General features: G+C 37.3%; 2 protein-coding genes across 3 annotated transcripts; one reads left to right on the forward strand and one right to left on the reverse strand.

The window, feature by feature from the left end:
* Positions 1-10,431: 10,431 nt before the first annotated feature.
* Positions 10,432-176,343, reverse strand: LOC149084237 (uncharacterized). Of its 2 annotated transcripts, none has more exons than XM_089234586.1 (25): positions 174,827-176,343; positions 91,737-91,998; positions 60,980-62,566; positions 56,855-56,891; positions 49,699-51,971; positions 42,928-43,208; positions 40,161-40,386; positions 39,081-39,416; positions 36,609-37,818; positions 34,435-34,699; positions 33,981-34,327; positions 32,411-32,753; positions 31,923-32,293; positions 25,704-25,822; positions 25,471-25,558; positions 25,190-25,315; positions 23,377-23,485; positions 22,435-22,799; positions 21,852-22,087; positions 19,339-19,377; positions 18,558-18,691; positions 17,463-17,647; positions 16,369-16,586; positions 14,681-14,939; positions 10,432-13,797 (listed from the first exon to the last, which is right to left on the reverse strand). In XM_089234586.1, the coding sequence occupies exons 1-24, from the start codon at positions 175,336-175,338 to the stop codon at positions 14,754-14,756; spliced, it is 9,855 nt and encodes a 3,284-aa protein (XP_089090712.1). In that variant the 5' UTR covers positions 175,339-176,343; the 3' UTR covers positions 10,432-13,797; positions 14,681-14,753. The 2 variants fall into 2 exon arrangements, with proteins under 2 accessions (XP_089090712.1, XP_089090711.1); XM_089234585.1 differs by having other exon boundaries at positions 39,081-39,419.
* A 43,418-nt stretch (positions 176,344-219,761) lies between these two features.
* On the forward strand, positions 219,762-246,458 carry Gasz (ankyrin repeat, SAM and basic leucine zipper domain-containing protein 1). Its single transcript, XM_089234587.1, has 13 exons — positions 219,762-219,891; positions 219,976-220,210; positions 227,799-228,000; positions 230,772-230,894; positions 233,259-233,370; positions 233,735-233,846; positions 238,405-238,539; positions 239,422-239,552; positions 241,211-241,355; positions 242,940-243,055; positions 245,676-245,796; positions 245,942-246,046; positions 246,158-246,458. Exons 2-13 carry the CDS (start codon positions 220,055-220,057, stop codon positions 246,359-246,361), a joined length of 1,662 nt encoding a protein of 553 aa, XP_089090713.1. The 5' UTR covers positions 219,762-219,891; positions 219,976-220,054; the 3' UTR covers positions 246,362-246,458.
* The last annotated feature ends 1,679 nt before the right edge of the window (positions 246,459-248,137 follow it).

A 248,137-nucleotide genomic window follows, 5' to 3' on the forward strand; every position in this document is an offset into this window, starting at 1 on the left:
CTGAACATCTTATAACGGTCCTCCAGGAAACAACACCACAGAGAATAACAATTCTATAACCTTCTAGGAGACTGAATACGATCAAATACATCCTCACATTTGTAACGGCTGCCCAGGAAAGATTGATACGTTATAACATAGCCAAACCTCTTCATAATAGCCCCACCAGGGAAGATAACCGGATATATCATCACTCCACGGAACTCGATCAAAACTCATCCAACTAAGAAATCGAGAAGACCTTTAACATTAGCGCAGTGTCGTTGCAGAATATTGACTGTGAGGGGGAGAATATTATTAGAGAAACTTGTGTGTTATGACGAGATTCACGGCTTGACTTCAATGAAATCAGTGTCATAAATATATACGTAGCACAATAGGTGCCTTTGTTTTTTCCCCCGCAACCAGAAACTAAAAGCTCAACCCGGAAAGTGTTCCGTTTGTTTGTGCCAAACAAAAACGTAGCCCTAATTTCGGGCTCGTGTAATGTATCACCATTAATGTCCATTTTGCGAGCAAAAATGGAGTCAAGAGTTCAAGTTCATACTCGATATGCATCTGATTTTCTTCCAGAGTGAGGATAGCGAAAGATATTCCCATTGTGTATATCAGGTACTTTATCACCAAACTGGTGGCCAGGGAAAGCACCAAAACTAGTAACTGCACAAGAGGGTTATTATTCGTTCACTTTCGCAGTCGTGCGCGCGATGGCTTCTCAAATCGAAACCATTTCATTTCCAACATCACGAGCTCGTAAAAAGAGGACACTGACACTTACTTACTTATGTCCCTATTGTTCTTCAAGAAATTTCAAGAAAGTAAAACCCCACACTGGGTTGGTTCCATATCCGGCTAATCTATGAAAGTGTCAACAAAGGCTTCTCACGTGAAGACTGAAGAGCTTTCTTAATTTTTTTTTCTTGTGTCATTGGCTCTAAATCTCTAATGTTCATTTGGCGTGTGATTAAAAGTTCTAATTGGCCAAATAAACGAGTATGTATCCATTCACCAATGTTAACAAACATCATCGTTGCGTCTTATCTTTTCTCCTGTTCTGCTAAGATTTTTTGTCTCTGATTAGCGAAACTAATTGACTAAAACGCAGTGAAAACTCCAAGGTAGAGGGATAATTTTGACATCAGAGCGTCTCGCATTTTATCGCAGTGTGGGCCCTCGAGAAGATTTCTTTTTCAATTTTTATTTGAAGTCAGTTGGTTGTTTCCTCTCCAATGCCCTAGTGGCAATTGAAGCAATTGACCGTAGAGAGGCCGCACACAAGCTAAGGTAGAAATATGTGAAGAAAGTACTCCCACCAAAATTTACTGCCATTGAGAAACCTAACAATGTGTCCCAATGTGTTAAGAATGTTATCTGTCAAGATGGTGCAGTCATCTGATTCCAAATTGTAAGGGACAAATTTATAAATGATGGGGAAACCAAATGCGCGAATGTCTTTGTAATATAAAAATTGAAAAATTCAGATTGACTTCTTGAGTCCCGTCAGATTCTTCCTTGGAAGGGGGACATGACTGTGACCAAAGTAAGATGGCTACTACAGGCCCCAACTTTGACTGGAGAAGGGGAGAATGACAAGAGGTGGCCTAAGGGCCGCAAATAAGATACTGTAGTAGATATAGTAGCACAGGCACCGGAGTTAGGGTGAAGTTTTAATTCACAAATTGATAATTGCCAATTTCATATTCGTTTTATTTTGAGTGAATAGGTTGAAGGCGGGTCTACATAGGCCTGATCCCCCTGACCCCTGTTCGCCGTGATTTTGCTTTGCAAATTCGCGGGGATCTTTCTTTTCCTTCTCTTGTCCCTCCCTCTCTCCCCACGCGCGCACAAATCGGTTCCGATCTCAATCTCTATACAATATAAAACAGACGCAACGCAAAAGTTTGACATTCGTGTAGTGGCTCGCGATGGGAAATCTCAGCAAATCACTCAAGGATAACGCATAGTGTGTACATGTAAACGCGCCTTAATATTACGAATGGTGAGAGAGAGCGCGCGCATTACAGTGCAAGTTTACTTCGGCTGACCACGTTCTACGCTTTTAGTCTGCGGATCCGACATGACATGGAGTAGAATATGTTTACTTACACAGTGGATATAACTTATTGAGATTTAGCGCTGGAACGTAAATTATGGGAGTGTAGGAAAGCTGCCTTTCTTGCCCGTACGGGAATTAGGCCCACGGTAAACATACAAAGATGTGGAATTCTTGAATTTTAGGATTCACTGATATCGATCACAAGAAAAGATCAAGTGGGAGCCACGGGCACTGCTCAGTTTAGTTTTAACTTATTATCTATATGAATCGAGTGCCGCATGAAGTTGGAATCATTAATGACCGAAAAATCACTATTGCTCATATATATATAGTTTCCCAAAAATATTCGAAAAGTTTGTATTGAATCTTAACTATCGAAATAATAAAAAAATATAATTTCCATGAGAATCTGAGCCACTTCAAAGACGGTTAATGTTCTCTCGAAAAATGAAAAAAAAAAAAACAACAAAAAAATCGCCAAATACATCACAAACATCAGGTGAGAACCGTACTTTCGAATATATTTTCCCTAAAAGTGTGTAAATTGCGCAAACTAAACACTATTCTGTCACAAGCGGAGTAAAAAAGTACAAATATACAAAGTATAACTGAATCGCTGCTAAATACAACTAATACACACTGACAGCCATGTTTTTTTTTTTTGTTTTCTTTTACACAATTTGCGACGAGATATACAAACAACCATTATCATCATCATTTTCTTTACAAAAGGATCAGCATAATTTTTCTCATTGGAAAAAAAAAAAGTAATTATCAGACACAATCTCATTATAATCATCATCATTACCGTCCATTGTTAACTCTCGAACTATTACGTGCTCTCGGTGCGAAATTATTAATTATGCGGTGTAAGTGTGTTAACGAAGGTTCTTGTATAAGTGTGTTGAGTTAGTTGAAAAATGATACGAAATATGCTTATAATATTTACTGTGGCACTTGCGATTCGGTTTCTTGCGCTTAATTTCTTTCCCGAGCCCGAAATTACCGTAATTACATTATAATTATTACTATTCAATTATAATCAAGGAGTATGACAGCCCATTTCGATGACATTCACCAGCTGTAGCCGAGTACGGAACGCATTCGAGAAGTTTGAGTTCGCAGCCTACTCGGGTCTTTTAAGGAAATTATGAAACGAGTAGTTCGATTTGCAGAAGGTAGATGACGCGCCAAGAAACCCGTATAAGCATATGGTTACCACCCGTCCTGTTCTTTGATGTCATTTCAAGCATCCTCCTACGTTTCGAAAAAATTTTTCTCACTTTTTTGTCCTCCTTTTTAAGTTTCCATAATTACTTTTATTTTTTTTCAGGGAAATTTTTTCCCCACTTTTTGAAGCATATATGTATTTCTTCATTGATATGAGTATCTATGTGTTTTTCCCCCACACGCATTCACCAATAGCCACCGGAATTCCCAGAATTTTTCTGTTTCTGCTTTTTTTAGCAGTTCCGTTTTTAGAGTTGGGCAAAATTATTGCTGTCGCCAGTTTTATTGGTCGGAATAGTAACGCCATCTATTGTGAAATTGAAATCAGTGATGTCGCTAAGGGGGTGATGAGTTTTTTTTTTCAGTTTTCAAACCTGGTAACAGGGCCGTCTTAAGACCATCATAGGCCCCCCCCGGGGCCAAGTGGTTTTTCTGAGGCCCCACCTTGCAAATTTTCGACAATTTCAACCGGATCTCATTTTTGTGAGGCCCCTCTTTTCCTGAGGCCTCCCGGGCCGTGCCCGGGTGTGCCAATGCGTTAAGACGGCACTCTCTGGTAACCCTATTACCACCACGTTACAGTTAAAAAGGAAACTTAGAACTAATCTAGTTGGCCCACCCCAAATAAAAAATCATGTGATTAAGTTTTTCATTATGTAAATTCGGTAGTTATTCAACATTAAAATCCGTATGGATAATTATTGACTCGTTATATAAAAACATGGTGTGAGATAGTGATTAGTAGATCGAGAAATGTGCTCATCGGGGCCGCCCTTACCAAAGGGGGGTGGGGGGGGGTGCGAAAATAATTTCGTTGTTCCTTGGCCCCCATTTTGTGGGGGAAGGGAAACTGCATCTAACGAAATTCAAGTATTATCACAAAAAATGCTAATTAACAAAAAAATTAAAGAAAAAAATATTCAAGAACTGATGGAAATTCAGAATTAACGAAAAAAATCTCAGATCTCAGAAAGAAAGAAAGAAAGAAAAATCTTAAAATTGAGAGAGAGATGAAAATCCGGAATTAATGAAAGAAAAAGTTACAGAATTAATGGAAATTCAGGATTAATGAAAGCAAAAGAAATCTCAGAATTGATGAAAGAAATAATTCCAGCATTCACGAAAATTTCAAAATCAAACAAAATCAAATCAGTTAAAGTTCATACACCTTGTTATTCTACAAAAAAATTTCACCATTATTACCGTAAGTGCGGGATCCCCAGAACCAAGGGCACGGTGCGACCGCACACGTGGCACACCCCTAAGGGCAGCTCTAATAGTAATAGAAATAAAAAATACATGTGATGCCACACGTCTGATAAGGGCGGCCCCGTTGGTTAACTGCCGTCATTTTGAAGACCCAGAGGGAAAAACACAATTCAGCTTGTCACACTTCTTAATTAGATCATTTGATTTATCAGTTTAATTAACTTCAAAAACGAGGAGGATAGAACCCAGTTTAAAAAAATTATCTAGTAATGAAAGGTACTTGAAATTCAAGCACGAGAACAATCTACCCTCTTATGCGGACACCGGCGGGACAAAAAAAAACTCATCCGTAAAAGAGGAGTTACCATTAAGAGAAGAGGATTTTATTGTATTTTTAATTCAGATAATAATTAAACATTTCTTCCAGTACTTTCTTCGAGTAATTATTTAAAAGAAATAAATATGTGACAATTATTTTTTCAAAACCAATATGCAGTGGAAACTCTTACTAACTGACACTTTGTAGTACCAACAATTTTGACCAGAAGTATCCGGTATCGGTTGAAAGGCCTTGAAATGCGTTCAAGCGTATTCCACTAGATCAGTTTCCCAAAGTGGGTAATATCGCCCCTCTAGTGGGTGATTGAATTGTCCAGGGGCAATAGTCGCCCCCTTTGGGAAACACTGCATTAGAACTTATAAATTTAGTACACAGATCCCGAATTGAAATTCTATAATAATTGAAGTGAATTTGATAATGTAATAATGTAATTTGCTGGGGATTTTAAAATAATTATTATAATTTTTCAATTATAATGGAAGAAATCCTGCGAAAAGTTTTCCATAAAAATAGTCAATAGAATTCCATCATTTGTTCACTAATTTTTTAAATGTTTTCTTTTTTTCCATATAAACTTGAATATGCAGCAACTAGATGGCAGCACTATATTATATATGTATCATTAATGAAATTCATGCTCGAGTTTTGAGAGAGAGCCACTCTTTTTCTTCTTTTGAAGTTTCAGGTCAAATGTTAACTAGTTATATTTAAATTTTAGATTTTAATAAATTTTTGTGAATTACATTTTTAAAATTTTTAATATAGTTTAGGGTTTAATTTATGGCTTAAGAATTGAAAAATATCATCAGGCGGTACTTTTCCTAAGATTTTTAACTCTTCATAACCATTTTCTAGGGAAATCTTTTTAAAAGAACGTAAATAAAAATTATCTTATCTTTATAAAAAACAAAATGAAATTGAAGTCGATCTCGCAGGCCAGAGATCACTACCAGTTTCCTCCTTGATATAAAGACATGTCTTCCGGCAGGGGCGTCTTATCATGGGGTCCCGGCCAGGTTTCCCTAGGAATAGAATTTCTGCGCCGTGTGAAGCGTGAAAATGCTGATTGGTTAAAAACCTGAAATTCAAGGGTTTTTTTTTTTTTTTACCAATCAGCGTTTTCACGCTGCAAATGCTGTAGAAACCGGCTCCTAGAAAAACCAGGCTTTACCTGAAAAATTCTTGAAAATTTCAACCAGATTGCATATTTGCGGGGCCCCCTCTCTTCTACGAGACTCTCCCCCCCCCCACTCTCTCGGGTCGTGCCCGGGTAGGTCCATGCATTAAGACGGCACTGTCTTCCGGGACCTCTCGCCTGTACAAAAGATTATCTGCGCTATACCGGGAAGGAATCATTCTCCCAATGGCTATTCTCGGTAGAATTTTTAACAACAAAAATTTCTGTGCCACCCTGCTCCATTTAAGAAATTACCGCTTCAATAATTTCTCATGCATTATTCAATCACAAAAATCTCGAACATAAAAATTATCATTAATAACAACGGCATAAACTACATCGTAATTTAGATTATTTAGTATGCAAACAATCAGTTGGTTATCAGAGAAATCGTATTCGTTTATCACAAACATCGGGGCAAAACTCCATTCTCAAATATTGTATTTACACCAATAAATATTCTTAGTGACCTAATAAAAATATCCCATATTTCAACTTCAAAAACCTCCCATAGACATAAGGTTTCCTTGTTCTTAAAGCGTATGTTTCAGTCGCACGTCTGAGTCCATATCGTACACACTGTATATACAAGTATATACTCATATAACCATCATCACCAACAAACATTTCTCTTCGTGTTTATAGCGGGGAAAAAAAACCACGCAAACACTGCATCTCGTCTGTGAAAGCTCTTAATCGAAGACAACTTACTAAAATAATCATAATAATTTGTCATCGCCATCATGACCCATCGTACGCAAAATGTCAATTATTGGTTGTTATACAGCGAGGAAAAAGTAAAAAACAGCGCACGTGATTCCATCAGTGATCATGATTAATTATTACCGATAATTCTACTCTCATTTCGATGGACACAGATAGGTTTACGATCAAAGAAGGGTTTACTGTTTTAATAATCGTTATTAATTATTATATCCATACGCATAAATGTAATTATCATACATATACATACATACAATACACACAGATATTACGATACACACAACCAGGTACGAAAAGTACAGTATGCCGGTCATGATATGTTTCTTCCCTATAAGAGTCAGTTCCTAATTGGTCCTTCATTGGCCCAAAAAAAACAATATTCTCACTCCCATAATGATAAATCGATTACACAACGCGAAATAATGTCTTGCAAAACAATGTTAATTATTAACAATAACGTAACAAAACAGCAGTGAGATTAATGCAAGGTAGGAGAAGGTATTATGAAGAGATTACATGCATGGATACAATACATATAATAGCTGTATGTTCATATAAAATATGTACACTCTTTTTTTCTACACGAAAACGTGCTCATCACGCACATTGTTTTCAATTATAATCATTTTAGCATAAAAAAGTGAAAATAATAATAATACTTTTCCCTGAATGAAAGACGAAAAATAATAATTCTGGGAATGGTCTCGGATTGTTTGAACAATAATGGGTTTAATAATTGTTTTGGGTAACAATTTCAACCTTTGTTGTTCATATTTGTATACTTTTTATCTCCTTTACCAGAGGAAAGTCAGTTAAAAAATATTTCCTTTTCCGTTTACAGCTACCGACATATTTCAATAGGAACGAGAAATACTCAATTTAATGGTGGGAACGGTTCGTTTTGTGACGTAATACGCGTAGATTACTACTATATACGCATTTATATTGTAATCATTTGTAAGATTTCAATAGGCCTATACAGTCGATCCCTCTAATAACGTTTCCCCTCTTAGTACGACTTATTTTCGCGGTCTAAACTCTAAGTAATTCCCATTAAGATTATTACTTAAGATTTCCCAAAGCGTTTTCCCGTTTACCACGCTTTTCGTGATGGTTTTTTTGAACCCACTGCTACATCATCGTATCTGGGGACCCAGATATGATCATGTATATACACTGTTATAAGCGGGATCCACTATATAATGCCGTAATGCACAATGACCCTTACATGATGTGTGACTGAAAAATATTTTGTTTTCCTTAAACAAGAGAAACTTTTATTCCAAATAGCTTTTTATCCTTAGGCAGTAAAAATAACTGTTATATAAGGAGTAATTTTTTTTATGTATCTGTTCAACTGAAGCCCTAAGATTAAAGAAAGAAAACGCTGCCTGTTGCCCATCGTTTTCATTCCACCCACTTGGCGTTCCAATTTTTTTAGCATAAGCTTACCTCTTCTATTCTTCCCAAGATCACTCGACACACTTGGAGTTGCCATTATTTCCTCGGCCACTCGACATACTTAACATGAAATTGCAGTCGTTTCGGCAAACGGTTTCCATTCTTACCCTGACCACTCGACCCATCTAGATTTCTTGTTCTTGCCAAGATTACTCGACCTACCTGGCATTTCAATCCTTCTCATGGCAACTAACCCCACCTGGTTTCCATTCTTTCCACGGCTACTCAACCCACCCAACACCATCTATAGTAGATACAGATAAATAATAAATGGTGTTGACCCATTGGCATTTTCATTCTTTCCATGGCCATTCGACCCATTCCACCTGGAATCTCAGTTGCTTTAGCAGGCCGTATCCATTGTTAGTACGATCATTTGACCCATCTAGTGTTCCTATTCTTGCCAAGATCACCCAACCCACCTGGCGTTTTCATTGTTGACATGGCCACTTGACATATCCAGTGTTCCCATTCTTGCCCAAATCACTCGACTCCCATTTCGTTCCAGTTATTTTAGCCGAGAAGAGATTCCATTGCTCTCATAAACTTTCATCCTGCCTGGCGTTTCTCCACGACCATTGACCTCTATCTGGCGTCCAAATTCATTTAGTTCTGCCGTTTTCATTCTTTCCGTAATCATTTGACTTATGATCTTTTTGGTCCACCACAAATAGATGACAAACGCATCGTTCATTCGGTGTGCCAATTTATCTCTGACTGTTATTTTCACAGATAAATTTGAATATGGGGAATTATGCAGCGAAATCAGTTCTCTTATCTCAAACTTATGTTCGTTTTTGTTTTTTTTATTGTTTGGGGAAGAATGAAGTGCTAGGAATTAAATGAATCAGTTACTATTAATGAAGAATATATGGCTTTTTTTTAATCCATTATCGGATAGCTTCATTTGAGCAACTGAAGTTTTTAGATGTGGAAGTAGTTCTCATGATAAAATCAATATACTGTATAGAAAAAAAAGTTCAATCGAGAATTTTTTCTCATAATACATCGGTGAACAATGCTGGAATTACGAAGAGGATGATCTTTTCATTTTCGATTGCAAATGCTTCCCCTGGTATCATTCTTTGGCTGACACACAGTGAGCAAAATCATCTCCAAAACAGGCTAGCATTTCTCTTATAGAATTCATTTGGCATCACCTTATTTAGCAGCATTCCTAAACGACGGAAGCTTATCCTCTCTTTTGTAAACTTATCTCTTTGACATTCGCGTATAACGAGAAAAAAACGGCCAGAAAGAAGTTTCCAAACTAAGGCCGGAATTACGCTATAAAAGTTTTGTAAAAGTGCTTTTACAAAACCTGAAAAATACAACCAATAAGCTGATCGATTACATTCGAGCATATGCAACCGATCAGTTTATTGGTTATATTTTTCAAGCTTTATAAAAACACTTTTACAAAACTTTTATAGTGTAATCCCGGACTTAGCGTAAGTGACGCAATCATAGAAAAGCAATTCGAGTTTTAGCTCTAGTTAGGACGGCATTACAATATAAAAGTTTTGTAAAAGCTCTTTGATAAAACTTGAAAAATGCAACCAATAAGCATATCAGTCACATTTGAGCGAATGTGACCAATAGGCTTATTGGTTGTTTTTTTCAAGTTTTGTAAAAGATCTTTTATCCCACTTTTATAGTGTAATCCTGGCCTTATAGAAGATAGAGGATCGGGAAAGATGGCGGCGGAACGTCCCTATTCGAAGCATTTGGAAATAGGTGGAAATTTCACTGCATAGTATTCGCGCATCCTTGCTTTTGTACTAACAAGCGTAGGTGGCTTCGAATGCAGTATATTAAAATAAAATGAACTACGTGGGTGCATTTTTACGATTGCTGCAATCGTGGGCGTTTATGCGTCAAGCATTTGTTTATCTGATTGGTTAGCTCATCACTTTCGTTCTATGAGCTCGTTCTATTCAAACTCAGCTTCAATCTTCCTCTACTTTTTACGCCACGTGCCTTTCCTAACCTCTTATATTCTGTGGAGGATAATTCATCTAAAATGCGACTAAAAATTTACATTCATCACGTATTACTTCAATAACAGAATTTCTGAATCTGATATCAAACAACTGAATTTTAAAATTTCGGGCAATTTAAAATACATCTGATTTATAAAAATAACACGTGTTCATTACATTCATATCCTCTTCAGAGATAAACTGGAAAATAACGTGTTCTGTGTGTAAATGATATGTAATAAATGCGGGGGGGGGGGGGGGGGGTGTCTTAAACACTTTTTTTTTCGAGTAAGCGCGAGCACCGTCTAAGCACATTATCATCATCAAAAAGAGCACTCTGTCATATGCTGGAATTCAAATCATTGTCGGTACTATCGCTGCCTACGGAGATCCATGTCGACAGCGAATACGAAATCGACCATTCTCGGGTGCTTACCACGGTGCTCGCGAGCAACAGGTTGAAGATGCCTGATTTAGATTCTTTGGCGGGGGGGGGGGGAAATGAGGGCAAATGAAAATAAAAAGAAAGGTGGGATTCAGGGTTCGCATTCCCTTGCATATATTCTCCCCTTTTTTTATATTTCAAATCAATAACACTCACATACATACATCAATAGAAATGTATGAATTATAATATATGCATATAGAAATATATTATATATTTATTCATTTATTTAGATTTTATATTCACACATTCCATGGATATTTACGTACATCTACTCAACTGAACTGTTCATCATAATCATCAAGTTCATCTGGGATAGCACCGCCTCCTCGTACCTAACGGGAATCCAATTATTCAACTAGCGTTTCCCAACCTTTTTATTCTCTTGCGGAACATTTTCAATAGCATCGATGTTCTAGTGACCCATTGGGAAGTAATATTTCATGGGGGATAACTCCTACTTTTCAAAGGTTGCCGTATCTGCGTTAGGAAATGCTTTGAAACTGAGTTTCTGAAACATGGTCCTATCGCCCTACTCTCAAGATTTGTTTTGCTTAGCCTCTCTCCGTCTTAACCCAATCCATAGAATCCTATATTATGACTTCCATCCACTCCCCACGGAAAATTTCAATGTCCCGCAAGGGAAGATACCACCCACTTTGGAAAACATTTCTTCCATCCCTGAAACAGCAATTTATATTCTATAGATCAGGGTTTCTTAACCTTTTCCTCACATGGACCCTTTGGGCTATATTGTTTTTTCTTTGAGGCCCTTTATCTTATCCAGGACATCCATCACCCCATCCAAGAGTGAGGCCTTTTTTACGTATTTCATGCATTCATTTTTCATTTTTTTCCAGTAAATATGTAGTGAACAAATGAGGGGCTGCCACCTATAAAAAAACACTATCTCTTATACTGGAATTCTGGAAAGTAAAATTGGTCGTTCGTTTGAAACCAGTGTGGAGTACCAAAATTAATATCACGTGGTATGGTACGATATATTGTTCATTTTAATTTTTCAACCCGTTGTAACTTTTTACTGGTTATTATGCTTTATGTTTTCTGTAGAATTTCCCCAATAACTTTTAATGTGCCAAATTAATTTTTTTCATTAGTTGGAGATTTACTGCTTCTTCGTGAAAAAAAAAAATTATATGCGCATGGCTTTAGTATTGTTTCTGTGATATAAAGCCGTGGGTCGTGACCTCCCTGGGGTCGCGTCAATGAACTAGGAGAGTCACGAGAGATTCTTCAAAATAAAAATTTTCAAATAAGAAGTTCATTTTTATTTAAAAATGTGTCAAAACTAAAGAATGCCTTTATTCAGCTGAGCTTATTACCATGTATCATACAACGCAATTTTATCTAATTCTACTTGGACAATAATCAATACATCGGCTCCGTCATGCCCGAATCACGAATGTGCAATGCAAAAAAAGGAACGTGGGAAATGACGTTTGAATGGTTACTCTATGTAAACATAGAGTAACTAATAAAAATCGCCTAAAGTCAATATCGCCTAATCAAAATAGAAACAAGCGTTCCGGAACGGGCTTTCGGGACAACACGTTTACTGGCGATAAATTGGAACGTCCAGGAAAACCAGGCTATGTAGGGGTCTCCGAAAAAAAAAATTCTTTTTTCATCAAAAGGGAGTCACTTTTCAAAAAAATTTGCTCTAGATAACGTCTATATTTTAGGGACGAACATTAGTTGATGAAAGAAGTGATTCCGAAGTACGTTAAGAAAAAAAAAATTCAGAACTACAAGCGTATGCAGTGTGAAAACTCTGGTAAAAAAAACCTGAATTTATTTCAAGTTTTTAACCAATCAGCGTTTTCACGCTGCACACGGTGCAGAAATTCTACTCCTAGGAAAACCCGGCTTAAGTCAGTATTTCCCAAAGTGGGCATCGAGGCTCCCAGGGCCGTCACCAACATTGGTCAGAGGCGTCGCGGTGAGCTGGAGATGTTGATTTGTATGCTTATTTATATTTTGGAGTAGCTCTTTTATATGGGAAAATATCTACCAAACTATTCTGGGGAGCCGCAGAGGAACCATGAATTGAGAAAGAGTGCAGCGGGTGACAAAGGTTTGAGAACCACTTATAATAAGACTTCGTGGAATTTTTTTTTTTTTTTTGTCCCGCAATATCCGAAAGGTTGGAAAATCCCTGCCCTATATATATATATATATATATATATATATATATAAACTGCAGGAGTGGAAATATAGTTAATCTATAAGACGGATATTATTCCAATATCTAACTGGGTCACTGGAACACGGATCACTAGCGATGTATTGTGTAGGGGAACAAGAGAAAGCTTCCTCAAATCCTTTTTTACAGTCCTTAGCTAAGGACGGAAAAAAGACATTAAAATCACCTAACGGTTAAGTGCTCTCTAAGGACGAGGAGGTGGTACACAGTATCATCCGGCATCAAACAGCACCAACCAAACAACACTCGTTTTCTTTTAAATCTCTAGTAAAATTTCAACGAAAATTATATTGACGGGAATATTTTTGAGCTTATAATAATCAATACAATACATTTTATACTTCGAAACCAATCGAACGAGAGAAAATACCGTATTACGCCATAATTATTCTAAAACATTAAAATGATATTAATCTTTTAAGAGTAACATATCGCACACGCGCACTTACATCAATGTTTAAAATTTTTCATTCAGAACAATTCGCCATTTTTTCCCTCGGATAATTCATATAAAATTGAAAATGCTAATTACAAAAACAATTTTCCATATATATATAATATTTTATGTATAATACGATGAACAACAACGTTCACATTTCTCTAAGAATTGTTTTCCCTCTCTTTAAAACACAAAAAAAAAAGTGTATTTCTGATAATTTCCATTCACTGGCACACAATGTAGTAGTAGTAGTAGTAATAATAATATCATAGGCACACAAGATGGCGGATCTATATAATAAATGCCGGTGCATATGGTAATGGGGGGAATCGGGGGATTGGATGTCGAGTAATAAAATGTACGTGTTTGTTTTTAGAAGAAGTATGTGTGAAATTGCATACTGTTGTCAGCTGGCTGACGTTTCTTTTTTTGGAAGATATAAGTATAATTTAGGTATATTTACGTCCACACAAGCATAGGAACAGCGCCATCTGCTTGGCTATTAACTAAACTGCAACGAGAATTAATACCATTCATTATGCAATATTTTTTATACACAGAAAGCAATCAATTTCAAATTTTGTCATGCATATAAGTTAAGAGATAAATTCGCAAATCTATCAAAATATGTAAAGGTCATGGTCAGACTGGCAACCCACCCAGAGTTTGAAATGTTTTGGTCCTACCATTTTCATTCGACCACCCATGACCACGAATCTAAAACCTTTACCAATCTTCAGGTTTGAGGGTGGGGGCGATCGCCCCCTCCTAATAGCTGAATCATATGGGAATAATTGGCTCGTCTCGTAATATGGTAGACGTTACAACGAACCAAGGAAATGAACCATCCTTCCCGACATATCGCAATGGATTCACGCTTGTTAAGTTGCAAGTTGCAAGAAAATGAGGAGCATCCATAATGACACATAGCTCTGACAACGCTACATTATTAGAAAAATATCAACCGATAATTGAATAATATTAAAGTCATGAGCAGCGTGTCATGCCCATCATGAGAAAAAGAGCGTCCACATGGTAACTTTGACATACACTCACAGTCAAAAAAATATAACTTGAACGGGAGAAAGTTCATCATAACTTCGTGAATTTCAAAACCTGGCGTAAGCACGGAAGAATCAATCAGTGTCATCTTAACGAATGGGCCCGACCGGGGAGGGGCCCTCAAGTACAAAAGTGGTCTCTTGTTAGTAAGATCTGGTGACAATTATCAAGACTAGGCATATTGCATCTAAGTAGGTGCTTCCAGCCGGGTCGATATCTCGCCCTTCCACGGGAATAGGTTAAAAGTAATGTAAAAAAAGAGCACAAAATATATATTATATGTATATATATATATTTTTGAAAGTATAAAGACTTGAAAATATTATAATTACTTTTTTGTTTGCCTTTGCGTTCTTAGAGCCATCGTCGCCAAGATATACATTATATACGGTGGTGATGATGATGCTAGAGGAGTACGCAGAAGGAGCCACGGCATCCTTTCGGAAGGAAACTGTAAGGTGACGCTTCGGGAGAAGAACCAACGTGAGGTTTGTTCTTCCTGGAGCTGCCATTCGTCACGTGGTCTTTGGTGTTGTTATTGGTTGTGCTGTTCTTGTTGTTGTTGTTATCGTCGCTCTCCTCATCTTTGATCTGCAACCCACAGACAAGAAAGAAAAAAAAACATTTTCACCATCTTGACATCCATTTTAATCAAGCATCCATTTTTGGTCCACATCGGTATATCCTATAGAAGGTGTATTCAGTAATAATGCCCATGGTACATGGGGAGTCTCTCACGATAAACTTACATTGTATTACAAACTCTGCAATTGTCCGGATATCAAGAGAAGATGAATTTTGAAAAAAAAATTCACAATTCCTGTAGGAAAACCAACGACCAACCTCTCACTGTCTGGATGTGCATCCACCCTGTGCTTTGTCACTAAGCTGCAGGTGACAGACATTTTCTTCTTTTACGATGAACGGGACTGAGCTAGTGGACAGCTTTCTAACTCAGCAACAGCTGGTGACGATATTAGCTCTCAGATGGCACTTGGTATCCAGGCAATGGTACTTTGTATAATTGGCGGAGAGATTCGTCGTTACGTCCCTCTCCGCCATCTACGATCACCATCGAATTACAAGGGACTTTTAAGGGATCCAAAGAATAACCTTTCCCTATGAAGTGCCACGATTCTCTTAGAACAAGGGTTCTTAGTCTATGGGTCGCAGGACCTTCAGAGATGGGTCACCCAAATCCACTAACAGCCAGGAGCTCTTGAGCTATGAGTCACGACCTAAACTTGATTCGCAAGGATTCCTAGATGAATCGTATAAATCCATTTACAGCCCAGTTATAAATGCACATACGTATTGCGTTTTCACTAATGGCGAAAAACGTACAGTCCCATGGATCGCGAAGCTGATGTTGCTGTTCATTTTGAGTGGCGGCTGAAAAAGGTTAAGAATCCCTGTGTCTTAGAATGATCCTATTCAAGATCTTAACACGGTATAGTTTGTCTAATTTTCTTTCATATTAACACCTACCTTCACATCATGTTCGGCTGTTTAATTTTGATCAAAAGTGATATTAAAATGGCGTATAAAATTTTGGATGATAGTTCCAGGAACGGAAAGAAGGAAGGAAGAAGCCAGAGAAAACTATAGCCCAGATGTTCCCCCCAAATCTGCAGGAGACATCTACTACTGCCACTGCACCATACATGCATGTAACTCCTAAACATTCCTCTGGAGAATTGGTGCACGTGTCGGAAGGTTTCGTGTGAAAATTATGCGTTGTCCTAATGTATTTATGATGACAGATTTATGCGTGTTTCGTGTTCGAGAAGTGCTTCCATCGGTCTTCAATGTTAAGAGTGTCAGATACCTGAATTTTAATGTTTATGTAAGTATCCTGTTGAAAGTCTGTCTGCTCTCTGGTGGATAGCATAAGGGTCGCACGTCTGGAATTTTAAATTTTTTTAGACAACGGTAACTATCTCCTCGCGGTGACACCGGTCGTAGAGGTGTCTCATTCTCACAGAATTTATATTCATAAACAGTTAAAGTCATGACTCACTTTTTTAGGTTTTTTCCAGTCGTTGACGAACATAGGCCGCAAACCAGGTAAATCTTGAGGTGCTTTAGGCCTCTCGCTACTGCTCGTGAGGAGTGCGGAGGTTTCTGACCCGCTTCTCGTGACGTCGACGTCATCGTATATGTGATGATGCATCTGCCTGATACCATTCTTCTCTTGTAATTTGTAAATTGGAGGAGGAAAATCACCTAATTTTTTATCTTGAGATGGACAAAAAGACAATCAAAAACAAGTCAAACGAAAAGGTATTTGTGCGAATAAAAAATGTCACTCTATAAGAGTATACATATATATATACAGGGTGATTATAAAAAACTATCCCGACATATGGGCCCCTAACTATCATACCATTCACAGAAACTGAATGAAATTTTGGCATAAGGTATTTTGAGGCATGCGCTCAAGAATGATATTGAAAACAACAGTGTCACTCTAACAGTTACGGTTACAGTGAGAAAATTTCGAAAATATCAAATGGCAACACCAAGTTTTTTGTATTGGAATGCGATCTCCATACTGAAAAACACTAAATAGCGTTAGAATGGCACCTGTAGCACGAAAATCCCCGGAGCTAGGCAAGGAAAAAGTAAAAAGGACTTTGCCGTGCACCAGAGCATTAATGTTCGTTTCATTCGTCACACCGTTTCATTCGACTGAGATCCCAGCCTGATTAGTCCTCCACAAGGTCATGTGGAAAATTTGTGAAACACAATAAAATGCTTTATTTTATGCTGCTTCTCTGTCCTTATTGGTTGTCCTCACTTTTAGCCTATCTACCGCCGGTGATTTTCATGCTACAGTTGCCGTTCGAAGGGTTTTTCACAATGGAGATCACATTCCAATACAAAAAACTTGGTGTTGCCATTTGATATTTTCGAAATTTTCTCACTGTAACCGTAACTGTTACAGTGACACTGTTGTTTTCCATATCATTCTTGAGCGCATACATCAAAATACCTTATGCCAAAATTTCATTCAGTTTCTGTGAATGGTATGATAGTTAGGGGCCCATATGTCGGGATAGTTTTTTTTATAATCACCCTGTATATATATATGATTCATCAAATTCAACTCACCTCGGAAACCATTGAGGTGAAGGCTAACTTTTGCTTTAGATTGTAGTAGGTCATAGTTTAAAACGCCGACTCCCAGAGAGCGCTGTGATAGTCCGTCCAGTGGTACAACCTCTGGAGTGAAAGACGTCTTCCATAAAGGGTTACTACCTTTTACCAAACTGTGATAATCGGGTAGATGGTCTAGGCTAAATAACAGAAATGTAAAAGAAAAAAATATTAGGTAGGAAGGATATGTTGCCAGGGCTGCATATTTCCCTACATGCTCGGGGCATGTGAAGGTTTTAACCGGGCAAGTACATGGTATCCCATAAATTCGTAAACACCGTAGTTTAAAAATTCACAAAAACTAAAGAAATTGGTACATTTAAATGCGGATTGCAAAAAAAAAGTTATTCTCACAAAAGGGGATTTTCTTTTTTGGTAAGGGAAAAAAGTTTTATTTTTTTCCGAAAGAAGGTACTGCGCGAATGTCCGGCAGGAATAATTGGACTTGAACCTTTCTCCAATCTGTGTCAGAGACGTTCGTGAAACTTCAGCCAGCGATACGTGGCTGAGGTAAAACAACTTCGCCAATAGTGTCATCCACCAATGACAACATCACGATGATATTCAATCGCTAGTGACAAGAAAATTCAGAAATGAGCTGTTAATCGTACACCCTGTATTTTATAGGATTTGATTTGCACATTCTGAGATTTGTATCACTGACCTCTGATTTGCATATTTCTTGTGATTTTAATTCGTGCAGTTCCCTCTATCGACAAAAACTTGTACTAATTTTTTTTCTTTACCGAAAAAAAAGTCCTTCGTGAGAATAACTTTTTCTCAAAAACCGCACACATTCAAATGGTTCATATCCTTCAACTTTAATGCATTTGAAATTATTTACGCGTTTATGGGACACCCTGTATTTTTTTTCCAACGCTATGTGTGACGTTGAAATATAAGAGATTAGGTCACGTAAATTCTTGAAGATTTGTTCAGACCTGATTATGTGCAGACATCACGTGGATATGTTGACTAAATACTCAATGTGAAAACTAATGAATCTTTAATATAGTGTCTGCCAATTAGATTGGATGTGATTCTAATTACCTTCGCCTAGAAAATGAAGCTCGTTCTACCAATGGCTGACTGCCGTAACCATTGTTCTTCAGCGAAACGAAAGGTCGCATCGGGATGATCGGAACATACATTATGGCGGCTCTGGGATTGCAGGCAACCTGGAACTATATAATATTATAAAATTATTGAATCATCCACGTGATGATAATTCGTGGTCATGATTATCATGATTAACGCATTTTTGATTGACGTTGCATTTTCGTTTAGAATTTTTTTTTCAAATACTTTTCATTGAAATGAAAATTTTTGGGAACTACTAAAAGATCTAACGAGTGTCATAGTATTTTGAAAAAAAATTTTACAATGAAATTTGATTTTTCAAAAATGAAATTTTCAGAAATTTTCCATCTGAAACGTTTTTTTCTTCTTACCATGAACAGAAACAAATTTTTTTAAAATGTAAAAAATAATAATTTTCCCTCAAATTTTTTTTTTTTTTTTGTCGCACGGTACACGAAGTTTCCAAAAATCATAATTATGAATTACATTTTGGTTAAACTAAGATAATTAATTTATATTAATTACAACGTTAATTAATTGGAAATTTGAATTAATTAAAAAGGTGCTTAATTGGAAATTTACACTTGTGGGACAAATTCGGAAAAAATGGGACATCGAAACTATGTTATTTAAGTAGCCAGTCACAATATATAAACAATTATGCGATTTCGTCACGAATCGTAAGAGCGGTCAAAAATGGGTTAATCAAACCGCAGTGATAAGATAACAGTAGAAAAGGAATTATTCCTACCTGAATTTCTTCCATTTCTGCCTCAGATCTCCAGTAGCTCTACAATAAGAATGAGATGAGCAAGAGGAAAATTAAAATAAATAACAAATTCACATGCATGTATATGGTGGGGTACACTCATATTACATTAGCGCGTAGCCCTTTATTTTTCAACTTTTAAAAAATTTAGCTCCCACTCCCTATCTTGTTCCTATCCACGGAAAAAGGATCTGTGCAAAATTTCAGCTCAATCGGACCACTGCTTAGGCGACAACACCCCAATGCCTTAAAGTCGGAACATAGTAAGCAACGTTAGTAACATACGCGCATGAATTAATTCCGTTCAAAAAGCGGTATACTGTCTATCTCGGCCATTTCCTTTCCTTTTCTTAGAGAAATTTATGAGAGCGCATCCAGGCAACCCCAGAAAATGTTTAAAAATACATTATGAATCAAATTTACCAAAAGTTAATTCGGGAAAATACCTGAAATAATATGAACAATTTGAGAAATATTGGTTTTTAACCACTTTACGATCAGGGACGTAATATTGCGTCCAAACGCTCGTGGAATGAATTCAAACGTGTTCTCTTTCCTCTTCGTTTTTTCTATACCCTCATAGAGGTTTTTTTTTCACATATGATGTATCTTTCTACTATATACACATTAGAGGGAAAGAGAACAGGTAGGGTGAGGGTGGGAAAGAGAAATCTATTTTAATACCTACTCTCTTATCTAATTATCTATTACACTGTTTTACTCTTTCAATTGTTTTTCTTTTTCTTCCCTTTCTCTTCTACTTCTTTTCCTTTCTCTAACGTGCGGTTAAATTAGGACAAGGTTATCATATCATATTTATCGTCGATTCATTAAATTGAGATCATCCGAATTAGTTGCCAATAGTTGTTAAGCGAAGGGGTTAATACGGGTTTTTTTTTTTTTGTTAACTCGGTTATTTTAGAGCATGGGCATTGATAGTCATTGCTGAATTTTTCATCCTATCTTCATTTTCCATCGTCAGACGAAGTCTTAAGTCTTCAGCTGCCGGAACCAAAAAAATATAGATCAATTGATCAGAATTCTTTTCTGGGTGGACATGTACGTTAAGCTCGCTACCTTTTGATTTCAGAAGTTGAAGACTTGTATGGAGAAGGAAATTTTATTTTTGACTATGTCTAAGGGGTCATTCAAGTATTACGTCAGCATCGAGGGGGAGGGGGTTTCGGATTTGCTGACTTTTGATGACAAGGGGGAGGGGATTTGAAGGTTGCTTACGTCATCAAACACCCGTTTTTGAAGATATGAAAAATTCTAAGCTGCTGACGAAATTTTGCTGACGGGGGGGGGGGGAGGGGGGTCAATGTTTTGCTGACTTTTGCTGACAAGGGGGGTGGAGGGGGTCAAAAATGGCTGAAAATCTGCTTACGTAATACTTGAATGGCCCCTAAGAAGCTATATCATTGCTGCAGAAATTCACATAGACAAAACCTTGATGGCGAATGAAATCTCCATCTCCACACAAGTCATCGACCTCTAGAATCAGTAGGTTGAGAGCCTAATGTACACCTCCCTCCAGGGAAGTTTTCTGATTCACTGGGCTCTATTTTTTGGTTAAAGAAGCTGGAGACTTCGTTTGAAGATGGAAAACGAAGATTGGATCAAGAATTCGTTATTATCCATCAAACAATATCAATACTTCAGTGGTTTCGTGATATCCGATGATTGTACCTGGTGTTTTTCTACCAAGACATTGTGAAATCGTGTTAAAAAAGTAAATAAATAAACTAATCAATTTTGCAAACCAGCGGCTATTGGCTCTAAAATAGTGACGATGGGATTCATGGTTGAGGTCCGATTCAGATCTGTGCTAGAGACTTATCAATTCAATGACTTGATGCATAAAATCTCTGGTCAAGGCCAAAGATGACCACAGTACAATGTATTCGTACGATATCAGCACGCGTTTCCTTATACTATCTTACCAAATGCACATGTAATTTTGCGTTTGCAGAAATGTTACTTTTTTCTACTCTTATAGCGAATATTGAACGCATATTGAACATTGAATATTGAACTCATGTAATAATCCGTTTTAAAAGTCAGATGTTTCAATTTTTTCGAAACAATTTTCGGGGAATTTTGAAGCAATTTTTCGAAACAAAGATGAAAATGTAATTTGACACTATATGCTTTAAGAAATATACTTTAAGAAATATTCAATATACTTTATGCAAATTTTTTGCCACCGATATGCTCAAGAAAAACCTCTTAGAATAAGAAAATACAAATTACAACCGTACCTTTAATTTGAGCTTTCCAGCTTGAGCATTTCATGAACTGCTCTCCTAAATTTCTGGGGGCGTTCTAATTTTTTGAAAGGATGTGTATACCACAGCAGACACGTTTATTAAGAAATATGATGTTGGTGGGAGAAAACGAGAAGTTTTATCCATTCTTAGATTAATCATGGGGTAATGCGTTATTTTAGTAAATTAGGTTTCGAGTATGTATTTGTAACAAAGATATTCACTTACTTGTCGACTATCATCTCTGAGTTGAACGTATTCATCGGCCGGTTCCTGCGAACAGTAATAAGGAGGATTGGAATCGTAGAGATCGGCCCAATTTCCTGAGCTCGTCGTGAACGAATGGTGGTGACGGGATCTGGAAGCAAGTGGGAAAAAGGGGACGACGTCGTTGGCGTTTCCGGTCGCCGGCAGTAAAGGCTCGACCGCAGGATTCAAGGAATAATCCGTCAACAAATGTTCAGCTGTCAAAAAAAAAGGAAAACAGATATTGTCTCAGTCTATGATAACGACGGTGCACTGTATGTACGCGATAACCAATGCGCCGTATAACGCGATAACCAATGCCCCTTATAACGCGATAACCAATGTACAGTATAACGCGATAACCAATGTACAGTATAACGCGATAACCAATGTACAGTATAACGTGATAACCAATGCACCGTATAACGCGATAACCAATGTGTGCGCCGTATAACGCGATAACCAATGCTCTCTGTATAAACGTGATAATCAATGCTTCGTAAAAACACGACAACAAATGCACTGTGTAAACGAGATAACTAGTACAAAAAAAACTGGTACTCACTCTGCTTGTCCGGTGAGATGGCGTTGTTGTCGAACGACGATACCGAGTTGCTGTGGCTCGATCCAGACAGAGTACTGCTGTGGACCATCATACCCTGGTGATTGGAGTTGTTGACCACCATGCCGCCGTTGCCTCCCCCGCCTCCCATCATCCTCTTGTTGTTGAGGGCGGGACTGTGACCCCTCGGTGAAGATCCGGCGGGAGAATACGGACTCTGGGCTCCCGGCGACGGGTTCCCTCCGGTTCTTCCGTTACTTCCTGGAGTATCCGGTGGATCGAACCCGGATCTCGAGCAACTCATTCCTAATCCCGGGCTCTTCTGATGCGGCTGCTGTTGGCTGACAGATTCCAGCATGTTCAAGTCACTTGCAAGTAAAACAGAAATCAAAAATTTTGTCGCTTTTAATTTGTCAAACTACACAATGTGTTTTTCACACTGCTCTTCAGAATTGTTTTACTACTCTAAAAGGTTATGTGCGTGCATCTTAATCACGGTGTAAAACAGATGATTTTTGTAGATGGCGCTGTTTCTGAGACTGTTGTGCACTGTAGCCACGATTGAAGCGAAACTTGTCGAACGTCAATAAAATGGTCGGACAAGCTATCGGAAAGTTGCCCGAAAAATCTAAAGCATGTCATACAACAACATATCAAAAAAATGCATTTCTCCGGTGACATAAAAGGCGTTATAACGAATGCGATTTATACGGTATTTAAAGTTCACACTCTCTGCGAATTCGGTACAACAAACGATGTTCTTGTTTTCCTTCGTGATGGCGATATTTTTTCATTAAACCAAACTAACAAAAATTAAAGTTTGTTTTTTTTGTTTATAAAACTTGCGTCTTGCTTCTGCGGTTCCATCGTTAAATGTCGATTCGGTTGGGAAGTCGATATTGGTTTTTGTGTTTAATAGTTTTACTGTCACATCAAACAACTCACCATCGGATCACAATTTCGACCTCATCGGCGGAGGACGCGATTATTCTTTGAACCTCTTCATACGTTCTGCCCGTCAGGGATATTCCGTTCCATTCCAACACCTGGTCACCTTCGAAGGAAATTATCGCAATATATAAGAGTAATACAGACAAATAATTTTTTTTAATCCTTTATATACCGCATTATGAAAAAAATGAAATAATTATCGTGCAGTTTTTTTTTTGGTAGGTCATTTTACAGTCCACGCCGCTTAACGTGATCATATCAGGAATCGGGATTTCTGATGACAATAACCAAGCGATAACTATATCCGAAAAAAAAGTTCTGTTCACAAGTATGGTGCCCATACATTCCCGTTTGAGAACTTTTTTTCTCTCTCCCTCTCTCCCATATAATTGGTTGCAAAATGTTCAATTGTGTCCATTCTGAAACTGGGCTTTCCCCCCCCCCCTTTAAAATAAAATTCTGCATTTTTGTTATTCAGTCATTGTGAAGCATTAGAACTGAACCTTCCAATGTTTATCGCAAATTACGATATTTTTTTAATGCACAGAATACGTTTCATACATCCCTTGAGAAAGTCTCGGGAAAAGAAATTTGAATCTGTTCACTGATCAAGAACTGAAGGAAAGCACTTTTTTGTCATACATTTGACTTCATTATAGGAAGGCCATTGCAAAAGCAGCTTCACACGTACATGGATTACAGCAATTAATATGGACTGATTACGACATTAAGTACGGAAATATTTGTCAACAAGCAATGGGGGGGGGGGGGGGAAGAACATCTTGTTCTCCAACATAGTCTTGCAACCCGATAACAATAATCTACGGGGGAAAAAACAGTTTTTAGGGAAAAAACAGCCTTATAGCTTCAGAATGTCCAAATTTCAACGAAAAAAACATTGATAACATTATCCAAAGTCCCGATAACAAAAAACGAATTTCTTCAAATGTTATGATAGTAGTCTGTTCCTTGCAAAAGTGATAGCAATCCTCAAACAATAATATTACCCGTGATTCTACTAAGCTGCGTCGACTCTAGTTCTAATTAAAGTTTAAAAACAAAAAATTTAGTACACACAACGAAGTAATTAACCTGGTGCTTAAAGTTTCGTCAGTACTATACGCTTATTGTAGAAATAAAACATACCAATTATGTTGAAATATACGAAATATGTTGAATACATATACAAAGAATATTTATTTATTTTATCCCCGTTTGTTAGGGAGCATTTTGTGAAAGCAGTGTTTTACTGCATCACACAAAAATGTGCGATGCAGTAAACACTTTTACAGGGGCAAATCCAACTCAATTTTATTAACCACTTTATGATCAAAGGACGTAATATTGCGTCTGAATGCCAGTGGAATTACTTCCAACAACAGTTCACTCTGTTTTCTTTTCTCTCTCTTGATCATCCCGAAGCTTTGTTGCAACCTTATAATTTGTTCTCTTATTGGTTTTTTTGTATAACCTCATACTGATTTTTTTTCCCCTCACATATGATGTATTTTGGTGCAGTGGCAATTTTATACCAATGGTGCAGTGGCAAGATGCTCGTCTTCCACCATGAACGTTTCTGTCAACATCCACGGATTCGAATTCGGAGGATATAACATCGAAAACGAGTTCTTTACCAACTGAGGCTGGGGAAACCACCGATAGATGACAATTTCATTTTTTACCCAACTGCACTGGTTGAAAAATGCAGTATGTGTATGTGGCAATATGACCGGAGTTGATGTGCGGTAAAGTAGCACTGATTTCAAGTCCTTGAGTTCAATACCCAAATTGGTCTAAAAAATCTTACCTTCCTTCACTTCTCCTAAAGTTTCGACAACACCGCCAGGAAATATCTTCGCCACGTAAGCTCCGATCATGCCGTTGCTTCCAGGAACTTCTTTGCCACCGATCACTTTCATACCTAGTCCATTGCCTACAGAACAAATTGAGAAGAGGGGGGGGGGAATAAAAAAACACATCGATTGACTTACACAGATTTGGGTTCTGATGATCAAAGTAAGGTGCTTATCCTAGACTTAATCCGTATAGATTGGGTCAAACTCTTATCAGAAATTGATTACTACTCACCGCTCACAGAACGATCTTTAGGATCTCTCGTCAAAAGAATTCTTTTCACGGGGAAATCGTATTTCTGGACAGTCTTGGAAATCATTCTCTGCAAATTAAACTCAAATATAAATTTTATTTGTGCGAAAAACGCAAAAATTTGAAACCAATTCTCTACCATTATTATTACTGCAGTATAATTATGCTAGCCGTTAGTGAAGTTTGAAATGCATGATGATCGTAAAAGCACTTACTCCAGATTTTCTCGAAGACCTCATAATCGAAGATTGTGAATCAGAGGTCATGTGAGAAGAATCTTCGATTTGTCCGGAACATTGTTCTTCGTCCATCCTCTCTTGGTAAATTGATTGGACTGTGTGCAGAAACAGAAGGGGAGGGAGAAAAAAAAATCAGAATTAGCCAATGATTTGATTTTATAGTGACCTTTTCTTTTCTTTGGGACTTTCCCTGTGCCACTTGTAGTAGTTTCTCTCTTTAAGGGACACAGCAGAAATCACTAAACTGCCTATAAAAAGGCGTATCTTTTTTTAATGAAGTAGGCTTTTGTTTCCGATTTCCAGCAGGTGCACGCTAAGGAGTATAGGGAAAATTGTTACACATTGAAAAGAGGGAGTGCTTGACTATTGACTATCTGTGCTTGTCCAAGCTAAACTTGAAAGACTTTTAAGGATACGAGATATCTCGTCAATGCTGTTCAAAGGGTTAAATGTTATATGGTGCCATAATGTTGGTCATTGATTGGACAGATGCATTTTGAATTTTAATTGATACTTTTTCCCCCAAAAATGTGAGGTTGATTCCTAATCCACGAATTAGTTGGATGTTCGAAATCGAAAAGAAATACTGACAGCCTTGTGAACATCTCTTTCAGAAGACTGCCAGGGTAAGTATCTCTCTTCCCAGTAGATAGATGGCGATAATAAAAACAATAAAAAGAAGAATTCCTGCATCAAAACAGCTGAGTGGCTCATTCAGGCCACACTAATATGCACTAAACGTTATGCATCAGTACTTCGGGTTTACGCGAGATCATGGCCGCAACTAGAAACGAAAATTTACTCCGTTCCACGGGGCCAGTGTCCATTTTGGCACTATGTCTTTCTCCCCGTAATTTTGAAGGGAAAAACGCAGTTAACTCAGCACTTTTTCTAATCCAGAGCCCGGAGACCAGATCCCCCAGTTGTGGCCCTATTTGAGATCGACCACAGCTACCTGCCACGAGATAATTTGGTGGTAAAATCGAAAGGAATAATTTGGATATTGATTTCAAATCGATGTCTCTCTCGTGGAATTTCAGCAATCACATCACAACCGTCCGAGCCAGGAGAATGGGGGGGGGGGAGGAGAGGGGAAGGCCCGAGCACCTCGAATAAAATTTTTAAAGGGGATGAGGGACCCCTAAAATGCTCGCTCCTCCCTCAATCGATTTCTACGCATTTCCAAAGGGTGCAAATATTTTTAAAGTATTTTAAGGGATGACATCTTCTTTTTCGCATTTTAAAAGGTGCAAACCACTTCTACGCATTTAAAGTGTGCGTTTTTTAAATTTTCATTAGAGTGCGAATATGTTTTACGCATCTCATGGGGATGTGAACGTCTGCTACGCACATAGGCGGAGATTGACTTGGAAGTCTGGGGCGGCAAGGTCATTATTGCGGGGGGGGGGCACGATGATGATGATGTCAGCTCATATATACATTAGATCAGTCGACTCCACCTTCGACGATGAGACACGCCCCCCCCCCCCTTCCCGTATCTCCGCCCATGGGTACGCACTTCAAAAGGTTAGAACGTTTTCTACACATCTCAAGGAGTGCGGTCGTTTTCTATTCATATAAAGGGATGCGAACACCTTTCACGCGTTTTAATGAGGATACAATCATCATTCAATCAAAACGGGGGAATGCGCACACATTTCAAGAAATTAACTTGGTAATGGAAATACGTAACGGAACTAACTGGAAATACGTAAATTACATCTTACATATTTCCAGGGTGTACTTGAAAGGTTGGGAACCAATGGGTAAAAACTTCAAAAAAGTCTGAAATTTCTTTGAATTTTTATTTATTAAACATTTTGTGTTATTTGAGCTATTAGGCTAATACAACGCATAATAAAAAATTACATCCATTCCATTAAAGCCATGAAAAATGTCCAACTTCTTTTAATACATATGAAAAAAAACCTCTAATGGCCGGAAAGTTTGCTCTTTTTATTTCCCCACACTGACATTACTTTTATAATTAATGTACAAAATGTACTCGGGAGGAGAAGAAAAAAACCATCTGGAAAAAAAAAAGAACAAGCATTGTTAATGTCTTTTTCGTGGATGAAGAGAGAGAGGATAGATCATCAAGACCACTTGATGATGACAAACGTGGCGTCGTCTAGCCGAAATCCAGTAGATTCTGGGACTTCCTTCCACATACAGCACATATATTTATGTGCGTCTTCCTTTTGCCATTTATGGCAAAGAAAAATTAATGGAAGTAGACGCGTTCGTGGAGAATGACGGATAGGACACGAGATATAACTCTGTTGTGTAAATAGATAAATAAATAAATATATCGTTATATGTACCCACCGTCGGAAATGTTTCGGATATAACCTTGCGGAAACTCTTGATCCCCCCACCAACCATCAATCAGGGCTGAGAGAAAATGGCTAATGTCAATATTATATTCAGGATACAGAAAGCTAAAAGAAAGAGCTCCCCATCGTATTTTAATATGCATTTTCATCCATCATGATGGGGTCTTCTTATGCTCGTGACAGCCAATTAGACTGATTTTGAGCTCATAAGGGCAAATCAGACCGGGGCTAATTTTTGGCTGCCATTTACTTGTGCGCTATCATGTTTATGTTTCACGAGTGGAGATTCTACCATGTATCAAGAAAGATGCTGCCGGGGCTTACAATAATTTAGACCAGTATTCTTCGACCTTTTTTATGCGTGCCAACTTTCTCCTCCTAACCATATCATTAACTTACCGCTCTGTCTTAATAGGGAGAGAGATATGAGCAGTTGGGGTCGAAGAAAACTTCGGCCAAGCTTTGTAAACAATTTCGCGGAATGGCATTAATGGGAAGAGCAATTTGCGAACTCAAGGGGGTAAAAATTAATAATAGGAGATAAATTCCCCAACCTTCTTTGTGAATGATATATTAATACTTCAATATAATCTATTATTATACATACGAGAAACTAAGTTGAGCTGGGGTACGTCCTGCCATCTATCGCATTAAACAAACTATTCTAAAAGTTAAAAATCGATAATTGATCCAAAACCGGTTACCGCAGAGCGTCAGCTATTGTTTATTGTTATATATATTCATTAATATATAACTACTAATGGATAAAAAAATATATTTTTCTTTCTGGTGTGCCGAATATAAATATAGTTGAAACAAATGAGTAATAGGATGTTTTGTCCTGTGTATATTATTTATTTCTTGCAGATGGCAGTAGTGGTTCTTGGGTAACAGTGATACGTTCTATTATTATTAGGGATATGTAAATTTTGTATTTACGATATAGATGCGATAAATGCGAAATTCGCAAAATATATGCGATGAATGCGAAATTTGCGAATTTTGAAGGATAAATAAGAAAATTTTACTATTTTTTTTTTTTTACTATTTTTCCACGAAATCTCGACAATTTGCAGTTTTAAGATCAAAAATTGGCCACAGTTTTTCCTCAGTACTTGCACCTTGCATCCTATTATGGGCTTAAAAGCCAATATTACCTTTTATGAATTAGATTATCTTGTTGCATGCGATTCTTTTGTAAAATATGTGCCTGATTCAGGCAATCTTCCTTGAGTTTTTAAAATGAAGTACTAGTTCTTAAAATTTGAGTTCAGTTGACTTTCGCTTCTGAGCTCTGTAAGAAAATTTATGGAACTAACAGACAATTTGGAACGATCAAACTACTCATTCGCGTAAGTTTTATGGGGTAAGCTGACAATCTTGAAAAGTTTTGAGCGCTAAAGTCAAGGGCACTTTCGAAGAAAAAAAAAGTCAAAATTTTTGACAAATGATTATGGCGAATTGAAGACGGGCATAATATTATGCTACAGCAGCAGTGGATAATTTTTCAAATAAATCGACTCTACACATGACATCCAACGCAACGAATGGAGCATATAAATATTTCAGCCATCTGAAAAGCTATAGCAACACCTACTACAGAAACACCTTCATCATCTTTGTACCAAAATTTATTTTACTGGAAGTTTCCGAAAAATATTTTTTAAAGGCGTGACAAAGGATGGGGGAAATGATCATGTTAACAGGCAGCTACTTCTGGTGGCTGTGTTGTGCAGACTTCAAATGTCACCAGCATAACAACCCGAAACATACATAACTTTAGCAACATCAATATGTCAAGGCCACACACACACACACAAACCATATTCCTGCATGTACCAATTAGGAAATCCCCACAGAGGAATTTTTACGAGCCGCATGTACGGTCAAGTAGTAGCAGTAGACTTGAAATGTAAAAAAAAAAGCCCCTTCTTAAAATTTAAAAAGGCAGCTATTAATTTACATTAAAAACTCACCATAATTAAAAAAACCTTAATTATACTAAAAACATGCTGTTGTTTTTAGCGAACAAAAACGCAAAATTTTTTATTTGAAGTTTTTTTTTTGCGAAATTATGATTTTTTATTTGCGAAATTTACGTATGTCTAATTATTATACACCAGAGAAAAAGCTTCGAACTTCTGATGCCACCCATTCAATAAAAACAAATTTTAAACCGATGGAAAATGATGAATGATGGAAAACCGATATGAAAATTAATATATGGTTATGGTATCGAAATTTTTCTATTTTGATACTGCACATCGGAATAAATTGTATGCACCACCGGTTACTATGTTTTTGTGTTTTCGCCAAATTCTTTTAATTTATCGTTTTACAATTTGTAAGTGATTGGACATCCGGTGTTTATTGGAAAATATATACAATAGAACTTCCATAAGCATCCTTCTCAACCCTGCAGTAGTGGCTCCCCAGTTATGTAGTGGCTTTAAGAATTACATGATTGTGGAGTGTTACTTAAGGAACACGATTAACCACCTTTACGATCAAGGACGTAATATTGTGTCCAAACGGCAATGGAATAAATTCAATCAAGTTCTCATTCTTGTCAGAAAACTTTCCTGACGCAGGGGTACAATAAAAACGGTGACGTGACCGCAGGAAAAATTGCTACCGCAGGGAGTCCCCCGCCGAGGGGTTAGCGCACCAACCTCTCGACGAGTATAAAAAACAAGCTTGTCGTTCGGAACCGGCAATAAATTGTAGGTCCCGGTCTAATTAGCCCTCGTGTGCAGAAAATGACTCTGGTGCGACAAAAATGATCGAATAACTCTCTCTGTTTTCTTTCCTCTCTTCTTAGCATCGCGAAAATTTGTTTAAATTCTATGTTGTTCCTTAAAGATGTTCCATTTACCTCCGTTTATTTCTATACGCCTATTAGTGATTTCTCCCCATATATCATGTATCCTTCTACTATATACAGTACATATAAGAGCCAAAGAAAACATGTTGGATGAGGGGTGAAAAGAGAAATCTACGTCATACCTACTCTTTTATCTTATTTATTATAGTGTTTTCCTTTCATTTGTTTTTTCCCTTCCTTTTTTTGTACCTTTTTTTTTTCCTTCTCCTTCTTTTCCTTTTTCTAACGTGAGGTTAGGTTAAGATAAGGTTACCATATTTATCGCCAATTCATCAAATATAGATCATAAGAATTTCTTGTCAGTAGCTTGTAAGTGAAGGGGTTAATAAGATTAGTTCCTCTGTGGCGCAAACATTGATGGCCTTATATAAAGAAAGGGAATCATCTCGAACAACCTCGAAAGCTCCCGTTTCTTTCGTGCTATCCACATGCTTCCACCCACGTCACATTCGTCATCACAAAAATTGACGTGGTCGCCAAATTTGCCAAGTTTATTGACAATTTGGCTCGATAAACACAGTGTCTTATTTCGTCCCTAATTAAAGGTTCCAAAAAATATTAATAATAAACGCTATTTAAAGAATTTGCAAGTAAAAATAAACATGAAATTAATATAAGTAACGTAAAACTATCAACGTGCACGCGTCAGTTTCTTGTGCCTTGGTCTTATCAAAAATTGTTGTATTCGTCAAACAGTTATTAGCAACTGTATTTCGTTCTAGGCCTCTTTACGAAAGCAAGCTCGGCGTATTTTTACCAATTAGAGTTTTTATATATCCGTGACTACACTTCACAGGAATTGCCTTTCGGTTCCATTCTAATCTGTCAAACGATTGATGGGCCATAACTATTTAGTAGAATTTGCAAGAATGTATTTACATTCTACGGTATATTCTACCAACCCCTTGAAATCGAATCACCCTGTATTAATTTGTAAGTAATTGTGTCGCGTCGTCCCTCATTTTTTTCACGTACCTGATCCACTTCTTGAAGGTTGAATCGGTGAGCTTCCCAAGTTCTCCAGGAGCTTCCGAGATCGAGTAGGCATGTCCGGTAACAGGGGCATCGCTGGTGTCGCGTCGTGATCCGGCGGGGTATCCGTGTCCGAAAGCGTCACCGGAGACAGATCGTTCTGGAACGTCTGGCTCGCACTCGCCGTCGGACCAGGGGTCGAGGAAAGGAGTATGTCCGGTGGCTCGTCAGTGGGAAAAGTTGAGGCTATCCTCTCTATGCTCTCGTCTTCCGCAGATGCTTCCGAGTAGTAAGTCGTTTCATTGGGTTCGGGGTTTCTTTCTTGTTGGTACCAGTTACTTTCTTGAACTTCACGTTCGTTGCTGTATTCGTATCTTTATAGAGAATGGAAGGAAATACATCGATTATTCAAACGAGTTGTCGTTACGCACAATTGAATCTGATTCGATCAAATGTTTTAAATTCAAAATGCAACCACTGATCACGTTTACCTTTGTCGTGGTACCGTGTAGTAATTCGAGGTCTGTCCAGTATTCACATCAGTTCCAGATTGTGATACTCCATACATTTTCATCCTGGGGTCCACGGGTTGCGTGTACGTTGACCAGGCCGCTGCCGCCCGAGACTGGGGCCCACTGTAGAGGTCCTTGCGCAGTATCTCGTCGATCGCTTTCAGCACGCTGCTGGTGTCGTCACTGTTCGTCGTCTCAGCACAAAGAGATAGCGAGGAGGATGCTCCCCGCATGGGCGTTGACATCTCCATCATGGACCGCTGCGAAGAATACATCATTCCTGGAGACACTGGCTTGTATGCTGTTGTCTGATTGCTTATTCCTAACCATACAAAAAAAGATACGCGTTGAAGAAGAACATTATGTATGCAGATTAACTACTTGTAGAGCAACGGTTTTCAACCTGTGGCCACATGACCCCCCCCTCCCTCTTGTGGTCGGGAGATATTCTAAGGGGAGCGATGGTTGAAAATCAAGCTGAAGGGGAGCCATAACAGGTTGTTAAGGAGGTCACAAAGAGCTGTAAAAAATGAATGTAAAAAGATAAAGCTTTTAAGTAAGGTATGGTGGAAAAAAGTGAGATTATTTTCAAATCCTGCGGAACCACCAACAGATCCAGGGTAATCTTCACGCACGGGCCCAATCCGCACATTGTGCAGGTAGCTTACAAGATTATATCTGATGCTACGATTTTCGATTGTAAGTACGTGAACATAACTTACGATACTTTTTTAATTGTTACTTTCAGCTAAGTACGAGGGGGGGGGGGGGCCGGCCCTGTATAAAACCCAAAAACTCACTGAACACACAGAGGTCGGAGATCAACCTTATTGATAAAAAAATTCCATTAAAAATATTTACCGAATAAATCAATTCATTAAGTAGAAATGTTCTCGCTCGGGGACCACGAGACAAGAGATTACGAGAAGAAAATGTAGTCCAAAAAAGGGGGGGGGGCGTAGGGAGAGAAAGGTTACGAAATATTTTTGTAGAACAGACACCTTTAGCCTGTCACTTGTGAGCAGCGTGGTATTTATTTATCGAGCCCCAAAGAACGCTCGATAATCGATTGTGAGCTCGATTTTGTACTCTCGTGTAGTATTGATCTACACAGGGTCTATCAAAGAGTTCGAAGGCCTAGAAGTAAAACATTTTTTGGCCCTGTCACCAATTGAGTCCCAGTTTTTATAAATTTTTAGAAGGGGAAGTTGACATCATTAATGGAAATATTCACGGAATGAAAGTCCGTGCCTGCTTTGAGCCCTGGGCCCGTTGGCCACCTTCTCCCGTTTTGTTAAGAACGGGTCGAATTAAACACCCTTTCAACTTGCATTGAAGAATTAATATTCTGCTTGATATGAGTTTGGCATGTGCAAGAGTCTCTTCTTTTCATAATCGGCACAAAACGGTGCTCGCAACTCCGTGGTTACTGATGAGATACAATTCAATGGAGTTTGCTTTGAAAAGAACCAACTCACTTGTAAAAGCACAGCTACATATGACTATGTAAACTATTACAATTTTTACGGTACTTTGTTTTAGACCTTACCGTGCACAGCGGTCTGCCCATCACCACGGTCCCTTTTTTTCGCGAGTTTGACCAATTCCTCGTGGAGCCGCATGTTTTCTTCGATCTGTTGGCGACGTCTAGCTATCTCAGCTTTGATCTTGGCTTTTTTCTCTTCCCTTGTCATCTGGTCGTCTTCGTCTTCGGACACGTATGGAGACGGTTGCCAGGATCTCGGTTTACGTATTTTCTTGTCTTTCTTCTTCCTCCGCTCTGTAGTCTGAGGACTAACCCTAATGTCGGGTGCACCGCTCATGAACGACTCACCCCAAGAACTACCACCTCCGTACATCGGATCCTGTGGCAAAGCTTCGGTTGATCGACGGAGTCTGTGCGAGAAAATACGAAAAAATGAAATTCAGTGAAAAATCACAAATAACAACAGAACTATACTACACGATATTTTCAAGCTGCTTGTCACGACCTGTACACTGACCTATTCATCTCATTATTCAATGTCCTAAAGTACGCGTCTGGTCCAGTAATTCTGTGGTCCTCTATCCTGTTGTCGATATAACCCGCGTAGTATGGAGACTGCTGCATCCCTCCTCCGCCTCGATCCATGTAATAAGCGTCGGTCATGCTCAGACCACTGCCCAAGCTTCCGCCGTAACGATTGCTGGAACGGAGACCCATCATTGTGCCTGGTGCGGGTCTGACGTGACCATCTAGTGCTTGGAACTCCATAGACTTGTATACATCTGCAACGAAAAACATTTCATATTCCAAATATCAATACATATTTCTATGAAGCTTATGTGAAACAGGCATCACGAATCTATATGAGCTTCCATTCAATTATATACGAGACATACATTTATCTGGAGACCATCTTTTTTAAACGTGTTTCATTCGTGAGTTTTCACCCGCGAGGTGTCTACCGATATTGCGTGTACCTAAACAGCCACCATTTTGGATCACGGCAGTGCTCCCGTTTCATGTGGCGTGATCGAAATGTTTTAAAAGACCGAGTGACTTGCACTTATGAAATAGGGTCCGCAATTCGTCTCCTTTATCTTAAGAAATTCCCCAACGGCAGAGATCCGTAGTGGGTCCGAATATGTCGTGATCCGGTAGATGCACCTCCGACCCACCCATAAGAACAGCATGGGTGTTCAACCTTTCGGAGAGCGCGGCGCCCACTTCATCGATTTGAAAACGTGTCCCGGCCACTTTACTAGGTTATCTGCAAATATGCCGCGGACCACTCGAGTTATCTGGAACTGTGCCGCAGGTCACTCAGAGATCTGAAAATATGTCGCAGGCCATTCAGGTGATCCTGGAATATATGTCATAAGTCATTGGAATAAGTAATGGAGAATGCGCCATGGAAGTTTGAATGATCTGGAACTGTTCTGCGTATCACTTAAGGGATATTTAAATGTGCAGTGTGTCACTTAAGTTGTCTGTGAATATGCCAATATGCCACTCACCAAAAATAATTTAACAACAAACAATAAAAGTCCAAATTCCGTTTATTTATGTGTGTGAAATGTAAATATAGACATTTAGTGTAAGAGCAGTAATATACCAGCTTTCCTTCATATGTAAAGTTAGCTGGATTTCAAAGTCAATAGGGGTTGTAGCCTGCACAATTTTCAAACTTGATTATCTCGAATTAAGAATTTGAGACTAATGCCGTTCTTCTTCTCATCTATTCAATTAAATTTACTGGAAACGAAAGCATTTTATTGACTGTAAATCCTTTCCACCGATAAGTTGAAAAAAAACGCCTTCAAAATCTCGGGGGGAAACCCTACGTTATGATTAAAAAGCCATCGTAAAGGAGCTAATAGTGGTTTTTATGGAGTGGCTGTATATCGATCTGAAAATTCCAGACATTACCAAAAAAAAAAATGAATAAATAAAGTAAAATACGGTGAATAACAAGCTGTAAGTGAAGACGAAAGGAAGGATTGCAGGGATAAAAATAGGAAAGGGGTTGGCACAGATTTTCCCAGACAACTCGGAGAGAAGACGGGAAAAATCGAAATTTTTCTCTGAGTCATTCAGGGATTTGGCTTGTCTTCTGCAACGGATTGATCAGAAAATTTGTTTCTAACTTATGATCGAATTAATTCATTGCACATCTCAATCTGATGTAAATGGAAAAGTGAGTTTCATTATATTATTCTCTAAGGTAATTTGTCGGGACTGCCACTTTTTTTTGGCGATTGATAGCCGAGTTTGGCTTCATAAATATGAGAATGAGGGAGCTGCAACAGCTCCTCGTATCTTTTTTTTTTCTTCTATGGATTAGAGTTTAGAAGTTAGAGAGACCATTTCTCTCGAGGATATGTTAAAAGAAGCTTGAAGCACACCTGGTGGGTTTCAAGACAAATTAAAGGAGCTGAAGGAAGAGAGCAAAAAATGAAGAGGCTCTCTCTTGTGTTCGATCGGTGAAAACCGTCGGCAATTTCATGGACGCAAACAAAATCCGTAAGCCATGGAAATGAGATGAGTTCTCTCCTCTACCTCCTCCCCTTTTCAATTATTTAAAATTTCGCGATCGATCAGCGAGTGAAGCTCAGTTTGTTTTGGGGCTCACGCACTAGCGAGGGAGTGAAATAGATAATTTTGAGGGGGGTGGGCAGCTGCTCACATACTTACTTTGCTGCATTTCCAGAGCTGTTCTCTGCTGCTGTTGCTGCTGCTGGTGATGGTGGTACTGCTGGTGGGCGGCGTAGATCTGGGAGGCGTGCGGCAACGTCTGCATGCCCATTATCGGTGTCGTCCTCTGGTAATCCTGCGCAAAAGGTGGCACGGTGATTTCACTCGTATGCCTACGGCGTGATTTCTTAGGGGAGGCCTGGGCCTGGGCCCTCGCCACCGCCTGCTGCTGTGGCTGTTGGCGTCTCAGCGCCATTGCCGTTGTGGCGAGAGCACCGCTGCTACTGCTACTAGACATTAGAATGGTGGCGCCGCCGACGCTACTACTAAGGCTCATAACAGGTGTGTGAGTTGGTGTGGTCACGCCGCCCGCCATCATACCCTTCCTCTGAGGTGGCTGTAGCAGACCGCCGCCGATCTTGCGATCGTGAAGGGGTTGGGAAGCGGTCGATGATACTACCGTGGATGTTGCCGTCGTCATTATGGTGATGTCATCCTCCGCTAACCTCTTCTGAAGCTGCTGTCGGTTCGTGGAATGCTGTTGGAGTGTCGTCATGTGGTTTACCTGTCCGACGGTTTCGCGATCCTTACGGAGCTCCATTAAAACTTTCCTCTCCTCCGTGACGGCTTTCAGTTCGTCTCGCAGCTGCTGCTTCAGCGACTGCATGTACTGTGGAAGCATGGTTCCCGACGGGCTTACCACTTCTGGTCTCGAAGACGATGCTGCGTCCTGGCTGGTCAATAACGTCGGACTCGGTGTCCTCGAATGAGACATGCTCGCTGGAACTGACATAGTGGCTGTCGCCGGTGAAGCCGCTTTGACAGTAGTTTGAAACGTCGTCGAAGAAAGTGCGGCCTGATCGTGGCTGGTTTTGGGTTCCGGATGTTTGTTGTGTTGAGACATGGCATCAGTGTCAAACTTCGAGGATATGGCACTAGAGGTTAGGGAGGTTATGTTTTTCGTGATCATGACATCTATTGACGATGTAGAAGACGCGCCATTCTGGCTAGCGTTGGCGTGTTTGTTGGCAGCCAGAGCTTCTTGTAGATCGGTAGACAAAGGTGGTGTCTTGTTCCTTTCCAAAGTTCTCAGTCTCGTAGGACTTGGGGAAGATATCTGCTGATCCTGCGGCAGCGACGGGAGCTTCCGACGCAATCGAACGGACTTCACGCTTTCTGCTTCACTCTGAGTGTCTGACGAATCACCTCCCTAGTGGCAATGACACAAAAAAGAAATGAATGTATGCTTCATAAAATAAGTACTCATTTCATTGGTATACGTTGTGCCCCAGGAATGCAAACTTGCAGGAAGGGTAGGGTTCACCCAGACAACTCGTAATCACATAGCAATCCACAATAGCGTACACAGAATATCCCAGAAGCGAAAGGACACCAAGTGAATATGCGTTTTAATAATGCATGTGCATCAGCAAAAGTAAAAGAGGTAAAACAAAGTGTCGTCCAAGCGCTGTAATGCAGGCCTCAAAAAATCCGGCTAATGGAATTCTTCACATTCTGAAAGGTTCTGGGCATGTCTTGGACTTGCCTGCAATGCTTGTAACCAGTTTCTCAGCACTGCCAATAGAAGTGTCATATGATATGTCATCAGTCTGGGAGTTGGGGGAAGTAATCAAGCCATGATAGATGAGATATGGCGATCGAGTCGAACTCCCGCGCCTGTACAACGCCATACACCGCGTTGAAGAAATATCCATATCGTAAGGAATCCTTGAAGCTACATCCATATTGAAGGGGAACCCTTGAAGCAAAACCTACATAGGAAGGAATCATTGAAGATTGCTTGCACAATATTTCAGTACACGATATATCCATATTGTGTGAGGAACCCTTGAATTTATATCCAATAGGAAATGCTTTCTTACCACAAGTCAGGAAAGCTTTTCCACTCCTGCTTAGCCATGTGATTCTGAGTCATCTAGGTTCATCCCACCCCCTTTTAGCCCTTTAAGTTTTTAACCCTGGTACCGGGACACCCTGTCTTATAAGCAAAAGTCTATATGTAACCTAGATCAGTGGTTCATAATGAAAGGTCCACGGACCCTTTATAGGTCTTTAGAAAGATTTCAAGGGGGACTGTGAGGTCCAATCGGTGAAGTCAATACCAAGTGAATGAATAAAATACCATTATTGTTTTTGACATTGCTTTGTGCCGGATATTATCTGTTTAAAGGTTTATCACCATATTGCGATTTCATCCATATTTTTATGGGCATCTTTTTCTCAGCCACCTCGTTGGGCATTTTGCCTGTTGTGGCGTTGTATTTGTATTTGTATATTCTTTTGAATAATCAGCTTGTATGAACCCCTTGTATGAACAGAGCGGGCGTCATGATCAGTTTTTATTTTTGAAAGGATCCGTAGCCCTAGTTTTATTGGCACAAAGGATCAGTGTAACACGTGAAGTTAAGAAACTCTGATCTAATGGTGATACGGGCGTGATATTTCGTTTACCTTGTCTCTGGGTGTGCTAGGAGTCTGAGGTGATCCCTCCGTGGTAACGACGTTGTCAGTGGTGGCAGCACTGGCACTCGTCGACGAGTACAAAGATGGACTGCATGACCCGTTCAGCACAGAACGTAGCGCTACATCATCCTGCGGTTTGACGGCGCTACAAGAGGATGACCTCAACCTCCTGACTGGAGCATTATTGGTACCTGATTCGGCAACACCAGCGGAAATGTGAAGTGGCGACGACGTGCTCATCAAGATGAGAGAATCCGTGAGCTTCAGCGCACTCTCGGCTGTGCCATGGCTGTTGCTTCTAGGCTTTGGCGAGATGCTTCTGATCTGCTGAGAACAACGGCAAGTGATCAAATAATGCTAAAGGCATTAAAAAGCACAATATAACATTGAATTAACATCGATACACCAGTGGGTGTACAACCTCCGGTCCGTTTCCATCCGGCCCGCGAAAGTTGTTCCGGTAGAAAGTATCAATATACACAACACGATAAATACCTAAGCTGGCTATATTTTCTTCCTAAAAGCACGACAATTTGGAAGTCATGCGGAATATCACTGAAAAAATTGTCAAAGGAAGTAAAGTGACTAAGGCAAGTAATTTAACAAGCACTAAAATGGCTGAAAAATTGTCAATCGCTGAAAATGATGGATACTGCAAAAAAAGTATCAGTTCATAAAAAACGTATATGACGCGAGCACACAAATATGTGATTTGAATATATTTATTTGACTGTAATTAATTATAATAGAATCATAATTATCATAATACAACTAATTTATAAGTTATGAGAATAATCTTAATTCCTGGTTTCAAAAATTCAACTAACCTTGTTGAAAAAGCGGGGGGGGGGGATATCGTACAAATAAGTTGGGACAGTCAAAATTACGGGAATATCCCATGAAATACGGTCACATAGTTGGTCACTCTTTATATATAAACTTCCGGCCAGCAGTGTTAGAAATACCGCATATATGGCCCGTGGACTAAAAAAATTGTACACCCCTGGGATACACATGATTTCTTTAGTATGTTGGGTATCAAACCGAACGGGTAAACACATTTTTTACCTGTTCGCTAGCCATGGCGTCCAACAGACTCCTTACCGGACTGCCTTCCTGAACCTTCTGTGATTGGTCGAAAGTCTGATTAACCTCAGATGCTTTCCATGCTGGCATCGGAGATACTGGTCTAGCGGAAGAACCAGAAGCAGTGATCGATGATTGCGATTCTGCTGGAACGTACGCGGAACGCGTGATTTCAGCAGCTGTCATCGGGACATCAGTCAAAATCGCGCTGTAAAATGGAAAAGAATATCACAAAAGTTTTTTAGCACCAAGTAAATAAGTATCAAAAGTTTCTACAAAGATCTATCTATCTATCTGAAGAACTCTTATTGGTGGTTGCATAAAATTCTCAATGCATCAAACTACAGTGAGACCTCGCTACAACGATAAACCCTTCCATAACGATATTACTTCAAACCGTATTTGGAATTGCCTATACGGGGTGATTTTAAACGCATGGGACAAACTCTAAGAAGCGATATAAGACTCCTAAACAAGCTACTTTGGCCATAGAATGTGTTGTCGCACGAATCGCAATAGCAAAGGAGGTAGAGGTTGTTTTTAGAGAGTGAACAACAGCACTTCACGAAAAGTAAATATCATATTTTTCTTACGGATTTGCTGCAATAAGTACAATTCATCATTCGAGGGTGCAGGGGGGGGGGGGTTGTAATGTGGTAGGACTTCTCATGGTGCAACCTGGGTAACACGCAAATTCAACCACAAGTCATTGTACAGCTTAATCATCGCACAACATTGATGGTCCTTGCCAATGAAAACAAACTCCAATCCAATCCGAAGCTGCATATGTACCCTTGAATGATAATCGGAAGCCCATCGGAAAAATATGATATTTGTTTTTGGTGAAGTGCCGTTGAGCACTCTTTAGCAAATACCCACTACCGCCCTTTGCTATTGCGATTCGACAGCACTTTCTATGATAAAAAATGCTTGTTTAGGTGTCAGCGTTTAGAGTTTGTCCTATGAATTTATAATTACCCTGCCGTCAGGGGGTGGCTCGTAATAAAGGCGCACCCCCAAGAGAATTTATAGGCATCAGTTTGATGCACTAAGTTATCTATTAAATGTTAATTTAATGTCTCAAAACTGATATACATCCCGTGTGTTTTATTACTGTTTGATTGAAAAAATATTCTGAAATGTTGTTTCCATTTGCAGGAGAATTATTTAGAACTTGTAGCAAGAGATTCAATTAAACGACAAGTTCTGTTCATATTTTCGGCGCTCGAGTAGTAGCTGGTCCTGGTCCAGCACCTCCTAGAGATAGAAGGCTTCCGTAGTCTGCTTGTGACGTCAGTAAGTAGTCCATTTTCCCTCAGAATATTCAGGGGGGGAAAAAATTCCCTGCTCGTGCCAGTATCATCGCTGTGAGGAAAAGAAATGATCGGGCTCAGAATTGACGATTTTTCTATGCCCCACATCTAATCACTATGCGGTATTTGTGAGCCAATCAGGAAGATTGTACGCCAAAGTAAGAAGAAGCGAAATAGGATGCTGTGTTTCAAAATGTGGCAAACTTGCTAGGTAGTCTTGTTACATAGGTTTATGGCAAACAGTGCAGAGGCCTTCTATCTATCTTCAGGAGGTGCTGGTTAGACTCCGCGTCTCAAAAATGGCTAAAATTCATCCACGAAGGAATTATCTTGACATTTGAGGCAATTTTAAGTTCCTCAAACAAAAAATATATCTATATATATAAAATTGATTTTCTGTGTGTGTGTGTGTTCTCTATACAAATGTACAATTTTAGATCGATCGTCGCCAAATTTTGCATATATACCCCAAATGGAACCCGACTTGAACGATAGGCTACTTTCTCAAAAGTAACTTTCATAATATTTGCGATTCATTCACCCTTACGTACAAGCTCCAAGTCGAGAACTCTTTGGTGAAGGGGCTGTTTTGGGTGAGCACTCATGCTCTCTTTGAATTTCTCGAGATAAGCGTACGGGTTCTTAGGTAACTTTGGTCCAAAAAACATCTTGAGCGTGTGGAAAAACAAAAATCTGTGCAAAAATAAAATATCCAATATTTCGCAAAATGGCACACGGCATTCTCCACGCTAATATCGAAAAATTCAAAGAAAAATCATGGGTGCTCATCCAAAAGAGCACCATCACCGAAGAATTCTCAACTTGGAGCGTGTATATAAGGGTGAACACATCGAAAATATTATGACAATTATTTCTGGAAGCCAAAACGTGAGGGTGAAGTGTGTATGGAAATATAAGAATGGAAAGAGTTCCAGTATTTTTTAAATTTAAAATTCTATTTCAACTCAAATTTTATGTTCTGTCAAGTGTCGAGATACGAGTGACCTACATTCTGAAAGTTATTTTACAGTTTTTAGAATTATTTCATCAGTGTGAAAAGTTCTTTTTTTTTGTCATTTTCAATATTCCAGTGATCCAATCAGCCAATGGTAAGTGGACAATTCACAAATATCGGTATCCTGACCACAAAAGCAAAATTGAGGGGAATAATCATCATTCTTAGGCTCATCCAGGCTAAGCCATCACAGAAATCACAACTTCTAGCCTGGAACAAAGAAAATAGCTTCTTTTTTTTTTTTGTTACAGTGTTATCAATTACATTTCGTCGCTGCGATTAAACTCACAAATGCATTTTACAGCGGCGCCTAATGATAATGCTACCTCTCGATAAGCTCTCTACAACGATATTTTTTCTTAGTCCCCAGTGTATCGTTATATCGAGGTTTCACTGTATTAATATTATTAAATTTTCCAACCTGGTGGTTGCAATTTGTTGAGCAGCCACCGCCGCTGCCGCCGCCCTGTCCCTAGGTCCTTGAGCTGCCATTGCCACCGCGGCTTGCATCTGCTCGACGGTCGGCTGAGGTAACCTGCGATGAGTCCTACGAGGAGTCGTTGGCTGAGTGTCTTTGGATCCTCCTGCAGCTGCCGCCGAAGTCTTCTGAGGGGATCCACTCTGCTGCTGTTGATTCATCAACTGAGATGCTGAAGACTGCTGTTTGTGCCCAAGGTCCGGGGTACTCCTTGCGAGATTTTCCTGGAAAAATCCAAAAAAATTGCTTGTTTGAGTATCATGTGACATGGTGCTGGTCGCTATTTAATGAGAATTAGGTGCGTAATGCATTTTCCTAAGACATTGTCGTGTCTGTTCAAATATTCAATTTAACTTTCGTTCTCAAACAGTTTAATTTTCCCTTGACATTGTAATTTTTTTAAACACTATAACATAGAATTTACAATTGGGTTTCGTCTCTGGGTTATTTTGATGCCTAAGAACATAACTCTTTATAACGATAAAATTGCATTAAACACGCCTTCAAATGACTTATTTTGGAAATCTTTTTGTAGTAACTAATAACTCCTTATATTTGCACATGGGCCAGATCCATGCAAGGATGGTGTACAATGAAAAAACACGATTCATTAGTAAAATAAAATCGGATATCAGTGTAAAAAATCCAAAAACTTCACAACATCGTTAAAAAAAATGAAACAATTTCCCAATTTGATTTTCGGAGAAGTCTGACATTTTTAAAATAAAATAAGTTTGTCTGGTGGGATTGTGGAAAATACACGATTTTAGAAGTAGCTACGCTTCTTTGTAAATAAAATAGTGGACATTCAAATAAAATGTGTCGAAAAAATAATTGAAGTTGCTGCTGCAATTACGACATATCCATTAGGCATACGCAAAAAACCACCATCTGTTCTGATCTGAAAAATTAGGTGTTTCAATGACAAAGGTATGTTTAATTATAATTTTCGTATGTGAAACTGGAAAAAATCTCGTGGTAGTGAGCATATCGTAGAAAAATGTTTTCTGAGCGTAACCGGTGCCACTTTCAAGTCCCAAACGAATGGGAACCCAGTTATACGAAGTCCAAAATATTAAAGGCCTAATCACGGCTGTTATTCAAAGTGGGGGGGGGGTCTCTTTAACAGAGCATGTTAACAAATCTTAAGCAGCCTGTTGTCTGGAAACGTTAAAATTTTGTACCAGGAGAAGAAGTGTATTTTTTTAAAAAGCAACGGATATCGGACGTCTGGTGGATACAACTCTAAGTATATAACCAGGAAAATATCTTGATGCTGCGAAAATAACTTGCGCAGAAAAAAATTCTTAACTTTTTCAATATGTATAACCAATGATCTATTGACCAAATCATTGACCAAAACTTATAACGGACTTTGACAGCTGCGGGAAGAGATGAGTTACGTGCCTTACTGAGAACCTGAATAGCTTGTAGCAAGTTTGGCTTTGGCAACGCTGTCAGTATTTTTTCGAAAAAAACCCGAACAGGAAAAAATTACACCTAAATAGTTGTACTCATTTACGATTTCTAGATCTTTATTTCGCCACTTTAAGTGATCGGCACGAGCCAATTTATACAAATACAAATACAACGCCACCGTCCCTCCTGAAAATCATTATTTTAGTTTTGTTCAGATTCACGTAAAAATTAAGTTTCTCACAGTAAAGCGCAAGTAAGTTGATTTTTTTCTGAAGAGACAGCGTTTTTTTTGCCAATAACACAATATCATCCGCGTAAAGTAGACTGTATTTCATTTTTTTATGATCAATTGAAAGACCTAAGACTCGTTTTTCTGACCTATTTATACAATCAATTATGAACTTTTTACTAAAACTCAAATTTTTATCTTTTCTAAATTATTCTTCGAATCTTTTGATTGTGAAAGCAACTTCCTATTTTTCACTAACTGCAGTTAGTAAGGGACTGAAATATATAAATTTATAGCAATGTTGCAATAACAAATCTATGAATGAAAAGACTAAAAAAATTAAAGCATTTTGTTGCTCTCTCTTCCCTGTCGCAGCTTTCTTCCCCACGTTATGAATTAACTGTGTTCTATCGTGTCCATTCAAGTATAATTTTTTATTTCTCTCTTTTCTATCAAATATTGTAAAATATGTAATTTTATTGTAAACTCTAATTTGTGTAGTTTTATTATAATTGACTGGGGACAAAAAAATTATTTTCATACTATATGAAGATATGAAGATCTGCTATGAACATAGCAAAAATGAGGGGAAAGCATGGATCTTCCTGCAACACACCGTTAGTTACATCTAGTGAGTTTGTAAGACCTTCACTGTGTTTTTATTTTAGCTTTGGCATTGCCGGAAAGACCACAAAAGATGGTCAACAACTTTGAGCTCACGCCAAGTGAATGGAGTTTGCACCATAGCAACGAGTGGTCCAAGGAGTTAAATGCCTTAGATAGGTCACAACAAAACATATATAAAGTTCACCCTTTTTCTGGCGTGTGTGCAACTGCATGAGGGAGTTTAAAGTGAATATATTGTCAGGGCACCCTGCGCCCCTCCGAATTGTGCATTGATTTTCCGGCAAGACATTGCTGCGATTCGACCAGAGTTCCACACGAGTCTATAGTTATTCGTAAAGTTTTTGTCGCCCTTTTTAGAAGCAGGCTTACAATGTATAAATTTACGCTATAATCTTATATATAAATTTGAAAGTATATATGTATGTATGTTCTATATACAAATGTACAGTTCTAGACCGATCGCCCCAAATTTTGCATCTAAACCAAACAGGAACAGGATTGAACCGTAGGCTACTTTAAAAGTTCGTCAGAGCTCGGCAAATGCCCGAAATAGGCGAAAAACCGTCAGACAACATAGGTTCCCGGACCCCAACATCACTTTCGAAATGTTTACTTCGGTTACCGTGGTTCCCCTAACAATGCGTCTCAGATATGCACATGCTTTTACAATGGTCTGTCACTTCTTTTATGCTGCCAGTATTATGAATAATACTTTATGGTTTGTCCCTTTTTTAATCATCTCAGTAATTGAAGCAAACCCGGGCATTGCAGATATAAACAGAATTTAATTTATTTCGTCGTTTCCCAACCCAATGAAGCTGTCTGATGACTTACAAATAGCCTTTCTGAGGCGTTGTGAAGGAGAAAGACAAGTTTGTGCGTGTATGTGTGAAGCACGAGTGTGTGTTTGTGTAAGCAAAAATCCAGTCCAATGTCATGTCCAATGTACAAATGTAGGATGCGCTCTAAAAGGTTACAATAAGGGGGAAAATTAAAATATTCAATATTTAAAAAAAATCGTTGGTGTGTAGACAAACCATATAACACATACAACACATATGACATATAGATAACACATACGGATACAAGAATGAGTACAATATACCAGTGGCAAAATAGGTGGATATAAGTGGGATATAATAGGATGACTTATACAGAACAAATAAAAATAGAAATGCACAATATAAATATAATTTTTTTAAATCTATCTTCCCCTTTTTTTCTAATTCAATTTTTTTTATTCCTTTTTTTTTTTTTTTTTGCTCGAAAACATTTATGACAAAAATAGTAATAGAATATATAATTTTCTTTATCAGTAGACTGTCCAGTCAGTATGCAATACCCTTTTTTGGCCTATGGTATATTGTTCTCTGTGTAATGGATCATAATCAGCTATCTCATTTAGATGGACATATTCAGAGTTCTCTAGTTTGTCATAGTGGGTTGTAGATAACTACTTGATGAAGTCCATTACAAGGACCGGGTCATCCCTGATTTCCCCTACACATATAAATTTAGGTGCCCTCACAAAAGACCTTAGGATCTTGTTTTGCTGAGATTGCAGTTTTTGCATGTTGCTATGACTTGCATAGGCCCAGACCGGAGCTGCATGTGTCATAATTGGTCGAAGTTTAGATTTATATAGTGTGAGTTTATCCTTTAAGGAGAGACGCGAGCTTGAGGAAATGTCATTTTGGAGAGTATGCCTAGAGCTTGGGTGGCCTTGTTCCTGACATAGTCAATCTGCGGACCAAAAGTCATTGGCCGGTCCAGAATACAGCCTCGGTATTTCACTTTTCTTACTGGTTCCACGGCCTCTCCACCGATATACATAGAATGTATAAAAAAATGTTATTGCATCAGGTGTCCAAAATTTGTGAAAACTTCAAAAAATAAACAAATGACGATAAAATATCGCAAATTGCAAGAATGGGATTAGAAAAAAATAAATATTTTTTTTTAAATAAAGGAAAAACAGTTCTAAAACATACTGATAGATGGCACTAATACACAAGCATTTTAGGTAGATTTATCCAAATCAGGTTGTCACTGGAATGAAAAAGGATGCACGTGGATCCTTCATATTTAATACTCAAATAAATCCATGGAATGCACATTACCTTTTTGCACAAAAAAGCCTGTTCAAGGATGATATCACTCTTCGCTATCCATACGAAGGTTTGTAACGGCTGGCCGATGCGAAAATTTATTTAGGAAAGACAGAAAATAATCCCCCTCCCGTATCCGGCAAGAGAGAGGACGTGGATTCGAATCCCCGCAAGGGCAGTTGAATTTTCTTTCTTTCTTAAATTCATCTTCGCACATCAACCAGCTATTAAAAACCTTCATAAGAAAGCCCGATTTGCATAAATATGCTTCAAGTATTTCATGTTAGCATGATCCATCAATGAATTTTAGGACTATCTCATATGTCCTTTTTTGATTAACTTTTGAAATTCTAACGAACTTTTGTAGCACCCGGTAGGCTAATAGGGATTGTACGTTAAGATTCAATAAGCCAAGTCATCCAATCAAAAACCAAGTTCAACATTTTATTTTAATTTTCGAAACTTCTTGTACAAAGGGCTTCGCAAGTATCTCTCAGCTCTTTTCGCTGCATTGATGATAAAATTGCAATAAACACGCTTTAAAATGAGCTATTGTTGAAAATCTTTTTCAAGTACATACTATATAATACACAATATTTGAATTGGAAGATATTTCATAAATGTAAAAAAGGAGCTGTGCTTCACGTCTAGTGTTTTTGAATAGTCAAAGAAATTACACAAAGTAAGAAATACAAAAATTGTGGAATCATATCCTCTTCCATGATTTAAACCCCTTCCCCCCACACTATAGAAGTTTAAAAAAAATATATTGTGCTTCAATTGAGGTATTCTGCCTATTCCACCATCCCGGCTATTCGCGATTCCGTATTCATGAGTACGAAATCAAACAGCTCAAATGCCGTTTTTTTTGGGGTTTTTTTTTTTTTTTCAATCGTGACTGAAGGAAAACGAAAGAAATTACCTCTTCCTTCAGCTTTGCTTGGATATCCCAACAGAAAAATCCATTGCCTTTCCAGCGAAAAACTCAGACCATTCGGGTGTGTGTGTGTTTGTGTCTTCTTTTTTTTTTATGCAATTCTGTTGGTAGAATTCTCAAAATATTTCTATAGCCTCGAGTTTTACGATGGTTTTGTATTTGGTTTGCTTTAGAAATATCGTGTTCATAGAATCTCAAAGCTTGTAAATCGTAATGGATCTGAATATAATCAAAATTATTTAAAAGAAAGTGTTTAAAAAGACGGTTTCGATACAAAATTATCATTATTATGCGATTGTAATTGAAAGATTCCTATTCAGAGCTATCTGGAAAGAGAACAAATGGATGAAAGAGTGCAGCATTTGGTTGGTATGCATGGAAAGACCATGAAAAAACATTTTTTTTTTTAATATACGTACTATATATAAAAATAGAGAAAGGTATAGAGTTCTTTAAAATGAACGATATATAGGGACAAATACGGTGCTGTGGAAGTCAGTGTGCGCATCATGATGGACTCGCACCGCGAGGACCCAGGTTCGAATCTCACTAACGGTACAGTGGCGGTCGGCTAGAGTTTTTTCGTTATCTGTGGTTTTTCAAGGCGCAACTGCGAGTCCCGATCTCCCGTTTAAAAAATTCTCTCCACAAAGAGCAATGAGGCCTACAACACTTAAAATTCACTCATAATACAACAGGTAGAATAACCTGCGTGGTTGTTTATTTCCGAATTCGAAAAACAGATGGCAGAACTTCTTAAACGTTTATATACTAGACATTACTCAGAAACAAACTTCTCTTTAGGTACACAACAAAAACGTAGCACATTCCGACATAATTCATTAGAAGATTTTCAGAGGAATTTTTACGAATTGCATGTGCAGTTTGCTTGTATGTTACGAAGTGGTTGTAAAACAAAATTCTAGAGTAAGTAGAAAAATTTACGATGACTTGCTAAAAAATGGCATTCCTTCCCAATGGTGAAAGGCAGACAAGATGTTTCAGAATTCTACCGTCAAAAATAAAAGATGTTATATAGTACACTTCAAGACAAAAAAAATTTTCCCAATGGGATCCAGGGTCGCGACCCACTTATTTGGGGTATGAGTACAATATCCCACTTCAGAAGTCACCAAAATATAACAACCTTGCTCACATCATGAGAAGTGACAGAGAAATTTCTTCTCTGCACTGAATGAAGCATTAGCATGCACTGAATATAACAGTCATTAGTGACCCTAGGTTCCATTGCAGAAACTGTTTGTGTAGGTGTTTACTATTATCTCTCCGTTTTGGCGTTAGAGTTCTGCGGACATCCTGTATATTGGCCCACTATGGGAGCTTTTTTTATGCACAGAAATTCACTAAAAAATAGTCTAGTTGGGGATATTTACCTGGTAATCTTTTTGTTGCGTAGAAGCAGACACGATGCTCGACCCTGTGCCTGATATAGGGCTAACAGCAAGCGATGTCGGTGAAACTGCAGTCTTTATTCCAGAATCGTCAACTGGAGATGTGCCCGGGAGTCCCAGTGCTCTGTTGAATTCTTCCAGCATACCAGATATAGTCCCGCTCGTGGCCCTCGGTATCCCACCAACCGGGTAATTGGACTTCATCAGCTTTCTCTCTTCTTCGTCCAAGATGTCATCGTCCGAATAATCTTCGACGACGGTCTTCTCCTGGAACTTTTTCATCAGTTCCTGTTCTGCCGCTTCAACGGAAGGCGAGACATCCATGATTGGCGATAGGTCCGACACGGGAGACCAGTCTTGAGGATCCGGTTTCGGTTTTGTTATCTTCTTTTGGTTTTGCAAATCTATCGAATTCGGCTTGGACGACGAATCCACCAGAGAAACCTGGGTTTCTTCTTGGTGGCTCGGATCATTGGGCGCGTGATATGCGGAAGGATCTTGATTCAGATATTGGTTTATGTTCTTTTGAGTGAGGGTGGCGTCTCCCATCAGACCATACGTGTATGCTAATCTGTTGGTGTCCTTGTCTTTTTCAGACGGAGCATACGGGCCAGCTCGGTATTCCTTAGATCCCAGGGCTAGCGGTTCGGAAGAGCGCCGTTGTGTTTGTTGAAGCGCTTTCGCAGAGCTGAAAGCTTCGTAAGACAGTGGTTGTGTCTTGTGCTCTTCGAGGTAATGCTTTGCGGACACTTGCCGACTGTCTGGCGCGAGTTGGTGCAGAAGAAGTTTATCATACGGCATAGCTGTCGACGGCGGGTCGTTTTTAGTTCCTCCACCAGCACCAAGCCTTGAAACTGCCTCTTCCGTTATGGCGCGAGGTTCCTGGGTTGTTCCGTGTTGACTGTACACATCATTCGTTCCAGGTGGTATGATGTACCTCGCATTTCTCTTCAGAGCGACATACCCGTCGTCGAAATCCTCCATAGTATGATACGCGCCCTGCTTGGATCTCTGCAGCTGGTCTTGTTTCAACGCGCCAACGCCTTCAATGACCTTGCTATCCATCTGCGGCAGACTTTCAAGCGAACCAGTCATTTGAGGTTTCTCAGTTGCTGGTGGTAAACCAAAGTTGTCTGAATAATTCTGGTTGTACATATCCAGTTGTTTGACCGTGGACACCACGTGTCCCTTGCGTTGAACGTAGTTGTCTTGGGGTTTCTTGTGCTGGTCCGACCCGGCTTCCTTGTTTAACAACTGCTTCTGTATATCCGAAGACCTCTTCACTCCAAGAACGACTTGAGGTTTCCTCACGCAAATCGCATTCTCGATCAGCTTAAAGTAATCATCTTCGTCATCTTCCTTATCTGGATGGTCTTTCTGGATGTCGGCGAGTGCCTTCTCCTTGACAGAGTCTTCAGACTCGGTCATTATAGGGAGCTGTTTCTGGTCGAGGCCTCGAAAAGGGTCTCTCTGATTACTGTCTGACTCTTTCCTCAACGGTTCGGGCTTGTATTGATGCCCGGCAGACCTTTTGCCGTCGTCTTGCAAATGATTCTGATTAAAGATGACGCCAAAAGATCTGTAGATCTCTTCTTCCGCTTGCTTCAATTTTGTAGTGTCTTGATTTGTCTCTTGTCTAGGAACTTCTGCAATAGGTTGATTGTGTCTCCTAGTGTGAGGACTTCCTTCCTGTTGCCTTGCAGCGTGCTCGTAGTATCTCTGCTTCTGCTGTTCTTCTATTTGCTGTTGCAAAAACTGCTGGGTTTGCTTCACATGCCCGGCTGTCGAAACGACACTTTGCTGCTGTTGCAATAGCTGCTGGGTATCAGGTTGGAAAGTTTGTTGCAGTGTCACTGACGTTAATGGTACCGTTCTCGGTATGCTCGACTGTCCGTTTCTTCCTTCAGGCAGCTTGTCTTGAACAGAAGTTCTAGATCTTTGAACCGGTGGAGACGAGGTCACTCCCGGCAGCTGATATTCTTCAGGCTGCTGTTGATTTGCCGGATGATGATTCTGCTTTTGCGGCACGTCCGGAAGTTGCTTTTTCTGCCGGTTTTTATCTATCGTTGGTAATTGACGTCTCGGGGCTGTTTCAAGTGGACAAGCATTGAATGCATTCTTCCTTTGTTCTTCTTCCTTGTATTTTAGCTCGGAATCCTTCGCGTCCCTGTCATCTTTATTAGTTGTTTCACCCCAACTTCCTCTTCGTTCATCATGATCCTCCATTTTCTGCTTGTTGGTTTTTCCTCTCTGATCTGCAAATAAACAATTTGAAGTAACGCGTGATTATGAGCTGCTTTATAGCACTATATATTCAGATTGAAATAAATCATGGATGAAACAATAAAATTATGAGTAAAACACCCCATCAAATTTAGTTTAAAATTTTTGTTATGTTATTTTGTTATGTTTATTATGTTTGCTCTCACTTCCTTTATGTGGCAGCTCAAATCTGCAATCAGTTTCTGTGCCTGGATCTATTTGGCTCTTGTGTGCATAAAATGGCCACACTTCGACAAAAACAATCAAATAACCGACTGACCCTCACAAGTAGAATACTGACAGTGCTCTAACACGTAACAAGCATAACTCTGACAACATAAATACGTTATGGTCGCGCGCGTGCACACACACACAACACGCTCCTGCATATAAGTAATGCATTGGAAATTCTGTAGAGGATTGTTTATGAATTCCTTGTACAGTTGAGTAGTAGTGGTGTAAGTTCTAGCCTGGGGACCCAATCCAGTAGGGCGGTCTGAAAACGACGTTAATTGACATAAATTGATGAATTTTAAATCAATATCGTAGGCGTACTTTTTCACACCCCTATCTCAAGTATAGGACAAGTTCGTCTCATATTTTGAAATCTGATGAATTTCACCGTGAAAACGATGCTTTTCGAAATGCGTCTCCATTGATGTAGGCGTAAAAACTATTCGAGTCAATAGTTTTACGCTGCCGTGAAAGAGGGGTCTTCAAACTTTGAAACATTTCGGGCTAAATTTAAATTTTACGATTTTATATACTTAATTTCTTTCATTACATATGAACTTTTACTAAATCTGAATCAGTCCTGTCATTAAATGTTTATTTTTCCGGAATTCCTAAAATCTCTTCTTTTTTACAAATTCTGTAATTCTGTAAAAAAAACATTGTTTTTTTATTACAGTGTTATCAATTACATTTCGTCGCTGCGAATAAACTCACAAATGCATTTTACAGCGGCGCCTGATGATAATGCTACCTCTCGATAACCTCTCTACAACGATATTTTTTCTTAGTCCCCAGAGTATCGTTATATCGAGGTTATAGTCTCTGCTTCACCACTAGATTGTGAAGTCACAAAATTTTTAACATGGATCTCTATTTAAACATTTCTAGTAAAAAAACCTTCGTTTCCTCATCCTGTAAATAAGGATGAATCGACTTACACTACTTTGACTTTAACCCCCTCAACTGTATTGAGTGTAGCTCTAAGTGATTTTTCGATTTTTTTTAAATCGTTTTTTAGTACAGCGCAACCTCGTTATAATGATACCCGATACAACGATATGTCCCTGTACAATAGTATATATTTTGAAATCGTATTTGAAATTACCTATAGTCTAATGTTAAACTCTTCTCGATTAAACGATATCCTACTACGATAAATCCCTCTATAATGATATTTTTGGGGAGATTTCGAAACTGTTACAACGATATTTTTTATATTTTGCTCAAAATTACCTTCAATATATTTTCAAAACCCACATCAGGTTTGTTCTTTCGAGGGCGTCTGATCTCATCATTATTTCGCACTCTCCACCCATTGAAGTGCTAACCCTCACAGCGGCAATGCCAAGATATATCGTCTGACTTGATCCCCTTTATTTTGGGAATCGCTCTCATTTCGGGATTAATGAGCCCAGATACCGTTGTAATGTTTTCACCTCTTGATAACGTGTTTTCTTTCCTCCTCGTCCTGTCAATCCACTGCCAGTGGGCAGAGTCAGCCTTTGTTCAAAGTCTGCTAACTGAAGGGGATGGAAAGGATGTTTTTCCTTTCCCTTTGAGTTAGTACACAATTAAGCATACAACATAAATAACAGAAAAAAATAGTTTTTTCTCTTTCTTGATTTTTTTATTATTATTATTTTTAGTTTCGGGGGGAAAACATTCATCAGCTCGCAATCGCAAAGAATATATTATTCTTGAATAAGTGTCAATTTCTACAAGATTTAGTGATTTACACTGTGGCAGTTATAATGCGGAACAGGAAATTTTTAAAAGCTGCTTAAGAGGGTAATGAAGTTGCTGTGAAGCTACACTCTCTGTATATTACATACAAGTATTGTGCGGGAAAACTACCTTATATATATATACCAGAGATGGAACAAGTAACTTAATTTCATTCATCAACTAATGAATTATCTTCCCCCCCCCCACCCCCCGCGAATAAACACTCATATATACGTTTTATGGTGATGCTAACAACGCCGATTGAGAAGGCATGTCAACAGCAGCATACATTTGGCAGCGCCTGAGATAATAATGCTACTTCTCGATGTAAAGATAACTTCCCTAAAACGGTATTTTTGCTTAGTCCGCATAGTTATCGCTATATTGAGGTTTAATTATAGTTATTTTGTCAAAGTGGTCGGTGGGTTTAACGAAAACTCCCCGAGGGCCACAAATGAATTAGTTATTCCCTGTTTCACATAAAGTCAATGGAGCTAAAAAAAGTTACATTTTTATTCGTAACCGGGCGAATTAATTTTCTTTAATCACTCTTAATCGAAGTTGGCGTCTTTTTCTTCCATCACAAACTCATGGTGACGTCTCTCTCTCTCTCTCTCTCTCTCTGTCTTGGGCCATAGAGATTTTGTACCATTTCGAGAGAGAATCGAAACAGTAATGGGAAGTTTCTCTAGCAAAAGGTCAATGGCCTGTTTTCTATAAGAGAGAGAGAAAGAGAGAGACAGTCTCCTCCTATCTCCTCAGAAAGAGAGAGAGAGAGAAAAGATTTCTCCTGTCTTATACCCCCCTTTCCAAGTCATTGGTAAGGTGGCTTCTTCCGCCATTAAGCTCTTTTTGAGTTGTTATAAAGGAACGAACGAGTTTGAGCTCTGCTTGCAGCAGCAATTCCGATTTCCTTCCAACACGAGCAGACGAATGTAATTTTACCGCCCATCCGTTTGTTGCTGCCCCTTTTACCATTACCTCTACCTACTTACTCACTTATCCCCTACCACATGCATACCCCCTACCCATTTTTTTTTTCTCTGGTGCAACCTGCAAGTGAGATCCAAAACCATTTCTTCTACAACAAGTACAACCTACCATCGTTTCCTCTGAATAATAGATGGACTCCTCTGCCAATGCACACGTTCCGATGCGCCTTTTGTTTATTGCTCTCTTTCTCATTTTATTTTATTCTTTCTTACTTGCTTCAATCCGTTTTCTCCAAATTTCTCTCTACTCTTTTTTTCTTTCACTTCTCCTCCCATCAGTAGTTTAGTTCAGTTTCTATAAATTGTTTTCGGTTGTTATTATTATTATTTTATTTTTCGTTTTCCTATCGTTTGTTGTTTACCTTTTCTCCATTTTCTACTGGTTTATTCATTGCTCTCCAAGTTGAAAACTTTTTCCCTTTTTCCGTATGATTATAACCAAACTAACAAAAAAAATGTGAGGAGGAAAAACGTCAATATATTTAATTATCTTTATTGAACGGTGGGTTATATTTTCACGTCGATGCTGTCCGAGTCATGGACTTACTGAGAAACATGTTTTATCTATATCTATGTAGTTTTTGATGAAACAGTATACGGTACGAAATTTATAGACTCAAATTCGTTTTCGGGTTATTATTTTTTTGGTTGCTAGTCCTTAAAATTCTAATAAAGTCTCAATGAAGAGTATCCTCAAAGAATAGAAATTGAAGGGACGTAAGATTGAACTAAACTATGGAAACACTACATCGGAATTGAGCTGTGATACTCCCGCAAAATAAAAACTAAGAGAAATATAGAAATTAAAAGTTTTATACGGGCCATAATGAAAAAATATCAATGAATAAAATTTGATTCTCTATTTTTAATACCGACAGAAATTTATCCCGAAAATTAATTTATTCGTGTAGATATTGATATGTTTAAGTTATTGTGACTTTTGCCACTTTTTCAGATGTTCAAATGACCAGTTCTAATTTAGAGATAATAATTTGTAAAAATGGAGAAATATCAAAAATTTCAATCGTTGATATCTCAACGAAATTTGAATTATTATGACGTGAATTTCTTTCGGCAAACAAAGCCGAGATTTTTAATAGACACAATTTGGTTATTTCTCCAATCACCATTACACTCAAGCATCTTAATCATAACTGAATTACCCTCTATGGCTGATAACTTTTCAAATTTTATTCAATCTTAGTCAGCGGTAGAATTTATATTGTTTTTGGACACAATTCGCGTTAAACTTCATACACTTATTAAGTACTTATTACGGATTATTTCCCTTCAAACCCTCGAAACGAGGGAAGGCATGAATATCCCAATACAGGACGCCACAAATTTATACTCTGAGCTTTTGTTTACTCTGTTCACAAGCAGCAAATTCAAATACACACAACGATGCGTCATGCCCATGTAGAGAACACTCGTAAAGTTTGTTTTTCCTGTTTCTCTCTCAGTTTCTCTTCGCTTCTTTGGCGAGTCTCCTTTTATTAGGATGCGAAATCCTTCTCTAAAATCCTCGAGAATTGCCGTTTTTCGATTGCCTTCAACAAGGTTTCACCTATTCCACAAACGTTATCGATGTCGCAAACACTCAATTTTCGCTTAACTTGACGTGATTAACAGAGAACTACTTCCCTCTAATTATCATTTTCCCACCACGCAAATGATATTTGATACATGACCATTATTCACGGGTATAAAAATTTACATAATATTAATTACAAATATTTGTGAGTGTGTGCAGAAATTTCTCAACAATATATATTTCTAGAAATTCAATTGGGTTTTGATATAGAAACTCTTATATATAAATATATGTATAGATTCAAAATTAAGGTTTTCACTTCAGTACAAAGCTTGTCTGCATGTTGCTATTTTGCATCAGTAGTCAAAAGAATATTGTAACGGAATCTCACCTTCACCAAGCTCAGGCTTCTCTTTTATTATCTGGGCCTGCAAAAAACAATTCCTACGATTATTCCGCATAATAGTTATAATATAATATTCTATATATATTAGTTATTAGTTCATCATTCCGGCATGACGTATACAAGATTGACGTATATTGGTATTGTATATACAGGGTGATTCAGAACTCATGGGCAAAATTTGAGGAGTGATAGAACACATCTGCACAAGCAGTTTTCGTCAATTATTGTATGGTCGTAACATTAGACAGCGCTGTCATTGACTGTATTAAGAGTATGTTTTGCCGTCATTTCTATCATGTGTAACAGAAGAGTCGGCTGATTTAATGGATTAGGAAAAGACGGGTATGCATTTTATGTGGGATCCGGAACTTTCGTCCCCGACATCTTGCCCCTGGAACGTTTCGTCTCCGTTACATTTGATCCCCGGAAATTTCGCCCACGGCGCGTTTGGCCCCGAAAAATTCACACCTGACATTTCACTTGCCCAAAACGTATGAGCGACCGTATGAGTGATTGACTGTGTGAGTGACCGTGTGAGTGACCAAGTGAGTATGAAATGGACTGTAGGAGTGCGTTAGTGACCGTACAAATGACTAATCGAGTTGCAGAATGACTCACCACGTGAGTGACCGTATCAACTAGTGTGCAATTGACTTTATGAGTGAATGACCGTATGAGTGACCACGTGACTGACCGAATGGCCGTATGAGTGACCAAATGAATGACCTCATGAGCGACCAAGTGATTAACTGTATGAGCGATCAAGTGAGTAATCGAGGGATTGACCGTGTGAGTGACCAAGGGAGTTACCGAGCGATGAAACGTTTGAGTGAATGAGTGACCAAGAGTGAGTGACCGATTAAATCTTATGTAATTTTTCAAGTGAGTGACTGAGTGATTGAGCATATGAGTGACCAAAGTAGAGACTGAGTAATTAACCGTAGGACTGACCGAGTGACTGACCGAATGGACGTATGAGTGACCAAGTGAATGACCGCATGAACGACCAAGTGTATGAGTGATCAAGTGAGTGATAGTGGGATTGACCGTGTCAGTGACAAAGGGAGGAATTGAGCGATGGAACGTTTGAGTGAATAAGTGACTGACCGAATGAGTGACCAAGTGAGTGGCTAATTGAATACTTTTGTAAGTTTCCTTGTGAATGATTGAGTGTATGAGTGACCGAGTGGCTGACGGAATGAAAGACAGAGTCAATGCTTGAATAAATTTGCGAGTGACTGAGTGATTGAGCATATGAGTGATCAAGGGAGAGACTGACTAATTAACCGTATGAGTGACCGAGTGACTGACCGCATGAGTGACCGAGTGGTTAACTGTATGAGTGACCAAGTGAGTGACTGTATATGTGACCAGGTGAGTGACGGTACGAGTGTTCAAGTGAGTGATCAAGGGACTGACCGTGTGAGTGACCAAGGGAGTTACTGAGTGATGGAACGCATAAGTGAATGTGTGACCGAGTGAGTGACTGCATGGGTGACCGAAAGATTGATAAAGTGAATGACTGCATGAGTGACCGAAAGATTGATAAAATGAATGACCGTATGATTGACCCAGTGAGCGATTGAGTGATTAACAGAGTGAGCGATTGAGTGATTAACAGAGTGAGCGATTGAGTGATTAACAGAGTGAGCGATTGAGTGATTGGCAAAGTGCGAGGGTGGAGTGTCTGCAAAGATGATCCTCCTCACCCCCTCCCTTTTTATAGGTGGTTACGTAGCACTAAAGACCAAGTGACTCACACCGGTGTGGTCACTCACACTATCATTCATATATTCACTCATACGGTCACGCGTATGGTCAAGGTAGGCAAAATGACAGAGGGTCAATTTCCAATTCACTTGATTACTCACTGAGTAACTCATATGATCACTCACTGGGTCACTCATATGGTCAGGGCAGGTGAAATGTCCGGGGATAAATTTTCAATTCACTCGATCACTCATATATTCATTCACTTGGTCACTCATGCGATCAGGGGAAGCAAAATGTCACGAGTAAATGTCCAACTCACTTGATCATTCATGTGGTCACTCCCTTGGTCACTTGTACCATCATTCATATGTTCACTCATACAGTCACGCGTACGATAAGGGCTGGCGAAATATCAGAGATAAATTTCCGATTTACTTGATTACTTACTGAGTCACTCATATGGTCACTCACTGAGTCACTCATATGGTCACTCACTGAGTCACTCATACGGTCACTCACTGAGTCACTCATATGGTCACTCACTGAGTCACTCATATGGTCAGGGCGAAATTCCCGGTGTGAAATGTCCGGGGCGAAATTTCCGGGGGCTAAATGTACCGGGGCCAAATGTACTGGGGACGAAACGTGCCAGGGGCGAGATGTCGGGGACGAAATGTCGGAGGCGAAATATCGGGGGCAAAGGTTCCGTGAACCATTTTATGTATGGTACTGACGGGAATGCTCTGGAAGCCCAAAGTTCCGGGAAGGTTTTCCGACAAGACGCATGGCAGATAAGTCGATTACAGACATCTTCGAATGATTGCGCCGATGTCTGTGTGAAACGGTTTTCTTGTGGTGTACACATTCCCGGCATGCTCTGTACTCTACATGCCGCTGTCAAAGTGAGTCTATTTCGCACCAGGTATCGATGCAATCACTCAAATTTCTTTCGATTTTTCGATCTGGCATGCGTCTTATGGGAAGAACCTCCCGGAGCAGAATTTGGACTTTCAGAGCATTTCCTTCCACAGCACCTTGCATGAAATGCCCGTCCGCCTTCTCTTCACTCGTTAAATCAGCCAATCCAATGGTTGCAAAACCAGCACTTTATGCGTTCAATGACAGCATCGTCTAGAGCAGTGTTTCTTAACCTTTTTTTGCCCGTGGCCCCCTTCGAACCATATTTTTTTCTCGTGGTTCCCCTGTCCTACCCAGAGTTTTCAAATCTCATCTAAAAGCAAGACACTTTATACGTATTGAAATGAATTTTTTCTGTGAATTTGTACGGAACGAAAATTTTGCAAAGAAAATTGGCCTCCAGACCAGTAGCCTAGAATTTATTGATCTCCCCGCTAGTCCGAGTTCTATCAGGACCGTCTCAATATCATGGGGGTCCCCCCCTCCTTACGCAAAGTGATGCTATGGTAGTCCCATACTTTATTTGGAAATAAACAGCCTACATATTTCCTACTTATTTTCAAAATTAATTGTACTATACAAAATATCATAAGGTGGGGTCACTTATGGGCATGACCCCCTCACAAGACTGGGACTCACAGAGCTACAGTCCAGGGCCTAATATGGTTTTCATCATTTTTTTTTTGTTTTTCATACAATAAATTTCATATAGAGAAGGGGGGTCTGAAAAATTTGGCCGGGGACTTGAGAAAACCCCATCCTAGGGAACTTGTTGCAAAATGTAGGTGGTGAGGCCTGGGTGGGTCCATGCCCTAAAGAAGGCCCTGGTTTTATGGGTGGTTTTGTTGGATTCTCTCTCTCACTGTGTTAGTCACTAATATAAAATCTTTATCTCTTCACACCTTAATTTTTCTTCTCAGCTCTCCAAACCCCTCTGTCATAGCCCCATTCTCCATTTTCTTCCGTGGCCCCCTTCAAGTATCCCAGTACCACACGGGGGGCCCCCGGTTGAGAACCACTGCTCTAGAGGTTAGTCGCTTGCGTTACGACCAAATATTGCAACCTTTTGTAGATTCCAGGCCACTTCATTCGTTTGAAAACGTGCTGCGAGTCACTTGAGTGATCTGTCAATCCGTCACGAACAGCTTAAGTGATCTGGAACAGCGCCATAGGTTACTTGAAAGATCTGTAAATGTACTTCAAGTCACTTAAGCAATCTGCATACGTGCCGTGGGTCAATTAAGGGATCTGATAATGTGCCGCTTAGATCATTTTTAAAAAAATCGATTTCACGTAGCGGGCCACATCAGATGACTCCAAAAACACATTTGGCGCGCGGGTCATGGGATGATCATGTACGATGTATTTTATGACAAAAATTGTTTTTTTAGGTGTTTTCTCTCCATCACTTTTGTCGATGAATCACCACCCTGTATAACATGAAATGAGCGGTACGCAAAACAAATGAAGTCAACTTACGGTATTTGGATGTTGTTGCATTCCGTAGCCCATGACTTTGTTCAAGTCGTTGTTGTCATCCATCGATTCGATAGGCGGTTTGCCGTCCGGACGCTCGTAAATGAAAGGCGACTTGTCCACGGCGGAAACTTCCTCTTGCCTCGATGTGGTCCTGAACGGATTAGTGTCCGACCTGAAAGGATTTTTCCCTGTTCTCGGCAACGTACTAACCTCTGGAGGATGGTGCTGATGATGGTGATGCATCTGCACGTCTGGCCCGTTTTCGTGTTGACGGGGCGAGTCTTGGCTTATATCCGGTGGTAGCTGCTGTTGCTTGAGTCCTCGAGTTCCAGCGTTGGGGCCACCGGGTATTTTCTCGCGTTGGTGTTGCTGAGGACCTTGCCTCTGTGGCTGCTGACCATCTGCCTGGTTTCTGATTTGAGCAGGCAGTTGCTGCGCCTTGTTAGCACCGTAATACTGAACTGTGTGCTCCGGCCCGGTGCTCTCAAGAGCATGATGGTTATGAATTTTGTTCTGCTGAGTGACACCCTCGGCTGGATGTTGTGCATCGTGCGCATCACGAGAGCGGTCCTGGGGAGGTAGGTGCTCGTGATCTTGTTGCCTGAATTGTTGCTGTGCTTGTTTCGTCGGAGGTCGATCTTGAACGGATATTTGATTTGGGACTTCTTGCGGGTGATGTTGAGCGTTTTGATGCTGCTGCTGCATTTTGTGAGGGGGGTATTGTTGGTGATGGTGGTTTTGCTGGTTCGGGCCTCCCTGGGGATGTTGTTGTGGCTGTTGTGGGTGAGACTTGTTATGCTGGATCTGTTGGTGTTGAACGGGTACTTTCTGAGGAGGAGGATGTTGAGGAGAGGCTGTCTGGGCATTTGAGTGGTTCGGACCATAAACAGTCTTCTGAAGATGTTGCTGCTGCTGCTGCATTTGTTGAGCGTGTTGCTGCTGCTGATGATATACAGGGTGTTGTGGTTGAGGGCCGATGCCTTGCTGTTGAGGCATCGCTGGGTGCTGAGGATGATGAACATTCGGGGGACGCTGCTGGTGGACATTCGGATGATGAGGTTGTTGCTGTGGGTGATGAGGAGGTTGTCCAGGTAACTGCTGAGGCTGTCCGGGATGTTGTAATGGCCCGTGGTGTTGTGGCTGTGGATGTTGTGGCCCAGCGTGAAGCTGAGGACGATGAAGTCTCGGCGGAGCTTCTGGATGAGGATGTGGTATGGGATGGGGATGAGCGGGAGGAGGTTGATGGGGTCTCGGATGCTGTGGCCCTTGCTGTGGAGGCAACGATCTTCTCGGAGGTGGTTGCTGTTGTGGAAACTCTTGAGGTTTTTGTTGGGAACCGGAGAAACTCCCTGATCGGGACCTCGGTCCTCCAGGAGGTTGTGGAGGATCTGTTCCTGGTAAGTTACGAGCTGAGTTTGGTGGAAGTTGCTGCTGCATTTGAGGTGCTGGTGGTCCCTGTCTCCGATTTCCAACATGATCTTCCCTATTTTGCTGCAGTGGTGGGGGCTCCTCTTTGTCTGTAATTGGCGCAGCGGGTGAAAGTTGCGGGTAATTTTTAGCGCATGTAACGCACATCCAAACGTGTTTCTGAAAATAAGTGGATGAAGAATTAATCCAAATACACAGCCAAAATGATTTAAAAGGGACATGCAACTTTTAAGAGAAGGCCGTTCAAAAGAAAAGTTAAAAGCAAATATTTAACCGTGTTATTTTCAAAAAACGTTTCATTTTCTAAATCTCTTGTCATTCTCTGTAATGCCACTTCATAAAAAAAAAAAGTTTTTATATGTATAAAAACGGAGGAAAAAGCAAACCTTATTTCTATCTCTCTTTCTCTCTCTCCCTTTAAAAGAAGCCCGTAAACATGAATAACTTCATAACGACATAAAGCCAACTTAAAGCAGATGTTTCTTTTAATGTATAGTTCCTACGCTACTGCCTTCTCGACCGTGAATTATCTTTTCAATATCATGGACGAATAAAACACACTCGGACTAAAAGTAATATTTTCTTAGTAAATGGATATCCAGACGATGATGATGATGACAATTCCCGTTGTAATGTCGGAATTTCCGAAGGCAAAATGGTCGGGAACAATATATATAACTTATATGTAGGTATTGGTATAACATTTACATTTTCCTTTGTCTTTTATCAGGAGCTGCTCAGTGGAGCAGTGAGAGTTGAATGGTTTCTCTGATCGATTTACTAAAGATACACCGCAGAGATGATTTCAAGACAAGTGCATGTCGACTCTGATGGCTGTTTTATCATCGTTTCCGGACTCATTGTCCTTCCTCTTACCTGGTTTGTTTCTGGAATTTTGTTATTTTAATACTCGAAATGATGATAGAAATGTCCATTTCTATCATCTAACACAAAGGGAAACTTCTGATAGGTGATATTAAATTTTCTTTTCAGTTGAAATGATAATTCGAGATAAGCGAATAGAGAATGCCCGGGGTTTCATTCTTCAAAAGTTCTCTTTGCATTCTCTTGAAATGATTCTTCCACTTCTCGGGGCTTAGTTCGTCCTGGACTAGAGTATGCCGTAAGGTTTAGGAGACCATTCCTACAAAGGAACATAGAGTTTGTTGAGGGGTTGCAGAGAAGAGCTCTTGGTGGCACACGAGGCTTGAAGAGAGACTTGATTTCTTGAATACGTTCATGGGTCGGGGGTATGATCGAAGTGTTTCTCCCTAACTGGGGCTGTCAATAAATGGAATTGCTCACCTGTGGGGGCACGTTCAAAAAGAAGTACGACAAACATAAATGGGATAAATCAAGAAGCTATCCATACTTAAAATTAGACAACCATAATCTTTTTATGGGCAATGTATTATATATATATTTTTTGTGATATATTTTCTTATTTTGGGTTGTTGTATGTTAAGTTATATTTGGTTATATTGTAAGTTAGTTATAATATTGTAAATTATATTTAGCATCCATATGTTTTACGGGCATCTTTTTTCAGCCACCTCGTTGGGCAATTTGCCTGTTGTGGTGTAAAATCAAAGAGTACCTATATAACTTTATTTCTACGTATAAAATCTATTGATGTCTCGAATTGACTACGATATTCATATTAGGATATGTCAAAAGGTCGTAGATGAATAATAAGGTCGTAATTTCTTATGGGTGGTAAGTGTATTATACTTTTCTTACAGTTTTTTGTTTTCCCATGAAAATTGCTTTTATTTTGATATCTATTTAGTTTTAAATGCACAAAAAATGGAAATCTTTTTTTTTTCTTTGTTTGGTATTATTCATTATATCGATAAAAAAAAAGATAACGAACTCGATTACTCGATTCGGGCTTCATGGGAAACCAGGTACTATTCTTTTGTCACAAATAATCATCAAATCAAAAATATAAAATTTTACTGTTGCCCGAACTAGACTCGGGCGTTTGAACGGCAAAACGAATGGGAGGATGAAGAAGCATCTGGTAGGAAAGTTCACCGCATAGTTAAGACGTTGAAGGCAAAAAGCCTAAATTGGAAAAGAGAGGCCATAATGTTCCTAACGGGACATGGTCCTTTTCTAGAGCAGCTCCACCTGTTCGAAATCCTCAAAAGCCCTCACTGTAGATGCGATAAAAATCGGGAACGAGTTGCACTGCGGCACCAAACGTTCAGCAACGCCACTAACATGCTCTAGCAATTAGAAATATTGACAACCAGAGGAGAAAAATACCAGAAAGGTAAGCTCTAATAATAAAGATTAAAAACTTCGGGAAATTTATGGAAGAAAATGCATATCTGGTACGAAGAAATCCGTTGACCATAATGGTCGAACCAAGCACCATCACAAGTTCCAGAAGATTCCCAAGAATCAGACGACTGGTTCTTCATATGCTGAGGAGTCTGAGGACAAGGGGGGGGGAGGAGGGCTTTTTAGTGAATAATGCTTCAATTTAATTGTCGTTGCAGCGCTGCCACATCCCTTGTCAACTTTACTTCCCACTTCAATGACAAATTTTATTATGTATACAATGTATATATAGGGTGCATAAGTAACAGTGCGTATGGCATTTTACTGGCGAACCATTGACCCTAGAGGCATACTTCCAATTAAAAATATGCAAATAACGTCTGGTACTCAGATATGTTATTCATGTTGCAAGGGGTTACATAGTAATTGAAATTTTAAAAAAAATTAGCGTTTTATGCAGTCCCCGTTCACTCAAAAACCCAATCGGAAAGTTGTGCCCTGTCTCTCTTGATGCCAACTAAAAATGTTTCAAATTTCTAAGTGCCATATTTACTGAGATATTCGAATTCGAAAAACGGAGAAAAGTTGCAGAAAAACAGCATTGCATGCGGGTAAAACGGGTTTTTTACGTGAAATTTTTCTACTATTTTCACCGGTCCACACTTGTAGAAATGTTAAAAATTTTAACCCATAGAGAAATATGGGCGGCTTTTTTCCTCAGATATTAAGGAAACAGATATTTTCTGGATATTATGCCGAGGTGAACTCGAAAAAAAAGTCATCAAGAACAGCCCTGGTGGAGACCAGATGACGTTTCTTTCCGAGTTCACCTCGGCATAATATCCAGAAAATATGTTTCCTTTAATTTAGCCGGTAATTTCCCGAACTTCTTGTCCCATAACCCTCTTCTTCAACTTCTCTCTCTTCAATTTTTTTTTATTTTTCACCGTCTTTTAACTCAAATAAGTTGATAGAATCCTTTATTAAACCCATGGCTTCTACGCCCCCCCCCTGGATTATCTCATGCTGCCTACCTTGGGAAACACTACTTTAGCCAATTTGCGAAGAGGCCGGACTGCAAACACCATCACAAGTTCCGTTATACTAAATTCTTACATTTATTGTGAAAAACTAAAAGCGAAATTTTGTTTTCTTCTAAAAATGGAAGACAGAAAAAGCAAAAAAGACTTATCGAGTGCGAAGATGTGATTTCTTTTCTCGTTTCCTTCTCAGATGCGGATCTCATCTCCTATTTCCTCGGCAGAGGGCCCTCCAACGGTACGTAGCATGCGGAAGATACCGATTAGCATTCAACACAGGCAGCTTCGTCCTAAGCTTTAACTTAGGTAAAGGGTGAGGAGAAAAAAAATGAAAGGATTCCAGAGAAATCCATGGCAAAAGCAATGAACAACATCTCTGGAAAGAAATTCGCTCCCTTCGAGAGCGAAATACGGAGAAAAAAATGCCAGTTAAAAAAAGAAATGTATCTAAAAGGTATTCCAGAGATGATCGTTGTGGAACCTGGAGGATTCTCGTGCACGCATCCATATCATAACAGCAGATAAACCTTAATGTGGAGATTCGAAATGCACAAAAAAAAAAAATGCTTTCTGTTGAAAAATGCGTTCAAAATGTTGCTGTTGTAGTTTCTCAATTCAATTGGATTAGATTCATGTTTTTTGTATTTTTCTCGTTATGGTTCCCTGTAATTACCGTTCTGGATCCGCTGCCAGTACTTCAAAACAGCTCCAAATAATAAAATTAGAATAAGCTTGCGAATTTCTGATCTCGGAATAATCAAAACTAATGGGTTTTCTCAATTAGATGAAAAATTAACTTCTGTTGTTTTGCCAGAAATTCGAAAAATAATCAAAAAAAACTTGTTTTGGTTATTTTTCTTGGAAATTTATGAGAATCACTGGATATTTTGATTTTTATTGGAACTATGCTCACTGTGTAAGAGGAAGGGTATAGTAACTCGAGTATAGTAATATAGTAAATATTATTAAATCGAATTCATATTCATTCGCATAAGAACCAAGTACAGTATAAAATAAAAACAAAATGTGTGAAGAGAAAACAACCAAGGAGAAAATAAGTTACTTTCAAGAAAGATACTTACTTTAAGACTTACTTTTAAGAATTAAAGTCAAACGCACACGCAGTAATTACAACATCGAAATTTCCACGAAATTTTGTCGTTATAACCGAGCTGTCACTACAACTGAGGTTGACGTTTTTAAAAGACCTTTCCTGACGGAAAATTTAACCAAAGGAAATCAAACACTATGCGTGAAGTTTTTATTTAATTTTGATTATGGTGACCATATTTAATCGAGAAAAATACAAGAAACTGAGACAATTGATACGTGACATCGCCGATTCTCACCGATCATGTTGCCAATTGTCGGCGAAACCACCGAATACTGTTTAAAAATAGCCCTTAACGAGAAATACAGTGCTGCAGCAAGTCTGTTAAAATGTATTTCACCGGAAAAAACTGAACGTGTGGAAAAATACGTAGATGAATGATATACAATGAATGAATATCCACAATTTATAAATTTTTCAAATTATCCTCATCCCCGATTCCAGTCACAAGATTAGAAATTAAAATATCCTTCGCCGAAAATAAGGGACATTTTTACAGGGAAATGCGTCGGGAAGGGTAAAATACTGGAATGTTTTGCATACTGTGGTACTGTCAATGAGCCAGTCGGAGCATCAAACATGTAATAAATCTTTTTTACAACGTTAGGCATAAACAGAATAACGGACGAACATTACCTAAATGTGCTCAGCTCTAAGCTTAAGAATTTTTCTTGGAAAAGCGACAAAAATCTTTTTTCCGAAGTAGTTCATTCTCATTATTCTCTATCGGAATCAACGCAGACGGTCAATTGAAAGGCATAAAAACTTAAAGGAGAAATCAAGTAAATAAAAATGTAATACTAGGGACATAGGGGCATCATATAAGAACATAGGACTTTTTTCATTGGGCTATTGCTGCAACATAATCGCACATACACCTGATACACATTCTTCTGCGGCATTACTTACGCATCGGTACATGTCGGAATGTGTGGTGTGTATATCTGAGTGCATGTGTGGCCCCTAACGTATTTATGTTGCCAGAGTTGTACTTGTTTTGTGGTGTTGCCATCTGCTTTCCATATTTCGAAGTGAAGATGGCAAATACTCGAATTTTTCATATTGTGTAAGTATCGAGTTGTACAAAATAATACCTATATAGATTGCTATCGAATGGCGTCATCTATCTCTTTGAATGTGACGTTTCTGATGATATTTTTCACGGGAATATGCGAAAATATTTGATTTAAATGTCCTCTACCTCCTTTAAAATTTTCAACGTGAAGTTTTGAACTACCCTGTACACTTAATACACTAGTCAAATCATTCAATCCAACAAGCATAAAAAAAAAAGCATGGACAAAATGTGAAATATGTTGCAGTGATGCCGAACATAAATTTTCTTGTTTTTTTCTCCAATTTATTTAAGGAACTCCAAAAGAGTGTCTCATATTTTTTATTCTTTCTGGCATCGTTTCAGTTCTTCTCCATTCATTGCATTGCTTGCAAAGTATCCATAATAAGAAACTCAAAAGCACAAACTAATTCAATTGTGAATAGGAGCAGAGGCATTGAACGAATAAAATAAATAAATAAATGAATGAATGAATGGCGGAAAGGATACGTTAGAATACAAAAAAAAAATTGAAAGAGAATATTTTCCTAGGATACAGGAATTCATAAACGAGAGTACTTACTTCCTTTAGGCGAGATCCCTACGGGGTTCTCACCACAAACGAGAGCTGTTCCATCTCCTACGCACTAATAAAGTATGGAGATGGAAAAATAAAAAATGGAGCCTTATGTCAATTTCTTTCTCACCATTCGTGAATTGTTTTACGTCTTCGGGGAGAAGAGAATCGAGTTTGATCTTCTTTCGGACTTATTCTTTATCATCGATTTTTCTCGTAAGAAATATCGAAAAGAGACACAAATCAAACACGGGCTCAATTTGCCTTTTATTTTGCCCCGGGGCTCTTCTTTCATCTTATGAACACTCGGGCTTGTCGCAAATAATTCAGTTGCGATCCCTTTTCTTAAGAGTGTGTGCTTTGATTCTAAAACTAATGTAGTCTGAATTTATAAAAAGCAGGAAACCCTAAATAATAGCATTGTCATTACTTTGGACCAATTTTGGAATGTATTTTTCGCCTGTGACGATGTAAAAGAAAAAAAAAGTAGTTTGCATGTAAAAAAAATTGCCCGTGCCCTCCAATGGGCATTCAAAAGCATCTACGCTACGGCATGTTTCAGAAAAGACTCCCCAACTTTGAAATGACATAATATGGAAATAATGATAATATTTGCAGTAGTTTGTTTGTTGGGCAGGCCTGAAATTTTTAGCACACCGGTTTGCAAAACTAATTATAATTTTTAATAATAGACGGTGCCACAGTCGTTCATTTCACTACTAGTGGTTCAGTTCAATTAAAAAATTTAATTTTTCTCATTCAATCTCCGGAAAATGTGATCAATAGCCTGGATAAAACTTATGAATTTCCCAGATACTCTTGTTTACTAAAATCATAAAAACAATATATATTCTATATATATATATATATACACATATATATAAAAGATGTGCCTTTTGAGAAGCAAAGTGAAGCCTTTCTGAACAGTTACTGTGTGCAGTACCTGTAAAGTGCTACAGGGTTCTTTTATCAGAAGGGTGTTCATATTTTCAGAAATTTCATGATTTGTGAAAGTAAGAAGAAACGAATATAATGCTAATGAATTTTGTATATAACAAATTTTTTTCAATAATTCTAGACAACTTTTGATAATTTATGACATTTATTTCTCACATTTTTTCTAGGCTTAGTGCTGGCTGATACAAAATCATACGAAATAGAATCAAAATAAGTGCCAGAGATTTGTCGTTTTATTTTTTAATAACCTAAAAGTTTTGAAAATTCTCATTTTTTATTGGTATTTACCAGCGCGAAATGATAAATAATTATTACTTATTTATCCTTTTAATATAAAACTATCATCTTGAATATTCATCAATATGATGGTAGACAAGGGAGCTAAACCACCACCCACCTGCTCTCAGAGATGCAAAAAAAAATTCCTCACCTTTCACACATTCATAAAGACCCATTACATTTATCAAGTTATTTTATTAAATTTTGCAGAAAATAAAAAGCGCCCCTTAAAGGGTTAATTCAAACGAATTGGCCATTTCAGCTCTTCCTATTGCTGCGCACATTGCCTGAAAAGTAGCCTTAATAATAACTAACCCGATAATAGACTAGCTAAATGGTGAATAAGAACAACAGCAGAATTAAATGCCTTCTCCACTTAGCTAAACGGGAAAATGTTTACTCGACACTCCTATTCGAGGATTATAAGGGAGCATTTTTTTATTCTCTGACCTTATACAAAATCCACAACAGACAAAATATCCAATGAAAAATACGGATGTCGAATAAATATCAGAACTACACTGCTCAAAACAATTAGGGGAGCACATGGTTTTAACAAAATTACGCAAAGATGTATACCGATAAGTAACATAAAATGAATCATCCATAATTTAAAGCCTAGCAGGAAACGGAAGAAGAAAACTTCATATGCAAATCAAAGTTCATGACGACAAAAACCAGAAAAAGGAGATAAGGGCAGAAATCGGGATGTTGCAGAAACGTCTGTTTTACTGCCGTAACTGGGAAATTCGATTGCGCAGTATTTTTTTTTTTTTTGAGACAAGGTGACTTGAGGATGTCTCAACAACGTGATTTACCGGAATCCATGGCATGGCGTGTTATAGGCAGACTGGAATCCGGGCAAACACAACGTAGTGTCGCGGACGCTGTTGGAGTCGCCAGAAGTGTTGTTGTTGCAAGGCTGTGGAATCGATTCCAAGAAACAGGAAATGTTAGACGTCGACCAGGGCAAGGTCGGCCACGCCCCACTACAGCAACTGATGACCGGTATATACGGTTAACAGCCCGTCGAAACAGAACAGAGAATGCTACGCAGCTGCAAAGACGGTTGCTCTTGGCAACAGGACGAAGGGTGTCCAGCCAAACAGTACGTAATCGGCTTCATGAGGGAGGGCTCTATGCACGTAGGCCAATGGTCTGCATTCCGTTGACCCCACGCCACCGTGCGGCCCGAAGAAGATGGGCTGCTGAACATCGAGATTGGGAGCAACATTATAGGACCAAGTGCTGTTTACAGACGAGTCCCGATTCAGTCTGGAGTGTGACACCCGACGCGTTCTGGTATGGAGGGACAGGGGCACTCGAAATAACCCCGCATTCGTTCGTGAAAGGTCACAATACAGACGAGCTGGTTGGATGGTATGGGGTGGAATCAGCATAGGCGGATGTACGGACCTGCATATCATTCGGAATGGTACTTTGACGGCCCGAAGGTATGCAGACGAGATACTGCGACCTCATGTCATCCCTTACGCTGGAGCCATTGGAGATTCCTTTGTTTTCCAGGATGATAATGCCCGACCGCATAGAGCTCGTCTGGTGGAGAACATGCTTGAAGCTGAAACAATACAGCGTATGGAATGGCCAGCGTACTCTCCTGACCTGACGACGCATTGCTGCGCGACCAAGGCCGCCTGTTACTGTCCGAGACTTGCAGATTGCACTTCTTGAGGAGTGGAACAGTATTGCCCAAAGTCTGATCGATAACCTCATCGCATCCATGGCAAACAGGTGTGCAGCAGTCTTAGCTGTTCGAGGAGACCACACGCCCTATTAAAACTCATGCATCATGTCTAAACAGTACTTTTTTTTATCGTTTACATGTAACCAAATTGTTGCCCTAAATCATCTTTTCATGTTTTTTCCATATTTTCAAAGAATTAAAGCTTAATTCCAAATTTTTTTACGTCTTTTTTCTGTATTGCGCATTGATACGCGTGTACTATCCATTGTATGCCAATACGTGGCTGTCTCGCACGGTTTTCTTCACTTTTTTGCTTGCTCCCCTAATTGTTTTGAGCAGTGTATATCAAAAAACAGAAACCCGATAGGAGCAGTAAAAAACAAATAATTATGATAAAATATAAATATACAGAACATAAAAAAATTATGGTTGTTTTATTCTAAGTATGGATAACTTCTCAATTTATCCCAATATGTTTATCGTATTTCTTTTTAAACGTGTCAATCGTGTTATTCACGATTAATCGTGTAATTCACGACCCCTGTAGGTAAGCTATTCAATTTATTCACAACCCTATTAGAGAAAAACTCCCGGCGACGCACACCACAACCTGGAATTGTCCCTTAGCAATCGATACTAGTGTCCTCTTGTCGAAGCAGTTGATTGACGATGTATAAATAACTCGTGGTTCATCTTATCGATCCAATTGAGAATTTTTAACACTTCGATCATATCCCCGAGCCACCTGCACTCTTCCAATGTAAAAAGTTTCAAAAATATCAAGTCTCTCTTCATAGCTTAAGCCCCGTGTGTCATCAAGAGCACGTGTGCCTCTTCCCTGCACACATTCGACAAAGTCAATGTCCCTCTGTAAGTACGGTCTCGAAAACCTTACGGCATATTGCAATCCAGGGCGAACTAAGCCCGAAAAATAGAAAGGATCATTTTGATCATTTTTGTCGCACAATGGCTATTTTCTGCACACGAGAACTAATTACACCGGGACCTACAATTTATTGCCGATTCCGAACGGCAGACTTGTTTTTTATGCTCATTTATTATAAGTTGGTGCGCTGACCCCTCGATGGGAGACTCCCTGCGGTAGCAATTTTTTCTGCGGTCATGTCGCCTCTTCTGATGTACCCTGTGTCAGGAAAGTTTTCTGATACGGACGAACTGGGTATCGAACTCGCGACACCTCTAAAAATCCTTTGGTACTTTAGGCGAGTATTTTATCGACCTGGGCTACCGCGCCCAGGAAGGATCACTTTGGGGTAATGCGAAGAGACCTTTTTAAGGATGAAACCGAGCATTCTGTACATTTTTTAACCACTGCTAAGCAATGTTTAGGAAACCTAAGCTACTCGTCAGTAACCATTGTTTTACCTGACTGACAATATTTACCCATTTCGGGCATTTACTTAGCTCTGACAAACTTTTAAAGTAGCCTATCGTTCCAGTCGGCTCTCGTTTGGTATATATGCAAAATTTGGCGACGATAAATTTAAAATCGTGGATTTGTATATAGAACACACACACACACACACAGACAGAAAGTCAATTTTATATACAGGGTGGGCAAAAAGTCCGTATGAACTTTAAAAATTCTTAAAAACCGGAAAAATAACGGAAATAAAAAACGGTTTGCAGGGTTAGCGTCGCTAGGTGGGGGAATTTTTTTTAAAACAGGAAAAAAATCACCCGAAAAACAGCCACGAGGTGGCGCTGACATACACAAGTCAAAGAAAAGATACGCAAATAACGAACAGAATGCCTCCAAATCGTTTATTAGATGGCCTTTAAGGAGGGGGGTGACCACCTTAAGAAAGGGTTTCACTGTATTTAGTCTACAGGTATGGAAAATCACCTCCGTGAAATGAAATTTTTAAATTTTTATCGAATCTGGACAGTCGAAATCCATTAGCAGCTAGTTGATTTCGATTCCTAATAAAAATGTGGAGAGCAGCATATTTTATCGCTTTAATTTATATCACTGACCATTTTTTGCTCTACTCACCTTTAAGGCTGTGTGATTATTTTCCGGACTCCCTGCACGCATTAATACTGTTTTGGGTTTTTCCTGGGGGTTTTTTTTCTCTTAAGTTCGAACTTCTTCAATTGAAACTTTTTCCACGGAGGACGGCAAAAGAAATTTTACGAGTTTCAGTAGGAAATGGAGAAAATAAAATATCTTTCCTTGAGAAAAGAAAACTAAAAAAAAAACAACTTGGAGTGTCCTTTGCTTAGATTTGCCTCAACGCATTGTACACGTAAGAACCACATTTGTGCTCTGGAGGGAGCCAAGAAAAAAGCCCATATACGCTCACACCCTTCACTGTCCTCTCTCTCAAATTCACCTGCTCGTGAAGTGAACTGAAACTGACGTTCACATACACACACGACAGAATATCGCTCTCATATTTCCACACGCTATCTCCTGTGAAATGGTTGAAACCACCAGAATGGCCCTTTTGAACACTTTAAGCCCATCCATATTATCATAGGGTGTAAAAATCCCCCCTCACCTCTTTCTTCCTCTCCTCTCACAATTCTCATCTTTTAAATAGCTCGAGGTGGTTGGAATTGTCAGGTTTGCGACGAAAATTTTCCATTCTATGGCGCGATTCTAAAACTCATGCAATATGGACTCATATCAGAGAGCGTTTTCTAGAGGGGAAGAAAATGTAAATGCAATGTTTTCTCGCTCCTCGACACGTACTTTCGCTCTCAATCTGTGTTGCAGTTGTCAACTTACGATGCAAACGACGGAAAGCGATTCCGCATAAATTGACGTCGGTTTCGCCATTCCCCTCTCACCAACACGGAGTTTCAATTACGGGACTGGGGAAAGGATGTCGATTTCAGTCAATTCTAGGCATTCGTCAGCCGTTATACTGAATTCGATTATGTCCACTCGCACGTCCGAGCTCTATTATTAGCTTGCCCGGTGACCGGCATTCTTCTATTGTGAAGAGGAGAGCGCGATTGTGCTCTTCGAAAATGATCCTCCCGGAAATATCGGATTGATAAAACGATTTGCATCCGACGATTGATAGCGTTGACTATATTTCGGTTCGAGAATATTTATCATTTAGACTGATATAAACACCTAAATGTTTTAAAGGGGGCTCTATAAATCACTCGCTTCCATTTTACATGAATGTGTCTATGCCGTAATTGAAGAATTACGCAAACAATATGGCTGAGCACTCGGGAGCGAATCATGGAATCAGAAAGGGGTGAAGTTGTGATACACACTCTAGAACAGATATTACCGCTGACCGCCCAGAGAGAATATCTTGGGATGGTTTGCGCTCTTTCCAGAAGGAAATACTCTAGAACAGGGTTTCTTAACCTTTTAAAAAACCGACCAAAAATCCACAACGAGATCAGCTTTGTGACCCATGGGACTGAATGGTTTTCGAAATTATTAAAGCAATGACGCAATAAGTGCATTTATATGCTCGGTTTGAAAGAAAAGAAAAAGCTAAAAAATCCCTGGCTATAAAAGTTGATTTTTTTGCACGACCCATCACGGAAGCCCCAGCGAATCACGTAGTTTGAGTTGGGGCTCAAGATCCTCTGACTGTCAGTGGGTTTGAACGACCCATCTCGGAAGCACCTGTTACACAAGTTTGGATCGCGACCCATGAGTTAGGAACCCCTGCTCTATATAGAACAATGTCATATGGCTCGTGTTCTTTCCTGGGATATTCTAAAAGGGCCACAGATGGAAATGAACCTGTTGGTGAACGGGATGCCGTGACAGGTAGTTAAAGAGGCCACAGAAAGCTTTAAAAAAATCTAATATGTGAAGAAAAAAGCTTCGATACGCTATGCAGTAAAACCTTTACTTAAGGAACACCTGTATTTAGGGGACGGTATTCTGCTCTATGTTCCTTTGAATCAGAACTCGTTTACCTCTGAATAAACGACACCTCTATTAAAAGGACCAAAAATCTCGTCCCGTGGATGTCTCTTATCGAAAGGTTACACTGTATATGGTGGGAGAAATTTACAATTTTCGGAATCCAACAAATCTTTTCACAGAACCAGGACCATCTTAACTATAATGCACCCTATCTCAGATGACCCGGGGGGCCCTCATATCCATATAGACTATACGACGAGATCTGGTACTACGGTTTTCGAGTGTTAGTAAATGTAAGTTGATATTTCCACTATGGGATCACAGGACATCACTTTATTCTTCGGTACATAATGTTGAGAAGGTCCTGCATAGAACGCTCCACAAGAGGGAAGGACACTGATGGCACAGGGTTTTGGATATAGACCTTAATAATAATATTTTTGTTCAAAATAATTTACTCACAAATAAAATAAAATTAATAGACGAGGTTATGCTTCTGGATGATGTTTAGTGCCCTGGGAAAGGCGGGGTCCACGAGAAGAAAATATGGCGAAAGATCTCATATAGATAATTCATTTGCTCATGAGTGCAAATTCAACGTATGGATTCCCAACCAGTATGTTATGGCACTTTTAAGATGCAACGGGGAAGTGCCTAGAAATCGAATAAGGGTTTCACGAGGCATTTAAAATTTCGATTTCATTCTCAAAGATGTCGCTAACGTTCAGAGTTCGCAAATCACTGCTATTAAAAGGTTCACTGACTTGAAAACAGAAATAAATCGATCGATCGATCGATCAATCATGATTGTTCGCAGTAAATGAAGCGTCAACACGTCTCTGAATGAAGATGAAAAAAAGTTTGTCGGATCGATGGTGTGTGTGTTAATTCCATCTCCGTTAATTTTTAATGAATGAAGAAAAATCGATTGTTCTCGAATGAATGAGACTCAACACGATCGATGAATATCTGTTGCTACGAACCAGATCACATCATCAAGTCCTATTCCTCTATATACACAACTCCGAAAATATTTTTTCACAGTGTAGCAAGATCTCTCCAGACCTCCAAATATCTCTCTACAGGGTAAAAATAAGTACCGTATATACTCGTGTATAAGCCGACTCGTATATAAGCCGACCCCCACACTTCAGGACCACCAAAACAGCAATAAATTGAAAACCCGTGTATAAGCCGACCCCAAAAAATCCGTGCATTTTAGAGAAAAAAAATTACTATATTTTCATGTAAAAAATTAATAGCTTGCGGAAATTTACAATAGAAAATGATTCAAGCTTTTTAATCCGTTTCTTTTAAGCCTCCAAGGTCATGGTAACAGGGCCGTCTTAAGAGCATCATGGGCCCCAGGGAAAAGTGATTTTTCTGAGGCCCTACCTGGAAAATTCTCAAAAAATTCAAATACTTCTCATTTTTCTGAGGCCCCCCTCTTTTCTTGAGGCCCCCGGGCCATGCCCGAGTGAGCCCATGCGTTAAGACGGCACTGCATGGTAATCAATCAGATCATCATAGGCGTTGCGGCATCTTCGTTTTTATCTTCATCTGGGCTGTCATTGCCATTGTCACTTTCAAAAAGTATATCTTCAGTTCTGTCCATCGCATTGCTGATGCAACACTTTTGGAAGGATCGGATGATAATTTCGGCGGAAACATAATTCTACGCCTCTAGATAGCTCACTAGATCAATGTAAGGTTTCTTCAAGGCACCACTCTTTGTAGTTTCTTTATCATTGGAACTCATCCATTCGATCCACAAATTCCTCAAATAGTCTTTGAGAGGTTTGTTGATGGCCTAAAGGCATCTAAAGGCAGTACAATCAACGTTAGACACCACCAGCCAATGATGTTTTCGATTTCTTTGCCTCGGCTTAGACATTATCAGTTCTGTGGGGTTTGGACATATCCTATATCAATAATGCTACAAAAATGACTACTGATTGCGGGGGTCGATATTTTCTCATCAAAAACTGACCCGAGTATAAGCCGATCCCCCCCACTTGGGGAACGAATTTTTCCACAAAAAAACTCGGCTTATACACGAGTATATACGGTACTCCACTTCAGAGTGTGTTTTACTGCTCCGAATGGGACAAAACATTTTTACACATATATATAATTCAAATGTTGCGATTGATTAAATAAAAAAAATAGAACAAAAATCCATCGATAGGTGGCGTTGAAGCACACATAAATATTGAATGAGCTTACACATATAAAAATGTGAAATATATAGCACACTAAACCTGCTCAATATTTCCCCCTTCATTTTGAACAACGTGCTCTAAGGCTAGCAGCAAATTTAGCCGCGTTCACGAGAGGCAGGACCCGAGCGCAATGACGGCAACATGCCCTCTTAGCGTAACGAAAAGATTCGCATATTGAATCGTAGTTTATTCGTGAACTCAGAACGCAGGCCCCAGGGTTGACAAGCATTTTCGGAAGGAAATGATTTCGGGGGTCCGAAACCTTGGTACTTTGGAGGCTCCCGGAACCTGGATATTATATATTAGTCAGGAAAAAGTTGACATTAAAATGAAGACATGACATTAATAAAATATGAAGTACGGGGATGTTGAAAAATATATGCAGTATATAAAAATGTGAACACAAAAAATAATAAAAAGTCAGGATTGAGACGACAATTCAAAATTAATAAATAATTAAAAACTACTGAAAATTCAGATTTTTCTGATAAATTATTCCTTGATTGAATAATTATAAGTCATGAAAGTTCAGAAGTAATGGAAAATTGGACGAAAGGAATTATTTGGACGTAAGTCTCCGCTGCAAGCGAGAAAGGCTTCGTACATCTACTGAACCAGAACCAGACTTAGAATTTTAAGGGAATGCCTGACCTTTAATGCGGGCCATCTATTTCCCATACAGGCTGGGGGCCCTTGCGTCCCCCCGGTGAAGAAAAAGACAAGGGAGTAATGTATGTGTAATTGTGTATGTGCATGTATCACGCTGGAAAGTTTTTTTTGACACAATCGGGAAAGAAGTATCTAAATGGTTCTTGGCTTAAATACGATTAATTTAATTTTAACGATGGTAAAATGCCGCCAATGCCTCGCGTGATTAGTATTGTTATTATTAGCTTCGCTGTGAGGAAGCCCGGTCGGACAACGTTAGAAGTTGGCCTGAACGTCTCCCATTGGCTGAGACGTGAACTCGATTCCTAATTGGCTGTACTCATTGCTTGTGTTCTCTATATGCACTTCTGAGACTTGATCGGTCGCAGAAGAACTGCATTGGTCGGCTTGTGTGGATGTATTGTGCGCTACACAAGTTCTATAGTACACAAATTTTGTCTCATTTGGAGCAGTAGAATGCACTCGAGATCTCTCTGAAGCGGGAAACTTATACCTCACTACTCTGTATATTTTAAAGTAAAACACATATTTCGATATGCAAAAAACTGTAATCGAACCCCGCAGTACCGAAATTTTCATTCGCAATTAGATTCAAGTTTAATCATTAACTCACACTAAACATCAAGATGTAGTATATAAATCGGCTTAAGTTCTGTTCAGATGTTCATGGAAAATAGCACATTCTTCATGATCAATATGAGGCATGAGTTCCCATTGCGCAAAGGGCGACAATGTACTATTGAATGCACTATCAAGCGAGAGATTATCGGGATTTTCGCGTTACTTTTTCTGCATGTGGCATTCGTTTCTTATCCAGAAGAAAATAGTCGGTATTTATCGGTACAACGAAGAGACAGAGAAAGGTAATGAAAGACAATCCATCAATCAGATATGTAACGAACCATCCGACTGAATAAGGAAAGTAATCTCTCCTAATACAAGAACAAGTCCCGTTCGTGACACGACCAATCGCGAATAACGTGACGTTTCCGGATGGAAGCTGCGCCAAATTAGGACTAGTCCGAACCGATTGGTTTCCATCCTGAGTGTGATATTGGTACAAATACCAAACTTCCTTTTCGGAAAGATGCCATTCATTACTTGTCTTTTTCGAAGATCTTAATTAGTTATCTATCAACTACCCGTAATTAATCATTTAATGCGCTGAAAAACGAAAATATTTACCTCCAATGAAAACGTATTTCTATAAGCTTATCTTATTTTATCACCATCTCGTTGGGCATTTTGCCTGTTGTGGCTTTGTATTTTATACTGTTTTTATTTCTACTTACGGTTCGTGGTTTTTTATTTTTAAGTCGAAATAAGAAGCCGTGATATTTTTCCCGAATTGCTGTGGCATGATATTTAGTAGACAGACGTTTCTTCTACTACTGCGATGGCCATCTTCAACGCTGGTGACGAAGATACGATCGCGTCGGAGAATCATGGTTGACTGACGATGCGGTCGAATTTGTACTGTTATGTGATGTGTTGGTGCTTGCGTAACGTTGGAGCTTGGTGGTTCTATCTACATCAATGTTCTTCAAACTTTTCATCTGTGGACTGGTGGAAATGAGAGAAATTATTTATATTAACCGGTAGAATATAAGCATTTGTTAATTTGCGGGCCAACGAAAGATAATAAATACGAGGAATAATTTCAAGACCCGGGAAAAACATTATAAATAGGAGAAAAAAAATTGTTGGACCAGCAAATAAATAAACAAGAAAATAACTTGCGGACCGGCTACAGCTAAATGAATAGGAAAAAATAATTTGCTACCGGCTAAAGACAAATGAATATGAAAAGTAATTTGCCGATATACAAAAAGATAAAGGAATAAGAGGAATAATTTTCGAACCATCCAAAAAACAATGAGTAGAAGAGGTAATGAGAACGGCAGAAACATAAATGATAGAAAATTTGGAAGATAGTATTTCATTTTTTGAATCTGGGACTATGTAGCAGCTACACATAGACTGATCGAAATTTTTTGCGGGCCGGCAGAAAGTCATGAACAGCACCAGTCCGGCGGCTGAAGAACACTGTTCTAGATCACTTCACGGTTCAGACTGGCGCATAGCTCCAAATCGTATTACTGTACTAAATCTGGGGAATTGAGAAATACTCCTCAGAATGTTTTTGTTTTTCTCAAATCCGTTACATACATTACATATATACAGGGTGTCCTGTAACTGTTAATGCGGCCTTTATCTCATCAACCGTCCGTCGTAGAGGTATGATTCCAATTTAAAAAATGCTCAAAAGTCGTTGTGAATGAAAGTACAGTGTGTCACAAAATAAAATATCTAGATTTTTATTCGGTCCCCTTGTCCTCTTACTTCCAATTGGAAAGTTGTAACCCAGTGAGTCCACTAAAGAACTCTAATGTTTTTAACTGCAATATTCGCAGAGATGTTCTAATTCAAAAATCGGAGATAAGTTATGAAAGAGCAGCAAAAACTAACTGACAACGCTCCTCTTCTCTCATTTATGCTGTCCTTTCCCATCTTTTTCCGATTTTTGAATTCGAAAAATCTTCGAATTTTTTTGTTGGCTTAAGGGGAGACAGGGCAACAATTTTCTCGCTGGAAGTTAGAGCACTGTGAGAACGTATAAAAATTTAGATATTTTTATTTTGTGACACACTGTATTCTCAATCTCAAAACTGGCACAGGGTGATTCCTGAACACATTTTGAGCATTTTTTAAATTTAAACTATACCTCTACAATGTACGGTTGGTGCGATAAAGACCGCATTAGCACTTACATCACACCCTGTAAACAAATACAATTGCAAGGCCACAACAGGCAAAATGCCCAACGAGGAGGCTGAAAAAAAGATGTCCATAACAAATATGGATGTACTGCAACCCAATTAAAAATGCAATATATACATATATAACATACATTCTAAAAGAAATATTGAAGTTAAAACCAAATGTGTTAAAAAATTCAAAATTACAGCATTTCAAAAGCCAGAGCATAGCGCCCAAGGCAGCTGTATACACATAACTAGAAATTATAAAATTAGAAGAAAATGAAAAAAATACAATAAAATAAATGGAACAATGAGGGACCCTTGAGACCCTGACATACTTTTGTGGAGGTGTTCATTTAATATTGCGCTGCTGATGTATTTTTCGTGCCTTTCTAGTTTTTTTTCAATTTTTGTATTTTCTCATATTTGCTTTTTTTTCGACTTCCAAAGAATTGTTTTCGCAAAAATTGCCGGGAAACTGATAGTAATTCTATGCCTTTCTTTGGCTTACCATTATCCAGAAACATTTTTAATTCTTGGAACAATGTGGGGGTTCCCCCCTGAAAACGACCTACTCGATGTTCCATTTATTTTTTATTGTATTTGTTTACTTTTTTTCATTTTCTTCTAATTTTATATACGTATATATACAATAGGTAAAATATTATGCAACGCCCATAAAGAATACTTATGGTTGTGTCTTCCGCATACTACTACTTTAGTGTTTCAAGTTCCATTTGCCAAACCTTGGAATATTGAAAACCCAAACATTATTTCGATACGACACGCGTTTGCAATTTATGATTGTTTTCTTGCGTTTTAATATTAAATGGGATGAAGAATAAAGAGATTGAAATCTCGAAGTACATTAAATGCACATCGAAAATCTAGCAGCGTTATCTCGATTGTACCCCCCCCCCCGACCTGTTGGAAGGTGAATGTTTCCCAAATAAATAACACACGAGAAAGCAATTTGTTTTCAACTTTAGCCCCGGCATTACCTTTGCTCTATTTTTACCTCTCAGCTGAAATGTTTAGCAAATCTCTCTCCCGCTATCTTTCTCAAATGTCATGTAAGGGCTAAACATAATACGCAGAGCAATTAGATGGCGCTAAGCTTAACGAAAACATCCCATCGATCTTGCATGCATAAGTAAAAAGAGAATTTTCATGTGGAGAAAACGAGCTCTTAAAATAATTCTTTAGAAACGTTTCTTTCAGCAGCGCCAGAACGTGGAAAAAAGTTCGGTGGGGACCACTGCAACGTCAAAGTGAATCCGGGAAAGTACTCTAACTGCACTATTACCGAGATTTTCAACTCTTACAGCATCAATGACGAGATATGTCGCCTAACTTGGTACCTTCTATTTCGGCAGTGATATCTCGCGTCATTAAAGCCTTCTAATTTGGGCAGTGACGAGGTCGCATTGTAGTTTTTAACAGTCAAAACATGTCATCCATTCCCCCCGCCCCAAACCTGTCAGATCAGCTGATAGTGAACAGTCAGTTTTTGTTCAAAGTTTGATAACGGAGGGAGAGAGATGGTGTTTTTTTTTTCGCTTCTGGGTGGCATAGGAATATGCGTACAGCATAAATAATGGAAAAAGCCAGAATATCTCTCTTCCTTAGTTTTTTACTCTTATTGTCGTTTTTGGGTGAGAGAAGAAGTTATCACCCCTCAAAATCTGAACAAAAATATTGTTCTTGAAAAAATGTGTGGCTTTTTGCAAAGGGTTAAGTGATTTCCTCTATGGCAGATATAATGCGGATCAGGGAAATTTTAAAACCACTTAAAGGATTAAAACTACACCTGTTTACAGTAGAGTCTGGAAAGTGCGAAATTCCGGATAATCGGAGCAACTGAAAATCTTTAAATTCCTTATTTGAACAAAAAATATAAAGGGAATAAAATATAAACGGAACGATGCGTGTTCTCAGGGGAGAAAAGAAACAAAGAGAGGTTCAAAAAACCTCTCTTTGTTTCTCTTCTCCCCTGAGAATACGCATTGTTCCATTTTTCCTACATATACGAGTAATTTCAGTTTCGAGTGGATTTTATTTTGTCAGCTGCAAAGTCCGAAATAATTTAATGGTTGAATTAGGGAAAAAAACGACTAGTCTTATACCGCACACCCACTCCAGTTATTTCGCCATACGGCAATTAATTACCGTTCGAGTTGAGTAGAAAATCATTTTCTCTATAGGGAAAGTCATGAGATGATATACTTCCGTACTTGTCTAGAGCACGGAACGGACTTCAAGAGAACATAATGAGAGAACGCCATCTATCAGTGGTCACCTCATTTGGGTAAAAAAGTAAGAATTTAGAAAGAAAACTGATAAACCTCAGTGTGTAGATAGTATTTTGATTTCAATTTTGATTTCAACAATTAATTATTTTATATATAATGATCAATTAATAATGAATTAATTAACTATTATTAATTTTTAAAGACATTAAACATGAGAAAACATATTTTACTGTATTATGAAACGTAGTCATAATTAGTAAACCTAACTAGCCATGGCATACTGTACTACTGCTCGTTGCATCAGCAGAGTAATGAAGGAGAGGGTCTTGACGAGGGTTTTCAGGGATTATAAAACGTCTTATCAGCCATACGCCGTAATTTTAACTATAATGACGCATGATCTACATGTAGTCTAGTCTTCTAAGCATATTTCTCTCATCAGCTTTCTGCTTAGGAATTTTTCAACCCATCGCCCCCATTCAATCAATTGGATCCAATGTTGAGTCTGTAGCTTCTACAGATCCCTGGTTGTTCAATCACCAGCTTTGGAAAACACAGAGTAGCTTATGTAATTAATGGCTCCTCTAGGAGTGGGAGTTTGATGAAAATCCAGCTAGAAGATAGGCCTTATATATTTTTTGAATTTTTCATTTCATATATCTGCATGCCGGTGGCAAATTTTTTTCGATAGCGAAATAACGCTTTTAATTTTGTGTTACATTCGTTACACTGCACAGAGCTATAGGACACTGAGTCCTATTTCAATAAATAATAGAGATATTATTTATTTTATAAAACAAGCAAGTTGTATAGAAAGATATATATACACACCCAAAACCCCCCTTTTTATACTGCTCTCCTGTAAAATTTCCCTTTTCTAACATGTGGCCTTTACCACCGGCATTAAACATACACAGGGTGGTCATAAAATAACTTCCCAGATATGAGAGCCCCTAGCGGCCACAAAAATCAACGAATGCGAATGAAATTCAAGATATAGGTGTTTCAAAGTATGTGCTTGAGAATAAGTGAAGAAAGAGAAACCTAACTCTCATGATTGCGGTTGCAGTGACAAAATTTCGAAAAATTCAAACGACGAAACACACTTTTACCCATTGCGGAGTGATCGGCTCAGTAAAAAGCTCTAAATGGTGTTGAAACGATGCATGTAGCACCATTAACAACGGCGCTAGATGCAAACAAAGAAACATGTGGAAACAACAGATGCAGATCCACATTATTACCGCCGGAAGCTCCTATCCGAGGGATTAGCGCACCTACCCCCTTGGTGAGATCGCCTTACTTTGCCTGCATCCTGAATCGGCATTTATGGAGCTACCGCAAGCCGTCTCAATGACATTCGTAGTTTCTTACATTGGGGGTCATTCAAATATTACGTCAGCATCGAGGGGAGGGGGTTTCGGATTTGCTGACTTTTGATGACAAGGGGGAGGGAGGGTTTGAACGTTGCTTACGTCATCAACCACCCCTTTTTGAAGATATGAAATATTCTAAGCTGCTGACGAAATTTTGCTGACGGGGGGGGGGGTCAGTGTTTTGCTGACCTTGCTGACAAGGGGGGGGGATGAAAAATGGCTGAAAATCTGCTCACTTAATACTTGAATGGTCCCTTAACATTTATTTATTACTTTTTTTTTATTTTCTGTTTTGACCTCTCTCTTTCCCTCATTTTTTCGAGATTTTCTTGAGGATGGTGAAAGAGAACGAAGAAGAGCCGTGATCGTCTTATGTCGACAATTCACCCTTTCTTTCATATCGGCCAGAGAATCGGCCCATACTTTCGAGTCAGTTGTGTAGACGAAAGGGGTTAAAAAAGAAAGGTGAAGAGAGGTCTTATACGCCTTTCCTCGACCTTCGACGACATTCCATGGAATTCCATTTCATGGTCCACTGATAAAATGTCGGTTTCGGGTGTATCGTCTCCTGTAGCATGTAGTCGATCGATAGCAGCATCAGCGATTCCGAAGTAACATCCCATAGAATTCACCAAAGCTGTTATATACGGTATGTCCCGCTGCTGTCATATAAAAAATACGAAAATTGTTTTTTTCTTTTCTTTTCCTTCTACGGGAGAAGAAGTCACGTATATCCTTTGGCGATATTTAGTTTTGGTTCCGCATATAAACACAGATATTGGGGAGTCTCGGATTTTTTTTTTTCATCCACTTTTGTGTTCCTCGTGAAATAGCCATACCCTTGGTATTGTTACCAATAACAAATCTTATGTGATTCAGCACAAAATGTTTTTAATTAACTGTGTTTCCGATGGAAGTTTTGTTCAAATTCGCAAAGATTTTGTGGGACTGCCGATTTAGATATTCGATGTACGGTAAATGTAATAAATCCGAATGTTAAGCTTAATAAATTTCTTAAATTTAGGTTACCCCACTTTTTATCGGAGATTACGCATAATACCCAAGAGTCGTTGGTAAACATGATAAATCGTACTAAAATCGTACTAAAAACGTGATGACTTTTCTTTCCGAGCTCACCTCAGCATAATATCCGGAAAATAACTGTTTCCTTGAAATCGTACTAAATTCACCATATTTGCGGTTATTATGCATAATCACCATTTCGTATTGGTAAATATGATAGACCGGTTATATTGCCCTGATAACATTTATTATTCAGATGACCGTACTTGTGAGCTATAATTCTGTGGCGTTTGGTCAGAACATATCTCCAAAATCACATTTTTGAGATATAAACACTTTCATTGCCATTTAAAAATCCAAAATAAAGCATACACACAAATGCAAATGAAAATACCATGCATCATCATGTTGTTTAGCCGTACGCGCGTATTTGTGCATTTATCTCACTTCTAATTAGTTATGATTAGCAAGACTTACTTTTAGATCAAAAAGCTATTGTTTGAAGATATCATGTTCTGACCAAACACCACAGTTTCAACCACATTGTTCAACGAATTTCTCCGAACATCCTCAAAATAATAAATAACTCATAATTAAGTAACTCCTACTGAAATAACTCCTATTTAACAAATTATGAAATCAGTTCTCGATATAACGAGCTCTCATTTAACATATTTTACGATCATTTCCCGATATAACGAACTCTCTTTTAACAAATTGCTTAAATCGACGAATTTTTACTGGTGCTCATCTAACAGATACGCAAAGTAAGATTCAAGGAAAAAAAATTCAAGTCGTGAAGTTAATTAAACAGGAGTTTGTTATGTCTGGGTCAGACTATATTTATTAAACATTGCCTTCTACCGAGACTCATTCACGATTTTTGTGCATATTTATCAAATTCACCAATCACGCTAAAGTATTATGCATAATCACCGGTAGAACTGATGAATTTTTCAATTATTTATCAGCTTTACCAATTGTACTCGCGCGTGTTATACTCATGTACGATATTTTGAAGGGATTTTTGAAAAACCACTACACAATGATATTTTTCTATAAAATGTAATTGCTGAAATATTAAATAAAATAAAATATTTGCTCAAATTCCTTTTTGAATTTTATTTTAACTTCATCACTTCTTACCATTCTTCTCAAATCGTCTAATGAGATTGGTAATTCGCACCCACGGGATAACCGAAAGCGCTGACGAAGTTATTGCTATCACTACTTTCTGCGCAAGACAAAAAAGTGCAATAAGGTAAAAAAACTTTACAGAAACTCCAACTGAATCTTATTGATAAACCAATCAATTACAATTTTTCGCGTCGAATACATTCATAAAAGCACATTTTCTGATGGTACTAACAACGCCGATTGCTGTTTCTCGGTATAACGGTAATCCCTCTACAACGATATTTTTTCTTGGTCCGCAGTGTATCGGTATATCGAGGTTTCACGGTATGACTATATGGATTCTCTAGCTAAAGAAAGAGGGTGAAATGCGGTCAGTCATTAGGTCTCTCATTTGAAAATTTTTCTTCGCAGAAAGCGAAGAAAACTGAGACTTTCAACAGGATATTCACAAAACATGAAAATTCAGACATTTGACTTTTTCACTTCGAAATATGGAAGGCAGATGGCAGCACCGGTATAGCATGAGACCGGCATAACTCTGACAACATTAATACATTAGGGCCCACATACATGTATACACACACACAAAACTGCATGCACCAGTTGTTAGAAATTCCCCAGAGAGGAATGAAAGATGCACGTACGCTCAGTATGTAAGAACCAAAAGCCTATCAAACAAGTTCAACATCTATCAAACAACTCCTTTGCATTAGTACCTATTTGCAAAGGTCCCTTTTAATCCTGAAGTACAAGCTTTTGGAATGTTTGCAGCGATTGTCTTCAACGTATTCGAGTTCTGAGCACCTTCTATGCCGATCATCAGAAACGGAACACCCCTAAAATCACTGTGACATATGCTCAAACCGAGATGCCTGCTGACTTCCCATAAATTGCTGTAATTTGTATAATTAGAGAGAAAATATTTTAGCCAAATTGGAGTGAAAGATTCTCCGAATTGCACTCCGTTGTCATATGAATATGCGATTTATACTAAAAATAATTTCATGAATTCACATTTTTTTGGCAACAAAAAATATTTCAGTCAAAACTTCGCAGATTTATGGCTGTTGTTCCTTCTTCCTGCTCTTTGGATAATATCTAAGGCAAGGAGACTTGCTTACATTACGTACAATTGCTTCATTAGATAGTGCTTCACCATATCGAATATTAAATATACGTCAGCACAGAAAATGACACTCTATAAAAAAGTACAAAATTGAATCATATTGATGCTTTTCTCAATACATATGAAGACGATTACTCCAGCATAAGTTTCTTAAAAATAATTGAATTGAATTGTTTTGACAATGAAATTCTAGCTCCTAAAATACGGGTTCACTTGACTTTCGTTTCCGAGTTCTGTAGGAAAATTATACTAATCGACAATGTTTTGAAAAGATCAAACTTTCCATTCGCACATGTTTTGTGGAATAAGTTTGTGGATTTGATTTTTTTTTTTTTGTTTTTTTTTTTTTACGGTGGGACGTCCGATAATACGGAAGGTCGGATAAACGAGATTCTACTGTATGTTGGAATTGATGAACGGCATAGTATTCTTCTGAAGACACAGCACTGTAGAAAAGAGTTAAAATAAATTGACTTCACACATCCAACCAGTGTCGTCTTAATGCATGGGTCCGACCGAGCACGGCCCAGAAACCTCAAGCGCAGAGGGGCCTCATGAAAATGAGATCTGGTTCAAATTATCGAGAGTAAGCATTTCTAGCAAGGTAGGGGGAGGGGCCTCAGAACAATCATTTCAGCCGAGGACCTATTTAAAAAATACCTATTTATTATAAAATACATTTTATTTATTTTTTTAAATTTTTATTTTTTGTGAACAAATTACGAAATTTCTGACCTGAATTTTTTTTTGCGAATAAATGCGATATTTATGATTTTTGAAAAAAAAATTTGCGAAATTTCGGATTTTTTTTTTTTTTTTTTTTGCGAAATTTACGTATCCCTAATAGTGACTAATAAACTCTTCCATATAACTAGAAATTTTTCATCAAAGCTTCATATCCTGGTTCTCCACGGCAGTATCTAAATCTATTTCAAACACACTCGGGAAACTTTAATCAAAAAACGAGCACTGTTGGATATTTCTTACAAAAGTCATGTAATATCCTTGAGTTATTGCAGCTACTTTATCACTTCTTTCCTACCCTCTTATTTACATAATTAATCTGTATGCGGTTTCGATAATATGGATAAGAATTTCTGCGAAAATTCGGTTATCGCAGGAAGCATTAAGGTAATGATGGTACGAACGTAATGAAAGGCTACGGTAATATCACTCTCACAAAAATCAATTCTCAAATTATCAACTTCCAAAAACAATTTCTTTTTTGTGACTCCTCGATATTTTTCCGCATCCGCTTTCCATATTTCATCTCATTACGATTTCGCACGTGTTTTGTATGTTTTAAATTTACTTTATTTATCATTTTTGTGTGTATGTATCGCTACCCCCGATGGTTTGTTTTCTCTTGTCTGGTTGGAATTCCGTGTTCCCTTCTTTTGTCTTTGGCTGCATTCCAGCGTTACCATAGTTACATCAATCCTTCATGTACCGGTAATCACATGACTTCCGGCGCAAGATCAACACTTTCTTATGCTGCTTCTTCTTCTTCCGTTTCCTACATTTCTTTCTTCTTTCCTTTTTTTCGGTATTCTTACATCCTCTACTACCTTTTCTTCTTCTTCATTCGCAAGATTAAGAAACGTATAAAGTGGATAGATATTGCTCTGGAATCGTCCTTCCTATTGTTTTTTTTTTTGTAAAGAACTTGAATAATACTTTTTTTATGCATTTGTGAATGGGGCTCCCTCCCGCCTACTCAAAAGAGGCTCCCCAGTGAGTTACATTGCAAGCTGTAATTTCCTCTCTAATTGATTTGTATTCGTATAAATTCGCTAATTGTGTTTAATTCTCGTTTAATGTTGAAGTCAAGAGCGTCTTTTTTTTTCTAGTTTCTTTCTCGCTTTTGTCTTCATTATCATTGAGTGAAAGGAAAAGATAAGAGACAAAAGCGCCATTTCTCACTTCTCCGCCACTTAATGTTGCTATTTTTGGAAATCCCGTTGGGAAATGATAAATACGCGACTTAAAATGCTGTTTTCTTCGATTTGGGGTATTTTAATAGAATATGATTATGTATTTTTCTTCGGTCAGAAATTTCTCGCAATTATTCCGTAATTAAAGCTATTTGGAGCGTAAAGTAAAATCTTTATTTTAAACCGTTGATCAAGAAACATATTTTCAAATGGAAAAATTCTCAAATAACGTACTTTTAGCTATTGTCAACCCGTTCCTCTCTCTGGTGACTTCTACTTAATTAACTATGTATTTAACAAATTATTAATTATCAAGATAGATTCGATCGTATAGTGGTCGCAAATTTTCGTTGTGTTTGACATACAGAAACATAATTATAGTAACCCAGTGATAAACGCACGGAGGCATGTTTAAAGTATAAAAATATTTAATTTAGAAGTTTAACACAGCAGACATCAATATAGACTATAATGTATCTCCTTAACACTTTAAATTTTTTTATGCTATCAGCACAATCGCAGGTAACTTTTATCTAATGTATCTGAGATGTTAAACATTGCATACGAATCCAACAATTAACTGGACATTACGGGTTAAGGGAACAATAGATTGGTGTACTCACCCCGGTTCTCGTTGGGGATCTCCTTGCCACCTAGATCTACACTTCCTCCACACGGCACTACAGTCTTTTCATATCCCGCAACTCTCTTCCTCTCCACAAAATCCAAGCCCGTTCCTCCGGCTTTTTCTCCCAAACTCCGGGAAAACTCCCAATTCTGTCTCTTCAAAACAAATTTTCAACTTCCATCTCCTCATTTTACCTCCTCTTCGGCTCCTCCTTAGAATCCCGGATTTGCTCCGTCTTGTAATTTTTTCTTTCCGTACTATATTTTAATTTGAGGCCTCAAGCAAGGGCAATTCCATTGGACTTTCGCGTGACCATTCCTGAGACGATCTGTGCTAATAAATTTCGCCCCTTCTTAAATAATTAGAACGCTGACGTGCACCGGTCACCTTCATATCAATACCTAAGGCCACCCCATGTTACTTGCAGAGCACGGGTGCTCTAATGGGCAATGCCGCTTTGTATTTATATTTCCTATCTTACATCCATTTCTAAGCGAGCAATATCCTTACTATTCATTAATTCTAAAAATAAATAAATATGAATATTTCGGTGGACATTTCATTTATAAAACAAACTTTTTTTCTGTTGAACTACACAAGAGACCGTATAAAAACGTAAATTTTTGTATTTTTATACTTATACAGCCCCTTGGAAAATAAATTGCATATTCAAAAGTTACACGCGTTCATCATAAAACATTCTTTAAATACTTGGTGTTGATATCCTGCATAACTAACATATTCAAAAAAATTGTGTCCATCAATGGATTCAGTGCAAATGATTGCTGGTTTAACGGATGCATCTCTTGATCTACAAATACAAATACAACGCCACAACAGGCAAAATGCCCAACGAGGTGGCTGAGGAAAAGATGTCCATATCAGCAAGAAATACGATTTTTTCTACGAGACTACATTCAAAAGACAAACATCCATTGTCTTTTGAATGGAGAGCCCATCCACCACGTGGGATCATGGTCGCCAGTGTTCACCTGGAGCTCTGTTGAACAGTGTCATCCGTCACTCTTCGTGGATGTGTTTCAAACACAAATACAAATCCACAACAGACAAAATGCTCAACGAGGTGGCTGAAGAAAAGATGCCCATAAAAAATATGGATGTCGAATATACATCTAAACTACATCAAAAATACAGCGACCCAATAAGAGCAATAAGAAACCAATAATTATGATAGAATATAAATATATATTCCCCATAAAAGATTATGGTTGCCTTCATTTCTACCTCCTCTCTTACCCTTGAACGATTCTAAATATATATAAATTATGTACGAACAATCATTAGATAAGTACCAACCTTTCCAGAAGGGATAGCAGTCGAGCATTTCTTGCAAACGGTCAAACCGCACTCTACGCACTGGCAGGAGGCTTCTCCAATCAATTCCGCTGAGTGGCATTTCGGACAAACAGATGACGATGGCGGAGGTGCTTCTGTTTTACGCACCGGTTGCTGCTGCTGTGGCTTTTGCTCACTCACTGGTTGAGGTTGCGATTGAGGTGGTTGTTGTTGCGAAGCGGATATTGAGCCTCTTCTTTTGCCATCATTTTCGTCATCTTTCCTGCAAAAAAAAATTGAGAAAATTCACTTTCTTTTAAACTGCAATCATTTCTTTTTTTTCCTAATGTCGCTTGAGCCTCGAAATCAGAAAAACGCAGAAAAAGAACTTCACTTAACTATCATGAGGATTGAACCCCAACTTTGTCAGATGCAGATCCAAGACGACGTGTCGGGAGGGGGGAATTGTGTAAGTTCTTTGAATCATCCCGTATTTTACGGGACTGACAAATTTTCCCATATTATTTAGCTCTCGTTCCTACAATCAATAGAAGGCAATTGTTCCGACCCCACCCTCACTGGATTCGCGCCTGAGCAAAGCATCTTCAGCTGTGAATGAAGCGGAGACAGGCAGGCACGTTGAACTGTGCGGAGGCAAACATCTTAAGTTGCGAATTGGAACGGAGATAGGTGGATCCAGGGTGATGTGTCTGAGAGGCGAGATATTGTGTAAGTGCAAAGAATCATCCTGAATTTTACGGGACATAAAAATTTACCCCACATTATTCGACTTTTGCCTCTTCCCCCTGACTTCGGATCTGCGCTTGAGCGTTGCAGGGCTAAGCCACCACGGTCAAAAGTAAACACTGTTTGAAACCTCGGAAACCGAAGTAAAAAAATGGAATCAGTTTAAAAAAAAGAATGTGAAAGTATTGGCATGAGATTTTACTTTTGAATAGTATACTTTCTAATTGAACCAACTCCACTGGGAAAGATTGAGCGGTGATTAAGAACGGCGAGGATAAAGAGCGATCCCGTCTCTGAAGATGCGAACATCAATTTTAATGCATCGGAAGCTCCTTTTCACCTTTCTCAATTGAGATTTTGCGGTTTGTCTCAGCAAAAGAATAGACGGATCGATTTAGAGCTTCTCCTCAGAGGCTAGATTTACTAGTTGTTAAGAGCTTGTGAACAAAACAGCTGCGATAGTTGGGTTTCCGATCTATCGCTCTTTATTAACTTCGGAGAAACGTTGTTTCCTGTCATAAAATAACTCTTTCCGAGATGGGTAACGAATTAGAATAGAATGAGCACCCTAGCTGGAAAATCAATGAGGAAATCTGGCATGCTTACTCTCTGTCTCGAATATGAAACACGTGCATATGATAACAAAAACACGATAGTTAGACCATTTGTCAACCGATTATCATATACTCATGAGAAAAAAATCGCAATGAAAACTAAACTTCTTAATGAACTCTAAACTTCAGAATCGATTAAGGACGGCTTCAATCAATTGTATTCTCAATGAGAATCGAATCAAAAATTTGCAAACACCCCGTTCAACCAAGTCCACGAGTTACTTATCCCGGCCCGACGAATATGATTCGCCCTACGGGGGTTCCCGGAAAGAGCATTTATTTTCCCTCCGTGTAAAAAAAAGATTTACATCCTACCCCAGGGAGCACCATTAACATCTTGAGAGCAGCAATTGTCCTGAGGTTTACAATAAGTATTTTATAATAAAGAAAAACATTAGCATATATTATTATATGAGCATGTTATTAGTATATTACTGCAAATGAATTATGCATTTTTCAACAAAGTCCATATCCTATATATACTTCCTAAAAAAATACTGCACGGCACACACCAGTGTCACTTAACCTTCTTTTCGACTATAGCCCCTCTTCGGACCATATTTTTTCTCGCGATCCTCCCTATCTTATTTACCTTTTCCCTTCAGGGGCGAAATTTTTTCTGCTTACTCTGAATTGATTTCTGTCTTCTTTTTTTTTAAGAGTAGATTTGCAGGGAACAAAAATTTTAGGACTCCTGGGCTAGAGTTCTGAGAGCTTTTCTGTTGCTCCTAACAGGGAAATAAGGGCCTTCTCAACATCATTGCCCTCTCTTTTAAGGGACTGTACTTGGCTGGAAGTAACGCCTCTTATATTTATACAGGGTGTTCTGTTAATGGACCGACAAACGCAGAGGGTTGTCAGTAGGCATCAAGCGAAACAAAAATTGCAATGGATCATGGTGTCGCAAACTATGTTGAGAGGGGGAAAATCGCGAAAAACGCATGCAGGCTCCGAGGAGATGATAGGTGGATTTCAGTTGATCGCTGAATGTGCTCGTGGGTTCGCTCACCATATCTAACGTAAACAGCCTATGGGGTCACCTTGAATTACTCGTTTATGTGACGCCTGTGGAAATACCGGAGGATCTCATCGCGCTGATTGTCGTCGCTGCGGCAGACATCAAAAGCATGCCTAGTATCTTCTAGCGCGTCCGGGAATCGTTTTTACGTCGTTGTAGACTGTGCAATAAAGACAGTGGCCGCCACTTCCAACAACTCCTGTAATAATTAATCAAATAGACCTTTTTGTAGTTATTATTGTACTTTCTGTCATTCCAGCATGACGTCGAAACCCGCGTGCATTTTTCACGATTTTCACCCTCTCAACGTGGTTCGCGATACCACGTTCCATTGCAATTTTTGTAACCTGAGTTTGTCGGTCCATTAACAGAACACCCTGTATACTTAATCTGACTAACTATACTACCAGATCTCATCATGTAGGTTCCTACGGACATATGCTCAAAATGAGCCCTGGCGTCAAGATGGTCTAAATCATTTTGACAGCTCTTCTGAATTCCGAAAGCAGCTACACTTTTTCTACCATACGTCTCTAGAAAAATAAATTTTTCACATCTACATTTTTTTCAACAGCTTTTTGTGACATCCATAACCACCTGTCATGGCAAATCTTCTTGCCTTCCACTTCAATTTCACCCGCGGCCCCCTTCGAATATCTCAGATTTACGAAGAGCCATACAGCTCCAGGTTCAGAAACATCGCTCTAGACAAATGTTTTTCTTCCGCAATCTCTTTTTTTTTCATTCATGACCCCTTTGGACCGTACTTTTAAATGTGGTCTCCGTCTTGACCAGCGATTCCGCCACCACTTCCTAGGAGAGCGATATCTTTTCTACTTCTTAAACTGATTGGTAAATTAATTTGTACTGTAAAAAATATTAAATGAAGGTAGATCTCTGAACACCTGTGGACTGAGTTCTTGCTTTCCTATATGGGAGGTATTAATTAAGGGTAAAGCACCTAGTGCAGTGGTTCTCAAGAGTTTCTTAGAGATGTCGCTAAAAGTCGGTGTATAGAATGTGTGTCTGTTCAGTGCTTTGAAATGATTTCTTTCTAGTCTATTCAGCGCAATTGCGGTTAAACGATAACAAGGCCAAAGGAGTGGCGGGTGGAAAAAGTTTGAGAATACTACTGCCCTAGAGGTTTATATCGGATTCAAAAAATAGTTACTTCCCCCACCCCCACCCCCGGCACTCTATTTCAGTGGAATACTTCAAATCTGGTTTATTTTTCACAGCTAACTGTGGGGGTCCCCCAATCACTTTTTAAGGATCTCTTTTTACTTGTGCCCCCTTCCCCTTCTCCTGAAGCCCAGACCAGTGCCACAAGGGGCCTTATAGGCCTCCCACGCTTTACGCGATTAATTGATTCCACAAAATGATTGCGTATTCCACAAAAGTAATCGCGTAAAGCGGACCAAATATGGCCCTGGGGGTTATCTGATGCAGCCTGCCCTCCTCAAACCTAATTTTGTAAAAATGAACTAAGCGGCATATTTACAGATCGCTTAAGTGTCCCGTGGTACAAATCCAGAGCATTTAAATGGCCCGTGGCACATTTTTAGATCACTTAAATGATCCGGGACACAGTTCCAAAACACTTCAGCGATCCGTGACACATCTAGAGATCCTTGAGTGACATGTGACGTAGTTTTAGAGTAAATAAGTGGCCCCTAGTGCGGTTCTGCATCACTCAAGTTACCCGCGGAACATTCTCAGATTATTTAAGTGATTCGCGGCACATAATTACGGATCACTTGAGTGATGCGTGGCATAGTTCCAGAGCACTTAAGCGGGCCGTGCTCATTTCCAGATCACTTGGATCCGCGAAACATTTAGATATCACTAAAGTGGTTCTGTAGGGCACTTATCAATACGGGGGATGTTACTTCAAGTGCCCACAAACTATCGAAAGGTTTTTCTCATTTTTGGCGCACCGAGTAAGATCCATTAAAAATGTTTCATATTTTCATAAAGGGTGGTTGATGACGTAAGCATTATCCAAACCCCATCCCCCTTTGTCATCAAAAGTCAACAAATCGGAAACTCCTCCCCCACATCGATGCTGACGTAATACTTGAATGGTCCCTCAGAAGATTTTAGTTATTTTCCTCCTTTTTTATTAATTATAAATGCCTTTTTTAATGCATATTTTCAACGTTTTTAGTGTCTAAACTTCCGGGCTCTAGTTATCATCGTTCTATTCATTGGACTTGGTCAGAATCCGAGGATTTTCAACATGAAAGAAGAAACAGAAAGCACATGCGTGTGTGTATATTAGTGTTTTTTTCGAAGCCATATCGATTCATTAGTTCATTGTTCCAGTTGCGCATGACCATTCTTCTCCGAGCATGAAGTTCGTGCGAGTGCTAATGATGCCTCAGCACGTAGGCTGTTTGTGTGTCCCGTGCTGGCAGCACAATAAACGGCATGTAAAAAATTATGAGGGAAAACAACAAAAAAATCTAAATCTGATTCAGGCACACATTCCGAACATTTTTAGTTAACATGCGTTATTTTCCATTAATCATTATCATCCATCAACTTTGCGTGAAGTTTTAGCATAAAGACCGTTTGAATTGAAAACTGAATGAAAAAATTACTTGGAAATGAAGAATGAAGAAAATCGAAAATTTTTGTGGACGATGTCCTCGACACATGACTGCGGTGAGAGAAAAAAATCTCTCAGTCTTAGTAAACGATGACCGTTCTGGTACACAAACTTCATGACTTATTCGCATTAACAGGATATCGTTAGATTTATCTGAACAAAGTCTATCCGTAAGCATGAATACGTCATTTTTACGTATGCTGTATACTCTGAGATTTATGTTGCGTGGGCATTGGGAGGTCTGATATAAAAATTTGTTGATGCGTTCTCATGAATGAACTATCAATCTATTTGCCTGGAAAATCGAAAAAACTACCGGCGCTCACCATAAATCTCAGTTACATATTTTCTGACATAAATGTTTAAAGTATGCGCCGCGGCTGGCATTTCATTTTCATTTTGGTACGGCTGGTCTGGTACTAAAACTTTAAGATTGGTATTAATACTGTAAAAATAAAGAAATTTCTCTAAAAAAATTCCATGCGTAGACAAAATCCCTGGAAGAATGTTTTCTACGCTATACAATGTTCTGTTAATGGACCGACAAACTCACAGGGTTGTTAGTAGGCATCAGGAGGAACAAAAATTGCAATAGAACACATGGTGTCACAAACCACTTTGAGAGGGTGAAAATCTCGAAAAACGCACGCAAGTTTCGACGTCACGCTGGAACGACAAAAAAGTACAATAATAACTACAAAAAAATTTATTCGATTAGTTATAATAGCCGCTGAAGTCATTGCACAGTCTACAAAGGCGTAAAAACGATTCCCGGAAGCGATCGAAGATACCAGCCCCATAGGAAAAAGTCATGTAGATTGAGATCTGGCGGACGTGGAGGCCAAGCAACGTTTAACACGAGCGTCCAATCCGCCTTCTTGGGTATGTAACATCGAGGTGATTACGTCAGGTATAGTGAGCGAACCGACGAACGCATTCAGTGATCAACTGACATCCACCTTCAGTCTCCTCTGGACTCGGAGCCTGTATGCGTTTTTCGCGATTTTCACCCTCTCAACGTGGTGTGAGACACCATGTTCCATTGCAATTTTTGTTCATCTTGATGCCTACTAACAACCCTCTGAGTTTGTCGGTCCATTAATAGAGCACCCTGTATAAATCCCGAATCACTCGATTGCACAAATTGTATCTATAAACTCTAAGCAGAAAGAGTTTGATGTTAGCATATACAATACAATGCATATCACGGAGAACACTAACCAGCCAATAAGTTCAGAAACACTGCACTGGCACATCCGGACAACCTGGTCAGTAAAAAGTGGCAGATACCATACGCGTTACCATAATAATAATAATGTGAGCATCACGTATTCCCAAGAGATTTTTACAATCTGTGCAGGGAATTTGTTATAGGGTCGGCCATGTGTGACCTATTTTTGCTACGTTATGTTACGGTCAACTTTTCAGACTTTCAGTCATTTCATTCAGGTAGCCGATATCAAACTTTTCGACCAAAAAAATGTACTACTAATGCAAAATTGTAGGTGTTAAGGAGACTCTAGGCTACCTTGACATATATTCTCCTATGGAATCAATTTACAAAAAATCTGTCACATTTTTGTAAATAAGCCATAAAAGGAGTGGAGTATACCATTTATATACAGTCGAATCCCGTTATAACGAACTCCAAGGGACCGGAGAAATCACTTCGTTAAAACGGGATTCGACTGTTTATACACTGTATTTGCTCGAAAATAAATTTTTCGCCGAGAGAGAAACAAGATGATGATTGAAGACATCTAATCAGAAAAAAAGCAGCAACAAGAAACTATCTTGTGAACAACAAATTGCTACGAATTCCTTTAATATGAAGTAAAAAAAGACAGAAATAGAAAATCCTTGTGCAAACAATTTACTTGGATTAATTTTTCTTCTTTTTCCCCCCTTTTGAATTCGCGAATGATATTTACTTCTTCGAATTTTCGAAAGAAAAAAATTCTCGAAAAGGGAGAAAAAAAAATTCCTCGAATTCCAAATTCATCTTTTAAATTATTTTATTCTTCGTACACAACCAACGATTCTATGAATTTTATAGCTGTTTTCATTACAGTGAATCATTTCAAATTTTAAATGGAACCTGAAAGGAAAAGAAATTAAGTAAATAGAGACGGTAATGTCGGCTTTTTCAACATTATTTTTTTACTTCTCTATCAGTTAATTCTATTGAGACTAAACTGATACGCGACCAGTATGAGGGTAGTATTTGATCGTATTGTGAGTCATCTCTTCACTACAGTAACGTTGCACAACAACACTCATTTTACAGATAACTACTAGTACTTCACTTATAATAGACACAATTAGTGCAAATAAATATTTGGCGATGACCCATAGGGTGACGGCCAGCAGGCGAAATACAAAAACCTCAATGTTTTTACAGAGATGACTAGACACAGCATATTCTTCGAAAATAATCAAATATCAAATCATTAAAATGATTGTGCACCATTAAAAAAGCATTATAACAGGAATAGAAATCAAACATGTTCAGCAATAATGAAGTTGCGAAGAGTGAGACTATTTTAAAGGAAATTAAAAATCGCAAACATTGTGACTGATTGAGCACAATTCAGCATAGCTACAAAATCGGTTTCAGATTTCAAGTTGTACATTTTTGTCTATAAGGTTTGTATAGAGGGCACGAAATAAAGAGATGTGTTTCTATTGATTCAACTGTTATAGAACGAACATGTTTCGCAGCTATTGACCTCGAAATTGACATTTTTAACATAAATTACAGTAGCGTTCAAAAAAAAAAAGACTAGGTTTTTTCCCCTTTGAAATGGAATGAAAATAATATTAAAGTAAGGAAAAAGTAACCTTTTCTTGTGTTTGGTTTTTTTATATTTTATTTTAATTCAAAATCGTTTTTCTCGCAACTTTAAAAGTGAGGAAAATTCCTCGTTAAAGATAAAAAACCAAATCGTGAAACTTATCCAAGGTGGACAAAGCAACAATTATATTTCCAAACTTCAACGTGCTCCAAAGTCAACAGTATGTGATGTTCGGAAATCGGTTTCAAGTGCGTGGTGAAGTAAACAGAAAGCGTATAGTTCTTGCTCCAGAATACATCGCTTCATTAAACAATATTCAGTAAAGAATCCGAAGAAGAGTACTGGAGATAAACCAAGAGTTCCCCCCCCCCACCAAGCCAGTTATGGAGGTCCTGTCAGTGTCTCTACAATCCAGTGACGTCTCATCTTTTTGGTCGAAGATCCACAAAGAAGCCTCTGATTTCAGTTAAGAATAGAAAGGTCCGACTTGATTCCACTCGGAAGCACGAAAGTTGGAACCATAGGCAAAGGTTCTTTGAAGGGATGAGTCCAAGTTTCACTTGCTTGAGTCGAGTGAACAACGATATACCGGGCATCCAGTAAACCAGCGATTCAACAGGAGATATTAATTTCCTAACGTCATAGAGTTGGGCTGCTTTGGATCACCAGATGTTGGTCCTTTAGTGCGAATAACAGGCATCATCGACCAACAATTATATTTGGATACTCTAAAGGTCCCGATGTTACCCTACGGCAGAACTTAAATGCCTCGAGGGTGGATTTTTTAACAAAACGTGTGGTTTACTGCCAAAAAAAATGAGTGTTCTAAAATAGCCATCGCTGTCACCTGATCTGAATCCAGTATAGAATCAATGATAGGTGCTTAAACGTCACTGTAAAGCTACAAAACCTTCTAATCTGGATGCAAAATTTCAGTTTTTGCAACAAGAATGGAAAAAAATACATGCCAGAACTTTGATTTGGCATTTGTTGGACTCAATGTCCCGCAGATGCAGTGCAGCAATTAAAGCCATGGGGTACCCTACCAAATATTGAAAAATATGTTATTTCTATTATGTTTATTTTTTATGGTTTGATAATTCTTGTGAATCGTCCGATTTCTTTTGATCGCATAAGTTTGAGTATTTTTGTAATAAACAAAGCATGTGATTCGATTACGAGATTATTTTCAGATATGTATTTTATTAGCAGGTAAGAGTCGAATCTATAGGTTTTATATACCGATTTAACCCATGCATTAAAGTATTTGAACAAGAACACGGTCGTCCGACTTTTTATGAACGCAATTGTACGTAAAGAGAGGTGTGAGAAAAAGTAAATAATCCTGATAGAAAGAAAACTATTTGATAGATTAGTATATAGAAGGAAAATTTGACTGTGTTATTTAATACTATATAGAGTTACTTTTTTCTACTTTGACTCTCGATAAACTTAATTGGGGTATCGATGGGATTGTTAGCGAATTCGCAGATGACGTGAAGCTAATTGAGATAGTTGAGACTTTTAATTATCTTTTAGAAATACATGACATCCATATTTGTTATGTGTGGACGACTTTTATTTTTTTTCCAGCCAACTCGTTGGGAATTTTGCATGTTGTGGCCTTGTATTTGCATTTGTTATTTAAACGTGCAATGTTTGAATTATCCTTGAATTATTTTGCCAGTGAAAAAAATGTTGGTAGGAATTCTACCCACAGATAGTTACTGGCAAGAGACGGATTTTGCATATCCCAGATGAATTTAGAACCGGCATCGCAAACAGTTTCTGACTTGAACAGGCCATCTGTATTTTATTTGATGGGCGAGTTTTGTGTTCGATCAAATAACATTTTGTAAGCACTGGCTGGATATCTGTATTGGGGCACCTCTAGAATTTCGATCTGATACGAGAGGATATTTTTTTATCCAAAAAATGTTTAACTCCACGAAAGCCAGTCTCAAATCTAATGAGAGGTGTGAATTTTGAAAGCAGCAGAAACGTTATGGCCAAACACACAAACAACACGTCCATGAATGTACCGATTCGGAATTCCGCAGAGGTGCACATACGACAACCAAGTAGTAGTTGTAGTACTCACAATCGTATAAGGCTCTCGTAAACATTCCTCTGGGGAATTTCTAACAAATTTTGCCATGCTGGAATGCGTGTACTGATTGTAAGTGTGGCCTTTGCGTATATATGTTGTCAGAATTATGCGTATTTCGTGTTCTAGATGTGCTGCCTTCCATATTTTGCGGTGAAAATGGCGAACGCCATTTCATGTTGTGTGAGTATGGTGTTGAAGGTCTGCCTGCTCTCTGCGGAGAGACTTTTTCAAGTGAGAGACCGGCTCGTATTCGCTCCTTCAAGTTGGTAAACCTCAGAAAAACAAACTTCAGCTGACCAAAACTGTACCGCCGCAGGAGTTTGAACCTGGATCCCTAAGATGAGAGTATAGCATGAATCCGACACTACTACACACAATAGGGAATGATATAACTGTGTTGGTCGAGTGGTCATAGTGACGAACTTGGTTTGAACCAACGAAGTTGGTTTTCTGTGGTTCCCAACTTCAAGGCGCGAATGCGCGCCGATCTCCCCTTTAAAAAGTCTCACCACAGAGAGCAACAGACTTACAAACAGTACAAATGTAATGCAATCATAACACATCATTCACTTCACTTCCGAAATATAGAAGGCGACACTGAAAAATCAAAACACAACACTACATACACACACAGACTGTTAGGTACACACAGTTACACTTCCGATACAACTCACTAGGTAGTAAATCGCCCATAGATGGTGATAGACCTGAGTTGTACTCGGTTTGAAAGAAAGAAAAGAAAGTCATTGTGCCATCTGTTCCCATCTTCGAGATGCGAATGCAAGCCGATCTCCCCATTGAAAAGTCTAGCCGCAGAGAGCAACAGGCCTTAACGGTAAAATCTTCAAACATTACACTTCACTCATAGATCGAAAAATACGTGGCAGATAGCAGCACGAAACAAGCTTTACGTTAGGTTCACAACACGGACACGCATATCCCAACATGCACCAATTCGTTAGAAGTTCCAGAGAGGAATATGGACGAGGTACATGTGTGTGGTTTAGTAGTATCAGTCATTGTACAATTAAACCGACAAATCACAGCCAAAACTTCCACGCGACTCGATTTTTTACGGAAACCTAGATACGTATTCCTATCCCTTAGAAACCTATATGATTTTTTTTTACAACTCTTACTGGTTTTTCTATATTCCCCTCTCATAATGTCTCTAAATCTCATAAAAACCTACTCCTTCGATCACATTTTCAATAAAAGCATATATTTCGAGCAATTCTCTTTCTAGTACTACAGGGTGGTTATCAATAAACTGATACTACTTGGACGTGTGTAGCGCTTATTCTGACGGTGGTAGTTTGATGGAACTTGGTATATAGGATATATATACCGGGGAGGGGAGAGAAGAAAGATTCAATAAAAATAGTTCAATTTTACCACCAGATGAAAAAGTGGCACTTTTTATCGCAGTTTTGTTCTTCCCATAGTCCAAATAACGTATACATAATGTCTTGTAAGACCTAATGAGGCCTTTAATTCATCCTTCGTTCGTCGTAGAGGTATGGTAATAAATAAATAAATGCTCAAAATGTGTTCATAAATCGCTCTGTGACAGTTTTGGGAGTAAAAATACAGTGTGTCATGCAATAAGAAATCTACATTTTTTATACGATCCCCCCGTCCTCTAACTTCCAATAAGAAAGTTGTTGTCCTGTCTCTGCTGAGGCCAACGAAAAAAAATCCACATTTCTAAATGCAATATTCGCTGAGATATTTGAATTAAAAAAGCGGAGAAACGTTGGGAAAGAAAAGCGTAAATCAACGGACAACGTTCCTTTCCCTCATTTATGCTGTTCTTTCTCAACTTTTCTCAGATTTTTGAATTTGAATATTTCAGCGAATAGAAACATCAATTATATTTATTGGCCTCAGGAGAGACAGGACAACTTTTTTATCGGAAGTTAGAGGACGAGTGGGGAGGGGGTCGTATAAAAACTTTAGATTTTTTTATTTTGTGACACACTGTATTTTTATTCTCAAAACAAGTACGGAGTTATTTCTGAACACATTTTGAGCATTTCTTAAACTGAAACCATACCTCTACGACGAACGGTCGATGAGATAAAGGTCACATTAGGACTTACAGGACACCCAGTATACAAAGTTTCATCAAAATACCTCTACCAGAATGAGCGTTACATACTTCTGAGCCAGTTTAGTCACGTCATAGTGTCAGCTTATATTTATAACCACCTATGAATATTAGAGTATAAAACTTATTCTGAAAATGTTATTTTATTTAATAACTGCTTCAAGAGGGAGACACTTGAATCGAAAACTTCAATTAAAACTCGTGATTGTATGATATAACATGGAATTTTCGAGAATTAAGTAGTAGCCTAACTAAAGTAGCTACTATTATAATAAAACATTTTTCTTTTTTGCTCTCTCTCTTATCTCAATTCACTTTCATATTCATCGAATATTGTCCGATCGCTGTATAATCACAGCCTCTCTTGCCCACTCTTACTTCTTCAGTGAAGTTCTCGAAGAAAGTCATTCGCGCAACTCTGAGCAGTAACACGTGTTCCTCGAGTGCCGCTCTTAATTAAATTTTTAACGCCTAGAGCTGCTTCGTTATCAGCGCAAACACCTCATTTTATTTGACGTTACAATCGCAACAACATGTGCGAACTCTTTCATACTTTTACTAATCGATTATGCAAATTCGACTCTTATTCTACCGAATAAAAGCGATGCCGTTTCTTGCTAACTTTAAGCTTCGTTTTATTTTGAATCTTGGGAGAGAAAACATTAAGTGAAGGCGAGATACGAAAAAAAATAATAACAATTTAACAGAAAATAGCTGTTGTTTAAACATGTTTAAATTCAAGCGATATAAATAGAACTCGGATGAGAATATTGAATTCAGTAACGTTTGTTCTTGTTCTCAGAAATCATCGTATGGTAGCACCTCCGATTTAAGAGAGACAGACTTTTCTAATGTCAAGTAGGCATTACGATGGACTCGCATCGTGAAGATCCTGTTTCGAAGCCCCCCTGACGGCATAATGGCGGTCGGCCGAAGTTGGTTTTCTGCGATTACTTAACGTCAGGGCGGCACGAAAATGAGCGAGCTCCGATCTTATATTTAAAAAAAAGTCTCTCCACAGAGAGCAATCAGGCCTACAATCGCCAATACTGCCGTCTAATTTTACATATGGACGGCAGCACAGCACTGGAAAATAAGACACAACGCTAGATACTTAATCAAGACTGTTACGTACACACACACACTCACGCTTCCGGCACAGCTCACTCGTTAGTAAATTGCCCGTTTTGATAGGACAGGAGTTGGGCTCGATTTGAATGAAAGAAAGTTCTACACAACACTTATAAAATATTCATGCATGACTAAACAAGCGAAAAATAACTTTTCGAGTTGACAGCCGAAATTGGTTTTCTGTGATATTCCAACTGAAAGACGCGAATGCGAGCCGATTTCCCATTTCAAAAGTCTCTCCACAGAGAGTGATTAGGCCACTAATATTCAAAATTTCAGCGTAATATCCTGCCGAGTTGTTTGTTTCCGAATTCGGTAGATAGATGACAACATTTCTTGAATGCATAACAGGCATTCCTTCGCATAACAGGCACTCTATGTACAGAACACATAAAAACGACACATTCCGACATGCACTAATTTGTTAAAAGTTTCCCCAGAGGAATATTAACTTGGTGCATGAATAGTGTACGGCTTGGTATTAGTAGCACACTTTCTCGAACATGTAACACACAGTGCTCAGCAGTCATCTTTGTGTACGACAGGAACGCAACACATACGCAGCACATTTCGGAATGCACCAATTCACTACGAATGCTTGTGAGATACATGTGTGATTTAGTAGTAGATCTTCGATTGTCCGTAGTTAAAGGTACTAAAAAGTATTCAGTAGTAAGTATGTAGTAAACTGTTTAAAAAAATCCGTTAGTTAAGCGTGCAGATGTCAGTATTGCTTAAATCAAGCGTTTACCATCTTTACTTAAAAATAAGGAACACAGATGGTGGCACCTGCAAGAACACAAACAAACATAGCTCTGACAACATAAATACTTTATAATGGTCCCCCACATACATTCCAGCACGATCCTATTCGTTAGAAATTCCGCACAGGAATGTGTACGAGGTGTGTGTATGGTGGAGTAGTAGTAGTAGTATTTAAACACACCACAAACATTGTTCAGAGACAAACGTAATATTGGGCACGCACCACACAAACATGGCATATTTCGACATGCACCAGTTCGTTCGAAGTTTATTACAGGAATACAGTAGTGCCTTCCATAACGCACGCTCCGTGTTAGTGACCATCTCTTTTTTTAATGACGTCGATGGGAATCAATGTATTTTGCTACCCATTAACGAACACTCCTCTTTAGCGGAAAATATCTTCAGGTATTCACAAGGTGCATGTGCGGTTTAATAGTAGCTACGGTTAATATTAATATTCGGGCACTTCCTAAAATTGATTAATCGAAATTCTGAAATAGCCTCTAGATAATTACTATGATTGGAATGCAAATTAGGCTATTGTTACCAGAAAAATTCGAAATTCGTTCGATTCGTGTCTGTTGACCAAACAATGGAAGTCAACAGTGCCGGTCCCCTGCATAAAAGGAGACTGCTTCTCAACAGAGGTTCAGAACTGCGAATTACTGCTATCTAATCTTGGTGATTCTTTTGTTCTTGATATTTTCAGATTAACTTGAGAGGTTTATTGTGTGAAGCGTAAGCTTTTTTGACTGATTGAAGACTAGATCTTGATATTTGATTGGAGAAGTTGAGAGAGAGGAAGAGAGAAAGAGAAAGAGATATTGAATCAACACTGGAGCTGGACATTATGGACATCCCCGTCGTCGTCGAGGTAAGGTCTCCTAAATTAGCATTTTTTTTTTAAATCGAGGTTTATGTAATATCCGAATATTGTTTCTTTCAAATGCTCTGAACTGACTTCTCATAATGGGGAATAGGGGCGATTGAAAAATTATTTCAATATAATTCGATTGGGGGTGCAATATTGTTAAAATAGGTGTGTCTTTGACTGCAATTCAAAAACTAAGTTTATGAAATATTACATGAATGTGATATTAAACGTGATCACGCGAGTATAATCACATTTCATAAACAAAACAAACTAACGGTAGAAAGTTAGAATAAAGGAAAAAGCCGATCGAAAGTAGTTTTTTGCTCCATTATTCTTCGTAAATGTCACGAGTTATGAAAGTTGATAAATAGTCCGAACTTGGGATGTTTTCATGAAGTAGTAACATGATCATGAATCGTGACTGTGATTTTCCCTTCACAGGAGGTCGTCGCTCAAACTGTCGACGTCGCGACATTCATCACCGATCTCGTCAACGAGCAAGTCGTAAGTACTCCACACAATAATTCTTAAATCGATTCGTCTCATATACATTACGCTATCTCATTCGATTTGATTTCGAGGGCATGTTTAAAACGGGATGTCCCGCTTCTATTTAACAGAACAACGTGGTGGAGCTTGTCGACGACGTGGCAGCCGTGGTCCAGGATCTCGTCGACCAGACCGTCATCACTGTGGCATGTGTCTTCTTTTAATTGCTCAGTACTTTAGTGTCGTAATCCAATACCAATGTGCCCAATGTGCCCAACGCAAAATCATGATCAAATCCAATTATTAAAATGAATCTATGAAATTGATTGTAATTCAATTGTATTTGATCATGATTTTGCGTTCTTCTAACTTTCATTGGAGATTGACCCTTTAAATCTTTCATTCCTATAGTAGGAGGTCTCGGAGGTCCTGGACGAAGTCATCGACAAAGTCGTGGCTGGCTTCGAGCTCGTCGAGGAGGTCATAGAAGAGGAAGAGGTAACGTTTTTACTGCTAAAAGGTTTTATTTTAGGTGTTTATTACGAAATGTTAAAAGATACACATTCGTTATTTATGATTTCTTTCAATTGTGCATGACTTCCATCGATTACATTTTTTCTAGTTTCACAGCCTTGTGTGTAAAGAACGTGTGGCTTTTCTGTCAGTGGGATCTTGGTTCTTGCTCATCGGAAAACGCTATATATTTCTATTATTCTCTTCATTTGTGTATTATTGCTTTTTAATGTTTTAATAATGATTGTAGAGTAGTCACATGACATTTACCACGATGACAATGTAGTACTCGAATTCTATCGTTGTAATAGGAACTTTAAAAACTTGTATTGATTATAAAATTTTTTTAGGAGATCTTGATAAATCACAAAAGAATCTGAGCGCCAGAAAAGATTTAGGAGCCAAAAAATATATTTTTTAAGAAAACAGATTCAAAGTAATATCTCTTTAAACCTTTCCAGGACATAGCGGCCCCTTTCCATGTTGATAGATACGCTGATATGAATATCAAAAATTTTGTGTTGTCCTGACTCCAATTTAGTAACCACATACAAAACATTTTTTAGGCGTCAATCCCAATTTTTTTAGTCGGCATAGCGACCTGATGCCTGCGGTTTGTCCAGCCCTGTTCTTTGGGCACAATTGGCACGTTTAAAAAAAAGTACAATAGACATATTTGGATAAATCGAGTAGCTATTCACACTTAGATAAGATAACCATAATTTTTTTACGGGCAGTGTTATTATATAGAATTGTTTTACTTCTAAATACGTGCTTTTATACTGAGTTGCCGCACTTTGGTTGTATTCGACATCCATATTTTTTCAGCCACGTAGTTGGGCAATTTGCCTGTTGTGGTCTTCGTGTTTGTATTTGAAATTTGGAAATTCTCAGAAGTAAAATATCAAATACTTTTTCTTTGAAACAAAATTCTTCGCATGAAATTTTTTTTTATAAATCAGTATTGATATACATATTAGTAAATTGCTTCTGTTATCACAGACATGTGAGTACGCATATACAATCACGTTATGACATCAAATTTGAAATAGTTTTATCATTTTCTTTCAGGAGATTCCGGTGCCGTTGCAAAAACCGAAGAAGAAGAAGAGGGTGACCTTCGAGGAAAGACCGATCGTCTTCAAATACGTAAGTTCACATTATCAATAGAGCGGCCTTAAATCGCAAAGAATAAAATTAAAGTCATGTAATATTGTGTTTCATACGGTGTATTCTATTCACTTTGATTTTTCCATTTCTGAATGTGAAATTATCTCAGATAAAATGTTTGCCTCATGATTATTTTTCTTTATTTACAGGACGAGAGCAACCCGGTCGCGGACTGCCACGTCTGCGTGTACCTTGGCCGCTACAGTAAGTACTTCTACCGTGTCTAATTTTCCTTAACACAAACACTGATTTAGATATAATCGCGCCATATCAATAACTTTTGTGTGATATTCAGTGTGAAATTGTCATTTTTTATGTAGTTAGAATATGATCCGAAATGTATATTTGATTATGATGGGTAATCAAATGAAAATGGGTCCAACTCTAGTTTGTTTCTGTCTCGATTTTGAGCTGTATCTAACGAATCTTTAGAAATAATTCAAACGTACCTTCGCGAATTCATTTCTACTGACTTTATTAGTGACGTTTGGCATATTTAAGAATCTCTTCTATTGTCTTAACTACACCCTCTTGGACGAAATACTGCTTCAGATTTCTTTTCCAGGTGGACAAGTGTTCATGGTGGAATGAGATGCTCTTATAACAAAATCCTAGCGGACAAGGGATTGCTAGAATTATCTCTGTATTTACCACTGTGTGTTTCTCTAACTGATATTTTAATATAATCTTGTTTTCTTTTTTCTTTTCTTTCTTAATCTCGTTTCAGATCCCAGGCCGAAGAGATACGGGCCAACTCGCTTCCAGCGGTGCTTGCTGCGATTACTAAGAAGGCTGTTTTAGACGATTACAGGTAAGTAACGACCTTAAGGTAAGTATAGGTGAGTATTTTCTTTGTCTTTTGTTAAAGTAATTTAAATTTTGATAAAATAAAGGAACTTTCAAATTAAATAAGTTAATTTAATTTTCGAACTTACAATAAATTTGAATTAAACTTTTCAAATAACTCATTAATTTTATCGATTCAAACTTAGACTCTCACTTATTTATCTAATGTAACCTAATTAAACTTTGACGCTTTTATCTAATTTCACTTAATTTTCTTTTTATTTAAATTACATGATTCAATTAGTCTAAATAGATCTAAAAGATAAACTTTAATAATTTGGTAATAAGTAACTTCAACTCGATATCAAGTGATCAAGGCATTAAACTGATTCAATTACCAACTCAATTACTGAAATTAAAATAAATTTAAATTCAAACTAGATTTTTTTTTATGATTTTCCAACTAGAAATAAAAAAAATTAATTGGGACTCGAACTTGCAGCCACCTCCCCGTGGTTGAGTCCCGGGAAGTTTCCTATTTTCGGAAATCTTGCCAAGAGCTGCATTTAAACTTGACTTTCAGTGACTTGAACTTGTGCAGTCATTTGTATGATAACGTCATAATCGTGGTGTTTCTAAGGACCCAGCCACCAGGCTTTTAACTCAACTTCGTAGTTTGATGGTGAGACTGAATGGCTGAATGATGCCATTTCGAAAGATTTCTTCAATACTTTACAAATGTCTAAGTGTAGAGAAGCCTTAGTATCTTGATGGATTAATTCTAGGAGGTTCTCTTCGTAAAAGTTTTTCGTGGAGGTAATGGCTTTTATTGTCTCAACTTCAGCTTCTATCTTTTTGATGTTACGCATCAGATTGGAGGTATTTTTTACTGAAATCACAAGACGCATAAGCAAGTTCCTTTATCGTGGAATAACTCGCCAACTGTTGATCATAGAAGCATACTTTCAACTGAAAAAAAGCATCCAAATGACGTACAAACCTCAGATACGTCATTAATATTGCAAGGGGTTGAATAGTCATTAAAATAAAAAACTAATTTTTTATTTGGCCATCCTGTCCAAGAAAGTTGTTGCCCTGTCTCTCCTGAGCCGAAAAAAAAATCCGATTTTAAGTGTGATATTCTTTGAAGTATTTGAATTCGAAAATAACTGAAAATGAGGGAGAGACCTATGGGCGGTGATACGGGGGGCGTCAAACGTGGAGTCGACTGATCTAATGTATATATGTATAGATGAATTGACATCATCATCATCGTGCCCCCCCCCAGACTTCCAAGTCAATTCCGCCTATGGAGAGAACAGCATATGAAGCTGATTTTTTTTGGGGGGGGAGCTCCGAAGAAACAGGGCAGCCTTGTAATTTAGTTTTTTAGGGCAGAATGACTAAATAAAAAGTTATTTTTATTTTATTTTAATAACTATACATCCCCTTGAAAATAATACGAATGAAGTATCTGAGGCCCACATGTTATTAGGATAATTCTTTCAATTGGAAGTATGCTTCTAGGATAAACGGTTCACAACTTATTCCTGGATAAGGCTTCCCTATATGCACCCTGTATAATATTTTACTCGAATCTGTTTGACTGAAGTGATTAGTGCTCCAGAGTATGAGATAAGAATTTTTTTTTTCATTATTGGATATTATGCTTTACGACACCACGGTTGTATAAATTCTGGCCTACGGGCCAATTTGGCCCATTTGAGAAATTCGTCCGGCTCCAGTGCAATTGAAAAAATATTTTATTGCATCTAAATTAATCACCACATGGGAATTTGAATGTAACTTGCACTATAAGAAACAATATTAGGTGTACCACGATTTTAACGTCAGTAAAGATTTGCGTAGACCTTCAAAACCTGGTTTCTCCATCACGAATGTTTTTCATTCACATTTAATTCTCATAGAAATAATTTAGCTTTCACAGGAACTATTCTGGGCAAATAACTGCCCACAAGAGTTATTAAAGACCAGGTTAAACATTTATAAACTGGTTTCTAAATTTTCTCATACCTGCTCAACAATAAATAGCAAAAGACTAGCATAGTCATATCACATTCAGGCACTCCACATGTGTATGAAGATGTTTTTTCCGCGGACACATATGACACCTTTTTCTATTCTCAAAATTAAGTCGCTTCTCGTACTTGGTTCTCTTCAAAGTGTAATACAGTCGGCGCTCGATTTTACGAACCTCAAGTTTACGAACTGGTCGGTCCTCTGTCCCGAACAGCATGCCATAGAGCTAATGTTAAAATCCGCTCTATTTTATGAACTCTCATTTCTATCAACTCTTTATTTCACGAACTTCGTTTTCCTACAGCAATTTTTTTTTTCGTTTATTTTATTTTTCCAGCCGCCTCCAGGTTCGTTGTAATAAGAAGTAAACTCTAATTCGGACATCCCACGTGTCTTTAGAGAAAATAGTGGAAGAGGGTGGTGGGTAGAGAGTCCACCAATTTGTTATAATGAACATACAGGTGTTTTTTTAGAAAACTTGTATGAGAAAGGGAGGCTTGATTTTTGTCGGAGGTGACCATGAATTGAAGATGCGTTCACAGTGTAATTTACTCTTTGTGCATTATGATTAGAAATTTGTGGTTTGAGAAATTACTTCTACATTAGCTTATTGTTAAGGTCATTTCTGAGTCGAGAGTCGATCGAACAGCTTTGGCCACTTTGGCAAACTAGCTGTATGTCAACTTTCTTCTTCTCAATGTCAACAAAACGGAAAATAATGTGATTGACAGTGGATGAAAAAAAATTTGTTTTAAACAAATTAATGTGTGAAAAAGGAAGAAATCTCAGAAAACGTACGGGATTCTGTAAATTATATCGCCAAAAAAGCGTTTCTGTGGGAAGTGGTGCCAACGGCGTTCCACCATCCCGAAAATATTTCAGAGAAGCTCGATTCACGCGAAATATTATTTATTTATTTATTTAAAATTCAAAGCTACAGATTTAAACCCAATTACAGTTTGCAGTAAATATAAAAATTAGCGCAGACTAGAAAATATGACTACATGAAAAAGTGCACAAAAGACAAATAAAAAGTAACAAAAATTACGCAAAATACAAAAACTCTACACAAAGATATATATATATCAAATCAAAAATCTTTTAAAGTCGGTAACAGACAAATGAATGAAAACATCCAGAGATGTAGACTGATTATCCTATCGATGGAATTGATTATCCTATATCACCTCTAATTATCAAAATTTTGCTGTAACGCAAGCAAAAATAAGTTTTTTTTTTTTCTTTTGGAAGTCATCAATAAAGGTCAATGACTAACTGATTTCTTATTTCCCTTATATTCAGACATGGTATTCAGACGCAAACGCTTTTCAAAAATTAATGAAGTTATATTCCATTTTTCAAAGAAATTGAAAAAATCTCTCCAACTTTTAAACAATCTGTTTCTTATGAATGATGGTTTTGTAGGCTGCCACATCTGTATTCGGTATAGTAGGCCCTCTTAAAATAATAATTATGTGATGGCTTTCTATACAATGCGTTTCTGTTCGATTTTCCATCTTTGTGCATAGTTTCTGGACGTCCCACGTGTACGATATTCAGGATAGTCCGCATGTGGGGGGGGGGGGAAGGGTATAATAAATTGTATTGTATAATAAAATATTTATAATTTGTATAACATTGTATAATAAAATAATATAGTATATCCATGGTACACAATTCTTGGTGTGGGGGACAAAGCCAAAGCCTCCGTCACAGCCCGGGTCTTACCACATACAGGCTTCGCTTTACTGTATCTAGAAGGCTTTGGCCTCTTGCAAAGTTTATTGGGGATGGGAGGTCCTCAAGTTCGGTGTCCATGCCCAACATTTATGTAATAACTTCTATCCATAGACGTGCATGCACAATCTTCATTGCGATAATTGACTTTATGACTCAAAAATAAAAACAATTTAAAAGTCGAAAGAGGGAAAAACTGAAATTTTTTTCAAATGTAAGAGGGCAGTCGCGAATAATGTTTTACAGAAACGAAGAGAACTCTGGTGTCCAGTAAAATGAGATGTATGGTCTGTGTGTTAAAATTCGCAAAGTGGCACGAAAATAATCTTGATTATGGCACGTCTAGGAAAAGGGTTGGCCACCCCTGGTATGGTGTTTCATAAAACTGATTTTATTTCGCCTTATTTTCAATGAAAACTTGCGCAGTAATTTCTATCAAAGTGAAAGGATAACTAGAATGGAAAATGCTTTTTGTGTGTTTTTAATTTTTCTCATGTAAAATTTTCAGCCTGAAGTATACCCAGTTATTATGGCTATGTTAAACTTCCAACACGTACCATGGTCAAAACTTTTGTCCTAGATATATCTGCTATTAACGTACAGAGGTTTAATTCGCCTCCGTTTTTCAAGAGTTTTCCTCAAAGAAATCTCAAGAGTGTTTTTAAAAGCTAATCGCAAGAATAGATCGACAATTACTGCATCGACTGACTTACAACTCGAACGCGCGAAATTTATCGTACAGACAAAACTAAATAGTTTCACACGAAATTTATTTCCTTTTCTTTATTCCAATTTCAACTCAAATTCAGCGCCTTATTCATGTGGCGTTAAACTTTTGTTATTACTTACATTTATTTTCCACTAATTGTAACATATGACGAGTTGCATGGGAAGTATTTACAATGATATAAGAAATGTGTGTGCCATCTTCCTCGGTTTAGAAGTTCATCGAATATTCAAATATTCAATCGAGGTTGATACATGCGTGTTTATGAGACTAAGAGCGGATTTCTAAAGCACGTCTGCCATTACGTCCTTATTTATATTTCGCGTAAATATTTTATTTTCACGTTTTTGAACTAAAATTTGCGTTGTACTAAAAATATTTGCACAGTAGATATGACAATTACATAAAAAATTATGGCTGGAAGATATATTTATCTCGTTTGGGCGTCATTTTAAAGTTTTATGAGCATCTCGCGCTTGTGAAAATCTAAAGGAATTGCAAACTTTTAGTGTTCACGACACCCTTGGGAATCAGATCAGAATTTCGAACGTCTCGCAGCACTCCAAAATGCCACGGAACGATACTTAGAACAAACTAACTTAATCCTTTAAATTGTTTTTAAATTTTACCGAGACAATTTTGGCACAGTTGAAATCACTAAACCCTTTGCCTGATCTTTTTTCAAAAAGAATATTTTTCCCCTGATTTTGTGCAGGTGATAGTGCTTCTTACCCCTCCTCAACTCCGATAACAATAAACCCAAAAAGAGGAGAACTACTCTGGCTTTTTTTTTCTGTTATTTATACCGCACTCATATCTATACTATCCTGAAGGAAAGGGAAACGACACCGTCTCTCGTCTTCTGTTATCAGACTTTAAGCAAAAGCTGACTTCGAAAAAAAAGATTGCTTTAAAGAGATGTCTGGGCTCGTTATTACCGAAATAAAACAGTTTTGAGGAGGCGAGATATCTCGTAAATGCGGAATAAAAGGCGTCAAGTTAGGCGAGATATATCTCGTCATGGCCACTGGAGAGAATCAATTAATTCTCTCAATATAACTCAGTTTGGAAATCACTGATTTTAATTCTCAAATACTGCATTTTTACTTTTTCCTCAAAAAGTTTTGAATTTTTTAAAAATTCAACTTTTTCTGCATTTAAATCTCACACCACCTCTGACCAATCTCGTAGCGTCCTAAATTGTCGCGGCACAATATTTAGGAATTACTGATTTTTCCAGGTTTTTTTTTTTTTTTTTTTTTTTTTTTGGAAAATTATTTTATTTGAACGGAATTTCTGGAGGAGGATTTTCCTTCATTTCTACTTAATTGCACCTTTTACCGAGCTAATGGAGTCCTGGAGTGCTACGGAATTCCTGAAAACTCTAACCTATATATGTTGATTTTGTCGTTTGAAAAATTATTTTTTTCGGATGATTTTTCATCGGGAATTTTTCTTCATTCGTATCTAAACTATTTGAAACTATTCAAATTAACGTCGAAGACGTGACTTCGGAAAATATTAAAATACTGTATATCAATATAAATTTATTTTAACTTATATGAATGTTTTTTAGTTTGAATTTAAGAAATTTATTTACAGTGTAAAAATGTTGAAATGTAAAAGTTGATTTTGTAAATTTGTGGCATCGTCGTCAAAACCCTGAAAATAATTTTTTTTTTATGTATTCAAAATTTCATCTTAAAAAATTTTCTGAGCTAAAAACAAAATTAATTAATTTCCGTTTTACAAGATATCTCTCCCGAATGTTTCTGCAATTTTTTGCATTTATGTAAGGAGAAAAATTCTAAGAGAATAAAATATTATAACGGCCGATTCTATATAAACATACGAAGGAAATCGATTTTGTATCTCTAAGAAAAATTCCAATCGATCATGAAACGATCCTAGCGAAGCATGCAGAATACGAACAAGACCCGGGAAGAAAAATATTTTCAAACAAATAAACTGAATTGATTCTATGGAAAAAATTTCCAAGTAGCTAGGAGGCGTTTTGCAGTCACCCCTTAAATTTTACGTTCTGAGTATTTAAATTGAAAAAAATACGAGAAAAAAATATGTAAATTTCTTTTTCCTCTTTTTTTTCAATTTTCAGAAACTAAATTCTTCGACTCGATTGCAAAAATAATTCTTTTCTTTTTCTTTTTATCGCGTGGAAAATTCTATTTGCATATTTCATCCGATACCACTTCGATACATGAACGCAAAAGTTATTTTTTTAGGGGGAAATTCCTCCAATACTTATGATATCGAGGCATGTTGGATGTTTACGCGTTGACTTTTGCTCTCGTGTATTGAATCCATATTTTTTTCGTTTTTTCAGGAAGTAGAATTTTTCAATATGATTAGTAACGAACCAACATGTCCTTCTTCCATTTTTTTTTTCAATTTTTATTAAATTATTTGAGTAACATATTGGTATAAATGTAAGCGGATTATTTAGTATAAAAAATGATTATTGTGCAGTGTTCCTATTAAGGCACTTATCTTCCTGACTGAGATCAAAGCTCGCCTATGTTTCTTTTATGACACTGCTGTGTAGCAATGCTAAACAACAGAGTCAGGTAATGGCTTTTTTTTTACCATGGGTGAGTTTCACACCAGGGCTAGAGCTAGACAAATCGCCAAAAATTGACACGCGCGGTCGGGCATGTAACTTGAAATGTGGTACGCCCGAAAAAAATATTAGTAAATATTATCCCACACACACTGGACTTCAAAAGTAAAAATTTAGAGCATTTGCATAAACAAAAAACAGAAGTGTGGGGTAAAAAAAAAAATCTAATATTTTTGAAATAAATGCAAAATTAAAAATCGCATAGTTACCAATTAAAAATCTAAAATCAGTTAGAATTTCTTCGCTTTTTGTGTGACGGACTCAGCCGCAGCCATGGCTTCCACATGTGACAAGACTGACAGAGCTCCAACTTGACATGAATCCCATTTTTCTTGACTCATATATTTGCTATAGAGAAAGGCCCTTATAAATCCTTACCTGGGAGCCCGTCAAAGATCTCAACCATGGGACCAGTGCTATTGCCGCCCCTGGCAGCAAAATATTAGGGGTCGTAAAAATCGGTCGATCAAGGTACTGCCGCTGTAGTATTCGAGTAATAATAGTGGCGGACTCGCATCACGAGGATCCGGGGTTTGAAACCTACCGGCGCCACAGTGATGGTCGGCTGAAAATGCTTTTCTGTGGTTCCCAACTTCGAAACGTGAATACGAGCCGATCTCCCCGTTAAAAAGTCTCGCCCCACTAAACAATAGGTCTACAACTGTACATCATCACATTTCACTCACTTCACGTCCAAGTGGCATCACTAAAAAAATCATACCCAAAACTACATATGCACTCGAACTGTTAGGTGCTCACATTTCCGGCGCAACTCACTCGGTAGTAAATTGGCCATGGCGATTGGACCGGAGTTGTGCTTGGTTTGAAAGAAAGAAAGATCAAGATACTCTGTATTCTGATTACTCATTTATATTGTATCACGAGTGCTTAACAAAGCTTTTCTGTGGAATTCCACTCATGTGTCCGAACACTTGCATCATTATCGATAGTAACAAATTGATGCATCGGGCAAATTGAAGCGTCGAGCATGTGATCTCAAACTATGCATGCCCGGCCAAAATTTTTGCATCCCTGCGCATGTCCAGGCCCTGTTGCATACATTAGAATCAATTTTTAACAATAGGGATTTCCCTCATATTTCTTTCATCAGTAAGAAAAGCATTAACTATCATTCATGCGGAATGAGCAAATTTCTAGCACTTGTCATCTTCCCCTCATGACAAAATCAGATAGCTGTCCCAGCAAGAACACGAAACAATCACAACTCTGAACCACATAAATACGTTAAAACCCCGCATATTCATAAACACAACACGTTCCGGCATGTATCTATTCATAAGAAATTCTGCAGAGGAATGTGTACAACGTGCGTGCACGGTCAAGAAGTAGTTCATTTCAGGACACCCTGTACTATGCATATTATTTTATTACATTCAGTACATAATCACCATATTGCTTTTGAACATTATATTATATGCAGCGAGGGGTCAATATATTACATGCAGTGAAACATCTCCAGGAGGGGAGGGGGGACATTCTCACATTACACTAAAAAAATCACTCAAACAGATAGACAGATAGGTGGTTCTTTCACGCATGTCAATGGTTACAAAATAACTTGAAGCTACAAAATTTATACTTGTGGAACGTGTGATTGAACAGAAGAAGTAAAAATAGAATGTAATCCTCTTCAATCGTCTCCGACCAAAAAAGTGGGACATTTAATAGAGCTGAAATTAAGATTGTCTATGAGGATATAAAACGGGTATGAAGGGAATCAAGAGACCCTTGGGGATTATAATGTTTTTTTATTGATAAGACCTTTTGTTTGATGTGAGATTAAAATGAGCCTATTAGACCAGAGCAGTCCCCTTCCTCTAGGCTGTGTGGGTGAGCGAAAATACTTAAAATACTTCGTAATCTCTACCGCGCATTGGGCATTAACTATAGTGTAGTGACATTTTAGTGTGTATTTGTACCTCGCAGGGAAAGAACGTGTCTGCGAGGGTGAAAAAATATCCAGAGAGAACATTACGACGATGCTCCTAGGTGAAGATTTTTAGTGGGCCACCAGACTAATACAAGGCCACTATGCGGTCGTGTGGGCATCGTGCCGGACTCTCGTCGTGAGGATCTATTTTCGCACCCCGTTGACACAGCGAAGTAGTGGTCGGCTTTTTACAGAGGCTCATTATTTGCGTATATTGTAGATTGGCGCACTTTGATATATATTTTGAATTTTACACTTGGTGTTATTTTATATACCTATTAATGTTATATTGTTCAATATGCCTATTAATGGACGTCCCTGACAGTTACTCGCTGCATAGTTTATATTTATATCTCTGTTGAAAAGTCTCGCCAGAGAGGAAGAGCATCAGACCTACAATGATATAAATATTTAATCATTAAAGTTTGTTCGAAAAATGTATGTCAGCATTAAAATTTACGCATAACGCTAGGTATGCACTGAGACTGTTAGGTACACATGCACACTTCCGGAACAACTTATTCGGTAGAAAATTGCCTATGGCAATAGACCGGAGTTGTACTGGAAAGAAAGTATCAGTACCACACTATAATCAAGAATCCAGCCCTATCACTACGCCTCTCTGCGGTAGCGAGAGAATCGCGAGGACTCTTGCTACGTCTTCAAAGGTGACAACACAGTAGTGATCGGCTGCAATTGATCTTAAACTTTGTGTAATGTGAGCGGTTTCACATTTGAAAAGTCTTCCCACAAAGAGCAGCAAGCAGACTTCAACACGATATTCATTAAAACACAAAAATTCAGGCATTCGTCACTTTCACTTCTAATATAGGAGACAGATGGCAGCACCAGTATAAAATGAAATGCATAATTCTGGCATCATAACTACGTTAGCACCACGCATATGCACAAAACATACATACACCCATTCATTAGAAATTCCCTAGAGGAAGGTTTTCGAGATTCATCCTGGTATAAGGTTTACTAAGCTATTAGCCCTATTGCTGTGCGTGCAACATAGTTTGATCTCCTAAACAATATACAGCACCAATGAAACAAGTAAAGAAGAAGATTTCTGCTAGCGGAGAAACACATACCCGACAATTGCATATCTTCTAAAATTGAATACAACGATGATTTTTTTAAACCTCAAATAGCCTCGTATTTGACTATTCTTTTCCAATAATAAAACATATTCCGCGGATAAAAATAATAATAATTTCATGGAGATTTCTTTGGCTGTGACCATAATCGCGCACACATTCACAAACATTAATAATAAAGCACTTATGTCGTTCACGTGTAATTTTTGTTTTCCTTAGGAAATAATGGACTCTTAAAAGCGGGCATTAGTCTCGCATCTAGAAGAACGCACTACGGTCAAAAGTGGGCTTAACAAGAGGCTTTTGGATGTCATCGATTTGCCATTAAAAGATCAATACACGTAGAAGGTAAACAATAACGATGTTTCGTCGTTTCCCATCATGTCCAAAACCGTCAGCTTCTAGGGGGAAATGAGAATATCGGTTGATTTCCCCACTGAAGTATCCGCTGCCTCATTGGTTATTGGACTGAACCTCTATCACGGCAAGTGGTTCCGGGAATTGCCTCTAATTTATGTGGTAGTTGGACGATACAGTAGAGAAAAGGTACAAATTCTTCCAATCGAGTTGAGTAGTGATTTGAATAGCCTCGAACCTTATTTGGTAGACGAGAAAAGGAAGAGCGCCGTTTCTCGACTTCCTAACTTTGAGATCAATAGATGTTTATTCGTTTCGTATCTAAAATTTCTTGCACAATGGGGAAGACAGTTATAGTCTTCAATTTATATATATGTATATCACTCTTATTTTTCTTTTCTTTTTTTTTCTTTGAGGGGGAGAGGGGGTTTCTTCCCCAATATGCAAGGTAAAAATAAAGCAAGTTTACCCATTCAGAACATTCTGCAAATACAACCAACAGTCAGGGAGGGGCGATACAAAAGTTAGTATAGATTAAGGTACGTCTGCATATTCATTCACCATTGGACTTTTGTTCGCCATGCTTTTGCTTTCTTTTTTTTTCTCTTCTGTTCTTTCTCCCTCCTCACGCACAATCGCAGCGCCACTCAGTTTGTTTCGCTATAAAAAATCTGAGAGAGAAGCAACGCAAACTCCTTTGATTAATCCATCGTCGGTAGGTCCCCCTAAGGCCCCTTTCACACGGAGCGGATGCAGACGCGGGTCCGCATACCCTTTCAAACGAGCGCTGAAGATGCGGACGAATCGCCCGCATCTTTAGTTCGAAATTCGTGCATAAAAACTGTTTTTTCGCAATTTTTGTAATTATTTTTCTCCTTCACCCCTGATTCAGTGCCCATAGGCAGCCTAGAGGCATTCTTTGGTGGTTTTTATCATTGAGCCTAAAGATGCCTCCATTCCGATCCTCACAAGTAGTCGATGGGAGAAAATATCTTAAAATATTTTCAAAAAATTTTGAAAAAAAAATCCATCTTTTCGGAAAAATATGAAAGAAAATTCCAAAAACACATCCAATGTTCGAAAAATCCAATCCAAAAACATCCAAAACATTCGATGTCCCAAAAAAATAAATAATAATTTTATTATAAATATAATAAATTTAAAAATAATAAATTTATCGGTTGCACTTGCAATTTATTAGTTGCTTTTTTCCAAGTTTTATAAAATAACTTTCATAAACCTTTTAGAGTGAAATCCCATCCTTAGATGAGTCATTTCTGAAATATAAAATTCCATTTTTTTAAGTTTACAGACTAAATATCGAGTAAAATATACTTGTAGGTATCGGGGGAACCACCAAAAATATTCAAGTGCTAGGGTCTTCAAACGGCCCTGAGTGAACAAACCGTACGTGGATAACGTTGTTTAATAAAAGTATTTTTTTTAAAGTTTAAAAAAATTAACAGATTAAAAATTTAAAAAAATAACAAATATTTAAAATAATATTTCAGATATTTATATTTTTAAATAATTTTAAAAATTTAAAAAGAAAAAAATTAAAATTTATAAATTAAATTTAAAAGTTATTAAAGTATGTAGTCAATTAAATATTCGTAATGAACAGAACGGCTTATAATTTTGGTCCCGTCAGTGGCCGTTGTTGGCTGGTTTTATTGTATAAAATTGGGAAATATGGACAAAAGGCAGTTGAAGTTGCTATATCTCCATCTCAGAAGGAAACGGAGGGATAGACGTATGTAGGTACATTACATTAATGAGCAGGGACCATCATATGGTGTTTTTAAGGGTATTTATGGCAAATAATTAAAAAAATTCCGTGAAAAATCACCTTCAAAAAGTAGCCAAAGATGCGGACGAATTCGCTCCGCATCCGCATCGTCTGAATAGCTCCGAATAAACCTATTGTCAAAACTTCTATGTGCGGATGCGGAGCCCGCACTTAGGCCCATTTCACACGGAGCGGATGCGGGTGCGGAAGCGGGTCCGCATACCCTTTCACACGAGCACTGAAGATGCGGGTGTTTCGCCCGCATCTTTAGGTTGAAATTCGTGCATAAAAACTATTTTTTCGCAATTTTTGTAACTGTTTTTCTCCTTCACCCCTGATTCAGTGCCCATAGGCAGCCTAGAGGCATTCTTTGGTGGTTTAATCTAGAGCCACATAGAATATGGGAATAAAGATGTCTTAATTCCGATCCTCACAAGTAGTCGATGGAAGAAAATGTCTTCAAATATTTTCAAAACATTTTGAAAAAAAAAATCCGTCTTTCCGGAAAAATATGAAAGAAAAATTCCAAAAACATCCAATGTTCGAAAAATCCAATCCAAAAACATCCAAAACTAATATGTTCCTAAAAAAAAAATTCAGGAGATATCAAAGAATTTGCAAGTAGAAAAAAAGGGGAGGGGTGGGAACGTTCAAAATGTCTGTACTTAGAAATATTCACATCACAATTCTGTCTTAGGCCGGGATTACAGTATAAAAGTTTTATAAAAGTTAGTTTATAAAACTTGAAAAATGCAACCGATAGGCCGATCAGTTAAGTTCGCTCGAATGTAACAGATGTGTTTATTGGTTACATTTTTCATGTTTTATAGTGTAATACCAGCCTTAGGCCGGAATTACACTATAAAAGTTTTGTAAAAGCTCTTTGATAAAACGCGAAAAATTCAACCAATATTATCTTATTGGTTGAATTTTTTGAATGCAAAATGTGTGTGCGTGTGTGTGTGTGTGTGTGTGTGTGCACCGGTTGCATTTTCTTGAATGCAACCGATGCGCCTATTGGTTGAATTTTTCAACTTTCATAAAAGTTCTTTTATAAAACTTTATAGTATAATCCCGGCCGGATTACACTATAAAAATGTTATAACAATTATTTAAAAAAAAGCAACTAATAAATTTATCGGTTGCATTAGAGCAAACGCAACCGATAAATTTATTAGTTGCTTTTTTTCAAGTTTTATAAAATAACTTTCATAAACCTTTTATAGTGAAATCCCATCCTTAGTTTAATCATTTCTGAAATATAAAATTTCATTTTTTAAGTTTATAGACTGAATATTGAGTAAAATATACTTGTAGGTATCGGGGGAACCACCAAAAATATTCAAGTGCTTTGAGCCTTCAAACGTCTTAATCCGGCCGTGAGTGAACACCGTACGTGGATAACGTTGTTTAATAGAAGTATTTTTTTTAAAGTTTAAAAAAATTAACAGTTAAAAAATTTAAAAAAATAACAAATATTTAAAATAATATTTCAGATTTTTATATTTTTAAATAATTTTAAAAATTTAAAAGGAAAAAAATTAAAATTTTAAATTAAATTTAAAAGTTATTAAAGTACGTAGTCAATTAAATATTCGTAATGGCTTATAATTTTGGTCCCGTCAGTGGCCGTTGTTGACAGGTTTTATTGTATAAAATTGTGAAATATGGACAAAAGGCAGTTAAAGTTGCTATATCTCCATCTCAGAAGGAAACGGAGGGATAGACGTGTGTAGGTACATTATATTAATGAGCAGGGACCATCATATGGTGTTTTTAAGGGTATTTATGGCAAATAATTAAAAAAATTCGGTGAAAAATCACCTTCAAAAAGTAGCCAAAGATGCGGACGAATTCGCTCCGCATCCGCATCGTGTGAATAGCTCCGAATAAACCTATTGTCAAAACTTCTATGTGCGGATGCGGAGCCCGCACTTAGGTTTTGACACATGCGGACGACGTCCGGACCCGCATGAACATTTCCTAGGTGCGGAGATTTTTCGGCTCGTCTGAAAGGCGCCGTATATTCCAATTGTTAAAACTTCTTCCGGACCCGCATCCGCATCCGCTCCGTGTGAAAGGGCCCTAAGTTTAACGTTCGTCTTGCGCGCGTTGCTTAGATTGCGATGAAATATTTCGTGACAGCCGCTTACGTATGGGTGGGAAATCTCTGCACCCCACTTCAGGACAACGCAGAGCTCGATGCAGACACGCCTTTACTGTTCCGAAGGCTAGTCTACATCCATTTGTATCAGTTTTTCTTGAATAGTTTGTTTTTTAATTTTTGGTACAGATATCACGAAATATTCCATTATGAGTCAAGCAACACTTTCTAGACAGATTTACCAATTTCGGTGGATCGAATAGCTATCGGAACATCAAAGACAGTTGCGTTCCGCCTCAAGAAACTGGTACGGTAAAAGGCTGGTGTGGTGCTGCTATCGCAACCGGTTTGTTGTGCGCGAGGAAAAGAATAAGATAAAACAGATTGAAATCACAAGTATTTATTTATATCCCCCACGGTCATAGCGAGTAAGCATAGTGAGGCGCACCTAAATGCACAACAATTTGTTGCATTTAGGCTCATTTTTACTTTGATTGTTAATCATATCAATAAACGTATCTTTTTTTTGATGATGATTAACGTTCAAACACAAAAATTTCAGCTACTCTGAACACGCCTTATAGTTTAGAAATACAACGAATACCATTCTTTCAGTGATATTTTTCCTATTATTTTCCGCGTACATAAAACTGCAATTTTTACTTCTACCCTTAATTCAGTTTCACATATCTGAGGTACATCGGGGAAACAAGATGAATATTCACGTGAAGGTACCGTCTCAGGTAAATGCATGAGGAAGTTGTTGGACGAAATATATTATCTAAATCTAATTAGTTCAAAATAAATGGCAAAAAATTACTAATTTTTTTTTTTTTTGATTAAACTAGAAATTTTCCGACTTTTATGCAAAAAAACATTTTGCCAAACTTTTTCATTTTCTTTGTATCTCAACACACAATCAAATGAATCCTAATTCTATTAAGGACATTTTTTTTAAATCAAACTTCTTCGCAGAGATGGGTTGATTTTTTCAAGTCAGTAAGGCAACGTTAAGATGATGAAGATAATGATGATAATAACAATACTAAATCTATTTTTTCCATTTAAACTCTTGATCATAGCAAGCATTTTACTACAACACTACTTAACCGTACATGTACCTCGTATAGGCATTCTTCTACAGAACTTTGCATGCCGGAATGTGTGCTCAGTGTGGCCCTAACGTACTTGTCACAGTTATGCTTATTCTTGCTGGTGGTGATATCTGGCTTCCATATTGTGGACTGACGGTGTTAAATGATTTAATTTTTGTGTTATGTATAAAGCCGGTATCGCACTATAAAAATTTTATAAAAGTTCTTTTATAAAACCTGAAAAATGCCATCAGTAAGAGAGCGAATATAACCAATGGGTTTATTGGTTGTTTTTTCTTAAGTTTTGTAAGAGATCGTTTATTAAACTTTTACAGTGTTATCTCGGCCGAAGTATCGTGTTGAAGGTGTGCTGTGTCTCTCTGCCGAGAGACTTTTGCAAGCATTTTACAGCCTAAATAACGCCCAACGCCAATACTGCACTATAATATGCCCGATAGGTTAGTTTGAAATTAATTTTTAAATTATGTGTTCAAGGATTTTTAACCGCTTAATTTTAATTCAATTCAATTTTTAATATAGTCAAATTTAGTTATAACTACAAAGAAGATTCCATGAAATTCTATCGCTATGATCAAGGTGTCGTTACAAGAAAGGTTGACGTACTCAACCTTGCCTAGAAATAAAGGCTACATCGATTCTGCAGTTAATTGTAATGTATTTCCTCTAAAAAACAGCACCTAAGAAATATGTCAGTTGAATATTTATATACAGAATATTTCATAAATTAGTGAATACTGTTACAAAAATTATGTAAATAGTAAGTATTTATCATGCATTATGTCATTTTCCACCTGTAAATAATCATTAACGCAATTCTTTGTAAATATCGCCAAGTTGGCACGTTTAGCAAAAGCACTAATAAGTTGATGACGACATGTCATCGCGCTAACTTATGTGGCGCCGCCATTAGAGAACTAAAGCAAAATTTTAGTTGGAAGACACAAGGTCTTATTTGTCGGTCACTCTTTATTTTTAAGTTGTGTTTCAGATCGCTACTTGCGAATACGAGTAGTGCTGTAGCACGAGTAGTATATCCGTTCTGAAAAAAGAAATTTGTGTTGTCCGTGATGAAATATTGCTTCATTTTTTGCCATCTCAAGTGCCTATGAGAGACATTATCCGGCACAAAACAAATACATACTTTAAAAATTTATAAAAGTTGAAAGAATCGGTATATTTGAATGCAGTTTGTGAAAAGGGTTATTCTCAATATGGGGTTTTTTTTTATTTATTCATTTATTTTATTTTATTTATTTCTTTTTGCAGAAAATAAAATTAGTTCAAATTTTTTCGATAGAGGACGGTGTAAACAGAACGACAGACGTCACGAGCTCAATCCCAACTGTGTCCGAAACTCTCGTAAAACTTCAATTCCGAGCCCGAGGTAAAACAAATTCACACATAGTGCTTTATCCGCAAACATTAACATCACAAGAAAACGCCATTGATGGGAAATTTCAGAAATTAGCGGTTAAACGTACGATCCCGCACATTATAGTGGGCTACTCTGACTTGCATATTTCCAGTGATTTGCCTTCATACAAAATAATACTCTCTATCGACAAAAATTACGCTTTTCTTTTTTCTATCTGTACCCAAAAAAACAAAATCCCCCTTCGCAAGAATGACTTTTTCGCACAAAGCGCATTCAAATACACAGATTAATTAATTTTTTATGAATTTTTCTATTTACGAATTTATGATATGCCCTGTGATCATCGTCATATATATATAGCCCTTGAATGTGTTGAAATCTAGTTCTCTAAAATTTCTTGGGGTGGGGGGGGGGGGAGCCATAAAAACGGAAGCAAAAGTGTCGTTACACCCGATGACGTTTCGATTTCATCGTCGGCTTATTAACGTTTTTCTCCATGGAAATCAGTCGGGACTTGCAATTATTGACTTTATAGCCGACGTTGTTATATCGGAGGATATGACGAGAGTGACTGTACGATCAAGAGAAATGACTATTTCATCTTACTATGAATCAAGGGCGCTCATCCTTTTTGGGAAGTTTGGGCCATTTCATTGATTTGGAAAAGTGTCACGTGCCACTTAGGTGATCTCTAACAGCGCCGTAGGTCACTTAAAGTGATGTGTAAATGTTTCACAGATCACTCACGTGATCTGTAAATAAGCCGCGGGTCGTTTGAATTATCAGGATCAGTGTCGCGGGTTGCTCAAGTGATCTGTAAATATTCCTTGGGTCACAAGTGATACATTAAATATGCTGCGGGCCACTTACGTGATGGGAAATACGCCGCAGACCACGCCACAGTGCAACTGTGACGCAGGTCACTCCAGTTATTTCTAAATACGACGCCGTGGGTCCTTGAAGTGATCTGGAAACGTGAGGCAAGTCTCATAATTGATCTGTGAATGTGCCGTTTAGTTCACTTCTGCAAAATTATTTTTGAGGTCACGGGCCAAATCAGATGACTCCGAGGGCCACATTTGGTAAGTGGGCCATGGGTTGAGCATGTATGCTATAAATAACACAGAAATTAACAAATCTTGTTCACTAAAAGAAAATAAATAAATAAAGCTGAATCACACACACACACATTTATATAGATTTTTTTTTTTGCAAAACGCCTTTTTGGCATTTTTAACATCGCCGAGGATATTAAGAGTGACATGAGGCAGGTTCTACTTCCACTCCAGAGGGCAATTCAGTAGCATTTATGTACCTCTGGTAGGGAAGAGGCAAAGTCACTGCTGTTGAAAAGTTTATCGACCAACACAGCATCAAAAAAATAAAAATCCACATCAAAGAAGCAATCTCAAAGGTGAAAGAGAGTTTTTGTTGAAGCTCAAAGTGTGCGTGTGTGTGTGTGTGTGTGTGTGTTGATGAAGGTAGCAAAAGAGAGAGAACGGGGTGTGATATGTGTGTAGTGAAACTGGTGTTTTTAGGAACGAAAGGGGGAAGAGAACGAGATTTTGACATGGGGGAATGGGGCACTCACGTGAAGCTCTGGCTCGATGCCAGAAAAGCTGGGTGGCCAAAAGCGCCGGCAAGGTACGCCATTTCGAATACTATGTGCGGAAACACGAGAGAGAGAGACAACCGCCACCTCTCGAGATGAAATTGTTGTGTTGGGGGGCCCCAAACACGGAAATGGTTTCTCGCTGTGGGCGATTGACCCCGTCTCCGGCTGGCTCTACTAGACAGTGATCCGCCGCCATTGATCAACTGACTTCTTCATTACAACGTTGATTCCTCCCACTTGAAAACCACTCTCCGTGAATCTATATACATCATACGTTTTAAAAACTTTCCAGGGTTCCGTTGAACAGAATATTTTTAATTTGAACTAAGATACACAGTCAAACTCTGTTATAACGACCAATGTTGTAAAGACGCTGCTATAACATCAATACTTGGCGGTCCCGGCTGATTCCTATGGAGAATAATGAACCTCGCTCGTAACATAAATGAAAATGTTTTCAAACCGGATATAACGACACATTTCACGCCGTTTTGCTTGCGTTTCCTAAGAAATTTCTGGAAAAAATCCTATAAAAATGTCCCGTTTTTATCAATGTGGATGACCGTTCAATCAATTCAACAAATACGTGTATTAAAAGGATATGGGTTAAAATAGACGACAAACATATTTTGGCGAGAATTGGTGATGTCCCGTGTTTATATATGATCCCAATTTCTCTTAATTTTCCCGATAAAATATGGTTATACCCTGACCACAGCACAATAACTTTATTTTTTGATTGTAGTTGCATCTGATTGCATATTTTATATTTAACACTTACGCGGGCGATTTTTAGCTGCAATGCTAAAAGCGTTTCCATCCTTTCTTCTTGGTGCAACACTGCCGCAATATTGCAACTCTGTCGAACAGTAGATTGCACATAATCTCTCTTATCTCTCGTTTTCATTTTTCACCAACTTGAATAAGAAAAGAGACGAAAAGGAAAAGTATCGAACACCATTTCGTTTCGCCTCGCTTTAAAAATTCAACAAAGGATTCCACACTCGGGAATTTTCTGCAGCTGAAGAACGAGTTTTACGTGGGTTTGATTTTTTAGTAGCGATAACAGGGCTGTAGCGATGCCGTGAAAACGGAGCCAGGCCCATGTCATTTATGCCACAAGTAAGTTAAATATCCAACTCCTTCCCTCCCCCCCAGATCCCAGATCAAATAAACTCACTCCCCGCCCCCTTTTCCACACGAACAGACAATTTGACAACAGAAATACATGAGCAATTACGGACAAACTGGTCGGAATTCCATCGCAATGTTTTCAAAGAAAGAGCAAAGGAGCTGGTTAAAAATCGAATGAGCTTTAATAGAATAATGCACGCCTATGATGTCTAATAGTCTAATTGCTATATAGTGTAGATCGGTGACTGTCTTTATTGCAGTTCTCGAGGATGTTCCGATACCTAGTAGCAACTACAGAAGGTCTATCTGGTGATTTTGTATTTTTTATCACTATTGCAGAATTGCTGAGTGCGTTCTTTGAATAAAATATGTTTATATTCTATTAAAAGGTTGATGTTAGTACAAATTCGACTGTTGAATGCTATTAACAGCAGAATCATGACAATACGAGGTTTTATTTAAATAGTATCTTACCATAATTTTTCGTACGTGAACTAATGAAACTAGGGAGATGATTTACTGCAAGTATATGTAGGCAATTTTAGTAAGCATGCTTGAATTTTTTTCTGCCTGCAGAAGCTGGCAGTCGCCGGCAGACCGCCGATGAGTGAGAAAATGTACGGTAGAGCCGTATTTTCGTTTTTAACAAAATGACAGGAAAAACGTGAACGAAGCTACTGTATTAGTCGTGATGAAGCTGCCAATTGCGATACAGAACCTCTTGGTAGTACTCGTTTGTGATGGTTGCGCCGTACTGTGCTTACTCGTGGTTAACCACGCCATTGGAGATAAAGAAGACTGTCGAAACTTTGGCACTGCATCTCTTGAAGAACAAATCTTCGGTCAAAATAGTATGAACGGATCCAATAGTAATGCTCGCTTCTTTCGCAAGTTCTCTGATCGTTATTCAATGATCTTGCTTCACCACAGTCCTGACTTAGTATATAACGTTCTCATTTCTGGATGTTGAGAACCCACAAGACAACGTGCTTCACTTTCCACTGATATGCGGCCATCTTTGAAGCGGTTGTACCACTCCTATACTGGTGTGATGTCCATTTCTTCATATCGGAAGCTTCACACATAATTTAATGCAGTAGCGTTGTTAAAATTTTTTCTGCCATTTTGTCAAAAACGAAAATGCGACGCTACGCTCACTTACACTTCCTCACTCATCGACCATCTGCCTGATACTCGAAGCCTCTGCAGGCCGGGTAAACCTAAAGCATGCGCACTCGGATCACCTACATACGTGTATTAAACCACGCCTTCCTAGCTTCATTGGTTCACACACGAATAATCAAGGTCGGATACTTTTTGAACATAAACCTCTATACCAACTTATTTTATATCCAATTTGTATACATCTATGCCATCTTACAGGATCTGAAAGACGTCCGCTGGCATGACAAGTAAAAGCTTTTCTTCTGGAGACTATATATTATTCCGATTGACTGGTATTATTAACGTCACTGGCCATTGAAAGAAAAAGCCCAAACGGTTCTGAATTGGAAACGACAGTGAGATGTCGGAACGAGTATTTTAGAATTCGGGGACACACACACACAGATCTATCTTCTCCCCCATTCTAATATTTCCAAATACTTCTGTCGTATTCCAATGTATTGTTTGTTTGTCTAGTAACCGTTTACGTAAACGAGGAGGAACCGGGATCTTCTCATCCATTAATGAAAGCGTTTAATTCGTTCATTCAATCAATTAACATTGTGGGACGAGTGTATAATTGATCACCGGCATTTAACAAACACTGGGAATAGAAGTTCTTTCGTTAATTGATTGAATCCAAACTACTGCCGCTGCCACCTCAAAAGCCTCGGGTTCATCGACCCCTTTTTTTAAAGATAGCATTTTTCGATTTGATTAATTTCACTTTCCAAACAATCCGGGGGAAAAAGAAATAGTTTTATTCTGATGAATCGCTTTTGACGAACAAACGTCGTAATTAAATCAGGTGATACTTTACGCTATTTTTCAGTGATTCCATTACCACGGCGTCTCGGCAATCCTACTTTAGAGGATCAGACGGAATTCTTAATCCGGGAGGATTCTCAGCCCGAGATTTCGCTTATATTTTCATGTAGTCTTGTCTTTCATATTTTTTTTCTTATAATAATACCCATAAAATCCTGCTTTGCTTCATTTTAATAACTTTTCATTCGCTGATTAAACGTTCTTCTCATCGGATTTATAAAGCTTGTGCATATGTGAATTGTATTCACATGTGTACATACGCCAATGTTCTAAAGTTCTCTATATGATTGCGGTCTTCATTTACCTGAATTGATAGTATTATTTTCTGTCCCGAATTACCATTTTTGTTATTTTTATATTCAATAAATTAAAAAAAAGTACAAAAAGAATCTACACAAAAACATTTGCAGCATTATATAAATCACCAACATCAACTAATTCGCAATATTGGAGAAAAATTGCTTCCATTGGCCAATTCAAGCTCTTTGCCTAATATAATATTTATTATATTTTATCTATACGGTCATTTTCATCGTGTGCTGTTTTTTTTCAGATCATTTATTAAATTTTTTTTTCATATTTCCCTGATCCTTTTCATCATTTCTTCTATCTATTTTGATCATTTTTTAAATCATTTTTTGTTGTATAAATATACATTAAAACCTGCTTATTTTTTCACCAGTGTTTCATCAAACCTGATCATTTCAATATTATATCATATGAATATTTTTTTTACATTTTCGTAATTTTTCTTATTTTTCTCATAACTTTTACCGTTTTATAAACATCTGCGTTATTTTAAGATATTTGCAATCATGTTTTTATCTATTTATTGTGAGATCCTTTTCAGATATATCTTTTCTATAACAGTAATTAATTATAAAAACATTTATGTATTGATAATCTGATGGATATTTTTGATATTTTGATGTGATCTGATCATAATATTTTTAAACTTTACTAGTTATTAATCTTAATCCTGGTTTTCAATTTATCGTTATCATTGTTTTTGTTCCCTCTGTTAATCATTTGATCATTTTTGTCGCACCACGGTCACTTTCTGCACACAAGGGCTAATTAGACCAGGACCTACAATTTATTGCGGATTCCGAAATTCAGCCTTTTTTTTTTATACTCACCGAGAGATTTGGTGCGCTAACCCCTCGATGTGGGACTTCCTACGGTAGCAATCTTTTCATGTGGTCATATCAACGTTTTTTTTTACCCCTCTGTCAGGAAAGTTTTCTGACAAGGGCGAACCGGGTATCGAACTCGTGACACCTGTAAATATCCTTTGGTACTTTAGCCGACCTGGGCGACCACGCCCGTTCCCTTAATGTACTTTGATCATTTGCAGCATTTCCTTTTCGTATCTTGATCATTTGTATCCTTTTTGTTCTGTGTATCCTTTTTGTTCTGTGTATCCTTTTTGTTCTGTGTATCCTCACCATTTCTGCAATGTATACTCAATCTTTTTCATCGCTTCCGTAATGTATCCGCATCATTTTATCGTTTCTGCAATGTATCCTCATCATTTTCAACTTTTCTGTAATATATACTCATATTTTTCATCGTTGTGATGTATCCTCGTTTTCTTAATACGTTCATGGGCTGTGAACCTCATTTCATTTTCACAAGTTGTCTGTATAACATAAATAGGTTACGAGCCTGTGGAATAGACTATCGTTTAATCGAGCCGTAAATCGCAGATGATTAATTTCATACGAATCAGAATAAATATGCATTCAATGAAAATGTTGATAAATTATCAAATAGTGGCAATTTGACGGACTGTTTGTGAGTTTCCGCAATAAATCTCTCGTGTAGTTTAAATACAAAATATGATTACACCCAATTAATGAGCTAGTATATTATCGGATGGAAACGAGTACGTAGTGTATTTCGTTTCCGAAACAATAAATTTCTAGAAAAGAAAAAAAAAGAATTGCACGTACACATTCATGTGTGAGTGAATATATTCACGCACATCCTCTCTGGCACAGGGCCAAAGGAACGATCCATCGAGCCCGGCCGGATCAATGAGGGTCTGTTGATCCGATGCCATTGGCCTCATAGCCATTGCAGCTGACACTCCTTTCTCCTGCTCTCATATCGATATCTCCAACATGTCTTCAACTTGCCATTAGACACACACACACACACACATAATACTCTCTATCTCTCTCCTATTTTCATGTTGCTCTCGACGTCTTAGAAATTATCGAATATTCCACGAAAAAGACCAAAAAAAAAAGAAATCATTTTCCATTTCTTGTCAGTTTCAAAGAAAACCTCCAACAGGTTTTGTTTAAATTTCCGATAATTCCGACAAGCTCTCAGCGATCGGTAAATGTTTGCATCGATATCAATTGTAACATTCAACTCTTTAGAATGAAGCAAATTTTCCTATCAAAAAAGACTTCGAAGCTTTCGCAATTCTCCCTCTTTGTGTATGTAATTATTCAATCATATGGTTCAGAGCTGCACTTTGTAAAATTACGAGTAAATATATATATATATGTAAAATACTTGCTTATCTTTTCTTAAAACGAACAAAAGAAATGGAAATGGCATGTTATAAAACAATGTTTCCTCTCCCGGGATCTCACCCAATCCTAGGGTATTCATTGCTTCGACGCGGTGAAATAGTAATGAATAGCAATGCTACACTAGTTATAGTCATGTGTGTTGTTGAGATCATGTATATCGTATGTAAAAGTTTCTCTAAAATAGGAGAGTTCATTTTCTTCACCTTTATATTATTTCAAAGTTTCATTGATATTTTTCCAGGCTTCTTGACCATAGCATTTTCTAGGGGAATCCTGGACCATGAATATTTTCCACGAGATTCTTAGACCATGGGTGTTTTTCCGTGACTCTCAATTCAAATATATTGTAGTGACGCGGTACACCTCGAAAGAGCTAATGTATCGCACGCGACACAACAGCTGTTTCGAGGTGTACCACGTCGCTACAATACTTCCCTCGTGATTTTCAGACCATGTATATTCCCACGATTCAAATTTTGACACAGTGATCAAAGTCTTTCTACTCTGATCCGACGTTTAACGCAAATTGAAATAACTCAAGTTTCTTCAATTGGAGACTAGATCTAAAAAAAATTATAACTGTGTTTAAGAGATAGATGTATGTAACAACCCTCGTCTAATTATACAGTATATGTTTATAAAAAAAAATCGATAGCAAGTCAATACGGCTAATTGCCTGGAATATGTGACTTTGGATGGAATGAATCAACGAGAATACTTAGAATGTGATTTACTGAGTTTTCAAATACTGCAGGAATTGATCAGTATCTTTTCAACAAAACGTAAAAATATTCTACTAAAGCTTTCTCCGATATTATTTTAAACAAAAATTGTCTTTGAGTATTGCGAATAATTTAAGTTCAAGGCAAGCGTGTAGGAAGTCAGATAAATTATATATCGGAAATGTTTCTTTTCTTGACTAATCTAAATAATAATACTAGACGATTCGGATCGATTACTCAGTCGATTTGCTTTCCACTAGTATCATGAGGGAAGGAAGAGGCTACCAACGAGGGTGATATCGAATGACAGGATGGGAAAAGCGAGATATCCATATTGATGATTCCACATTCAGACCTCGCATCGATAACTGTTTCGCTCAAGCTATTTCAATGTGGGAATACGACTGACCTCGAAGCTCTCTCTCCTCTTTTCCAAGCTTTTCCATCCATGTTATCTCAACGCCTCATTAATTACACATGGATTTATTAACGTGATGTGCTGTTCAATCAACGAACGCTAATTTAAATTCTCCATCGTCTTTACGCTGGTTTACTTTTCACTCTCACTCTAATGTTTGTATTCACCTTTTAACTCAAATCAAGTGTCGGAAAAACCATTTTATCGCCAACGTGAAAGAGTTTTTTCTAAAGAAGAGAGATGTTTTGACAGTTTCTTCCTGGTACATATTGAATTAATCTAAATTTTAAAAAAAATATTTGTATGTGTAACAAAAATATACATAAAAAGGAATATATACTAATCTGTTTTCTTTATTCACTTCTTCCAGCATGATTTAGCCTGAAATAACAGTTTGCAGTGAAAGTTAATTACAATAAGAAACCAAACAACAAACAACAACTCGAATAACGAACTCATAAGAATCGAAGTCGATCCCACTCGTCGACTTTCCACTGTTTTAAGAATATGCTCTGGAGTTCACGAGGTGATTCCGCACGACATTTTCAAAAAACTTGCTTATTGGCAAAATATTGTAAAACTTTTTCATTAAAATATGAATACTTTTTTTTGTACCTAAGTTTTATTTGTATTCCCATTAGCCATCTGCGTTCATCACTTTGTTTCAATACCATTTACAAAACTTCCATGGATTCTATTTACAAGACAAGATAAATACAGGGTGATTCAGAAAGAACCATCTGATTTCAAATGGTATTAAAATACAGAATGACAAGTATTATATGGATATAAAGGGAAAATGTCTAAGTTATAGATTATGAACAATAAATGACATAATGTGACAATAATGTGTGTCATTTATGAAAAAAAAAAAAAAATTTGAGAATGTGAAACAACATCTGTAACTTAGTTAACTATAGTTAGCAGAACGTTTTCTGCATTCTTTTATTTGGATTATTCGACCGGTAGCCAACGTTAAGAGTGTTCCTGAACCTACTTTTCAGCTTGTGTGGAAAAACAAACGTGCTACAAGTTATACAAATCGCATCACTCAGTTGATTTAGTTGCCTGACTTAGCATGACAATTTCCAAAGTTGAGTGATGAGCTGAAATGACTTCTGCCTTCAGATGCAAAAAGGCTGTGGAGGTGGACAATGTTTGCATCTGACTTCCGTTGGAACGTGTTTTTCAAGATTTTTCATAATGCCTGGTCCTTATACGAGTGTCTAAAGAAAATCATATTCGACATTTGAAAAAAAAAAAAAAACTCACACATTTTCCCTTTATATTCATGTATTACTTATGATTCTGTAAAGTAAATTTAAAAAAAATCACTTTGATTATTTTAGAATCACCCTGTAGAAAGTAGATTAAATGCAACGTGTACAGTAAAAATGAAGGCTTATCCTTGTTTCGTTGCCCCAATGTAGACATTGAACGTTCCGTTCAGAATCATTAAAAATCCAAAAAATCCCTTAGTAGAAGACATTAAACTCATCACATATCTGTTTCTCTTATTTCTATATACGCAGGCCTGTTTATCGCATGGGCAAACGGGGCACGTACCCAGGATTCACTATTTTTCAGGCCCCCGAAAAATTTGTCTTTTGTATTTCAGTTCTTTACCTTCCTTTCATATAATACAGTCGGAAAACAGTTTGATGTATTTCAGGAAGTTAGCGAGGTCACTCAATCCTAATTCAACGTATGATACCACGAAAGAAAGAAAAGCACGACAAAGAGCAGAAGGTTCCTTGATGGTAGGGATACAGGTCCTATGCTTATTTCTGTAGAACTCTCTCCTAAAAACAATTTCAGAGTAGCATGTCATTTTGCATGATGTGATTCACTGATATGGCAACTGACATCTAGAAAAGTGGCAAAATCACTGTGTTTTAGAAAACTTATCTTTCTTAAATTGCAAAACAGATGGTCTTTCCACATAGAATGAGTGTTCCAAAAACTTTTGGAAATTAAAGAGAATTTAAATTATCAAACAAATTTGATACTCTATTCATGCTTTTCATTCATGCACTAATTCATGCTTTTCATTAATTTGTATAGACGATGCATATAAATGCATCGTCAATATACTATGATAATTGTTTATCAAGTTTTGATTTACGAATAATATCTAAATGGTTTTTTTTCATGGAAATATACGTTAGTTGGAACAGAATAGATCCTCATTGCATCTTTATGTATCGTTTGTTTATATTTTCATCTTGTTGAATTTTTAAATGCAATTTTGAATAGTTGATAAAGGTGAAAAGTTATCTAAAAAGCCAAACTATATACATATATATATATATTTTTTTAGAAATTAATTTTGATAGGAATTGTACACAATTGATGCATGATGTCATGCTATTTTCACTTCAAAATATGGAAGACAGATTGTGTGTGTTGGTAGCACCTGTAGAAGACAAACATTCATAATCCTCACAACATAACCTCACAGAACATTATATATAGGGTGGGACAAAAAAAATTATGTTTGCCCAGAGCCCGAACCTATGAGGAACGGAGCCCTGTATATACAGTCGGCCCCACTTAATCTGGTAACGTATGTAATGTCTTAAAACTAGAAGAAATCACGCGAGAAGAAAGGATTTTATAGTTTGTGAAACACATTCAAAGTTTTGAATATAATAATAATCTATAGGTTTTCATTGTGTATGTTCTCTGCACAAATCCACAATTTTTGATCGATCATCGCCATATTTTGCATATATACCAAACGGGGCTCAACTTGAACGATAAACTACTTTAAAAGTGGCGTCATAGCTGGACAAATGCCCAAAATGAGAGAAAAACTGAAGGGCAACAATAATTTTTCGGCCTCGACAATGATTTTTGGGATATTTAATTTGGTTACTGTGGTTTCAAAACAATGCATTTGAAACATGTTTATTCCTTTACAATGATTTGTAACTTCTTCAATACTTGGGCAGCGCCGGGTATTTTCGCTAGTAATAATAAAAAGTAAAAATGAAATTGCCAGAGCATGGAATTACGCAAGCTTGGGTATCAAGTATTACAGAAAATGTTGATGAAATTGAAGAAGAATTGCGAAAGAACGGAAGAGCTCTTGATCAGAAAACGGAAAAGAAAATCTAATTTCAAGGGCTTCTGATAATTTCTGTTGCAATCGTTTTACGCTGAAAAGCCAAAAATGCATCACTCAACTTCGCCATGAATTACGCAAAAACAGAGGTAATCGCCGAAGATTTTGAAAACTCCGAAAATATGAAAACATATAATATGAGAATTATAATTTTAATGTGAAACTTTTCATTTCTTTTGATTTTCTCTCTCAGCGTTGGGCGAATTTATTTTTAAAAAATTCTTTTCGTCCTACAGTTACCACACTATATATTATAGCTATCTTTGCGCAGATATTGATATGCTGTTATAGCTATTAAACTTAAAATCTGATATTTAATTCATTCTGCTCTAATATATTTCTGTTCGGATAACGCGATAATTATATGTAGCCCTAAAGCATATTTTTTTCAATATAAAATCTGCAATCTACTTTTTCCCTGCATATTTGGATTCATCGCTTGGTCGGATGTTATGTGCCGGAATCGTTGATATCCGTTTAAGCGGGGCGAACTGCATCACTATAGCCGTATGAAATAACGTTATGCCCATGATGATTTTTGACCAACCAGATCAAAAATTTCCCTCGTTATAACAGAGAACTACCGTATAAAATTGCATTGTATGCACAGAAAAGCCATTACAACAAAAACGAGACCGAAGAAATTATTGGGAGTAAAAATTTCAGTCGTTATATCCGGAGCTACGTTGTAATGAGCATGGCGAAAAGAACATCAATGCGAAAGAGAAGGACTTTTTCAAACTACATACATTTTTTGCGGCGTAATTCTCTTTCTTTCAACCGGTTCAGCCTGGTTTTCAGTTGGACTTCATTAACTTTCCTCTAATTCTACCTAATAATAAAGAAGAAAGTAGAATTTTCTCTTTCCATTTACGTTATTATTATTTCTTCTCTTAGGAGGCGTGTCCAACATTTTCCCGCCACAAGTGTATAGCACACATACATACATAGAAAGAAAGAAAGGGCTCGGCAAGAGAAGAAGAGCGGCGTATGTATGCAATGTAGTAAATCGAACGGGTGGAAACATGTCCAACATGAGGCGGAAGTAGAAAAGGAATGGTGAGGGCGATGGAAATTGGAACTGAGCCAACAAGCGTCGTTTCCTTTCACTTCCTCTTCCGCTGTGCAAAATGAAAGCCCACGGACGAGTTTTTGCACAAGAGAAAACGCGTATTTTTCTATATTTCTTATATATTCCATTGTATTTCCTTTTCTGTGTGTTCGAAATTCGAACAATGGAAAGAAAGAAAAAAGGAGAAGCGTCATCTGCAGTTTTCCCTTCACAATTTTCAGTTCTCTTTCAAAATTCCGTTTCTCTTTATGATGCGTGGGTAGTAATGGAGAGAGGAATTGTGACTGTTCCCTATGTCTTGTAGATGACATAAAGTCATTTCTCTCTCCACTTCTCCTTCGTCGTTGCTTTATTTTCTTCGGAAATGATATAAGAAATTTCTTTTTCTTATATTACGGTACTTATTTTATTTTATGGACGCAAAATATTTTGAAATCGGTTTCCTTCCGAAATTTCCATAAGTACCATTACACATATTGTACGGTCGAACTCGTTTAATACGATATATACGAGCATTTTCAAAAAAAAAAATGTCCTGGCTCGCTATTTAATTGTATTATACATTTCACGCCTATTATGAACTCTCAAAAATAGGAAGCTCAGTATACACAAGCAAATTTTAATTGAGAAGTAGGATTTTATGGATATTTTTGCTGAAATGAATTTCGGAGAGAAAAGCTGTTTGCCTCCTCCGAGAATTGTATCTGGATCCTCTTGCATACCGGCCATATTAGCGCACTTACCCGGTATGCAAGAGGACCAGAGTTCGATTCTGGTAGGAGACGAATAATTTTCTTTCCAAGATTCATTTCGGTATATCTAGAAAACCCTAATTTTATGTAACTTTTCATGTGAACTTTAATACGTCAAAAGAACAATCGAATTCCAATAATTTTGTTAAAGTTTATGCTCTACTGGTTGTCGAATGGCAACATCACTGAAGTGTCATTTTCTTCTCTTCGCTTTCTGTATGAGTGGCAACTGGTCAGTCTTTCTGCAGCCATACTACTAAGATGTGTCTGTATATCTCTCTATGATTAAATTTTTTTCTGGATTTCACTGACAAGGAAAGGGTCCCAAGGTCACATCTTCAAAAAGTTTTAAAAAATTGCTACTGGTGCTACTAATTTAAATATGTACAAAAATGTTAAAAAAACCGGTGGAATTATAATGGATCAATCAAAAAATGTAGCCTAAATATTAATATTTTCAACGCCAATAGAGACTAAAAATGAATTTCAAATTCCGCAACCCCTAGAATCTTAAAGTGAGGTCATTCAAACAACACATGATCAGGTTAAGGGGCTCCAGATCCGGTATAGCACAGAACAAGCAAAGTAGAAAGAAAAATGAGAGCTAGGTATGTGTGAAAGAGTAAAAAGAAGCTTTTCATAGAGAGATATCGCCAACGCACGTGAAAAACGATGAGTAGCGAACTGCTGTCGTTTTTAATAATTTTTTGCAACTTTAATAATTGTACTCCGCCGCGCAAATTTCTCTGGGTAAGATGAATAAGTACTTAAATTTTTTGGCACAGTTTTTTGAGAACGACACCTTGGGACCCTTTTCTTGTGAGCCCAGTCTCAATGTGTTTAACTATATTTCATTTCAAAAATTTATTTTTCAAAAATTTAATTCGCTAGTATTTCATAAAGCATGTACAGTACTATTTGTTTTCAAAAGTTGGCCTTTGGGCTCCCTAACAGACGGTCACTAAGGGATCCCCCAACTGAATCTGTAACTTCACAATAGGCAAGACACCAATCATTGATGCATGTTTATGTAACATGAGATGCTGTATTAGCATTTTTATTAGAATGAGAAAAGTTTCGATTCACAAGGGACGACCCTATCTCCTGACCTGAAAAAACACTTCTTGTAACTAATTACAAAGTTACAAATAGTGAAAGAGAAGATAGAGGATACCGACCCGATATATTCAGTGTATAAATACCAAGAAAGTCCTTCAGTGGGCAGACCAACGACACAAACGTTGCAATCACAGAAAGTTCAGCCATCTGCAGTTCCTCATTCTAATTATGAAAATAGATGGCAGCACTTCGTACACATAACATACACGCCTCAAGCACTCATAAATGCGTTATGGACATGTACATACAGACACCAACACGGCAGAGATTCCTCTAGAAAATGTCTGCAAGATATATGGGCAGCAGCACTATTGTATTAACATATGCTAATTAAAAAAATCATTAGTTATTGCTGCATACTACAACTACTTAACCCATTATATATGGCAAAACTCAAAAAATTATCTAACTTTTTCAAAAAAAATTACACAGAAATAATAACATGAATGAAGTACGAAAGGAAAACTATTCAAGATATATATAAAAAGTTTTATTAAATTGAAATTACCAATAATTAACTAATTAATCATTATTTATTAAAACATTTTAGAATATTTTTATTGAGTTTGTAGCGTTTATAATAGCAGTGAGTTTAAAATGTAGGTACAACAATCACAATTAAAAATTCTACTACTTAATTACGAATGGAAACAAGCGTCCCAATGAAGGGACAATGGTAAATACGAATTGGTTCCTGGTTAACCATCTAGGAATTTCTAACGAATTTACACACGCCGGCATGTCAGTGTATGTGTGTTAGTAATGTGTTTATGTTGTCAAAGTTATGCATGTTTCTTGCTGTACTGGAGCTGTCATCTGTATCCCATGTTTTGAAGTGAAAATGGAAAAAATGCTCGACTTTATTCTATTTATTATTACAATACACTGTAATGTAATTTTATATGTTATTAGTAAGTGATATGTGTGTGTTCTCAACATGATGTTTTAAGATTTGTTCAGATCTGGATAATGTTACTTGTTATTTTTTACAAATTTACCCTTTCACAGATTTAACGAGTGACGGTAAACACACTTTTTCGCTTCTCGTATTAACCAAGTCCGACTGTAATACATATTTTTACACGAAGAAATGATCCTAACATTCTGAGAACATGATGTCAAGTGAGATAACGAATTTTGGGGTCACAAACACTGAAATGTAGGTATTGCGTGCGTAGAGAAAATTTTTCCCATGATTATTCACGTGTTATCATTCTTGAAAAATAAATCGAAATTAAGCAAATACAAAAAAAGAACAAAAACACGCGAGTTACCTTTTCCTTCGATAAAAGTCATTACAGATGATTGAAATAGGAAATAATTTCTCCATAAAACGATAAACAAAAAAAAATCGGGTAATCTGATAAGTTTATAGATACCCATGAAAGATGAAAGCAATTTTCAATATTGCTTAAACGTGAGGATTTTATTTAAGAACGGCTCTGCATTTCTTAATTTTCAGTATAAAGGTATAACAGCAATAAATTTTGGAAAGTGTATATATGATAATAAAAAGTTATATTTTTCTTGGTGAAGAAATTTAGTTCATTCTCAAATTTAATTGAAATGATTTCTAGTATTATTTTGGGTCTGTATTTCTCTGCAATTTTCTACTTCAGTCAATGCAATCGTGAATTCATAATTAATTCGCATAGTATCGAGATATGCATCATTAAGTACAAATTAATGTGTCTTTTTTAAAGAGAATAATTTATAGTTCATGAGACATATTTTGACTTGTTCTATATATGTATGCGCGTGCGCGCGTGTGTGTGTGCATTTTTTAAACTAATTTCCTTATTGACAAGACATTAATTTTTTATATTTCTTTAAATATGCCCAATTACATCCCAAACAAATATGTTTCTCGCAAATGAAAAATTCTCGAATAAAAATCATGTCGACTCTTCATGCAGAAGCACTTTAAAGCTTTCACCGGAAAAGATAAATGACATGAATTACTAGAAGAGAAACGATGCAATTTATAACGCTTGTTGACGTGATGAATGGTCTCCCTCCTATCAATGACAAAACTTCTCCCGTACTTTCAATCATTCCATTCGATTCATGAAGTAACCTATTGAAAATTAGTAAGTCATAATTCATTATCGACATTTATAATATATTTCTTCTATTGGCATTTGTAGTTATTGCAAACTGCAATAATATTATTTCTGAACAACTTTAGATAAACTTATGTACAGGGTGTCCCATAAATTCGTAAATAGTTCAAAAAATCATAAAAGTTGAAGGAATTGGTATATTTGAATGCGGTTTGGAAAAAAAATATTCTCACGAAAAGGGATTTTTTTTGGTACAGAAAAAAAAATGTAGTTCAAATTTTTGTTAATTGTTGCACGAAAGGAATGAACCTGACCCTTTCTTCGATCTCTTTAGTGATGGAACTTTCGTAAACTTCAGTCGGTGATTCGTGCTTAAAGTAAAATAACTTCACCAATAGTGCTTTATTCATCAATGTCAACATTCCAATGCAAACCTTATGTAAGCGCCAGTAACACAGGAAAATTCAGAAATAATCTGTTAATCGTACACCCTGCATTTTGAAGGACTCTGATTTGCTTTCGTACAGCGCTTTCTATCGGCAACAGTTTGAACCAAATTTTTAACGTACCAAAAAAAATCCCTTTTTTGTGAGACCAACTTTCCCGCAAACCACATTCGAATATACAAATTCTTTCGATTTTCATGAATTTCTAAACTATTTAGGTATTTATGAGACACCCTTTACTTTCAATGGGTTTAGCTGCGTAAAGAGCGTTTTATCAGACAATTTATTTTCGGTTGCAGAATTGTCCGGGGATTTTATCTACTTGTATCTGCACTAGTTTTGTTGCCCATCCGATAATTGGTTGAAGCGCAACAGAATTCTCTGAATAGGCCAACTTATCTTACACTCACCTTGTATTTCCCAATGCATCAATAAGCGTATTTAAAATACGTTTATTGGTTCTTTCTTGTGTTCGAGACGCCGTGGACTTCTGCAAACACCTTGAGAATAGCTCTCTAAATTTGCCCAATTATATCACATAAAAAAAAATAGAACGTTTTCAAAACGCAATCCATTTATAAAATTCGAAAGGCACTTTTAGTAAATTTGAATTTCAGATGTTACGAAATTCAGTTATATAAATCCCAATAAGCTTCGTGAAATTCATTTTCTCTTACGCATGCAAATGAGGCAGACATTCAATTTTCCCTTTTTTTATATGCGAATTTATAAACCGAAAAATTCTTGAATTTCCTTGCTTTTTTTATTCATTCATAATATATTCTTATATAAAAGTTTAGGATATGGTGTCAAGTTCTCACGTTTTACTTTAAATACGATGGTTCAGTTTTAATGTTCGAATACACTAGGTGCCAAGTAAAGTCTTTATACACACTTAAAAAGCCGTATTTTTTTTCTGTTTGACTCATTAAATGCTCGACAAAAAGTTTTTGAATACAAGTTGGAGTGGTAGGGAACGTATAAAAAATTTGCATTTCAATACATAAACAGATTTCCTTTCATTAGTATTTTTCTTCTCATTTTTTTATACATATTTCACAATCATTTTTTTTTCTACTTTTTTTTCTCATTTATTCATTTTTATTTATTTTTATTCATTTGTTTTCATTTATTTAACAAAAATATATTTTTGTTCGCATTTCATTATTATTATTGTTACTTTGTATCACTTTTCTCTCTTTCTTTTGAATGAATTTTTTTGCGAATAAATGCGAAATTTCCAATTAAGAATTTTTTTTCTTTGGCGAAATTTACATATCTCTACCAATTTTACATATACAAATAATTCATTGTGCTTTCCACTGTAACGTTGATTGCTCAATGATATGTAACGTCCTATGTTGTAGTATGTGGTATATAAGGAATGTTTTCATGACAAAAATTAAAAATATTAATAATGAATTAATATGCAGCAGCCCTTTATGGAAATAAAAGACAGCTTATATCTACATGAAATCGGAATATTTTTGTAACTGAAAACACATTTTTAGGACTAACGCCTGTTGAAGGGCACAGGAAGACGCTTCAAAAGTATAATCCCACTTTTTTTCTTGATGGAATTTGGAGGACAGAGTTTCTAAATTAAGTTATTTCAATGGCTAATTCAAAAACAATTTTTCCCATCATACCCCAAAAAAGTACATCCTCACATTATAAGGAAATCAATCTGTAAAAAAAATCTATTCAATTCTGGCTACATTATTTAAATAAAAAGTGTAATTTATAAAAAAAAAATTTATTATTTCTTTAATTATTTATTTCATGCAAAATTCATTGAATTTCAAATTAGTTAAAAGTTTATTTATATGTTGTTGCACAATATATTTTTATTTTAAAAAATCCGTATGATGCTAACATTCTTATTTGGATCCTTTCTGAAACTTTCAAATCGAGGGAGGCAACTGTCCTGTTTTGCTGAAACATCTCGTGAGGCAAAAAAAAATTTTGTATGATCGTTACTTTAATATTCCATAAGTGGGCTTATGCCAAATTTGGTGATTTCTGATTTCGCCCCAAGGATTTTCCCCTTCTCCACCTAGAATTATTGTTTTGCTCGCCAAACGACAAAAAATAAATCCCGCAATTCTTTTTTGGCAAGCTAGAATATCTCGAGGAGGAACTCTGGAACCAGTGATGAAAGGCCTATTATAGTGGTTCCCGAAGCATGAGTCGTAACCCCATGGGTGGCCGGGCAAACAAACTGGGGAGACATCCAAATAAGAAATTTATTTCCATTTTTTTGCAACGTAAATAAAAATATGTCAAAACAAAAAATTACCTTCACTCAGTTGAGCCATTTACCACGCTATATAATATAATATAATTAATTTTAATAATTTGATATTAATTATAATATAATATATAATTAATATATATATATAATATAATATAATTTTATCAAATTCCATTTCTAATCAATATATCAAGTTGATACATGTACACACACACAGGGTGGCTTAGAAAGAATTATCCGATTTTAAAATTATACAGGTGTTTTTTTTTTTCAAAATTAAAAACACAGAATGAGAAGTGCGTTAAAGGTGGAAAATGTGTGCGTATCTACGTATTATTATTAATGGTCGATTTCAAGCGAAGAATAATTTCGAAATTAGATTATAATTTCTAAATCACACTGTATACCTAAATTAAGGAACATAAGCTCTCTCTACATTTCAAATTTTATAATCAAGCAGCACCGCCAACTAAATAATAAAAAACTATTTGATTCCATTCATTATTGATTGCCGAAATTTGAACCGATTTAAAAAGGCGTTCCGAAAAATGCTTTTTAGACAACACATTTATTAACAGCTTTGCGAGAATCACGAGTAACAAAGTTTTTTTTGAAAGCTTCGCTGTTTCAGTTTTCTTTGAAAACTTTCCGGGTTCTGTCCCCGGGAATTTTAAGGGTTCCATAGCATTTGACCACGCGGGACATAAAAAAAAACTGTCACGGGAGCTCTTGGAAGCCTAATAAAGAATGAAATCTAAGAGTGACAAGCACACTTTTATTTCAGAGGAAAATTTTGCATCTTAGCAAATTTTAGCACCCATAGCCTAATACTATCAAACTTAACATATTATTTTTGTGAGCTTGAATCATTTATGTAAGCACACAGAAGAAGGTAGAAAATTCGTATGCTCCAAGGAAAAAATTTCTATCTCTTCTGTAGCTGAGTGGTTAGAGCACTCGTCCGGGTTCGTATCTCAGTAGAGGCAGATATGAATTTTTCTTTCCAAAAAAAAAAATCCGCATCTTCACACAACATCCAGTTTTCTTTATATCTTGTAAAATGGACTAATTAACTTGTTCATACACGCACTTGCCGAACAGACCTGTGCACCTTGCCGAACAGACCTGTGCACCTTGCCGAAACAGACACACATGGCATGCACACTCAGGCAGTGTGAAAGACCAGACATCGCTAATAGCCAAGGATTGCTTTTAATCCCCAAATTGATTGGATTATCGATTTGTCAGAGTTGCAAATCATACCACTAAAAGCACTTAACCATGCTATCAAGTAATTTCTGTGCATTTGTAGTTACGGTACCCCTCAGCTACGGCTGTGTTCACGAGATGACAACTCTACTTCCAGATGCTTGTCGGCATTTTCCGAACAAGGGGCTGATCTGTCACGAACTGAACTCATTATTTCTTTTTACAGTGAAGGAATTTGTGCAAATTTAGGTGTTGACAACAAAATGCACTCAACTGTTTACTATATAATTCGTACATAAATTCATTATTAAAAAAAATCGTTGTTTTAATCGAGGAAAACATGACGTTATTCAAGTAATATATAAATTATGCCATAAATTTAACACGGGCCGTGGTCATGAATTCCTTCTACCTATAAAATAGAGACCATGGACCAGTTCTGCCGATAAAATGCATACCCTTATTCTTCTTTTCAGAATAGTATTCATTATACTATATAGAAGCAGGGAATTGTTTTCTTACCCAAGCATAAAATCCATAAAAATTATATAAAATATAAAATTTCCATGTACCGCTGAAACTTCTCCACCGACCTCAGGTCTAGAGAAAAGGTTTGCAATATTTTATTTCTCACAAAACGGGGATTGATGTTTGCAAGACTGCTCCACTGGACCCAATCAAACATGAATAACTCTACTATGTAGTATTGTTATTTCAACACTAATGATTAATTTCACAAGTGATGGTGCTACGGAACACCCATAAAAGAACTCTGCAAGTGGGAGACCTATAGCACATTTCCCAACCGTTTTGATGTTGCGGACCCCTGTAGGGGATGGTCAATTTCCATGCCGCCCCGCCCTCTTCCTCATAAAATCCAAAAAAATATTTTTTTTTATAATCTGCATATCATAAAAAAATTGAAGTAATAAAATTGCAATTTCACAACACTAAATGTGTTGTAAATTGCTCCCAAGGTCGTATACCGAGGTTGTTGTCGGCTATAAGATAAGATAAGCACCAAATGTATCATTCGTGCAATCGTAATACTGTAAATGAAAATGATCTCGCAGACCCTTTTTAGACCAGTGGTTCTCAACCAGAGGCCATGTGGCCCCCATGTGGTCCTAGGATATTCTAAGAGGGCCACGGGTGAAAATCGGATAAAAGGGGGAGCCATTTAAGTGGTGAAGGGAGGCCACGGGTGAAAATTAGATAAAAGGGGAAGCCATGACAAGTGGTAAAGGGACAAATCCCACAGAGAGCTGTGAAGAAATCATAGACAAGGAAATGAAGTTGTGTAGTAAAATATGGTGGGACTACTTTCAGAATCCAGCAGAGCTGCTCATATATAAGGGCCTTCTGAGCTCATGGGCACCTAGGCATGACCCAGGACCTCATATTCAAAGTGGGTCAACAGGATGAGATCTGGTACTGTGATTTTCAAATGTAAGTACATAAATACATATATAAGCTGTTACTTCCAGCTAAGTATGGGGAGGGGTCAAATCATCACCATCAGTTTGCCCAGGGACCCATGATGTTTAAACGGCTATGCATATGGCCTCAATAAGAAGGAAGCTCACTGAGCTTTAGCCTAGGGTGATGTGTCGGGAGGGTCGCGTAGGTCCATTGGATCGTTCGATGCACAAATTCCACATACACATATTTTTCCCTTATAATTCGGCTGTTGGGAGGGATGATCATCCGCCTTCTCTGGATCTGTCCCTGTCACAGGGTTCCTGACATTGAGCTTATTTTGAAATCTTTATTCATTATAAATTTAGTTTTTAAATTCAATTAAAATCAGTTTAGGTATAAAGTGTCTCACTCTTGAATGAGGATGAGACCTTGGATAAGACAGGATAAGACTATGGACTGAAAAAGGTTGAGAAACACTGTTCTAGACACCCCCCCCCCCTTACCGATCTGCTGTAGTTCAAGAGCATCCTGAATCTTTTCGTCTGAAGCCCCTCTTAAAACGCAAATAAATTTATCACCGCCAAGCCTATTGATGCATATGATGCAATGGAGATTTAAAGAAAATAGTGCCGATAAATATACAGAAATTAATTTGGTAAAAATCATTTTAAATTGATAGCAATATTTTCCTTTCGTTTTTAAACGCTTGTGATTCGATAAGCGATGAATAATCGAGCAGAGCTTCACTTTTGAAAGGCGTATCATGAAATATTAAATTTAATCTACGTAAAAAGGTTTTTCTTTCAATGAAACAGAGTGTATCAGTTTGAACACAAAAACAAATACAAGCAAAAAAAAGTAGTTTTTCTTCGCGTATCCAAAAATGGAAATAAACAAGGGGTTAAGAAAGAAAAAGAAAGATGAATAAAGGTAGAAGTATATATGGTCTTATTTTTCTCCTACCCCAAAGTTTTTTGACATATACTGCAGTAGATTATATTCCCTCAAGACTGGATATGTAGGCTGTGTGTAAGTCGTATCTCCAAACTCGCCAGAGAGAGCGAGAGAAATGATGTCAGGCGTGCATAAAGTAACAGCGTCGTCAGTCACACACAAACTTTCTCAGCATCCAAAAGAAGTTAGAAAAGAAATAAATAAAATGCGCGTTTTCCTCCAAAAAAGGGAGCTGGGGGAAACAGCAGTGAAAAACGCGGTTTTTGGACAGGAGCTGGAAGTTTCAACGACTTCGTTGACGTGTCGTTACGAATATAGCCGCTTGATATAGGCTAGCAAGTGAATTAAACAAACCCACCTGGTATATGGCATGAATTACGGCTGCTGATGTTGTTGCGCTGAATGAAAATTTTGGGAATTGTGGAGTTTTTAAAAACTTGTTTAGTGCCTTGTTCTGGTGAAGGAAATTGTTTTCGGATTAGAAAATTTTCACATAAGTGTTGAAAAAATATGAAAATATGGTCCTTAAAATGTTTATCAACATTCCGTTACCGCAGTGCCTGATTTCTCGCACAGGCAAACAAGCCATGTGCTCAGGGCTCAAACATTTTAACGTGACGTAACCAAACAGTCAGTCTGTATTGCCTCTTCGTTTTGTATTTTTATCTTTTTTCCACTTCTTGAAAATTTCCAAAAGTTGAATCGTGAATACTTATCTGCCCGAATACTTAATGTTCAACGTATGTAACGAATCTCTTTTTTTTCCTAATATGGGGTCCCGAAAATAGGGGGTTTCTTATAAATGGATAGTATTATAGATATTAACAAATTACTCAATTCCTCATAATTTACGGTGGGAATGACTCTAATGATGATAATGAACTAGTTGATGTAGTTGATTATGATGTCTTCACTACTTGGTCTCGTAATTAAACTATAAAAAAAATTATGTTGTTATTTTCCATTGGAAAAATATTTTTGCTGATGAATGGAAAATTTTGCACTTGAAAGTTTGTTTGCGAATAAATGGAAATTTTTTTTATTTGAATTTATCTTTCTTTGTAAAATACTGCAATTTTTTAATTTGAGATTTTTTTTTTGTGAATGAATGCAAACTTTTTATCGGAAAAATATTTTTGGGCATGAATTTGAAGTTTCTGATTTGCGAATTTTTTTTTCCTTTTTACGAAAAAGTTATCACAAAATGTTTCTTGCGAATAATTTGAAAATCTTGACGAAAATTTTTATTTTTGTGAATCAATGCGAAGCAAAAGTTCCAATTCGGAGATATATACATTTATTTATATTTATTTATTTATTCAATTTTTTTTTTTTTTTTTTTTTTTTTTTTTTTTTTTGTGAATCGACGTATCTGTACTTATCAACAATCACAACGCAAAGCTATATCACCAAGTCCATAATTTAAGAGCTTGTTCTGGACATTCACTTTCATCACTTTCTACATTGAATACCCTAATGTAGCCTATATGCAAAGTAAGCATATGCCATAGTATACTTCTAAATTTATTTTAATAGAAATTATACATAATTGCTACATAATAATACTCCGTAATTATGCCTCAAAGAACGCGATATATAAAAAGGAAGCCCAAGAATTCATTTCTGCCCAGGACAGACCCTAAGAAGAACAAACCCTGACTACCGGTGCCCATTTCAGTATGGTGTTGATGGCACCAAGTAAAAAGTGCTGCATTTTCGCACATTCATTGGTCGCAAAAAAAAAATTAGTGTCATCATGTCGCAAAAATGCAGCGAAATGTTTCTTTCAGAACGATTTTATTGTCAATATGACATCAGCTACGTACTTTTAAAATGAAGTCAAAATTGACAAATACGGTAAAACAAAATATACGGTATTACAAATTATGAAAGAAACTCCCATGTGAAGAAATTGTGAAAGCTTCAATTTTCAATACGACGCTATTCTAATCACAGATATATACTACAGTAATTACATTAAAATAATCATCTGAAATTTGTCTCGATTTATTTTTGCAACACGTTAATCAAATTTCGTGAATAAAAATACTTCAAATTACAAAGCTAAATGCTTATGTCAGTATTAGCATGAATTATAAAAAAATTCCTTATGAATTAAATTTGAGAATTTTTTCCCTTTTTCCGGAAACAAAACACACAGCATCTCAGTCAGTTTAATTCGATTTTCTCTTTTGAAGAACATGTTTTTCATAAAACGCTGTTACTAAATTGATTTCATGAAAAACAAAATGATACTTAGATAAAAATTACATTTGCAATAACTATATTTGATAAATAAGAACATCCGTGCATACAGGCTGTCCCAAATTGTTACGCAGTGGATATCTCCGCAACCGCGTTGTCTTTAAAAACACACTTTCAATTAAGAAAAGTTTTCAAATGACGTGCGATTACTCAAAATGTCTTTGAGTTCCCAAGCGGTGGTAACCTATACATAAACAAGAAGAAAAAAAATTAACTTTTTATTTACACCCCGTTTTCTAAAACTTTCGATTGTTAAAATGAAAATGGGCTCTGAGAAGTACGTCATTTACAACAATTACATATTTTTAGATCTATATTAATGGCGATATTTTACTTTGAAATTTTCACCATTTATCGTCGATGATTGAGGTTGGGGTTGGGGTTCATAAACTGAGAAACAATAATTAAATTCGAAGTTGTAAATATTCTCTAACCGTCAAAAAATGTAATTTTTAGTCATTGGGAATAAAAAAAAATATAATGGTCCATCATTTTATTTGTGTACAGACCCTAAAAATAGCAACTTTGAGCAAATGAAAATGTGCCAACACAGTGATAAGTTCCCAAAACACAGTGATTTGTTGTTGTTTTATGTTTTGTTTTTTAATATTTCGATAAATATTGCATTTAAAAATGCCTTTTTTTTTGCAAATGATTTTTTAGACTGGGATCCACATTTCGATAATTGGAAGTTTTAGCAAACGAAAACTGTATAAAAAGTTTATTTCTTTATTTTTTTATGCACATGGTCCCTGAAATAAATTTTGAGATTTTATGAAACTGCACGTCACATTTGAAAACTTTTTGTAATCAAAAGTATGTTTCTAAAGTCAAACGGTTGCAGAGATACCTCTATGCTAACAACTTGGGACAGTCTGTGTGTCTGAATATTTCGAAAAACGTCTTTTACAATCACATTCTTCGCTCTATTAAATTTTTCAAAGTCCTATTGAAGTACGAGAGACTCGAAAAAAAGCTTCTTGGAGGATTTATCTGGGACATTTTACGTATTTTGCATCTCATCATTTATGCGGGAAGTATTGCAGGAATTGCTCTATACGCATTTTCATAATAACCATTCGATAAGCTGCTTCAGAAAAGATTTCTTCAAAAGAGAAAAATAAAGTAGAAAATTTCCGATCGATTTCATTGAGATGAAAATTTGAAAGAGTGAGAAATCGCAGTTTTTTGTCAAAAAATAAACAATAATACGGTAGTTGCAGATTGATATGAGTTTCATTTTCGTGTTGAAAAAAAATTACTAAACCTTTTTTAATGACACTGGCCCTTTCACATTCTTCAGTGACCTGTTTCACATTTTCAGATCACTTATTCACCAGACTAGCATCGCGAGAACCCATCGGTTCGAACACCACCGGTGCCACTGAAATTGGTTTTCTGTGGTCCCCAACTTCCAGGCGCTAATGAAATGCAAGCGGATCTCCCCGTTAAAAAGTCGCTGCAGAGAGCAACAGGCCTACAACGGCAAAAATATTCAATCATTACCCTTCACTTTTGAAATATGGATGGCAACATTGAAAAATCAGACATCACACTATATGCGCACTCAGACAACACTGACACTGATTATACACTTAACATTCACACTTACGGCACAACTCACTCGGTAATGAATTACCTATGGCGATACCGGATTTGTGCCAAGTTTGAAAGAATGATCAATCATTCCGTCGCGACATCATTCAAAATGTATATCGACACATCCAGTGGTACATAAAAAGTAGCCAGTATATATTCCCATAACACTCAAGTGGTTCGCGGTATATTTACAGATCACAAGTGACTCTCTCTGATGCATTTACAAACCACTGCCACTTAAGCCAAAGTTTTTTTCCCAAAGTGAGCTATGCCATTCCCTAGGGGCGATGAAAAAGTCCAAGGGGTGATAGAAACTACGGATATAACATAAGATCCTATGGGTTTGCTTGAGTTAGGAGGAGGAGGGGGGGGGCGATGAGAAAAAAAAATTATGAAGATGGAATCGTGTAACAATAAGTTTGAGAAACTATGATCTTAAGCGATCCAACGGTGCAGTGCCAGATCGCCTAAGTCACGCGTGACACATTTACAGATCACTTGAGCGGCCAGCAGTACATTGAGATCACTTAAGTGACTAGCGGTACATTTCCTAATCCCTTCAAGTGATCCACAGCACATTTACAGATCACTTAAGCGGCCCACGTGCAGTTCTGTATCACTTAAGTGACCCGCGCACAGTTCCGGATAACTTAAATGTGAACCGCATCGGAATTCTAGATCATTTAAGTGCTCTGGAAAAGGTGTCGCGGGGTCACTTAAATTATCTGTAATTGTGCCACGGACCACTTAATTCAAATAAGAATATGCCACAGGCCACTTAAGTGATCTGGAACAGCGTTTCAAGTCACTCAAGTGCTCAGGGAAATTGCTGCGGATCAATTAAGTAACGTGGAACTGTACTGCGGGTCACATAAGTGATCTGTAAATGTGCCACGGGCCGCTTAAGTGGTCTGAAAGTGTGCAGCGTGAGAAAAATAAAATGGGAAATTTCCGACCGACTTCAATGAAATAAAAATTCCAAAGAACATGTACTTTTTGAACAGAAATAATAATAATACAGTATTTGCGCAGATTGTTTCTCTTTCCTATTTAAAAGAAAATTACAAAACTTTAGTGATGATGCAATTTTTCTTTTTCTTTTGCCAGCATGTGTCAGAAATTTTCTCGTTAAGGATAATATATCTGCGAATATCATCTAATCGGTAAGCCCTTCACGCACGAAAAGGAGCCCAAGACCTGATCCAAGGATCTATTTTTTTTTTTTTTTATTCTTTCTTATCACGGCGATGGGGGGGGGGGGAAACTGCTGTTTCCCTTCTTCCTTATAGATCAAGAAATAGGAAAAGAAAAATTGCAAAGGCTTAGCCGAAGTTCATGTCGAGCGAAGTTTACGAGCGCTCCCAAAATTCGGATCGAATATTGAGACTGATATCGACCGGTGTCTGTCATTTCCTTTTCTTTTCTTTTTTTCGTCTTGATACTGATCACGTTCTGCTGAACTTCGATCCAAAATAAGATTCTCGTAATTCTTGAACAGAAATTTTAGAGGAGGGGAGGAGCTCTTTTCCCATGTAGAATTCAGGTATGCCTCTTATAAGCCTATTCCTTTTTACAACTCTATACAAAAAATAATCTCAATTTTTTTTTAAATTTAAATTTTATTCTCAATTTACAATGATAGTTGGCTTGTGAGTCGAGAGATTTTATATATGTTACGGTAAATGTGATAAATTCGGTTATTATGACCGGCGATTATGCACAGTACCCAAGCGTCGTTGGTAAATTTAATAAGTACTAAAAAATTATCACTTTTACCGGCAATTATTCATAGTAACCAATCGTCCTTGGTTAAATTTGATAAATTTCCGTAAATTAATCATTTTTACCGACGATTATGCGTAATACCCATGCGGCGCGTCCCTCGTAAACATGATAAATCGTACTATATATTACATGCTATACATGATGATTCTTACATGTATTGTATCATTGTATCGGGGTACGATCTTCAAATTTGTTATCATTGTATCGGGGTACGATCGTTAAATTTGTTATCATTGTATCGGGGTACGATCGTTAAATTTGTTATCATTATATTGTGGTCCGACTATATTCATCACACATACTTAGACTCATTTCGACTGTTTTTTTATATTTATCAAATTCATCAATTACATTAGAGTATTATGCAGAATCATGGATAAAGGCGATAGATAAACTTCAAGTATTCATCAAATTTACCAATCACACTTGGTTATTATACATAATCCCGGTAAAAGAGGTAATGTTTTCAGTATTTATCAAATTTACCAATGACGCTTGGATATTATACATAATCGCCAGTAAACATGATCATTTTTTTAGTATTCACCGAATTTACCAACGACGCTTGGATAATGCGCATATCGGCTAGCAAAATTCGTTGCCTTTGCAGTCTAGTGGGTCTAAGGCGCTGACCTGGCAAGTGAGAGAACGTGAATTCGATTCCCGCAAGAGCAGTTGAATTTCTCTCTTTCGTAAAAATTCATCTTCGCATCAGTCACGTGACTAAGGCTTTGGGTAAGAGCAAAAATGTCGACGTTGTTTACCTTGATTTCCAGAAGGCATTCGATCGGGTCCAACCTGGCAAACTATTGAAGCGTTTACACGAGATTGGAATTGGGGGCAACTTGCTGAATTGGATAGAATCGTGGTTAAGAGATAGGTCACAACGAGTTATGGTGAACGGGGAATTCTCTGGTTGGACAGACGTTACAAGTGGGGTTCCTCAGGGAAGTGTCCTTGGCCCCATACCTTTTTCACTTTTTATCGACAAACTCGATCAGGGTATCGATGGGATTACTAGCAAATTCGCAGATGATGTGAAGCTAATGGGGGTAATCGGGAATGAAAGCGATAGGGAGTTGCTCCAGACCAACTTAAACAGGATTGCAGCATGGTCAAAAGAATGGAGCATGACGTTTAGCGTAGATAAATGCATGGTCGCTCATTTTGGTTTGAACAACCCACGGTTCTCTTACGAGTTAAATGGTGTCACTATCCCGGATTCAACTAAGGTCACCGATTTGGGAATTCTCATTGACGAGCGACTCGGTGAGGACGGGCGTTGTCATCCATAAACACAAATTCTGCGCCCATCGCAACCCTAAACGTACATGTTGTTCCAGAATGATGTCCCGATAAATTTGGGCTCAAAAATCATCCACATGCGCCCTCTGTGTCATAACTATTCGCTTATGGCACTGAGCGCCTTATAGAACTCTTGTGAACAATTTCACTTCTTTGCCACCATTCCTTATATACCCCCCTCTTACACTCTCGTCATTGTGACGTACTATCGGCATCATCTGGTGGCTTCCTGAAATTTGCGTACCATTCTTGCAGATGTGTGTGATAATTCTACAGGTGAAATTTTTACTTTAGATTTCGATTTCCGTGTAATTCTGAATTATCTTTATTTTATGGACATGAGTGTATATAGATATAATCATCAGATTACCATATATCTTTACGTAAGCGCCGTAGTAGAACGATGATTGTTGAACATGTCACAATCAAAAATAGACCTCAAAAGAAAATTATTGGGTAGAAACTGTTTTTCACAATTTAAACAACCTTTTTGTGCAGTGAAAAAATTAGCTGCTGTACCATCCCAGAATAAAATTTAACTTTCAAATAATTACTTTTTCTCGTATTCTATAAAAAAAATATTTGTCATAAAAAATGCTCACAACTAATTCCCAACAGTTGAATAATTTATTAAGCCATATTTCAATGTTATCCACAATTTTCCTAGTTATTTTCTTCTAGAGTACATATTTTAAAAACAAAAATCAACGTACTCAATGCGCAAGTGATACTAGGCCAAAATAGTATTTAAAAAACGAGTGCAGTGGCCAAGAAAAACAGTAATTGTACAGACAGTATCACAGGCATACGGAGGGGGGGGGTTGTTTACAGGGAGCACGTGCTACCCTCCCCCAAACCGATCAAAAACTGGGAGAAATTAATATTTCGGTGAAAAAAAAATTAAAATATCGAAAGAAAATACCTTTTATATGATATATTAACCAAGCTCTGTTAATTTAAATGTTGCCCCCCCCCCTTTTTTTTGTGCCCCTCCAAAGATCGAGCCTGCGTACGCCCTTGTATACAGTAGGTGTATCCCCATACATGCACCGGAATCGTCATAAATATAAATTATAATACTGATTATAAATGTTTCTAGAGAACTTTTTTTTAATTCTAATTTTCAGTTAATCTTTAAATGCATGAACTTCAAAGGTAATTTATGGTGAATAAATATTTATAGCTATAATGCGGAACATTCCACTAGAACTGCTTACGAAATTTAAATTTTTAAAAACAATTTAGTTGTTTACGATTTCGTATTTCCGTTCACTTAAAATAAAAGCATGCTTAGAGTGTAATGTAATAAATAACGAAGATAGATGTTTTCCTTGACGCGGGATCACGTCACGTCAGAATAGTGTGCAGCCTTAAGGTTCGGATTCATATAAAATGCAATAAAATTCCATTACATACAGTATCATAAGCTTAGCATTAGAATTAGCTACATAAAAAATTAGATTCTCGCCTGAATCTCGAAAGTTTGTTTCGCTGCAGAAATAGTATAATTGCAAGGAAGTCGCATCCGTAACACACAATCACTTTATTTCCCGGCATTAGCCAGCCAGCATGCCTAGAATTCCCGTACTTTCTGGTCTACCAACAATTTCGAGTCACAGATTCTTGAAAATTCTAAAATGTCTTTATTCTAAAAACCCATTGAAAATTTGCTAAATTCATACTTGTGACCCTTATTGAACCTCGCTTTTTCCGGCATACCGGAAATGAACATTCAAAAAGCTGGTGTCCCTCGAGTTTCATGGCCTGCCGGCAAATTCGAAGGAATACTTTTGTTCGTACATTCGCCCAATACGATGCAATGCACACCGCTTGATGTGATCACCTCGGGACTAGTTTTTCTGATAAAAAAAAATACTATATATATCCGAAAGAAACCCAGAAGCCGATATAATGACCATACGTGCTATTCAATCGAACAGGGCGTATAAAAATGGGGGAACTTCGTTCTTATTCTCTCCATAACTAGTTGTAAAATGTTCAGTCATGATGTTTCCTCTCAAATTGTTCTAAAACGGGATGTTTATAAATATTTACTTCAAGCTAAAATCGTTAATTTTTTTTTTAATTCAGCCATTATGGAGAGTTAGAATATAAGTGCCTAATGTTTCACGAATTGCTACATTCATTTTTTATGTACACTACGCCCCATGGATCTGTTGAGAAAATCTTTTCAAGCAAAAACTGTGAATCTGGATGACTGAAAAAAGGCTGACCTAGAACTCAGTTTTTCGGTTTCTTTTAAATCTTATATTCACTGCAGAAAATTCATAGCAAAAGCAGTTCCACAGATACATGGAACATAGTAGCTACAATGCCCCGATCAAGCAATGGTGAACTGAGTACAGAAAAGTTTGTAAACCGGTTGAGGGGAACAGTACACCTTCTAACTATGTAAGAAGTCTTGCAGGCTGATGACATTAACTGACAAACGAAAAAATAAGACTAAAATAAAAATTAGAGCTTCAAAACATGTTAGAATATTTACGGTTATAATATTAGGGGTCTATTAGTTAGAATATTTATACATTTGGACAGAAAAAAAATTGGTAGCATAAACCAAATTCCCGATAACTATAAATGAAATTTTTTCCGTGTTATGATATTGGTCCGTTCCATTCCTTGCAAAAGTTATAACAATACCCAAATGATATAAATATCCGTGATTCCAATAAGCGGCGGTGTCTACTGTAATTAAAAATGGCTCGCGTGAATTAAATAATATCGTAAGGTTGTTCATATTTTAAGTTGATATCGTGTTTTATTACTCTGGCATTTCTATGTAAAAAGGAAAAATAAACTGATCATGGTTAAAAAGAACATAAGAAGATAGAAAAAATTAAATTTAAAAAATAATCACTTCTGCTTACGTCATTGAAAAAGAAAAGGACAAGTGCAGCTTTTTTTTTTTCAATAACTATTTATCCTAACACCGAATGAAGAAAACTGATTTTTAGCATATTTTCTGCCAAGGACACGCCATTTTATTTCTTCATTTATGTTTTTTTTTTACTTAAAGTAATTTATTTTGGCAATTTATTTATTTTTTTTTTTACGCATCTGAATCCTCGGAGAAAGATGAGCATAAAAGTCACGAAGAAAATTTTTAATGACCGAATTAACGCAGAGATTCTTACCCGAGCTGTGGAATGAAGATTTATGTCACTTCTTCTCAAACCTATTTCATCCTTCCCACCAACAACAGCACATAAACCAACCTCCATTTCCCTTCTCTTTTTTTATGGAAAATGTGGAAGGGAAAAAAAAAATTTTTTTTTTCTTACTTCATTTACCAAACAAAAAAAAAAATTATTTATTTATGCCACCATAACTAATGTCGAACACCAAAATGAATTAAGAAACAAATCGAGGCAGAAAAAAAATTATTATAAGTGGTTCGTGAATCAGTTTATACCAACGCTAATTGAAGGAAACCAATTAGCGTTCATTAATGTGTTTTGCTCTCGCGTTATCTGAACTTTTTTTTTTAATTTTAATAATCAACATTAGGAGTGTGGAGCTTGGAGTTGCTTAGTTATGATCATCCGGAGATGACAAGAATGATGAGAAGAAAAATGTTCAAAAAATATGTTTTCTATGAAAAATTAAAAGACATACGCGCTATTTTTTCTCTTACTTGTTTTAATAATAACGGTTTCTTTTGTTGGTGCTGAATCTGATTTTATAATACGATTGATTCTAAAAATGAACTAACGAATAAGTGAATGTCAGACATAAGAATATATCCGTTCTATATCAAAGAAATAAACAAATGAAATAAAATGAAAAAATTTGCATTATTCTTCGCGAAAGTAATTCCATGCTATTGATGGCATATTTTTATTAATCCTTAAAGCGCTCCCATAAATGAGCGTAATAGTCTGCTAAATCATCTTCTGATGATTTCAATTGTTTGTGTGTGTTTTCAAAAAAAGATCAAATTCTTAAAATGAAAATGACATATGGATGGTCCATGCATATGGTATAATTTTGTGTAATACAGTAGACTCTCGACCAATCTTTTTACCATCCGGACAAGTTAAAAATTCATACATAATTCCATAATTACAAAGCTGAACAAAAAACAGGTTTTGGGGTGTGGCTACGATAAATCGACCATTAAAATCTCCCACGCTGTGCTAGCCACACCTCAAAACCGGTTTTTGCGCGGGTTAAAGCTTAAGTGGAAGACATTGCGTCACGGAAGACGGTTAAAAGATAGAAACAGCCATCTATCAATGACGTTTTCAAAAAACTAAAAACTATGAGTTTCGACTATTGCATTTTAGGCCTAGTTTTTGACATTTTTGTAATCATTTATCAATTAACAGCCAAATAAGTTTAAATAATTTTTGTAAGAAACACAACGTAAACTTACGGTTTACCTTTTTGTTTTGTTTATTCTGAAAGTGCATGCATGCATAATCTACAGGGTGGGCAAAAAGTCAGTACCGGCTTGTTAAGTGTTTCTGTTATCCGACCGGCACTTCCGCCACAATAGGCCGCATAGTCCAGAGTCTACTATATACAGTATATACGTGGTACATAAGTAACAGGGCGTATGGCATTTGACTGGTGAATCGTTGATCCCAGAGGCACACTTCCAATGAGAAAAATTATCCAAATAGCGTTAGTACTCTGATATACCATTTCATGTTGCAAGGGGTTGTATAGTTATCAAAATAAAAATATTAATTATTTATACAGTTCCTGTGTCCCCAAAAACCCAATTAGAAATTTATTGCCCTGTCTCTCCTGATGCCAACTAAAACAATTTCACGTTTCTAAGTGCAATATTCACTGAGATATTTGAATTCGAAAAAAAAAAACCCATTAAATGCGGGTAAACCATTTTCCCCGCATTTAATGTTGTTTTTTTCCAGAATTATCCTCCGTTTTTTGTTTTTTTTTTAATTTCGAATATCTTAGTGAATATTGCACTTATAAACGTGAATTTTTTTTAGTTCACTTAAGGAGTGACAGGGCAACAACTTTTTCATTGGGTTTTTGAGCACAGGGTGTCCGTATAAAAAGTTATCATTTTCATTTCAATAACCATACAACACCTCGCAACATGAATGACTTATCTGAGTACTACATGTTATTTGGATACTTTTACTGGTCGAAAGTATGCCTCTAGGATCAACGATTCACCATCAAAATGCCATGCGCCGTGTTACCTATGCACACTCTGTATATTTTCAATTGTTCTCTGGCAGGTATGCTTATACTGTATGGGATTGATGCACATTTGATGATGTAGCGTAGAGTGCCTGCCTTCATGTTTAATGTGTTGGTGTCAGGGGGTTTGAGCCTAGATTTTGTATTTATATCACCCATGATGTTTTCCGATTCTATTGAATTTGCAACGTCTGAGTTTGATTGCCATCTATTTTTCACAAAAGAAAACAAAAAATAATTCGCTTCCCGTAGATAGAGAAGCATGTTTGCGGTTATTCACGCAGCCAAAGGGTTAGGAATTGTTCGATGTGTAAGACCCGGAACTTTTCATTCTGACTTCGCATAGTTTCAAAATATATATATATATATACTATAGACGTACTGAAATTAGTCTGCATGGAAAAAAAATCCATTCTTCAACAATAAAATCATAAGGAGAACGAAAGGGTTTTTTTTGTCCGTTTCTCTATATGGTGAATCTTTTATACGCATCTGTACGTCATCTATAAAACTTTTTTCGTTATGATCGCACACACACAGTGATACCGCTGAAGATGTTCCCCGCAGATTTTGACGAAATCTTTAAAGTCAAATTTCAATGGACCACGGCTCCTTAACCCTTTAAGCGGTTATTAAATTTTCCCTGATACGCATTATAAATTCCACAGTGAAAATAACACTAAAATTAAACACTCTGCAAAATGCCACACCTTTTTGTTTTCAATAAAAATGGGTTTTTTCCCCCCGTTCATAATGCCCTTCCCCAACTCTGAGAATAATTTGAAATAAAGAGAAACACTCTGTCTTTTTTACTATTTATACTGCACACATATTCCTATACTACCCCAAAGAGGGGAAAAACACCATTTGTTATCAAACTTTGAACAAAAGCTTACTCTGCCCACTAGCAGTTGATCTGACAGGTTGGGGGTGGGGATATTAAAAATATATCTAACTGTAAAGAAAACCACGGTCGTTTCCGAAATAAGATGGTTTTTATAAGGAGGCGAGATATATCTTCAAATGCCACTGTAATGGTTAACCTGAACTATTTTCTCATCATGACACCGGCCGCGAAAGACTTCATTAAGGTGATTAATGACTATTGTGATTAATGAAATGCTTCTGAAAGAAAAATAATCACCTCAAAATTGTCCATCTCGATGCAAAAAGTTCTTTTCTTCACCCTGACGGTAATTTAGGAAAGCAAGACTTGGTAACGTTATAAAGTGAATGCCGCTTATTGTAATCACGGTTAGTTCTATTATTCATGGCTATTGTTATCACGTTTACAAAGAACGGAACGGACCAATTTCATAACATGGAAAAAAAGCCGTTTATAGATATCGGGATTTCGGATAATGTCAATTTTTTTCCCATGAAAAGTTTTTTTTTTTTGTTTGCGCATTCCGAAGCGAAGGTTTAACCAAACTCATTTTTCCCCCTGTAAGTTATCGTTATCAGATTGCAAGACTATGTAGGAGGCTATAAAAGGTGTTCTTCCCCGAACCTCCCTCCCTTGCTGACAAACATTTCCGTTCTTTATAATTGGTCCGTTGTATTCGCTGTGATCTTTGTACGTGTGAAGCTGCTTTTTTAATGACCTTCCAACATAGTGATGGCAAATATATGACAAAAAAAAACCCTTTTCTTCAGTTCGTGATCAGTCCAATTATTTGAGAAGGAAAAACAGAGTTACCCCGTTTCACTAGTACATGTTCACCATACGTCCCGTTCGATGAAACGGGGTCCTTGGTCACCGTACTTAAAAAAGGGACGTTTTTCGGATATACCTATCATGTGACTATTTTTATCAAAACTCCAGTCCTGGTGTGATCACATTAAGCGGCGTGGGCTATATTTGTTTTTTGGTAATCTAAAAATCTATGTCTCACCTTGTTCCCAAGTGAGATACACCAAATGCAGTTCTGAATATATATATAAAAATAAGAAACTCTCCAACCCTTTCATTCACCCCTTCACTTCGTTTAATTTATTCTATTTCAAGTCTCTTTTAGTTTGATTAGTTAAAGAATAAAAATTTCGATGACTTATAATCGTGAATAAAACTCTTAATGGCGCACTTAACTTGAAGAACAGCTAACGTCACATCGCATAGCCCTAGACAACTAGTCAAGGGTAATTAAGTTAATTACGACGATTGAATTGGTCAAGACTATATATATATATATATGCGCACGATGAGATGGTTGAGGACGTTTCCATTGAGATGTAAATAAATTTCCATCGCATAGGATGCTGGACGTAAATGCAGTAATAATAATCACAATAGGACAATATATTCCCTTTCGATTCCAGTAGAAAGAATGCAGTTTGAATGCAACGCGCTCACATTATTGAAATGCATATTTATGTGATGTGAACCACTGAAATATCACCGAACAAATTTCACATCAAATTGAAAACAATCGAGTGTATTGCGCCGACATTTTCGAGCCATTACTGGAAGCCATTTGCTCAGGTTTTATCTCGGTATTCACCATAAATGTTAGGCTGTTTTCAGAATTCTCTGAAACTAACGTTCAAAATGCAGGACCAGTGTTTATATGTGTGCGCATTTTTTTTTTCTTTTCCTCCTACCCTCATTTAGTCACTCCCAACCTTTTTTTTTTTAGTCTTTTTAATTTACGACAAACTGCGGTCATTTCGATCCCAAACGTTCTTTTAACGTCCCGGAACATCCATGAAAAGAGCCTGGTTCGAGATCATCAACACTTCCCTTATCAGTGAAGCCGAAAAAAACGTGTCATTAAAGGAGCTATAGCAAAAAAATGACGCGTCAGCGAAATAAAAAAAAAACGTAAATGTTCATTAAAACTACTCCAACTACAGGGCAATGGTAAGTAGTGGTAGTGTACATTGAACCACCTGAACTCATCCTTTTCCATCCATCAGTTTCTTCAGCTCTTCTTGAAAGACTGGAATAGTTTAGTGAAATGATAAACCGTCGTTATCGATAACTTCCGATCGAAGTCGAAAATACTCGAAATAGTAAAATATTTCAGGTTACCTTTACAACAAATTAATGAATTCAACATACAGTCAGCCCTGCTTAATCGAATATCAACGATTCTAGCACACAGGAAGGGGGGGGGGAACAATTCAGTAGCCGTTTCGCAACGTTAGTATAGTTTGTATACTGAAAACTGATGGAGGATCAATATTAATAAAGCTTCTGGAATAAATCAGACATCAAAAATGAAATGTGATTAAAAATCTTATGTGATCACAATCACATAAGATTTTTACTTTATCATTAGGAATTTAGTGCCCTCTATTGTCTCAACAGAGAACAAAAATAACGTATTGAAGACAACTTGGAGGCTAGGACCTGCTCCCAAATGTTCTTAACCTAGTGTGACATATTTTCCATTAATTCAAAATTTTTCATTCAATTAAAATACGATGTGTTTTGTGGTTGATATGTAGTAACAGTTGACGCGTGAAGCGTATTACTGTCGAATACCGTTATAACGAAATTCTCGTTTTAACGAACCCTTTTCTAATCCCCTGATAAGTTTACATCGGGACATTTTTAAATAATCTGTAATTCCTTTATAACAAAATTTCGTTATAACGAAGTGATTTCTACGGGAGTTCGTTATTACGGGATTCGACTGTATTCGGTTGAGCGAAGAAAGTTGAAATTACCATAAGTGGGGAACTTTAAAATTGTCTTTATGAGAGAAATTGTATCCGTTTATTTCCCACAGTTTCCCAACCTTTTTGTCCCATCGCCCCCCCCCCCAACACATTCTAACCCATAGAATCTCATGTTATACCTGTAGCTTCCACCACCCCCCTGGAACATTCCATCGCCCCCCAGGGGGTGAGTACGCCCACGTTGGGAATCACTGGTATCCCAACCGATTAAGTGGGGATGACTGTACTAGCAATTTTGATTCAGATTTAGTTTCGAATAAGCCATTGGAAGACAGAGAAATGTGTCCACAGATGTCATGAAATTTTCGTGTTTTGTAAGTACGGTGGTGTTGGGGTTCTGCCTGCTCTCTGCGGAGGGATTCTTTCAAATAGGAAGGAGAATCGGCTCGTATTCGTGCCTCATACATACTACTACTTAACCCTACATACAACTTGTACACATTACACTGCGAAATTTGAAACGAATCGGTACAAGCCGGAATGAGTGAGTGTGAATATGCGTGGCCCCAACGTATCTATGTTGCCGGAGTTGTGCTCGTTTCGTGTTTTTTGCCATCTTGCTTCCATATTTTGAAGTGAAGATGGCAAATACTTGAATTTCCATGTTATGTAAATATTGTGCTGTAGGTCTGCTGCTCTCTGCAGAGAGATTTTTTGATACCAAGGTCTAAGAACCCCTGCTTAGAAGAAGCTCACACCAATTTGCCAAACAATGGAATTCAGGCTGTAAGCATTTATGACATACTGGAACGACTATTTCATCATAAGTCTCGTCAATGTGGTCTATCCTAATATTATTCTGAGACCAGGATCACACTATAAATTTTGATAAAGCAGCTTTTACAAAACTTGAAAAAAAACAGCTATTAACCCTATTCTACGTTCATTCGAATGTAATCGACAACTTATTCTTTGCTTTTTTGCAAGTTTTATAAAAGAACCTTTATTAAACTTTTAAAATGTAATACCGGCCTAATGCATGAAACACAAATTCATAGTTTCACTTTTTCTCTCGCTGAGTTAAAAGCCTAATTACTATTTATCATAATTCTCCAATCAGAACTTCAGGATTCGAAAGTGCCGAATGGGAAAAAAATACACCCTCAAAAGATTCTTTGAGATTTTCTTTTCCACGACATGTCCTCAACCTCTTCGACCTCTATTCCTCCATATCAAAGAGACGCTTTCGATCAAGGGAAGGAGGGGCTAAAGCGGGGGGTCTTTTAGTATTGATCGGTAACGATAGCATATTTATTCGATCATTTCCTTCTTTTCCTTCCTGTACAATACGAATTTATAGATCGAAACTCTAGCAGCAACAGTAACAACAGCGAATATAATCAACAGCAATTCGCGTTGCAAGATGTTCTCTGTCTCTGCAAATAATACTCCCCACACATACGCGCCTATATTCACGGTAGACATTTACTGCCTTTCTTTCTTATACCATACTTTCGAATATTTCTTACAACTCTTCAGATAATGTATTTATATGAATGTGCATATTTTCTTCATCCATAGGAAAAGTAATATAATCTTCTTCAGTATGTTTTTGCATACCCCGTATGGCTTTACTCATTTCCTTTTTCTCCGTTTCTTTCCGCTAGGAATTGTTTAAAATAAATGAAAAACGAAACAAATCTATTCTTTTTCCACTTTAGAAGAAAATAGAATCATCTTCTTCATTCCCATTTCTTTCCATGAACATTCTACCGAAATATTTTTTTTTTCGCCTCAAGGCATGTTATATAAATTTTTTTAAAGTGATTTTTACAAAATTTCGTGAAAAGTTCACTCTCCCATTTTGAAATTCCGCTTCATTCATAGAAAAGTAAAAGTACTATTAAACCACTCATGCACCTCGTGCACATTGCTCTGCGGAAATTCTAACGAATTGGTACATGTTGGAATGTACGTGTAGTGAACCTGATGTGAAGTTTGTTTATGTGTAATACTTCATATGTGTAGCTCCGCCAACTGTCATCAGTGTTTCTAACTATGAGTGAAGTGTAATGATCGAATTATTGTGTCGTTATATAGACCTTTTGCTGTCTATGGCGAGACTTTTTAACGGGGAGGTCGGCCCACATTTTTACCCCGAAGTTAGAAGCCACAGAAAACCAATAATAAACCATCCACGACAACTGAAGGCGTTAAGAAAACTCATTACTCTCTACGACTTTTCTAGTCGTTATTACTTAACGTTTAGGCATCTTGAACATTTTTTAGAGGGTGGGGAGGGGCTTTTAATACTGATTGGCATCGGTAGCATATTTATTCGATCAGTTTCTTCTTTTCCTTCCTGTACAATACGAATTTATAGATCGAGACCCCAGCAGCAAGATCTAATACGATCAACAGCAATGCACGTTGCAAGATGTTCTCTGTCTCTGCAAATAACACTCTCACACACACTCGCGCATATCCACGATAGACTTTATTACTTTTTATCTCATATAACATCCTTCTGAATATTTCTTACAACTCGGCAGCTTATGTATTTTTATGGATGCGTATTTTCTTCATCCGTAAGAAAAGTAATATAATCTTCCTCTCTTCTTCGGTGCATTTTTGCATACCGTACATCTACACGGCTTCATTTCTTTTTTTCTCCGCTAGAAATTGTTTAAAATAAATAAAGAACGAACTAGAAATGAAATAAAAACTTGATTGAAGCTGAAAAAGAAATCTATTCTTGTAGGAAAGAAAAAAGAAAAAACTCTCACTTTCTGTTGCTCGAGTTTCAAGAAATCGATTCCTCTTTTTCGTTTTCCTTTTTTTTTTCAGAAGAAAACAAAATCATCTTTTTCATTCCCATTTCTTTCTGAATTTTCTACCGAAATATTTTTTCACCTCAAGGCACATCTTATATGTATAAATATTTTTCAAGTGATTCCTACGAAATTTTTCGTAAAAATTCTATTCTCCGTTAGTGAAATTCCACTTCATCCATTATAACTGAAAGTGTTAAGAAAACTCATTACTTTATATGACTTTTCTAGTCGTTTTAGTAATAAGAATGCGTGGGTAGGTGTCGTTATATGTTCATACATAACGTGTAGGTATCTTGAAATACATTTATTTCATATATTGGGAAATTTGAAGTAATTAAAACCCTGTGGGATTGTGATTTATAGTTGATTATACGTCTTCGTGCTTTAATGATGTTTTGATAAACGATGAACTAACGATTAAGAAAAATTTTTTCTTGCTGAGCGTTGTTGAGTTTGACTTCGTCAACATTGGGTAACCTCTTGAAAGAATTTGGTAAGATTGACCACACTAAACCAAAATTAAATATTTACTACCAACTTTTAATATTCTACCACCACCTCTGCTTAAAAACTCACCAGCATCATGTGGTCTATGAAGCGTGGAAAAATATTTTTGTAAAGAAAATACTGGCAGAACGAGCCGCCCCCCCCCCCCCATAAAGTTCATCATTTCACTACAATTACTTAAAAAAGAAAGAAAACTTAAGATTTAAGATACTTAAGAATTTTCTACGACTTTTTAAGTTACTAAATAATTCATTAAGTTTTTTAAATAAATAATAATACTTTTTAATCTTGGAATTTTCTAAGATTGTAAAAAAATATACTAAAAATACTAAAGAATTTTTCAATAATTTTGAGATACTTAGAAATTTATTTTAAGATACTTAAAAAAGCAGGTGAAATTTAAGATTTACCAGATTCTTTTTCGAGACAGTTTACAGGTTCTATTGGCTGAGAGCGGACCTTCTTCCTGATTGATTATGTCTCTTCTACCAGGTCCAGGAATGTGGATCATTATTCAGATTTTTCAAGATAGTTAAGAAAAATCCTCTAATTGACTTCAAGATGTGGAGTAAGTTAACTTTCTACTACTACTACTACTACTCAATCGTACATGCGCCTCGTAAACATTCCTCTGGAGAATTGGTAACATGCAGAAACATGTAATGCGTGTGTATGCGAGACTCTAACGTATTTTTGTTGTCAGTATGTATTATGTTTGTTTCGTGCTGTGCTGGTGCTACCTACCATTTGGCTTCCATATTTCTAAGTGAAAATGACCAATTTCAACCAACTGACTAATGTCAGTTAACGTGTTGTATAGGTCTGCCTGCTCTCTGCGGAGAATTTAATTGGCTGCTGATCTGATTCGGTCTCTCTGCATTTCGTAGTCTGAGAAATGCAGAGAGGCTTCGTTTTCTTAGTATCTCCTGAAGATAATATCTTCCTGAAAGAATGTTGCGAAAGAGAATTCGAGCTAACGACGACACTAAATTCCGAAGAAAAACCGACTTTCATCCTGACGATAGCCAAAAAAGTCTAATCATCTATAATATATATTTAATTCAAAGAAACAGAAGAAATTACTGATGAGGTTTTTGTGTGATCATTGTCAGTCAGAGCAGAAGGACTAAAGGTCTCGGGTTGGGTTTTTGGTGCGTCTGTAACGTTTCCCAACACCAATAATTGGCAACTGCAGCAAGTTGTTTTTGTAGGTATGTATAAATAGTTAACGCAAAAATAAATTCTCATGCTCATTTCTTATCGAAAAATTAACCCGTTATTTAAAAGCAATCATATCGTATGTCCTATTTTTGTAATTCATTCTCAAAAATTATACAAATGTAATCGATTGAAACAACGGTTCCCAAGAGTTCTGAGGCGTTCAGGGGCTCGCGAAAAATAGCCAGTAATAGTGAAAGAACAAGGGATGCAGCAGCAAGAAAATACGACTCGTAGTTTCGAGGCAATGTACGAGGTGGGGAGTGGCGTATACAATGTACAAGACACATACGGATTTTCAGTGCAGTACTGGAATTTAAGAGATTGAAAACGTCCAGATTAGGACCTGAATTAACTTTATATATTTGCATTTCAAAATTCGTACCAAGATTCCAAGATGAAAAAATAAACACCTTCTGTACGTGTTTTATTTGGCATAGCTATATTCATTGCGGTGAAACTAACATCACAGACTACGTCAACGTTTCAAGCATCAAGCATCCCAGAGAAATGTGTAGGAAGAAATTAGCGTAACCTCTTGTATATCACTCCGTAACTAATGATTAGCCCTTCTTTAGTGCTGAGTCTTTTTTTTCTGCCATTGCGATGGCTCTGCACATATAACCCGACCCCCCCCCATATAAGGTCATATAAGACCCCCCCCCCATAGCAAGATTTATTACAAATTCTTAGGGAAATATTCAGAAATATTTCGAATCAAATGCAATTGTACCGAGTATAGGGTATTCCATAAATTTGTTAATAGTTCAAAAGTTCATAGAAATCGAAGAAATTGGTATATTTGAATGCGATTCACGAGAAAAGGTTATTTTTCGGTGGGGGGGGGGATTATTTTTGCTCCAGAAAAAATAAATAGTTCACATTTTTGTCGCTAGAGGGTGCTGTATGAAACCAAATCACTATAAATATGAGAGAAACAGAATCATATAAAATGAAAGGTGTACGATTAACATCTATTTCTGAATTTTTCCTGTTATTGGGGCATTTACACAAGATTTTCATTGTGATATTGACATTGGTGAAATGGAAATACCTTTTTACCACAAGGAATGAATTCCCACTGTATTCACTAGAAATATAAAATCCAGAAAGCTGTTTCGAAGATAATTTCCTTCGCAAATGAATCCCCTTCACCTTTCGTCGATAGAGGGTACAGTGCGAAAGCGAATTACGAATGATTGGACCCGAATCTTCTTTTCACTTTTCTGTGTCTGAAATGTTCGTAAAGCTCCAGCCGACGATTCGTGGATTGAGGTAGTATGGATAAAGAACTTCACCGATAGTGCTTTATCCACCAATGGGCAACATCACAATGGAAACCTTACGTAAGCACCAGTAACAAGAAAATTCAGAAATGAACACCCCGAAATCGTACACCCGGCATTTTGTAGTATTCTGATTTACATATTTCTAGTGATTTTCTTTCGTGTAGCACTCTCTATTGACAATAAATTGATTTTATTTCTGCACCGAAAAAAATCCCTTTCCGTGAGAATAACTATTTCGCAAATCGCATTTAAACACCACAATACACTAATTCCTTCAATAATTTAGTATGAATTTTCAAACTACTTACGAATTTATGGCACACTGTGTATGTCAGGATATTCAAATTAGTCTCTTTATAAAAAATTTATTAATTTATTTATCTACTTCGACAGATGTAAGTAAATGAAATAGATAGATGCAGATGTAAATAGGTAGATACACACATGTAAACAGCAGTATATTTCAAAATATTAATTTTTATGTTTTTAATGATCTCCATACCAAGTGCATTAATTACGAATTGCTAAAGCATCGACTAAGGTAGAAAATTTCATAGAAAACCCGAATTCAAATATACTAATTCCTTCATTTTTTATGAACTTTTAAAGCATTTCCGAATTCATGTGGCACCATGTATTTCATATTGTACTAGTAAATGAAGTCATTATACTGTCATTTAACTTGTAAGATGGGCATAAAAGAGACTGATTATTTTTCAAATATTACTTGATTTGCATTCAGTGTTCGAAATTCTTTGATAATACATATTTATTATCTCTTTTAAAGCGTCAAAAATTGGCTTCAAACGAGCAATCAGCTCTCCGTAAATCTCCATCGAAAAGACCTATGTCTTGAAGGTTTTTTTCTTTTCTTACCCTTCGGGTAACGTCTGTCACATTGTAAATTCGTGGATGGAATCTGAGAAATTTCAATTAGCCGTGAGTTCCAGATTCAAATATGCAAATATAGGGTGTTTGCCAGAGGGCAGCCAGAATAATGCTGCTTGCTGCCACTGGTTCATAAACTATCGATTAATCAATCTGACCCTCTCTCTCTCTCCGCTTTCGTCTATGCCTTCTACGTCAATCTTCGTTGCGCCAAGATGATTGGAGATCGACTAGAGATTACGGAACGGATATATCTGATAATATCTATATATAGTGTCAACATTCTTTTCTTACATGGTAAACTGTTTAACCGCTTGCAATTTTGTGACAGTCTACGACATGGAGAAAAGGGAAATTTTGAATGTCTCGCTCATATTAGTTCCGCTAAATACAGTTTGTTTGGCGCTGCCACACTTTTTTTATTCAAAATACTATGTTCTAATTATATCAGAGGTATACGGGGAGGGGGCATAGGGGGCTTACGCTGCCTCCCTCCAAGGTAATCAAAAATTAAAAATATTTTCAAATATTTGAGAAAAAATTAACCACTTCACGTAAAAGCTTTTGACAACAAATTTGGACTACTTGTATTTGACGAATCGGCGATAAATCTGGTAACCTCGTCCTAACATAATCGAACGCTGAAAATAGAGAAAGGGAAAGAATATGAAAGAAAAAACAGTATATAGTATATAAGGTAGATAAGGGAGTTGTTTTTTTTAGTCTATTTTCACCTTCACCCTACTTGTTCTCTTTCGCTCTTACATATATAGTAGAAAGACATATTATGTGTGTGCAAAAATCTTCAACAGAAGCATGGAAAGAAAGGAGGGAAATAAAAATCAACTTCATTTGACAGTGCTGCTATAAATCTTCGCGATGGTGAAGAGAGTGGGGGAAAAAAACACAGAGAACTTGTTTGAATTCATTCCACTGGCGTTTGGACGCAATATTACGTCCGTGATCGTAAAGGGGTTAATATATATTCGAAAGAGGACCAGTTTACGTGTATGTGATATTTTTACTAGTTTCTGTAAATTTAAATGATTTTTGAAATTTGGTGACTAAAAATTTCTCTGAAACAAATTCGATTATTTGTGAACTCCCCAAACCTTTTGTGTTGCCCCCCATAGTACCTCCCTGAATTATATTAAGATGCAGGCAATAACTGCTATTTCACTGCATTAGAACCTCTTGATAACGGACATCCTCGGGATTTGAAATATATCACATCCATATTTTTATGGGCATCTTTTTATCAGCCACCTCGTTGGGCATTTTGCCTGTTGCGGCGTTGTATTTGTATTTGTATATTTGTACATATTTGTATGTTCTTTATACAAATCTAAAGTTTTAGACCAAAGAATTTGTCCACTAACGAGGAATGAGAGTTAAAATACAGTAAAATGCATTGAGGCTATGGGTTAATGTAATTCCAAATGGTGTCCGTTAACGGGAAGTGTCTATTATGGCAGGTTCCAATGTATTCGTTTGTGTCTCCTAAGATATGGGATGGTATTGTAAGAACAATTAGATACATTCAACTTGTTGATATGTCTAAATCAAACGTTGGCTGTTTGGCGATCAACTAAGGACTGTTTGATGATCCGGGCAATTTAGGTCTTGACTTTTCAACTACATCTGTGCCAGGCGTCTTCACGGGCTCAGTAATGGGAATCTCTCTGAAGATGGTTGCCATTACAAATACAAATACAAATACAACGCCACAACAGGCAAATCGCCCAACGAGGTGGCTGACTTAAGAACATCATGGATCCCCGAGCCCCTACCTACTACTGCTACACCACACATGCACCCCCCCCCCCGCGGAACCCCCCAACGAATTGGTACATGCGGGAATGTGCGTGTACGTGTAGTGCAACCTGACGTAAAGTTTGTTTCTGTGTAATGCTTGTTATGTGTAGTGCTGTCATCTGCCCCCAGTTTTACTAACTATGAGTGAAGTGTTATGGTTGAATGATTTACCGTTGTAGGACTGTTGCTCTCTGTGGCGAGACTTTTTAACGGGGAGATCGGCTCGCATTTGCGCCTTGAAGTTGGGAACCACAGAAAACCAACTTCAGCCGACCACTATTAATGTGTAACCACCAGCCATTAATGTAGGTGAAACGTCTAGATATAAATTTCCCTGCCACGGCCTAACTATGGTCTAAAAACTTCCAGATCAATGGGCCGGAAGTTCAATATATTTCATTGAACACCAACCTAAGACATTATATAACATTTCAATATTTTAAATAAGCTGAAATGTTTTTTCTATGCAAAAGTGATGTCCAATGGCTTCTGCTTGCAGTGACGCCAGCCATAGAACTTCAGTAAAACTTCTCTAAGATAGTCACTATTCGACCCTTAAATAAAGCCCGACCGTTTAGATCGATGGCCTTTTTAGAGACGTGAACTATTGTGTATGGAGAAAATTCCGAACAGGAAAAAATATGCGCCTCTGCGGTGGCCCTTCAAAGAGGTTCCACTGTATTTCATAACATGGTCGCTGATCTAATGCTATTGTTCTTTCTTAAGCCATAAAAATAAAGGGCAAGTTAAACATGTAAGCAGTTAAAGAAAACACAAGCACATCACCTGCATATTGGCATATGATAATGCAAAATGCAAAACCTTACAGGGATTCTTGACCTATGGGTTGCAGGGAGTTCCGAGATGGGTCGTTCAAATCCACTAACAGCCCAGCCAGGAGTTGAGCCAAACTTGATTCGCAGGGGCTTCCTAGATGAGTAGTACGAATCCACTTACAGTCTTGTCATAAATGCAGTTATTGCGTCACTGGCTTCACTAATTTCGAAATATAAACAGTCCGACGGGTCGCGAGGCTGATATTATTGTTAATTTTTGGTCGTGATTGAAAAAGGTCAAGAACCCCTGATATTCATAGTGTTCTTTCTTAAACCATAAAAATTAAAAGACAAGTTAGACCATGCAAGCAGTTACATAACATAAGCATCACTCGCATATTTACGTATGATAATGCAAAGTGCATATAGCGATATCACTCAAAGAAACCATGACTACTGAAATAAAATTAATGATATGTTGTCTTACCTCTGGTCAGGAGGAGCAACAGTTTCTTCCATGGACTGGGCTCTTGCCATCACAGATAAGATCATCGCACGCTCTTCTTCCGACAAGTTGCTCAAGTCCAGTTCAGGTGGTGGCATGTCTACTATAGAACCTCTCTTATTTGCTAAAACCTGTGGTGGTGGTGGTTGAGGTGGCGGCGGCTGCTGCTGCTGCTGCTGTTGTTGCTGCTGTGGAGGCTGCTGCTGCTGCGACATCGCTGGTGGTGGTGCAGCAGCAGCTGCTACTGCTACTGCTGGTGTTGAAATTGCAGCACTGCCCGCCGAAGAAGCTCTTCTTAGAAGCTGTATGCTGCCTCTTCTAATTCCAGCCGGTGAAGACGATGGCGGTGCCACGGAATCCGCTGGTAAAGGCATAGATTGTTGCGTCAGAAGAGGTGGCTGGGGCCTCGCTCCGCCTGCCTGGGGTGGCCCGGTCATACCACCACCACCACCCATACCAGCTTCGCCACCTTCTTGACTCGCTTCGTTACCCATGTCTGTGGTTTTTTGTCGATTTTTTTATCGGTATGTGAAGTTATGCCAAAGCAGTTATCGGTTGAATTCACGCGAAATACTTTTCACATTCCCGTGTGGTTGCGAAATTGATTTGACGAGTCTGTTCCCGAGTGCATAAACTCACAGGTGTTCTCTCACTTCTTTTCTAGGCTATATTCGGATATATTAATCGAGTCTACATGATATGTCAGCTTCACAATATTTACAAAACATTCCGATAGTAAAAATGTTACTTATAAGAAAAAAAATTGTCTGTTTTTAATCAATCGGTTAACACTTCAGGAGGTTCAAGAGATGAAGAGAAACATGCATAAGGATATCCAGGAGTTCCTCGCATAATAAATGCTTTTTCTTGCATAATCGTTTCTCGTTGGCATTCTTAACGATACGTGCGTGATATGTTATTGTATTCTGAAATACGACCTCGCAAATTTAATGAATTGCAAAACGACCTTGCATAATAATTCGACGATTTCACCCGGTGATATTTCACTCGGGAGGGTTTTTCACGAGCTCTTCGAGCACCAGATCGAGCCGCACATCATTTAAATATCTCTCTAGAGTAGATTCAAGGTAAAATATCTGTCTTACCTATACCCGATGCATCGAAGAAACCAGATAAATTCTTTAGTTGCCGGTCGCTTCGCTGCCTGGCATTGGTGATAGTGGAGGAAAAAATACACACTCACTCACACTCACTCACACACAGTAAAGTTTAAGTAGTAATCTAACCTTCAATGCGTTCTTCTTTTCCGAACAGTCTCTACGTCCATATTGCATTCGAATACGAATTAATTCTGTTTATTTCCTCTGAGGTTTATCTTTTAATTCTGATCCGGAAATGAATTTCGTGCGCAGAAATAATTTCGCGTAGTACATTCATTGACTACGACGACGACGACGAAGAAGAAGAGAAGAGATTGTGTTTCGAAGGTAACACACACACACTCACGCAGAGGCCGGTGCTGCTGCTGCTGGATGCGGCCACGGGTCCCCTCTCGTGTGCTGGTACGTTGTATTATCGATGGATGCCGCAGACGCGTCGATTTTTCCTCTCGAGGGGGTGTCCGCCGCTTGTGCAAGCAAACAAATCGTTTGCCGGTCGCCCAGGATCTCTAACAACTGAAAAGTTGTCAGCGTTTCTTCCTTTTGCTTGACCCTTTCGTAGCGGCCACAAACATTCGATACATGTACTGTAATTAAATATCAGAAATTTTTTTAAAGGATGTTTTTTTTTCAATTTAAAAAGATATATGCACCTTTTTAATCGGTAGAGAAATTAATTTACCAGTTAAAAAATAACCTAAAAACTTGAATTTCAATTTTCAATTTAGTGTTTTTATTTAAATCAGAACTTTTGCTATATTTCAGAATAAACGTAACGGTTTTAAATTATAAATAAATGAATAAATACAAAAAGTGTCGCATGGCTAAAAAATAGCATATATACAGTCCATGTCACTTAATGTGATCATATCGGGACTCGAGGTTTCTGATAACAAAAACCAAATGATAACTATGTCCAAAAAACGTCCCGTTTGCAAATGCGGTGGTCATGCATCCTGCTCTATCAAACAGGACGTACGGCAAACGGGTATTGCTAAAACGGGACAACTCTGTTTTCTTTCCCACATAATTTGTCGCAAAACATTCAATTGTTCCATTTTTTTTTTAGAATCATTATTCTAAAACGGCACTTTTCTTCCTTTGAGCTAAAATCCCGTATTTTTGTTACTCAGCCATCGTGAGGCGTTAGAATGAAACTGTTTAATTTATATCACGAAATACGATAGTTTTTTCCAATAATACACAATAAGTTTTTACACAGAAAAATAAATTTGAATCTAGTCAATTGTAAGAAATTGATCAAGAACTGAAAGAAAGGACATAAATTTGGTCATGAATTTGACTTCAATAGGGGGGGTTCGTGGACAACAGGTTGGGAAACAAGTCAGAGTCGCTTAGTTGTCGTCATCATCATCATCACGTCCGCTGTAGGAGAAAATGTTTGTTTTTCTACTTCCCGAAATTTAGTCAGGCAAGTTTTCAAAAGTGTTTATTAGCTATTGGAAATGTACCTATAATAATTTGAAACTAAGCACAATGTATATCACTAGTAATGTATTTTATTGTGCCGTGCTCATTTTTAGCTAGCTATTCTCTCCAATTGGATTGCAACGCTATTTTCTCACAGATGCTGTATCGAGTGATATGTAACGCTATGGTTATTATCTGAGTTGGACTAGAATATATCTATTCAAGATAAAAAAAATCTTAGTAAGATAGAAGGGGAAAGAGGTCTAGAAATAATGTTTGTCCTGTGGGACCTGTAGGTCATAAACTCATTAAATCTTTGCTTTTTCTTGATTAAAATTCGAATTAGTTTTCTTCATTTTGAATCCCCTCCTATTACATTCCTTTCCCATATCATTTACGAAAATTATATTTTTTATATTGAAATAATCGAAAAAATAAAAGTTTTATTCCATATTACCTTAATGTACTATATACAGAGTGATTATAATAATTAAAGTTTTACCGCACTCATCCGAATGCATCCAAATTTTAAGGATATTTTAATGAAACCATGGCAGAGAGATTTACGAAATAAAAAATAGTTCAATTTTTGATCACCAGGTGAAAAGCCGGACCTTTTTTATTACGCTTCTTTCTTTCCTATGGTCAACATAGAGTTTCAATGGAATACGTCCACCAGAACGGGCGCTGCATTGATCTAAGCAGTATTGAAACTACTCAGACCTATGTAGCACCCGCTCTAGTGGGCATATTCCATTGAAACTTGGCATATACGCTATATGCATCGGGGGGGGAGGCAATAAAAAAGCGCCAACTTTTCACCTGGTGGTCAAAGATTGAACTTTTTTACTGCATAAATCTCTCTCACATGGTCTCGTTACGATACCCTGAAAATTTGGCTATATTAGGATGTAGACGGGAACTTTAATTATAATCGCCCTGTATTATAAAATGGGTTTCCATGGAGGTTCGCTACACCAGTGGTTCCCAAACTTTTCAAGCTCAACCTTAAGATGGATTCTGACAAATTGTAATGCACAGGATGTCTATAAGTTGGTGTGTTCTGCCTCTGGCTTAGAAAAAAATCATAATATTATGAATTTTCTTGAATGTTTTAATAAAGGAAGAATGGGGAGAATTTTCGAACACCTCAAAGCAGTGATTCTCAGAGTGTTCGTCGCGGTGTGTCGGCAATATAGTAAAACCCCTCTTTTACGGACACTTGCGAGATAAAAAAAATTGTCCGCAAAAGAGGGGGGTGACCGTATCAGATGGGAGTTCCGGTATTAATTGAATAATATAGAGTATTAACAGTAACTGAAATGGTTCTTTATTTGAATATGAATGAAATTCTGACAATATGAGGTGCGTTTGAAATCATGAAAATGCTTAATTATTGCATTGGTACGGAATTGAAATTACAAAAGAAATATTATACAAAGTTTATATGCTGAATTAAAATCTTTTTTGAAACAACTGATCAGTCGCAGTGTGGTGGGCTTTTTCTCTGAGGATTTCAACTCCTTGAAAATGTAGTTTTAGCTGAAAGACTAAATTCAATGACTTTCCGTCATTGCGTTCACAGGAAAATATATTTAATCAATGCACTGAATTCATTTGCAAGAGCATGAACTCCAATTTTACCTTTTTCCCGTATTTGAGATATCAATTTTGTTCTCTTAGTGATAGAGAGTGGTGATTATACTAGAGCTGACCGTATTAGTCCGGGGAATAATTTAAAATATAGGAGCACAATCAGCAACTCATAATTTCAGATTCTAAACAGACATCAGATGTGCCAAACATTAACAAACTTCAAAGCAAAATTCCATTCAAAAGTTTCCAAATATAAAAAAAGTTGATCAAATATTTAAGCGTTTGCTGCCATCTAGTCAGCATAATGAAAACCAAAATTGCAACTATTTGTGTCCATACAGGGGTTTTAGTCCAATGGAACGAATGATGAAAATGGTGTCCGTGACCATATCTCAGGGTGGCCGTTAAACAGGATATCGAAATACATAATTTAAATAGGCTTTTTGCCGGGATATTTTTATTTGACCGTAAAACAGGTGCGACTGAATTTTAGGGGTGACCGTTAAGAGGGTTTTTACTGTATTGATGTAATCCTATTCTCAGTAGTTTGAAGAGATTCCTAAATGGATGTAGAGAATATCTACTGGACTATTTTGGGAATCCGCAGATGAACTATGACTGGGATAAAACAGATGGCAAAAGGGGTTACTTTTGTGACCCCTTACCTCAGTCATAAAAGCACTGCCTTAAAATCTCCGCATAGAGCTTTTCATGCGAAATCACCGTGTTCGTAAAACGAAGCATCCATATACTAGTCAAATAATCGTTATACTCTGCAGTAGGGAAAAAAAGTCCTGCTAGAGATGTTTAGATTGACTGCCCTAAAGCTCGAAGAGTTTGGTCAAATGTTTATTAGAAATTATCATGTGTATATACAGTCGAATACCGATATAGCAAAAATCTCGTTTTAACGAATACTTCTCTAATCTCACAGATAAGTTTAGATAGGAATAATACAAAATCCTGGAATTCCTTTATAACGAAATTTCGTTATGCCGAAGTGATGTCTCCGGTTTCTTGGAGTTCGTTATAACGAGATTCAACTGTACTACAATTTGCGTAGAAAACATCCTCTAGTGGTGAATGTCAGAACGGTGTGTGTGATTTTTTTTTGTTCACAATTTTTGCCCCATCCTTTCGGCGACACGTTCCTAAAGTGCCATGAGTTTCTGAGCACCCAATATAACAACTGTGAATTTTGCTTAAATTAAGACCAGTGTAAAGTGAGTCCTTGAATGTAACTTGAATTGGATGGTTCAATTAGATCTAGTGAACCTCAAGATCTTGCTACTACGAAATTGGAAGCCAGTCGATCACTCTCGGGTTCCTCAGTGAACACTATGGTGCTCACCTATATCAGGCTGAAAGATCTTAATTTATTTATCGAGAAAGATTCGAAGACTGTTCTTTGGCAACGTTCGAAAATTCATTCGATTGGTGTCTGTTGTGCTAACAATGGGATTCAACAGTGCTGGACCCATGCATAAAAGGAGATGGCTTTAAAACAGAGGTTCAGAACTGCGAATTACTGCTATCATATTATAGTGATTTTCTGTTCTTGATACTTTCAGGTTAGCCTGAGTGATTTATTTTGTGAAGCGTAAGCTTTGATTGATTAGTGAGGTGATCTCGATATTTCATCGGGAGGAGAAAAGAAGAGATGGAATCTACACCGGAGCTGAACGTTATGGAGATTCCCGTCGTCGTGGAGGTAACGCTTCATAAATTAGCAATTTTTGAGATTGTCTAAATGCATTTACATATTTTCCGTAATAGGTGACCAGCAGGAAATCCAAAATCGAGCCAAATTAATAATAATAATCGTTTTCCCTAAAGAGAAAATTTGCGTGTTTTAATTGTTCTTTGTGGGCTTTTTTAATGGTAATTTGATTCGTTTAATCACATAACACAAATATGATGAGCACGAGATAGTCAATCGGCAAAAAAATTAAACGTTGAAATCGGGTGTAAATAGATGGGAAGCCAATCGAAAGCAATTCCTGATCATTAACTATTTGGAATTATTTTAGTAGATATCAAGCAGATATTTTTGTTAAACTTTGTAATTTTTCATGTTTGTAAACATTCGTCTGAAGTAACGTCACGATAGCTTGATAGTGAATAGCGAATGTGCTTTTCCCTCCCATAGGAGGTCGTCCCGTTCACCGCGGACTCATCGTACATCGCTGACCTCGTCCGAAAGCAAGTGGTAAGTGATAACACACTCATGTCCATCCATATAAAACTAGTATATTGATAGTTTAGTTTCTCACGAACCTTTCATTACTTTGTTTTATTTGCGTAAAATATTTTGTTAGTGAAACATCATGGTTTTTTCATTCATATTATAGGACAACGTCGTCGGGAAGTTATTGGACGAGCTCGTCAACGAGGCCATCATCCTCAGGGCAAGTCTCACGTATTTCACACGAGTTTGTTTTAAGAAAATCAATTATGTTTTTTATTCTTGTATCATCATTGTAACACCTTGTAATACTGAGTAATTGATTACGGACCGCTTGAACACACATCCCTCATGGGAGGCAGCTCCATTGAGCTAAAGGATGTAGACTGGTTTACTAAGGATAGTATCGGGACTCTTGTATCTGGGACTTTCTGTCTGCTTCGCTTTTCTGTAACTTGAAATAGCTGGATGTCGGATTTGAGTAGTGGAGGGCAAGACTCGATGATGCTCGGGACATTGAATCAAACAACTTTCGATACACTTCGCCTTCACTGGTACGGTTAGAAAATTTTCTACGAGATTACTGCCCGCGCGCGCGCGTGGACATGACTCACGGCTCTGAATCTTGAAATATGCACAGGATAGATGGATAATGTAAAACCGTCGATTACTACACAGGTAGAAGTTATAGTAGTAGGATTTAATCGATAATAATCGCAAGATTTATTAAATTCTAAATAATTGGATTTAATAAATTTTAATCGTTAGATTTGATTGCAATTTTTGGCGCTTTTTGCCAGAGACGTCTCGAGTACATCATGGGTCCCCAGGCACAATGAGTTTTCTGAGGGCCGCTACCTGGCTAGAAATTTACATGATTACCGTCGAAAGTTTTGAACAGATCTAATTTTCATGAGGTTCCCGAGCCATGCCCGGGTGGGTCCATGCGTTAAGACGAAACTGCCTTTTGATCCAAATGCAAAACTATAATCTTCCATTTGCATTGCAGGAGGCTTCACGAGCCCTGACGGAGGCCATCGACGTCGTCACCGATACCTTCGACCTGGTCGATGACGTCGTAAAACAAGTGGAGGTGAAGTTTTCATTCTTGAATTTTTCGTTTTTGTTTTATCGAATTGATTCGATTTTTATGTATAGCAGGTTTTTGGATACTTGTTATTTTATGCATGATTCCTTGTCTTATATACGTTGATTTGTACTAATAACTTTCATCTTTTTCTAGTTTTAGAGTGTTTTATGCAACATGGCATTTCCGTCAAGGAATTCTGGTCCATAGGAAGCCTCAATTATTTTTTAATATCATTTTAATCCATGCATTTTTCTTTTTTATGCTGTAATAGAAGTTTTTGAATGGCCACATATCTTCAATCGTTCTCAAATGTTGTAATATTTGCATTAAGAATTCATGCATCCCATTTATACTTTCGTAAGGTTAATGAAGATTCGACAAATAGACGTCTATAACAAGTACACTTATGCTCCTATTTGCATGAGTTTGTTATTTTATTAGCTGAGTAAAATCAAGAACATTGGCAATAAGGTGTTATAAAGTTCAAATTGTGTTGGGTTTTTTTGACACACTAGTCCTCTATTTTAAATATAGCTTATTGAAAAGTTATGAAGAATCAGTATTAAAAAACAGACCAGTAGATTAATGAGTTTCTGTTAGTGATTCATATTTATAGTATATGTGTAATATGGGAAGAGAGTCCCAAAATTTAACGAATTTTCACAATGTTCATTTTAGGAGGACATCAAGAGGAAGAGGAGAGTCAGATTCGTCGAGCGGCCCCTCGTGTTCTCATACGTAAGTTCACCTGATTTCATGGAGATCACTTTTATTCATTGTAAATTAATTCTCTCGATTCTAAGCAATAGCTCAATAACTTTAAACTAGTATCAATTTGTTTTGTGCACGGCTTTTCACTTGTAATTGAATACGAATTTTTCTGTTCCCGGAAACATTTGCTTCTAGTCTTAATGCAAGAAATTTGCCAAGTGTATGGCGATTTAAACGCGAGTAAAAGATTCTCTTTGTGATTGAATTTCCGTGTTTGATGTTTATGACTTGTACTTGCAGAACAAAAAGTGTCCTGCTGCAGACCACCTCCATGTCTGCGTATTCCGAGGCCATCCCAGTGAGTAAATCTATCATGTCATTTTACTAATAACAGATATTGATTACAATAATTTTGTGCCATAAAAGAGGTTTTATGAATTAATTGATACAGAGTTATCCATTTCAATATGGCCAGTGCATTTGAATTATCGATGTGTTAGTTCTGATTTGTATTTAACAAAATTTGGGAAATTATCTAAATTTACCTTCATGAGTTCATTTCTACTGACTCCGTATGACTATTTCGGGGTGATTTCTAGTGTATTTAATAATCTTGTATTTTCGTGAGGCCCCCCTCTGACTACAATACTGCTTCAGTTTTTCTTTCCAGGTGGACAAATGTTCATCTTGGACGGAGATCTTGTCACTTCACGGTCACATAACGGACAAAGGATTAAAAGAATTATCTTTGTGTGCGCCACTGTTCTGTAATACCGTTGTTTTAATCTTGTTTTCTTTTCTTTCTTTCTTAATCTCGTTTCAGATCCTAAGCCTAGGAGTTACAGGCCCAGCCGCTTCCAGCGGTGCTTCCGACGTCTCTTTCGGTGCCTGTTTTAGTCTGGTACAGGTAAGTATGTCCTTGAGGTAAGTATATATAGGTTCATTTTTAAATATAACTTGAATTAAATTTGGAAAAAATTTTAGAATTTTTTTTGGAAAAACTTTAAATTAAAAATAATTTTAAATTTAAAACTAACTTTTAAAATAATTTGTGATTTTGATGAGTTCAAACTTAATCCAATTTTCTCTTTTTAATTTTCTAATTTTCAATCTCAATATTATCTTCATTGAGCTCTGCTCTATTATCTAATTTAACTTAATTTTCTGTGTAGTTCAATTACATGATTCAAAATCAGTCTAAACAGATCTAAAAGATAAACTTTAATAATGTGGTAATAAGTAACCTCAACTCGATATTAAGTGATGAAGGTATTAAACTAATTCAATTACCAACTCAATCACTGAAATTGAAATAAACTTAAATCCCAACTACATTTTCTTTTAAATAATTTTCCAACTACAAACAAAAAACAAAATTAATTGGGACTCGAACTTGCAGCCACCTCCCCGTGGTTGAGTCCCGGGAAGTTTCCCATTTCTGGAAATCTTGCCAAGAGCTGCATTCAAACTTGATTTTCAATTGCTTGAATTTGTGTAGCAACTACCATGAATATTTCGCAATATATTAGTATTTTTCAATAATTAATCATAACCATCAGAGTTTAATTTTGAAATTTTTCTGATTTATTAACTCAACTTTCATCTCAGTCCAACGGTGAGTATGAATGATATTCTCAAGGATATCTTCATGATCCTGTTATGTGCACTAATACAGTGCTGGTGTCTGTATAGGCGGTGTCTAGAGGAATTGATTCTGAGAGGGTTTTTAGGGGAAATCCCCTATACACGTCTTAACAAATAGGTCCACTCGGGGACCTCGCGATGATGATGTAGTCTGGTTACAAATTTCCTATAGTACGTATGCAAATCGGCAGACAAGTATCCAAGTGGACGATAAGCCATTCTAGCCAAGTGGCGGGGCGGGGCGGGGCGGGGCGGGGGGCCCGCAGAAAAATCACTTTGCCCTGGGAGTGCTGTGATGCTCTTCTGATGGTCCTAGGACCTCGTAACTGGGTTGTAGCCAGAAATTTCTTTCACAAAGGGACATCTGATGTTTTAGGAGGAACCAAAGGCATGGCTCCAACATCCTCCAACAGGCTCCTTAGGCTAGAATGTTTGGCGGACCCTCTCTGGTCAGATGTTTTTACGAGGCCCTCTATAGTGAATTTTGTAGTGCGAAAAACAAAAAAAAATTATAACTCTTCCGGAGCTGGAACTTGCTAGTCCCACCCTTGTGGGGATAATTATAGGATAATTTTTTCCATAATTATCATAATATAATTTACATAATGAAAATATTAGATATAATTTACATAATGAAAATATTAGATATAATTTACATAATGAAAATATTAAATATAATTTACATAATGAAAATATTAAATATAATTTACATAATGAAAATATTAAATATAATTTACATAATGAAAATATTAAATATAATTTACATAATGAAAATATTAAATATAATTTACATAATGAAAATATTAAATATAATTTACATAATGTGTGTGTATGTGTAAGTATCGGGGTCAAACCTGGTTGAAAACCTGGGACAAATCTATAAAAAAAATCGGAACGAAAATTACAGGGATGACCCGTAATACGGGACACAAGTGGTCCGTCAAATTGCTTCAGCGATTTTACTGGTATTTGTGTTCAGAAAGTTTGAGAAACACTGCACTAGGGTATTATGCATCAGTCACAGATAACGGCGATAAATTGGAAGTATTTATCTAACTTACCAAGAACGATTGGTAAGTATACATAATAATCGGTTATTATATATAGTAACCGATTTATCACATTTACCGCGTAACGCATACACCTACTTTCCATAACAAATTCGATCACAGAATACCTGGAGTTGGGCCTAATTCGTTCTTATATTATTCATCTGAGTGAGGAATCGTTTTATTTTGCCTAGTCCTACATAACGATAGTAACGACCGATGATTCATACTCTGAATACAATTATTACCACAGTAAAAGAACCCATTCTTATACACATAAAATCTCAAAATGAAATTTTACATTTGAAAAATGCGTTTGTGTTTCCATTCGCAGAATAAATCATTCAAATTATGCGGCTTTTTTTTCATACAAACGGTTGAGAAAAAATGATGTTTTTATGTATAAGAAAACGAAGAGAGAGCCGGTTCACATCCGACTTGAATGGCGGGAACACGTTTTACGACGAAACAGGAAAAACATTAGGCAGCTGATTCTCGCTCACGAAATGACGTTTTGTTTCTCAGCCAAGAGGAAAAAAAATGTGCATTTACACAAACCGCCTCTCTCTTTCTTTCTGTCTGTCTTTTTGCCTGCGTGTCATCTACTTAAGGTGACGATGAACAGCGACACACACAACAAGACGCAGCCGATTTGGACACGCGCCTGGAAAATGTTTTAAACGCACGAAACGACCAAACTTTATGGAACCCGTTTTGGAACATATTATTCTTCTGCTACTTCTTTGTTTTGTGTTTTTTCTTCAATTCATTTTTAGAACGCGGAGATAAATATAAATTGTACCAAACAGACACGAATTTTGCCTTGTTTTATCGTCCAATTTCATCTCTTTCTACGAGAAATAGACTCCACACGTTTGACATAAATATTGTCTATTTTTTGAACACAAATCCTCTAAGTTTGTTTTTGATACTGGGTAATATAAATCTGAAATTTTACACGATCATATATCTCATCCAGGGCTGGTCCGACATGCCCGGGGCGTGAACAAATTCCGCTCGAGCATGTTTTTTTTTTTTTTTCCGACCACATGCCCAACGCGAGCGTGTAAAAAAATCCAAAAAATTGGGGGGAAATGTTTTTTTTTAATGTTTATGGGAAGTTTTGAGAGTTCAAACAAATGAGAAATGGGAAAGAGTGTGTGCGCATTTCTCATTATTTAGATTCTTCAGTAAGTATTTTGTTGCGAGCCGCTGTGGTGGTCGAGTGGTTATAGTGACGGACTCGCGATGCGAGGATCCGGGTTCGAACCCCACAGTGGTGGTCGGCTGAAGTTAGTTTTCTGTGGTTCCCAGCTTCAAGGCGCGAATGCGAGCCGATCTCCCCGTTAAAAAGTCTCGCTACAGAGAGCAACAGGCCTACAACGTTACAAATATTCAATCATTACACTTCACTCACAATTTGAAGTATAGATGGCAGCACTGAAATATCATACACAACACTAGCTACACACTCAGACTGTTAGGTGCACTCACTTTGTTCCAGACTCTGCCACGAAGCTGGGCTGGAAGAGATTTCGGCAACGGGATGAGTCCGGTGGCAGAGATCCTGGCGTTCATTTATTCAGTAAGTATTTTGTGATCTTCAGATGGCAACACATTTATTTTGAATGTATGGGAGGAAAATATCATGTGAAGAGAAGTTTCGTTAGGCCAACTATACAAGTTTTTTTGTAAGTTCTTTTACAAAACTTGACAAATTCAACCAATGAGATATCAGTCGTATTCGCTCGAGTGTAACTGATATGCTCATCGATTGCATTTGTCAAGAGGTTAGTGTAACACCAGCCATAGACTTCACCCCACAGGGCTTACATCCCGGAAGGGACAGGATCCGGGTCGTGTCTGCTCTGACAGCCATAGACTAGGCGGAAATCACTGATCAAAACTCGGGGGTGGGAAATTGTCCAAAATCGGTGTGTGTGTTGGAACTTTCTTTAGTGTCGTAGAAAATTTTGAGATTTCATCAAACAAAGGAATAATTTAAGTATTTTTTTTATATTTTTGCCATGATTTTAATTTTCTATATTGTCTAAATATTTTCATCAATTGATAGCAGCATATTCTCTTTGAAAGCGTGGGAAAAATTTGCTCAAAATGGAAAACTAAGCAATGTTTTTCGGGCATTGGTTGTTTCGGATCAAAAATGCTCGGCCTTTGGTTATCATGGGTGGCTTGAACGCGCTCTTAGGCATTCTTGAATCATTCGTATAAACCTTTTCAAACCCTGGTACCACAAATGTGTAGTTTGATTTTTTTTTTTCCTCAACTGTAGAATTTTTTTGTTTTGATCTCAGGAGTTAAGCCTTGACTTCTAAAGTATTGTATAAATTTTGAGCTAGAAATATGGTGAATATGAACTTTGGAGGGGGGCACCACTAAATGTTAAACTTTCAGGGAATTTATGGAGATGGCTTCCAGGGGAAAGTAATTCCGGGAAAAATGTGATTTATTACATAAAATTTAGCACTAAAATTCTGGATAAAGTTGCATTCTGAGATGAATATACCCGGCAAATCATCTTGGCCGAAAACATTTAAACACACACACACACACACAAAGTGGATTATTTCTTAACAAAAAACATTGGAAATTTGAAAAAAATATATATATATTTGCTGACATTTTTACGTTTTTAACGCATTTTTTTAGTATCAAAAATGCAAAACATTTTGAAAATTCCAAAAAAGGAATGAATAGAAGCTTCCTTTATCATGATGACCGTCCTCAGTCGTCTCTGGACAGCCAAGGATGTTACCCTGACGCCACTGAATATGTCTCCCGAAGACACAAAATGTTCAGGTGGCATATGATCAGAATTAAAAATGTTCGGCAGACATATGTTCAAGACATAAACTGTTCAGCAGACATACGCTGTTTATAATATTCCTAAAAATTTTAAAATTCATAAAAATCGAGGGAATCGGTAAATTTGAAAATATACGCGTTTAGCAAACAAAGTTATTCTCACAAAGGGGGATTTTTTTTTTGGAAGCGAAAATAATAGTTTAGATTTTATTGATGAAATAATACAATTAGATTTATTGATTTGCGAAAGCAAATCACAGAGTTCTATGACAGAACCCTTCTTCAATCTCTTCTGTGACCGATATGTTCGTAAAGCTTAGCCGATGATTCGTGGCTGAGATAAAACACAGCTTCATCCCCACCAATGTAAACAAACCTTGTGTAAACGCCAGTAAAAGAAAAATTCAAAAATAGATGTTGTTCGTACACCCTGCATTTTATAGGACTCTAATTTGCATATTTTCAGTGATTTGTTTTCGTGAACCACCCTCTATCGACAAAAATGTGAAGTAATTTCTTTGTCTTTACTGAAAAAAAAAAATCCCTTTTGTCAGAATAACATGTTCGCTATATATAACGCATTCAAATATACCAATTCTTTCAATTTTTATGAATTTTTTAAATATTTGCGAATGTATGGGACCTACCGGGAACGGCCGGAGGGGGAGCCTCAAGACAATAGAAGCTCATAAAAATTAGATCTCGATGAAATTTTTCATAATTTGTCAGGGGGGGGGGCCTCAGAAAAATGAGTTGGCCCGGGGGGTTCATGATGCTCTTGAGACGGCCCTGGGGATATACTGTATATTCAATTAGAAATCAGAAGAAAAAAATCAACAATATGAAATCGGTATAAGTTGAAACAAGCCATTAACAAGCCGTTATATACTTTATCGTTATCTTTGCGAGTAGCATTAGTCAATTTAGTGTTCTTAGGGTGATAATCGTACTTCGTTACTAGCGTATTTTTTATTGAAAATGTTTGCATGTGTTTCTCCATTTTGACGAGAATCTTCAGCAGCTGTATGGGCAATAAAGTGGATCGCGAAACCCCCTTCGAGACTGAGGTGAATGTCGTCAACAACCAAATCAATGACGAACCAAAAAAGTACATCCAAAAAAACTTCAGATGTCCAGCCTGGAGTGTTACGTCTTTGTGTGATTCGGTGGATGAAAGCGCGGAGCCGGATCCCGAATCCCGAAATTTGTCAGATCGTGTTCATTCGGAATCTGAACTCATCCCAAAAGTACTTCCACCCCCGTATAACCCCAGAAAGGGTACGAGACTCAAGTCATTCGACATCCAGATGGGACTCATGCCATCCGAACTCGGGGCAGGGATAAGTGTCCCTGACCAAGGACGGGGTGATTCTACGCGAGAAACAACGCCGGGCACAGACAACGGTGAGCTGACTGGAACAGTGCGTGAACTAGTGATTCAAGTTTTCAACAACGAGAGACAAAAATCCGCTCTTGAACTCGCGAAGAAAACGGACGATTTCCTGATTGTGGAAAGTTTGCTGAGCGATATCGTGTACGAAGTCACCAAGACAGTCGAATACGACGATCTTGAATCTTAGTTTGGCATATGATATTGCTCTAGTATATTTTTGGACTCTGAAATAAAAGGCATATATAGCCTTCTTTTCCACAAAACGTTTCTCCTCATTGTGTCTGCGCTTTGCCGTGGCGAGGAGGCTTACGTGTGCCTGTTAGTTGAGAATAACTTGACGGTCCAACTCAACTTAAAGAATAGGTACCAGACTGAGTAAACATCAAAAATATTGCCGATGTAAAGTTTTCTCGTTATCTTGAAACTATTTGAGGAGCTTATTTTCAAAAGGAAATGTTTACTTTTTTTTCGAAATGCACTTTTCAACGTTTTCTAAATCTTCTGATCAACTCCGTCGGATTATGCAACACGCTTTATTCAAACGGGAATGTTTTTGGTCGAAATCATTACGTAAAGTTGTCGTTTCTGCAAAAATCGAAACATGTTCACCTTGTTCATTCACTTCGGTATTCTTCATCAAAAAAGAACATAACAAAGTGGTTCTCCCATTGAGATTTTTTTCAAAACGGTATGTTTTTCAGAATCGCTTTCAAAGTGGCATTCTACAGTAGAACCTCTCGATAACGAATAGACACAGGACCGGAAATTTTTTCCGCTCACGAAGCGTGTCCATTGATGGATAGTAAAATACATTGAGTTCAGTCGATGTAACTCAAGAAAGTGTCCGGTAATAGAGGTTCCCGCTAACAGGAGTGTTCTTTACAGGAGGTTCCACTGTAGAATTATCGTGTTTCTTATGTTACTCACAAGAGAGGTTACTTTCCTTGTCTAGGTGAAACTTTCTGGAATCAGGGTGGCGTAGAAATTTGAAATTTTGTAAACTTAACCAGCTCCAATTTTGATCAAAATAATCCACAAATTTTTATTCAAAACGGAACATTTCCAAAATTTTAATGTAGATTGTAATTCAAATGTCGAATGTCTCCCTTGAATGTTGATCAAGAAACATAATATTTAAATATTTTTATACTACTCCCGCATGCCTACCTGTTGGGCTATTTCCCACTTTCGTAAAGCAGTCCATTCCCGGAGAAAAAAAGTTTTGTAACTCTACTCTGTAATTTAGTGATGTTGGTGTAATATTGGGGAAATGTTCCCTTTCCAAAAAATATGCTCCTCGTTTAGTTTTCCGCGTTAGTATTCCAAATGAGTTTTAAAATGCTTGAACACAATTGCTTCAGAAGCATATAAAATAAATATTTGATTCAGCATTTATGAAACTTTTTCCAGTTGCTCAAAGTGTCGATGATTGGTTCTGTTACCACAAAGGTCTTGACAGCTGACTGATACGAAGATAAATCCAAGAGAGAAAATTCAACTGCCCTCGAGAGGAATCGAGCCTGTCCTCTCACTTGCCGGGTGAGCGCCCTAGACCATAAGGCAATGAAGCCTCTCTCCTTAGAGCTGGTGTGCTCCGAACTGGGCCGTACATAGACAGCGAGACCTAAGAGCGAGGACGTGGGTTCGATTGCCCGCAAGGGCAGTTGAATTTTCTTTCCTGGATTTATCTTCCATCAGCCAGCTGTCGAAGTAATAGCGGAGAATGACATCATCTTCGGTTCTATTACTGTTTACATGCCCGATGAAATTCATGAATCAAATGTTATGATTTCGAATTTGGAACTAGAATAGCATAATTAACACTTTCAACCACAATTAGAGTCATCTAGTTTTGTTCAACCGACTACCCAACTTATACTGAAGAGCGACCGGCTTTTCCAATAGAACCTTGTTGAATAAACCCTGTTTTTTTCACCGCAGAGGTAATTTTACTCACTGAAGAGTGGCTGTGTCTGGATTATGTTTTGCGGCACCTAAATGAATTGTTCAAGTTTTTTTCTGCATGTTATATACAAGGAGCTGCTGTGTAGCTTCCGAATCGAAAGTGACAAACTGGCAAATCGAATGGCCATTTCTCTTGGGAGGAAATAGATTTTATGAGTTTGCTACTCGCTGGGTTGAGACTGAACAGAAAATCTCCCGAAATGTATCTCATATAAGAATCGCTCAAAAACAGATCCCGAAAATTTGTAAATTGCTCAAAAATTCTTAAAAATTAAAGGAATTGGTGTATTTGAATGCGGTTTGAAAAACAAGTAGTCTCGCGAAAGGGGACAATTTTCGGTACAGAAAAAAATTAGTTCAAATTTTTGCCAATGCAGAGTCAAGAAAATCAGTCCGGCAGAAGTGATAGGACATGAACTTTTCTTCAATCTCTTTTGTGTCCGAAACGTTCGTAAAGCATACGTTAATTTGCATATTACCAGTGGCTTTCTTTGCAACACCCTCTGTTGACGAAAGGTTCCTGTATCAAAAAAATTTCCTTCATCATAATAATCAGCCTAATCCTAATGGACATTCATGTCATTAGGAAGATTTTCAATCACCAGCGACCAACGCCAAAGTGTTCTTGTGATTGGAAGTCCTTAAAACCATACATGTGCTCACCAATGGCCCGCGGGCAAATGTGGCCCTCGGGGTCATATGATGTGTCCCGTGACATCAAATTGAATTTTTAAAAAAGAACTAAGTGGCGCATTCACACACACACACGCGTATCCCTTAAGTAGCCCGCGGCACATTTATAGATTACGTAAGCGAACCGAGGAACATTTGCAGATTACTTAAGTGACCCGTGGTGTAGTTGCACATCACTTACGTGGCCCGCGGTATATTTAAAGATCACTTAAGTGCCTCGTGACACTGTCTCATCGCACTTAAGTGGTCCGTGGTTGTAGTTCCACATCACTTTAGCTATCGGTGACACAGTTACACATCACTTAAATGATCTGCGGCACGCACAATTCCAGAGTACTTAAGCGGCCCGCGACACATTTACACATCACTTAATTGATCAGCGGCTCACTTGAGTGGCCCGCGATATGTTTTCAAACCAATGAAGTGACTCCGTACTCTTGTCGAGGCTGAGCACCCTTGATTTAAACTTTTAAACTTTTATCTACATTTTGTGTTGGCTCAAAACTCATTCCATAGGTGAAGTCTGACGTACCTTAATAAGATAGCCAAATGACAAAAATTACTATAACTGGCTATTTCCCCTAAATGGATTCCTTCTATTACTGTCTTCATAAATAGGCCGCGCAGTGGTTATTGGCCAGCAGTGAATAGCTTTAATTTCGAATCGCAAATCGAATGAAATCGTATCCTTTGAGATCTTCCTCGATTTTCTAACCTTTTTACCCGACAGTTTTAATGCGAAACATTTGACTCGGAGGCGAGGCGAAAATTGAGAAGGCTCGAATTTCGATCTCGGTAAAGAGAAATAGAAGACTGTGTCGTAAAACGTTCCTGTGCAGTTTTTCGAATATTTCTCACGAAGCCATTATGATTCTTGGTCATTTTCTCTCTCTCTTTCTCCCTCTTTCTGGCTCGAATCCAAAAATTTGTGTGCTAACCCAATATTCAACCAGAGAAAAGAGAAGGTCCATTGCACTAATATTCCCCGAAAGTGAGAAATTCGCTTCGGTACATTGAAGCGTACATATTTTTCCGCTGCCTGCCGTCTTTGCTTCTCGAATTGATGACTTATTTCGAGATCGCGTTCGATGTCCGTTGTTTCCCTACAATTTTACGCGATCATTGATTTCTTTTCGCCCACCCATGAAAGACATTAATCTCTTAGCAGGCATATCTTCGATAACTTCATATCGCCGCTAATGCACCTAAAAACAACATGGACAAAAGTAAAAAAGATCTCCCCACCGGCTTTTAATTTATACTTCTTTATGATATAATATATATATTTACTTCATTCTTTTCTGGCAGTATTAAACCTGTATTTCGTATAGCATATAGGCATCGGGAAGAGTGGGGGGGGGGATCTCAGGTAGTCAGTGTTTCGAGGTAACTGCAAGCAGTGTTATCCGAAATTCCTCTTCAGAAGCATAAGAGTTATTTTTGTGGATTGGGGGTATTTTTTTATCAGTGAGAGAAATAACTCTTTAAAAAAAAAAATACCTAAAATTTTGGGAGAGGTCTAATTGAGGAGTAGTTTCACGCCAGAATGAAATTTGGAGGAATAAAGTTCAATTTTGACGCGACTTTTGTAAAATTGGCGAACACTGTCCGCAAGTGTGCTGCGAATACGCGTATTTCGCATTCGTACGAATGTTTTGACTTGAATACGTCTGGTGTTATAGACCAGAAGTACACAATATACGGCCCGCCAAGGGGTCCCATCCGGCACGCGAAAGATGTTCCGGTGAAAAGAATCAATACGCATTACACAATAAATATCAACGCTGACCATATTTCCTTCATAAATATACGGGAAATCGGGATTCATACGGGTATCACTAATTATTGTCAAAAACATTTGTCAAAATTTCAAAACCCAATTACAGGCAAAAAAACTATCAAATTCAAGTAAAGTTGCCACAAAAAATTGTCAAATGTAAGGAAAGCCATGAATTATACCTCAAAAATTATCAAAAGCAAGTAAAGTTACGAATTTCATCTAAAAAATTGTGAAAAGCTAGAGAAGTTACGAATTTTTCCCCAAAAAAAATTGTCAAAAGCAAAATAAAATTAACATTCACAGCCAAAAACTGTCAAATCAAGTAAAGTTTTCAATTACAGTAAAAAAGTTGTCAAAGACAAGTAAAATAGACAACTATCGCGAAAAACACTGAAAAATCGCCGATGGCGGGAAACAGAGCGCAATGCGATATGATATATTAAAATGACTATAATTGATTATGAAAGAACAATAAAAAAAATTTTAAAGATTTAAAAAAAATTTTCAAGGCACACAAATAATCAAAATTCAAGGAAGCCTGGTTAAAAATTCGAGGAGAAAACGGGACACTCTGTAGGAAAGTTGGGACGACAAAAATTACGGAAATGTCCCGTAAACTACAGGTCATGTGGTCACTCGATACATATATTTACAAGTTTCTCTGGCCCGCGGACTGGAAAGGTTGCACACCGCGGTTATAGACTTATATACGTCTTATACATCTTTTATATACATCTACACGTCTTATACGGTATTCGTTTTATAGACACTCCTATATCGGCACAATTTTTTAGCGTAACGAAAATAGGTAGACTTTGAATTCAATAACTTCTGGACAATACGTGTGAAGGCAATGTTCAATATGTCGTTGGAAAGATGGAAGATTCAAAGTTTCTAGTGATGAGAGTTTGATCTCAGTATCACCGAATAAGACAATCGTGTCTCAAACATGAAGTACGAAAATTTTCGTAATTTCAATGTCACACATTGAAAATTGTTATAGCTTGAGACCCCGGCCTTCTCCGGCAAATACCAGTTCGTTGTAAATTCCCCAAAAGATGTGTTGCGTGGGCTGACAAAATAACGTCTCTCTCTCTCTCTCTCTCTCTCTCTCTCTCTCCTGTAGCCATCTAGGGCCAATTGCTGAAGTTAAAGGAAGCTACCATGTATATACTTAGCGCATCATGCTACTGGGTGAGCCATAAAGAAAGAAACAGTTGTGTCTCTGTGGTATAGTGATTAGTGTGCTTGCCCAGATGGTAACAGTGATCGATTCCCGTCAAAAACATCAAACTTTTATTTCTAAAAATTTCGTCTCAGTATTAATACCCAGAAAATTTCTTTCAATGACATGTTGTGGACTGAGGAGATAACATTTCTCTTCCCACAGGAATGTTTACGCGGTGCCTATCTCTACAAACGATTTTTGGCGAAGCGTTTTGGCGAAAGATTTCACTTACCTTGTTTCACGTTGTACACTGATTTGTGTCTGTGGGTTTCAGTTTCATAGAACGAATGGAAAACGGTGCGAAGTTATTTCTTCATCTTGAATCTGACCGGGGCCTTCGTGATTTTTTCCTTCTTACCGAAGGAACGTAAGAAGTGAAAAAACGAACATCACGAAGGCCCCGATCTGACTCACAATTCACAAACTACAACGTACTGAAAAAAATGCTCTTCTTTCAATCCTCTCGTGCAAAGCATAAAATGTGTGCGAGGCAATCTGGTTGGTGAAGTGTGAGATATGTACTATAATAAAAGTATTCATTGCAAACACCCTTGATTAATGGTCACCCCTTTTTTACGGACGAATTTCTTTTTTCCTGCCTGTGTCAGCAAAAGAGAGGTTTTTACTGTAATACACCGGGTGCTCCTTTACTGTTATTAGGGTAGCACAGTGTTTCTTAACCCTTTTTCACCCATAGCCTTCTTTGGACCATATTTTTTATTTGTGCTTACCCACCCCTGGCTTATCTAGTCTCTCCCCCCCCTTTTCCTCCAGGCTGGAGGGAAATATTTTATGCAGGGCCGTCACAACATCGTGAATGTCCCCTCGGCAAGTTGCATTCTCAAGCTCATACTTGGCTGAAAGTAACTGCTCACATATTTTCATACTTTGCTGTTGTTGTTGTTGTTAGGAGCCATCGAGTCGATTCCGACTCCTGGTGACTCTTTAGATCATGGCTCTCCAAGCTGGTCTGTCATTCACAGCATGCCTCAGTTGCGCTAGCTTCATTCCGGTGCTTTGCAACACCTCCTCTATCCATCTGGTGCTCGGTCTGCCTCTTCCTCTCTTTCCTTCCATTCTTCCAAGCATTATCATTTTTTCTACGCATTATATGACCAAAGATAATTTCTGTTTAGTTATTGTTGCTTCTAGAGAATAGTCAGCCTTGATTTCTTCGATAACCGATTTATTAGTCCTTTTAGCTGTCCATGGAATACTAAGCATCCTCCTCCAGCACCAAAGTTCAAAGGAATCAATTATTTTTTTATCTGCTTTCCGTAGTGTCCAGCTCTCCGCATTTTTAATCCTAATTTTTGTTTTCATTGAGATATATTCGTCTTTCATTATTATATTAAGCTTTCTCATGGCTTTTTACCCAGAGCTACCGATCTTTTTATTCCTTCTTTGCATGTTCCCCCCTTTTACAATTCTTGATTCTAGGAAATCAAATCTGTCCACAATCTCAAAACTTTCGTCATCTAGTTGAAAACTGCGAACATCTGCTGTAGCCATGATCCTTTTTTTCGATACCAAATATTAGAGTCCATGCTTCTCACTTCCTGTTTTTACTCTTGATATAATATTCTTCAGGTCCTCTTCAGATTCTGAAATCAGAGTTGTGTCATAGCATATCTAAGGTTGTTGATCACCCTACCTCCAATTTTAACACCTGCTTCCAATTCCTCTAAATCTGATGCTCTTATTATATATTCTCCATAGAGAATAAATAAGCTTGAGGAAAGAATGCGTCCTTGCCGAACTCCTTTTTCAATTCCAAACCATTCAGTTAAGCCATAGTTTGTTCTTACACTTGCCGTGGTCAACATGTCGTGGTTCCGCTTCCACTTGATTTTCACCCATGGCCTCCGTAGAACACCCAAGGACCACAAGAGAAGCATGGAATTTCTCATGCTTGTGTATAGAACATTACAAAAAGTGTGGATGAAATTGAAGAAGATTTGCCAAGGAATGGAAGCTCTTTTGATCAGAAAATGGAAGAGAAAATCTAATTTCCAAGGTGTCGACCAAGTTCTATTGCAATGGTCAAGCTCGCCATGATTAGGCAAAAAACAAAGGAAATCGCCAAACATTTTGAATACTCCGGAACATATAATATGAGAATTGTAATTTCAATTTGAAATCACATTTCTGTTAATTTTTGCTCTCAGCATTGGGCTAATTTGCTTTTTGAATTCATTTCGTGCTATATCTATCACACTATACGTGATATATATTCTATATCAGGGCTGTACAAACCGCAGGTGTCAGGTCGTAATGGCGATTGAAAAATTGATATTGGTGCCTAAAATTTCCTTTGGGCAGTTACAAAATTGCAGACTCAGAACAGCATGAAATGTTAGGAGAGAATTTATACCAGCATACATATCTACCAACATGAAAGAGAGGGTCACTATGGGTAGAAAGACGTTACTCTCCCAGTTAATACTACAGATTCGGAAAACTGGCTGAATAAAGCGATATCGGTGTTTCAGGGAACAAAAATTCATTGATGTGCCCTCGAACCCCGGTCTCTCGCTTGCCGGACGAGTTCTCCACCACCTAAGCTAGGAAGATAGATAGGATTCCATCCTCCTTGGAGAGTATATACAGTCAATCCCGCTTATAATGTTCCCACTTGGAACGTTTTCCCGCTTAGCACGACTCATTTTCGTGCCCCCCCCCCAACTATAATTCTCATTAGCATTTCCCGCTTACAGCGTTTTTTCAGAACGATTTTTTGTTAAACGTTATAAGGGTGATTGTGCGTCGCTGTGGTGGTCAAGTGGTCATAGTGACGGACTCGCATCGCGAGGACCCCGCCTCGAACCCCACCGTCGCCATAGTGGTGGTCAGCTGAAGTTGGCTTTCTGTGATTCTCAACTTCGAGGCGTGGATGAGAGTCGAACTCCCAGTTAAAAAGTCTAGCCACGGAGAGCAACAGGCCTACAACAGAACAGTTATTCAATCATTAAGCTTCTCTCATAGTTGGAGAAATTACTTTCAGATGGCAGCACCACACACACATAACAAGTATTACACAGAAACAAACTCAAGGTGGGTCGGACATGGACACGCATATTCCAACATGTACCAAGCTCCGCAGAGAAATATGGACGAGTGCATGCGTGGTTTAGTAGGGTCATTGTGCCCTGAAAAAGTCTAAAACGAGGCGTTATTTTAGACCCTTTTTTTTTCTCCGGGAAATGAAATTTTGCGCCTAAAATTTTTTCTGGCACCTAGATTGTTTTGCAATTTGTCCAGCCCTGCTCCAGATGCCTTTGACGCTGATATTGGTATGTTATTATATATACAAGTTGTACATGAATATTAAAGTTAAAATCAGATATTTTTTTAGTTCATTCTGCTCTGATATAAAGTATTTCTGCTTGGATAATATGGTAATTATGTACACAGTATATTTTTTCAATATAAAATCTATACTACAGTATGAAACTGCAGTCTAATTGTACCCGCATAATCGGAATCCGGAATCGTTGATATCCGTTTAAGTGGGGTCGACTCTATTTTTATAATAAAAAATGTAATTTTATTCTTCGTGGCTGTAAATAATTCTGAAAATGGGGAAATTTTCAAAGATATCTGGAGGGATCGTAACCTCGGAAAATGTAATCTTGGAAGATGCTGAGAAAACCTTTCAATACTAGCGAAGGAAGCTTTCGAAACGTTGTGAGGATGTTTTGCATACAATTCGACGCGTGAATACTTGCTGTTGTTGAGAGAGAGAGAGAGATGGAGAAGAGGGTTAGAGTTAGATGTTCTCCGCTATATTGCTACAGCTCACACTTGATTTTCCATTACCGGAGAAATTGTGCGTACACACACATACACATATGTACTAGATTTATCGACAGAAACTGGATCCACGAAGAGAGTTTTAGTAATTTGCTGCAGCTGTTCGATCCCGTTCACAAAATAGAAAAGAGTACACGTACATGGTTTTCATACCTTGAGTTCGCGATACCTTCTTTCATTTTTCTATCCAAGTTTCATTTATTTTGAATAAACTCTCATTACCTATGTAGAAGATACTCGTATATATATACATTTGTTAAACAAAATTATTTTATCATCACATAGCATTATAATGACATATCATGCAACATTTCTTTTCAACTACGATTAGAGAACCTATGAGAAAGAAAGCTTACAATTTGACATGTATCAATAGAGATTTTCAGAAAAATCACCGCCATATGCAATTTACCGATTGAAAAATTCACCGTTAGGGAAATTCACCAGCAAAAGTTCGTCACCAGTGCGTGAGTAACCGAGTGATTAAGTGAGTAAATGTGTGGCCGAATTAGTTTGAGAATGAGCTATCGAATAAGTTAGTGAATGGTACCAACCAGTGAATGGATGAATGACCGAATCATTGACCTATTGAACGAGCCAGTGTTCGTATGAGTGAGCAAGTCAGTGGGTGAGTGACAGTACAATGACCGAGTGAGTGAGTGATCGAGTGAGTTGGGGTGAATTACTGTGTGAATGAGTGATTCAGTTGGTGAGTTACTAATTGAGTAACAGTATGAGTAACTTACTCACATAATACGTCACATTAGCCGGTCTGTGAATTGCATGGAGGCGATTTTTCGAAGGTGAATTGTTGGAGATGAATTTTTTCTGTACCGGATCACCATTAAAAAAACGGTATAACCTCAGAAGCTTGGTAAGGAATCATTCAACTTTCTCTCTGTATATGTGTGTTCATGGGAAGTGAAACCGATCGATAAGACATGACCTCATTTCATGCAATTAATACCTTTTTTTTATTATCATCTGATCATTAGTTATCTCATGCAAATGAGAGTTAATCAGACCATGACCTGATACAAGAACGAATACCCTAGATTCTCACCTAGAAATATATATCCAAGTTGACGGACGAGAGCTAAAGAAAACTAAGCACATTTCGTGGAAGCTTCAGTTTGGTTTTCTTCTGTGACCAAGGACCCCTATTGGTCTTTAAACGCAGACTCATAGTCAGCACTCCAGCGTGGTGTTAAACATTGTAACAGCTGCATCGTGTCCTAAAGAAGTGTTCCTTAACCATTTTTCTGCCTCCTTGTCTTATTTGGCGAGGGGGCTTCATCATCTAAGACCGAGGATTTTTCTACTTATTGATGTTTCCAATTCATAGTGAAATAAAATGTTATGAATAAGGTCGGTCTCCGAATACTGAGTATTCAACACTACGCAGATAATCAGCAGATAAGGAGCTGCAGCTGTCCGAGATAAGAACCCAGAGCGTGTCCAAGATATGAAGTATTGTGGACAGTGTTCTCCGCAATAAGCATCAAAATTCGAGTTTAATCCTCAAAATTTCATTGTAGAGTGAAAATACCTCTTCACACACAAATTGTTGGTTTCTTTTAATAGAGTTATTTCTCTGTTTATCTTTAAAAAGATGTGCCTCTTTTTACAGAAGCCCCTGTTAAAATCTTTTACAGAGTTTATGAGATTACTCTTCAAATTTATTTTATTGGATAACACCGCACAGCAGCACAGTGTTATATAACATGTAAGAAACATCACTGAACTGTAGCTCCTGCTGCCACCTGTCACATAAAAGAAACATAACTGTTATAATTCTCCGATTAAAATTGGTGACCGGTTTTTGATTGATGCGCCGCACGAAAAAAAATATGGTGTGATAATTCTTAATATTTCATGAGCAATTATATTAATTAAATTATCAAGTTTGGTTCGAAATATTAACATGTTTTCGGTGGAGGACTACATTTTGCTTTACTAACATTATTTTACAACACACAAACAGCAACAGTTAAAATTTCAAAACATACTAGATAATTAAACTAATATTATTGCTTATAAAATATTTAATGATATCACATCATATTTTTTTCGTGCGGCACATCAATCAAAAACCGGTCACCAATTTTAATCGAAGAATTATAACAGTTGTTTTTTTTATATGACAGGTGGCAGCAGGAACTCCAGTTCAAAGATGTTTCTTATATGTTACATAATACTGCAGGTAGTATAGATCCGAAAAATAATTTTGAAGAGTAATTTCACTCCTCTGTGAAAGATTTTAACAGATGCCACTGTAAAAAAGGGAGCATTTTCTCAAGATAAACAGAGAAATAATTCTATTTAAAGCAAAATCTGAAATTTGGAGGAGTATTTTCACTCTTCAATGGAGGAGTAAACTCGAATTTTTATGCGGGAATCATGCATCTAGATTGCGTATTGATGAACACCACTGCACTCTATACTTATTTTCAATAAGTGGCAGGTTATACTGTATACAGTTATCATATGGGCCTCACCCATATGAATATCAGCCGCCTCCGCCGCCCCTAATGGGTGAAAAAGATGGGCTGATGAGTAAAGATAACTTTGATTCAATGGACGGTTCAGATGTATTCTGAAAGTAGCCACAGTGGTCACTTTATCCCATAATGTTCCACTTGAAATCTTTATTTCTTCACATATGAATTTTTTTAACAGCTCACTGTGCCCACTTTCCTCATCACCGCTTATAGTGGCTCCCGTTCAACTCCACTTTCACCCGCAAGCCCCCCCCCCATGACCAGAAGGGGGGCCATGTAGGCTGAGGTTCAGCACCGCTATCGTAAAGAACAAACTTTATGGAACTTTGAGTACGACTGTCATGTTCCTACGCAATCTTTCTCATCCACCTCTGTCTCAGCAAGTAGCGAATGTTCTCGCTAAATTTTGCTGAGAAGTGTTATTACTTAACCGTACATGCAACTCGTAAAAATTCCTCCACGCTCTAAGGAATTTCCAACGAATTGGTAAATGCCGCAATGTTCTGGGTTTATGCGTGGCTCTAACGCATTTATGTTGTCAAAGTTATGCGTTATTTATGTTTTGTGTATGCTAGCGTGTACTAGTGCTGCCATCTGTCTGCTATATTTTGAAGTAATGGAGCAGCTTCCTTTGAATCCAGACCGATCAGCATGTCACATAGGCTGACCATATTTCCTCGAGAGAAATAAGGGAAATTGGGATTCCAAATACGTCAAAATACGGGACATCGCCAATTATCACCAAAAGTGATGCCAAAACCGAACAAAGTTGCCAAATATTGCTGAAATTACGGATAATCACAATGGCGGGAAATGCAGCGTTATTGCTAATTGCAGTTGATTAAAATGAATTCCACGATAAAACTAACGTTTACCAAGACAAATTTGGGAGTTTAGACAATTGTAGGGAACATTAATATTTTTATTTATAGTTGTAATTATCATAATGCAGTATATGCTTTAGGAGTAGAAAAACAATTTCAATCTTTGACTTCAATAAAGAATAAAAATCCAAGTAGGTTTCGTGTAAAATACGGGAAAAACCGGGATACTTTCGCCAAACAGTCGGGACGGCCAGAAAAACAGAAAATACCGTGACTGTCCCGGGAAATACGGGACGTATGGTCACCCTAATGTCACATTATCAGATAATTAAATTATCTGAAAGAACGGAAGTTATCTCAGGACGCCAAGATGGAGGACACTTTGGGAGATTGGCTGCTCCCTCATCCCACGGCCTTCTTTGAGAGGAAAAAATATACGCTCTGGGAATAGAAATCACCAGAATAGAAGAATCTCTGCTTTCGGACACAATACATTCAGTTCAACTGTACAACTATTTTATCATAAGGGACTCATAATCTTTTCATCTGATCGATCCTTGTAAAATCGGGAGTTTGTGCTCTGAACAATTTGGTGCTAACGCACTTGAAATTTCCCTATTATTTTCATTTGATCTATTTTAATGCTGTTATGTTGTGTCTAATGTTTAGTCAATTATTGAGAATGAACTTACATAGGTATGAAAATGACTTTCATGCATTTATTGCGAAACCAGTAACAGTCACATTGAGATTCTCTTAGATCGAAGCAAAGCTTAATCCTAAAAGCTCTGATGTAGATGACATCAACGCTCATGATTCTTCTTGTACTTTCATCAGTAGAACTGGGATTAAATCATTCCATGAGTGGAAGTGACATTTCAGGTAGTAATTAGTCACAGGAGCTCCACCTCCCTCACGTTTTTTGTAATTGTGTAGATAATTAGGGTTTCGAAACACGTACAAAATTTTTGAATAGTAAGGAAACTTCAAGCAGAGCAGGCAAGTTAAAAAATGTATATGAAAGTATTTTGCTATGTGTATGTGTGTGTGTGTAATTAAATCGATATTTATCTTCATTAAAAAGTTGTATTAATATAAAATCTGTTCATTTGTTGAATTTAAGTAAGCGAAGGTAGAATATTATTAATTAGTACAATGGTGACCATTGTACATGAATGTGATAAGTGTGTGTAAACTGTCTAGATATACATTCGGTGTCAATGTATAAAGAAAAGGGGGAATGGGCATGAGGAGCGTACAGTTAATGAGTAATTCGCATGACGAGCAAAAATTTTGAGCAAATTTTGTCCCGGTTAACAAGCGATGATTCACATTACAAACAAAAATTGAGGTTTGTTCATTTATTTTCACGTTATTACAACTGAGCTGATAGTTTTCGCTCACATTTACTGTAGTAGATAGTGTAGATAATTGTGAATTGTGCGTAATATACTCCCCTGCAGTCTCCGATCAGCGTGCCTCACCACGAGGAGGTCGTGGTGAGGCACAAAAAATGGGCATACATGCGAGCGTGACTGTTTATGATACGAAACTGGAATGTAACCACACGTATGTGCGCTTAAAGTTTTTTTTTTAATTCTGCTTGGAGAAAACTGTGGGTTGATTGCATTATTGAACGCGACTTTTAGTGGGCCAGCTCATGTACAGGAGCCAAAATTTGACGAAGAGATTATTTTCCTTTGGGAAGACTATGGGACTGGAGGTGCATGAGGATGATATTCAAGAACTAGCGGTAGAACGTGACTAGGAGTTGACCGTAGATAAACTGATGGGTGTACTTTGCACACAACAGCAAGACTTTATGGACGGTATCTCGTCTGAGGAAGAGAGGAGTGAGGAAAAGTCCCTAACTTCAAATGAGAATAAAGAGATGTATAGAATGTGGGGAAATCTGTGCAAAACCTTATAGAAAAGAACCAATCAAATGAAGCTGTAGCAAAGCGAGCAATGAATCTGACCAAAGGCAATGCAATTTCCCATTTCCAAGAAATCCTAAAAGAGGCAAAAGAAAGTGTCATTAAATAGGTTATTTTTCAGTCACACAAAAAGAATTATGTTTGCAAGCAACAGTCAACAGACAAATATATAATTTTATTTATTATAGTTATTATATATATTTTATTTTGTTATTTATTACACCATTATTGTGTTGTAGTGTTGATTTAATGCCGTTTTAGTTCAGCATTTTCATATGAATGAATAATTGTGCAACGAATTTTATCCGTTATTTCCTATGGGGAAGTTTGATTCGATTTATGCGAGTGATTCTCTCTCTCTCTCTCTCTCTCTCTCTCTCCCTCTCCCTCGGATAACAAGCATGTTAGAATTAAGCTCGTTAACCTAGCTGTACCATAGGCATATTAAACAATAAATTATGATATTGTGTAGACACACTCATAATTTAAACCGGTAAGGTACCGGTAAAATAAGGTATCGAAATAAATTAGTATCAACGGTGGAGTATGTTCGAAGAGCTCACCATTGGCCAAAATGTATGGTTGCGTTCTTGAAAGTACTGAACTTCTGTATGCACGTTTATACTATTTTAGGCATTGTCAGGACTATCATACTCATGTTGTTTTGCATTAATTCAATGATGCTCTACAACATTTTCAGTCTATGAGCAGGAATTGAGATATTGCTGCCACTTGAGGTTCAGAAACTTTTTATGTGAGGGTGGCCACACGACTTGTATTTTAAGGGATATATTCTATATTTTGGTCGTCCCAACTTTTTTATAAAAAAAAATGTCTCTTTGTGACTTTCTTCTAAAAAAGTGAAGAATTAAGAATATTTTCATGACTTACAAATTTTATTATCATAATTATGACTCTAATTCTCATAATTATGCTCATATAAGAATTCGTTACGATTCATCTCATATATTTGTCAAACATATACGCCTTTATAATGAATTTTTTTTTTCAAACGGAGCACAACAGGTCTATCGCCATAGGCAATTTGCTACCTCATGAGTTGTGTCAGAAGTGTAAGTGTGTGTATACCTAACGGTCTGAGTGCGTATCTAGTGTTGTTTATGATTTTTCAGTGCTGCCGTCTATATCTTGGAAGAGAAGTGAGTGATGCGTAGTGACTGAATATTTGTACAGTTTATAGGCTTGTTGCTCTCGGTGGGGAGACTTTTTTTGACGGGGAGATCGGCTCGCATTTGAGACTCGATGTTGGAAACCACAGAAAACCAACTTCAGCCTACCACCACTGTGGCGACGGTGGTGCTCGAACCCGGGTCCCGATCACTCGAACTCGACCACTCGGTCCTTTATAATTAATTAAATTTTGACTCGCAGTATATCCTCCAATTATTTTCCACGATTGGCGATTTTTCCAGCAATTAGCAATAGCTGGCAAATTTACTTACCTTTGAAAATTATTTAAGCTGTGGTTGGCAACCTTTCTTGAGTTAACAACTTTTTCGGCGATATCCCATAGTTTTATGAAAGGAATATGGTCAGCCTAGTTATTTCATTGTGTTGTATGTATTAATACTTTTCTACCGGAACAACTTTCGTGGACCGAATGAACCTCCTTGACGGGCCGCATTTGATCCGCGAGGTGGAGGTTGTGCACGCTCTTCAACATACATGCTCAACCCATGGCAAGCGAGCCAAATGTGGCCCTCAAAGTCATCTGTTACGGACCATGACCTCAAACCTAAATTTTTTAGAAATGAACTAAGCGGCACATTATATTGTACCAGTACACTTGAGGTGCAGTGCCACATCAGTTAAGAGGAGTGCAGCACATTCCCGGATCACTCAAGTAACCCGCAACACATTTACGGATCACTTATGTAACCCACGGCTGATTCTCACTTCAATAAAATGTCCGCGGCATATTTTCAGATCACTTAAGTGGCCCACGGCATATTCCAAGATCATTTAAGCAGCCTGCGACACATTTAAAGGCTTTTTGAGCTACTCGAGGCACAGTTCCAGATCACTTAAGCAACCAGGCTCGTCATTTAAGGTGTAAGGGAGAAGCGATCGATCCCCCCCCCCCCCGGTTTTATAAAATACACTAGAAATGGTATAATGGTAATGGTAATGGCTAGAAATGGTAATATATTGTTTACAATTTTTGTTAATTGCTTTTTAATTGGGTTGCTTTATTTTTTAAATATATGACATCCATATTTGTTACGGGCATCTTTTTCTCAGCCACCTCGCTGGGCATTTTGCCTGTTGTGGTGTTGTATTTGCATTTGTATATATGTATACAAATGTATTGAAAATATATATTTATATGTTCTTTGCCCCCGGAAAAAGTTGAAACGTCCTGTAAGCAGCCCGCGCTGCATTTCCAGATCACAATAAAGTGGTCCGTGATACGTATCCAAACAAACCAATAAGTGGACCGCACTCTCCAAAAGATTGAGCAACAGCGTCCTTGCTATAACACTTTTCGATTGTAAGATTTTTTTTCTGTCTTCCTTCGTTTTTGGTTTCAATTATTCAACTTCCGGAATAGGAGCTCTAGGAGCACTGATGTTTGTTGCATCTCTTATTGGGCGTAGTCATTTTACTATGCCGTTATCCAAGTTGCATAGCTGTAGCTCTTTTTCTCCGTCAACAAGTTATTTAAGGTTAGAATACTTTCCGATACGTACCGTGTGTATGTATGCACTCACATACAGCAAGCACACAAATTTGAAAGTAAGTCCCAGGATAAATTTTTTCCTCTTCCTCGCACCTACATTTGAGATTTGGGTCCAAAAGCTGCGTCGGATTTGAAGAAGGCAGAAGGAGGATGAAAGAGTGTGTGAGGATTGGAAGAGGGAGGATGAAAAATGCAAATGCATAGGGTATGTGTAATGTTCTTACATTGGGTGGATGTTGTCGATGGGAAGCGATCGTCGACAGTAGATGCATTTTCACATTTATTTTCGCTGGGTAAGAAAAAAAAATCGAGGGGGGGAAATGGCTAAGAAATTCCGAACGGTTACTCTTCTCCTGATTCCTCCCTTCTCGGACCGCAGTTACGAGGCAAAGGAACCGACCCTCTCTCCCTCTCTTTCTTTGCCCGTGCAGTAGAAGCTCATTTTTCAGGTTGCCAACATAGAAACAGATTTTAAAAGCCCTGGAGGTTGCGTTCTCTTAAAAACCCTCGGAACAACCATGATAAACGGAATATAAGAGAACGCTTTATCATACATTATGTACAGTACGTAGAAATTTATTCGGTATGTGCAATATATGAGAGAGAGAGAGAGGAAGCGAGATTTATGGAGTACGGCGTCATCTGTTAAACAAGAAGCAACGTTTTGGGGTGTATCATTCGAGAGGTTTTTGAGGGCAGAGAGGGAGAGAGAGAAAGTATACCATTATTACTGGATATTAAGCAATAACTTGAGCTGACAGCTGACCCGCCTGACATCCGAGTGGATCTTCAGTGGTGTTGCGTTCGATTCCAGTTCAGGATAATTTCACGACTCAATTTTCTTCAAACTATGGTTAAGGTATTATTGATCCATGAAAAATAATACAGCGGCCATTAAAAGATATTTTTTGGATATTAATATCCAAAAAATATCTGTTTCCTTGATATCTTGGGCTGAGAAAAACGTTGTCTATCTCTCTCTCTCTACCACCCCACCTAGGGGCCATTTGCTGAAGTTAAGAGAGGCTATTAATGCCTCTACTTCAGCGCCTACGCAACAGCGCGTGAAATGAGTAAGACAGGGTCGTGTCCCCAATGGTGTAGATGGTAGTAGCGTGCTTGCCCGGTTTGCAAGAAGGCCTTGGTTCGAGTCCTAGGGGAGACCAGATGACTTTTCTTTCCGAGTTCACCTCGACATAATATCCGGAAAATATCTGTTTCCTTGATATCTTAGCTGATGGTGATTTAATTAGATGATTTATCTGAGCTGAGGTAAAAGCCATCTTTCTCTCTCTCTCTCTCTCTCTCTCTCTCTCTTCCCCCCCCCCCTCCAAAGCGACCATCATTTCACGAAATGTTCCAATTTCAAGGCCCAAATGTGAGCCAATCTCCTATATATCCTATTTGTCTCTCCCATAGTCAATCTATTTTAGTTTTGCGACATGTTAGAGATACTGTACAGATGCTCATCATCTGATGATAGGTAGGCATAGACCAATGGTTTTCAACCTGAATCCATGTACCGCCCTTTGTAGTCCTGGGATATTTTAAGTTCGGGGGGGGGGGGGGTGGCACGGTTGAAAACCAGAGGAAAGAGGATGATCAGCCACTTACTGGATCCTTGCCTGGCTAAGGGTTCGGGAGATCGATCTTATTTGTGAATTTTATGTTCACTACAAATTAACTTTTGATTGAATTCAATTCGATAAGTAGAAAGTGTTTCATTCTTGAATGAGATTGGGGAGAGGGGGACCTGGGTAACACAGCAAAGCCACGATAAGAAAATGTAGCCCATGGAGAAGGGTAAAGAGTGTGCTCGCGACTCGAAAAGAAGCTTAATTGAAATACTTGAATTTAATTCGTACGTTACACAAAAAAATATCCTAACAGAAACAAACAAGCAATTATAATTCTCTTGTACACAGCGATGAATATGGCCTCTAGGCTTCTGTAACTTGGCCACGAATTTATTATATTTTCCGTTTTAATACAGTTTTCATAATTCAAGATATCATGTAAAAATTCTTAATTTCAATAATTTATCACCTAACAAGAGTGTTTGCGTTCCACATCATGTAACGCACGAGTTGTTTTTAAACTTGTGTTTTAAGACTTGCGTTTAATTTTGTATTCTGTATTTAAAATTCGGTGAAACGCGTACACTTTAATTAAGTTTTGTTTAGAAATTCAGAGCCACGTTCCTTCTTTTCTTTTTAAATTTGGATTTCTTTTTCATCTCTTTTTATTGCCTTCTTTTAACTTTCTCCCCTCGAAGACTAAATTAAAAAATTCTTCTACGGAAAAGAAAAACAATTTTTCAAGAATAATTGCAAGCATCTCTTCTATCACTCGCCCACGCGCTTCCCCCACTTTCCTTTTTTCTTATTTTTTAATTAAGTTTATGAATTCTTCTATCTCTTTGAAATATATCCAAAGGAACTGTTGGAAAATATTTCTCTCAATAATTCGGAATAAAATAAATTATTGAACTTGAAAGGGGGGGAAAAAATAGTTTAAGTATCTGTGAGAGATATATTATATCGTTGTAATTTCCAGTTTCATCACCAAGAAGAGGCTCGGTCTAATCAAGAAATCAACTTCGCCTGGCATATCACATCTAAAATTTTCATCAGGAATAATCTATGCAGGAAAGGCGATGATGAAGAAAACGTTGTTGATTGCCTGTTTGATCAGATTACGTGATTGATTTCGGCCACCTTCCAGCCAAGCGGTGGTTAGCACACGCACGCCAACCACCGGTTCAACAAGCTTTATAGTTAAAAATTCAGCTTGGATACTGGTAAACATTTTCGGGCCATTCGGAACCAGCTCTAAAAGGGACGATCTGGAAATTTTCGACTCAGGGCGATATATCGCCCCAGCACGTTTCGTCCGCGGTTCATTTCGCTTGCCTTGACTGTGTTAGTCGCCAAGTGATTTGGTGAATTGAGGAGTGAATGAGTAAGTGAGTAACCGTATGAGTGACCAAGTGAGTTACTGTAGTGACTAAGTGAGTTACTGTAGTGACTAAGTGAGTTACTGTATTAGTGATCACGTTAGTGACCGTATTAAGTTACCTCACTCGCTCCTTCGGTCACTCACCCACCCACTCACTTAGTTGCTCATAGTCACTCACACGGTTACTCATACAGTCGTTCACACGGTCACTTATACAGTCACTCGCCACTTCAACTGGTCACACTCATACGGTCACTCACTCACTCACTTTGTCACTCATATGGTCACACACTTGATCACTCATACGGTCACTCACATAGTCACTCATATGGTCACTCACCCACTCACTTAGTCACTCATATGGTCACTCACCCACTCACTTAATCACTCATACAATCACTTGTTTGGTCACTCACCCACTCGCTTTGCCACTCACATGGGCACGGAAGGCGAAATGTCAGGGCGAAAAAAAAATTTCCGTTAACCCTCTAAAAGTATCAGTAGAGAAGTGACGATCAAAACCAGCTCTAAGTAGGTGTTCATACCATCGTTCCGCGTGTAACCAGCACCTCCTAGAGATAGAAGGCCTCCTTACGGGTTGCCAGGTTCATCTGAACGTCATGAGAGTAGTCTCATAAGACAACCTAGCAAGTTTGCCACATTTTGAACCACGGTATCCTATTTCGTTTCTTCTTATTTTGGCGTAGAATGTTCCGGGTTGGCTCTCAAATGCCTAATAGTGATTGAATGTGGGACATAGAAATCGCCGATTCTGTGTCCGATCGTTTCTTTCCCGCACAACGATGATACTAACACATGCGGTGAAGTTTTTTCTCTGAATATTTTGAGTGGAGGGGATGGACTACTTGTATGACGTCACGAGCAGTGTGCGGAGGCCTTCTATCTCTAGGAGGTGCTGGTGTAACTCAGAGAGGATATTGAAAATATTTAGTCCGAAAAAAAATTTCAAGCATTCATACAATTTTACTTAAACTTTTATTACTCTATTTCGGTTTTTTTTTTTTCTTCGTTGTCCACCAAGCAGAAACGCGAAGATGTGACTACAACGTAGTACTCTCATGATCTTGCTATCGCTAACGTTGCGCACATTTGTTTCCCAAAACAGTTTCGTTCCTCACGATGTGACCCAGAGAACCCAAAAGGTTAAACAACCCTCCCCCCCCCCCCCCGTTTCAACCCCGAAATACTACCAGTTTGGTGTGAGCTAATAGTTCATCATTATACAGGAGGGAGCTCGAAACAAAACTTCCACCCGTGTGAGACATCGTTTGAGCATCGCTTGGCAGTGCGACGACCCCTGAAACAGCTGTGTGCCTAGCTGGGCAAAATGCATCAATTACAATTTTCTTTATGAATCATTCTAATACATTCGTAGTTTGAAGTTTTACAGACAAAACATTATTTTCTAAATTTTTCTGCAATTATTTTTCCCTTTTCCGCAAATCACTTCATTGATCTGGATACATTCCATTAACAGCTTAAATGATCTGGAAATGTGCCATGGACAGATTAAATGATCTGGAAATGTGCCATGGACAGATTAAATGATCTGGAAATGTGCCATGGACAGATTAAATGATCTGGAAATGTGCCATGGACAGATTAAATGATCTGGAAATGTGCCATGGACAGATTAAATGATCTGGAAATGAGTCATTGATAGTTTAAATGATCCTAAAATGCGCCGCGAGCCACCGAAGTAATCCGGAAGTGTGCCTCAAATGATTTGATAAATCTTTCGTTGGCTACTCGAGTGGTTTTTTTATTGTCGTGGCCCACATCAGATGACTCCGACAGCCCCATTTGGCCTGCGGGCCATGGGTTAAGCATGTATGAGCTAGAGTAGGCATATTCAACCCGTTGCTCGCAAGCTCCATGGTGCTCCCTGAAGTACCCAGAGTGCTCGTGTCGTGTCCAGTTTCGTACTCGCAAGCACTTGGTCAACGTTCCAATTAACGCATCTTGTAAAAATTTCATTCAGGGATTGAAATTAATTAAAATTAATTGTGCATTCGTATGTCAAACTTGCCGTAAAGGTGCTCTTCGACTGGAAAAAAGATTGAAGACCTCTGAGCAAGAGTCTTGTCAGCTTCACTCTTTGTAGAGAGTGTTCATAATAAATGCACAGATTCGTTGTGATTTCAAAGAAATAATTAAGAGAGAAATGGGTTTCATTTGTAATAGCTGTCACCCACAGGAACAACATAACTGTAATTGCGAACTCATAGAAAGAGTATACGAGTATGAATATCTAGGAATAATCATTCAAGATGACCTAGAATGGAGTGCTCATTGCAACAAACTTGTCAAAAAACTTAGATTGCACACAGTCCTGATATATAGATTGAAGTACCTAATAGATGCAGACTTTCTAAAAGATATTTTCTATGCTTGGGTTTTCTTGATAATAACCTATGGCTTATGTGCTTGGGGAGGTGCATACCAAACTAACATTGAAAAACTAAGCAACATATATAATAAAATAAGAAGTATGATAATGGACACATATCGTGAAAACAGTAATAATATAAATAGCTATATTTTTAGCATCAGACAGCTATATATTTACAGAATGATTAACTTCTTAACAAGAAACAACGAATGGTTACAGAGAAAAACAAATAGAACCTCGGTAAGACTTAAAAACGAATATCAAATACCAAAAACTAAAAAACATCTCTTCCAGAAAAGTTTCTCTTTCAATGCACCTAAAATAATGAATTTTTTCCAATCGGAGTACCAAACAACTAACAACACTAACAAAAAGTACGAAATATATCAATATGTAAAAACGTCTGAAATAACGAAAATGATATTTTCCTAGCATTATGAAATGTTCTTGATTGCTCTATTTCATTTTCACATGTCCTGCCAATAGCATATCTAGACACTATTACATAAATTATGTCTTGCACACTGAATCACCTACAATATATATAATTCTCGAATTTTCGCGAAACCTTCACAATTGTGAAGTTACAATCGTCTATTTTATATTTTTTTCTGTGATAAATTTTATCCCATTGCTTTATGTCTTCATGCAAATAGAAAACCTAATAACATTGTAATGTACTTTGGTTCAAATTGGCGGCTAAACAAATAGAAATATTCAAAGGAAAAGAGAAAAAGATATATATATGTGTATATATATATGTATATATGTGTGTGTATATGTATCACTCATTGTATTACTTTTATAATTATTATTTTTCTTTTTATTTTTTATTTAATTTAATTTTTTTTTTTTTTTTTTAATCTCTTATTTTGCTTGTGTAAACGGATAAGACATAATTCTTATAGGCTTCCTGGAAGGACAATTGTCCCTTGGGGCCACACAGATGTCTTTATTGTTTGTGTGCGCGCTTAGCGCTCAATTTCATATGTATATTTGTGTATTGTTCAATTAATAAAAAAAAAAAAAAAAAACTATCATAATTTTTCAAATACGTAACACCATTTATTATTGCTTGTCATTAATTACACAGGCCGTATTTAACGAGATTCAGAAAAATGTCGAAAAAAAAATCGTTAAACAGGGTATCCGCTAACGGGGAGCATTCGTTATTAGAGGTTCTATTGTAATGTTCATTTCTTTTTCCTCTGGTTTCAAGTACACATTGCACCTAACAGACAATAATAGGCATCAACCGTTTCTGGATCTCTCTCCACTAACAACCGATGTTTCTCGATGGTTCTACGCTCAGCAACCAGCTCATCAAAACGAGCCTCAAGAAGCAGGTTGGCTCTACTTTTCGGCTTCTTCCCGACCGAGTAGGTTCTTTTGACGAGCCCAATACTGAACGTGGAATTCTCCTCTACCTCATCCGCAACAGACGAGCTTTCGCTATCCCAATCGTTTGATGCATCAACCAATGATGTGTCGAACATTTTCGGTTCCGATGTCCTATTTTCAGAGCATTTCCGACACAAGCCGAGAAAAGAATCCGTCTGTGTGCTGGTGGTGCGTTTACCTTTATTACTGGCTCCTGTACGGACGGATTCCTCCTGTAGATCATACTCCATCGTGCGAGCTGCGATCGTGGCTGTGTTTTCCACCGGTGTCGAAGTTTTCGCGGGTCTGAACGCTATGCGGCTACTTGTAGCCATTCGTCGAACGCCAGCAAGTTCTTTCTCAAAAGGCATAGTTCCCTGTGCAGTCGATAAAGCTGGTTTACGAGAAGCGGGTGCACTGTGATTGTGACGAAAATCACGGGTCCCAATAGGTTCTTTCTCGTTTCCGCTATCATCCACAGCAATACTTAGAAGAGAATCCGAAGCCGTATCTTGTTCCGAATCGCCAACGAAAGAGACTCGTTCTTTGTAGCTTTTCTTGCACGCATTCACTACCGCTTCACAAAAACGTTGCCCGCTGTTGATACGCATCGTGTCGTTACAGTCAACGCAGCACGTCGTACTATTGACGATAGGATCGGGGTTACAACCCGCAGTCCCTACCACGCTACTTGATCCATCCCAATTGGCGACCGATATTTTCTTCGCCACCGTTTCTGGTGATTCGGATTCGTCAGAAGATTGCCTCGCTGAAAGTGGTGTATTTATTCGCACCGACGAGTCATTTATCTCATCAGATTCGTCGCACGAGTTTTCTGGTGTCTCATCGACGACCATCAAGTTACTCTTCTTTCTCATGTTGTGTCTCAGAAACGAACGTGGAGCGAATAGAGCTCCGCGATTATCGATGACACCATAATTCCGTCTCTTTGGAGAAGTGACGCGTCTGCCAGGAAACCGGAGGCTTCCCTCTGACCCGGTTATAGATAAGAAATTACTCTTCTCCTTCATTTTGATAGGTCCTTGGTTCATAACTTAAATGCGGACTGAAAAACTAGGATTCTTCAGTTTACGCGAACCTAGAAAATACTGAAATAGAGGAAAAAGAGTTTATCAGTTTTCAATCAACTAAACTCAGTGGTTGATAATACGTACAGGATAATTTCAAAAGCAATGCACAAGTGCTAACAAAGCTTCAGCGCGCAGGACAGGAAGGAGGAGGTGGGGAACACAAAAATATAGTAACGGGTCTTGAAATGATAAGAAGAAACTTACACAGAGAGAGTGGTTCTCAACCTGGGGTATATGGTCTCCTTGTGGTACCGGGATATTTTAAGTGGGGCCACAGTTGAAAATCAAGTGAAAAGGGAGCCACGACAGGGGCCTAAGGAAGCCACAGAGAGCTGTGAGATTTTAAAAAAATAAAGGAAAGAATGAAATATAGTGATAAAAAATTTGCTTACTTCAGAATCCAGCAGAGCCTGCTCATAGAGCCTGAACCAGCTCAAAGAGGCCATGTTCATATGGGCATGACCCAATGGGTATCAAGCTTATAAGAAGCTTACTTGATGAGATCTAGCACTATGATCTGCACGAGTAAGTATGTAAATGTGTAAGCTTTTAATTCCAGCTAAGTATGCGGCCGCAAAACGTTTGTATCAGTTCATTGGATCGTCCCTATTTCATAGGTCACTACTTTTCCTGATATAACTCGGCTCTTGAGAGATATGATCACCCATATCGCTTCCCTCCACCCCCCCCCCCTTCTGGATCTGCAAGTGGCCCAGGGGTCCAAAGATCAATCTTTTATAAAATATTTGTTAATTTGTTTAGTTTTAATTAAATTCAATTCATCAAGCAGAAAGAGTCTCGATTTTGGATGAAGGGAAGGGCTGGATAAGATGAGGGGAGCATGGAAGAAAATATGGTCAAAGAGGGCCATGGCTATAAAAAGGTTGAGAAACATTGCCTTAGAACACCAGAGGATCGCTTTATGTGTTCCCAAACACAGATATCATTTTAAGTGTTTTTTCTTAGAACGTTGATATTGTTTCAAGGGTTCTCTGCCACGTGAAAATAGTTTCTAGTAGCTCTAAATTATTTCAACGTTTCTCAACACTGACCTACTGGATAATGCAATCTCAATGTAAGTGAAGTCATTTGTTGAAGGCTTCGAGAAGCAGTGCGTGTATTTCTGATACTTCTCTAGCATACGCCGTTTTGAATCGAGCAGATATTTGAAATGAGCAAATGTCATCCACGGAATCACGGAAATCAGGACATTTGAAGATCGAAGATAGCCTCGACAAAACAACTTTACTAAAAGAAAGATTTGGCACAGTGAAAAATTTTCCATCTCAAATTGTTGTTATCGATGAATCGTGGGTTAGGGACATCTCGAACTGCAGATGGAGTTGCAGTCATAAGACCGAAGAAACCTATCACCTTAGTAAATCTAAAAATTTCGATGAGTACAATTAAAGAAAAGTTTATTTTAGCTTGTTAGATCCTTGGATTTTTCATAAACCCCCTGTATAGCAAATTTATATTGTAACAAACATAAAAGTAATAAGGTTCATACCACGTTGCTGTGCTGGAGCCTTGTCAGTGATGCAAAAAGCGCCCTAGAAACTGTACACTTTTCATTCCGCATATACCTACGCCTTTCTTAACTTGGAAAAAAAAATTGAGGCGCATTTTCAAACTTAGAGAGAACAAAACAAAGCCGTAGCTACGGTGAGAATCCCCTTCTCTTAATGTGAGGAAATGACTGATATATAACGGTCCACGCCTAAAGTTTAGCGTCTTCATGAAGCGGCCAGCAACTTGTCTGTCACTTCTTAAAGTGTTGAAGTCAGGAGAAAGCGCGAAGTCGCGAGACTTGCGTCTTGGTCTGTGATATATGTATATGAAGCGCGTTATTAAATGCACCATGCTATCAGTTTTTCCCTCGCGAAAGGAAATTCTGGAGGAGTGAACGAGAGAACTCTGCCACCTTGTTATCCCGTTGCCAAGACATCCAGCCCAGCGTGGCAGAGTTCTCTCGTTCACTCACTGGCGGAGTCTAAGAAAATTCTGGAGATGGTACTATTGGGATGCAGCTTCCGAGTGGTGCAGTGATAAGATTCTCGTCTTTTGTCATGAAGGTTGCCGTCAAAGTTCACGGTTTCAAATCCGGAGAAGATCATCGCAATTAAGTTCCTTTTTTGCCTGGAGCGACCACCGATAGATGGCACCTTCATTTCCCACCGAACTCCACTGGTTGGAAATTGCCGTATCGTGATATGACCGGAGTTGGTGTGTGGTAAAGTGTTGAAGAGACCACTGTCTTGGGATGTGAGAAGTGTTCTCTCTCACATGCCATACAGTACAAACACGAGTTCATGGGACTTTGACTTACTCCCAAATCGGAACAGCTTATGTGTTCATATCTGTGTTCCTCCTTGGCCGTCCGAAATCTGAACGGAAGTAGTGTGCTCAACGGAATTATCGGATCGACTAAAATCGGGAAAATGTAAATGAGCAAAAAAGCCCGTTTATTCAGGAAAGAAGAATGAACGAGTGATGGTAAGATTTTTCTCGCCCCTTTTCACCCGTTTAAACCTGAATTGATTTTCATTCTCATACCTCGTTTTTCAACGATCTCGTAACCTGTTTATGTGAATACATATCATTCATGTTATCTGTACGAACGATTCACATAAAATGAAATTTCTGACCTCAAATGAATATCCTCGTCAATTTCCTTGATAAAAAAATTTCTTTCCTGTCGCAATGATTCGAAGATCACTCGCAGTTTTCTATCATCAAACGATATTTACTGATTATCATTTCATTAAAACTCACGACTAAGCCCTTTTCATTGGCTACCAACATCAATTTGCGCTGCTTTTTTGTTCATTACTGGATGGAAATAAATAAGTTCCTGACTTAAAACCCAGTTCGAAATCCTACAACAAGCCGATTTCTAATCAAATGTGTTTCATTCAAACTTCAGGATGCACATTTTAACTGTAGCATTTTTTCGTCCATTTAAAACTGAATTTATTTTCATTCTTACCTCGTTTTTCAACTATCTCGTACCCTGTTCGTGTGAATGCGTGTCATTCAGAGTCCGTCAAACTGTTTACAAGGCACACCAGTATAGATTGGTAAAGGAAAATTCTAGGTTATGGTGTCGCAGGGAATTTTCCTTTAATAGGGTTGTTAATAAATGGAATAGCTTATCCCCGAGGGTAGTAAATTCTAACGCGATAATTCAAAAAGAAATATGATAAACATGTTGAGGTAAATCCATACTTAGAATAAGACAACCATAAATATATTTTATGGGCATTGTATAATATTTTATCATGGAGGCTATATCCAGTTTTTGTAATTGCATTTTTAACAGGGTTGCTGTATTTCAGAAATATGTGACATCCATATTTGTTGTGGACATCTTTTTCTCAGCCACCTCGTTGGGCATTTTGCTTGTTGTGGCCTTATACTTGTATTTGCATTTGAAAGGATTGAATACAGGCTGTCCCTAATTGTTTGCACAATGGATGTCGCAATCGTTGACTTTAGAAACACACTTTCTATACAAAAGGCTTACATAAAAAGTATTCAATTGACATGCATTTCACTAAATATTATGATTTTTTCTGTCTCTTCTTCCTCAAATTTCTCTTTTTTTTCTCTCTCTCTCTCGTCATATGTCAAACCTGTTACTACATCACAAACATGTCAATATTTACTGAAGGCACATAAAAATGTGCCTTCAGTAAATATTGAAAGTAAGTGTGCGGCCTATATACAGTCGAATCCCGTTATAACGAACTCCAAGAGACCGGAAAAATTACTTCGTTAAAACGAAATTTCGTTATAAAGGAATTCCAAGTCTTTGCATTGTTCCTATGTAAACTTATCTGGCAAATTAGAAAAAGTGTCCGTTAAAACGAGATTTTCACTATAACAGTATTCGTTAAAACGAGATTCGACTGTATACTGTATACATATTATATTGCATGTGAAGCATCATTGAACTGATATTACTGCTGCTGTCACCTATCAAATAAAAAATACAACTTTCGTGATTCCTCGATTGAAATTGAGATGACCGATTTTTGACTAATGTGCCGCGTAGAAAAAGTCATTGATAGTATGATATTAATAAATATTTTTTGAACAATAATATCAATTGCATTGTAAAGTTTGCTTTGAAATTTTAACAGTTACTGTTTATACGTATATATGGTAAATTAATAATAGTAAGATTCGAAAGAGTAACGAACAACAGTTCGATCGTAAAATTCATATATCCTTCGATTACAATTACAAAAAGTTTTGCGTTTCTTATCAATGTTAGTTTACGCCGTACAGTGACGCCATCTAATTTTAACATAGGTAAATGCTATTGCCAGATAGGCGCGCACGTGCATCCTCATTTCGAATGTCTTGAATTTTATAACCTTAGCCAGCCATGCCAACGATAGGTAATTAGATTTTTAATTTAAAAAGTTAAAAATTTAGTGATTCCATATTTATCTATAATTTCATCAAATTAATTCATTTCCTTTTTTTTTTTTTCTTGAACAAAAAAAATTTTTTTTTGGTTCGGATAGTTATGACTCGAATATAGAAATTGTTGGGCAAGGCGAAAAGACCGGAGTAAGTATTGGAGACTTCTTCAAACGTGCGTCCTTTTCCTTGTTTACATCATGGATGGGACAAGTTAAGTTTGGAGGTAGTGAGACTGCGGAAAATATCTCAGATGGTTTGCATCTTAGAGGACGAGGAGGAGGAGGTAAGTAACAATCCTCTTATTCATCCTCTAAGGTTGACGAGGCTTCATTTTTTGCTGACGCGACTCAATTTCACCTTTTATTAGTTTTAGGTGCAGGCTTATCAAGAGGAGCGCAGCGTTTGTTTTGGTCGAAGCGAAAATTTCGCGTGAACTAGCGGCGGCGATGATTGTACCAGTTGAAGAAGGTTCCGACTTCTCCGGGGACGACATGGTCTTTGCGTACGAGGATGACGCCAAGGACAAGTCGGCTAAATCTCGAAACCGAGATCTCGAATTTCGACCCGTACCGAATGAGGCCATTCCCAGTTCAACCACATTTGTAAGCATTTTAATCATTCAACCCGCCGGAACAGATGCTGTTTAATCCGGAGATTGGCGACTTTTTTTTTCGGCGCCAAACATGTCCGACGACCCGATCAAAAGTCGCCAAGGCCGTTAGACACTGCGGACGCCGAAAAAAAAAATCGTCAGCATAGAAAACAATAAAAACCCATTCAAATATGAAAAATATCATGAAACATAAAATGTAATAGCATATTTAAATAAACAACGGTCCTGCATGTTGTATAAATAAGTATATTCTAGGTATAAAAAAATTAAAACCCGGACTTTTTCCGGGTATCCAGATTCTTTTAAATAAATAATGAAAATTAAATAAAATAATGAATATTACTAAGAAAAATAAATAAAAAGGATACAGCCTTACCGGTTGACAAAAATGTAATCCAATTCGTGTAATCCTAACGCTCGGAATGAAAAAAAACTAAATGGCTGTTCAAACGTTTGAAAAGACACGTTAAAAACAACTGGTGATCTGGATTATATTGGATTTGGCGGTCTGGATTATACAGCAACTGTACCAACCCGCGTATATTCATGTAATCCAAACAGTGCTTGATAACATTTTTTAAAATATGCTTGTGTTACTGGTTATATACTTGAATACCTGGGGGAGGGGCCCTCCTAAAATACTGGAGGTTTACCGTTAGGCCAGAGGTTCCCAAACTGTGCTCTTCCAACCTTTGTTAGGGGCGGCGTTTAGCGGTGACCCCTTACAAAGGTCTTTTGAAGAGATTCTTTATTAAACAGCTCTGGGGAGCCAGCAGAGCTTGTAGGCAAGACTTGAATTGAAAAAGGGGGGGTGAAAAAAATTTTGAGAACCCCTGCATTAGGCAGAGGATGCTTGCATACGGCACCAGACATTTATTCACTTCCGGCAAAAGACTTTCCTGGAAGTGACGTCACACTCTTCGCCGGATCTTTTAGAGACATGTGACACTGAATGTTTATTGAATGTGTGTAACAGATTTGACAAAGTCATGTCACTGATTTGCCACATCTTTTGAAAGCACAAATAGTTATCACATCATGAGTGTGATCCCAATTCGTTTTTATTATGTCGTGACAGTTTGTGGCCATGCTTTACTCGCTGACCTGCCACTCCATGCAGCAAGTGCATCATGACCATAAATATAAATTTATCTTTTCTTCTTTTTTTTTTTTATCTTATTCATCGGTTTTCATGATGGCTCGCACTGAGACAACCTTCCGAGAATAACTGGGTGTTTAATATCCATATACAGTATTGGGGCCACACATCATGGCATATACCAATTTGTTAAAAGTTCCGCAAAGAAATATGAGGTGCGTCAACAGTTAAGTAGCGGTAATTGACACACTAATCTGACACATCTCTGACCAGAGTTATACCCGATTACTGGAAGGCAGTTGAAAGAGGAGAAAAAAGGGGAAGTTGAACGTTTATCCAAGGTCCCATTATTTTCAGACACCAAAATTCAAACAACATATATTCATTGACTGACAAAACATCTTTGACATTAGTCGAGGAGCTCCATCATTTCTGTCTTTGTGCAGCCCACCACCATACCAAAGCTACCAAGCAACTTGTTTTTCCTCTTCCACACAGGAAGGAAGCCAGCCTGAAAATATCAAATTATAGTGATGCCTTGGAATCTTGGCTATTTTACAAACACCTTGGCCGAATTTTTTGGCTAACAAAGATTGTTTTTGTCACATTGTTTATGTCGCACTTTAATTGGTCGACTAGTCGACCAATTAAAGTGCGACCAAGTCAAAAGCGTGTCAGTTTTTAGTATAAATTAAAATCAGGTAAAGTTCTAATTTTTGTGATAATAACTATTTGATAACTATATCCAAAAGAAATTCAAAAGTGATGATCATGCATTCTATTTGATTGAACGAGGCAACTTTTTCTTTTTACCATGTATCTGATTGCAAAATGTTCAATTGTGCCGTTTTTATTGGGTTTTTCATATTGTTCTAAAATAAGATATTTTTGCTTTAAGGTAAAATCCTACATGTTTTATTAATAACGTGCAGCCATTATAATCGGTTTGAATAGAATTGTCTCACGTAATTTACAAATTGCAATAATTTTTTTCATGCACATATACTTGTCAGCTACTATGGAATTCTACCATAAAAACTATGAAAAATCATGGAAAACTACCAAACTGTGGTTTTCTTAGAAACTTCTTTTGTTCAAGGATTTCTTTGAATTAAATTTTAATATTGCATTACAAAATGATGTCATGCAAAGACAACATCTCCAATGAATAAATATAAAATTATTAACAAATCAGCAATTGACATAAAAAGGTGCAGTTTGCACTAAGATAAATTATGGTGGCCTAGAGTTCTTTTTGATAAATAGAAGAAAATTCAAATTTCACTCACATATGGCGCTGTCAAGCAAAAAGACTCAACATCTATGTATGTATGTATATATATATAAAATTTGTTTTCTGTGTGTATGCCTTCTCTATACCAATCTACAATTTCATACCAATCTTTCCCAAATTTTGTGTGTGGCAAACAGGTCCCAACTTAAATGATAGGCTACTTTAAAAGTTTGTCAGAGTTGGGCAAATGCTCGTTAAGGTCAAAAAACTGCCCAACATCAACAATGCCTTTAGTATGTCTACTTTGGTTCCGAAAAAATGGTTTGTCACTTTTTAATGCTCCCGATGCCCCCTCCAGCAATGAATTGCCACTATGGAGAGGCTTGGTTCAAAGGTTGGCATGTATGTTTACAGAGTACCCACAGATCCCGTGAGAAAGTCTCTTGGCCAAGTAATTATGAAACTGACTCAAGAACTGAAGGAAGGGCTTTTTTTACATTACATTTGTCTTAACTATAGATAGCAAAAGTAGCTTTGCATACTGGATCATCGCACCTACTATGGTCCGATGAAGACAGCTTGAATGGAATGGGGATATATTTGTAAGTATGGGACTTCTAACTCCCTACATAACCTTGCAAGTTCAATAATTATAACTTGTGGGAGGGGAAAGCATCTGGTTTCACCTTAGCTTCAAAATATGCAAAAAAAATCTTTCTGCAAAAAACAATATAGAATCAGGGCCGTAACTAGAATTTTTGCTACCCCCTGCAACTTTAACATTTTGTTTTTATAATGGTGTTCTTTATTTAAAAGTACACTACTTTAAAGTATTCCTATTTAAAAGTACTGCCCTAGGCAGTTGTTTCCCCCCACATTCCCTCTAGTTCCAGCCTTGTATGCAATACCCAAATGATTCTAAGGAGTGACATGTATTGTATGTTATTAAAGTAGTAGTTCTAAAGGCTGTTCCCAATACCTTGAGACCTTATGTAAACAAACCGTTGTACCAATTTTTGATATCATTCCGCATACTTTATCTCTATTTGGTTGTTCGGATTTTAACCACCCTTTCATTACAGGCGTTATTCAAGTATTACGTCAGCATCGAGGGGAGAGGGGGTTTTGGATTTGCAGACTTTTGCTGACAAGGAAGGGGGGGGTTAAAAATGGCTAAAAATCTGCTTACGTAATACTTGAATGGCCCCTTAAGGAGCACATGTTTTTCCTCAAATTCATTATAAAAGAATTTTCCTGAAATGAAAATTTTTTTCACTTTTTTCACTGTTTTCCAAATTTCGTTGAAATAAAAACAGTTGATAACACTAATTAAAATAGAAAGAGGTATGTATCTCTGGGGAAAAAAAAATTGATAAGGTATTCTGTCATTATCATGGCACTCTCTTCAAGAGCAGTTAGGATGACTGCTCCAGCCTGGGGCCTGAGACAATTACTGTCATTTTTTGTTTTTTCATGCCACAAGTTTACTGTAGAAGGGCTCTTGGAAAGGCTATACTGAGGGCCTGCAAGATCCACGCCTAGGAAGCCTTCTGCAGGATTTGGGAGCCATGGTCGTTATAAAAGCTCACCTGCAGGTACTGAGAAATCCTCATTTTTTCCAAATTCTACAATTTTGTTTCTGAGCTAATTTACGCCATATGATTTTCCTGGACTGGATATGCTACCAATTATAATACGAAACAAATTATGAACAACTTACCGTTGTGTTACCGTTTTTTTTTATTTTTCTTGCAGGTCTGTACACTTAAATATTTCATAATTTTCCATGGGCTGTGTAGCAGTTCCAATTTGATGAGGGAGTCACTCAGTACTTTGTTTCTTTGCGTCAACCTGGTGTTGATATCCTGTTTCTGCTGAGACAATTTTGATTTTTTATCCATGCGTATGCTGTGAACCATCACCCCAACATCCAGTAGCAGGAGCCCCAAGACTGGGATCTTTAGTGGGTCCCCAGGCCAGACTTTCTCACCGGCCACTCCATAGTAGATCTATAGTGTCTGTCACAATGAGGCTAATTGAATCAAAAATGAGCAGTACGCTTTCAAAACTTCACCTTTGTGTCTTCGTGACAATCCTCAGACTTTTCGACTTGCTGCCTTCCGTGAAACCAATATCACTGCCTCCCAACAAGCTGCTAAAACAGGACTACGATTGCTTTAGAAATACATATTTTCACCACGATAAGTGACACCTCCCTTCCCCCTGTCCAGTAATGTGAAAGCACCTGGGTGAGAGAATTAAAATTTTAACAGCAACAAATCCCTGTTTGTAGGAGTCGCAAACAGTTCCAAAGAAATAAATTTTCTAATGGCTCTTCGAAACAAGATACACACACACATTTATTTGTCATCAAACCGTAAAGAAAGTTTGTTTTGCAAGAATTCCTGAAGTGTATATACCAAATTTGTTTGTGAATAGGAATAGTAATAAGAAACCATGATACTTCCATTAAAAGAAACACAATAATGTGTTTGAATGAGAAAGGCCTATCCTGTCAGCACCCACCCTGAAGACATAGCAGCAAAAATGCATTGAGCGATCTTTAAAAAAAAATTTTTTTCTTCCAGATAACTTTGAAATAATACTGAATAAATAAACAAAAAAAATTATGAGGTATTTTATGATAGGAGGGTCAAGTGTCAAAGGACTATATTTTTTGCAGTGTTGTACTGTAAGAGAGGTGAAATGCTCTTCAGCCAATCAATTTTGAGTATGGCGCATGTCCTTTTATTTACATAAGACTGAAGTTATAAAGAACAAAGATTAGTAGTATTTAATTTATTTGACTCTCCCCCCCCCCTCAAATTCTCACATTATATTTCTTTTATTCTTTTCAATCTCAAAACTGGGTGAAAAATTAAGAATGTAAACACACAATAAACACCTTTTCTGAGAGAAAAGGTGTTTATGGTAGAAAACTTAATTTTACAAAATTACATCATTTTTACAAAAAGAAAAGTGTAAACAGTAGCCTATACTAGTGAAGTGTTTTTAACAAGATGAAGTAAGGAACTGATGATGTCAATATTTTTGTGTTTTTCTTTTCCCCCTACTCCCCATTGTAAAAGAAAGCAAATGTTGAACCGATCAATCAATCTTTATCCAAAACTGGCAAAAACTAGCGGTATAAACAGTGACAGTTCAAGAGAGTAACATTATAAAAAGAGGTTCTACTGTATAACTTTTTTTTAGTTAATGAATTCCCTTTTGTCGATACACAACTTCCGTGTTTAAAAAAATAATACATATGTAAGTAGTATATTTTTATAACAGGAAGAGAGATCTGCCAACTTCTGCTAGGTAGTTGCATAGCACGCTTGAGTAAGTAAGTGTTCAGCACAGACTCTGATGTCTTGGCAAGGCTTTATTGGCATCTTTCCAAACTCGGTTGGCCTTTGTCTCATTGACCGAATGAAAAATTTGTGAATGTGCAAATTTTTCTTTTTTGTTTGTTTCCTTCCTCCTCTTTTATACTTCCCACCTGTTCTCACTGTTCACTAAGAAGCAATGATATTTCATCACATGTATGTCTAATGACAGTCGCTGACAGTAGATTGCAAAAATGTATGAGTATGCAACAGCTTTTAATAGTTTGGTCTGACATTCATCATAAAAAAAATATTCAGAGATACTGTATGATGGAATTATTGTAATATTGTATTGAAAAAAAAATTATCCTTGGGGGAGTGATTCTCTGTGATGATTTCAGTAATGCCTTATTGTCATTTCTTCATTTAATTAAATATGTTGGAGTTTATTGGCAATGCTTCATTTCTCAAGTGTTCTACATGGAGAATGTCTGTTATTTCTTCATGTTAGTTCACAATGTAATAATCCATTGACGGATTGAAATTTGCGAAGCCCATCTGCTATGTTACTCATCGTGAACTTGTGTCTCCCACTTTTTCATCTTGATGTTCATGGGGGAAAAGGATCAAGATAAGATTGAGATGACTGCTTCTAAAGAAGAAGCAGTCCATCTCTGTCAATGTATCTAGATAGCTATTTAATTAATTATTCAACTTCTATGTTCATATTGTCAATCCATCCTTCATTAACCTAACGTGAAAATATCTTTTATAATCTTTTCGATTGGTACTATATAAATGGAAGTGTACTTGGGCACAAATTGAGTGTTTACATATTTACAGAGCTCCCACAGCTACAACAGTGATAAGAATGTGATGGTGTAGTTCATTTAGGCTTGAAATGTTTGATAGTCTTTGATTGGGTGTACATTAATCACCATTAAGTAACGTGTTCAATAAGCCTTAAGTGCTTGCATCATATCCTGATGGGTGATACTGGATGATGGGTTGTGTTATGATTATAAGATGTTAGAGGACGTCCTGCATGGTAGATTCATTGACACCAGAATGTATAATGATGCAACATTCCCCCCCCCCTGTTCCCTACTAAATTAGGAGATATCAACTCTAAGTGGGGGAATGGTAGAAACTATAGATATTTTATAGGGTCCTATATAGATTGTCTTAATTTGGAGAATGATGAGAAGAAAATATTTTTTTTTCTTTTTTTTAAACAATAAGCCTGTATATAACAATATTACTCTCCTGTCCTGGTAAACTTCCTATAGTGTTAATATATTCCATCCATAACCATGATATATAAGAATGTTTTTCTCCTGTTCCTTGTTATGCCTCCGTATGGTCATAGTAACAAACTCATATCACAAAGACCCAGACGCAAACAGTAGCACAGTAGTGGTCGGCTAAAGTTGATTTTGACTGACTGAAGCAGACTTTTTGAAAGCTACGGGCATCTTATTTTAATGCACCCTTGTTCTCTTCCAGTGGGCTGCCAAGTGCGGGCCACTAGTTGGTTTTTTGTGGTTCCCAACTCTCTCTCTCTGAAGTGTGAATGTGAGCATATCTCCCCATTAAAGATTCTCCACTGAGAGCAACATACCTGAAGAAATAAAAATATTCGATCATTACACTCCACTTGTAGATTAAAAAATAGATGGCAGCACTCAAAATTCATGCAAAACACTATATATATATATATATATATACACACTCAGGCTATTGGCTACTCGTGCACACCTCCAGCATAACTTTTAGCATTTTTTAGGATAGGATAGGGCCAGAGTTGTGATCAATTTGAATGAATGTTTCTTGTTTTCACTGTATTATCAAATAAACGTTTTCATTTAGATGTCTGTGTAATAAACACACTTAATTTTTACAAATTTCATTGCAGCTGCAGGATCAGAAAAGTTATAGTAGTCATAATGAATCAAATGGCAGCAATAGACGCATGAACAGTCATCATCGTGGAAACTTTGATCGAAGAGGAAGAGAAAACAAGCGTGTTGTTTGCCAGCAATCACAGCCTCTCGATGACTTGAGGTATGCTGTCATGAAGGGTAACCTTGAGACTGTAAAAGATATTCTTCTCAAAGGTAAATATCTTTCATTTTATATCAAAACTATTAATTCTTTTAAAGAAAGGAATTGATATTTTTAGTTGTAATTTCATCATTATCTGTTAATTTAACATATTTTTAAATAACTGCGGCTTGTTCTATCCACTTAATCAAACAAGGCCTTCATTAATCTTTAGTCGGGCACAATACAAATCCTAAAATATTCAGGCGCTTCTTATCTGTGAGATTAAAAATTTAATTTTTGATTAGGCTTAGTGGAAGACTTATCAAACTAAACTCAAACAAGGTTATACAGTCCATGCTGCTTAATGTGATCGCATCATGACTCTGGTTTCTGATAATAGTGACCCAATGATAACTATATCCGAAAAAAGCCCTGTTTGTGCAAGTACAGTGACTATACATCCCATTTGGTCGAACGTGGCATATAGTAAACAGATATTGGTAAAATGGGACAACTGTTTTTCTTTCCCACATAATTGGTTGAAAAATGTTCAATCATTTCCATTTTTATTTTATTCTGTTCTAAACACCTTCTAGCCTCCTACAATAGTCTTTTAGCCTGATAACAATAACTTACAGGAACAAAAAAATTTCCCATGTTTGGTAACATGAAAAAAACTTTGGAAAAAAAATGATAGCATCATTATTTGAAATCCCAAAAACAAATTTTTTTTCATGTTATGGTATTAGTTTGTTCCGTTCCTTTCAAAAGTGATAACAAAACTCAAATGATAACATTATCCGTGATTTGAATAAACAACATTGACTATATTTGTTTTTTTTAAGTAACTTTTGTATATTTCCTTGTAATTTCCAGTAACAAAATTTGAATGAAACTAAGTTCTCTTGATAAACTCTGTCCTTTGGCACAAAAATAATGGGTGCTTCATCTCACAGATTGCATGTGGCCCCAAAGCAGAATATGCAGAAATCTGTGACGTGCGTTGCAGAACAATTTGGGAAAATTTTAAGAAAAATGTAAAACACACTATAGTGGGAATTTTTACTACTAAACCAGACATGCACCTCGTTCATATTCTTCTACAGAACTTCTAACGAATTGATACATGTTGGAAAGTGCATGTATGTATAGTGAACCTTCTGTGAAGTTGTGTAATGCTTGTTATGTGTAGTTTTTACTGCAATTTACTGTAATTTTTACTGCAGAACATTTCCAGTCAGCCAAGAGCTGATTGCAGAACAAAGCAAAACATTCTGCTTTGGGGAGATGTGCCAACTGAAGGTTTAGAAAAATTCGATTGTGTAAATCAGTAATTTGTGTGTGTGTGTGTGTGTGCGTGTGTGTGCGTGCGCGCGCCCCAGCGGTTCTCAACCTTTGGAAGCCCGCAGCCCAGTAGAATTTTTTTAGAATGATGAATTACTCACAACCCAGTTTGACTGATGTCAGGACCTGGCAGTTGAGAAACACTGGTGTAGGCTATATCAGGGATCTTCAACGCATGGCCCTCACAGTTTCTGTCATGGCCCGCCAATCATTTTTAGAAAATGGTTGTGAACATTGAAAAATAATTAATTATAGAAGTAATGAAAGAAATCGTGTTAGAACAAATGAAAGAAATCATTCCAGAATTGATTGATAAAATAATACCAGAATTTTTGAAACAAATAATTTCAGAATTAGTGAAGAAAATAATATAAATCAATGAGAGAAATAATTTAATAATTTCTGATAGAAAATTTCTTCACAATCAATGAAAAACATAATTGCATAATTATTGAAAGAAATGGTTTCAAGATATGTTGAGAAAGAAAATAATTTCAAAATTACCAAAATAATTACAGAATCATTTAAAGTGATTTCAAGTTAAAATTAATCTCAGCATTAATTAATTTGATCAGTAATTAATCAAAAACATTTTCAGAACTAGTGAAAAAAATCACTTCAGAACTAATCAAAATTGATAATAAAGAAAAGAAATAATTTCAGAATAAATAAGTCTTAATTATTTTTGTCCCTGTTTAACTCTAGGGGGGATCCATTGGCTCCTTCTAAGATGTCGCTAAATTACATGAGTTGGTGAAATGCCGGCTTTGTGGAAAGTTTCGATTTGGCCCACCACGTCTGAAAGGTTGAAGACCCCTGCCCTATATAGGTGCTGTAGAATCCTGTTTTAATGAATACTGTTATAGTGAAAATCTTGTGTTAACGAACATCTTTCTAATCTCCCAGATAAGTTTACATAGGAATAATGCAAAAACCTGAAATTCCTTTGTAACGAAATTTTGTTGTAACAAAGTGATTTTTCCAGTCTTTTGGAGTCTGTTATAACAGAATTCGATTGTATCTGCAGCTGCACAGGTTCAACGGTTTGGTTTTAAAAAATTGAATCACTTGAGCCTCCTGTCTGGCATGAGGATGTGAAGTATCCGCTACCTAAAGACAAAAGCCTGCTATTGCCAAACTTTAACCACATATAGATGGGTAAATTTATGTAATTAATAGTGCAATATCAAAATAACGATTAGAGACAAGTCATTCACATCAGATAGTTGGTTGCAAGAATCTGTTTGAAGCACTCCGGTCAAATGCTACAGAGTCTAAAAAATTCAACCATCTGCCATTTTCACTTCCAATTCAAAAAGTAGATGCTAGCAATTCTCGAGCCCAGAAGGCAGCATATATATAGCCATTTATAGAGTCTAAAGTGTTATGAGACAAGGTTGGTGTATTTTCAAAGTGTTATGAATTCAAAATATAATTCTTGTTTTGAAGAGATTTTGTTTCTAATGTACCGTTGGTATTTTTTTATTTTTTTCAAAAGGTATAATGGTAGATGCTATATTAAAAGCAGGATGGACTGCTCTAATGTATGCTGCAAGTGTTGCTCATCATGAAATTGTCCTGTTTTTGTTAGAAAACAAAGCAGATCCTAACTATCACAAAGGTAATATCTGTATATTTTAAACCTATTGTTTTTTTATTCCCATTTATTGTTTTTCACCCTAGCTTGTACGTAATATTGATGAACTGAATTAATTAAAACAAGGGTGGCCACACCATAGTATTGGGAAAGAGAAATGAATTATTTTTAATTTTTTAGCAATCCTTTGTTTTTTACAAATGATAAGTTACCAAGCCTATATTTTGTATGGCAAGCCTTAACAATAACTATGACATGAATTTTTATTCAAGTAGTGTTTTAGTTTTGTTTTTTATCCCTCAAAACTCGCAACCAGAGGCTCTTCCGTGAAAAATCTATATATATAAAATTGAATTTCTGTCTGTCTGTGTGTGTATGTATCTTCTCTATACAAATCTACAATTTTAGATCGATCGTCGCCAAATTTTGCATATATACCAAATGGGGCCCAACTTAAACGATAGGCTACTTTAAAATTTCGTCAGGGTAGGGCAAGTGCCCCAAATGGGCAAAAAACTGTCTGGCAACAATGGTTTTCGGGCCTCAACAATCACTTTCAGAACGTTTACTTTGGTTACCGTGGTTCCCTAGCAATGCGTTTAAAACGTGTATATGCCTTTACAATGGTTTGTCATTTCTTCAACGCTGTCAGTATATGTATAATATTTATGCCTTTATAATGGTTTGCCACTTTATTCAATCCTCCCAGTAATGAGAACTTTTTGAATAGACGCCATCATCAGCATCACTTTGATGGTAAGGCAAAGGGTGATCCCCTATAGAAATCAATGTTAAAATTGCAGATTTTAATGTAGAAATGGGGAAATTTGGTTGGGTTTTCTGTCACATCAATGATTTTAAAAATTGTATTAAATACTCGATTTTTGAAATATTGAGTTCGCTTAGAGATATACGAAGCCCAGGAGTTTAAATATGAAGCAATTAGCCGGAACTACTTTCGAGTTGGATATCCATGCATTGATTTCAACTTTTTATTTATATCTTCTCAAGCATGAAAATTAATGTCTCCGTATTGTCTTTTGATATTGAACTGCATAAATTCATGTGGGTTAGGATATTTTAAAATTAATTATGGGTCCGTAAAGTACATAGAAAAAATTCCACAGCTTTAATTAAGGATTTTTTGAAGCAGAAACAGGCAGAGATGGATAACTTGAAGTTCAAAAAGGGGGGGGGGGATCGAAATACCTAGCACCCTTTAAAAAAAGAAAAAATATATATTTTTTTTTTATTTTTTTTTACGTTACTTTAAATCTAGATTTGTTTATTTCATGAGTCGCGTAGGAAGTCGCCATATTGGTGAACTTGGACATGGTTTGCATGTCCCTCAAAGAAAGAGGGAGATATCAGGTGATCCAAAAAAGCCTCATTGAAAAAAACCCGGGCAACGCCGGGTATTATAGCTAGTATGTTTATATAATTCCAGAATTCCTTCTAATCTTTGGACCTATTTGTGAGATGCCTAATCCCTGCTTTGCCCAATGGCCCCTTAACCCTACAGTGCATACTGTTGCCGATTGTCAATATTTACTTTAAACATGTTCCTTTCCCCATTGCTAATTGGCAACTTCATGTTTGAGACTTTTATTATTCCCATTTTTCATTTTCATTTGAAAGACATTGATAGATGGCAGTAAAAATCCTCAGTTAAAAAAAGAAATGTAAATCTTTTGTAACTTGTCAAATAAGAAAATCATACACTGTAGGATCGAAATGATTTATTTGCACTTCTTTTTTTTATATTGAAGTTTGCAACCCATTTTTTTTTCTTTCTATAGTTTGAATCACAAAGAAGGTAGTTATGTATTTGGAAAGTAGTAATAATATACTTCAATGCATTTATTTTATATGCGAGTTTATATCCCCCGTATGACCCTGTATAGGGAGTACCATTCAGAATAGATTTTTTTAAATATTTTTCTCGACTTTCTATAGGCTTAATTAATTATAGATAAAATTATCAGCTCAAAATAAAAAATCATGCATTGTAAGCTTAAAACACTATTTACATGGGAAATGAAAAAGCTAGTATCTTTCACTCTGCAATAGGGAAAAATTTCAAAGGATTATGGGAATGGGGCATGAAACAAAACAAATCCACCAAAGGGAGGGTGTAAATCTTTCTTCCTCTTTTTGCCCCTACGAGAAGAAAAAAAAGTTGCCAAGCCTACATTCACCAAACCACCCCCATTCAAGTTCCAATCTTTGTACATGTAAACAGGGCTTAAAAACATTTTTTTTAATAATTTAAGATATACATATATGTACACTGATTTTATGTAAATTATTTCTATTTGCACTAAAATTGTTTCATGTGCAATTATTTGACTTTTATCTTTATCTTCCCCCCCCCCCTTCCATAAATAGACATGTTCACCCCTCTAATGGCAGCGTGTGCTTCAGTAAAGAATGATGTTGATCTTCAAAAATGTTGCTGTCATCTGTTAAAATATGGAGCTCAGGTCAATGCTCGCGAGAGGCAAGTTGGTTTTATTGAAAGTTCTCTTTTCACAATGTCTATGACAGTGAAACTGCTATTTAATGAATCGAAGGACGGGACCAAAGAAAATATTGTTATCAAGTTGTTATTATATTGTTATAGATGGCACAATTTCTTTAGAAGTTCCCCAAAGAATGTTTGTAATGTTTGTTATTAATTGTTATATATTTAACACTATGAGAAGTGAATTGAGACTAGAGAGTAATACTGTTACATAGAATTTTGGTTTGATTGATCAGAGAACAAAATGGCTATAAACGTATCATGAAATTCTTTATTTCACAGTTACAATTTATAATCGGAAGTAATCAAAATTTACCATCTGATAATTTGTCTTTTGCAGGCATTTGACTTCTCCATTGATGTTTGCGGCCAGGCAAGGTCATTTGCTAGTAGTTAAGGAACTTATAGAAGCTGGTGCAAGTCTCCATGCTCAAGACAATACAAATCAGACAGTAATATTCCCTTCTATTTCCTGTGCTCAATGTGTTTCTACATGTCTATTGATATCCCCCCGTCACACACACACACACTCTCAGGGCTGTCTCAACACCATTACATCTACTACACCACACATGCACCTTACAAACATTCTTTGGGGAACTTCTAAAGAAATTGTGCATGTCAGAATGTACTGTGTACCTAATGTGTGAAGTATGTTCCTTGGAAAAACTTGTTATGTGTTCAATAAGTGCTATCATCTGTGCTTATGATACTTATATACTGAGACAGATGATAATGTCACTTTTCACTATATTGAGACAAGGTATAGATGAATGACCATAAGGTGGAAATAAGTTTTTTTTTTTTTTTTGGTAAGAAAATTCATCAGGCCTTTATGGGTATCAAATCATCATCATCTCCTAATTTGAGTGCTAGACCACTATATGCTACAAAAACACTGATTTTTTCCTCTTACATTGTCATATAAAGGAGTCAAGGGCAAGAAAGAACTGATCAGCAAAAAATAGATTGTGGAGGGAATTCTAATTGGAGACATGGAGGAAAGAAAAAATAAAAGGAAGATATACGTAGGGGGTGCTTCTGGAGACTAGTGCCTGAGGTTTTTATTGTGTGTGTGCGTGTGCGCTCCAGCGAGAGAAAATGTTTCATACTTAGCCTACTTAAATTGTTTCTTAAATATTGTTAGTGTTTGAAAATATGACTGATTTATGTTACTAGCTTTAATACCCGGCGCTGTCCGGGTTTTCTTCAATGAGGCTTTTTGGATCACATGATATCTCCCTCTACCTTTGAGGGACATGCAAACCGCGTCCAAGTTAACCAATATGGTGACTTCCTTCGTGAATCTCATGAAATAAAGAAATCTACATGTAAAGAAATGTAGAAATGAATATTTTTTCCTTTTTTTATTGGGTCGCTAGGTATTTCTATTCCCTCCCCCCCCCCCCCCCCGCCCTTTTGAACTTCAAGTTATAGGGGAAGGGGGAATAGAAATACCTAGCAACCCAATAAAAAAAGGAAAAAATATTCATCTGCCTGTTTCTGCTTCAAAAAATTGCTTAATTAAAGCTGTGGAATTTCTCAGATGTAATTTACGAACCCATAATTAATTTTAAAACATCCTAAACTATATTAATTTATGCAGTTGAATATTAAAAGACAATACGAAGACATTAATTTTCATGCTTGAGAAGATATAAATAAAAAGTTGAAATCGATGTTATTTCGTGGATATCCAACTCAAAAGTAGGTCCGGCTAATTACTGCATATTTAGTTTTCTGGTTCTATCCTAAGCAAACTCAATACTTCAAAAATTGAGAATTCAATACAATTTTTAAAATTATTGATGTGGCAGGGAAACTCCCACTAAATTCCCACATTTCTACAGTAAAATCAGCAATTTCAACACTGATTTCTATGGGGATAATCCTTTGCCTGTCCCTCAAAGTGATGCTGATGATGATTCTGACGACTGTTGAAAAAGTGGCAAACTATTGTAAATGATGACCAGAAGCTTTTATTGTTGTGACATTTTAGGAAATCCTAAAGAGTGGGATTCTCGGGTCTCACCCACCTATGGCAATGTTATGCGTTATTTGCTAACTCAATGCAATATGAAGGCACAACAATCAAGAAAAGATCCAGCTATTGCAGACATTCTTGAAATTATCGTGCCAAAGATAGAAAATATTTGGAAAACTCCTTCAATTCCTACGGTTGCTCACCAACGGATATGCAAAATTTACAGAAAAATTTAAAAACAATGAACAAAGGAAAATGAAAATGGTATCCCATTTGAAGACACGTCAAGAAGAAACGGCGGAAACTAGTGAAATAATAGGATTGTCATGATCATCAACCACTGAAAACTCATCTATATTCAACGATTCTGAGGAAAGTGATCTGTATGAGCCAAAACACAGTTTACAGTTAAAGTTAGCATTTTTATCTACTAGTACTGAAGCTGGTCCATCAATCGATGCCGAAGTAAGTACTTCATTTTTTCATTTGCTTTTTTTGTACAACTCCAAGAAGCAGTAGAGCAAGGGATATAAAGTCATCAATCCTAGACTTTTTGAAGCACGATTTTGATACGAAGGAATTGATGGCGATCGGATGCAATGGGACTATTACTGTTTACAGTTCGGTAATATGCCACCAGATGGCGTTGTGTTTTTACATTTTTTTATATATTTTTCTTTAATTTTCTCATGCGGATGTTTGGTCCTCGGCGCTAAGTGTGTCCGAATAGTGTTGTTGTTACCGCTGTTCGAGAAGCATGACTGCTAAATTTTTCATCTGATCAATTCCGAATTAAATAAAGTTTGTTGTTTCGTTTAAACCAGGAATTCCATTCTTTCGCAGACACGAACAGAACAATTACCAATACTGGTTATAAAAATGGTGTTATCAGATTAATATAGAAATAGGCCATCCCTTGCAATGGCTTATTTGTCTTTTTATTACATTGCAATCTCTTACCCCTTAACTGAGAGGGTGTATAGCAGTCAAATGTGTTTAATGAGTTACCTCTAAGGCATCTTGTGAAGCATCTAGATCAGTGATTCCCAACGTGGGCATTAACTCCCCCTGATGGAATGTTCCAGGGGGGCGGTAGAAGCTATGGGTATAACATGGGATCCTATGGGTTAGATTGTGTTGGGGGCGATGGGAGGAAAAAACTTCTACGTCCACCCAGAGAATTTATTGCTCTCATTACTCTCAGATGAGAATCTCATTTACAAAAACTGGGAATCAAGAGAATTTTGAAAATCAGAAACGAAGGATTATCAGAAGCAGAAATCCGTACATTCCATGTTCCGAAAATAAACTTTTCTGCTAAGCACTATTCGAAACTATGTGCAAGGGATCAAGTGCGAGTGACTGAACCACATATTATGAAAAATCAAGAAATGGACCCACAGAAATTATATGAACCTGCTTTTCCATCTATACCGAATTTTCACACACAAGCAGTTGAACGGTGCATACGACTCGTAACTGAAGCATCTCTTGCTGTATCAACAACCGAGAGTTGTGAAGGCTTCATTCAAGCCAGAATAAATCCAAGGAGTACTCTTCCATCATTTGAAAAAAACTGACTATTTTGCAAAAAATTGAAATGTAATAACAGTGTGATAACAGAGGACGCAATAGAGGCATTCCCCTTGTTGACACCTATATTGTCAAACGATGTTCTTTTTGTAAATTTGGAACATGGTATGGTTTTGTCCCCCCCACCCCCTTCAAAAAAAAGGGTTTATTTTCATCTCCCTCTATCAATCACTATATTCGGAGAGCTTGAAAAATTCTCCTTTCAACTGCCATGACAGCTGCAAATATGCTTGTCAGTTATATATATATGTATATATATATATATATTGGTGTTTTTTTTTTTTTGTTTTTTTTTTTTTTTTTTTTGCCTTATTTACTGAATAACTTTTAAATTAAGTGTTTTTCTTTTTTTAGAGAATCCTTTTTAAAAATCATAAACTTTGTTTATGTTTAAAAAGATTTTTATAATGTGTACTTAGAAAAGTCTTTTTACTCGACCTTTAGAGTCTGTGAGGAACCTCAAGATATTAAAATGTTTTTCTAGATTTTGGTATAACTTCTATTGAAAGGCATCTTTTGAATACTAAGGCAACATCAATTTCTAAAAAAAGTGAAGAAACACCCTTTTTCGTTCCACCCTAATATACACGTCTGAAATGCATTACTAAGGAACCACGGTAACCAAAGTAAATGTTCCGAAAGTCATTGTTGAGGCCCAAAAAGCCATTGTTGCCCAACAGTTTTTGCCCATTTGGGGCGTTTGCCCTGCTCTGATGAAATTTTAAAGTAGTCTATCATTCAAGTCTGGTCCCATTTGGTATATATGTGAAATTTGGCGACGATCGATCTAAAATTTTAGATTTGTATAGAGAACATAAACACACACAGACAGAAAATCAATTTTATATATATAGATTTGATCAGTGAGATGTTCAGAGTTCATCAAAGAAGGAGTTCATAGACTATATATGTATGCTGAATGATACCATGCAGCATCCTAACTTAGCTAATAGCTAGACTACAATACCCCCCCCCCCACCACCCCAGATGGCAACATATTGGGAGATAATGTGATGTCACTCTTTGCTATTCATACAAAGTATAGATAACACTAAATGGGGGGCAGAGGTAAATTTTTTTGAAGTAAAATTCTGTTTGTTCGGGGGGGAATGGAACCCCCATCTTCTCACAATCTGGGCAAATGCGCTAGACCACTATGTTACCAGAGTACTGATATTTTCCTTCAAGTGATCTGTATTTTATAGACATACTTTCAAAAATCATACTGACAAAACTCGTTGTCATGGTGTTTTCTATACATGAGGCAGTAACCATGTGTCTTTTATTCCCACTTCCTAATCGCATGAGGAAACACCTCTCTTTCTGTCACACAAAAATCTAATTTCTTTTTCCCATTTTTTGAATTCAAATCAATTATTTATGCAATACATATTTAAATGGTGTCATTTTAAACCATCAATTTTTGTTGTCAGGCTTTATTTCTCGCCGCTCATGAAGGCCATGGACAAATTGTGCATCTCCTCCTGAGTAAAGGAGCCGATCCTCAGGCAGTTGATTATAATGGTCAGACAGCTGTGGATGTTGCCACTAGCCAAGGTTTCAAAGAAGTAAGTCAAATTTCATTACCTCTATTTCTATTTGTTATTTTATTATTATTTATTATATTCATTCTGGTTCGAAATAAAAATTAAAATAGTCAAAGGTATTCATATTTCAACAAGTACATACAAAAAAATTAGATATATTCAAGGCAACAGTTTCATTCAAGCTCTATATGCAACTGAATTTGTTATTTTTGCTTTTTGCACACACACACACCAGATCCAGTATTATGACGATCTACAAGGTGATAATAATTAAGTTCCTGTACTGTTTAGTCGTTTTTCTCAAAAACTGATTATCTGAATACAGCAAAATTCTTAAGATATCTTAATGAGACCATAATAGAGATATTTATGAAATTTTAAAAAAAAAATTTCAATTTTCGATCACCAGGTGAAAAGTGGCACTTTTTATTAAATTTTTCTTCCCATGGTCTATATATATATATATTCCAAGTTTCAATGGAATACATCCTCCAGAACAGATGCTATATAGGTCAGTGTAGCGTCAGTACACTGATGGGTGCTACATTGGTCTCGGAACAGTATGAGTATACTGAAATTACTCAGACCTATGTATCCCTCCTTCTGCTAGATATATTCCATTGAAACTTGGTATATATGGACCATCGAAATATGTGAAATGCAATAAAAAGCACTTTTTTACGTGGTGGTTAAAAATTGAACTTTTTTTATTTCATAAATCTCTCCCATGATCTCAGATATCCTAAAAATTTACCTGCATTCGGATGCGCAGTTTTTGAGGGAAAAACTATTCTGAGTTGGGGAACTTTAATTATGATCACCCTGTATTTTCAAATATTTGATATGGAAAATATTATACTATTCTATGTTATTTATAATGATTTTTATTCTCCCTGCATTCAGATCGCTGCTGTCCTAGAAAGAAATTCTGCTAAACTAGGGAATGCAGAGTTGACTGAGAAAACTCACCAACCAGCCTTAACCAAAGAAGCGAAAGATTTGATAAAATCCGTCCAAACATCATTAGTTTCTAGGTATTTTCATGAGTCGAGGTTTTTTATAGATTGAAATTGTAAAAAAAAACATTTTCAGTTTTTTTAAAGATTTTAAAGTAATTGTGTTCTCTACACAATCTACAATTTTAGACTGCTTGTTGCCAAATTTTGCATATGTACCAAATGGGGCTCAACTTGAGGGATAGGCTGCTTTAAAGTTTATCAGAGCTAGGCAAATGCCCGAAATGGGCAAAAAAACTGTCGGGTGACAATGGTTTCTGAGCCTCAACAATCTCCTTTGAAATGTTTCAGATATGCACAACGCTTTTACAATGGTTTGCCACTCCTTTAATGATGCCAGTATTATTTTCCCTAATGAGCTTGGGGCGACCACTAATAGATAGCGCCTTCATTTCAGATTTATCGAAGTAAAGGATATCATTATATCAAGTATTGCTGTAGCGAGGCTTCACTGTATTTAAAATTAAAATTGAGAAATCCAAACCTTTTCAAAAAAACTGACAGAGATCAACAACCAATAAAATTTGTGAAAGAAAGATCCGACTTGTCTGTAACATTTTTGTGTCCAAATTCAATGCATGTTTCTTGTGGCTGGTGGCCATCTCTGCAGTAGCCAAAATGTGGTATCGCTGAATTGTGAAAAATAATTCAGTCTCCCTCGCATATTACTCTCCTGAAATTATCAAGCTTTTCCAAGGAATAGGAGTGTTTCCTAACAAAGGTCACCATTTCCATCATAAATGAAATGCTAAACAAGCTTTTACTAAATTTTGAATAGTAAATCTGCTTCATCTCAAGCCCGACCCGCAGAACCAGTTCAGCTAGATAATAAGCATTCATCATTTTTCCAAGAGGGGAAAAAGTTTGCCTAACAAAAGGGGAATCAGAATGATTGAACTTTTCTCCCATCCAAAGGACAAAAACTTGCACTTAGCCAAAAATTCTTTCCATTTTAGCAAGGTTTGTGTCTATGAATAGACTAAATATGCCTTCTGTTTCCACGTTAGGCAGTTTCCATCTTAAAGAGGTTTCTTATTATTGAAAAATAATTATTCATTAGACCAGTATTTCCCAAAGTGGCAATATAGCCCCCTGGTGGGCAATGGAATGGTCCAGGGGTTGATAGAAGCTACGAGGATAACATAGGATCCTATGAATTCGCTTTAGTTGGGGGGCGATGAGAGAAAAAAATTTCTGTAGAAGAGGGTGATGGAACAAAAAGTTTTGGAAACTATGCACTAGAGACCATTTTTGTCCCATTGCCCCCTTCTTCAGAATTTTTTTTTCTCCCACCGCCCCCAACACAATCTCACCCATAGAATCTTATGCTATACCCTTAGCTTCTACCGCCCCCCTGGAACATTCCATCTCCCGCCAGGGGGCATTAATGCCCACATTGGGAATCACTGCACTAGTCTATGTATTTGTTTCGTTTAAGACAGGTTTCCATCTCATACAGTGTTCATCTTAGACAGGTTTCACTATATATATATATATAGAGAGAGATGTGCTAGTATTTGACTTTATCCATACAGAGTGGCATTTGCAAGCCAGAAACATGATCCAAATAAGCAAAAACATTTTATTTCCTTATGTGCCATATGTTTTTTTGTTTGTTTCCCCCCCCCCCTTTTGTGGGATACATTTAACGTTAACGTTTTTCTCTGCTTTCTCAGGGAGAAAAGAAAATATTTTGACAAGCAGAGTGAATTGGAGGTGTTTCTGAATGGATTAGACCTCTCTAATGTATTGGATTTGTTCAGGGAACATCAACTCAGTTTTACAGACCTGCTGGTTATGGATGAAGAGGAACTTGAAAAGGTCCTATTTTTTTTCTTTTTTTTCCAAATAAACCTGGTCATTTGCATCCATGCTGAATATATTGAATTTTCCACGAGTTTTATAAAGTAGTGTTTCACAGTGCATAACATGTCTGCATTCAAATTTCAATGAGGCTCATGGAAGGATAACTTAGCTTTCAGAATAAGCCTCAAACTGTAGGTCCCATTTTAATTAACGCTGATGTGTATACACTGAGTGGCCATGTGGCCACTTTATTATGGCCACCCCCAACAGTTTTAAGCAAATGAACTCTGCCGTCACACTGTTCTGTAATTTTGGCAGGTAAATATGGTGCTTGAACTCACATTTTCCAAGGCAGATTCAATAATGAATATTTTTTGGAGGCCAAAAAAAAAAATGTTTTTGATCAACCCTGAATCATAAAAAGCTGCAAATCGTTTGTAACTTCCACAGAATACATGGTGTTTCAAAAAAAATCATCTGATCTAAAAAAATTAAACTATTCAGCTTTTAATCCGTTTTGATCGAATAATGTATAGGTAGAAAGAGGGGAATCTCAAGTTTCAAGCAGTTGCCGACAGGTAGCTCTTCCTTTGGTTGCCACTTGTGTTTGTCAAGATGGCGACTGCACAACTGAAATTGTTTTGTGTTCTAAGCTTCGTGAAGTGCGAGTCAGTAACAACTGTTCACGTTCACCGTGATTTTTGTCAACAATACCCTTTGTGTTGAACTTCCTACCACTCAAGAGCACTAAGGTGATGGCATAAACAATTCAGAGACATGGGTTGTCTGTGCAAAGGGAAATCCCCTGGCTGTCCCCTCATGTCAGACGAAAATGTGGAGCGCATGCATCAGAGTTTCGCACGTGTAGTCCACTGAAATCCACTCGCAGTGGATGCAAACATGCTCGCAAAAGTTTGAGACAAATTTGACTATTGTATAGACATACACCATGCATCCTAAGGTGGACATATTGAGCACCTTTAATTTGGTTTGTAAAAAAAACTTTGATTGGCCATGTAATATAAAATTAATCTTAAGTGTATGTTCAATATTTTTTGTAATATATACATTTCAAATTGGGTGATCCTTTTTGAAACACCTTGTATTTTACTTGATTTTTGCATTACTTGTATGTACATTTTTATGAAAATAGTACATTTATTTTCATTAAGATATGGACGTTTCTTGTTTCTTATAAAAATTCTAATTTTCCTCCCAACAAATTATGTGACTTAGAAAAGTACACACAATTTTCAGAGCGATAACTCAATAAATATTTTTTAAACCAATTTTCCCTTAACTAAAACAATAATGAAATTGAAAAACGAAGAGAATTTTTTGCACTGTAAAAGTCATGTGTATATAAGCAGAGAAACAGCGTCATCTTGAATTTGAAACAGAAATAATCGGTATAGATCCTTAAAATTAATTTCCATTCCAATGACATTGAAATCATGATTCAAAGGTATCCTAGCTTTTTGCTTACCAGTTGGGGAAATATTTGATCACGTAATATGTGTGCGTGTGTTTTTATTGTGAATTATTTTTCTTGCAAATTTTATGGTTTAATTTACCTTTGAAATATTAAATTATTTGTAGATTGGCATTAGCCAGCTTGGAATAAGAAAAAAGATTCTTGAAGCTTTGAAGGAAACACACAAAAAGCAATGGCAAAACTCCAGTTTGCGAAATCTGAGACAACTGCAATTCATAACGTAAAATTTTCCATCATAATTGCTTGGTGTTCAATTCAATTATTACATGGAATTTATATATGCAGGGGTGTTCATAAACTGTTGAAAAAAACTGGATAAGTACGCATTTAAGAGGAACAATGTTTTTACAAAACCTATGGTAGCAATCCCTTCAGAGTGTCGGAAAAGCATCGAGTAAATTGTCCTTGTGGAAGTTTTAACAGTCAAAAAAATGAGACATAAAAAATCATAAGTTGCAGAATTCCGTGTAGATGAGCAAAAAAATCAAACGAGATGCTAGAAATGATGTCCAAGGATGACTGTCATAGTCTCTCATGCACTTCTGGTGTTGTTTTTATCTTTTCAGCTGCAACAAGGATTCTTGCGACAAGATCTGCAAAATCTATAGTTGTCACGTTCACCAATGCTTTCATGTAGTCCCTACAAGACATCTAGTGGATAAAGATCCAGTGATCTCCCCACAGGTTCACCACGTCCAATTCACCGTTCAGGATATGACCTTCAAGGGATGTCGGTTAGCAGTGCTAAAGTGTACTAATGATTGACGGTTATGTTTTGCAAAAGTGCTGCTTCTACGACAGAACAGAAATGATGTCAGCAGTGAGAACTTGTGCTTGTTGAGCGTGTTTATAAGTTTCGCATTTCTGACACCCCGGGTGGATTATGAATAGGTTCCATTGTAGATATTGTTTGTCTCGATGGGTGCTATCACTCCTTCACTTTTTCTAAATAGTTTATGGACACCCTGTAAATTCTTATTACTGTATCCTTCCCCTGCATTAGTCAACAAACACCAAGGTAGACCAGCCTGCAGGAAAATACAGGGTTTTTTTCCAGCATGCCAGGGAATCAAATCACAGATTCTGGGCAATTCTTAAATATGTACACTGTAATCTGTAAGAATTGATATAAGTTGCTGATTTTAACTTTGTCTGGTTTCTGAACTTTAGGATTCTTTCTGTTTTGGGACTACTTTCAGTTAGTTAAAGCTTTATTTTGCTATTGCAAATCTTAATCAATGAAAATTTTGGGTAGTAAGTTTTCATTTGTAGAAAAAGACACCTCTCACTTAATACAATGTATACTGAAAACTGGCTGCATGAAGAGATGTTTTTTAGGAAAGAAAAAATTCATCTCTTCTCTCACGGACTCGACCGTCTCTCGTATGCTGGACAAGTGCTCTACCTCTAAGCTATGATAGCTGATAAAATATTTCCGCCTTAGAGCTTATATATATGGTGCATAGCTAACAGAATGCACCACATTTTACTCACAAACCAATGATCTTAGAAGCATGTTTCCAGTTAGAAAAAGTATCCATATAATGTGTAGAACTCTTATGTCAATCATGTTGCAAGGGATTGTATAGTTATTAAAATAACAGAATTTTTCATACATCAATGAAATCCAATAAAAAAGTTGTTGCCCTGTCTCTCCTGATGCCAACTAAAAAAATTCCATGTTTTTCAGTGCAATATTCACAGAGATATTTGAATTCCAAAAATGGGAGAAATACCCTATGCAGATACCCTGGGATCAAAAACCTAATTAAAAAGTTGTTGTCCTGTCTCCGGAAGCCAACAAAAGATTCCACATTTCTAAGTGTAATATTCGCTGAGACATTCGAATTTGAAAAACGAAGAAAGGTTGGGGAAAAGAACAGCATTGTGTTAGTTTTTGATGTTTTTCCCCCATATTTGGAATTTGAATATCTCAGTGAATATTGCACTTTAGAAGCGTGTAATTCTTTTTTTTCTCTGGGGGAACAGGGCAACAGCTTTGTAATTGGGTTCTTGTTCTAGGACTGTGTTTGTATAAAAAGTTAACATTTTTATTTTAATAATTATACAACCCCTTCAACATGAATGACATAGCTGAGCACACGTTATTTGGATACTTTTTCTAACTGGAAGTATGCCTCTGAGATCAATGGTTCACCAGTAACGTGTGCGTACTGTTAGCTATTCAACCCATATCCGCTGAATAGCAGGATGGGCGGTGGCAAATTTCGGCTAATAGGTCGTGAATGGCATCAGCGCCACCAGATGATGGTGAATATTGAAAGCAGATAGAATGTTTCCTCCTTGGTGTGTAAATTTATACTGAATGGATCAGTGCGATGGACAGTGGCAACATTCCACTAATAGAATAGCTCGCAAATGACACGAAAGCCACTTGATATGTGCCGTTATCTGGTGGCTTTGATGTTATTTTGAGCTATTAGCAGAATTTTGCTGTATTCATTGCACTATGACATTCAGCATATATATATGAGCTCCAAGGAAGGAAGTTTGCATTTTGTTTAAATAAGTTAAATAGGCACATAAGTAGATTGCAACATATTTTTTAATCGTGTGAAAACCATTATTGTATTCTCATTTACATGTTTATTCAGTACTTTGGTTGTATTCTGTGATCCTCATTTAACCTCACTTTTCCTGGCATGCCAGTTTATCTGACGGGGATTTTTAATAAAATATTTTTGTTGCGACCAATATCCGAACTCTGAAGTGTATGAGGAGCTAGAATAATACAGGCTTTTGCTGGCCAGGCTTGAGACATTGGTTGACATGTATTTATGCGTGTGTATAAGTATACTGTATATTTTTAATTTTATCAGTTGTCCCGATGCAGTTGCAATGATGGCAAATATCTCAAAGCATTTGAGATATATTTCAACTACTGTTACTTTCGTGCGGAATCAGATTCAATCTCAACCAAGGATCTTGGAGCTTGCACAGGTAAAATTTTAACGATAAAAGTATAGGAAATTTCAATATTTCATTTATCGGCACCGCGTACATACACTGTAATTTATTGTATTTTCTTTCAAAGGCAATCCAGCAAATAGTATATCAAAAAATGGGTTTTTTTTATTCATTCAAGGATGCGTCTAATGTTCATGATTTGATTGATGAGTTGGGTGATAATTTGAAAAATATCAATGATTTGAATGATGAAATCAGATTTTTCAAGCTACATTTGGACAAGGTAAAACTTAAGTTTGTTAATGAATTTTTTTTTTTTTCTATTAACCACATCTTAAAAAAAATTTCAACCTGTGACAATTCATGTTTGCTAAATTTTTTTTGTCATTGATAGGTGCAAGATAATGTGAAATATGTGCCAGCAGACCTGATAGTTGAAACTGTTCAAGGAAACAATCAATCCTTAAAACGGACATTAGTTTTCTGGACAATCATATGTACAGCTACGATAGGCGGAATAATGTGGAAAAAACAGAGGACTATTCTGCACCTCAGTTCTTTAATTCTGTCCAAACTTCCATTCCTCAGGCATAATTAATAATATGCTATGAAAAATACCAGATTGTTTATAGAGTTGTTAAATTATTTTTAGTCCAGATTTGTAGATATATTTTCATTAAAATGTTTTTCCACTATTCCGCCTTTTATGAAACACTCAAGCTATTTTTTATTTAATTAACCTAAGGTATGTACACATTTGTTTAAAAAAAAATTAGAACATTCCAAAAATTTATGAGTGCAGTTGACAAATTTTGGATGCAATTCATGAATGCTGATCCTTGTAGCAAAGTTCAATGCACCACAAACCCCTGTAGCACACACAAGTGGCATCAGTAGAGTGGATTGATCTCTGAGCGTGGAGGTCAACACTACAGCAACATGACTAGAAGAGTGTCAAATCATTGGGAAGTCTCTAGCAGCATCTGTAGAGGATCAGGATGAAGGTCCAACCCAGCCAGTATTGTGCCACTGCACAAGTGAAATTCAAGAAGGATTAGTCGTAGGGCATCACGGACGAGAACCCCCCTCCCCCAAGGAGTAGTTGAACTACATCATTTGGAACGACCGGAACAAGCAGACACACTATTGCTGGTGGGATATATTTATACCTATAAAATAACACCAGCAGCACAGCCCTATTCCAGGGACCAACTGCCTCAAAACAAGTATTTAAACAACAGCCAATAAAAAATGTTCAGATTTGATTTACATAATCATTCAAAAAAACTGAAATTTTAAAAATTACTCGTGCAATATTGAAACAGTGATTTGATCAGGATCGCATTTCTCTCAGGGTATGGAGGATGAAACAGAAAATACAAAGCGATCAAGATCTAATGAGGTAAAATATTTTTTATAGCAATTTCTACTACAAAAGTATACAAATCCAATAAACATGATAGAGGCAACATAGGCCTATTCCACATTGTTCAGGGCATGTCACACAAAATTACATGTGCATTTGCTTGGACAGTACAAGATAGGTTTTACTGTATCAACTTTAATGGATGTCTTCAATGGACAAAAATATTGGCCCTATGATTTCAATGTCAAAATACGCATTAAGAAACCTGGATTAAATGGAACCTGTCTAACATGGAAATGGAAAGAAGAATTAATCTCAACGGAAATGAATATCAGAGCGATTCCCATAACAATGTGAAGATTAAATTTCAGAACACAACTAAAAACATTTGAATCCAATTTGAAAATCTCAATTTCATTTCCTGATTTTGTGGAAACTGACAAGTTCACTACAAACTTGTGCCACCTTCACTCATACTGAAATTGTTGAATGCTTGATCACAGCTCACATGACAAAATTACAGAAGATGCTCTAGAGCAGTAGTTCTCAACCTTTGGAAGCTCGTGGCCCGGTTGAGTATTTTTTTTCGAGTAGAAGGCCCGAGCATAAGCATGACTAATGGGGAAAAATTAAGCGATGAATCACTCACTGCCCGGTTTGACTGATGCCATGCCTCGGCAGCTGAGAAACACTGTTCTAGAGCAGTGTTTTCCAAAGTGGGCAATATTGCCCCCTCTCCTCGGGAGAAGTGCTACAAGCTATGTGTTTAGTACAGAATCCTATGGGTTAACTCGAGTTGGGGGTGATGAGAAATAAAAATAAAGAAAGGGGTGATGGAAAGAAGGGATAGTAGGAAAAAGTGACAGTGGAAAAATGTTAAACATGCTGTAAAAACGCTGTGCCGTGAACTGGGACAAACTAAGATAGGGCCCAAATTATTTACAGCTCTTGCTAGTAGGACCTGGCGCTGACCCTGCACCAGATTATATGCAAGAAAATAAAATATCT

Source organism: Pholcus phalangioides, unplaced genomic scaffold, assembly GCF_987345545.1.
Source record: "Pholcus phalangioides strain wild (caught in Gottingen) unplaced genomic scaffold, Ppha-v1.0 ptg000008l_1, whole genome shotgun sequence".
Classification (NCBI taxonomy): Eukaryota; Metazoa; Arthropoda; class Arachnida; order Araneae; family Pholcidae; genus Pholcus; species Pholcus phalangioides.

What these genes read in the sequence shown, in the direction of transcription:
- LOC149084237 (XM_089234585.1), bottom strand. Translation starts at nt 175,338, where the DNA reads ATGGGTAACGAAGCGAGTCAAGAAGGTGGCGAAGCTGGTATGGGTGGT. An exon ending in CATCTCACCGGACAAGCAGA is followed by an intron (nt 22,088 to 22,434) that starts GTGAGTACCAGT and finishes TTTTTTTGACAG; the next exon opens with CTGAACATTTGTTGACGGAT. An exon ending in TCACCTCAATGGTTTCCGAG is followed by an intron (nt 16,587 to 17,462) that starts GTGAGTTGAATT and finishes GTCCATCTCAAG; the next exon opens with ATAAAAAATTAGGTGATTTT.
- Gasz (XM_089234587.1), top strand. Translation starts at nt 220,055, where the DNA reads ATGATTGTACCAGTTGAAGAAGGTTCCGACTTCTCCGGGGACGACATG. An exon ending in CAGGTCAATGCTCGCGAGAG is followed by an intron (nt 233,371 to 233,734) that starts GCAAGTTGGTTT and finishes TGTCTTTTGCAG; the next exon opens with GCATTTGACTTCTCCATTGA. An exon ending in AGACAACTGCAATTCATAAC is followed by an intron (nt 243,056 to 245,675) that starts GTAAAATTTTCC and finishes TAATTTTATCAG; the next exon opens with TTGTCCCGATGCAGTTGCAA.